Source organism: Hippopotamus amphibius, chromosome 4 (assembly GCF_030028045.1).
Source record: "Hippopotamus amphibius kiboko isolate mHipAmp2 chromosome 4, mHipAmp2.hap2, whole genome shotgun sequence".
NCBI lineage: Eukaryota > Metazoa > Chordata > Mammalia > Artiodactyla > Hippopotamidae > Hippopotamus > Hippopotamus amphibius.
Genome location: NC_080189.1, coordinates 77,754,463 through 77,965,299, shown reverse-complemented (window position 1 = coordinate 77,965,299; position 210,837 = coordinate 77,754,463). Strand labels below are relative to the sequence as shown.

The window sequence follows — 210,837 nt, the reverse complement described above, 5'->3', positions numbered from 1 at the left end:
AATTCTCTTTGCTAGTATTTTTTAATTAATTAATTAATTAATTAATTTGGCTGCATAGGGTCTTTGTTGGTGCACACAGGCTTTTCTCTAGTTGCGGCAAGTGGGGGCTCCTCTTCGTTGTGGTACGTGGGCGGGTACATGGGCTTCTCATTGTGGTGTCTTCTCTTGTTGTGTGCTCTAGGCGCGCAGCTTCAGTAGTTGCGGCTCTCGGGCTCTAGAGAGGAGGCTCAGTAGTTGTGGCGCACTCAGGCTTAGTGGCTCCGAGGCATGTGGGATCTTTACAGATCAGGGATTGAACCAGTGTCCCCTGCATTGGCAGGTGGATCCTTAACCACTGCACCACCAGGGAAGTCCCATGTTTGCTAGTATTTTGCTGAAGATTTTTGCATCAATGTTCATGAGTAATATTGTTCTGTAGTTTTGTCTTGTGTCTTTGCCTGGCTTTGGTGCCATAGAATGAGTTAGGAAGTATTCCCTCCTCTTCAATTTTTTGGAAGAGTTTGAGAAATATTAGTGTTAATTCTTAAAATGTCTGGTAGAATTCACCAGTGAAGCTGTCAAGTCCAGGACTTTTCTTTGTTGGGAGATTTTTTTTTTTTAATTGATTGTGTTGGGTCTTTTTTTGCTGTGTACGGGCTTTCTTTAGTTGCAGTGAGTGGGGGCTACTCTTTGTTGTGGTGCGCAGGCTCCTCACTGCCATGGCTTCTCTTGTTGCAGAGCACGGGCTCTAGGCGCGTGGGCTTCAGTAGTTCCAGCACATGGGCTCAATAGCTGTGGCTCACGGGCTCTAAAGCGCAGGCTCAATAGTTGTGGCACACGGGCTTAGTTGCTCCGCGGCATGTGGGATCTTCCTGGAGCAGGGCTCGAACCCGTGTCCCCTGCATTGGCAGGCGGATTCTTAACCACTGTGCCACCTACAAAGCCCTGTTGGGAGATTTTTGATTCTGTTTCAATCTCCTTACTAGTTTTAGGTCTATTCAGATTATGTTTCTTTATGATTCAGTCTTGGAAAATTTTGTGTTTCTAGGAATTTGTCCACTTCATCTTGGTTATCCAATTTGTCTGCATACCGTTGTTCATAGTACTCTCTTATAATATTTATTTCTGTAGAAAAAAAAATTTATTTCTGTAGAATTGGTAGTAATGTCCCCACTTTCATTTTTTACTTTAGTAATTAGAGTCTTCTCTCTTCTTTTTCTTAATCCATCTAACTAAAGATTTGTCAGTTTTGTTGATGTTTTTAAAGAACTAACTTCTGGTTTCATTAATGTTCTATATTGTTTTTTGTTCTTCGTTTCCTTTACCTCTGCTCTAATCTTTATTATTTCCTCCCTCCTGCTAGCTTTGGGATTAGTTTATTCCTCTTTTTCTAATTCCTTATGTCATAAAATTAGGCTGTTAATTTGAGATCTTTCTTGTTTTTTTAATGTTAGTGTTTATAGCTATAAATATCTCCCTAGCACTGCTTTCAGTGCAGCACTTGGGTTTTGGTATATTGTGTTTTCATTTCATTCATTCCCTAATTATTTTCTAATTTCTCTTGTGATTTGCTTTTTTTTATTAATTAATTAATTACTTACTTTTATTGGCTGTGTTGGGTCTTCGTTGCTGCACACAGGCTTTCTGTAGTTGCGGTGAGCTGGGGCTTCTCTTCATTGTGGTGTGCGAGCTCCTCATTGCGGTGGCTTCTCTTGTTGCAGAGCACGGGCTCTAGGCGCATGGATTTCAGTAGTTGTGGCACATGGGCTCAATAGTTGTGGCTCATGGGCTCTAGAGCGCAGGCTCAATAGTTGTGGTGCACGGGATTTGTTGCTCCGTGGCATGTGGTATCTTCCTGGGGCAGGGATCAAACCCGTGTCCCCTGCATTGGCAGGCAGATTCTTACCCACTGCACCACCTAGGAAGTCCCCTCTTGTGATTTGTTTTTTGAATGATTGCTTGTTTAAGAGTTTAAGAACTAACGTATAGTTTCCACAAGTTTGCAAATTTCCCAGTTTTCCTTCTGTTAATTGATTTCCAACTTCATCCAGCTGTGGTCAGAGAACATACAACACATGATATCTGTCTTTTCAAATGCTGAGATTTAATTTGTGGCCTAATTCCATTCATATTTAAAAAGAATGTGTATTTTGTTGCCGTTGGGCAGAGCATTCTGTATTTGTCTGTTAGATTTAATTGGTTTAATGTGTTGTTCAAGTCTTCTATTTCTTTACTATTGAGAGTGAGGTATTGAACGCTACTACTATGATTGTAGAACTTTCTATTTCTCGCTTCAATTCTGTCAAGTTTTGCTTCACAGGTTTTGATGGTCTGCCACTAGGTACATAAATGTTTATACACACCTGTTTTTCTTATACTGAATCTTTATTAATATATAATGTCCTTCTTCGTCTCTTGTAAACTTTTTGATTTAAAGCCTATTTTGTCTGATATTAGTATAGCCACCTCTCCTCTCTTTTGATTATTATAAAAGAATATCTTTTCTCATCCTTTCACTTTCAACCTGTGGGTGTCTTTGGATCTCAAGTGAGTCTCTTGTAGACAGCATATAGTTGGATCATGTTTTTTATCCATCCTGCCAATCTGTGTCCTTTGATTGGAAAGTCTAATCTATTTACATTTAAAGTGATAACTGATAAGGAGGCTCTTCTGTCATTATGCTAATTGTTTTCTATATGCTTTATAGACTTTTTTGTGTCTCATTTCCTGCATGACTATCTTCTTTTGTGCTTAGTTGATAGTGAAATGTTTAAATTCCCTTTTCATTTCCTTTTGTATATATTCTATAGCTGTTTTCTTTGTGGTTGCCATGGGGATTACATTTAACATCCTAAAGTTTTAACACTCTAGTTTTCATTTATACCAGCTTAACTTCAATAACATGCAAAATCTCTGCTCCTTTACAGCTCTGTCCCCACCTCTTTCAGTTGTTGTCACAAAATGTACCTTTATGTATTGTGCATCCAAAACCATAAACTAAAAATTATTTCAAACCCATTAGTCTCTTAAATGATGTAGAAAGTAAGATTTGGGGTTACAAACCAAGATACAGTAATACTAGTTTTCACAGTTTTTAAAAAATGTATTAGTTTCTTAAATCATGTAGAAAACAAGAAGTGCAGTTATAAACCATTGTTACAATGACATTGCTTTTATAATTGCCCTCGTACTTTTACTGAGATCTTTATATCTCTATATGGCTTTGAGTTACTGTCTAGCATCTTCATTTTACCTTGCAGGACTTCTTTGAGCATTTCTTGCAGGGCAGATCTAATGATCTAACAGTTACAAATTCCCTCCTTTTTTATTTATCTGCGAATGTCTTAATTTCTCCCCCCCCCCTTTTTTTTTTTTTTTTTTGGCTGCGTTGGGTCTTGGTTGCTGCATGCGGGCTTCTCCAATTGTGGAGAGCAGGGGCTACTCTTTGTTGTGGTGCATGTGCTTCTCACTGGTGGCTTCTCTTGTTGCGGAGCACAGGCTCTAGGAGCATGGGCTTCAGCAGTCGAGGGTCGCAGGCTCAGTAGTTGTGGCGCACTGGCTTAATTGCTCCATGGCATGTGGGATCTTCCTGGACAAGGGACCAAACATGTATCCCCTGCATTGGCAGGCGGATTCTTAACCACTGTGCCACCAGGGAAGTCCCTCTCCCTCACTTTTGAAGGACAGTTTTGCCGGGTAAAGGATTCTTGTTGATAGTTTCTTTTCCTTTTAGCATTTTCAATATATCAGCCCACCATCTTATGGATTCCAAGATTTCTGATGAGATACTTGCTGATAATCTTTTTTGAGGCTCCTGTGTACGTAACAATTTGCTTCTCTCTTGCCGCTTTCGAGATTCTCTCTTTGGCTTTTATAAATTTGGTTATAATACGTCTTGGTATGGATCTGAGTTCACCTTATTTGGAGTTCACTGTTTCTTGAATGTTTATGTTCATGAGTTTCATCAAATTTGAAACTTTTCCACAATTATTTCTCCAAATATTCTTTCTGCCCCTTTTTCTCCTTCTTCTCCTGGGACTCCCATTACGCATATGTTGGTATGATTGATAGTCCTTTACGCTCCATTTGCTTTTCTTCAATCTTTTTTCTTTTTCTTTCTCAGACTTGATAATTTACATTATCCTATCTTCAACTTCACTGATTCTTTACTCTGCCTGTTTAAATCTACTTTTGAATCCTTCTAGGGAATGTTTCATTTCAATTATTTACTTTCAGTTCTAGAATTTCTTTTTGGTTTTTTTGTTTATTTGGTTTTGGTTTTCTGTCTCTTTATTGATATTCTCATTTTGTTCATACAATATTTTCTTGACTTTCTCCACATCTCCCTTTAGTTATTTCTGTACCTTTAAGACAGTTGTTTTAAAGTCTCTGTCTGATATTTCTGCCAGTAGATATTTTTCAAAGACTGTTTCGGTTGATTTTTTTCCCCTTTGACTGGGCCATACTTTCCTTTTTCTTTGTATACTTTTTGATTTTTGTTGTTGTTGTTGTTGTTGAACACTGGACATGTAAATTTAATAATGAGATAACTCTGGAAGTCAGATTCTTCTCCTTCTCCAGGGTTTGTGGGGTTTTGTCATTGTTTTTGTTTATCATGTATTGTTTTCTTTTTTTAATTTTTATTGGAGTATAGTTGATTTACAATGCTGTGTTAGCTTCAGGTTACTTATTGTATATTGTTTTCTGATTGTTGTAGCCTGTCTCTGTGGGTCTTCTTAAGTCCTTTCTTAGCCGTTACCTGGGCATGCATGGTCACTTTCTAATTTTTTCTGTATATGCAGTTGTTTTTGAATGTCCTAGAATTTTTTTAAAATAATATTTATTTATTTATTTTATTTGGCTATGCCAGGTCTTAGTCGCAACACCTGGGATCTTCACTGTGGCATGCCAACTTCTTAGTTGCAGCATATGGTATCTAGTTCCCTGAACAGGGATCAAACATAGGCCCCCTGCATTTGGGAGCACAGTCTTTTTTTTTTTAAGATTTATTTTATTATTTATTTATTTATTTAATTTAATTTTTTAAGCTCTTTATTGGAATATAATTGCTTTACACTCTTGTACCAGCTTATGAGGTACACCAAAGTGAATCAGCTGTATTTATATACGTATCCCCATATCCCCTCCCTCCTGCAACTCCCCCCCACCCTCCCCGTCCCGGCCCTCTAAGACATCACCCTATTTTTGACTGCATTGGGTCTTTGTTGCTGCGCATGGGCTCTCTCTCGTTGTGGACAGCAGGGGCTACTCTTCATTGCAGTGCTCAGATTTCTCATTGCAGTGTCTTCTCTTGTTTCAGAGCATGGGTTCTAGGTGCTCGGGCTTCAGTAGTTGCAGTGCATGAGCTCAGTACTTGTAGCTCACAGGCTCACGGGCTTAGTTGCTCCATGGCACGTGGGATCTTCCCAGCCCAGGGATTGAACCCCTGTCCCCTGCATTGGCAGGTGGATTCTTAACCACTGGGGAGTGCAGAGTCTTAACCACTGGACCACAAGGGAAGTCCTCTGAATGTCCCAGATTTTAATGTCTGACTCCCAAAAGAGGGAATAGTGAAAAATGAAGGTGGGAATAAAAGGGCACTGGTCCTTTAAGTCTTCTGGAGGTCGCTTTGGCTGGAAGGGGAGGGGCTTGCAACAAGGAGGAGAGGAGGTGCCTCTTTATGGGCACCTCTGTGATCTGAACCAGCAATCAGCCGTCAGAGCACAGATCCCCAGTGTTTGGAGGATAGGGTCCTTTTTGTCCACCCTGGCTCCTATTAGCTATTGTGCACAGCTGCCTGCCAACAGGCTAGAAGTGGGGAATGGGTAGGTGCTACTGTGCAAAGGGCTGAAATTAACTGAATTAACCCCAGTTTACCCTCCAAGTCTTCCCCTGGAAGTTGCAAGCCTTCAACAGACCCTGGATTTCCAAAATAATTACATCAGACAAATTCTGCCAGTGCAATTGTTGTCTAGGAGGGGAGACAGACTCCTGGTACATCCTACTCTACCAGCTTCCCATAATCTTCTTTCCCCAATGTGAAGACTTCTGTTTCCCTCATTAAATGAGATGTATGCAGCTGTCATGATATTCTAGCATTTCTCCCTTTTCACTGCCCTAGATGTAGATGGGATGTCTGGAACTGTAGCAACCATCTTGTGGTCCTGAGGCACCAAACATAAGGAAAAAGGCAAGATGCACAAGATCACAGAGGGAGTGATATCAGCAAAATGGTAGACTAGGAAGCTCCAAGCTCTTGTTTTCCCACAGAAACATTGAAGAAACAAGTGAAAGTGTCGGAACCAACTTTGTAGGAGCTCTGGGAAAAAAAATCAAAAGTCTACAGCAACCAAGCAAGTGCTCAACCAAGAAAAAGACATCTTCAAGACAGTAGGGGACTTCCCTGGCAGTCCAGTAGTTAAGACACCACACTTCCATTGCAGGGACACAGGTTCAATTCCTGGTCAGGGAACTAAGATCCTATATGCCGTGCAGTGCAGCAAAAAAAAAAAAAAAAAGACGGTAGGAAAGTTTTACACTTTTCTGCTCAACCATGCCCCACACCCTCTCTGGCACAGTGGGGGTCTTGGTTTTGAAGTCACCGTAGCACAGTTTCTAATTCCCTCCCTCAAACCAAAGGAAGCAGAGGCAACCTTATTGGCAAATTACTGTGTATATACATTCTAACCTGTCTTGGGGAGACCTAAAGAACCGCAACCTGAAGAAATGTGAGGCACTTACTTCTCTTTCACATAAAGTGGCACTCAGGTGGACAAAACACAGCCACTGCTCACAAAAGACATCTGAGGCAAGGGATTATGGGTGGAGACATACAACAGATCATATACAGTCCAGAAGAGAAGCTTGGAAAGTTAATACATTCAAAAGCAGCTGTGTAGGACTTCCCTGGTGGTACAGTGGTTAAGAGTCTGCCTGCCAATGCAGGAAACACAGGTTCGATCCCTGGTCAGGGAAGATCCCACATGCCGCAGAGCCACTAAGCCTGTGTGCCACGACTACTGAGCCTGCACTCTAGAGCCCACAAGCCACAACTACTGAGCCCACGTGCCACAACTACTGAAGCCTGAGTGCCTAAAGCCCATGCTCCACAACAAGAGAAGCCACCACAATGAGAAGCCTGTGCACCACAACTGCAACTGCAGAAGCTCCCTGCTCGTCGCAGCTAGAGAAAGCCCCCACGCAGCAACGAAGTCCCAACACGGCCAAAAATAAATAAATAATAAATTAATTAATTAAGAAAAAAAAGCAGCCATGTATAAGAGGGTATTTAGAAAGCCACACGCACACACAGCACAAGACACATACCCAGAAAAGACATGCAAAGACCTGAAGCTTTCACCCAGGGCTGATGCCTAGGCTCAGAGCAAGCCTGTGTAATTGTTAAAGGAGAATTCCAGCACAGAACCCATCTGAAAAAAAGGAAAGGGAGAGGTGGAGTTTTGTTTGTTTGTTTTTTTGTGAGTGTGTGTGTGTTGTTTGTTTGTTTAGCTCCTGGCATTCAAGGAAATCTCTACCAAAACATCAGCTGACCATGAGCTAAAGGAGCAGAGACTTCAGTGAGCACACACAAGGAATCGTCTTTGCAAAAATAGTTTGGTGGGCTTCCCAGGTGGTGCAGTGGTTAAGAATCCGCCTGCCAATGCAGAGGTCACGGGTTCGATCCCAGCTCCAGGAAGATCCCACATGCCGCGGAGCAACTAAGCCCGTGTGCCAAAAAAAAAAAAAAAGTTTGGAAAAGTATAAAAATAAGCAGACGACTACAAACCTTCTGTTGACGTTTGTGCGCCCTTCTGTTGACGTTTGTGCGCGGGTTGGAAAAGAATTTCCAGACACAACAGTTCAGAATAGAGTGAGTTTATTAAGAACAAAGAGCAGAGTTTAGAAAGGGGAGCAATAAGGGCAGTGGGCTGACTTCCTGGTAGACCAGGGCGAGCTGACCCCCTCGTGGGCTTGCAGCCAGCTTTTACAACCCCCCAAGACAAAGAAAATTCCTGTTAGGAAAATGGCATTAGTGGATTGATCAGTATGCCATAAGGCAAAGTATATCATTAGGTGACTGGCCAGGTTGCTAAATGTCGGATACTTTACCCAGTAAGGAGAGGGGGAGGGGAAAGCTCTATTCAGCCAAGGTCGTGGGGTGGGGAGGGGCTGTTCAGCCAAGATCAAGAGAGCCCTTGCCAACAGTTGCTATTGGACTCAGTCCAGGGGCTTCTTTTGTTCTGTGTTTTTGCCATAGGGCTCCACATTCCCCCCTCTTTTTATTTATGGGCCAACTCTTTGGCCCCTTTAATCCCACTCATGACTAGCTGTCTATGTATCCCTGTCTCGGGCCATAGGGACGCAGGTCATTGGAGAGGGGGCGATGATCACTCTGGCTTCTTCAGGCTGGACAGGGGCATCGTAGGGTCCTGGGTCCCAATGCCCGCTCTCTGTCAGGGTGTATTTACAATGGGAGATGAGAGCCTATGGAATGACAAGGCAACTTGTTTCAACGTCGTCCCTTTTGCCGACTGGCTAGTATCGTTGTCGTAACAACATCTGAAATTGACTCTTTTGAACCTGTTGGGAAATGAACTTACATAATGTGTTAAGAATGCAGGCGCCAAACAAGAAAACTAAGGAACCAGAAGCCAAAGCAGGAGTAAGAGCCAAGTTACATTTGGTAACAATTTTTGATCTTGGTCCAGATAGAGTCAGTGCTTGGGTTATCCTGTCCAAAGGAGTGGAGCCATTTGGCATGGTCATATATATTTTTGATGTCCTTTTTATTAGCCCAGTGTTTCATGTAGGTGTAATAGACCCAGTTAGAAGTAGTTGGAGGAATGACAACCTGAACTTTAATAGAAAAAATAGATCCTAATTTAAAAAAAATTTTTTTTCAAGCCAATGAGCCTGAATCCCAGTCTAGACATGGCACTTTGAGGAGACCCGTAGCCAGATAGCCAGTTGTCTAGTTTTGTCCAAGTAGGTTTTAGCTTTTGATGAGGTATTAACACATAAACCAAAGCAGTTGTCATTGTTGATGATTTTAGTGTTTCTCTAGATATGAGAAGAGGCAAGAATTGAGGTTAATAAAAATCCTTACCTGAAAATATCTAACTATATGAAGGCCTGTTCTGCCAGTTTTTCCCAGAGCACAGAGTGCTGTATTTCTGATTTCCACCATGAATCCCTTTCATGGGATTCAGTCAGCAGTTGCAGTAGCTCCTGGTTTAGGTTTTTGCTGAGGCAGACAGCAAGTGCCAGTTTCCAGTCAGCAGGACCCCTTCATGGCCATAAATTTGACCATGGTTTGGGGGCGCATTTCATGACCATTTTGTTCCACGGCATTAGGAATGCTCATTCCCAGGTCTGGTGAAGATTCCACTGACAGGTCACTCAATGTGCTGTTACTGGACTAGGCCTTGTGAGTACCCAAAAGCCTCTGAACCACCTGTCTAGTCTCTCTTTTTTTTATATAAATTTATTCATTTATTTATTTGTTTATTTTATTGGCTGTGTTGGGTCTTTTTTGCTGTGCGCGGGCTTTCTTTAGTTGTGGTGAGTGGGGGCTTCTCTTCGTTGTGGTGTGTGGGCTCCTCATTGCCTTGGCTTCTCTTGTTGCGGAGCACGGGCTCTAGGTGCGTGGGCTTCAGTAGTTGCAGCACATGGGCTCAATAGTTGTGGCTCACGGGCTCTAAAGCACAGGCTCAACAGTTGTGGCGCATGGGCTTAGTTGCTCCGCTGCATGCAGGATCTTCCTGGAGAAGGGATTGAACCCGTGTCCCCTGCATTGGCAGGCGGATTCTTAACCACTGCACCACCTAGGAAGCCCCCTGTCTAGTCTCTTAAGGTCCAGGAAAATATTCCTTCTTATTGCTTCTTCCCATATATTTTTGAGGGTCAGTCCTAACACCAGGTGATATTGAGCTAGATAATGAGTTTCTAGATCAACTAAGAGATCTGTGGTTAGAAATGGCCTTCCATAACTTCAACAGTAAAAATCCAAACAAACCAAAAAAGCAAATGTGTGGAAGAGGGAGAATCTGATTTCCAGAGTCACCACATTATAATAATCAAATATCAGGTTTTCGGGACTTCCTTGGGTAAGACTCTGCACTCCCAATGCAGGGGGCCCAGGTTCGATCCTTGGTCACGGAACTAGATCCCACATGCATGCAGCAAGTAGGAGTTGGCATGCCTCAACTAAGAAGACCTGGCACAGCCAAATAAATAAATAAATATTTAAAAAGAAAATCCCAATGACACTTTTCGAAGAAAAAATTTTTTTTAATTTATTGGCTGCATTGTGTCTTTATTGTTGCGCATGGGCTTTCCCTAGTTGCGGAGAGCAGGGGCTACTCTTCAGTGCAGTGTTCGGGGTTCTCATTGCGGTGGCTTCTCTTGTTGCTGAGCATGGGCTCTAGTGGTGCAGGCTTCAGTAGTTGCAGCACATGGGCTCAGTAGTTGTGGCACATGGGCTTAGTGGCTCTGAGGCATGCGGGATCTTCCCAGACCAGGGATGGAACACCGTGTCCCCTGCATTGGCAGGCAGATCCTTAACCACTGCGCCACCAGGGAGATCCCACTTTTTGAAGAAATTTGTGTAGAAGGGGCCCTGAATAGCCAAAACAATCTCGATAAAAAAGAACAAAGTTGGAAAATTCACACTTTCTGTTTCAAACTTATCACAAAGTTACAGTTATCAAAAACAGTGTGGTACCAGAATAAAGACAATATATAGACCAGGGATAGTCTTTTCAACAAGTAGGGCTGAAAAAACTGGATATCCACATGCAAAACAATGAAGTTGGACTTTACCTTATACTATGTACAAAAATTAACTCAAAATGGATCAAAAATCTAAATGAAAGAGGTAAAACCATAAAACTCTCAGAAGAAAACTTGGAGCAAAATCTACATGACATTGAATTTAGCAATGATTTCTATGCTATGACACCAAAAGCACAGGTAAAAGAAAAAAATTAGATACATTGGAATGCATCAAAATTGAAATCTTCTGTTCATCAAAGGATGCCATCAAGAGAGTGCAAAGATAATCCACAAAGTGGGAGAAAATATTTGCAAAACATATCTGATAGGACTTCCCTGGTGGCGCAGTGGTTAAGAATCCGCCTCCCTGCTCCAGGAAGATCCCACAAGCCGCAGAGCAACTAAGCCTGTGTGCCACAACTATTGAGCCCATGTGCTGCAACTACTGAAGCCCACGTGCCTAGAGCCTGTAATCCACAACAAAAGAAGCCACAGCACTGAGGAGCCTGCACACTACAATGAAGAGTAGCCCCCACTCGCCGCAACTAAAGAAAGCCCACGCACAGTAAAAAAGACCCAACACAGCCAATGAAACATATCTGATAAGGGGTTGATATTAATATGCGGAATTATTTTTTTAATTCCCAAAATTCGATAAAAATAATCCACCCAGGGAATTCCCTGGCAGTCCAGCGGTTAGGGCTCCACACTTCCTCCTCAGGGGACATAAGTTCCATCCCTGGTGGGAGAACTAAGATCCCACATGTCATGGGGTGCAGCCAAAAAATAAACAGAAACAACAACAACAACAAAACCCACCCAATTCAAAAATAGGCAAAGAACTTCAATAGACTTTTTTGCCAAAGAAGATAGAATAATGGCCAATAAGTAAGCACACAAAAAGATGCTCACCATCATTGGTCATTAGGAAAATGCAAATCAAACCACAATGAGATGCCACTTCACACCCGTTAGGTTGGCCTTTACTAAAAAAAAAAAATGGAGGGACTTCCCTGGTGGCGCAGTGATTAAGAATCCGAGTGTCAATGCAGGGGACACAGGTTCAATCCCCGGTCTGGGAAGATTCCACGTGCCGCGGAGCAACTAAGCCCATGCACAACTACTGAGCCTGCGAGCCTCAACTACTGAGCCCGTGTGCTGCAACTACTGAAGCCCGCATGCCTAGAGCCCGTGCTCAGCAACAAGAGAAGCCACTGCAACGAGAACCCCGAGCACCGCAACGAAGGGTAGCCCCTGCTCTCCGCAGCTAGAGAAAGCCCGTGCACAGCAATGAGGACCCAACGCAGCCAGTATAAATAAATAAATACATACATACATACATAATAAATTTATAGAAACAAAAGTGGACAATACCAAGTGTTGTTTGTTGATGTGGAAAAATTAGAACGCTCATGTATTGTTGGTGGGAATATAAAATGATGCAGCCACTATGGAAAACAGTTTGGCGGTTCCTCAAAAAGTTAAACATGAAATTGCCATATGATCCATCAGTTCTACTCTACTCCAAGGTGTATACCAAGGATTGAAAGCAGGAACAGCTGTACACCAATGTTCATTGCTGCACTGTTCACAATAGCCCAAAGGTGGAAACAACCCAGTGTCCATCAACAGATGAATGGATAAAATGTGGCATATACATGCTTGGACTATCATTCAGCCACAAAAAGAAATGAAATTCTGACACATGCCACTACCTGGATCAACCTCAAAGACATTATGCTAAGTGAAATAAGCCAGACACAAAAGGACAAATACTGTGTGATTTCATTCATGAGGACCCTAGAGTGGTCAAATCCACAGAGACAGAAAGTAGAATGGTGGTTGGTTGCCAGGGCCTCGTGGAGTGGGTCAGAAGTTTAGTGGGTACAGTGTTTCAGTTTGGGAAGGTGAAAAAGTTCTGCAGGTGAACGGTGGAGAATTCACAACAATGTGAATGTACTTCATATACTTCACACTTCAGCAATGTGGATTATTCACTTAAAATGATTGATGGTCAGTTTTATGTTATGTATATTTTACCACAATTGACACAAAAGACAGCAGGGCAGGAAGATGGAAGAACTTGGACCCCTAATGGTACTATAGTGACACTGCTCCACGCCTGCAGCCACCCAGCTCCAATTATTCTGACCCCTCTTCTTTTACATCCCTGTCACAGGGTTTCTCTTACCACAGCTGTATGCACTCCTAAGTGACGTGCCTGCAATTCCCTGCTCTCTCCCACCTGGCTCTCAGCATCCCCTCCCCTACTGCTGCTTTGCAGGGCCCCATTGACACTTTCAGCCAGATAACGCTTCGTTGTGGGGGCTGCCCTGGGCATTGTGGGATTAGCAGCATCCCTGGCTTCTACCCACTAGATGCCAGCAGCATCCCCCCTCAGCGGTGATGATCTAAGCTGTCTCCATTCCTTACCAGAGGCCCTGTTGGGGCAAATCACCCCAGCTGAAAACCACTGCCCTGCGAAGTCTTTGCTAAGCCAGCTAACCTGCTCACTGCTCTCCACGTGTACTGTGAGTTCCTTTCACCCAGCTTGGCTGTGACACAGCAAAGGCCCCCTCCAGGTCTTCCCAAATCCTGCCTGGCCTTCACAGCTCGTGTCAAATTCTCCATCGTGGCGGGGACTTCGCCCACCATCCCAGGCCCAGGCAGGTTCTCCATGCCCCAGCCATCACAGCATTTGGCTGCTCCGTTGCATTATGTATGTTTTGCTCCTGGAGACTGAGTTCCTGGTTCCTGGGGACAGGGATATCACACAGGTAAGAGTCCAATCTATGCATTTCAGTGAACGTATGAACTGGTTCTTCCCTGGAGCTCAGCTGCAGTCAGGACCCACTGGTGCAGAAGCCAGAAAGCTCAGGGCTGTCTGGTCCTTTGTCCCCGTCCCTGGGGGTTCAGCCACCAACATCTCAGGAGCCTACTCCCCCAGCCCACTACTGAGGAGGGGAAGGGTCTGCAGGTATACGAAGAGGATAGCCCAGGACTACAGCCCGGTTTACGCCCCGAGTCACAGAGGTGACTTGGAGGGAGTGTCCAGCCCGTTGCATCAGGGGCAGAGTCCAGCCTGCTTAAAACGTCTTTCCTTCTACCTTTTTTTTTTTTTAATATTTATTTATTTATTTGGTTGTGCCAGTTCCTAGCTGCAGCAGGTGGGCTCCCCAGTTGCGGCTCGCTGGCTCCTTAGTTGTGGCATGCAAACTCTTAGCTGCCGCATGCGTGTGGGATCCAGTTCCCCAACCAGGGATCGACCCAGGTCCCCTGCATTGGGAGCACGGAGTCCCATCTACTGCACCATCAGAGAAGTCCCTTCCTCCCAGTTTTAACTGGAAATAATGCTCAAGAGCCTCAGGTAGGAGAGAGGGTTGTGAAAATGAATTACCCTCAACGTACCAGGGACAACCTGAGGGAAAAAGATTTTAGTCCCGATTGGGTGCAGGAACCCACTAACAACTTAGCCTGGTGCCTGCCTCCAAGAGCTCCCAGGCCAGGGTGGAGACCAAGCCCCAGAAACGAGCCTAATGAGGTCAAGGGCAGCCTAATGAGGTCAAGAGTACCAGGCCGGGGATCAGGAAGTCTTCCTGGAGGAGGCTGTGCCCAGGCAAGAAAGATTCTACACTCTAGGGCCGCCAAATTTAGTAAATACAGAGGAGGACACCCAGCTGATTTAAATTTCAGATAAACAATTTTTTAGTACGTAACAAATATTGCATGGGACATACTTAGGCTAGAAAGTTACACCCTTTATCACTGCCCTCACAGATGAAGATCAGACTCAGAGAAGGGACAGGACGGGGCTGAGCCTTGGGTTTCAGAGTGGGGCCCACCGATCTGAGCACCCTCCTACTCTGCCACTTAGCCAGATGGCACTAGGCTGGCTGTGTCCTCTCTCTGAGCTTCAGTTTTCCAACCTGTAAAATGGGATGGGTGTGTGGACATGAAAGCTTGACTCTCAAGGGTTGGTGTGGGGTCGAGCAGCACGAGCTCCCTCAGGAGGGAGGTTGTTAGACATGCAGAATGTCTGGCCCTGCCCCAGAACTGCTGGATGAAACCTGCATTCCTCAGGCTTCCCTGGTGGCGCAGTGGTTAAGAATCCGCCTGCCAGTGCAGGAGACACGCGTTCGAGCCCTGCTCCAGGAAAATCCCACATGCTGCGGAGCAACTACCCCTGTGCCACAACTACCCCTGTGCCACAACTACTGAAGCTCACTCACCTAGAGCCCATGCTCTGCAACAAGGGAGGCCACTGCAATAAGAAGTCTGCACACTGCAACAGAGTAGCCCCCCTCGCCACAACTAGAGAAAGGCCCCATACAGCAACGAAGACCCAAAGCAGCCAAAAATAAAATAAATAAATAAATAATAAAATAAACCTTTTAAAATAAGTTAATTTTTTTTAAAACCTGCATTCTGAGAAGAAGCCTCTGTGATCCAGGGGTGCATTCAAGTTTGAGGGCACTGGCTGCAGAGCCACCCCACAGGACCAAGGGGCTGGCACAGAGCCGGGCACGGGGAGGTAGGGGTGGGTGATCCCCAGGCTGCCTGGCCTCACTGGCGCATCCCACACACAGGGACACTCAGAGAGGGCACTTTACCCCCACTTACAGCTGAGACCCCAGAGGAAGCCAAGAAAAGCGAGGCGCCTCCCTGGAGGCCAGGCTGGCACATCTCGGGTGCCACAAATGCCGTTCTTGGAGCTGCTTTAAACACCTCGGATGTGCCCATGATCTCCAGCTCAGCCATGCCACATCAATCTCACTGCTTCTCAGTGGCCTTGCGGATGGACCCGTGGATAAAGACGCTCAAGCTCTGAAGAGATTCTGAGCTTAGTGAGGTTGAGTCTGCCCAGCAAGGTGCCTGGCACACCACGGGAGGCTGGGCAGAGGCAACTTTTCCTGCCCAGAAGGATCACTTCTTCCTTTTCCACGTAAAAATGGCTGTGGTGGACACACGAGAAGTGGCTCTTGACCCCATTGAGAGGCAGGGCACCCTAAGGCTTTTTTCTGGGAAAAAGAGGATGGCATCTGGCAGGGGCACCTCCCTGCAAGAGTTCAACTCGATTGACATTGCCTCCAGGAGACACTGCCCCCGGAAGACCAAAGTCCCGAGAACAACTAATTCCCTAAATGCTGAGTCACCGATCCCTAGCAGACGGGGGGAGAGAATTAGCTGGAATGGGAAATGCACTTGAACTGGTTCATGCTCTGGGTTCAGAGGTTTCTAGCGATACCCTGTTCTATGCGTTATCGCCATGGCTACTCAGCTATCTGATCAGGGTGCTCCCTGATTCCAATCCACCTGCAGCTTTTGGTATTTTTTGAATTTTTGAACATGTGGTTATATTATCCTTTTAAAATAAGTCAGGTTAGTTTTTCAGCCTTGGCTTATTTTGGTGATGACCACTTTAGGTTTTCTTTTCATCCTCAGATGTGCCAGGTTCCCTCCCACCCAGGGTACTTACAATGCTGTTCCCGCCCACCTTTCCAGTCTCTCCTGACTCCTCCAGCCAGGTGAGGCCCCAGGTAACCCTCCTGGAACCCTGGATGTCCCAGAAGGGTGATGATCTAGCCACCAGTGTGCTGGCTGGAGGGCACTGCTCACTCCCTCCTGCCCCCAGCCCAACGCCTACACCTGGCAGCCCCAACAAGTGTTGGCAGAGCAGACAGGTGCTTCGTGGAGTCTGCAGTTTGGGGGAGGTCGGGATGCACTGAAAGCTTGGTTCTTGACCCCTCTAAAGCTCCTCCCATGCAGGGGCTGTGCTCTGTCCATCTCCCCTAGAGCCTAGCACAGCCAGGAACACAATGGCACCCATTCCAGCCTACACGTGGGTGTGATCGTGCCAGCCAGGGGTGGAGAAGGTCCCTGTGCTCTGCTGATCACTTTGTTGTGAGCCCTGTGCGTCAGCCAGTCTGGAAATCGCTGGAAATAGGCCAAGCTTATCTGTTGTTCAGTGAAGCTGAGCTTAACGCACTAACCCCAGCTCCTTCCTTCCAAGCACAGATCACCCATCACGTGCATGCCTGTGTCCCAGGGCCTGTCCAGTCCTATTTTGGATATGCTTATCAAGGGCAGAGGTTTCGGCATCAGATACACAAGTTCAATCTTTGAGGGCCTGTTTCCCCATGTGTAAATGTACAGCAGTGCATCCACCCAAGGGCTGTGTGATCGAAAGAGACACCAGTACACCTTCCCTCGGCAGACGTAGGGGCGTGGGGACACACTGCTCTCTCAAACCCACTCAATTCAGATCCCACCAAGTGCCAGTGCCCATTCCAGCTTAGCGAGGGTTATGTAAACACAGCCCAGGGTTAGGTAAAGTGCTTAGGCTGGCACCTGCCACCATCTGGTGAGAGTGCCAGCAGTGCCGGCTACTCTTCCACGGGGTGGGCAGCCATGCTAGACTGAGACACCAGAGCAGGCCCGTGCTGACATCCAAGCCCTGTCCAGCCTTCCCCTGCCCTGCAACCTTGACGCCAGGTAAGTTCTGAGCCTCAGCCCCCCACCTAGGAATCAGGAGTAGCCTTAGGCTGGTAGAATGCTCAGCACAGGTCTGGGCACACACAGCCTGCGTCTGGCACGTGGCCACCAGGCCCCAGCTCTGTCCCCAGGCAGGAACACAGCCCAGGGGAACATCGCTGGGGAAACCCGAGGCACTCTCCTGCATCCGGGCTGATTCTGGATGTAAGCTTATTGGCCAGGACACCTGGAGGTGGCAGGGCCAGAGGGGCAAGGAAGATTACAGTGCAAGGTTGGCACACCATTTTAGAGCAGACAGCCTCCTCAGTGTCCCGGGCTCTCATGTCTTCAGGGCCAGGCCTCAGCTCCTCACCTCAGGCAGCAGATGGGGATATCCATCAAGGACGGATGCCAACAGCCCGGCGGGGGCCAGGAAGCGCTCCAAGCCTGGCTCCTCCCACAACACAGTGACACCCACAACGCTCTTGGTGCAGTTCTGGGACCCAGCAGACACTCATAAAGTTGCCATCTTTGTTCAGTTCCATTAACGGATCTCCTGAAGGCACCCAAGCTGGGGCAGACCACAAGAATGTTGGTCGCATTGTACCGGCTGCTGTTCCACTCAATGATAATCTCACCTGGGCAGCAACCCGCACCAAGCACACCCTGGCTCCCTGGAAATCCTCAGAACAGGAGCAGGAAATGTGGAGACCCCATACCTGAAGTCCCACCACACCCTAAGAGCAGCCAGAGACCCAGGCTCCTCCCGCTGTGCAGACCAGCTTGCGCTGATGCCTGGTTTTCTTTCTGAATGAAATAAAGCACTTTGACTTTCTTCCCAGCCACAATCAAGGGCACTAAGTCATCAGCGTCCCCCCTCCTCCAGACAGCAACTGGGAGGCCCAGATGTGGGCTGGGACCCTCTCCTGTCAGAGCCTTGCAGCTGAGCTGAGAGCAAAGGAACAACGTATGTGCAAGTCACACTGCCATTCATGCATTTAAAACACACCCAGGTGGAGTCTGGCCCCCGTGAGCTCCTGAGCCGTCTTGAGCTCACACCTGGCTTCTCCTCAGCCTTAACCTGCATGCCGCCACTGCGGTCACGCGAGGCACCGCTGTCCGTCGCTGCTCAGTAGCAGCAGCAGCAGTCGCCTGGACCAGCCCTTGAGGCCCTCCTGCACCCCGCTCTGGCCCCTCGAGCCCCGCTGCTGCATGTGACTCCCTTGGGTCACATGAGACACATGAGTTTGATGCTCGCTGGGTGACATACTTCAATAAGCCAGATATTGTTGCTTGGGAATTGCATAAAGGGATGAACATGCTTGTTGGCTATGATCTGGTTCCAGAAGCCAAAATCACTGATGCTGCTTTGCGGGCATGCAGGTGCTTAAATGATTTTGCTAGTGCAGTTTGCATCCTAGAGGCTGTTAAGGATAAAGCAGGATCTCATAAAGGAAACCTATGCTCATGTCATCCAGGAACTTACACCAATTTTAAATGAATTGGCAATCTCCACTCCAGACAAACTGGGCCTTAACAAAGTGTAAACCCTGTGGATGCGCTTCCCAAGGATTTATTGATTATGCTACTTAACTGTAAACAATCACCTGGAAATACTAATGATAACATATTACTTTATTTGAACAAGTTTTCCTTTGTTGAGTACCAAACCATGTATTGTATTGATTTGGACTTTAATAAAAGGGAAATGAGTTTGAACTGGAAAAAAAAAAAAAAACTAACACCACACCCAGGTGTGCTGAACGGAGCAGAGGAGAGAGCTGTTCAGAGTTGAGAGCAGTTCCAGGAGTGGAAGGCTGAATTTACAATGTGCCTGTATTTGGAGAAAGAGGTGGCATCAGGAAGGCCCATCTTCCCTGCAGGTGAAAAGTCATTTCCAAGCTTCAGGGAAGGGAGGCTGTCAGCCTGATCCCAGACAGAAAGGCCACCAAGTAGCTGGCAGTTAGGCCAGAGACCCAGATGGGGGTGTATGTCTCCTGGGCCTGAAGGCTACCAGGTTACAGCGCTGCACGGCTGACCTCTTCTGGCCAAGGAGGCACCGCACACAGCAGGCAGAGAGCCAGGCACTGCCTCCTGGAAGTGGTTTCTGATTCCCAAAGTTTCCAGGGATGGTCCTTTCCTACAGGCAGGAGGAACAAAGCAGGGCAGCTGGGATCTTTATTCTGTAGTTAAAGGCAAGGTGCCATCCTGGCCATGAACCTGGAGGGCCACAGTGCTGCCTGCCCCGAATCCAGTCCACCCAGTGTGGGAATCAAGCTCCCTCCAGGCTGGGAAGCCTGCTCCACACTCTGTGCTCAGCCCTGGGAGAGGCCTGGGAAGGTGGCCAAGGCTGCCTGGATGACCTCAGGAGGGCACCGCTGTGGGTCTGCGTTTCTCTCCTCTGTGCTTAAAGCTGCGCAGTGGGTTCTGGGTCTTCGCCTTCTGTTGGGGCAAAGTTGTCGGTTAGCTGTGGGAAGTGGACGTCTGTCTGCACAAAATGAGACAGACTCAGAGAAGTGGGTGGTGTTGCCACTTGGCAAGCCCTACAGGCTGTGAACCAAGGACAGAAGCTGCTTCAGGCACCACAGAGGCCCACCTTCCTCCTCCCGCAGCTTGGAGGACGAGGAGGACGGTAGGGACAGAACAGCAGGTTCGCTCTTGAACCTGCCTGTGAGTGGCCAAGGGAGAGCCCCAGCCCCCACAACTCTGACCAGCGGCCTGGAGGCCTGGAGTTTGAGGCCTGTCCTCGGGACCTCTCTCCTCCCTCCTGAGGGCAAGGGGTGAGCACATCCTGGTGAAAATGGAACAAGGTGGGAGGGGAGCCCTGCAGCTATCACCAAGGCCCCAGGGGACATACCTTGGCCTTCTTGGAGGAGGGGGGCTTCTTACGCTTCTTGTGAGGGTGGACGAGGCCGCGAAGGGCAGAAGGAACTGGAAGAGATGTCCGGCTCAGCAGGGGCCACCCACCCCAAAGTGCACCTGCTCCCACCCCTTCTCCTCAGCCAGCACGCCAGGTCCACCCGCCAGCCGGCTAGCAGAGCACTGTCTCCCATTCTGAGCCAGTGCCTGGCACTCCAGTCCACATTTAAAATGCCTAAGAACATACCACTATCTATCCCCACACTGGCACAGGACCAGAAAAACCGCTACCCACAGCGGTGGGATTCTGGGGACTTTCACTGTCTAAAACACGTCTTCACAATATTTAAATCTGTCACAGTAAGTGTGTAAAAGAAGAAAGAAAATTAAATTTAAGGAAGAAAATGCTGCTAAGACAAAAAAGCCTACGAGTAATTTCTTCCTATCCGGCCCCTCCCATATCCTTCCTCACCTGTCAGGCGCCACCGTCACTGCTCGTGACCTGCTACACCATCCCTGGCCTCTGCCTTCACTCCCACCTGCCTGTGGCACAGCGCAGGGTCCCATCTGCCAGGCCGCACAAGCCCTAACAGGCCTCTGAGCAACACACTGCCACACCCTCCCACCTCACCTTGACCCCTTCAGGCCAGAAGCTTTTGGCAGTGACTTTGCTCCTGTGTGACAGAGAGGATGGAGTTCCTGCCTGAGGCAGGAGCTAGATGGGCCCTGGGTTTACACATTTACAACTAGCCTCCTATTTACACTCTGAAAACAAAAATAATAACAGGAACCAGAAAAGGAGCTGGACTTGTCTCCTGCGGACACGTCAAGGTAATGGGAGTAGCAGGAACAGAGAGGGGCGCAGCCCTGCTTAGGTAAAAGATGAGACCACATACTTCTCATTCTTGGGGTCAAGGAGACCTCCCAGACTATGCATGCACAAAAAGCTTCCTCTCAGGGGAGGGGACTCTAGACCATAATATGGTGTCCTAACCTCCCAAAAACCCTTGCACTGGAATCTATCTTGGCTAAAAGACGTGCGCACCCATCTGGGAGGACCCTGAGTCAGACCAGATGTGGACTTGAGGCAGATAGAGCAAGCGGACTGGCCAGGCGAAAACTGGAGAACTGCTTCCATCTAAATGATTTAAACCACCCCCAAAGCTCACTGCTCTGAGTCACACCTATAAACTCTTTACTTGTCTACTCTTCTCCTTTTTGCTAAATTCTTTCTCCAAAGCAGACAAGAACCAGGGCCCTGCACCTAGCCACTAGTCTCCGGTGGTCTAGTGGTTAGGATACAGTGTTCTCCAAGTCTGATTCCCGCTCAGGGAACTGAGATCCCACTTCAAGCTGCATCCGCTATGGCCCCTCCACAGCCACCTGAGATCATTTCCACCCCTCCTCCCTCTTCAGACCAGGGCCCTGGCTGAGGTCCCCTCCAGCTCACTGTCCTGGGGGAACTTGTTGTCTTCCCATCTCTCCTGGATCCTTCCCTTCCACTTGCTCAGGCCTCTTCTGCCACACCTGCCAGTTTATGCCAACTGCGGGGGTGCTGGGGAAGGGGGCCTGCACTCCCCACTCTGCCTCCTTAATCCACTTTAAGCATCTTCAGCATGAAAGGCACACGTACCCATTACCAAAGACACAAAGGACAAGGCTACCCAGGTGTAAAGGCAGCCAAGCTCCTGAACACATCAGCCGGGCTTTGGCCTCATCTACACCATAGAAACCACTCTCGGAGTCCATCCTTGACCTCACGACTGCAACCCAGATTGCCTGTCCCTACAAGGCTCAGGCAGGTCTGTTCTCTAGCCTGCCTGCCAACTGTTCTAGAGACTCCAGCCACCCCACCCCAGCTTGGCCCAGTCACTTACCCCAAGTCTTCTCCAGCAAGAGCAACACTGCCTCCTACCCTCAACCCCCCCTACCACACCCAGTCACTCCCTTCCACACCCAGGTGGCTGCTTGGCTAGGTATATGCTCACTCTTTCATTGGGCCAGGCTCTGGGTCAAGAACCCCTGGCCTTGAATGCTGGGTACTGCCTTGATTTCCTGCCTCTCCAACAGAGAGAGCAACGCCTACTCAGGGGGACTGTGTGATGAGCTCAAGTGAGTGAGCAGAGCTGTGTTCGTGCACATGCTCACTGCCCAGTCCCCGTGGTCCTGTGTCAGCCCCGCACACAGCAGCCCTGGAACAAATGCCCACCCCGTCCCCCTTGCTCACCCAGGTAGTCGGGGACGTGGCCCAGGTGAGGCTTCACCACGGCAGGGTGCAAGGGCAGATCGTGCCGCAGCAGCTGAAGGTCCCTGGGGTTGTCTTCAAAGTACGTCTGGTGGGGGAGAGAAGCGGGCACTGCAGGCTCAGTTCTCCTTTTATCACCTCACAGGGGTGTCTTGAATGGGTTATCCGTGTGTCAGAATTTCACAGGCTGAGGTTTCCACCACCTTCGTCTGTGGTCACCCGGCCCTCCTCCAGAGGCAGCTCCTGACCTGGCTTCTCACTTCCCCACAAGTCCTCTGCGCACGTAGGAAGGCATGTGTCCCTGTTCCCACTCCCCTTTCTGTAGGGGAGTCAGGAGCACAGCACACCCTCCTCACTGGGCACGGCCCCACAGGCCGTTCTGCACTGACACGCAAATAGCCACCTCCTCCTCCTCCTCCCTGTGACGTGTGCTGTGTGGATGCACCCAGCTTGCTTTACCGCATCCCTGGGGTGGACTCCCGGGTGTTCCCACCTTGGGAATCGTAATGAATGCAGGCACACATGAAACTGTGTACGTTCACAACTGTGTGAAGAGAATAAACTCTAGAAGCTGTGATTCTGATGGGCACGGCCACTGTCCACCACGAAGGCCAGGCCAGTTCCCTGCCCAGCGGGACAGCTGGCGTCCTTCACGCGCTCTTGGCCTATCTCCTCCCCAGGAACCTGCTGAGGGCACAGCTTGTTGCCCAGTTCGCCGCCTCTCAGGCTCATCCAGGAAGGGTGACGCCCCTCCCTCCCCGCAGCCCCTCACCTTGAGCTTCTCTGAGTGCAGAAGCTCCTCCTTGATCTCCTTCAGCCTCGCCTCACGGATGGCTTGTTTAGTCACTGAGCGCATGGCGTCCTGAGGGCAGATGCCAAAGGTCACGGTGGCAGGGCTACCTGAGCCCGCCCTTGTGCCAGGGTGCTCAGCAGCAGGGGCCTGACCCTGGGGCCTGGAGGAGCCTCAAGCACTCCCATCCCCGCAGCACCCCCTCCCCCACTCACCCTGCAGCGGTATCGGAAGCCCTCGATCTCCTCCATGTGGAACTGGTAGGGAAGCAGGACGGGGGCCCCGTTGTCTGTGGAGAAGACCGCAGGGAGGGTCCCGCAGGCTGAAGGCTCAGGGCGGGGTCTACCGGAGGCCTTCTGCTCAGCGCCTCCCACACCCACTTCCCGGGGTGAGGCAGCTGCGGACTCCGTCCACTCCTTCCCCACAAGGCACACGTGCAGCAAGACACCTGGGTCTCGTGGACGGTTCATGACAGGCAATCCACCCTGCTATGGCCAGGGCGGCCTCTTGCCCCACATCCTGGGTTCCCGTCATGTCCCTCAGCATAGGACCTGCCTGCCCCCTCCAAGGCCACTCTAGCCACGAGGTGCCTGCAACAACAGCTGAGGAGCACTAAGGAGCGCCAGCCCTTGCAATCAGACACTGGTCTGTCATAGTAATGTCCTGGGAAACCTAACATTTATGACAAAAGGAAACAGCTGGGGGGGGGAGGGATTTGGGGTGTTTGGCGGCACAGCGGGGGCATCACCCATTTCAGGTAAGGAAACCAGGGCACAGAGAAGCGAGGCCCAGAGTCACCCCTCGATACCCAGCCAAGGGGTGCCCCCGGCCATCTTCTACACAAGCCCAGGGCTCAATGCCAGGCAGTGAGCCTGTCCTTTCTCAGCCCACGTGGCATAAGAAGCCCTGCGTGGACCCTCTGCCCATAACCCCCTGGGTGGTGGAGCAGCCCTGCCCACCCCTGCCACCATCCTCTTCTTGCAGCCTGGAACACTGCTTGGCTGCCCTGCTGCAGCAGAACCCCTGAAGGCGCCAGTGCAGACCCCCACCCCCGGCCCCCAACAGCTCCCTCTCCCAGGATCGTCTGAGACACCACCAGTCCCATCCCCGTCTCCTGAACCCCTTCCATTAGCTCTCCTGCCCCATAAGGCAGAGAGTGAACATGACTCTGGCCAATTACCTGACAGCTCTGGACCTCAGCTGGCTTGACTGTGAAGGGGGACAGTGCCTGTCACCAGGGCAGGACAAGGATAGGTGGAGAGACATGGTGCACAGTGAGGCTGAGCGTGCAGGTTCCTGCGGTGCCTGCCAGTGTCCCTGCTGCCACCATCATCACCAGGTCTACAGTGTCGTGGCAGAAGCCTGGGCTCTTACCTCTGCTGAGAAGCTCCTCGATCTTGCCCAGGTGGGACTGCTCTGTGGGCAGCACGAAGGTCAAGACTATGCCTGGGTTGTTGGCACGCGCCGTCCTGCAAAGGGAGATGGCCCAGCCCATGTCTCTGGCTGTGTGGCCCGCAGTGTGCCTGCGGTCCAGGTGCCCAGCCCACCATGCCCCAGTTCTCCTACCTGCCAGCCCGATGTATGTAGGCCTCAGGGGTGGGGGGTAGATCAAAGTTGAGCACAGCACACACGTGGTGGAAGTCTATGCCGCGGGCCACACCTGCCTCCGGATCAGAGGCCCTGCAGGAAAATGTCCCAACCTCAGACTGACCCCTCCTCTCCTCCAAGGCCATGTTCTCAAGCTTATTTTGTCAGCAAGATCTCTAAATAAAGCTTTATATGGAACTACAGGACGCTGACACGTTTAAGACTCTTAAGTGTCAGAATTGTTCCAGGACCTAGGGTCCTGGGGGCAGCCACACTGGGCCCTGACCTCAGCTCTGGGGCAACGGCGGAACTCACTGCCCACAGGCCATCCAAGAACCACTCCTAGCCAGCCAATCCATCAGGCAGGCAGAGACCGGGGGCTCCCCTTTCCCACTAAGAAAGTCCCTTCCCAAAAGTCACAGCTGCTGCAGGCTAGGCCACCTCCCTTCACAGGAGGAAGGCGCGCCTACAAACAAGGCAGTCTGGCCTTTCATGCTGCCCATGGAGCACGTGCATGTATACCCTTCACTCTGCCCGCACGCCCTAGTTCCACTGTCTTCTGAAAGGCTGAAAAGCCTGTCTCCCTGGGGAGGGCCAGGAGGAGAGGAAAGTGGACTCACTTGTCCCGCTTCGGTCCTTTGCCCCGATGCTTGCCCTTGACCGGGGGCCCCAGGACTTCAGCATCTGTTGCTATGACGCAGTCATAGAAACCTTGGTTGAACTGTGAGATGATGTGGCACCTGTGGCCCGAAAGCAAATGGAAGTCAGCCCCAAGAGCAGGCTGGAGGCCCCTCTTCCGCCCCCTGCTTGGTCATAACGGTCATCCTTTCGGACTCTTCCCTCTCCTTCAACTCATCCCTTAACCTCTGTGCCTCAACCTCCTCAGGTGAAGATGGGATTACACAGGTGCCGCAGAGTTGGGAGAGAGAAAGTCAGTGAGGATCAGTCAAGTCCAGAGCCCGGCCTCTACTAAGCACTTAAGAAATAGGAACAGCACCTGTGCCTTCCCTTTTTCATCCCCATCTTCAACCAAAACATGGGAGATGGCACACCTGGAGCGCAGCGGGAGCTCTCCATTGAGCACACAGGTGGGGATGCTGAATTGCTCCAGGAACAGGCGCAGCCGGTAACTCCGCTCCAGAGTGTTGACAAAGAGCAGAGACTTTCCTCGAATCAAAGACAGCTTGAGCAGAGCATACAGCAACAGAAATTTGTCTTCCTCTGTCTCACAGACCACCTGAAACTGCTGTAACTGATCTGGCCCTGGCAGCTGGGACTCCTGCAACTTGAGGGTAACCTAGGGGAGGACAGGCCTGGGGTCAGGAAAGAAGAGAAGACAGAAATGCTACTGCAAGCCACTGGCTCGCCAACCACAAGCACAAACATGTTAGTGCAGGGCACCTTGGGTCCCTTCCAACTGTGTAATGTAAGAATTCAAAGCATGCTAACCATTGTAGTGTACAGAGGACATAAAACTACACACAAACATCTGGGGCACAGCACAAAGGGAAACACACTACAAATGACTGTAGTGAAGAACCCCTAGAGCAGCAACCTTTCTCAAGAGTTCTGAAGCTCACATAAGGTGAGAACTTTGGCCCTGCTGCTCAAAGAAGCCTCTCTGCCCCCTGGGGGTCCCTACTCAGGCCTTTAGGTGATGCATGGTTTGAACCCCCTAGCAGACATCTGGAACTACACAGTGATTTTAGGTTGGGGGCCATGGACAAATGTGGGGGTAGTTTATAATTACCAGCTTCTAGCGCAACAGAACCAGAAATACTAAGCCAATAATTTCCCACCCCAAATAATAAAGGATTCCTTTAAGAAGAAAGAAGTGAGTCTTTTGAGTATCATGTCAATGCCTCCAGACGCTTCCTTGGGGCCCTTACCGGGTTATGCAGTACCAGCTCCTTGAGTGCTTGTACATCCTCATTAAAAGTAGCTGACATCAGAAAAGCCTGGTAAATCTGTGGCAAGTGACTAAAGAGAAACAAGAGCCCCATCAGGCTCCAGCTCCAAGGCCTCTAATTGTGGCAGCTGAACTGGCCCCCTTCGCTCCAGGTCCTAGTGTCTATTCACAACCCCTTTGCCCTACCAGAGAAGACTCTTGAGTTCCTCTTCAAAGCCAAAGGAGAAAAGAAGATCTGCCTCATCGACCACCAGCAGCTCCAGAGAGTCTCGCAGTTTCAAGTTGTCTTGCTGCAAGTGGTTTAATATGCGGGATGGAGTCCCCACCACCACATCGGGCTTCTCCATCAGCACAGCTCTGCAGGTGGGCAACACCTCAGTATCGGGGAGAGGGTAGCAGCTGGGACATCACCCCAGATTAGCCCTCTTTCTTGCTGCATACAAATCCAATCCCACATCCAAGAGCAGACTCACTCCCCTACTGCTGCTTTCACCCACCTTTGAGAGGCTGAGTCTTCAGCAGCTGAGACATTGGCCACCCGGATGTCTCGAGCACAATAGGCAGCCAGCTGCTGGATCATGGACTGGGCCTGCCGTGCCAGTTCCTTGGTCGGCACAAGGACAAGGGCTCTCACAGCCTGCTCTACCGCGGGGCCTGTCTGCAAGAAACGAATTAAAGACTTCAACTAGTCAGTTCACGTCATCATGGCCAGGGGATGCTTTTCCCTACCTTTTCCAGACTATGTGATGCAATGCTGTGACTTCAACACAACAATAGAGTTGTGCTCTGATCAACCCTTCTCTTATTTTACCCACCTCAGAATGTAGATCAAAAGGCTCTTTCCCCAGGCACTGACCTTAAAAAGGATAACTTACTTCGTGGTTACAAAGTTACTTGAAATGTACCAGTTAGGACACTGGATTTTCACAATGATCTTACAAACGGGAGAAAAAGATGTACCTACTTTTTACAGTATAAAGAAGAGAAAGTGATTTACTGAGGATTACACGAAGAATGGTGGTCGCAGGGCCTGGACTATAACCCAAGTAACCCGAATCCCAGTGCAGACCGTTTACCACAAAAGTACCAGACACTCTCAGAACAACCTTCACACGTAACAGGTCAAAAAAAACACCAGTTCTTGGGAAAGACTTGGGAAGGTGAGGGTGGCGGGCACAGTTTTCCAAGAGGACACAACTCAGACGCCTGCATCTTTCTTTCCCGGCCCCTCCCCCGACTCACCGCCTTCCTGTGGAGCAGCAGCTGCAACATCGGAATGGCATAAGCGGCGGTCTTCCCTGAACCCGTGCGGGCCCGAGCCAGGAGGTCCTTCCCCTCCAGGGCCAGCGGGATGGCCTTTTCCTGGATCAGCGTGGGTAGCGACCAGCCCAGGTCGGTGACGGCCTAGGAGAGACAAGGGACGGCTCAGGCAACGCGCTGCCCTGCAGCCGCCCCCCACTCCCACCCCCACCCCCACGTCGGCCCGGCTCCTCAGCCCTCCCCGGTACCTGTAGGAGCCGGTGGTCCAGGCCCATGTGTTCGAAGCCCAGCGCTTCGCGATCCTCCATGCTGCGGCTCTGTAGTACCAGCGCGCACGCGCGACAGGAAGAGCACGCGATGACGCGTGGGCAGGTCAAACGGCAACCAATCCGCCTCAAAGGAGTCGGCACCTCCCGGAAGCCATGGCTTCCGCTGTTCCGGCGGAGTTCTGCGGCTGCGGCGGCCCTTGCGGCCCGGGCTCTCAGGAGCGCGGCCCGGGCGGCGGGGGGCCGGGGCGCTCTCGGAGTCCTCGCCGGTCGCCTGACTGTACCTCCTAAAGGCGTGCTGGGTTAGGGTTACCTGCGGCAGGGGCGGGGCTGCCTGGAGGCGGGTGAGCTTCCCTCCGTGCCCGCCTCCGCCCGCCCACACGGGCCAGACAACCCGAAAGTTTGTCCACCAGGTTGCAAGCTTATGGCTTTACCTTTTAGCGCTTGGTTTTAACAGCCTCGCCTTAGCAATTACGCCAGCATTAGGTCTATTGACAAATACATCAATGTTTAGAGTGCTCGTCTGTGTACTACTTAGGAACAGGCGGTAGCTTACCACGTTTGGGAAACACTGGTGAGTCCTGCCCCTTTTCCTACCATTCTGCATCTGGGGGATCTCTGTTAGGTTTATGCTTAAGCACTAATTGCTCTGCCACCTACTACGCTCAGGAAAAGTGCACCAGCATGTGTTCCAGGGCTGTTTGCCTGTAGCCGTGGTGGAAACTTGAGAATCTGAAACGCGGCAATGGTCTTGAGTAGAAAGCAAGTGACGCAGGGTGTACAAGCATACATCAGAGGCCACCAAGGCTGGGCTTAGGTTCAGGGCCACAGGCAGCCCAAAGGACAGGCTATAGCAATTGGACTGTACAGGGATGATGTTTGGAAAAATGAGTGGCATGAGAAACAAGAAGGTAGGTTTCTCTGGGGCTTCCAAACCTAGCAGCCCATGTTGCCTGCACAGCTTGGTTAAAAATAAAAATTCTTGGGAGTTCCCTGGTGGCCCAGTGGTTAGGATTCCCAGCTTTCACTGCCATGGCCCGGGTTCAGTTCCTGTTTGGGGGAACTGAGATCCCGAAGCGGCGCAGCACAGCCAAAAAAAGATTCTTCGGCCCCACCTTCATGTTTCCTATTTCTGCTGTAACATATTACCATAAACTTAGTGGCTTAACACAAACTTATTATCTTACGGTTCTGTAGGTCAAAATTCTAACGAGTCCTCAGTAGGCTGAAATCACAGTGTTGGCAGGGCTGCAGTCCCTTCTGGAGGCTCTAGTGGAATAACCCCTTTTATGCCTTTCCCAGCTTGGTCTGTGGCCCCCTTTTACATCTTCAAAGCTGTTAATGGCGGGTTGGGTCCTCACCTTGCGTCACTGCAACTTTCTTTTGCTTCCCTCTTCCATTTTTAAAGAATCTTTGTTATGACACTGGGCCCACCCAGATAATCCAGGATAATCACCCTATTTTAGACAGATGACAGCAACCTTAATTCCTTGTTGCCATGTTTGGTAACATAGACACAGGTTTCAGGAATTAGTACATCTCATTGGACATCTTTAGGAGACTATTGTTCTGCCTACCACACCACCCCAAATATAAATCTACTTAATCAGCTGGACCCGAGTGTTGCCCGGGAATCTATATTGATAAATTTCTCAGATGACCCTATGCATCTGCTCTGACATGGGCCCAGCATGAGAGCCAGAGGTTAGGCTCTGGCCGTTGTTAGGGTGAGAACAGAGCACTTCATGCACGGCAGGTGAAGTGGGGCTGGGACCAAAAGATGGAGCTGGAGACTGGGCCAAGGATAAGAATGGTCCTACGCCACACCCCCTTTCTGTGGTGAGGAGGTAGAAGGCTGATGAGGATGTTATATAACCTAAGAAAGCAAGAACTGCAGAATGGAATCAGGGTAGTACTGGGGAAAAAAACATCACCAGAATTCCTTGGATGTAGCCGAACTTTTAAAAAAGTTTTCCTAGGCCATGTGTCTGTGAATACCACACACCAGTATGGAAATCCTCTTTTCCTCACAGCCTCCACCTGTTAGCCTAACCTCTGGTGATCGAGATTCCAACTGCCCCATCAGTGTAAAGGTGTGCTATACTCCCACCTTCGTCCTCACCCTATTCCCCTTCCTATCAAAAATTCACAAGAGGAGAAACCGAGGACATACTGACCTATCAGCATAATTGAGATGCAAAGCTGGACAGACTGTTGAAGGCCACCCCAGCACTTCTCTGTAGTTTCCTGTATTCCCACAGCCCAGGCTCCAATGTCTGCTTTCCCGACTAGATTCCTAGTAACAGCCACAGAGCAGAGATGTGTTCCCTTCCTGACACAACCCATGTTCCTCAAGAGCCTCAGGCCAGAGGTCCACACACTGACTAGCTGCAAGGCCACCAGATTTTCCCTGTGTTAATTCTAACATGAAGAAAATTAAGAACCATTTTAAATTATCTGAAGAATTTTGGATGAGTCATTTATGGCATTTCACCTCACTGGACCATTAACATGGCCTTCAAGAATTAGAATTTTTTAAATATTTACAAAAAAATTAAATGGCAAAGCTTATAAAACTAAATTGCATATACTTTTGTAAGTAAAAATAGGTACACACATGGACGAGTATAGAACATAAAGACAAAAACAAGAAGGGAGGAATTTAGTTTTGTACGTCACATAACGTATTTTAAATTAATAAAACCATGAAACAAAATGTTAAGAGTGGTCAACTAATGGCATTAACTTTTATACAACAGAAGGGCGTGAGTGAAGTATACTAAGATGTGTTTAAGTTTATGACAACAGGGAGCTAAAAAACGGGTACTTAATCTCCTCACAGGATTCCTTGCTGATAGGTCTACTTGGTTGACCTCTGTGAATGGCTGAACCACCACCTTGTCCGTTCCCACACCCCCAGGGTCTCCGGTCAGGCCAGGCTCTAGCACCATAAGCTCACGTGCTGAGTCCACTCCAGGTCAGCGGCAGAGGCACCCGGACCAAGAGCCTTTCCTCCATTTCCCTTTGTGCCTCCCTTCTGCCCACAACCTCTTATTTCATTTCAAACACAGCTACTACAACACATTTTATTTCACTGGAAAAATCTGTATAAAGAACCAAATCTGGTTCCCGTGAAGAAAACATTCACCACAGCTTAAATAAAGGTTACGGGAAATGGGAGGGTAAGAGTGCCCTGCCTTGTGCCAACTCTGTCACTGCCTCACCCTGAACTCATGCCATGTGTGATGGAAATCACAGGCGTCCCAGAGAATTCTCTGCCTTGCCCTCTGATCAGGCCTTGAGAGCAGCTGTGACGTCTGCTTTCTGGCCCTGAGAGCTGCAGTCCTGAGAGCTGCCATGGTAGTTAGTTATCAAGAATGCGTGGATAAACAATGCAGGAGGGACTGCACTCGTGTTTTCAGCTAGTCACACAAAGGCAGTAACACTTCAACTAGGAAGGAAAATATATAACTTTATCAAAAAATAGTTCTAATATATAGAAAAACATTTCAATTCTCTGGGGCCTTTGCCCCTTATTTACATTCACAAAGCCACTGAATGAACCCAGGACTGACGGGAGCAGGGAGGCACGGCCTGCTTGGTGGGGCATTTTGGTCGCCTACTTTCTAAGTAGACGAAGAGAGAGGTTAAAGGAGTAGGAGAGACTTTTCATTTGCTCATTTTGTGACAGGATGGAGGGGAATCACTGGAGGCAAAAGAAGCAAGACTTAGTCCTGGGTCAGTTCAGACTCTGCACAAACCCCAAGACAGATCTTTGAAAGCTTGGACCAATGTCCTGTGTCCTTGAGAACCAGTGTTAACAAGTGGCTGATCTGAAGGCTTTGTTGCCATGGAACCAATGTGGCTTATATTCTTTTTTGACTTTCTTTTTTTCCCTCAAATCCAGGTGGATAAGGTATTGGGTGGGGAAAGTACCAAACAACTGAGGTGACAGGAAAGGGTCACATGGAGAGGGCACTACACCAGCTTCTTGGCCTCAAAGAAGCTCTTGAGGTGACGCATCTGCCAGATGCCAGTGAGGATGAGGATGACGGTCTGAGCGATGGACCACCACAAGACTCTCTGGTTGGTGCTCTCACTGATCAGACGGAAGCGCTCTTCACGATACTGTGTAGGACAATGGACCCAGGATTAAATGTGCAGGAAGAGACAGTCCCAGCTTTTTCGAGGCCCCTCCCTCCCATGTGATGACTCAACTGTGGGACCAATCACCTTTTGAAATACTGTGTCTGATTCCCCTAGAAGTGTCCCCAAGGAAGTGACACGCTGCCCCTCCACAAGCATCTCTGCTAGGACAGAAATCATGCTCTTACCATTTCAAGCAAGATCCCAAAGTAAAGAGGTAGGCAATGACTATTGCTAGAGTGTGAACTGTCCTCTCTACGCTTTATTCTACAGAGCTGAAAAACAGCTACCTGGACTGATACCCTCCATTCCAGTCTTCGAACAGCTGATCTCCTGAGTAGGGAAGGCCCCAAGCAGAAACTTCCAGTAGGTGTAGTGGGTATAAAGGTCAACTGCCATGTCCAAGTACAGTGACATGCCCTTACCCTTTGGTAATCCTGCTCCTTCTGGATCTGTTCCACCTGATCCAGCAACTGGCGGGCTCGGAGCTGCAGCTCCGTCAGCTTATCCTTGGCAGCAATCTCAGGATAGTTGTTGGCATGCTCCCCAACCTGGATGTCTAGGTGTACTCGCTAGGAGGAAACAGGGTTGGACCCCAAAGTCGTAAGGTCAGAGACACTCTGAGGTTATGGTGTCTTAGTGATGGGACCTCTGATGGTCTGTTCCAGGCTATGGAACCCACTCTTGTCCCTGGCTGTGGGACAGAAAGGCAACATCTATTTCTTACTTGTGACTGTGCCACAAAGTGTTACAAATGATAAAGGTAAATCAAAACTTTGGAACCAAGGGACAGATTTTGAGCTATGGCCAAAGAGAAAATTCTGTTACCAATCGGCCGCCAGCAAAGAGAGCCATCCTGGTAGAGTTGGAGTGCAGGCAGATCTGATGGTCACCAGGAGTATGGGAAGTGAAGGTGAAGCGGCCCTCTGAGCCGTACTGCCGGGACAGCACCACCTGCAACACAGCAGTCAGTGAAAACCCCCCACCTCTCCCCTGACCTCTCTCAAAGAACAAGCTCATGTCATCTGAGCCTTGTCCACCCCAAGAGCTCTAGTGACGGTGAACCTACCTTGCTTTCAGGGTCCTTCACCTCCACATGCATGCCCAGGCCGGGGGTCGAGGGCAGGAAGACCTCCTTCTGCTTATCCCACATTTGGGTGCGGTAGTTCCCTGCGGAGCAGACAGAGCCATCACAACCCGCCTAGTCCGTTCGGCTCCCACACTCCGCGGAGCGCCGCGGTTCCCAGGACGCCGGGCAGGGGGCACTGCTCCCCCGGCCTCGTTCCGGCGTCCTCAGGGCGCCGCTAGGAGGGGGGAGCCCGACCGCGTTTAGGGGACACGCAGGGCCCTGTCCATCCTCGCCCCTCCTGACCGATGACCATGGTCTCGTCGGGGATTTCCTCGATGAAGCAGCGCTTTTCGGTCTCGCCAATGTGGAAATAGAGCCCCCGGGCGCCCGCTGCGCACAGCGCGACGAGCAGCAGCGCCGGCAGCCCCATTGCCCGCCGACGCCCAGCCCAAACACCTGCCAACGCGCGCCCCGCCTAGTGCGCATGCGCGCACCTGCGCCCCGCTCCAAGACAACGCAAGACCCGGCGCGGAACGCGCGTGCGCGGTGACTCCCGCCCTGCGTCCGCTCCGCTCCGCCCCGCCGCGCGCTTGTCTTCCGGGCCAGGATGCACGGCCGAGGGGAGAGTGCGCACGCGCAGGGCTCCCGGGGGTTCCCTTCCGCTCTCTGGTAGCACAGTTGGCTTGGTCACCAGCCAGCGAGCGGTTTATGCCCAATGCGCATGCGCGAGCTGGCGGAGGTGGGGCCCCGTCCCCAGTAAAGGCAGTAAAGCTGAGCGGAGGGTACGCATGCGCTGACACCTCCTCTGACCCTGCCGCTTAGCGTTCGTCCTGTTTGCGCCGGGGCCTAGGTCCCAGAGCTGGAAGACTGGGTACATGGGGGCGGCCAGACTCGGGGTCCGCGCAGGGCGGGAAAGCCTGAGTCCAGGCGCCGTCGGACCCTTCCCGAGACCCCGGCCGGGCATGTGCCGGTGTGAGAGCCCTGTGGGGTGCAGGAGCCTCAGGCGCCTCCAGCGCCGCCTGGAGTAGAGGCTCGCCAGGCCTTTGGAGACCATGACCCGGGGGAGGATACTTTGCCTGGATGGGGTTGCATTCCGGCCGACAGGAAACGACATTCCGAGCCAGTGGGGCTCCAACAGGCTTAGGTGTTCCAGATTTTAGGAGTTTGGTCTTTTAGCATGTGATGACGGTGTTGAGGTGGTTATTTCCTGACACTCCCCTGCTAATAGGGGTACACACTTAAGTATCTGCAGATAGTCACCCGGGGGTGCTGACCAGGGGGAGGAGGTGGAGATTGGGCTCCAGGTGAAAGTTGTGTGGGAGGAGGGGCGATGCGACACGGTCCAGTTGTCACTAGACTGCTCTCGAAGGGCTAGACTTTGCTGTGTCTCCATATGTGTACTCCAAACCCTATTGTTCTCTCTCAACTTGTCCAACTGCTCAGTTGACCCCTAGGTGAAGATTTGGGACAGACAGTCCCTTGGACTGCGGGTCTGCTCCACTGGCCCGCAGTGATTTGGGGCTGAGTGGAGAGAAACGTGCAGCAGAATGAAACCCGGCCTTATGGCTCCGATGGCCCATGACAAGTGCAAGTGGAAGCCCAGTGCTTGCTCTGCTGCCTGCCTTCCTTGCTAAATACAAAGAAACCCTGTGAAGTCTTTCCTAGCATCCTTAGTGTTGTATATGCTCCTGTTTATCTCGTAAGAGGTGGGATTGAACCAAGGCAAACATCCTTTTGGCATTAAAGAAGTTTTACAAGGCATACCTCCCTGAGCAGCAGCAGTTATGCAGTGAGGACGGAAAATATCTTTTTAAGAAGCTGGAAATTTGGGTTTCAGTATGAAATCTGATTTTTAAATATTAGCGTATGACTCAACTTTTCTCTAATGGAATGAGCAACAAGGCACAATCTGGCCCCATTCAGCAGCCAGTCATGTGAACAACTTGTGACCTCATCCAAATCCAGTGGGGGACAGTCTTCCGGTTTAAGTGACTTGACCTGTTTGCTGGCTTTTCCTTTCAAAGTTCTATGCGTCCTCCTTCCTCCTTTCTTTGAACAAACAGGTGCAACTTGAGACTAAAGATCTGAGCTAAGAAAATTGAGGAAAAGTGTGAGGAAAACTCAGAATGAGGAAGGCCATGAGGCCTGTTTATATCTGTTAGTTACAGCACCCCTCTTGTGGGATGGAGGAAGGTGAAAATCAAACCAGGAAGTTTCCTACTGGGCATGGAGTTAGAACAAAGAAAGGCTGAAAATTCCTTTTATATTTTTTAATAAAATTTCCAAACACATAAAAGAATAATTACAATGAACTTTCATAAACCAGTTTCAACAAGAATAAAGATTTTGCCTTTTTTATTTCATTTATCCCTTTCTGCATTTTTTTTCCCTTAAGTGTGATAAAGACTCCCTGGACTTTCAATTCAATGCTGTATAACATGCCATTGTGAGACTGAAAAAAAAAAAAAAAAGACTCCCTGGACATCATATAATTTCACCTATAAATATTTCAGTGTGTCTCTAGCAGATAAGGACTCTTAAATATACCATTATCACACCCAACACAATTAAAAATAATCCTAATACTATATGTTCAATTCCACCACCCCCTACACCCCGGCTCAAAAAATTTTGGATTATTTAATCTGGTCCAAACAAGGTCTGTTTACTGCATTCATTGATATACCTCTTAAACCTCTTTTAATAAACAGTAGTCCCCCTTATCCAAGGGATCTCCAAGACCCTCAGTGGATGCCTGAAACCACAGATAGTATCAAATTCTACATACACTATGTTTTTTTCCTATACATACCTAAGATAAAAGTTAATTTATAGGGACTTCCCTGGTGGCAGAGTGGTTAAGAATCCACCTGCCAATGCAGGGGACGTGAGTTCAATCTCTGGTCTGAGAAGATCCCACATGCCACAGAGCAACTAAACCCGTGCATAACTGAGCCTGCACACCACAACTATTGAAGCCCAAGCACTATAACTATGAGCCCACATACTGCAACTACTGAAGCTCGCACACCTAGAGCCCATGCTCCTCAATGAGAAGGCACCTCAATGAGAAGCCCGAGCATAGCAACAAAGAGTAGTCCCGGCTCACCACAACTAGAGAAAGTCCACGCACAGCAACAGTGACCTAGCCAAAAATTAAACATTTAAAAATGTTAAAAAAAATTAATTTATAAATTAGGCACAGTGAGAGTACTAATAACCAATAAAATAGAACAGTTATACTGTAATAAGAGTTATGTGAATATGGTTATGTTGTACAAATTTAATGCCTTTCCCATCTTAACTAAGCACTGTGGTTGTAACTTTTGCAGTTTGAAGTTCAACAGCAAAACCAGCATGAATTTCATTTTCCTTCTTTACAATTTCACAGATAGAAGTTTTGTCCTGAATGTAGATCTTAGCAACTTCAGCATATGATTTTTTTCTTTCCTTACTGAATCAATAACTTGCAGCTTTTCAACTTAAAGGAAGAAACTGACAGCTTCTCTTTGGCATATCTGAATTGCCAGCATCACTACTCTTGCACTTTGGGGCCATTATTAATTAAAATAAAGGTTACTTAAACACAAGCACTGCGATACTGGGATAGCCAATCTGATAACTAAAGAGGGGTCCTAAACAGGCAGGATACACTGGACAAAGAGATGACTCATGTCCCAGGCAGGACAGAGCAAGATTTCATCAGGCTACTCAGAAGAGTGAGCAATTTGAAATTTTATGAATTGTTTATTTCTGTAATTTTCCATTTAATATTTTCAGACTGCAGTTGACCACAGGAAACCAAATCCATGGATAAGGGGGACTACTTAACAATTCCCCTTTCCTTTTTGTTGTTGATGATGATGCCATTTACTTACTGAAGCAACTGGATCATCTGCCCAAAAGAACTTTCCACATTCTGGATTTGGCTGATCATTTCTTCATGTGTCATTTAACATGTTTCTCTGTCCTTGGTATATCCTTCAAACAGTTAAGTATAGAACCAGGGAGGATATACAGTAAGACAAAATGTGTTTTAATCCATTAAACCCATTACCCTTTTTTAAAGCTCAAATTCTCTCATAAAACATTGTTTTGCTATGCCTTTTTTTCTTGACACAATTCCAGTAGTTTTTAGGGGCTTGCTTTCCACTTTGTACATTTCCTGCCCTAGACACAAAATCAGCCACTTATCCAAGGAATCCTAATTCACTTTGGCAAGGAATGGTATCAGTATCTCTAATTTTTTTTAAAAGAGAACCCTGGGGACTTCCCTGGTGGTCCAGTGGTTAAGACTCTGCACTCTCAATTCCGGGGGATCAGGTTCAATCCCTGGTCAAGGAACTAGAGTCGCATAATGCAACTAAGACCCAGCACAGCCAAATAAATAAATATTAAAAAAATAAAATAAAGAGAACCCCGAAATTTATCCTAATTGATGGGTAATCAAAAGAAGATTGCATTCCCCACAGGAAGAAACCTGCCTTAGATTGTAATCTAATTCCCCAGGTCTCAAACACTTTCCCCTCAAAGGTGGGAGGTGGGAATTTCTGCCAACATTTACCTAGGCTAGCCATCCCTTCATTCATTCAGCCAATATATGCAGAGCAGCCATTTGTGCCAGACACTGTTTTAAACCCTGGGAACACATTGGTGAACAAAACAGACAAAAATCCTTCTCCTCGTGGATTTATTTTGATTATTGTCAATAAACAAGATAAATGAGTAAATGTATATAGCATGTCAGATGGAGATAAGTATCAAGGAGGAAAATAAAGGGAGTATAATGAGTTGAATGGTGGCCCCAAAAAGACATGTCAATGCCTGAGTACCTGGAACCTGTGAATGTCACCTTACTTGGAGAAAGGATCTTGCAAATGTAATTAAGGATCTTGATGAGGTAATCCTGGATTATCTCTGTGGGCCCTAAATCCAATGACAAGTGTCTTTATGAGAGACACAGAAGATACCTCACACCCATTAGGATGGCTACTATTAGAACAAAACAGAACAAAAACCAGAAAATAACAAGAGTTGAGGATGTGGAGAAACTGGAACCTTTGGTGGAAATGTAAAATGGTTCAACCACTATGGAAAACTGTAGAGTTTCCTCAAAAAATTAAAAATAGAATTACCGTATGTCCTAGCAATCCAAATTCTGGGTAGATCTCTAAAAGAATTGAAAGCAGGATCATGAAAAGATATTTGCACATCCACATTCATAGCACTATTCACAATACCCAAGACGTAGAAGCAACCCAAATGTTCATCAATGGGTAAATAGATAAGGAATAAACAAAAGGTGATACCTACATACTATGGAGTATTATTCAGCCTTAAAAAGGAGATTCTGCAATATGCTACAACATGGATGACCCTTGAGGACATTACACTAAGTGAAATAAGTAGTCAAATTCAGAGAAACAGACAGTAGAAGGGGAGAGGATGGGGAGTTGCCTAATGGGTACTGAGTTTCAGATCTGTAAGATGAAAAAGTTCTGGAGATCTGTTTCACAATACTGTAAATGTACTTAATGCCACTCAACTGTACACTTAAAAAAGAGAGAGATACACACAGAGAAAAAAGAGGTAGCTGTGCAATCACAGAGGCAGGCATTGGAGTGATGCAGCCACAAACCAAGGAAATGCCTAGAGCCGCCAGAAACTGGAAGAGACAAGCAATGAAATCTCTCCTAGACCCTTTGGAGGGAGCACAGCCCAGTTGACACCTTGATTTTGGACTTCTGCACTTTCTAATTGTGATAGAATGAATTTCTGTTGTTTTTAATCCACTATGTTTGCGGTAATTTGTTATGGCAGCCACAGGAAACTGATATAGGGAGTGTCTGGCCAAATGTGGGATGCGATACAAAAGAATGGCCAAGGAAGGTTCACTGAGAAGGTGCCATATGTGAGAGAGGCCTTTAAGGGGCAGGTTATATGGATACCTGAGGAAACAGTGAAAGCCCCAAGGCTGATGTGTGCCTGGTGAGTTGAGCAAGGGCAAGGAGGCCAGTGTGACAGGAGGAGAGAGAGTGAAGGGAAAAAGTAGGAGGAAATGAGGCCATAAATGGGAGTGGGAAGACTAGGTAGGGTTTTTAGACCATTTTAAAGACCTTGGCAAATAAATGAGAACCCCTTAGGAGATTTTTGAGTAAGGAATGACTTATCTGTCTTAGATTTTTAAATAATCCTGTTCAGGCAAAAGATAATCATTGTAAAACATAATCAATGAATATAAAATATTTTTGTAAGTAATGTTTAATTTCAATTAGGTTTTTTGTCCATCTTGCAGTTTATAGGAAATTCAGAAGTTACAAGAAATCATGAGGAAATAATAGGGTAAATTCAGAATACGGAACAACTGACTCCAACCTTTCAAAAACTAAAGCCAAAAAAGGCGGGGGGGAGTGGGAGAAATGTAAATACTAATTTAAGAAACTAAAGATGGACTTCCTAGGTGGCGCAGTGGTTAAGAATCCGCCTGCCAATGCAGGGAACACGGGTTTGAGCCCTGCTCTGGGAAGGTTCCACGTGCCACAGACCAACTAAGCCTGTGCGTCACAACTATTGAGCCTGTGCTCTAGAGTCTGTGAGTCACAACTATTGAGCCCATGTGCCGCAACTATTGAAGCCCATAAGCCTAAAGCCTGTGCTCTGCAACAAGAGAAGCCACTACAATGAGGAGCCCGCACACCACAATGAAGAGTAGCCCCCGCTCTCAGCAACTAGAGAAAGCCCATGTGCAGCAATGAAGACTCAACACAGCCAATAAATAAAATAAATTTATTATAAAAAAAAGAAAGAAATAAACCTTTCTTGTTAAAAAAAAAAAAAAGAAAGAAACTAAAGATGTAGGACTTCCCTGGTGCTGCAGTGGTTAAGAATGCACCTGCCAATCCACCTGCCAGGGGACACAGGTTTGATCCCTGGTCAGGGAAGATCCCACATGCCTCAGAGCAACTAAGTCCATGTGCCACAACTACTGAGCCTGTGCTCCAGAGCCTGTGAGCCACAACTACTGAGCCCATGTGCCACAACTACTGAAGCCTGCACGCCTAAAGCTTGTGCTCCACAAGAGAAGCTACCACGAGAAGCCCGTGCACTGCAACAAAGAGTAGCCCCCACTCGCCACAACTAGAGAAAGCCCGCACACAGCAGCGAAGACCCAACGCAGCCAAGACAAACAAAAAAAACTAAAGATGCATAATACTAATTAAGACCTGTGGGATAGTCAGTGGGAAGTTGTTGTATAACAAAGGGAGCCCAACTCAAGGATGGAAGATGCCTTAGAGGACTGGGGCAGGGAGGGTGGGGGGGACTCGAGGAGGGGGAGTCAAGGAAGGGAGGGAATACGGGGATATGTGTATAAAAACAGATGATTGAACCCGGTGTACCCCCCAAAAAAATAAAAAATAAAAAAAAAATAAAAAAAATAAAAAAGACCTGTGGGGATGGGGAGGGTGGGGGGGACTTGAGGGAGGGTGGGGGGGAGTCAAGGGAGGGAGGGAATACGGGGATATGTATATAAAAACAGATGATTGAACTTGGTGTACTCCCCAAAAAATAATAAATAAAAATAAATAAATTAATTAAAAAAAAAAAAAAAAAGACCTGTGAACCTTGATTGGACCTTGGTGTGGTAGAATGTCTGCAAAGACCTTCGCCAACAATCCCTCCCATCCCCATGTCCACATGCTGCTCTTCCCACTGAGGGGTGGAATCCATTTCCCCTCCACTGGAATCTGGTTCTGGCCCTGTGACTTGCACTAACCAATTCAGTGCAGGGGAAGAAAACCTGTATGGCTCTGGTGCCTGGGCCTTAAGAATACTTGTGGCTTCAATTTTCACTTCTTAGAACTGAACTGATACGAGGTCCAGCCTGAGCTACCAGTTAACAGAATGAAGCCATTGGATGCTTCAGTCCCAGAGGAGCTACCTCAGTCAATACCATATGGAACAAAGATGAGCTATCCCCACCAAAACCACTCTATGATATTATGCCACTGGAAAAAATGCAGACACTCTTTACGAACTGATATATTGATAACATTTCAGGATATTTTGCTAAGTTAAAAAAAGCAAAGTGCAGAAGCGAGTACATAGCATGCTATCTTTGGTTTTGTATTTGCATGAAAAATGCTGAAAGAATATATGACTTTAATAGAAGTGGTTACTTATAGGTAACATGAATATTCAGCAAATATACACCAGTATGGCTGTGCTGGTTAAAATACAGAAATACTTCTGTTGGTAAATGGGCACTCTCCAAGCCCCTGAATTCCCTCCACCTCTGCTCTCATCCTGGGATACCTGACTTCTCCATGATCCAACAATTAAAGAGTTACCCCTGGCAGGGAAGGGGTCTGCCATGCCAGCAGATTAATGAGGTGGATGGTAACAGGGGTGCAAGGGAGACTTTGCAAACTAGACCTTTTACTGTCTTTTTGATCTCTGAACCAAGTGAATGTATTACCTATTTAATAAAATATGTTTTAAAAACAAAAGCAGTGCTACTGCCGTTCTCTATCATAGCACTTTATTTAATGGATTTCAAATCATCATTTGCTATCTTCTTGGTTTATGCTAAAGTAACAGCACTGTGACAATACAGATCCTGCCTGTCTGTTGTGTTCACTTCTGTATCTCTAGCACCTAGAACTAAACTGGTAAAAATATTTGTTGAATGAATGCAAAATGTATATTTTGATGCAAAAGCACACTGAACAAAAGCCACTGGATGCAGTGAAGGCAGTGCTCAGAGGAAAATTTATAGTTGTAAAAGTCTGCATTAAAAAAGAAGAAAGAAATCAAATAACCTAACTTTACACTTTGATGAACTAAAAAGGAAAGGAAAAAAAGAGAGCAAACTAAATCCAAAACTAGCAGAAGGAAGGAAATAATATAGATTAAAGTAGAGGTAAATAGAGAATTCCCTGGTTTCCCAGTGGTTAGGACTTCATGCTTTCACTGCCGAGGGTATGGGTTAAATCCCTGGTTCGGGAACTAAGATCCCACAAGCTGCACAGCATGCCCCCCACCAAAAAAAAGAAAGAAATGGCAAATTATGCTATTTAAAAAATTATATTAAAAAAAGCAGAGGGACTTCCCTGGTGGCGCAGTGATTAAGAATCCACGTGCCAATGCAGGACACACAGGTTTGATCCCTGGCCCAGGAGTATCCCACATGCCGAGGAGCAACTAAGCCCGTGTGCCACAACTACTGAGCCCACGTGCTGCAACTATTGAAGCCCGTGAGCCTAGAGCCTGTGCTCCACAATAAGAGAAGCCATCGCAATGAGAAGCCTGCATACCACAACGAGGAGTAGCCCCTGTTTGTTGCAACTGGAGAAAAGCCCGCGAGCAGCAACAAAGACCCAATGCAGCCAATAAATAAATAAGTAAATTTATTAAAAAAAAAAAAAAAAAACAGAGCTGTCACTTTGCCATACAACTGAAACTAACACAACATTGTAAATCAACTATTCTCCATTAAAAAAAAAAGTAGAGGTAAATAAAACAGAGAACAGAAAAACAATAGAGTTAATGGAAAGTAAAAGTTGATTATTTCAAAAGATTAACAAAATTAACAAGGCTTTAGCTAGACTCAAAGAAAAAAGGGGGAAGACATAAATCACTAAAAAATCAGAAATCAGAGGTATTACTACTGACCTAACAGAAATAAAAACAATAAGAGAATACTATGAACAGTTGCACACCAACAAATAAGATAATTTAAATAAAATGGACAAATTCCTAGCAACACACAAATTACCTAAAGTGACACAATAAGGAAAAGTCCAAGAATGGACTTTTCTGGTGAATTCTACCAAATATTTAAAGAAGGATTAACAGCAATCCTACTTAAACTCTTTCAACAAATTGAAGAGAACACTTCCTAACTCATTCTATGAGGCCAGCATTACACTGATACTAAAGGCAGACAAAGATATCACAAGAAAAGAAAATCTGACCAACAACCATTATGAATATAGACGCAAAAAACCTCAACTAAATACTAGCAAACCAAATCCAACAGTATATTAAGAAGATTGTATATCATGACCAAATGGGATTTATCCCACGAATGGAAGGGTGGGTCAACATAAGAGAAGCAATGTAATGTATCACAGTAATAGAATGAAGGAGGAAAATACACATGATTACCTCCATCGATACAGAAAAGGCACTTAACAAGGTCCAACACTGTTTCATCACAAAAAAACACTCAGAAAACTAGAAAAAGGAAACTAGGAAAACTAGGAATAGAAAGTAACTTCCTCAACATGATAAAGGACATCTGTGAAAATCCCACAGCAAACATCATACATAATGATGAAAGACTGAAAGCTTTCCCCCTAAGATCAGGAATAAGACAAGGATGTCTATTTTCACCATTGCTATTCAAGATTGTACTGGATGTTCTAGCCAGATCAATTAGACAAGAAAAAGAAACAGGAGGCATCCAAACTGGAAAGGAAGAAACACTATCTCTATTCTCTGTTTACAGATGACAAAACCCTACATATGGAAAAAATCCCAAAGAATCCAGAAGAAAGTTACTAGAGCTAATAAATGAATTCAGTGAAGTTGCAGGACATGATATCAACACACAAAAATCAATACACCAGCAATGAACACTCAGAAAAAAAAATAAAGAGAGCAATTCCACTTACAAATGCACCCCCCCCAAAATCTAAGAATAATTTAACCGAGGTAAAAGACTAGTATGCTGAAAACTAAAAACATTGCTGAAAGAAATTAAAGAAGACAATTAAATGGAAAGACATCACCTGTGCATGGACTGGAAGCCTTATATTGTTAAGATGTTGTTACTGAACCAAACCATGTTCGTTTGTTGACAAGCAGCAAGCCAAATGCAGAGATTCAGAGGTTTGCAGTAGAGAAAGTGTTTATTCACAGGGCAGCCAAGTGAGGAGATGGGAGAACAAATCTCAAGTCCACCGCTCTGAAGCCAAGGGGCTGGGGATATTTATGGGATAAAGTTGAGGCATGGGGAGCATGGGGAAAGGTGACTGGAAATAAGAAGGTGAGATAATCGTCATTCTGCACAGGTGCAACTAAGCTACAGGCTTCTTCATGGGACACATTCAGAAAAAGGCAGTGTTAGCATGTTCTGGAGGCAGAATTTTTGGCCCTCTGACATCAAAAGTTCATCAAGTGGACACCTGCTGGTGGTCTTAACCAGCTCCAACTGGCCATAGCTGACTCCAAGTTCCTGAAAAACAACTTGGGCAAACATCTTATTGTTTAGGTTGCAGGACACTTGGAGGGCATGGAATTTTTTTTATAGGAAGAGTTAAAGCGAGCTTGATTACTGAAGGCAGGTTACAAGTTTAATGGATCTAACTGATGATTACCCTTGGTTTCAAAGTCAATACTAACCAAAGAGATCTACAGATTCAATACAACCCCTATCAAATTCTAACAGTCTTTTTTGCAGCAATGGAAAAGCCAATCCTCAAATTTATATGGAGCTGTAAGGGGCCCCAAATAGCCAAAATATCCTGAAAAAGAAGAACAGAGCTGGAGAAATCACATTTCTGGATTTCAAAACTTACTACAAACTTAGAGTAATCAAAACAATGTGGTACTGGCATAAAGGTAGCATACAGACCAACGGAACAGAACTGAGAGTACAGAAATAAACCCAACATATATGGCCCATTGATTTTTTTTTTTTTTTTTTTTGCTGTGCGCGGGCTTTCTTTAGTTGCGGTGAGTGGGGGCTACTCTTCGTTGTGGTGAGCAGGCTCCTCATTGCTGTGGCTTCTCTTGTAGCAGAGCTCAGGCTCTAGGTACGTGGGCTTCAGCAGTTGCAGCACATGGGCTCAATAGTTGTGGCACACAGGCTTAGGTGCTCCATGGCATGTGGGATCTTCCTGGAGCAGGGATCGAACCCGTGTTCCCTGCATTGGAAGGCGGATTCTCAACCACTGCACCACCTAGGGAGCCCCAGCCCATTGATTTTAAAAAGGATGCCAAGTCCATTCCATGGGGAAAGACTCATCTCTTCAACAGATAGTATGGGGACAACTGGAATTCCTGCATGCAAAAAGATGCAGTTGGATTCCTACAGCACATCATATACAAAAATTAACTCAAAATGCATAAACCAACCTAAATATAAAAGCTAAAACCATAAAACTCTTAGAAGTAATATATGGGTAAATCTTCACGATCTTGGATTTAGCAATGGATTCTTGGCTATGACACATAACACACTAAGCAACAATAACAACAAACAAAGATAAAATGGACTTCAAAATTTAAAACTTTTATTTATTAAAGAATATTATAAAGGGGGGAGTTCCCTGGTGATCCAGTGGGCAAGACTTGGTGCACCCAATGCAGGGGCGCTCCCAAAGGAATGCAGGGGCGCTCGATCTCTGGTTTGTGAACTAGAGCCCACATGCATGCCACAAATAAAGATCCCGCATGCTGCAACTAAGATCCAGAGCAGCCAAAATAAATAAATAAATAAATAAATAAATAAAATTTTTTAAAAATAAAAGAACATTATAAAGGGGACTTCCCTGGTGATCCAGTGGTTAAGATTCTGTGCTCCCAGTGCAGGGGGTCTGGGTTCGATCCCTGGTCAGGAAACTAGATCCCACATGCTGCGATTAAAGATCCCAAGCCACAACTAAGACCCAGCACAGCCAAATAAATAAACAAATAAACAATTTTTTTTTAAAAGAGAGCATTATAAAGTAAAAAGACAACCTACAGAACGGGAGAAAATATTTGCAACTCATATCTTTTTTTTTTTTTTTTAATTTGGCTGCATTGGATCTTCATTGCTGCACGTGGACTTTCTCTCTAGTTGTGGTGAAAGGGGCCTACTCTTCGTTGCAGTGCGTGGGCTTCTCACTGCAGTGGCTTCTCTGGTTGTGGAGCATGGGCTCTAGGCACATGGGCTCAGTAGTTGTGGCACACGGGCTCAGTCACTCCACAGCATGGGGGATTGACCAGGAATCAAATCCGTGTCCCCTGAATAGGCAGGCAGGTTCTTAGCCACTGTGCCACCAGGGAAGTCCCCGCAATCCATATATCTGATCAGGGATTAACATATAAAGAACTCCTCCAACTCAAAAATGAGACAAAAAACCCAGCTCAAAAAAGGGCAAATGATACAAATAAACTTTTCTCCAAGGAAAATAAACAAATGGCAAACAAGCACATAAAAATGTGCTTGACATCATTAGTTATTAGGGAAATGCAAAACAGGGCAAAAATGAGATGGCATTCTAAGATGCCTATAACAAAATTTTTTTAAGAAAATAAGAAGTATTGAAGAGGATGTGGAGAAACTGGAACCCTCAAGCATTCTTGGTGGGAATGTAAAATGGTGTGGCCACCATGGAAAAGTTTAGCACTTCCTAAGAAAGCTAGACATAGAATTACTATATAACTGACCACTTACACTCCTAGGAAATACACAAAAGAATTGTAAACAAGTACTCAACAGATACCTGTAAGCCAATGATCACTGTAGTGAAACCAAGCAGGACTCTGTGGGACCTTTCCAGGGACAGATCCCAGTGCCCCCTGCCTCTTGTCTGTAGAAAAGCTTTAGCCTCCTAGGCCTTCCCCAAGTTCCAAAGAGCAAATTTAATCAGAGAAGTGAGAAAATGAAGAAAACAGTCAAGCAAGACAAAATAGTAATAGCTTAGCCATAAAACAAAGTCAAGGACCTTTAGTTCCTCCTCAAGGACCATAGATAATATCCTGAACAATATCCTTGAGTTGCTTTTGCAGATACAAAAACCCCCACTAGGTGGAAGAAGTTAACTGCATGTTGACCACAAGCACACAGACCTCAGACTAGTTGGAACCAGAAGGTTGATGTTGCTGACTCCTGAAATACCATCTGGTTACTCCACCACCAACCAATCAGAAGAATGTCCACGAGGTGATCAGGCACCCTGCGACCCTCTGCCCTAACACTGCCTTTAAAAACCCTTCCCTGAAAGCCAATGACGAGTTCTGGTCTTTTGAGTATGAGCTGCTTTTTACCCTTGCTTGGCCTTGCAATAAACGCTGTATTTTCTTTCACCACAACCTGGTGTCAGTAGATTGGTTTTGCTGCCAGTCAGGTGAGTGGACCCAAGTTTAGTTCAATAACAGTAGCACTATCCACAAAAGCCAAAAGGTGGAAACAACCCAAACATCCATTAACTGATGAAAGGATAGACAAGGTGTAGTATAGCCCTATAACGGAATATTACTCAACCACAAAAGGAAGCAGATTCTGACCCATGCTACAGTATGGATGAAACTTGAAAACATGTTAAGTGAAATAAGCATGACATGAAAGGACAAATAGTGTATGATTTCACTTACATGACGTAGATGGAGTCATCAAATCTATAGAGACAGAAAGTATAATAGAGGTTACTAAGAAAGAAGGAAGAGGTGAGGGGAATGGGAAGTTATCACTTAATGGTTACAGAGTTTCTCTTTGGAAGGGTAAAATAGATAGTGGTTATGGTCCACAACAATGTGAATGTGATTAATGCCACTAAATTGCCCTTTAAAATGACAAGTTTTTTTTCTTTTATATATTTTACCACAATAAAAAGAGAAAGGGAAAAAAATGCTGAAGTTTGTTCCTTGGTTCCTTCACTTTCTCTCAGTCGCCAGATCCTTACCCCGCATATCAGCCCAACTTTGTTCTTACAAGCACTTATATAACTACTTAAAAATCAAAAAAGGAAAAAACACCTACTTTGCCTTTCCCTTTTAGAAATTTAGCAATTCCTCTAAGCCTGTATCACATCTGTGAGCAGGTGGCAAAGTCCTCAGTCTGAATGCCAGCCCAGATTCAGACACTTGCGTCCTCTACAGAGCTTTCACGGTCAGATCCCTATGGTCAGATTACTGTCCTTTGCCACCCCAGTATCCCCAGCTATACCACATGACACAGCTCTTGTCTTCAAGTTTTGGGGAATAAACACCGAGAAACAATTCAAGACAGAGTGGAACAGCGTTTCCCTAATATCAGTCATTTGGATGTCACCTTCCCATATTAGTATCTAGTTAATAGAGTCTTAAAATGGAAACTTTTATTAGAAAACAAAACTTTGTCATTATTGTAAATCAGAAAACCAGTATCGCCTGCCATGAATAGCAAAGACAAATTGTCAAAAATCAGGGAGACAAAGTATTTTAAGACCTACCTATGTTATCGTCTACCAAAAGTTTTGAGCCTAAATGTCTTACGCCCTCTGTCAAAAAAGGGAAAGAAGAAAAATTGGAGTTAAAGACACATTAGCACGAAATGAGGCTTTCTCCTTGCTTTAATGAAGACTGAAGACCTGCAAGGACTTTATCAGTATGTGATTCACTATAATTTACCATATTTCAACAAATCTGAGGTTTTCCCCTCACATTTCGGAATACAGCTGCATCTTACAATCGAGGTGTCCTAATAAGTTTTTTTTTTCTTTTTCAGTAGTAAGTAAAATAACCTCTGAAAGCAGATGACCACTTGTATTCGATGAAATGGCACGATACACCGTCCATGCATCAAGTGAAGGCCCCCGCGATTCCGCTGCCCACTTTGGGAAACCCTTGTGTTGGTGCTGGGGCCTCCTGGTTCTCACTCCCCCGGCTCACTGACCGCGGCGCCTCGGACGCGCACTGCTGATCAAGGTTCTTTTCTGTCTAGCAGCTCAGACAAGGTCATCTCTGCATCAGAAGACTCCTGACAGCCCACTGTGGGAGACACTACTTAGCAACGTGCAGACACCCTTTTCAGACCTGTCACGGTAGCCGGTCGGGACCGGCCCAGGTCAACTCCCAGCCGCTGTCTCGGCGTCTGCAACACTGCCCCAACACTGCCAAGGACGCGCCACGAGCGACGCGGGCGCAACTCTGTGACGTCAAGACCCGGCTCACGAGGTAGGGGCGGCCCCTCTCCTCCCGGGGCCGGACGGCGTACTGACGCCACACGCCGGGGCGGGGCCGAGAGTTTGGTGCCCCGGAGTGGGGTGTCGGCGCCTCATTCGGGTGGAGCTGAGCCGGAGGCAGGTAGGCGCGGGCTACAGCCGGGCCCGGCCGGATTTGGGAGGCTCTGCGCCAGCTGGGCAGGAGGCGGGGGTCGCGGCAGAAGGCAAGGCCGCCGCGCCCTCGTTGTCGCCGGTGCCCCGGTGACAGGGAGTGAAGCTGGCCGGAGCGGGGCTGACGGGGGTAGGTGGGTGGGACTGGGCCTGACAGACGGGCGTGGCAGCCAATGGCGCGGCGGGCGCCTCCTGGCGGGCGGAGATTGGCGGGTGCGGGCGTGCGCGGAGGTCGCGCGGGGCGCGGAGCGGCGCGCCATTGGCTGTAGCAGGCGGGGGGGTGGGCCGCGCGGCGGATGTGAGGGAACGGGCCCCGCGGCCGGGGTGACCCCCAAGGTCGAGGAGGCGTCACGTGGGAGTCGCCCGGCAGTGTCCTCGCCCCGTCCGGACGTATGGAAGGGTGGCGCGCCCTTGACGAAGTGGCTGCGAATTGTGGGCAGTCCTCCCTTCCCAGAGCGCGGAGACGCTGGTCACCTTCTGTCCGGGCTGACCCTTCTCTCCTTGGTGAACCCTGGAGGAACGGATTACCCCGCAGTACCCCCCACTTCTTCAGTACCCCATAGTACTAATCCTCCCTGTGTTCATTGGGGTGACGCCCTTGAGGAGCGGATTACCCCGCAGTGTCCTCTGTGTTCAGTACCCCCAATACCCATCCTCCCTGCGCTCTCCTGGGGTGAACCCTTGAGTGGATTACCCCGCAGCATTTACCTTAGTACCTCCACTCTGCTCAGCGCCCACCAAACCCATTCTCTCTTGTGCTCCTCAGGGTGACGCCCTTGATGAGTGCGCTGTTCTGCCGCACCCTACCCTACTCAGTACCCATATATTCAGGATCCCTGCATACTCAGTACCCATCCTCCCTGTGTGCTCTTTGGGGTGACACCCTTGATGAGTAGACTACCCTGCAGTACCCTACTGTACTCAGTACGCCACCATACTCCTCTTTCTTCCAGGGATTTAATAGCTCATGTTGAGATGAAGTGCATTTGCTCGAGCAACGCACTAGTGTACCTTTTTCGTTTCGCAAAGCTATGTGATGTCAGTGTAAGCTGTGTACCGAGACTTGGTAGGAAACTGGTGGCCAGACACTGAGTAGACAAGGACCTGCTGTCTCTGCTCTTCGCCCAGAACAGGTGACTCAGGCCTGAGGTGTGAACTCTGTCTTGGGGTTTCTTTGTACCTTGTTCTGCAGTCCTGTACTTTGAAGCAGGGACTAGAGGCCTACTTCCAGGTACACTGCTCTGAGCAGCTTTAGGATGAATGGCCTGGGATGAAGCCTTGTTTGCACTGTGATAGGAGATGCAACAGTCAAACTGCAGTTTTTTGTGCAAGACCTACACGGTGTGAAATTACTATTCCAGCTTTGCGTATTAGCTGAGGATTAGATCTTGGAAAGTTAGAGAAATATCAGAGTATCCTGATTATTTTTTTGAGAGCAGTTTCCACATTTCAAGTACTTTTTTTCTTTAACAGCTTTATTGAAATACAATTCATGTATCATACAATTCACTCTTTCAAGTATAGCATTCAGTGGTTTGTAGTGTATTTGCAGTATGCAACCATCACCAAAATTCAGTTACCTTTTTTTTTTTTGGCTGCTTTGCTTGGCATGCAGGATCCTAGATCCCTGACCAGGGATCCAACCTGGTGCCCCCTGCAGTGGAAGTGCTGGGTCTTAACCACTGGGCCACTGGGGAAGTCCCGAAATTCAGTTATGTTTAAAGACTAACTTTAATTTCAGAAATATATGAATTTCTGTTGATTTCATTTAAATTTGAATGTAGTTTATTAAATGTGAGATATTTACTGTTTATTATATGTATATCTTGCATATACATCTATGTGTATCATATCTGCTTTTAGTCAGTCTTATTCCTCACTGCCCCATTTGCAAAAAGTACTGTACCATCTCCTTTAAATTTTTAGATAGTTTTATTTGGGATAATTATACAATTATTGAAAAGTTTGTTTTAGAATTGTATAAGTTTGAGAAATTGTACATGCAGACCTATTATATGCAATTATAACAAGTAGTACAGAGAGATCCCAGTGTCCCTTTACCCAGTTTTCTCAAATGATAACATTTTGCAAAAACTACAGTACTATATCACAACCAGATATTGACACTGATAACAGTCAAGATAGAGAACATTTCTATCACCACAAAGTTACCTTGATACCTTTCTATGGCCATACCAACTTCCATCCTGCCTCCAATTCCTCAGCTCCTGGCAACCACTAATCTGTTTTCCATTTCTATAATTTTGGCATCTCGGGAATATTATGTAAGGAGAATCATACAGTATGTAACCTTTTGCGGCTGACTTTTTTCACTACGCGTAATTCTCTGAGAACGTATGCAGATAGTTCATTCCTTTTTATGCTTCCAGGCTATTAATGTACCACAGTTGATTTAACTCTCCAACCATTGAAGGACACCTGGGTTGTTTCCATTCTTTGGCTATTAAGCTATTATAAACATTTATATACAGGTTTTTATGTAAACATAAGTTTTCATTTCTCTGAGATAAACACCCAGGAGCGTAATCACTAGGTCATATGGTGGTTGCATGTTTAGTTTTTTTAAGAAATAGACAAACTTTTTCAGAGTGGCTGACCGTTTTACATTCCTCCCAGTAATGTATTTGTGACCCAGTTTCTCCAGCATTTGGTGATGTTACCATTTTTTTTTCTTTTTTTAATTTTAGCCATTCTAATAGATGTGTAGTGATTGTGATTTAAATTTGCATTTTCCTGATGTCTAGTGATAGTGAATGTCTTTTCATGTGTTTATTTGCCATCAGTGCATCCTCTTCAGTGAAATACCTGTTCATATCTTGCCCATTTTGTAATTGGATCATTTGCCTTTTTTAATGTTTCATTTTGAGAATTTCATATACATTCTAGTCCTTTGTTGGATATGTGGTTTGCAGATACTTTCTCTTGTCTATAGCTTGTCTTTTCATCTTAGTGGGATCTTTTGCAGAGCAGAAGCTTTTAATTTTTATCAAGTCCTGTGTATGAATTTTGTCTTTTATGGTTTGTGCTTTTAGCTGTCAAGTTAAGGACTCTTTGCCTAGCTCTAGTTTCTCTTACATACTTTTCTAAAAGTTTTATAATTTTGTGCTGTACATTTAAAACTATAATCCATTTTGAGTTGATTTCTATATAAAGTGTGAAGTCTAGCTTGAGGGGTTTCTTCCTTTTCTTTTCCTTTCATTCTTTCGTTTTCTTTTTTTTTTTTTCTCCCCTATAGGTATCCAGCCAGCAGCATTTGTTGAAAAGACTGTTCGTCCTCCATTGAATTCCTTTTGCTCTTTTGTCAAAAATCGGTTGTGCTTGTGTGGGTCTGTTGTTTTGTTTTTTGTTTTGTTTTTTGGGGGTCTGTTTTAGAGTTCCCTGTTATGTTCCATTGGTCTTTTTGGCTGTTTCACCATCAGTACCATACAGTCTTGATTATTGCAGCTATATAATAAGTCTTGAAATTAAGTAGATTGGTTCTTCCCACTTCATTATTCTTTTTCAAAGCTGTTTCAGCTAATCTAATTCCTTTGCCTTCCCATGTAAATTTTAGAGTAATCTTACCTATGTCTACAAAAATTCTTACCAGGATTTTAATACAAATTGTGTTAAAGTTGTATATCAATTTGGAGATAATTTCTTTACTGTGTTCAATCTTCCCATCTTTGAACAAGGTATGTCTGTCTATTTATTTATGTTTTTTTACTTCTGTCATCAGTGTTTTGTAGTTTTTAGCATTCATGTCCTGCACATGTTTTGTTAGACTTATACTAAGTGTTTGCTTTTCAAAATTCTTTAAAAAAAAATGTTTTCATGTGTCCATTGATAGTTTGTAGAAATACAGTTGGTTTTTGTATATTTATCTTGTATCCTGTGACCCTGCTGAATTCACTTATTTCTGTGTTTTTGTAGATTCCTTTAGATTCTGTGCATAAATAATCATGTCATCTGCAAATAGTAGTAGTTTTATTTCTTACTTTCTGATCTATATGCCTTTTAGTTCCTTTTCTTGCCTTAGTGCACTGGCTACAACTCTCAGTACTGCATTGAATAGTAGGGATGAGAGTGGACATACTTACATTGCTTCCAGTTTTAAAAAGACACATTCAGTCTTTCACCATTAAGTGTGCATTAGCTGTAGGCTTTTGTGGATGCTTTATATCAAGTTGAATTTCCCCTTTATTCCTAGTTTTTTTTATATCATGGGTGTTGAACTTTGTCAAGTGCTTTTATCTGCATCTTTTGATGTGAAGCATGTGATTTTTCTTCTCTAACCTGTCAGTGTGGTAGATTACATTGTTTTTTGAATATTGAATAGCCTTGCATCCCTGGAATAAACCCCATTAGGTCATGGTGTATAATTGTATGTGTATGTTGCTTAATTCTGGTCACTGTATTTTGTTCAGGTTACTTACTTATTTATTTGCATCTATATTTGTGAGGAATATGAATTTAAAGCTTTTTCTTTTTGTCCTCTTTATTTTCTTTTTTCTATCTTTGTCTGGATTTCATTTCAGGGAAATACTAGCTTCGTAAAATGAATTGGTAAATGTCTCCTCCTTGCGTTTTTCTGGAGGAGATTGTATAGAATTGGAGTTACTTAATCTGTAAACATTTGATAGGATTCTCTAGTGAAACCGTGAGGGCCTGGAAATTACTTTTTCTTTCTTTCTTTCTATCCCCCTGCCCCCCCGCATGGCTTGCAGGATCTTAGTTTCCAAACCAGGGATTGAACCCATGCCTGGAAGTACAGAGTTCTAACCACTGGACCACCAGGAAATTCCCTGGAAATTACTTTTTCAGGAGCTTTTAAATTACATGTGAAATTTCTTTAGTAATTATTTCAAGTTGGGTGAGTTGTGATAGTTTTTACTTCTGTTGAGTTTCTCTGTATCTTTGTTGACCTCATGTGTAGCTTTTCTATTTATTGTTGAAAGAGGGAAGTTGAAGTTTCCAACTATAATTGTAGGTTTGTCCCTTTTTTCCCTTCACTTTTATTGGTTTGATTCACATATTTTGCAGTTATGTTATTTGGTGCATACACATTTAGGATTGCTGTATCTTCTTGGTGGATTAACCTTTTGTCAGTAATATCTGTCTCTGGTAATTTTCTTTGCTTGGATGTCTACTTTATCTGATAATAATATAGTCCTGTTTTCTTTTGATTAATATTTTCATGGTAAATAATTTTTCATCCTTTCACTTCCAGCCTTCCTGTATTGTTACATTTGAAGTTTCTTATATTATTGGATCCTGTTGTTTTGTCCATTCTGCCAATCTCTGTTTTCTAACTGGTGTATTTAGATCATTTACATTTAGTGTAATTATTGATATGTTAGGACCGTGTCTGCCATTTTATTCTTTATCTTCTTTTTTGTTTTTTGTTCCTCTTCTTTTTCATGACTTCTTGTAGGTTACTTGAACACATTTTAAAATTCCACTTTTATTTATATGTAGTGTTTTTTAGTATATCTGTTTGTGTAGCTTTTTTAGTGGTTGTCTAGGTATGTTATATATACATAATTTATCACATTCTACTGGTGTCATCATTTTATCAGTTTGATTGAAGTGTGGAGACCATATCTCTGTTTACATCACTTTATCCTACTCCAAATTGTCTTGACACATTTTTGACCAGAGATGTATTATGGCCACAGGCATTAGTTTCTGCAGAAATCCCCTGGTCAATAATGTGTTAAATATTTCCTCTACAGACACATCATTAGAACCACATCAGATATGTTGTAATTTTTGTTTCATCCATCAAACATCATTTAGAAGATTCTAGAGGAAAAAGAAATTTTATTTACCCATATATTGTCTTTCTATTGTTCTTTCTTTGTTCATGGTGTTGCAAGATTCCTTTTATTGTTTATTTTCTGTTTACAGGATTTCCTTTAGCCGTTTATTTCAGGTAGGTCTTCTGGCAGCAGATTTTTTTAGTTTTTCTTCATCTAAGAAGATCTTTTTTCCCCTTTTGTTCCTGAAGGATATTTTTGCTGGATATAGGATTCTGAATTAACAGTTTCCTTCAACCCTTGAAAAGTGTTGTGGCTCCATGTTTCTGATGAGAAATATGCTATTCAAGTTGTTTGTAGTTCTCAAGCTTGTGATATGTCTTGGAGTGGATTTCTTTGGGGTTTTTTTGTTTGGGCTTCTCTCAGCTTCTTGAATTTGTAGGTTTACGTCTTTTTGCCAAATTTAGGAAGTTTTCAGCCATTATTTCCTTGACTACTTCTTCAGCCCCTTCCTCTTTCTGCTCTTGAGATTCTGAAGACATTTATATTCAGCATTAAATCTTGTTAAAGTCCCACATATCCCTGAGGCCCTGCTTTTTTGTGGGGTTTTTTTTCCCCAGTCTATTTTCTGTGTTGTTCAGATTGGGAAATTCCTTTTGTTCGTGTTCATGTTCACTATTTCTTCTTTCTTACGTTTAACCTACCCATCAAGTTTTTTTTATTCTGGTTATTGTAATTTTCAGTTCTGAAATTTCCATTTGGTTCTTCTTTTATTCTGTATCTTTACTGAGGCTTTCTATTTTCGTTTGTTTCAAGCATGTTCATGGTTGCATGTGGAAGCATTTTGATGGTGGCTCTTTTAAAATCTTTGCCAGATAATTCTAACATCTGTGTCGTCTTGGTGTTGGTGAACTTCCTCTGACACTGCTGGGGGCGGGGTAGGAGGTGCTGCCTGGTTACTACTGGGTGGAGGTGGAGGCTCTCTCCTGACCTCCTTGATGTCTGTGGGGAGGGACTCCTTGTTACTGCTGTGTGGGTGTAATTTCCTAATTAGATCTTTGTGATTCCCCCTTGCCTGGGAAGGGAGAGGTGCTACCCTGTTACTGCTGGGTGAGAGTGGAACCCAGGCTCCCTCCTGGCCCCCACTAACATTGTTGCGGGGTGGGGGGGCTCATTGTCACCTGGTGGGGCTGGAAGTCCCTGGTGATCTCTGACACTACCAGGTGGAGTGGGAGTGAGCCACAGTGTTTTTCTGTGGGGTTGATTGTGGTAGAGTGGTTACTGTCTAAAAATATTCTGTTCTGCTAGGATGCCCCATTCCTGGTCCTCTGGCCAGAGAGGGCAGACTTTTATTGCAGCTTTATTTTTTTTGATCTACATTAGTTGGTATTTCTGGGTTGCCAGATTCTTCAGCACCTAGCCTGGAATGTATGAGGCAAAAAGAAAACCGAGAACTCAATGCTGAGTCTTTTCGGGCCCTGAGGTCCCTTCCCAGTATGTCTCCTCTCTGCCTTTCAGAGTCTTATGTTTTGTTCTGTTTTAAATGAAACATGTCATCTTTTTAGCTGCATTTAGTGTGAAACAGTCCTGTATGTGCTTTTAAATTTTTTAATAAATATTAAGTGCCCTTGCTTTCCATAAATTTTTTTTTTTAGAACTTTTATTGAGATACAGTGAACAGACAATAAACAGCATATATTTAGAGTGTACAACTTGGTATCCCAATCTCCCAATTCATCCCCCCCCCAACCCTCCCTGCTTTCCCCACTTGGTGTCCATGTGTTTGTTCTCTACATCTGTGTCTCTATTTGTGCCTTGCATTTCCTCTTTCATAATTGTTAGCATTTGCCTTATGTATTGAGGTGTTCCTATATTGTGTGCATATATATTTATAATTGTTATCTCCTCTTCTTGGATTGATCCCTTGATCTTTATGTAATGTCCTTTCTTGTCTCTTGTAACGTTTTTTATTTGAAAGTCTATTTTATCTAATATAAGTATCACTACTCCAGCTTTCTTTTGATTTGCATTTGCATGGAATATCTTTTTCCATCCCCTCACTTTCAGTCTGTATGTGTCCCTAGGTCTGAAGTGGGTCTCCTGTAGACAGCATATATATGGGTCTTGTTTTTGTATCCATTCAGCCAGTCTGTGTCTTTTGGTTGGTGCATTTAGTCTATTTACATTCAAGGCAATTATCGATATGTATGTTCCTATTACCATTTTCTTTTTTTTTTTTTTTAATTTTATTTATTTATTATTTTTGGGGGGGTACACCAAGTTCAATCATCTGTTTTTATACACATTTACCATTTTCTTAATTGTTTTGTTTATGTTTTTGTAGGCACTTTTCTTCTCTTATGTTTCCCACTTAGAGAAGTTCCTTTAGCATTTGTTGTAGGGCTGGTTTGGTGGTGCTGAATTCTCTTAGCTGTTGCTTGTCTGTAAAGCTTTTGATTTCTCTGTCAAATCTGAATGCGATCCTTGCTGGGTAGAGTGTTCTTGGCTGTAGGTTCTTCCCTTTAATCACTTTAAATATATCATGCCACTCCCTTCTGGCTTGCAGAGTTTCTGCTGAGAAATCAGCTGTTAACCTTATGGGAGTTCCCTTGTATGTTATTTGTCGTTTTTCCCTTGTTGCTTTTAATAATTTTTTCTGTCTTTAATTTTTGTCAATTTGACTACTGTATGTCTTGGCCTGTTTCTCCTTGGGTTTATCCTGCCTGGGACTCTCTGTGCTTCCTGGACTGGGGTAGCTATTTCCTTTCCCATGTTGGGGAAGTTTTCAACTATAATCTCTTCCAAGATTTTCTTGGATCCTTTCTCTCTCTCTTCTCCTTCTGGGACCCCTATAATGCGAATGTTGGTGTGTTTAACATTGTCTCAGAGGTCTCTTAGGCTGTCTTCAGTTCTTTTCATTCTTTTTTCCTTATTCTTTTCCGCATCAGTGATTTTCACCATTCTGTCTTCCAGGTCACTTATTCGCCCTTCTGCCTCAGTTAATCTGCTGTTGGTTCCTTCTAGTGTATTTTTAATTTCATTTATTGTGTTGCATATCTCTATTTGTTTGCTCTTTAATTCTTCTAGGTCTTTGGTAAACTTTTCAGTCTTTGCATCCAATCTTTTTTCAAAGTCCTGAATCATCTTCACTATCATTATTCTGAATTCTTTTTCTGTAAGGGTCCCTATCTCCTCTTCATTTAGTTGTTTTTCTGGGGTTTTATCCTGTCCCTTCATCTGGTACAAAGTCCTCTGCTTTTTCATTTTCTCTATCTTTCTGTGGCTGTGGTTTTCAGTTCCACAAGACGAAATACTGCTGATACTGCTTGATACTGCTGTCTGCCCTCTTGTCTCCATAAAAATTTAGTAATTTCTGCTTTAACCAACATCTTTAAAAAGTGCATAATTACCTATACCATACACCACTGCAGTCAGGCACCTCTGGTAACATGGTGCCGGCTGGGCAAGGACAGGTCAGTCTTCAGACCCATGCACTGAAGCTTTTTTGGGGTTCCCACTTCAGAGGTGGAAGTCCCTCCCAGCGATCTGGTCAGCCACCTGCTCCAGATTTACTTCTGTTTAGTTTTACCTTGGGAGCTTCAGCTTTTTAAGAAACATCATTGGTTGTGGGGTGGGTTGTTTTTTGTTTTTTTTCCTGGCAAGTTGTCATTTTTTAGTCATAAAAGTACTTTTAAAGTGTGCGAAGTTCTTTCAAGTTTGTATCATAATTACAGAAAACATTGAGGAGTGATTGCTTCCTTCACTTTATGGCAAAGGAAACTGAATACAGATCTGTGACACATTTAAGGCTCACACAGCAAGGAAAAGTCACTCTGCCTGTTTGCCCTGCAGACTCAACCACCATTTCTGTCTAATAATGGCAGAATACCTTTGCAGTTTAAGAGTAATCTGCACTCCCTCCCCATCCTTCAGTTTCTGTTTGATGAGGCATCACAAGTGAAAGACATTGAGTTCTCTTGAGATTCTCAGCCAGTAAAAGAGAATTGATATTTGTGCTCTTTCTATACATAATGTCTTTGTATCACTGCTAAAACTGGAATAATGGAGTAACAGCCATAGGTATGTAGCAAGCATTGTTTTCTTGATTCATTATGAGAATCTAAGTGAGTCTGAAACAAAAATAAAACACAGTCTTTCAAAGTAAGTTGTTCTTTTAAAATGGTTCTTAGGCAACACACAATGGTAATAATCATTTAATGATGCTTTTCCCTAAAAGACTCATGTCCTGAGAAACTGCCCAGGCTGTTTTTGCCTCTTTAAGCACTCCTCTGCCCAGCCAGCGTGATGGTGGTAGGCGTCAGGAGTCAATTTATCTCATCCTTTGAGCGGGGAGGTGGCCTTGGGTAAGGTGTGTGCTGCCTCACTGGGGAATGTCCAGGCACAGATAAAGTTCTGTTTTATTCTCCTTAGGACAGAGCACTGAACCCTTAAAAACAAATTTTGCTTTGGTTTTCGCTTTTTTTTTTTCTTAATGTTATTTTTCTCAAATGTATAGATTTATACTTGCATGTTGAAAATAATGGGTTACAAATAGTCACTTTGTGTACTTTGTTAATATTGATAAGCTCACTTATGTTTCTTCTTAGACTTTTTTAAAAAACAGCTTTATTGAGGGACTTCCCTGGTGGTCCAGTGGTTGGGCATGGCGGGGCTGGCTTCAGTTCAGTCCCTGATTGGGGAACTAGGGTCCTGCATGCCATGTGGTGCAGCAAAAAAATAAATAAATAATAAAGTTTAGGTTTGGGCAGATCTGTTCACAGACATTAAAAAAAAAAACTATTGAGGTATAATTCATATACCATACAATTCACACCTTTAAATTGTGCAATTTAATGTTTTATAGTATATCAGAAGGTTGTGAAACCATCAGCATAACCTATCAATAGCTTTAGAACATTTTCATCCCTCCCCACCTCCCCCCCCCCCAAAAAAAAAACAAAACCCATACCCATTAGTAGTTGTGTGTTATGCTTGCTACCTCCAGCCCTGGGCTTTTTGTCTGTGTCAGTTTGCCTCTTCTGAACATCTCATATGAATGGAGCCATACAATATGTTATGGTTTTTTGTGTGAAGGACTGTTTTCACTTAACAGTTTCAAAGTTATCTATGTTGCAGGAGGTATCAGCATTTCATTCCTTTACATTGCCTAATACTATTACATGGTATGGCTATACCATGTTCTGTATACCCATATGAGTTGTTTACACATTTTAGCTAGTATGAATAATGCTTCAGTGAACATTCGTGTACAAGGTCTTGTGCAGACATATGTTTTTGCTTTTCTTGGTTGTATTCGTAGGAGTAGAGTTGCTGAGTCATGGTAATTCTATGTTTTACTTGTTGAGGAACTGCCAGACTGTTTTCCAACGTGGCTGCACCAGCTTACGTTCCCACCAGAATTGTGTGAGGGTTCTAATTCTTCACTTTCTCTCCAACACTTGCTTGTATTGATTGTATCTAGTCTAGTGGGCATGAAGTGATATCTTGTGGTTTTAAGTTGCATTTTTTTCCCCTAATGACTAATGATGTTGAGTATCTTTTAATGCACTTATTGGTTGTTTGTGTGTCTTCTTTGGAAAAATATCTATTTGTATCCTTTGGCAGTTTTTTGATTGGGTTATTTTTCTTTTCATTATTGAGTTAGAATTCTTATAGAGTACTTTATCAGCTGTATGATTTGCAAATATTCCTTTTACTCTTACACTGTTTTCTCTTTTTTGATGGTGTCCTTTAAAGCACCAAAGTTTTTATTTTGATCAAGTCCAGTTTGTCTATTTTTGTCATCAGTTTGTACTTCTGGTGTCCTAAGACATGTTTGACTCAAGGCCATGAAGATTTACTCCATTTTAACTTGGAAGTTATAAAACTTCTAAGAGTCTTACAGTTTTAGCTCTTACATTTAGGTCTTTGATACATTTTGAGTTAATTTTGTATATGGTGTGAGACAGGGGTCCAAACTTCATTTTTTTCACATGTGGATCTCCAGTTGCCCCAGCACCGTCTGTTCTTTCTCCATTGAGAATTTTTGGCACCATTGTCAAGTAGAAATATTGTTCTAAACCACAAGTCAGAACACTTGGACTTTTTGGACAACCAAAAGCTTTCATGAAAGTGTTTGAACAATTCAGTGTTTATACCAAAAATGATGCACTGTTCTTAATGTTGACTCTGGAATTGGAAGGATGGAATCTGAACCTACCAAAATCTGAAATGTATACCTGATGTTTACTTTGTGGGTCCATCAGATCATAGATAGAGAACAGCTGTTCCTGGTCTTCCCGGGGTGGAGGCAGGGGGATGTTGAGCCATCTGCTGCTGGGGAAGTTTTCCGATGACTCATCTTAAGGGAAGTTTGAAAATTGCTGGTAACTGTGCTGGGCAGTACTGAGCTGTTTGTCAGGTTCGGTGACTGTAGATAGCTAGGAAACGTGGTTTCTTTACAGTGTAATATTGGAAGGACTGCTTTGCAAAGAACATGTGAAATGAGCAGTTTTGTGCTTGTCAGTATGGTGCCTGTTAATTGGGTATTGCAGCAACTGAATAGTAGCAGTTAATGGAGGTGACGATACTGCTGTGTTCTAGGAGAAAACCCCAACTCAGAGGCCATCGAGTGTTTCAGGCTGCCTAGATAATAATGACATTGGAGGGAGAAAATGAGTGTTTTCCTTTGGACCTGAATTTTTAAAAAGTTAACGTGGAAAGCAGCAATAGTAGTATTTTTGTCATCAGTTTTTTTGATAGCTCTTTGTCTGCCTTAAACTTATTAGCAGAGAAAATTAGAGTATAGTTGGAGATAGGAAGAACTCCTGAAGTTACTTAAAGTTAAAAAAAAAAGAGTTAAGATTGCATTCTATAGTAAAGTATATGCTTGTTCATCTTTAGTTTTTAAGGAACAAGTTTTTATTTGTTGTTTCATTTGTTTTTAAAGTACCTGTTCTGCTTTTCCCTTTTGCTGACCTGTCTTTTTCGAGCAGCAGAACAGGCAAGACACTCTCCGTCAGTGTCCTTTATGCATATTCTGATCATATTTGGGTCAAGAGGAAGGGTTCTTATAAACAGTGTAGAGGATAGTTTATGTAACATTTATTTCTGGGTAGTTCTCAGGGTGTTTCAGAGCTTGAATTTCCTTCAGGCAGGAGTGGAGGTGGGGTGTAATTCCAACTTTACAGCCACGGCACTTGCTTTGAAGCAGATTGAAGGACAGCCACGTGTTAAGCCAGCAGGCACCATATCTCAGGGTAGAGGGCTGTGGTGAGCCTTGCCCCTGTCCTGAGGCTCCCCTCCTCTGCCCTCCCACAGCCTCTTTTGCTTTGACTGGAAGGTGCCACTGGGCAGCCGGGATTTTTATGGGGAGAGGAACAGCACAGTGTCCTTGTCCCCTTGTGACCAGGTCCCCTCCCGGAGGCATCTGAATTCTTACACATGATTGAAAGTGGTTCAGGACCCTCCAGGGACAGTCTCAGCTCTTTCATGGTCTGGTGGATGCATCAGCTGCTTTTGTAAAGTGGCTAGTGTAGATAGAGTTACACATTAGATTTAGTAAAATTACAACCATCAAACTCAGGTTTCATTCAACCTTGGGAAAAACTTAAAGAAACAAACTCAGAAAGGTGACCCGTAAAACAGAAGAGCTAGCACCTGCCTTCCGGGGAGTTGGTGGGGTTCGTGAAGAGTCCTAACATGTCAAGTTGCTGACCGTAGAGTGGCACAAGGTAGGTAGACACTTCTGTAGTCATTTGCTGCACGTGCTTCCTCTTGTAAAGCCTACTCCCTCGCTTGTCAGCTCTCCTCCGGCTCCCAGGCTTATGAAACGTGGCACCAGGACCCTTGGCTGTCCGGCTAGTCCACTCCTCCTGCCAGACAAGACGATTCTTGCTCTTCCCCTGTGTTCTTCACACTTTTCCACCTCGCTCTCTTTCCTCGTGCTGATTCTTATGTATGGAATGCCTGTCCTTCCGCTCCTCTTCAGAGCTAAATCCTCCCTGTCCTCCATGCCTTCCCCAAGCTTTCCCAGCTGTTGGAAAGGAACACGTGGGAGGAGCGGGTTCTCCCATTGAATTTTGTTGGCATTTTCTGTGCCTCTCAAGCGCTCAGTGATTTTGCTGTAATTTTTTTTTCTGCTGCTCAAAGATAAATTATTGGAGGGTGAGCATAATATTTTGCCAATGTCTCTATGTTCTCTGGAATACTGTGAGTCCAGCAGGTGCTCAGTAGTCTCCAGATAGATTAGAAAGTATCTTTCTCGTTTTGCAATTAATGCTAATCTAATCCTTAATTAATCCGTTGCCTTCTCCTATAATTGTTTTACACAACATATAAACTTAAAGGGCATCACATATTTATCATGATATATTGTATCCCTCAAACTAGATTGAAACTTGCAAGCGAGGACCATGACCTCTGCAGCTATGTTCTCGCCTCCCTGTGTCAGGCACAGGCCCTGTATATAGAAGGTTGGTTAGTTTGACTACCTCTCTGTCATGCTCTCTGAAGCAGGGCACGCGGCCATAAATGCATTTACACAAATGTAAATCCTCCAGCCAGAGTCTGTGAGGTTTTCCCACAGTAGCCTTGTCTGCTGAAAGGCTCTTTCTAACTTTTCTTTCTTTTCTCGGTGCAGACAGTCGTGAGAGACTTCAGGACAAAATGTTTCACTTAAGGACTTGTGCTGCTAAGTTGAGGCCGTTGACAGCCTCCCAGACTGTGAAGACATTTTCACAAAACAGACCAGCAGCAGCTAGGACGTTTGGGCAGATCCGGTGCTACACTGCCCCCGTTGCTGCGGAGCCCTTCCTCAGTGGGACTAGTTCGAACTATGTGGAGGAAATGTACTATGCTTGGTTGGAAAACCCCAAAAGTGTACACAAGGTAAGGCTCAGAGGAGCAGGTGTCTTCGTGTGTTTGGAGTCTTGGCCGATGGTGGCTGGCCATCCAGGTAAGTGCGTGTGTTCTGAGGACACTCAAGAAGGAAGGCAGGCAGGCGGCTGGAAGTCCCATCGACCCAAGTTCTCTGCATCAGCCCAGCTCGGCCATCAGTCCAGACCCAACAGGAACCACCTTCTCTGGAGGGGTGTTTCCCTCTCTCCACGTGCGTTGTGTTCACGGCCTTTCTCCCTGGAATAGCCAATGTGTTAAACCTGCAAGGATGTGGAGAAGCACTTGCACTACTCCCAGGATCTCACCAACGCTGCTGCAGGATGGTGATGCTGCAGAAAGGAAGCCTACAGAAGGAAGGACCCTGCAGGAAGCTCCTCTGTCCCACTGTCCTCAGAACACCCAAAAACCATCTCGTGTGATTTCTATATAAATGTCATTTTAGATCAGTATGTTCACATTTTTCTCCTGTATTTGAAAGTAAATTCTTTGAAGGTTTCCTTCCAATTTCTCTGTGTTAACCTATGAGGCTCTTCCTTCGAGCCTCTCTCTTCACATTTACTTGATATGGAGCATGCCTAGTGGCAGAATTTCCTTCTTTCTTTCTTTCTTTTTCTCTTTCTTTCTTTATTTTATTGGCTGTGTTGGGTCTTTTTTTGCTGTGCGCAGGCTCTCTTTAGTTGCGGTGAGTGGGGGCTACTCTTCATTGTGGTGCGCGGGCCCCTCATTGCCGAGGCCTCTCCTGTTGTGGAGCACAGGCTCTAGGCATGTGGGATTCAGTAGTTGCAGCACATGGGCTCAATAGTTGTGGCTCACAGGCTCTAAAGCACAGGCTCAATAGTTGTGGCACACGGGCCCAGCCACTCCGCGGCATGTGAGATCTTCCTGGAGCAGGGATCGAACCCATGTCCCTTGCATTGGCAGGCGGATTCTTAACCACTGCGCCACCTAGGAAGCCCCAGAATTTCTTCATAGCATTTGGCCAGTGATAATTATGGGTTTTGATAACCGTTTCTTGGTTTACAGGTCAGGCAGCTTGCCCAGTGCAGAAGCTGGAGGGTGGGTCCCCAAGTTGCTCAGGCTCCTTGTGCCCCACTTGCAGGGTGTGGGAAGATTTGAAGGAGATGGTATGTGTGAGGTGCTTAGGGTCTGCGCAGAGGAAGGGCCCAACAGAGGCTGGTTGTCATCACTGTTGATCTGGCCATTTCCATACTCATGAATTTTGGGGACTTGTCATCAAAAGGCAGCCTGCTTCCGTTGGGCCCTTGAGCATAAGCTTTATCCTTTTACCCTGAAGTGTTAGTGACATTTAAGATTGGGTACGTTTGTGTGACTGCAGGAGCCACCAGCCCTGTTTCATCAGGAATGCTGCCTCTTGGTCTGAACCTCCTTGCCTAGCAAAGGAGGACATCTGACCAGGTCCTTCCCTTCCCTGTCTCCATGGCAGCCTGGAAGCTACATTGCTCCATGGGCAAGGTGAGACCTTGTTTCCTATGGGAGGAGATCTGGGGTGTGTTTCCCAAGACTGTAGACAAATGAACTGCCGAGAAAGAAGTGCCCTGTAAAAATGGCCCTGCCTGTGATGTCAGGTATTGGTGGTTTCTGAAGATAGTTACTGTAAGATCATCTCTCAAACAAACAGCCCATAGGTTTTGGAATCAGACTTTAATCTCATGTCCATGCTGTCCCTTGCCTTCCTTTTCTCAGATGTAACCTCTTTGTGGAACCAAGCAAGTCTTCTTAAGCTATATTTGGCTTTAGGGAGAATAGCACCTGAATGAGCTATTGCGAGGTAACAGAGATCTAGGCTTGAGAACATCCGTGCGTGAATGCCTGGCGTCACGGGAATGGGTTGCCGTGGAGAAGTACACTGTGGCCCTGTGTTGCAGAGCTCTGAAAGGCGGGGCTGAAACCATCACAGTGGCTATTACCATTATGTATTTGTATTAATATCGCTATCATTATTATCACTTTAAACAAATTTTTTTAAAGACTTACTCTTCAGAGCAGTTTTAGGTTTACAGCAAAATGGAGGGGAAGGTACAGAGATTTGCTGTTATACCCCCTGCCCCAACGCGTGCAGTCTCTCCCACCATCAACATCCTCCACCAGAGTTACAACGTTTGTTATGGTTGATGACCCTACATGGACATGTCATCATCCCCCAAAGCCCATAGTCCGCATCAGGGTTCACTCTTGGTGGTGTGCATTCTGTGGTTTTTGCCACATGTATAATGACATGTGTCACCATTGTAGTATCATACAGAGTATTTTCACTGCCCTAAAAATGCTCTGTGCTCCACCTATTCTTGAAAAGTATTTTTAGCACACGGTGTCAAGGAAGGTAACACGCGACTGGGAGGTACCTGGGGGTTCTCAGGCTGGGTGGGATTGTCACGGTGTCCATCCGTCCCAAGGGTGAGGACAGCACAGTGAGGATACCGACAGGCATGGATGCAGCCTGCTGAGGAAGAATCCAGAGTGAGGATTGGGTCCTTGGGCTCCATAGGTCAGAGCAAGCACCTCTTTAGCACCTCTTTGAAAGATTCTATGGGGGAAATGGGTAAAGGATCTCAAAAAAGGACTTTTCAGTTTAATAAGAGAATACGTGCAAGTTGGCGTCTTTGGGCCAGATTTTGTGTGTTGGTTTCTGTTGTCAGGATTCTCCAGGGGACACAGCCTTTCCTAGAGGGAGAGGGACAGGATGGTGTAAATCAGTGGACATTTACAATGGCAGTGCGCCTCCTCGGCCATCCCAGCAAAGTGGGCTTGATCACCTCTCCAAGCTGAATTAGGCCCAACACCTGGTGTACCCTCACTTTCTGAGGGACACGATCCAGAGGTTTTCATCAGATTTTCAAAGGCATTTGTGACCCATGGAAGGCCTTGGAAATCATTGGCTTTATTAAGAATGCTTCCTTTGTGCTCTGTGTTATCCATAGAAAAAGTAGTTTAGGGAGAGATAAAGAAAATTAGATTTTAAGATTTATATTGATCATCTTTCCGATCTCTCATTTCTGCATCAGATGAGGGATGTCATCGTCCTTGTCCTGAGAGCTGGTTCTGACGTCATTCTCTTCCCTCTGTTTGCAGAGGGCTTACGGGGAACTGCTAGGACTGAACTTTTTCATGTCCAGCAAAAACAGAGCAAATTTAGCATCTCCCCTTCCTACCCTTCTACACTCTGCTTTGCTATTATTTTTTTAAACTTTTTGTGACGTTTTCAAACACACAGTAGGAGGGTCAGCTGCAAATTGCCACTTGCCATCTACCTCTACAAGGATCAAATCATGAGCCTCTGCAGCCGCTGACCTTCAGCACCCCTGGAAAGGAGTTCAGGGAGGAGATCAGGAATGAAGCATTCTGTGCTCTGGGAAAAACTGGCAGAACAGGTCTTCAGATAAATATTTTCAGGAGAAGATTTTATGAGCCTAATTCTTTCATCTCCTCTTGTCTAGAAAAGCACTAAAATCCTTCATGGGGAACCTCGCTCCTCGTGACTACCAGTAACCTTCACGAGACTAGCAGAAACCTCTGCGAAAAATATGTGCTTGATTGCATGTACCCCCCTTCACCAAGATCACCTTCCCCTACCTCTTCGGAGCAGTTTCTCAGCACTATCTGAAATGCTCTCTCCCGGCTGGAGTTAAAACGTAACTCACAATTCTCATGCTGCGCTTTTTTTTTTTTTTTAAGTTGACAGGAGTGGAAAACGAACCTCTGTGAGGAGACCCATCACCCAACTTGAATAGCTCTCTACAGTTTACCAGTTTTTAAAAATCCATTGCTTCCCCACTTACTTTTCTGTTTGTTGGTTTGTTTTGGGTGAGGGCCCACTGGAGTATTTTAAGGCAGATCCCAAACCATTATCATCTGTAATAAATGCATCTGAGTGGCTCTATCAAGGGAATGGTTTCTTAATCACACCTAACAAAATTAACAAGGTAATTCTCTAATACTATAAGCTAATTCTCCGTCTATATTCAGCTATTTTTGATTATCTTAAAGCTGCCTTTTCACATTTGACTTTATAATTTACTTTATAATTTTGTCATATCCCTATTTTTGTTCTTTATTTTTTAAAAATTTACCTCTTGAAATTGGCTTGGTTTTTTCTTTTTTTTTTAATTTATTTTATTTTATTTTATTTTCATTTGGTTACACTGGGTCTTAGTTGTGGCAGACGGGCTCCTTAGTTGTGGCATGCGAACTCAAAGTTTCAGCATGCATGTGGTATCTAGTTCCCTGAGCAGTAATCAAACCCAGGCCCCCTCCATTGGGAGCTTGGAGTCCTAACCACTGTGCCACCAGGGAAGTCCCTCATATCCCTGTTTTTAAAGAAAACTTTCATTTCTAAATGTTTAATTGTGAAAGTTACGTCTGTGATAAAGTAATGAAGCAGTTCAGGGGTGCAAGGCCCTAAGGGCTCCCCGGGCCTCTGTGCCCAGTTACCTGGCCAGCCCAGGTCTGCCTTTGTACTCTCTTGCCATCCCTCTCCTCTTTGTCCCTTGGTGTGGTCCTCTCCTAGACAGTTGTCCCTTCCACATCGTTTTCTCCAGTCTGGCCTCTGTGCTCCAGTCTTAAACATCTTGTCAAGTGCAACTCTCCACTTGACCCCTTTAGAACCCTTCAGCTGGGGCCTGATCTGTCAGCGTGCCAAGTGCTCCCTCATTAAGGTCTTGGCCATGTTGGGGACAAGTCAGATGGTGGCGTCTTGATTTTTATTTACATCTTAAAAACAGAGTCAAAGCCAGGTTGCCCTTGTTAGTGTTTTAGACAAACAGGTAATTGAGAGCCGCTGAGCCCTCATCGGACCTCACTTGTGTAGTAGAGGCAGGTGCCCATCCACAAGCGTAGCGTGGTGTCAACTTTGCAGGGAGGACCCAGGATCCGGCTCTGTGGAGAAGCTGGTGGAGGGGCCCTGTGCCCCTGCTCATTGGGCCTCCACGGCTGTCCTTGGTGCATCAGAGCCCGCTTCCCCTGCCTGGCCTTCTGAGTGACCTCTGCCCACTTCCTAAAAGCCTGTCTTCCTCCTCTTGCTGACTGCGTCCACTTCATCTCCTGCCTTTTGCGGGCCAGCTCCCAAGTGTAATAACAGCTTTCTGTTCCAGCATGGTCACCGCAAGACCACTGTGCAGCCCTTCAGGTGCAGATTCCAGTCTCAGTCCCACCTTTTTGAGCTTGACCACGCTGCCCTTCTGGCCCGGGCAGTTCTGCTTCTTCCTTCCATGCTCATGAAACACAATCCTGTTATTTTCTGTAATTGAGCCAACCAGACAAGCAGAGCAGAAACAGACACACATCATTCCCAGTATGGGGTGACACAGTTCTGTTTCATTCTGCAGCTTTGAAAACTGCCTTGGCTACACTTTAAAAAGTCAGCCACGGCTGACCCTAGTTCTGTGCTGGCCTTGGGGGAAAACATACACATGGTATATTTAATGGGCTTTCAGTGATCGAGGCTGTTAAACCACATTTTGAAGTTCCCCCTCCATGCTCAGCTTCCTACATCAGGAGGAATCTCAACCCTGCTGACTTTTTGTGTTAAATTGACGAAACCAACTAAGAAGATCTTCCCTAACTTCAGTACAGTATTTTACTCTTAAAGGGTTTGTGTTTATATGGTCAGAGAGATAAAATTAACACCTTTGAAAAGTATAAGGTCATGAAGCAGTGCCTTCACTAGCAATTTGCAACTCGTGACAGTTTTGTTGGAGGACTGAGTTGAGTGGCTGCCAAGAGGTGTGAGCATGCAGGGCCCTCCAGCTTGCGGGCCTGTGGGGAATTCGGTAAGCTGAGCACAGTTAGAATACAGAGTAAACCCCACTGGCTTCTGCAGAGAAGCTCCAGTTGTACTGAGCTTTGAAGGGTAAGGAAGGGGCCTGACCAGGGACAGGGTGCCTGAGCCCAGGAGAGGCACATGTGAAGGCAGAGGGACACAAGGGCCCAGGGCCACTCAGCACTCGCAGAAGGACCTGAGGGGCTCAGCGTCGGAGCCAAAGGCAGCAAAGTGAAGACCAAAAGTTTGAGCTGCAGCATACACAGCGAGGCCCCAAGATCAAGCCGAGGGGTGTTTGCTTGTTTTGTGAAATGCTGTGGGGCGTGAACCCCTCAGCAGTTGAAAGAGAGTGAGGGCTTCAGATGCTGACAGGGAGCTAACTAAGCCTGCAGTGGTGGGAGGACAGCCTGGGAATAAAGGCATGTGCATCTTTGGGAGCATGATTTTCTCTTTTTTTTTGGGGGGGGGGGGCGCTGCGTTGGGTCTTCGTTGCTGTGCACAGTCTTTCTCTAGTTGTGGCAAGTGGGGGCTACTCTTCGCTGTGGTGCACAGGCTTCTCATTGCACTGGCCTCTCATTACAGAGCACAGGCTCTAGGCGTGTAGGCTTCAGTAGTTGTGGCACGTGGGCTTAGTAGTTGTGGCGCTCGGGCTTAGTTGCGCCACAGCATGTGGGATATTCCTGGCCCAGGGCAGGAACCCGTGTCCCCTGCATTGGCAGGCGGATTCTTAACCACTGCACCACCAGGGAAATCCAGGGAGCATGATTTTTTTAATGATTGCCCTTTTGTATTGTATTTTAAAGCAAAAACAGTGGGTTTTTAAATGTCAGCAATAACTGGAGAAAGGGATCCAGAGTGACCTCAGGGGAAGGTGAACACCAGGAGGAAGAAAGGAGTGAGTCATCCTCAGGGCCGGAGCAGCTCTTGAGAAAGGCACAGCAAGCTCCACCCCAGCTATCTTCCCGGAGCCTCCTCTCTGACATTGTTGGTGGGAGCTGTTCTTCGGGGCCTCTTCCAGAAAGGAGCTGTGGAGCTGATCACATCGTCAGTCTGGAGCCTCTAGGCCACTCGCTCCCTCCCTCCGCCTGTGCCAGGCCCCCCTGAGGGGTCTGAAGTTCTGCTGGGCTCTGGCCTCTGCTGTCCATGGGTGGGTTGGGAGTTTAGGGTCTTCTCTAAGTGGTCATGACTCGCAGACCCAGAGTTCTCTCTGAGCCTGAGGCTTGGCTTAGCCGGGCTGGGTCCTCCAGGTGGCGCCACGCCACCCGCCAGCTTCGTGGGGACCAGATGCACACTATGGTCCTGCACAGCCGACCTGGAAGGTTGCAATTCTGAGTTGACAGAAAGCACTTTTGGATGCAGACAGCCAGGCAGAGGGCAAGGGCTCTCACTTCCTGAGGAATGCCAGAAAAACCACGCCTGAGAGTGGTCACAGGTGTCCTGCATATAATATTTTCCTGCAGTAAAAGTCTGGTTTCTGTGAGCGTTTGTGTAATAAACCACCCCCAAACTTGGCTACTTGAAACACCACCAGTCACGTCTTTCTCATGGTTCCCAGCTTCCATGCAGCTGAGTTTTGGTCGGGCTGCAGCCCCACAGAGAACCCCTTCCCATCTGGCGCTTGGTGCTAGCTATTTACTGGGCCCTGCCATCATCCAGGGGACCAGAGCAACCCCCTCACAAGGCCTTAGTATAGCTCCAAGAGGAGAGGAGAGGAGAGGGGAGGAGAGGCTGTGGCCTTTGGACATCCCGCCCAAAACTCACACACTGCCACTCCCACCCATGGCCTTGATCAAAGCAAGTTTTAGGCCTGCCCCCAAGGGCTCAGCTCCAATGGAGGAGCCACATGGCCACTGCAGGGGGACCTTTTGTGGACCTGGGACGACGTGTGGCCACTTGGCAGCCTACCACAGTCTTTTCTATGATGATAGGATGGGGTTGCTGCCTCTTAGGGTAGAAACCCAGGGAGTATCATTCGCCTGTCAGCAGATTCCTTAGGGCAGAGCTGAGGCAGCTTTTCTTTGCTAATCTTGTGTGTTTATTGACATTTTACCCGCACACCCATACAGAGAGAAGATAGTAGAACTTGTCTGGAGGTATTCTCTCACCTGTACTACTCTGTGCTTTAAAATCAACAGCTCTAATCAAGCTCAATTCACTCGGCTTCTATGGCTGAGGAATCCCCAAGCAGAACCCCCAAGTTTAACTGCTTCCAGTGTAAATAGCTCTGTGGTGACAGGTCAGGCAGGCCCAGATCCTGGTGCCTCTTAGACGTGGTGGTGGGCAGTGAGCTGGGTCGGGGCATGGCCCCGTCCGTCCTCAGCTGGGGACGCTCTGAGCAAGGCCCTGCCTGTGGTTAGAGGGGTCTGAAGCCCAGCACTACGCATGTCTTTTGAGACTGGCCCTGAGGCAAGAACCTCCTGTGCAGGTTCTGTGGCAGTCCACCACGGGCCTTCTCTCCCCTCACCCCGGGCATCCTCTCGGGATGTCAGGACAGCCACACACGGTGTTTTCAGGAAGGGCATGGAGCCCAGCAGTTGGCACAGACGGGGCACAGCAGGAGGGTTGTAGACACTGCCTCGTCCAGCGTTTGCATACAGCGGAGACATGAATCACGCAGCTCCACACCGTAGCTGGGCTGGTGTGCACAGAAGCTGGGTGCTTAGGAAGTCATACAGAATTTGCCAGAGCTCATTGTAAGCTGGAAGAGCCTCTATGCAGGGTGACTAGATGTGCAGCCTCAGCCGTGCCAGCTCCAGGGCACTGGGGTCCTTGAGGAGCAGCACCCGTCGGCCAGTGAGTCACAGGTAACCATCCTCAGCTCAGGGAGCAACTCCCTGTCCATTGACTTGACTGAACCCACCAAACCCTTGTTTGGCCATGCGTGCATTTTCCTTGGTCACTTGTTCCCCTCAGTTTCTCGTTTGTGGCAGTTAAAAAGCTTTGTCAGTACCACACATAATGATATGGTTGTTTGTGGCAGTGCTGGGGTCTGACGTCCAGACCCGGCAGTTTATCAGCAGTGATGGCCTTGGAGCCTGGGGTTTGGTGCATTCAAGAGGGGGCCAGAGGCTGCCCCACCCACTCCCCTGGGTGGTTTTACGTCAGGGTCCTTGGCAGGGTGCCCAGCAGAGGGTGGTGGTGGCTATCAGGTGACATCATGTTCCAGACCATTGTGCATAATGTGAACGAGTGGGGTTTGTTCCATAGCTGAGGTGGAGACGAGGTGACAGGGCACCTGAAGGGGACTTTGGACAAAAGAAAATGGTCTGGTCAGTCCAGAACCCAGAGTCATAGAAATGAGCAGCTAGAATAAGCATTAGTAACCCTAGGGTTAAGCTTTTTTTTTTTTTTTTTTTTTTTTAATTATTTATTTATTTATTTAATTGGCTGCGTTGGGTCTTCGTTGCTGCACACGGGCTTTCTCTAGTTGCGGCGAGCGGGGGCTACTCTTCGTTGTGGTGCATAGGCTTCTCATTGCGGTGGCCTTTCTTGTTGTAGAGCACGGGCTCTAGGCGCGTGGGTTTCAGTAGTTGCGGCACATGGGCTCAATAGTTGTGGCTCACAGGCTCTAGAGCACAGGCTCAATAGTTGTGGCGCACGGGCTTAGTTGCTCCATGGCATGTGGTATCTTCCTGGGGTAGGGCTCGAACCCGTGTCCCCTGCATTGGCAGGCGGATTCTTACCCACTGCGCCACCTAGAAAGTCCTAGGGTTAAGCTTTGATCATCAGCTTCTTAAACAAGTATGAGTGTACCTACAGGTGCTTTTTAAGCTGCAAAAAGCTACACAAGTACAGGGGTATCCTCCTAAGTAGCCTGTGCTCCCTACTGTTATAGGCCAGGACTCAGGCACAGAGCTGAAGTGACTTCCCTGGCCCTTGCCTAGCCTGTGGGGGGCGGGACTGGGGCTCCCAACCCCCATGAGCCAGTGGGCAGCAGGCAGGCCCGCTCTTAGGGGCTCAGCCTATGCGTGGCCCTGTTAGGTCACACGCCTGCACTGGCCCGCGTATCCAGCACACATCGGGGGGTCTTTGAGATGGGGGAAGAGGCACTTGGTAGCGTGTTTGCGACCCCTCCAAAACCAAACCCTTCGTGAACAAGTCTCTATTGTGACCTTCACAGTCAGGAACTTGGCCCTGAGACTCTTGCAATCTGCTGACAATCAGCAGGGTAAAGTCCGCTTGCCTCACTGAACCGCTGACGCCCGTGTCCCCTGGTTAGCACTCCCACACCCACTGAGGTCAGCACCTTACCTGAGATGAGGACTCTGGATGCTCCACATCCTTACAGCGGACACCGCCCCTGACACCCCGCCTAGCACAGCACTTAGCACCACATCTGACACCATACCTAGGATCATGCCAGACAGTGCACCTGGCATCCCCCCTAGCATCACACCTAATATTGCTTCTGATACCACCCCTAGCACCAGAGCTGACACCCCCCAGCACCACGTTTGACATCCCACCAAGCACAGCATCTAGCATGACACCTGATACCAGCACTACCACTGCACCTGACATTGCATCTGACACCACACCTGTCAGGATGTTCGCCCTGTGGAGGAATCTGATCCTCTCTGAACTTAACTCAGCAGGTGTGTTGAGCACCTACTATGTACAAAGCACCGGACCAGATTTCTTAGACGTTTACAGAGGAAAAGGGATGTGTTTGCAGCTTTGAAGAGCTCCCTCTAATTGGGGAGAAGAAGGCTGGTGACAGCAGGGAAAGCCCGTCAGGATTGTGAGAAGTCTGGGAGGTTTATGGAGGAGCTTAGGAGGAGTGATGGCTTTTGAAAACAGAGCTTCCTGTACTACAGTTAAATGCTTTTAGTTATCTAGAATTAAATGTAAGAATTCTAGTTTCATTTCAACCAGATTGTTAATAGTTATTTGTACTTGAAATCTATCATGTTTTGGTTTGTCATTTCAGCAACATGTTGATGGCCTTAAACCCACTCATGGGAGGTGGGTGGCTATCCCACACCTCCGCTGACAGGCCAGGGCTGCTCGCACCTTCATGGCAAAAAGACTGAGAAGCTCCAGGGGCAGGGGGCATGTGAGACCACCCAGGCCTCCTCTTCTTGCAGCTATCTCTTCATTTGGGAAAGGGCCCCCCACTGACCAGTCCCTTCAGCCTCATGGTCACCTGGCCCTGCAGCAGGCCTGCGGACACTTGGTTCTCGCAGCTAGGAGGCCACTACCGGGAGAGGGAACCAGCAGTAGCAGCAGGTAGACGCACAAGTAAATAAAACCTCAAATGAGTGCTGCGATTATAAGGAAACCCTCTCCAGATGGTGACAGAGCCGCACGTTAAGTTGCGGGCCAATGTGTGGAGAGGGGTCAAGCGCCCCAGGCAGCGAGAGTGGGTGGGGGGGGAGGGATGCGGGCTGTGGGCTACACCACTGAATGAATTCGGAAGCCAGTTCAGGTGTGGGGGAGGGGTGGAAGAGGCACCTTGCAGGAGCAGGAGGTAAAGAAGGCGTGGCTCGGAGGCCGAGGGTGAAACCTGCAAGCCAGAAAATGATCTTCATTTTCACAGCCTTTTTTTTAAAATCAACTTTTTTTGAGATCTGATTTACATTAAAATTTACCTGTTTTAAGTTGCAATGCGAGGGTTTTGCAAAGTATATGCAACCAAGAACTTTCTGTCACCCTCGTGTGCAGACTGATCAGATCTGGTGGAGGGGGACGTGCTGTCTGTTGGTGTGGGCTCTTGGGCTGGGCACTCACCTGAGTGCAGGTGCCCACACCTCCTGCCTAGAACATGCGGGGGAGGGCCTGGCTAAGCCGCTGGGGAGCTGAGTGGTGGTAACTGCTGGTGGTGTGTGTGGTGGGGCTGAATTACTGGAAAGGAGGAAGCTGCATTCCTGGCATATTCTTTCCCAGTTGTTCCCAGCCCTCGGCAATACCGGTATGAACCAGTTTTTTCTGACTGCCTCCAGCTTGAGCAGAATTTCCATCTGTGTCGTGGTCCTCAGCCAATTGAAAATCACCTGGAGTTTTATCCCAAAGCACAAAAGAAGGTCAGAGAGAGGAGGCCCGATAACTGCGATTTCCACCACCACCACCCCCACCCAGGGCCTGGACTGGAAAGTCCTACAGCCTTTGTCTGCCTGGCCTGTGCCCTTGGGGTGTCAGCCCTGGAAATCCTTTGATTTTATTGTTTGCTGGCTTTGGCAAGAGTAAGCCAGCCTGAGAGGAGATGCTTGTGTAAGGGTTTCCCTGCTCTTACTCACTTAACCTGATCAGTATCCCTGCCTGGTGACCATGCTGTGTCAGTCCTGCCCACCTGAACCTCTCCGCAGGGGGGTGTAGTTGGCTTTCCAGGTGCTCAGAGCATCCGTGTGATAACTGCTCCCACCTCTGTGGCTGCCACTGCTGCACTTGTTATTCAAAGCTGATTTTTCTGAAGAGGTGAACTTGTGGTTTTTGCTATGCCTTTTGACTCTGAATCTGTAAGCAGCTGGTGCCCATCACGGTGAGGAGTCGGCATGCAGCCAGGGCACCCTCTCGATCCAAGGTCTTGTTGGGCGACTGCCACTGCATTTCTAGACATGTGTTCATGCGTTCTGTGAGGCAGAAGACAGTGTTTAAGGCTTGAAGAAAGTTGGGATCTTGTGTGCTGCTCTCCAGAGGCTACTTGGTTTCAGGGTCATGCCTTGCCCTTCAGCCTCCTTGCAGCCTCAGGGTATGTGTCCAGAGCAGGACTTAGTGTGGACACGGGTAAGGGTGGGGACACCAGTACTAGAGCCGGTTTAGGGCAAAGTAGAAACTGGATCAGATATTACAAGGCGGGAACGGCGTGCTGTTAGTTCTTGCCGTGCAGGGCTGGGCTGACTCCTGCCCGTTCTCTGCTGTATCAGCAGGGCTCCTTTTAGTCCAGGTCCTCGTTACTAGAGGTGTGGGTGGGGGCCAGGGAGAGCCCTGGGCCAGAGCCACTCCCAGGATGGCCTGCTTTACAAGCTCAGCAAAGTCGGAAATGTTTGGGGGTGTCCAGCGTGTCAGCTCTTTAGGCCCTTGTAACAAACCAGGTGGGTGGTGAGCAGGGACTAGCCTTACCTTGCCCTACGCTGCTGGTCCTGAGGCGTCCTCCTCTCTTTCTCTCACAAGACTAAGTCAGTTGCTTTCTCTGGTGGACATACTGCTCTTACCCCTGTTAGACTCAGAGGGAGAGAATGGTCTTGGGGTTGCAAGCGTCAGATGCACAGTGCCCCTGGTTGTCAGGTTACGTGATGCAAGGTGCTCTGCAGTTGGCGTTATGGCCGGTGCCAGACAAGAACCCTAGATCTCCCTTCTACCATCAGCTGACACGTTGAAAATTAACAAGGAAGGTAAAAACAGTAAAACCTTAAATAATGAGATTTGTTAAAACATTTAAAAGTTGTTATTGAGATAGAATTCACCTATAAAAAGTGTACAATTCTAGTTTTTAGTATATTCACCATGTTGTACAATCATCTCCCTAATAGTTTGATTTTTTTAATTGATTTTTCTGAGTACAAAAGGACTGTGTTCTTATTGTAGAATGATACAAACGTCCTGGAGAGCCCCTGTCAGAAATACTGTTAGTGAGAGGCCAGGCTGCCCTGTGCGGTGCTCCAGGCCATCGTGCATCCCAGGGGGTTTGTGGCTGGCGGAGCAGGCAGTCATCTCCCTGACCGTCCAGGTCGGTACGTCTACACGTTGTAAAGAGCCCACCTGAAAAAGCCGGAAGATCGGGGATATGTGTATAAAAACAGATGATTGATCCTGGTGTACCCCCAAAAAAAATAATTTAAAAAAAAAAAAAAAAGCCGGAAGACCTTCAGGACCAGTCTCAAGGTTTCTGCCCAAACAGAGATAGACCCATTCAATACCTGCCCACACTCCCAGACAAGCCCATCTGGACAACATCTTGGTAGCACTTACCGAGAAGGTGAACACAAATCTAGTGAGGTTTCTCCTCTCCAGATTTGTTAAGAAGTCTAACCAGATTTTATTGACAGAAGAATCTTAGAAACTGGAAAATGCATGGCAGAGAAGAAAGTGTTTTCACATTTCTAAACTTGATGAGTTTTAATATATATATATATTGCAGTGGAATTATATTAAGTCTTAGTTTCTCTGACCTCTAAAATATTGTTTTAAGCCTCATATCTTTGTATGAAATAAACTATTAGAGTTCACAGTGTCTTTGCAAATTATAAATTGCACCAGGGAATTCCCTGAGGGTCCAGTAGTTAGAACTGCAGACTTCCACTGCAGGGGGCACAGTTTCAATCCCTGGTCAGGGAACTAAGATCCCACGAGTTGCACAGCGTTCCCTCCCCCACCCCCCCGAAAAATTGAATCAAACACAAAATAGCCAAAAATAATAGGGAGAAGAGTTAGTTTACATTAACACAAAGGAAATTGAAACCAGTAGTAATACTAGTTACTACCAGTAATGCCAGTTGCCTACCAGATTGTGTGCTAAATGCCTTTAGTCTTTACAAACAAAACAAAACAAAAACCTATGAAGAATATATCCTGGGCATATACCCAAAGAAAACCATAATCCCAAAAGAAACTTGTACCATAATGTTTATTGCAGCACTCTTTACAATAGCCAGGACATGGAAGCAACCTAAATGCCCATCAACAAATGAATGGATACAGAAGATGTGGCATATATACACAATGGAATATTACTCAGCTATAAAAAGGGATGAGATGGAGCTATATGTAATGAGGTGAATAGAACTACAGTCTGTCATACATAGTGAAGTAAGTCAGAAAGAGAAGGACAAATATTGTATGCTAACTTACATATACGGAATCTAAAAATGGTACTGATGAACTCAGTGACAAGAATAAGGATGCAGATACAGAGAATGGACTGGAGAACTCAAGGTATGGGAGGGGGCGGGGGGTGAAGGGGAAACTGAGAGGAAGCGAGAGAGTAGCACAGACATATATATACTACCAACTGTAAAATAGTCAGTGGGAAGTTGTTGTATAACAAAGGGAGTCCAACTCGAGGATGGAAGATGCCTTAGAGGACTGGGGCAGGGAGGGTGGGGGGGACTCGAGGAGGGGGAGTCAAGGAAGGGAGGGAATACGGGGATATGTGTATAAAAACAGATGATTGAACCTGGTGTACCCCCAAAAAAATAAAAAATAAATAAATAAAATAAAAAATAAAAAAGAATATAGATTTTTTTTTTTTTGTCCTCATCTTATAGATGAAAAAACTGAGCATAGAAATTTAGGTAATTTGCCAAGATCTCAGAGCTCATATTTGAGGTTCTGCCTCTGACTGCACACCCTGAGCCGTTAGCTCCTGAGTAGCCTTCTGAAGTATGGACAAGACTGTTTCTCTAGGGGTCAGTCAAGGGACGCTTCAGGCTTTGCATATCCAGGCCCTGGGCTGCCCCTTACATAAAGGCCCTGCTTCTGTTTCGTGTTTGGGGAGAAAGCACGAGCAGGCAGGCCTGGACCCCAAGACTGTGCGAAGCCTCTGGGGTCTGGAAAGAGGCTCTGAATACGCTCAGTTCCCCTCTGGGTGTCCTGTTGGGGTTTGAGGATCTGGGGCAGCTGTAGCCCTACAGGCAGGAGGGCCAAGAGCATTGGTCTTCAGGATAACCAGGCAGGGGACAGATGGAGCAGAAAGACCTCTGTTCACCTGCCTCCTGGGCTGCCTGCCATGGAAGCAGTTGGCATGCGCAAGTGGGGCAGGGCTGCTTGGCCTTGGGGGTTTTGATGGGAGGTCATCTGCATCATAGGGTTGGGGATAAGGAGGCGCACCCTGAGGGAGTAATGGAAGCAGGGGCCCAGCCTCTGAGAGACCCGCCCTCTGGGGGTAGTAGCAGGCTGTCCAGAGTAGGAAGAATGTGACTAGCCTACTGGTAGATGGACATCATTAAGACTTGACTTACCTGCCAAGAACCGTTCTCTTTTTGGCTGAAAATGAGTCCTAGATCTTAGGGGAGCCATGGAGTGACACACGTATTCCTTCTTTGTCTTCAGTCGTGGGACATTTTTTTCCGAAACACCAATGCCGGAGCGCCCCCGGGCACTGCCTACCAGAGCCCGCTGCCCCTGAGCCCAGGCTCTCTGTCAGCTGTGGCCAGAGCGCGGCCCCTGGTGGAAGCCCAGCCCAACGTGGACAAGCTGGTGGAGGATCACCTGGCGGTGCAGTCTCTCATCAGGGCCTACCAGGTAAGGTGGCAGCGGCCAGCCGTTCCTGACAGAGTGCCCCCACTGACTCAGTGAAGGTTGTTGTTTAACTTTCACTCCCACCAAACACTAGGTGCTCTCTACCTGCTCTGGGGTGGAGGGAGGCAAAAATGAAATATGACAAGAGAAAAGGAGCCCGAACAGTCTCACCCTGTTTGCACAGATCCTCTGCCACCCTTAGCACCTGCCCTTATTTCTTCCCGTAAGTTGGCAAGAATGATTTGTGGGCAGGGAAACACAGTCAGTGCCCGGGAGTCATGGGGAGTGCCGATCCCCAGAGGGGAGCACTGACCGGGAGTGGTGAGGGGCAGCTGAGCCTGTACAGGGGCCATCTCTCCAAGAGCATTCTGGTCAGTGGTCAGCCCCCTTGGAGGAGGGCCGTGCAGAACCAGGGGCTCCCATGGCCTTTTTCAGAGCCCAGAAGCCCCTTCCAGGATATCCGCCTGGTGGGGAGAAGAGCCCAGATTTCAGACCTTACTACCTAGTCTGTAAGTAGTTCTCAGGAGGAAAGGAGGAGAAATCAGGCCCAGGGCGGCCCTTCTGGGAGCCCCAGGATCTGGGCTCCCCTGCTGTCTCTTCTGGCATTGCTACCACATGGCAGGGGAGTCGCACCACGGAGTTCTTCTCGCCCTGGCGTGCTCTTTTCTGGAAATGGCCACATGGACCGTTCTCCTGCCTACAGGGCCTGTTGCCACAGGTGTCATGACAGGTAGCACAGGGTGGGTCCGTCCTGCTGGAGGACAAGTCAGCTTCTCTCCCCGGGGCAAAGGATGAGGTACACAGAGCTGTGGAAATAGACAGCCATGTGCTCTTAGGTGCTGTTCACAGTGGGCATTTCTGTAGAATGAGGCACAGTGGGTGTGTGCTGACCACTGCCTGGCTCATTCAGCCTCAGTCATTTCTACTGGTCTTTCAGTGACTTCTCAGCAGCTGCTCCCCTCCCCAAATTGCTAGCTAGAAACTATGGATAAATATTCGAGACTTAAAGAAACAAAATTGGAAGGGATTTTCCCTGTCCTTTTGTTTTTAAACAGTTCAGATCAGAGGCTGAGGTCCCTGTTGTAGCTGTCTGCTATTGTGCCCACTGTGCCCTGACCCACACAGTGGAGCCATACCCACACCTTCCTTGGGGACTTCCATGTGTTCTAAGCTGTGTAGGCTTCACACTGGAGCTAAAGTCCCCAGCATATCCCATTTCTGTTTATCCAGGAAAACTGTGTAAGGATCCCCAAGAAATGGGTCCTTTTATGAGGGTGAGTCAAAAATTATCCACACTCTGGCTGTAGAATTTACAGAGTTTTAATATAACTGGAGTGTGGAGAATTTTTGACTCACCCTTGTAGACTGCCAGGTTTATCACAACCTGAGAAGTTTAACCCCTACTTATAGAAGTGTATGTATGCACAGTAGTGCTTTAAAATAAACTATTCTAAGGCTTTTTAAAAACTAACTTTGTTGTTGGGTTCATTGGTGCTTCCAGGGAAAGGTTTGACCAAGTACAACTTTTACACCCCCTCCCACAGCCCGCAGGACCTGCTTAATGACTGCTTGTGTTATTGCTTCCAGGTCAGGGGTCACCACATTGCAAAACTTGATCCTCTCGGAATTAGTTGTGTAAATTTTGATGATGCTCCAGTAACTGTTTCGTCAAACGTGGGTGAGAATTAATCTGTAAACACTAATTTTAATGTAATTTTACTTTTTTTTACCCCTTCCCTCTTTTTTTTCTCCTGTCCTTTTGTGTGTGTCCTTCCCTCTCCATCGCTGGCCCATTCGTAGATACGAGGGCACCATGTAGCACAGCTGGACCCCCTGGGAATTTTGGATGCTGATCTGGACTCCTCCGTGCCCGCTGATATTATCTCATCCACAGACAAACTTGGTGAGGGTCTGAGAGCGGCCAGTGCTGCGCTGCTTGGCTCCTCTCTCTGTGTCCCAGCTTGTGGCAGCCAGGATGTCCACAGGCAGAAGGGAAAGACTCTTAAGTTTCCTTCGTTCTGATCACTTGACATTTATCAGTCACGTAGCCTTAGTTTGTTTGGGGCAAGTTGTTTTTATCTCAGCTTTTCAGCCAGATCGTATGAGCTCGATTGTCGAAGTCTCAAAATTTGGAAAGTAAAATTTGGGGACAGAAAGGTTTGTGGTACGGAAAAAAGATGACCCACCCAGGCAGGCGGGTCAGAAGATATTCCAGAGACCAGCTCGTCTGGCTTCCGTTTCCAAATCTCAGGGCAGTGCTGCCTCTGCCCAGATGAGGCCTTGCTCAGGACTGTTGTCACACGCTGTCCACTCTGAAGCACGGTGTGGCTTGCCTTTGACAGGGCGAATTCCAGAGCAAGTGGTGCAGTTTGGGTGTCTTGATTCTCAAATGCCGGTGATCATGCTGAGGAAACTTTGGAAGGCGTCCCCGCGCGCAGGGAGGCGCACACGGCGCACAGGCGGTTGTAGCCCCACTCACTGTACCCCCTCTGTGGTGAGCACAGGGGTGCAGCTGGGCTCACACCTGCGGCTGCTTTCTCAAGTTAACCTGCTCTAAGTCACCGTGCTGCTAACCTGTGCTACAGAAATGATGACATGACTAATTTTTAAATGGCCAGGTTGTTCACGAGAAACACTATGCATGCTAATAAAACTGACGATTACCTACCTGCCTAACGCTGCTCTTTGGGAGGGGATGAAATTGCCTCCCCTGCATAACAGTCACTAACGCTCTGTGGTGCCCAAAGGCCCTTAGAGGCGTGTCCGCGTTGTGACGTGGGAGGTCAGGCACTAGTCAGGTAAGGCTGAATTTCAGACAGGGTTGGCCCTGGGATTGCTCTTAGAGGTTCGTCTCTGCTCTGGCTTCGTTTCAGAAGCACTTCTAGGTAATATAGGGTTTCCTCTACTTTGTTCCTGCACTTTAGCAGTTTTTGGAAGAAAGATTAGAGAAACCCTCCTGAATATGATTGAATAGGGCCAGTTCAGGTTGTCGGCAGGACATGAGTTTAATCCTGCTACTTTATTGAGTGGTGACAACTTTGTGTACCCCAGAAGTGGGCTTCTCTTTGCATTGTCCCCCAAGACACTTAGAGCCTCTTTCCTCCTCCTCACCACTTAACCCCCGCAGCACCCAGGCCTGACCCAACCTGTGCTCACTTGTGCTGAAGCCCCCTCAGCACCTTGAGTCCCCTCCAGGTGCTTAGGGCAGGAGAGACCGCCACCACCACCTCCAGCCTGGCCTGTGAACCCCAGGGCACCAGCTGCCTGATAAAGAGCTCAAGGTCCTGTACCCTAGAGCTGTCTCTCCAGAGAAAGACAACTGCAGAGCCAGCCCAGACACGGGCCACAGAGGCTGGTGTTCCCATGCCAGTCAAACATTGAAGCAGGAAAGGCACAGGGGAGGTGGGGTCTCCTTCTCCCCTGTGACACTGCATCTTCCCTGTTCCTTGTGCCATCCCTGATTGTTAGTTTCTTGGTATCAAAACAGACCTTTTTTGGTGGTTCCCAACTCATTAGAACTGCCTGGGGAGCCTAGAGCTCTTATCTGTCCCGTGTGAGGCTGGTCCAGGGCAGGACGGTGCCACAGCCCACAGGCACAGGCAAGGGTTTCTTGGAAGCCCCCCCAGGCCATCCCAGCCCAGGAGCCTGTGAAGGCTGAGAGCCCCCAGTCCTGTTGATGCTGCCTGGCTCCTCAGTTCACAGCCCTCATCAGGGGCAGAGGCAGAGGGCCTCTGTCATTCTTTCTAGCTCTTTCTAGGCCATCTCAGCCTTGCCTAACATTCCACTCTGGAGCAGTGCCCCGAGTGTTTGTGCGTCTGCAAGGTCCTTTGTCAACACAGCGAGGGTTATAAGCCAGAGAAGCACAGAGGTGGCCCCAGAGCCTCCTGAGCTATTTTGAGGAAGACCCAGCATCCTTCAGCTGGGAGCCCTTCCGAACCACACGGGAGTAAGTCGGGGAACAGCCCCTCCTTTGCAGGAGAAAAGTGCATTTCATCCTGCGAATTCGAAGTAGTGTGACTTATGATCAGTGGGAGTAGTGTAAACTCAGTATCTATTTGAATTTGTAGGAAAATTAGTCTTGAATTATCTCACCCTTGATGTATGTAGGTGTTTATGAAAACAACTGGTCCAACATGACAGCCCTGTTCGGGGGACACTGGGCAGTCCCCAGAGCGCTTTCCTGCCCGTCATCTCATATGAACCTCGGGGCCTGGGCTCGAGCCAGCTCCCTATGTGGAAGCCCAGCTCTGCCCGGACTAGCTGTGTGTCTCTGTCTCCTCATCTGTAAGGTTGTTTCAGAATTAAATAAACTCCTTAGAACAGTGCCTGGAGCTTACTAAGCTCCAGGAAGGTGTGAGCTGTTAAGATGCTTAACAATCTTTTGAGATAAGTAGCTGCTGGTCTCTCTGGTAAAGATATGTGTTTAGAAACCAAGAAATGGGGCAAATAACCCAGAGTCCATCCCACAGGAGTTGGTAGGAGTAAGGACTGGGCTGCAACCTGAGTGACGAGGAAGCAGGGTAGCTCCTGTGCAGGGACCTGCCAAAGTGGGGTGGTCGCCGTGGCCCACGTGTTGGTCCGGGGTAAGTGAGCGACTGCGGTGGTGTCCTGTGTCGCACAGCAGCCTTCGCAAGCTTGTGTCCTGCGCATGACGCCTCTGAGTCGCCTTTCTCTTCTCCCAGTGGATGCAGCACAATTCTTCCATCCTCTTGTGGGGAAACCAAGCCCCAGGCGGTGATCACTCCCCAGACGTTTGAGAGCACCTTCTGCTGTTGCTGGAGCAGCACAAGGGGTGGAGGAGCAGCTGCGAGCCTTGGGTGAAGGCAGGAAGCCGTTCCCAAGGGCAGCGCTGGCCGGTGTGGTCTGCAGGGCGAGCGGGGCTGATGTCCCCTCAGAATTTTTTAAATAAGATGGAAAACGTGAAAAGTTTCCGCTGAGTTCTTGCCCTTTTCTGACCCATTTTGAGAAGGTTGGGAAATGCTGGCCTAGGTTCCCTATCCTAACATCTTAGAAATACTCGAGGCCCCTGCAGTCACAGGTGGAGAAAGAGTTGACCAGGTAGACAGCAGACTCTGCAGACGTGCAGAGCTCCTGGATGCTCCCGGCACGTCAGGGTCACCATCAGACGTGTGCACACAGAACATACTGTGAATGTGGCAGAAATATCGTTGAGATGGTGGAGTCAGTGATTATTTTGATTAAAATTTAAAAATTAATGTTAGAACAGTTTCTCAGTTAGATGTGGGTTATGTTCTAGAATTGTGTGGTGACTGCTACGAACGGAGGGCCTTTTCCCAGGATGTGTTATGTTAGGGGCCAGGTTCCAGGTTGCCCCCAGAAGCACATCTTAATTTATGCTAGTCTGTACCTTCGACTCCAGGTCTGGTGAAGGAGGGTTGAGCTCCAACCCGAGATGCCTGGGCACACATTCTACTTTCCTCCCTAGGGAGGCACGGGAAGTCTCCAGGCGGGACCACGTTTCCTAGTGAGGCCTCTCCTGGTTGACCCTAAAGAAGGGTCAGGGTGTGGCTTTTGACAGCGAGTCCCTTGGGGTCGGGGTTGTTGCCATCTCAAGTAGAAACAAATCAACTGCAGACAGTATGTGCGCTCTTTCACTTGGGCTGCAGTCCTGCACTGGCATCCAGTCCTTGCTTTGCGGAGGTGGGGAAGGGGCATTGGGTAGTCTTGTTTCTGGCCTCAGAGGAGTTGCCCTTGGCTGGGTGGGGACGTGGAGAAAGTTCTCATTAGCTCTTGCCCTCAGTTTCCTCTCTTCTTCCAAGTGCAGTATTTGAATTAGATTCCAGCTTAAAAATGCCATCATCTGTGGTTTCCATGTAAATTCTATAGTATAACTATTCGCAGTGACAAAAATGATTGAAATTTACTTAATTGTGAGATATAAACATAAAGGAGAACTCAAAACATAAATTCTATAATTAAAAGAGAGGAAGGCAGGAAACCTGTTTACTGTTAGTTTACAAATTGTCAATCTTAAGAAATGAACTTGAGTTAAATAGTTAAAAGGGCAATTCAAAAGTCCAAATTATGACAACAGTTTAGCTGCTTTAAATGAATTAGTTCATCCCCAGCACAGCAGGACATGAAGTCTCCCCACCTTTCTGACCTTCCAGAGTGCTTTCTGGTCAAGTTTTGCCCCCTTGATGGCTGGGAAGAATGAGCTGAAAATAGAGTTGAATTCTAATCTACTTTCGTAATTTCAGTGCAATAGAGAGCAGCTTACTTAGCATTTATTGGCAGCTGTGTGCAGTGTGTGGTGCCACCAGACCACTGAGTGAAGGGTTGAGATCAGGTTCCCCGAGTGACTCAGGAGGGCAGGCCAAGCTGAGGTCATGGTGGGTACGTCCCCCTGCAGGGGTGTCCTCCCTCCTGGACAGCCAGGAACTGGCAGACCAAACATACCCAGGCTTAGCATCCATCCCTGCTTCTTGCTGACTCTGCTGCCCTTGGAAGCACCATGGCCAAATCTCAGCTATTCTCTGTCTCTCCAGGAGAGCATCTTGTGCACATTAAGAAGTAGTTTTAAAAAATGTTTTAAAGTGCTCGGATGCCAGGAATCCCTTGCGCTTTCTGTAAGTGACAACTAGGATATTTACTATTCTCTTCATTCTCCTTTGGTGTGTGTCTTTTGTTTGCATTTTATTTTAAAAATACCCCCAAAGTGCACATAAAAATAAAAACATCCACATATCCAGTACCCAGAATGAACAAATGTAAACATTTTATCATATCACCTTAACAGATGTGCGTTTGAAGTTCCCTTTGAGGCGGGGGCGGGGGAGGATAATCCCTCAGGCAGCACTGATGGCTGCTTGGCATGGTCCTATGTCTTGATTCTGAGGATTAAAGGAAAAAAATGAAGATTCTTCATCCTTGCCTTAAGCAAAGTATCCATGCTTTTGTGCAGGACCTGGGTGTTCTGTTGTCTTAACAGCCACTGGCTCTGAGGTCTTTGGTGGGTGCTGCCGTCCTCGAGGGCGAAGGGGAGAGCTTTACCCATTCAGAGCAGGTGTCCCTGCGTCCTCTCTGAGTCAGAGTTCTTGCCATCAGCGTCCAAGGATGCATTGGCCAGCCTTCCGCTGCACTCTCAGGACAGGGAGTGGCCACAGTGCCGGTGACTGTGCTCTGACCCTTTGGTCATCAGCCCCATACTCCCAGGGAACCAGGGTCAGGAGGTATTTTGTGTGTCCAGATCAACATCTTGATTTTCAGTAGAGCCAGGCAAGCTTCCAGGTGTGAGGCAGCAGTGTGTGCAGCTGTGCATGAGCGTGGCTCTCAGCCTGTGTTCTCAGCAGCGAGGCTTCTCCATTCTGGTTCTGCCTTCTCGAGAGGGGAGATCGAGGGCCTACCTTCTACTCTATAGAATCCAGCAGGAGCTTGAGGTTTTGCATCTAGTCTGCTGCCTGATGCTCCAGTTCTGAGGAGTGGGACTCAAAAGTTAGGCTTTTTCATTTTCCTCTCCCCAGTTTTTTCATTCTGGAGCAGTCTAGACTGGGTGGATTTGACTTCCCAGGAGAGCTCTGTGTCAGCCACTTGTTCAGGAAGGGGAAGTGAGGAGGTCTCAGCTGCTGCCCGCAGTGGCTTCTCAGTTTCAGGGAGCGGCCTTTCCCTCCTTCAGATTCACCTTATTCCAGCTGTTCATGAACCGTTTCCATGTTTACCAAAGTAGCTCTCAGACCGCATACCACCACCACCCTCCCCTCCCTGTTCTCCTTCAGTGTTTGTCTGTGTGACTGTTTGTGCTACCCGTTACTGCGGTAATGGTGTAGGGTTTTGGGTGTTTGGGGTTTTTTAAAACTAACTCTCACCTGTCTTTTTCCCTCTGCGCTCACCCATGCTACCCCACTCTGCCTCTCAGATCTTGCAGTTTTCAAGGAACGACTTCGAATGCTAACCGTAGGAGGTATGAAAATAACGAGCCTTTCACTTTTCTGGAGCTGAGGACTTCATTTAAACAGGATGTGCAGCTTTTCCCAGCATGCAATTTGGGGAAAGTTGACACAACTTTGGCGAGTGTTTTGAAGTTTGTTAATTGTTTTGAGATACGTTTTTCCTATCACTTAGCTGTTATCCAACAGGTAGAGCTACTTACCGTGTCATTTTTGCTTCTGTCATTTGTGTTCTGAAGAGCATTTTCACCTTCACATGTGTCTCACCATCGCTTCGCTGAGCTTCTGTCTTTAGCGTAGGCTGTCTCTAGCTCCTGCTGTAGCCAGCGGGGACCCGAGGCCACACTACGTTCTGCATGTTGGCACATCCTCTCCTCCACATTCTGCGCTGTGCCTTTGACTGGACTCTGGATTCTTTCAGATTCTGCTTCCTGGGCATTTTTTACACGATTTCCCTTTTGATCTTCCCATGTTTGAAGGACAACTGAAGTACTGATAAAAAGTTACTTAATGAAGTAAGGAATCCTTAATGACCCTTGGTTCTGGGCAGAGCACCTTTGAAGAATCCAGAGTGGGGTGCTGGGGGTCATCTGCCTGCTGTCACTCACCCCAGCGTCCAGTCTTCCTTCCATACCAGGCGTCACTCAGAAGTTCTCTTTTTCCTCCATCTTACTCATAATATCTGTGAAACTCTAGTTTTGATTAAACTTTTCATTTTGAGGTAATCATAAATTCATACACAGTTATGAAAAATAATAGAGACATTATCATATGCCTTTCAGCCAGTTCCCCCAATGGTACCATCTTGTAAACCATAGTACATCACACCAGGATACTGACACTGACAGCAGTCAAGCCACAGAGGTCTGCGTCACTCCAGCAGTCATTCCTGCTGCCCCTCTGTAGCCACACTCACTCCCTTTCCACCTCACCCCCATGTTTGACCCCTGGCAACCACTGTTCTGTTCTCCATTTCTATGATTTTGTCATTTCAAGAATGTTTTACAAATTGCAATATGTAACATTTTGGAATTGGCATTTTTCAGTCAGCATGATTTTCTAACACTAGTTTTTCCCTTCTTAATTGCTGAGTAGCATTCCTTGCCATAGGTGTCCCACAGTTGTTTTAACCATTTACTCATTGAAGGACCTTTGTGTTGTTTCTGTTCTTTGGCTAATAGGGTCTTTTACAGAGCAAAAGCTTTAAACTCTGTAGTCCAGTGTATCAATTTTCCCCTTTTATGGATCATGTTTTTAATATCAAGTTTAAGAACTCTTTCCTTAGCTCTAGATCCTGAAAATTTTCTCCTCTGTATTTTTCTAAAGGTTTTATAGTTTTGCATTTAACATTTAAATCTGTGATCCATTTTGAGTTCATTTCTATGTAAGATATGAAGTTTAGATCAAGGTTTGTTTTTGACCTGTGGATGTCAGTTGCTCCAGCACCATTAACTGAAAAGTTTTGTCTTTTTGATCATTGAATTGCTTTCACACTTTTATCAAAAATCAACTGGACTTATTCAATGGGTCTGTTCCTGGGTTCTCTGTTCTTTCGTTTAATAGGTATTTTCCTTTTTCAGAATCACCTTGGCTGTTCTAGGGCCTGTCTCTTTTCATGTAAATTTTAGAATAAGCTTGTCTATGTTTACAAAAACTCTTGCTGACATTTTGGTAGGAGTTGTGTTAAACCTATAGATTAATTTAGGGAGAATTGACACCTTTACTATATTGTCTTGCAATCCATGAACATAGTATGTCTCTCAATTATTTAGCTCTTCTTTGATTTCTTTCATCAGCTTTTTGTAGTTTTCAGCATACAAATTCTGTACATGTTTTGTGAGAGTTACACATCAGTATTTCCTTTAAAAAATTCTAATATCCAGAAATACAATTGATTGTCTTTATGTTGTGTCCTATGACTTTGCTGAGCTTACTTATTCTAGGACTTTTTTACTCTTTTTTTTTTTTAGTAGATACTTTAGAATTTTCTGGGCAGATAATCATCTCACTTGAAAATAGAAACAATTATTTCTTCCCTTCCAATCTGTTTCCTTTTATTTCCTTTTCTTGCCTAATTGCCCTGGTTGGACCTTCCAGTACTATGTTGAATAAGAGTCATGAGAATGAACATCCTTGCTTTGTTCCTGATCAATGGTGGATTACATTGATTTTCAAATATTGAACCCAACTTACATGTTATTGCTGGAATAAACTTCAGCTGGTCATGGTATGCAATTCTTTTTGCATATTGCTACATACACACACACACACATATTCATAAGGAATACTGGTCTGTAATTTTTCTTTTCTGACTTTCTTTGCTCTTGGTATCAGGGTAATTCTAGCTTCATAAAATAAGTTGAGAAGTTTTCTTCTTACTCTAATTTCTGAAAGCGTCTGTGTACAATTGGTATTAATTCTTCTTTAAACATCCAGTAGAATTCCCTGGCAAAACCATCTGATTTTTAGATTTTTTAGAGATTTCTTTTTCAGAAGCTTTTTATTTATGAATTCAATTTCTTTAAAAGGTATAGAGCTATTCAAATTATCTATTTCATACTGGGTAGGTAACAGCAGTTTGTGTTGTTCTAGGAATGGTTTGTTTACATCTGAGTTGTCAAGTGTATGTTATTCATAGTATTCCTTTAGTATCTTTTTGGTACCTGCAAGGTCTGTGTTGATATCCCATTTTATTCCTGATATTGGTAATTTGTGTCTTCTCTTCTTCTTTGTTAGTCCTGTTAGAAGTTTGTCAGTGTTACTGATCTTTCCAAAGAACTAGCTACCTGTTTCATTAATTTTTCTGTTTTGCTATTTTCAATTTCATTGATTTCTGCTCTTTAATAGTTCCTTACTTCTGCTTTCTTTGTGGGGGTTTTTTCCCCTTGTTTTTCTAGGTTCTTGTGGTAAGATCTTATAGATTACTGGTTAGAGCCTTTTCCTCTTTTCTAATGTTTGCATTTACCGCTGTAAATTTCCCTCTCCGAACTGCTTTAGCTGTCCTACCAACTTTGATATGTTGTATTTTCATTTCATTCACTTCAGTGGTATTTTTTGATATCCCTTAATATATCTTCTCTGTTTGATTGTGTTTACATGACATATCTTCTTCCATCCTTTTGCTTTCAGTCTGCCTAAATCACTGTATTTGAACTTATTTTCTTGTAGACAAGCATATAGTTGGGTCCTGTTTTTTTAATCCACTCCGTCAATCTCTGTCATCTAAGTAGTTTATTTAGATCATTTATATTTAATGTAACTATTGATACATTAGGGCTTAAGTCTACCATTTTATCCTTCATTTTGTTTGTCCGTTTTCATTTCTCTGCTTTCTTTTTCCTGACTTCCTCTGGGTTTTTAAACCTATACTTTAAAATTCCATTTTTATTTATATATAGTCTTTTTTGAGCATATCTCTTTGTGTTTTTAGTGGGTTTTAGCCTTTTTAATTGTTGTTCAAGTATATCACTACATAACTTATCACGATCTAATGGTGTCATCATTTTACCAGTTCAAGTGAAGTGTACTTACCTCCCTTTATATCCCTTCATTCTCTCCATGTAAAATATATAGTTGTCTTAAATATTTCCTCTACATGTGTTTAGAACTGCATCAGATAGTATTACAAATTTTGCTTCAATTATCAAACATAATTTAGAAGACCCAAGAGGAGGGGGAAGCTCTGTTTTCTTTATATTTTTTAGTTCCATGTTCTTCCTTCCTCCTGTCTGATTCCTTCTGATATCGTTTCCTTTCTGTTTACAACTTCTTTTACCCATCCCTTTAGAATGACAGATTCTCTTAGTTCTCTTCATCTAAAAATGTTTTGATTTCTCCTTCATTCCTATAGGATATTATCACTGTATATAGGATTCTGGGGAAACAGTTCTTTTCTTTCACCTCTTGGTAAGTGTGGTGTCACTTCCTTCTGGCCTCCATGGCTTCTGCTGAGAAATCCACTATTATTTGAGTTGTTTTGCCCACTAGACAAAGTGTCACTGTATTCTAGTTGTTTTCAAGATTTTTTTCTGTCTTTAAATTCAGAAGTTTGGTTGTAACATATTTTGACATGGATATCTTTGGCTTTATTCCATGAGTTCATGGAGCTTCTTCAGTCTATGGGTTAAGTCTTTTGCTATATTTGGGAAGTTTTCAGCCTCCCTCTTTCTCTTCTTCTGGGACTCATCAACACAACTGTGAAATCTTTTGTTACAGCATCACATGTCCCCAGGACTTTCTTCACTTTTTTTTTTCACCAGTCTGTTTTCTCTGTATTCTTCAGATTGGTTCATTTCTGCTGTTCTTCCTTTAGAATCTGTCCCCTGACAATGCCGTTGAGCCTATATACTCACTTTTAATTTCAGTTATTATATTTTGCAGTTTCAAAATTTCCCATTGGTCCTTCTTTGTATCTTCATTTTTTGCAGAGACTTTCTTTGCTGAGATTTAATTTTTTTTTTCATGTTTCTATCATGTTTTAATTGCTCACGGAAATCATTTGATAACAGCTCCTTAAGAATCTTAGTCAGATAATTCTAACATCTCTGTTGTTTTGGTGTTATTGTCTGTTGGTTATCTTTTCTCGTGCAATCTGACATATTCCTGGTTCTTGTTATAAGTTTTTGGGTTTTTTTTAATATATTGCAACCAGGACATTTGGGTATCATGAGACTTGGAATCTTGTTTAAATCTTTGTTATAGCAGGGCTCCTCTGAACACTGCTCTGGTAGGGAGGGGCCCACAGAGTTACTCCTTGGTAGGGATGGATGTCCTGGGCCCCAAGGTCTCTGTTGACGTTTGGGTGGGGGCGTGGGCTAGCGCATTACTTCCCAGAGGAAATGAAAGTTTGGACTTCCTCTTGGGCCTTCTCTGAAACCTTTGAGTGGGGTCAGAGGTCAGAGTGCATTGCAGCCTGGCAAGGGTGTTGGTGGGGCTGCAGTGTGTTTCCTACATTTGGGTGGAATAGAGCAGTTATGGTCTGAAAGTTTTCTCTCCTGCTTGGCTGCCCTTCTCCTGGTCCTTTAAAGAGAGCAGCTTTGGGGGGGGGGCTTTTTTTGTCCATACCTGTGGAAGTTTCCAAGTTCTTTGCTCCAAGTCTGGGATATGGGAAACCAGAAGGAAACCTGGGGACCTCCTTGGCTGGTTGGCCTTTTCCTCCACCCTTTAGTGTCATCTTAAATTTGTTTTATATATGATATCTGGGGGTTTTAGTTGCACTTAGTGGGGGAATAGGTAGGAATATGTCTATGCTACCTGTTCAGAAGCAGACGTCTACAGATTTAAGTTCTCAAATGACTGAAGAACTCAGAAGCAAGGCCAGCAGTTTTGAAGTTCAGTAGTAGAGCCCAAGAATGATGAGTTCAGGGTGGTGGAAGTGAGGCTGGGGGCTCTTCATGCGGAAAGGTCACAACAAGCCCACATTCTCCTCTGAGACACACAGGTCACTGGTTAACTCCACAATCAACGTGTTCAAAGTGTTCCCAACAGTGTGCACTCTTTGGGTACTCTGGTTCCCTGAGCCCCCACTGCTGAGTGTTTCCACCAGCTAGGAAAAGTGTCCCCCAAATAACTTTGGTTTTCCTTCATAAACACTGAGAGTGGGCTGTGAATGGCCAGATCTGTGCTTTATCGGGCCCACGCGATGGCCCATCCTCATTCGTGATAGAATAACAACAGGAAGCGGGTGCATAGCTTAACCAAGCCACTCTACCATCACCACCACTATCCCAAGGTGAAAAAAACCAGGTTGCGTTTGCTTTAATAAAACAAAAAAAGGTTGAAAAACATAGAATTTGCTTTTAAAACTTTTTTTTAAAGTGTTCTAGAGCATTAGATAAATAAAGGCTATCATTCCCAAGACAGCTTGAATAGGAAAATCTGGGGAGGTTCCTGGCCCACCCATGACCAGTTGAGTCAAGTTCTGGCATTGGAGTCTGGAAATGTGCATTTTTACAAATCTCTCAAATTCGTAGAGGTTTGGATACACAGCTGTGTTTGCAGGTGAGTTTAATTAGGCCAAGAAATGGGAGAATGTCTGACCTGCACAGTCAGGTGTTGGAGACTGTGGGTGCTTGTTTAGAGTTTCACATTTCATCATGGTGTCTGGGATTGTGAACTGCACCTTGCCTCACTCCAGCCGGTATTTTGTTTCAGGATTGGTGGTAGCCTTACCTACAGTGTCACCTGGCAGTTTTCCTCCAAGTCTCTTCCCCTTTGATAATTATTGCAACAAAACACAAGTGTGTAATGCCCGAGAAAGAGCCCTTCCATCACGTGTTTATCAGTTTGAAATATGCTTTCAGATGAGGAGGCACCTTGCACGTGGTGCTCAGCAAATGGCAGTAATGAGTCGGTGACAGTTAGTCAGTGCTAGTCAGTTCCTTAGCAATTAGTCGGTAAATACACGTCAGCATTGGACTGGAGAGAGCGAGAATCAGATTTGTGACTGCTGAGCGGTGTCTGGAGGATGGGTCCTTATGTGCAGTTTGGAGTTCTTCCAGGAGATGGCGCCATCCTTCATCAGAGATGGCTGTGAGAGTCTCTCCCCTGCTGCCCAGCAGCTTTCCCACAGGCCACTCGGCTTCTTGGTGACTGTCCCTCACTTCTCAGTCTCCTAACTTCCTGTCACTCACCACATACAAATGCTGTTGCCATTAAGACTTATATGATCTAGTCAAATCCAGTTCCTCATTTTCTACTGGAATTCTCTGCTTAACTGTTTTTCATTTGCTTTCTGACTTACCCAGTGCCTTTTCAAACCTAAATTGCTTTGTGTCTGTGGGACCTTAAAATACATTTTTCTTCAAATTATGAATAATTGGTGCACTGGACTAATATATGCATAATATGAATTTTATTCTCATTTACCTATGATGCCAGTAATATACTCAGCTTCTGTTTGTTGCTAAAGTTTGTGTTTCTGGCTGTAATGTAGTATTTATTTTCACATATAACAGAGGTTTTTATGATTTCTCTCTTCTCTTTTCTCTCCCCTGGGGAGTCCCTTCCCCTTTTCCTAAACTGTGGCCCCCGTGTGGCTGTGCCCGTCTCTCCTCACCCCCTCAGGGTTCTACGGCCTGGACGAGTCTGACCTAGACAAGGTCTTCCATCTGCCCACCACCACATTCATCGGGGGGCAGGAGTCAGCCCTTCCTCTGCGGGAGATCATCCGGCGCCTGGAGGTAAGAAAGCACAAGCTGTTTCTGGAAGACTCTAGTGGACTTGCTAAGAACTTGTGTTGGCAGGAGGCCTCCAGACTAGGTTGTTTTTTTTCTTGATCCTATATATTTTTTTAATGTAGGGGAAAGGGCTTTTTTTTTTTTTTTTTTTTGCTATTTTGTTGATGAAAATCCATGTTTTTCTGTTTTTACAATCAACCATAAGAAAATGTAGAATTTGCTTCTAAGACTTAAAAAAAAGAAATGTGTCGTAAAACATTAGATAAATAAAGGCTGTCGTTCCCAAGCCAGCTTGAATAGGAACACCTGGGGAAATTCCTGGCCCACCCACAACCAGTTGAGTCAGCTCTGGTTTCAGAGCCTGGAAATGAGCATTTTTACAAATCTCCCAGAGATTGGGATACACATCTGTGTTTGCAAGCGACTGCTTGAGTCCCAGGTTGTCCTGATCCCAGCATTTGAAAGGGGCAGGGAGCCCTGCACCGCTCTCATTTCAGCTGATGCCGAAGCCCAGGAGCTGGGCTCTTGTGGGACACTTGGACCTGGACTCCAGAGGTCCCAGCCATAGCACCCCCTGTCCCCAGAGAGCCCCACGTCCAGGGCTCTTCCGAGAGAGCCTCCCATTCTGGCTTGTCCCAGCTTGGAATACCCCATTCTCATGGTTTACAGATATTTGTGTAAACTTACCCGGTGATGTTGCGTTAGGTATGCTTACATATGATATGAGCATATACTAGGCTGTTCTGTGATCTGACAGAACTTAAGTATGTTCTTGGTCCCATGACATAATAATCAGTTTGCAGCTCTTTGCAAATTTAGAGCAAGTGCAGTTTCTTGGCTTCCTAATGTCTTGCTAGAGAGAGGAGCTAAGAATCAGCATCTGAAACTCCCTGCCCTTTTCTCATGGGGACTGAGCCAAGAACAGGGAAAACAAAACATGATCCATAGGCCCAATAACTGCGTGTCCAAGCTAATAGCTAAATTCATGCCGATAATGGTGGAGACATACTGTTGTTGACCTAATAGTTTCCTTTGAGCTTTTAATTGTTCAATAATGGAAATACTGCCCCATCAGGAATAAGGAGCATGGGCCTTATTCTCCTGCTTCAATGTGTAAAGATGAGGAGAGAGCTCCCCTCCCCCCTCCCCTTCTCTTCCCTCCCTACTTCCTCCCCCGCTCTTCCCTCCCCTCTGCCCTCCCCCTTTCCCTTCCTTTTCTCTCTTTCCCTCCCCTCCCCTCTCCCCTTCCCCTCCTCTCTTTCCCCACTCCTTCCACTCCTCTCTGCTAGGCTTGCAACTCAGACTTGGGTCCCAAGCAAGAAGCGCCCTTTTTTAAGCTGATGGAAGAAGGTTCCAGGTTCATGTTAACAGATTATGTGGCTGGACGCATGTTTTCTTAAATGTGTTTGATGGTGTGTGTGCATGTGTGTGCATGTGTGTGTGTGTGTGTGTGTGTGTAAAAAACAGATGGCCTACTGCCAACACATCGGGGTGGAGTTCATGTTCATCAACGACCTGGAGCAGTGCCAGTGGATCCGGCAGAAATTCGAGACACCTGGGGTCATGCAGTTCACCAACGAGGAGAAGCGGACCCTGCTGGCCCGGCTCGTGCGCTCCACCAGGTACACGGCTGCACCAGTCCTGTCGGCATGGCACAGCCTGTGGACTGGGGTGGGTGGGTTTGGGGTGTGGCCACAGCCCTAGGAGAGCAAGGTTGGCCCTGGTGACGTGGCTCCTCAGGGTGGATTGGTTCCCGTCCAGGTTTGAGGAGTTCCTGCAGCGAAAGTGGTCATCTGAGAAGCGCTTTGGTCTGGAAGGCTGCGAGGTGCTGATTCCTGCCCTCAAGACCATCATTGACAAGTCAAGTGAGAATGGAGTGGACTACGTGATCATGGGGATGCCACACAGGTACCTGGCTGCCCTTTGTGCCTCCAGAGCACAGCGTGGGGCACTGGGCAAGCTAGGGGCCTGGCTCTCCTGCTATACACTTGTACCCCTGCCCAGGACGACCATCGCCACAGCATCCCCCTCCTTTGGTAGTCCCTGTCACACTCAAGGCCATAGTAGTCTTAGACAGACATCTTGGCCTCATGCCCTTTTCGGATTACAGCTGAGAGAGGAGGTTAACCTAGAGGGATGGCTGCTCGGTTACACAGAGTAGAGACCTCAGCTTAAGGAGGCAGCGGAGGCTGAGGGTGGAGCGTTCATTGTAGGCCAGCAGCGTTCTCCGTTTTCTACTGTTCTCCCTCCCACCTCGTGTGGCCTTGGGTGGTGGGCAAGCAGAGACTGAGTGTCCTACATCAGCTCTGGTCTCAGCTTCTCTCGGGCTGAAAACTGAGGCACTGCCTGTCCGTCGGGGGAGGAAGGGGATGGAACAGCACTGCCTGCTTCCCGGGATGCACCCAGGCCTTGCTCTTACGTGTCCCAGGGGACGGCTGAACGTGCTTGCGAACGTCATAAGGAAGGAGCTGGAGCAGATTTTCTGTCAGTTTGACTCAAAGCTGGAGGCAGCTGATGAGGTGAGACAGCTGTTTTGGGGTTTTTTTTTTTTACCATTTTAAGAACTTTTATTGAGATACAGTTGATATACAATAAACTACATATATTTAGTGTACAATTTGATATTTTTTTCTTATTAGTAATGTATATATGGCAATCCCAATCTCCCAGTTCATTCCAACACCTGAATTTCTTTTAGAAACTAGCCTAGCTCCAACCCACACCAGACCCTGGCTCCACTAGTTTCTCAGGAAAGAACTTACCAGTGCCTGGGATCCTCCATACCCCTCACAACGGAGGTGGCTGTTGGCCGACCTCCTGGAGAAAAGAGATAAGAGGACTGGCAGCCCCGCACTCCTCCCCGCTGGGGGTGGGGACATGCACCTGGTCGAGGGACCTTCTCCTAGTGCCCTAGGGGGAGTGATTCTGGGGAAAGCCTTTCCATCCTTCCAGGAATGGGGGTTCTGGGTGTAGCAATAACACAGGACAGGGCAGTCGTGAAGAGTAAGCATCTCCCTGCCCAGAATAAAGACTCACTGCTTGTGCTGTCAGGGTTCCGGAGACGTGAAGTATCACCTGGGCATGTATCACCGGCGGATCAACCGTGTGACTGACAGGAACATCACCCTGTCGCTGGTGGCGAACCCTTCCCACCTGGAGGCTGCCGATCCTGTGGTGATGGGCAAGACCAAAGCTGAGCAGTTTTACTGCGGGGACACCGAGGGGAAGAAGGTAAGGCCACGGGGGCTGGCCAGATGGTCCAGGACGGGCTCATAGCCTCAGGCATGTTCCAGACCTCACGTTTCTGGGATTTAGCAAAATATTCTTAATGGACTTTGAAAGAGTAGCAATAGTAAATTAGTGCCAGGTACAGATATGCTTCCTCCCAAGTTGTGACCACCAGAGCTATGTGGGGAGTAGTTTGCTTTTATTGTCACCACACCTGTGGGGAAGGTAGTCTTACAAAATATCGTGAGGGACAAAGAGGCTTTGTCATTGAACAGGAGGAGAGAGTCTTAAGGAAAAGGTGTGGGTGAGCCTAAAGGAAGAATTGTAAAACTGACAGATAGGAGGAGAGGCGGTTGAGTTGATATCAGGGTGGCACCATTTAGAGATGGAGGTCTGGGTGGCCCTGGTAGCAACATTTGCCAGGTGTGTGAATGCTTAATGTTGGTTGGCCAGCCTGCTATGTATAGAAATCCTCATTGTAACTGTTTGCCATTGTTTAATCTCAAAGTAGAAGTCTGTCTGTGATAAAATCTTACGGTTCTTATTACGTAATGATAACCTCAGAAAAATCAAGTGTTTGCAGTGTCTGGGTGCATTTTGGGGCGTGTTCAAAGTCAGCATCACCACCCTGCTCTCAGGCTTCTCTTGTTCTTCCTACAAATAGGGGCATATGTGAGGAAGCTAATAGAACATACACAGTGTGACGTAAAGCTGCAGGTTAACTGGTAAAGAGCTTCAGAAAAGCAATCGGTGGGTGTGGAAGGAAAGCCAGTCAGAGCTTCTCATCTATAGAGTAGATAGTTGTCATCTTTAATTAAATAAACTGCAGGATTTGGGTAGATGGGAAGAAAAGAATGTTCTCTGAAAGTAGGGGGGGTGCTGTGGGCAGATCGGGGGTCGGGGGCAGCCTGGCCGAGGGATGCCCTGGAGAGGGGTCAGACTTTTTTTTTTTTTTTTTTTTTAATAAATTGATTGGCTACATTGGGTCTTTTTTTATTTAATAAATTTATTTATTTGTTTATTTTATTGGCTGTGTTGGGTCTTTTTTGCTGTGTGCAAGCTTTCTTTTTAGTTGCGGTGAGTGGGGGCTACTCTTCGTTGTGGTGCGCGGGCTCCTCATTGCTGTGGCTTCTCTTGTTGCAGAGCACAGGTTCTAGGCACGTGGGCTTCAGTAGTTGCAGCACATGGGCTCAATAGTTGTAGCTCACAGGCTCTAAAGCGCAGGCTCAGTAGTTGTGGCACACGAGCTTAGTTGCTCTGCGGCGGCATGTGGGATCTTCCTGGAGCAGGGATCAAACCCGTGTCCCCTGCATTGGCAGGTGGATTCTTAACCACTGCACCACCTAGGAAGCCCTACATTGGGTCTTTGTTGCTGCACGTGGGCTTTCTCTAATTGTGATGAGCGCAGGCTACTCTTCGTTGCTGTGTGCAGGCTTCTCATTGCAGTGGCTTCTCTTGTTGTGGAGCACGGGCTCTAGGTGCACAGGCTTCAGTAGTTGTGGCGTGTGGGCTTAGTAGTTGTGGCACACGGGCTTAGTTGCTCCACGGCATGTGGGATCTTCCCAGAGCAGGGATGGAACCCATGTCCCCTGCATTGGCAGGCGGATTCTTAACCACTGCATGCCCAGGGACATGCCGGGGTCAGACTTTTTTAGAGGTATAACTAAGTATTAGTTTACTAAGGTCTGTAATTTAAAACACGGTAAGTCTACATGTACTGTGTTTGGCTGGTTAGAGGGTAATGGGGTCCCAGCCAGAGGTGGCATTGGGGGCAGGATGTTGGGACATGAGAGTTACTTCCCTGGTCTTGGGGGCCTGAACGGTGCCACAGAAACTCCAAGCAGATAGGAAGTGGCTTCCTGTGCAACCCCCGAGACCACCAGTGACACAGTGGCCAGGGAGGGGTAGGGAGGAGACCAGCACCAGTGACCGGTGCCTCCAGCATTTCCGCTCTCTGTGGCTAGGACACTCGCCCAGACATTTGAGGCCAGGGAGGAGAACAAGATGGCAGAAAACTTTATGTGATGTCCACATTCATAAATTACAGACAAAAAGCCACTCTGGCATCGCGCGCTCAGAATGCTGGAGACATCCTGAAAAGGAATGAAATAACTAGAGAACAGCAGTGGAGGGTATCTAACATGCTTCAGATGCTTACAGGCCACAGCAGTCGGTCCTGTGAGGCCAGGACAGGCTGGTTAGCCCTGAGTGGTCACCAGGCACTTGTCTGAGGGAGTGCCCTGTCCCCAGGTGTGCCCTGCCCAGCGTGGACGACCTATCCCTCAAGGCCCCTGGCCTCGGCCCCTCTATCTGAGCCCATCCGTGCTTAGTGTGGGGGTCCAGACCCCACCAGTCCTTCACACCTGCTCTCCTTGCTACTCTTCCCAAAACCCTAGGCAATTATCTGATTTTTATTAAACCCAGAATCCAGGGAGCTGGAGTATTTGTTACATAACCTGCAGTGTTTCAGAAAAAAAACCACATAATTTCTTTAAATGTGGCCAAGGCTGTTCTATAACCTGGTGCGAGACGAAGCCTGATGCCGCTTAGCTCAGGGCTATGTGACCCTTGGGGCACTCGTGTGGGAAAGCAGCTTCCCAGTGCCGTAGGTGGCCTGCTGCAGACGGAGACCCGGGCCACTGGGGTGTGTGATGTGAGCAGCCAGCACCACACTGAGGGAACCCAAGGGACCGAGTGCAGCCTGGTGAGGGACACAGTGCAGCTTCCTCAGAAGATCAAGAGGTACAGCATGAGGAGAGGGGAGGCTGGCCCGGAGGCGCTCAACGGCAGAAGGCCGAGGTTGTACACAGAAGACTCTGAGGAGAAGAAACGCACGTCCTGGGGATCAGGAAGAGGCACTGTGTCCCCCGGTCATTTGGGACCTGGCAAAGCTTCCCTCCTCTGAGGAGGTCCCTGCGCGAACCCAACACCTGTGTCCATTTCCACCCGTCCTAGAACGTCCCCCTGCATCCACCAGGGCAGGACGTGTGGGGTTCTGCTAAAAAAAAAATTAGATTTTGTCGCTGAAGAGCGCGTGGACCTTCCCTTCCTGGTGCTGAGGACACACAGCTAGAGGACATCAAGGAGCAGGGGTGGCAGGGACGTGGGGTACCAAGCAAGCAGGCGATGTGTTGAGGACAGTGGGAACCGTGTCTCACTGTGTAGGAGGCGTCTGTACATGTGGAAGGGGCAAGGCGCAGAAGAAAGATTGGAATTGGAGGTGTTGTCGCTGTACAGGGTACACACACAGATTTAGAAACCTCTGTGTACATGAACCCATACCTCCGTGTTTTGGCTCTGTGCTGAGCGAGGCTTGAAGCGACGATACTCTAGTGGTGATGAGCACGCAGACACTAGTCTTAAATGCGACCCTCCACGGAGGGAACTGGGCTCCTTAGAGAAGTGTCTGATTCCAGGGCTGGGTGGGAACAGTGCAGCAGGAGGCGGAAATCTCTGTTGTGCCAGAAAGCAAGAAGGCCCCCCAGGAACCACGGGCCCTGTCCAGGTGGCACGGGGCTCCCACACCAGGTCTGGGACAATGTGAGCATCAAGATAACTACAGATACTAGTCAGTTACAGCCTGTTGAATAAAACAGGAATCTGTGAGCACACATTAATACAAATAAATAAAAGTCAAGAAGAGGAAGCTCTTCGGGAATGCCAGCACGTAAAGGTGGAAGTGACACCTGGCAACACCCGAGGGGTGCTGCTGAGGCTGCTGGGTGGGTGGGGGTGTGGTGAGGAGTAGGATGTAAAGGTTCTCCTCACTGTTCTCATTACCGAGGAGAAATGGTGGGTTTAAAGGGAGAAACAGGGACTTCCCGGCAGTCCAGTGGTTAAGACTGTGCTTCCACTGCAGGGGGCGTGGGTTCAGTCCCTGATCAGGGAACTAAGATCTCGCATGCTGCACAGCACAGCCAAAAAAGAAAAGGGGGGTGGGGGGAGACAGCTGCCTGTCCAGGTGATCCAAGTTAACTTCATCCACGTGGGGCAGCCCAGCTTGGGCGTCCCCTGGTGTGGAATGAGTCTGGTCATGCAGGACCATCGGAGCCCAACGCCCATCCACGATGTGGAGACGGGAGAGACAGTGGGCTGCTCCAGGTCGAGAAGCTGAAGAGGTGTGGCCCTAAGAGCACGTCCACATGGGGTCTGGGATGGGTGGGGTCTGGGCCAGCATTGCTTTCCTAATGAGAGGTTGTTGCCTGGTGGGTTCAGTGGACATTGGCTCTACACCAGACGATGGGGGTGACGGGTGTGCAGATGTGGAACACATGCTCAGGGGAAGGGAGGGGGGTGCTGGGAGGGGCCTAGGGGTCTTTGTGCCTTCCTTCCATTTTCTTTGTCAGTTTGAAATTATCTCAAAATACATCATTTTTTGAAAAGTGGATTATGACTGAATCTCCATTGTGCCTTGTGGACACTGTGGTCAGGACCCTGTCAGATTTGGGGTCTCCTTTGTGCGTCTGCAGGTCATGTCCATCCTTCTGCACGGGGACGCCGCATTTGCTGGCCAGGGCATCGTATATGAGACCTTCCACCTGAGTGACCTGCCATCCTACACGACTCACGGCACTGTCCACGTGGTCGTCAACAACCAGGTAACCTGGGCTCCAGGCGGGTTCTGGGGTCTCTGCAGCAGTGAAGGCTGAGGAGGCCACTGCATTGATTAGACTTTCTGCTGAGGCCTCTATGCTCACATCAGTCTTACTTAGAATGACATGTTTTCATCATTTAATACATTCGTTGTTTTCTGATTAATAAACTTGGACAAACAGGAGACTTTCTTTAAAGTGGAGAGATTTTAATTACACTGTTTAAGATCATGATGTTATTTTAGAATATTTTCTTCTAGACCCACAAGCATATAGATGGCTTTCCTATTTTAAGAAACTGGGTTCTGTGTACACAGTTTTATATCCACTTCTTATTTACCACAGTATTTTCTCATGGCATTATATATTCTTAAAATATTAATTTTAATGGGAATATCCATTATAGGTTGTTTTATACAATAGATATTTCCACGTTGTTAGACTTTTAGGATTCTCATTTTTCACTGTTATTTTTTTTTCACTGTTTTAAATAATGATTGATGAACATTCTTATAAGTAAATACTTCTGCCCAACTTTGAAACATATTGCTGTTATATCTGTTATTTCCTGTGCCATGTATCCAAGGGTGCATCTCACCAACTCATGTGAACTTTCATGTGACAGATACTTGAGTGCCTTTAAGTACAGGTACTGTGCCAGGTACCAGGCAGAGAAAAGGGCATGTTCGCTGCTGTCACAGAACTTATAATTCAGTGTAGGGGGCAGGGGGCCTACCAGCTATTGGGTTAGTCTGCAGGTGTTTCTCTGAGGATTTGACCTTTAAGTGGAAATTCAAGTCAAGTAGGCAAATGTTAGGGGGCAGCGGAACAAGTCAGGCAAGGAGTCTCTCTCTCCAACGGAGAGGAGGAGGCCGTTGCACCTGAAGTTTGGTTTTTTGAGAGAAAGCCGCCATCAGCCAGCTTCTGCAAGGCCCCCAAAGAAAGAGGGTTTTACTCCAGATGCATTGGGAGGCCATTGGAGGGACTGAAGCAAGGAAGTAACAAGAGACAGTTTGGTTTATAAAGATGGTTTGTTGCTACATGCAGAATGAGTTAGAGGAAGACAGAGAAACAGTTGCAGCTGTCCCAGCAAGGAATAGAGAGGAAGAAGGGAAGCTTTAAACGTGAACCTAAGGTCAGTATGTAGTGGATGCCGAAGAGCTCACAGTGTACCAGGTCAGACACGAAAAGAGAAGAGGAACATCAGTGTGAATGTAACACACAGTATGGTAACAGCTACTGCTAATTGAGTACCTACTGTGTGCCAGACACTAAGTTAGCGACTTCACATACATTAACTTCATGTGTACCGTTGTTACACATGCAGTGGGTGCTGTCGTTCCCATTTTACACAAGAGGAAACTGAGCAGAGAGTGAAGAGCTTGCTGGAGAGTCTGTATTTAATCTGCTTTCTTTCAAAGAACAGTGTTCGGAAGAATTTGGAAAAAGTGCCAAGGGAAGAGAAAGGTCTAAAAAACAACCCATCTCTGACCTGTGTTTGAAACAGATGACCAAGCACAGAGAGTCTCTACTGTTTTTGGGGGGTAGGGGATGAGATGCTAACAGGAATGGTCTTCAGTCTGAGAAGAGTACAGCAAAGAAGCTCAAGACACAAAGGGATTTTTTTTTTTTTTGAGTTTTTCCATGAGTAGTCTCCAGAGTCAGGTGAATTCCATCCCAGGAGCGTTTTTTTGTTTGTTTGTTTTGGTTGGTTGCTTGCTTGCTTGCTTTTTTTTTTGTTTTTTTTTTTGTTTTTTTTTTCTGGTTATTTATTCTGATGGCAGAACCTACTTGGTAATCTCTTATAAATCCTAGCAAGTAGGAGAGATTCCAAAGACTTTTAAATTTTTGTTTAAAGGAATAAAAAGGTAGGTTCTAGTCCCTGGGGAGAGACCTGAATAGATTCTCAGCTTAGGTGTCCTTGTCATGGAATGCCACCCAGGCCCTTGTGAAGTCCTTCACTGCATATTTGTGCACACAGTCCGAAAATATGATATGGACAGTGGTGTAGCCGTGTGGCTTCTTACCATTTTTAACATGTCCCCTGAGAAAGCTCTGCTTGATGGGCTGGTGGCAGCAACACGCGGTTCTCCCTGCAGCCCTGACAGGTTTAGCACTTCATCAGTGACAGGTGAAGGCACAGAGAAGGTGATGTTTGTAGCTGACCCAGCGCTCGGGAGAAGAGCTGTTGCACGTCAGAATCGGGATTCAGGATTCAGAGTTTAGAATGCTGAGGCACAGTCCGCAAGGATTAAGTCTAGAGACAAGTATTAAATCAAAGATTAAATTTTTTATTGTTTTTTTCATTGTAATAATTTACATATGATAGAATTCACCCATTTCAGTGTGTAGTTCTCCTAGCCTCAACAAACACGTGCAGTCGTGTAACCATCATCAAGATATAAGAGCTTACTCCCTCCCAAAAGCACTCCTCTCCCAGCCCACCCCCTGGCAAACGCTATGATTTTGTGTTTTCCAGAATGTCGAATAAACGGAGCCCTGTGGTCTGTGGCCATTTGAGTCTGGCCACCTTCCTTCAGCATAGCCTGCTGAATTGTTGGAATTAATTGATCGTGTATGCATGAGTTTATTTCTGCGCTCTCTATTCTGTCCCATTAATCTATGTGTCTGTTTTTATACCAATACCATACTGCTTTGATTACTGTATAGCTTTATAAGACAGTTTGAAATCAGGAAGTGATGCCTCCATCTTTTATCAAAATTTTATAGTTTTCAGTGTATCCTTCACCTCCTTGGTTAAATTTATCCCTACAGACATTATTTATTCAGCCCTACCCACTCTCTCCTTCTGGGACTCTGTAACACGGATGTTAGGTATTTTGTTATAGTCCCACATTCCCTTGAAGCTTTGTTCACATTTGCTTTTTGAATCTCTCCATTTGTTTAGATTGGATAATTTCTGTTCTATCTTTAAGTTCACTGAGTCTTTCCTTTCTCCCCTCCATTCTGCTATAGAGCACCTCCATTCAGATTTGGGGAATTTTTTTCTGCCTTTTTTTCTCCCCCAGCTCTAAAGCTTCCACTTGGTTCTTCATGTATCTTCTGTGTCTTTGCTGAGTTCCCATTTTTTCATGTATTTCAGGCATATTCGTAATTTTTATTGAGGTATTTTTGTGATGTCTGCTTTTTTTAATATTTATTTATTTATTTATATTGGCTGCATTGGGTCTTTGTTGTTGCGTGCAGGCTTTCTATAGTTGCGGGGAGTGGTGGCTGCTCTTGATTGCAGTGTATGGGCTTCTCATTGTGGTGGCTTCTCTTGTTGTGGAGCACAGGCTCTGGGTGCATGGGCTTCAGTAGTTGTGGCACATGGGCTCAGTAGTTGTGGCACACGGGCTTAGTTAGTTGCTCCATGGCACGTAGGATTGAGCAGGGCTTGAACCTGTGTCCCCTGCATTGGCAGGTGGATTCTTAACCACTGTGCTATCAGGGAAGCCCTGTGATGTCTGCTTTAAAGTCTTTGTCAGATAATCTAAAATCTGTGTCATCTCTGCGTTGGCTTTTTTTTTTTAATTAATTTATTTATTCACTGTGTTGGGTCTTCATTGCTGTGTGCAGGCTTTCTCTAGTTGTGGTGAGTGGGGGCTACTCTTCATTGCAGTGGTTTCTCTTGTTGCAGAACACAGGCTCTAGGCACTTGGGCTTCAGTAGTTGTGGCACATGGGCTCAGTAGTTGTGGCGGTCGGGCTTAGTTGATCCTCGGCATGTGGGGTCTTCCCGGACCATGGATCGAACCCATGTCCCCCGCATTGGCAAGCGGATTCTTAACCGCTGCACCACCAGGGAAATCCCTGCTTCTAATGATTGCTTTTTCTCATTCCAGCTAAGATTTTTCAGGTTGTTGGTATAACAAGTGACTTTTTTAATGAAACCAGACATGTTGACTATACATTATGAAACTCAGAATCTTATTTGAATCTTCTGTTATAGCAGGCATCCTCTGGACATCTCTGGTGGGGGTGGGAGGACACTTGTTACTGCCAGGTGGGGGTGGGAGTCCAGGTTCCCCACCCCAGGTCTGTTGATACCCAGGGAGGGGAGGGAACAGGAGGCAGGGTGGGACAAGGGTGCTTTGTTACTGCTCCCCTTGTGGCCTCCACTGACACCAGGGATGGAGTGGGTGCCTAATTACTGCCAGCCTGGGTTTCCCACTGGGCCTTTGCTGGGGCAGGTGGGGGTGGACCACAGTGTCTTCTGTGGGGTTGGCTGCAGCAGGGTGGTGATTGTCTAAAAATCTTCTGTACTGCTGGGAGGTCTGTTCCTATGTAATGCCCTGGGTTTTTAATTGTACTTAGCAGGGGAAAGAGGGAACGGTACATCTACTCCACCTTCCAGAAGTGGAAGTTCCTATGAAAAGTTTTTTTTTAAGTGTAAATTCCATTTCTTTAGTAAATATAAAACTATTCAGGTTATCTCTTTCTTCTTGAGTGAGCTCTGGTTACTTCTGTCTTTCATGGAATTTTTTCATTTCATTTAAATTGTAGAATTTATGAGCATAAAGTTTGCAATGCCCTCTTATTAGGGTCTGTTGTGGTGTCCCTTCTTTCATTCCTGATGTTGGTAATTTGTGTTTCTCTCTTTTTCTTGGTTATATAGATTTGTTGTTGTTTTCAAAGAAATGGCTTTGGTTTCATTGCATTTTCTCTATTGTTTTCTAATTCATTGGTTTCTATTCTTTGAAATTTCTTTCCTTCTACTTGCTTCCAGTTTAATTTAGTCTTCTTTTTCTAGTTTCTTATATCACTGATTTGAAACCTTCCTTCTTGGCAATATAAATATTTAACAGTGTTTCAATTTAAGAATCACATTACACAAATACAGCACAGGTAAGCCTTTGGCTTGTCAAACTTCTTACAACAGAAAGTCAAGCATTTTGGTTGAATGTAAGTGAGACTGTGTCCAGGGGAGAGCATCTTAGGATGGCATAGTGTCTGGAAAATTACCCTGAAAGGAAGCTGGGCCCGTGTAGGCCAGAAGATAGAAGACTCTATAAGAGCTGTTTTCAAATACATGAATGATTCACAACGCAGGGAATATGATGGGCAGAGGCAGCACCAATGGGTAGCAGTTACCAGGAAGCAGGTTTTGGTTGAGTGAAAAGAACTTCCAACCGTCAGGCCTGTTCTTTTTTTTCTTTGCACCTGGTGAAATTTAATAGGGTGGGGAAGGCACTGAAAAGAGGGGACAGGGAAGAAGGTGCATAGTCCGCCGGGCTGGGTGAGGGCCTTAAGTAGCCAAATCCGGGGCCCTCAGGCCCACCCAGCTGCATCTGCCAGTTGATGCCGTAGCACTGGAGGCTGCAGAGTGCCAGGCCTGTGTGGGAGCAGACATAGTGCCGCGGACGGGGGCAGCCGGGAACAGAGCTACAGGGTTGAAGCAGACAGGGCTCCAGCCAGGATAGACCATTTGGCTCTAGGGTCCCCTCTGGCTCTGTCCCAGCAGTTCCATTTTGTGGGGTTTTCCTACTAGTACACTCACTCCCAAATGTCTACTGAGAGATGTGTTTAAAGATATCACTTGGGGGTTCCCTAGCGGTCTAGTGGTTAGGACTTGGTGCTTTCACTGCTGGGGTCCGGGTTCAGTCTCTGGTCAGGGAGTTAAGATCCCACAAGCCGTGCAGTGCAGCACCCCCACCTCAAAAAGAAGAAAAAAAAAAAAAGTATATATATACATATATATATATATATCTCACTGCTGCACAATTAATGTCTCAGTAAAACTGGAAGAAAAAATAAACGAACAAAACTGAAATAAATAAATAATCATGAAGGGGCATTGTGGGGAAGCTGTCACCGCAGCAGCAAGACTAGAAATCAAAACTCTACCACTACATCAGTAGGAAGCTGGTTAAATAATTTATGATATATCCATACATGTGTTAACAAGGCTTAAATGAATTAATACATATTAATTAATATACATGAAATGCTCAGAATAGTGCCTGGCCCATAAATAAGCACTAATGTATGTTAACTGCAACCACAGTGTAATAAAACCACGTGAAAGAGTGGGATCTATACGTAGATCCTGTTGAAATGATCTATAAGATGCATTAAGTGGGGGAAAAAAAGTACAGAGCAAAATGTAGAGTACAGCTCCATCTCGGTGTGTGTGTGTACGTGCACGCACGTGTGTGGTGCGCATACACCTACCATATGTGCTTAAAGATACAGACGTTGGTAACAGTGGTGGATATTGGGGAGGGCAGCCAGGGGACTGGGGTCTCAAAACTTCGAAGCAGTTCACTTTCTGTGAGGTTCCGGCTGTACCTTGCATATTGTGATCATTGTCTTACCTGGTCCCTACTCTCATTTCCCAGTGGGGAGACTCAGATGGACCATGGGATTGTTCAGGGTCTCTGTAAGTTGTCAGTGTTCATCAGAATTCTCCTTGGTACATCATTTGTTAATGTTCTCATCAGTTTCTGACTACTTCTAATCTTTTCTTTAGTCAGTGTGATAAAGGAGTTTATGTAAAAGCAATTCATCATAAATAAATAAAGAATTCTCAGACTTCTGTAAGAACTACAGTTTTGCTAATGTTTTCTTTAATCTTTTTACTGTTTTTGATACCGTCAGTCATGACGTGGGGTCAGTAAGATGTGTAACAGGAAAGGAAAGGCCTGCTTTGCTAAGGCTCTTGTTTCTCTAAGAGCATACGTAGGATTTCTGCTTCTAAATTTTCCTTCTAAGGAAGCCATCAGATGCTAAATATTTTTGAATAAGAATGTTTATCAAAACCAAAGAGTCTAGGGACTTACCTGGTGGCCCAGTGTTTAAGAATCCGGCTGCCAAGGCAGGGGACACGGGTTCGATCCCCACCCCGGGAAGATCCCACATGCCTCGGAGCAACTAAGCCCATGAGCCACAACTGTTGAGCCTGCACTTTATAGCCCATGAGCCACAACTGTTGAGCCCATGTGCCACAACTACTGAAGCCCACACGCCTAGAGCTCATACTCTGCAACAGGAGAAGCCACCACAGTGAGGAACCTACACACCACAATGATGAGTAGCCGTACTCTCCACAACTAGAGAAAGCCCGTGTGCAGCAGTGAAGACCCAACACAGCCAATCAATCAGTCAATCAATCAATCAATTTATTTGTTTATTTAAAAAAAGAAAGAAAGAAAGAATCTACCTGCCAATGCAGGGGACATGGGTTCGAGCCCTGGGCCAGGAATATCCCACGTGCTGCAGAGCAACTAAGCCCGTGTGCCACAACTACTGAGCCTGCGCTCTAGAGCCTGTGAGCCACAACTGCTGACCCTGAATGCCACAACTACTGAAGCCCAGGTCCTAGAGCCCATGCTCCACAACAAGAAAAGCCACTGCAATGAGAAGCCCGCACACCACAATGAAAAGTAGCCCCCCGCTCGCCACAACTAGAGGAAGCCCGCGTGCAGCAACGAAGACCCAATACAACCAATAAAAATTAATTAATTAATTAATTAAAAACAAAAAGTCTATATAAATTTTGGCAGAGCCATAGTAAGCAGTATTATATAATCATTAAAATATTTAATATCCTGGGGAAACAGTCACAATATGGTGAGTGGAAATGCAGGGTGCTCATGCTACTAATAGGAGAGTGAGTAGCACAGCCACTTTGGAGAGCTCTTGATGGTATTTAGGTGCAGTGCTCAGACCCTGTGGCTTAGTTTTCCCTTCTTAGGAGCACTGCAGATAAACTCGGTGTTTTCTGAAGAAAATCTGTAAGAGGGACGTCCCTGGGGGTGCAGTGGTTAAGAATCCACCTGCCAATGCTGGGGACACAGGTTCGATCCCTGGTCCAGGAAGATCCCACATGCCGTGGAGCAACTAAGCCTGTGCACCACAGCTGCTGAACCTGCATGCCGCAACTACTGAAGCCCACATGCCTAGAGCCTGTGCTCTGCATCAAGAGGAGCCACCACGCTGAGAAGCCTGTGCACTGCAATGAAGAGTAGCCCCCACACACCGTAACTAGAGAAAGCCCGCGCACAGCAGCGAAGACCCAACACAGCCAAAAATTAAAAACAAACAAAACCTGTGTAAGAATGTGTACAGTAACAATGTATTAACCACAAGTTGGAAACAACTAAATGTTCACCAACAGGAGCATGGATAAATGAACTGTGGTATATACTATTCAGTGCTTAGATTTTACTAAGCTGTACTACGGGAAGTAGAGGTACATGTTTCAACCTGGATGATGAACCATGAATATAAATATTGAACAGAAAGCAAATTGCGAATGATTTGCGTAGCATATAGAGTATGATGCTCTATGTAAGGTACACAGAGTGTATATGTCTATGGTTTAAAAGGCATGGAAATACTTTTCCAAAATGTCAGTGCTATGAAAAACCAAGAAAAGCAAGGGGCCTTCCAGATTAAGGCAGACTAGAGAGAGGTGACAAGTAACGCAGGGTGATGTGCTGGATTGGATTCGGGACTAAGGCAAGAAAGGCTGGACATCATTAGGACAGTTGATAGAATGTGTATACTGAGGGTCACATGGCAGTATTCTGTAATATTAAATTGCTCTGGCTGGGACTTCCCTGGTGGTGCAGTGGTTAAGAATCCATCTGCCAATGCAGGGGACACAGGTTCAAGCCCTGGTCTGGGAAGATCCTACAGGCTGCAGAGTTACTAAGCCTGTGCACCACAACAACTGAGTAAAGACTGGGAGTTCTCTGTATGCTTTCAACTTTTTCATAAGTGTGAAATGATATGAAAATTTTTGTGACCAGTAAACCTAAGAAGATACAATATATTGTTTATGGACATATGGAATACATATAACAACACTTGGAAACTATGTCCTCCACTTTCAGGGCCGTGCTCCCTGTGTGGGGGCCAACTGTAGCAGAAAGGTATAAAAAGTCCTGAAACTGTTAAGATTTGTTCATGTTGGGTTGTGAGTTCATAGGGGATCATTATAGTGTTATCATACTTTCTATATGTTTGAAGTACCAAACTTTTAAATGCAGGTTGTAAAATTACGAATATATGATTAAGTTTTAGTACATGTAAGTGGTGAGGCCTTTAAATTTTCTTTTCAAAGAAAAAACTGCTCATGTTAAGTGAACAAAGTGCAAAATTATAGAAATAATATGATCTGAAATTTTATATTTATATTGCATATGTATGCATGCAAAGAAAATCATCAGGAAAGGAAAACAGCAAAATATTTACACTGAACCTGATAAAATATAGATGACTTTAATTTTTTATACTGTCTTGCAAATTCTGTTGAACATGTATGAATCTTGTTGCCAGAATAGGAAAAAAAAACAGTTTTTTTAAAAAATAGCCCTTTGGGGACTGTCTTAGAGTAGGTCATGTGCAGCCAAGTGACCTACAGCAAATGGCCTTTGGCTCCGCCCTGCCTGCCTTTAGCCCCGCCCTCACTCTCAGATACATCCATTCCTGCCCTGCCCATGGCTCCACCCCCTTCCTGGCTCCACCCTGCCATTGGCCAGGGGATGGGCCTGCCTTGGCCCACCCCACCTCTGCCTGGCCCTACCTCTGCCCCGCCCACACCCCAGCAGTGTGCCCAAGCCCCCTGGCGGAGCTGTGTGTCCCTTGCAGATTGGCTTCACCACAGACCCGCGCATGGCCCGCTCCTCGCCCTACCCCACCGATGTGGCTCGAGTCGTGAATGCCCCCATTTTCCACGTGAACTCAGATGACCCGGAGGCAGTCATGTACGTGTGCAAGGTAGCAGCCGAGTGGAGGAGCACCTTCCACAAGGACGTGGTGGTGGACCTGGTGAGTGACCTTAGCCTGTGTCCTGAAAAGAGGGGTCAGGGCTCCCTAGGGCCAGGGGCCACCTCACTGCCCCTCCTGAGAACTCGTGCGTCTTCAGCCTGGGTGAGTCAACCAGGGGAAGAAGGTAGTTGGGGTCCTGTCCTGAGATAGTCCCAGGTCACTCAGAGTTCATCTCATATGACAGTCAAAGCAGTTCTAATGTGTGAAGGAGAGAGAGAGAGGAGCTAATTTTAGAGGAGGTAAACTGAGGTGTAACGTAAGAGAAATGGGGCAGGTCTTGGGTCCTGGGTCCTGGGCGACATCGTCCCTGATGCTGGCGTCTCCCGGCTGTGTCCAGGTGTGTTATCGGCGCAATGGCCACAACGAGATGGATGAGCCCATGTTCACGCAGCCACTCATGTACAAGCAGATCCGCAAGCAGAAGCCCGTGCTGCAGAAGTACGCCGAGTTGCTGGTGTCACAGGGCGTGGTCAACCAGCCCGAGTATGAGGTATGTCCCGGCTCTGGTCCCAGTGGCCTTTCAGAGCCAAGGAGGGATGGAGAAGGCCCGCTGCAGGGCCAGTGCTTGCTTTTGCAGAGTAATTAGGATCCAAGTGAGAACATGTGAAATATTTACAGCTCCAGCATTTCGGTGCATAACTTCTTGGAGGGTCTGGGCTACTGAGGAGTTCTGTGAAGGAGGCGGGGCCTGAGAGCCCTATGGCATGAGACAGTGGCCTGCTTGGCTTACAGAGTCCAGTGCACAGGAGTGAGAGCCTGATGAGGGACCCAACTCATAAAGGTCCTGTTGTGACCTGGGCAGTTCTGGCTGGTTCTGAGTGGGGAGGCCCTTGCAGCGTGACGGAGAGAGAGGAGCAGGCTGTTTATGGGCAGGAGGAATCGGAAGTATGGGAAGATCGGGGGCGAGTGCTGAGGATCGCACTTCGGGGTTCAGTCCTCCTGGGGCTGTGCTCAGAGCCATAAGAGCTGGACCAGTTCGTCAGAAAGAATATGGCGGGGTGGGGGTGGGGAACAGGGTTCCAACTTTGAGCAGGACCTGTAGCCAGCAACTATGGAGAAGAAGCGACGGGAAGGAAAACAGTAAAATGCAGGCTTCCCACAGACCTCACAGAGGTGACGCATGTTGGGAGGAGAAGGCATGGAGGCCACTGGAGTCTGAGGGACTCTGCAGTAGGGACGTGCAGGCGTGTGCTGCCCGTGTGGCCGGTGTGCCCTGTGCAGAGTGGCCCTGATGGCTGTGTCGTGCCCGACCCTCCAGGAGGAAATCTCCAAGTACGACAAGATCTGTGAGGAGGCCTTCGCCAGGTCCAAGGACGAGAAGATCTTGCACATCAAGCACTGGCTGGACTCCCCCTGGCCTGGTGAGTGAGGAACACGGCCAGTGAGCCCCACCCCCGCCCCCCACAGCATCCCTGCGGGAATCAGGCCCCAACGGCTGCGCTCGGTCCCAGCCCCCGCGCCACAGCGTCTCACGTGTCCACGTTTCCCTGAGGAGCGGCAGCCGAGTATCAGCTTACGCCTCGTCTCCTAGGCTTCTTCACCCTGGATGGGCAGCCCAGGAGCATGACCTGCCCCTCCACGGGCCTGACGGAGGATATTCTCACGCACATTGGGAATGTGGCCAGCTCCGTGCCTGTGGAGAACTTCACTATTCACGGAGGTAAGGGCACCACCCGGACCTTTGGAAGTGTTGGGCCAGGTCCTGTGCTGACGTCCCTCTGGCATGAGACTGGTCACCGCCCACCTCAGGTCCCTGCTTCGTTGGTGGGGGGGTGGGGGGGGGGTTGGATGAGGGAAGCCCTCTCCTCACCTCACACCCGCCCTGGTGTGATCCTCAGCCAGCAGAGCAGTGGAGGAAGGGATGGGATGTCCCAGGCTCTCTGGCCTGGTCTCCACTCAGCTCCCTTCCCCACTCTCCCACCGAATCAGACCTCCAAGAAGCTGGGACCGAAGGAAGCTCAGCTCTTGTCCCAAGAGGGTGTGTGGGGCAGCTGGTGAGCACCTGTCTCTGTAGGGCTGAGCCGGATCCTGAAGACCCGTGGGGAACTGGTGAAGAACAGGACCGTGGACTGGGCTCTGGCGGAGTACATGGCTTTCGGTTCCCTCCTCAAGGAGGGCATCCATATCCGGCTGAGCGGCCAGGATGTGGAGCGGGGCACTTTTAGGTAACGGTCTCGGTGTCCTCATGGGCCCTTCGAAGCATAGGAGATGGAAGGGAAGCGCTTTGGTGTTCCTCTCCCAGAAGAAAATCACCGCCAGGAAATGGTCCTTAGATCCCATTGCCTCAGGCCTGGAAGCAGCCTTTCGCTGCTCTGATTAGACACTTCCGTTTAGATCTGGGCTTTGTACTCCCAGTGGCTGCAGTGCGTGGGGTCTAACTGAGCAGCGTGCAGGGCCAGCTCCTGCCTCTAACCTGTGCTGTTCTGCCTCAGCCATCGCCACCACGTGCTGCACGACCAGAACGTGGACAAGAGAACCTGCATCCCCATGAACCACCTCTGGCCCAACCAGGCCCCCTACACTGTGTGCAACAGCTCGCTGTCCGAGTACGGGGTCCTGGGTGAGCGCCTGACCCGCAAGGCCCTCCTCCCTGCCCTCCCCAGCCACCCCCGACGCCCCACTGCTTCCCCTGCCACCCCTTCCCCTCCCTCCCCCCTCCTTCCCGCCCACCAGCTGACTCCCATCCGGTCTTCTCCCTCCCTCCTGCTCTGCAGGCTTTGAGTTGGGTTTTGCCATGGCCAGTCCTAACGCCCTGGTCCTCTGGGAGGCCCAGTTTGGAGACTTCCACAACACGGCCCAGTGCATCATCGACCAGTTCATCTGCCCAGGACAAGCCAAGTGGGTGCGGCAGAACGGCATCGTGCTGCTGCTGCCCCACGGCATGGAGGGCATGGTGAGCCCCCCGCCTCTTCCCCAGCAGACCTAGGGTGTGGGAAGGGCCTGCCTAGGACCCTGACCTGAGACTGGCACGGTATAGGCTCTGCTGGTGCTCCCCACCGCCCGTGGAAGGCAAGAGGCAGGTCCTGCTCAGTTCTCTATGAGAAGTGGGGGTGCAGACAGGGACCTCCCAGGCTCAGGCATTCCCTGCTCTCTTCCCTCCCTCCTCCCCCAGTCTTTGTGTGGGACTTTCTTAAGACTTGGGTTTGGAAACCGTGAGGAACCAGGAGCGCTGGGTCCTGTCCTGATGTGGAAACGCCCCCTCCACACTCCATAGGTAGGAGGAGAAGGAATTGAACTGCCAGCAGGAAAGAGATAATTTGGTGTTTTTCAGACCAGAAATGAGCAAGTTGGTTAAGGAAGAGAAGTACCAAATGCAGCTGTCAGCATGGGGGAAGTTCCTGATCTGTAACTTGTGTGTCTGGTTCCAGGGCCCAGAACATTCCTCTGCCAGGCCAGAGCGGTTCCTGCAGATGTGCAATGACGACCCAGACGTCCTGCCGGTGAGTAGCCACCCCCTGGGCATCTGCCGGCAGCTCTGATAGCACCACTGCTCTGTCCCTCTCAGGAGTCGCAGGTGGGCCCCAAGCCTGCTGGTCTCCTCAAAGTGAGAGGCCTCTTCAGAGCACAAAAGGCAGTGCCGGCCCACCTCCTGTTACCCCCTGCTGCTCTAGAAAAACTGAAAGCTGCAGAAGCTTTTAGGAATAATATTGTCTGTATTTTGATTCAGGCAAACATTTTAGAGGAAAGAACTCTAGGGTGATTTTAGTGAAACTTTAAGAGCTGAAAGGAGACTATTGGGGGTGAGTTTCTAAGGAAAATCAGAATTGGTGTTAGGTAAAACCTGTATCCATCACAGCCCAGGCAGTAGTTTTCAGAGAAAAAGGGATTACGTGGGACTGAGAGTCCCATTCAGGGCATGGGGCAGGCTGGCTGGCTGAGCTCTCGTCAGTGTCCCCTGTGTGTGCGTCTCCGAGGGAGCTGTGGCGCCCTGAGGCTGGGGCCCGGGTGCCTCCTGAAGCCCTCTGGATGCCACCCACAACAGGGTGCTCAGTGCCTCTTGGCCTCTGGCCCTTTCCCTCTTTGCTACAGGACCTTAAGGAAGCCAACTTTGACATAAATCAGCTGTACGATTGCAACTGGGTTGTTGTCAACTGCTCCACCCCTGGCAACTTCTTCCATGTGCTGCGTCGCCAGATTCTCCTGCCTTTCCGGAAGCCGGTCAGTCGGGGGTGTCCCAGCTCAGAGAGGCCTGGCCTGAGGACTCCAGGGCCCCAGCCCAATGAGAGGGTGGACTTAGGAGCGAGTGGCTGTAGGTGGTGGCGTGTTGAGCTTGAGGGAGAGGAGAGCCCCCGCAGGGGCCTAGGGAGCAGGGGGTCTCCAGGAAGCAGGCTCCTGGGCAGGGTGTTGAAGGGTGAGTAGGAGTGTATGTGAAGGGTCCAAGGGGAGAATGCCCCCTGCTGCTGCAGGGCCAGGCAGGCCCATGGGACACCACAGGCGGGAACACCCAGGAAAGGCTCAGGAGTCTTTCCCAGGTATAGGGTAGGGGGCGCCCAGGGCTCCGAGCAGGCTGGCGCGGGCCCTGGAGGAGTGGATGCGGAGGAGAGGGGATGAGGGGAAACAGCATCGTCCTGTTTCCTCCTCTTTTCACCTCTGACCTGCAGCTTCCCCTGATATAGAGCTGGGAGGGCAGCACTGGTGCCTGTTCTGAGGACAAAGCCTGGGCAGCCCCTTGCTGTCAGCTCTCCTTCTAGAAATCCTTAGAACCTGGTCCATCATGAGCCTGTGCTTCTGTGTTTCAGTTAATCATCTTCACCCCCAAGTCCCTGCTGCGGCACCCCGAGGCCAGATCCAGTTTTGATGAGATGCTTCCAGGTAGGTGTGATAGGGGTGGGCATTTGAAGGGGGGTCTTAACTGCTACGCTATGGGGGGCTTATAACTTGTCAGTTTCACTGTGGTCCTTGGCACATTTTTGGTCATTGGATAAAGGCCACTGAACACAACAGCCTGAATGTCAGAGCTTGTGTGCATATTGGTCAAACAGCATGTCTTGTGTCCCACCAGGGTCTGTGGTCTTTGCCCAGGTGCACCCCCAGAACTCTTTCAGAGGCAGTGAAATGGTCTGAGGTTAGAGTCCACGCTGCTGCCTGGGCACTGCTCCTAGGCGCTGATGGCAGCTGACTGCCAGGGACAGAGGAAAGGCACCTGTGGGTAGGGCCTGCCACATAACATGCCAGCTCAGTGGTGTGAGGTGAGGCCCACAGCATTGAGATTTCCACCCAGACAGCAGACAGCGTTCGGCTGACACAGCACACAGCAGCCCCACACACCCAGGCTTACGGGGCCAGGGGAGCCCACTTGCTCCCAGCCATGTAGCCCCTTTTAGTCTTCGGTCAAGGTAATCCCCTACTTTTGTTTTCTTCCCCCTTTTTTTTTTTGTTATCATGGTGAAATATACATAATATAAAATTTACCATCTTAGCCATTTTTAAGTGTACAGTTCAGTGGCATTAATAAACACATTCACATCATTGTGCAGCCATCAACCCCGTCCATCTCTAGAACTTTTTCATCTTCCCAAACTGAAACTCTGCACCCATTAAACAACTCCCGCATCACCCCTTCTACCCCAGTCCCTGGCACCCACCATTCTACTTTTTGTCTCTATGGGTTTGACTCCTCTAAGAACTGCATATAAGTGGAATCATACAGTATTTGTCTGTGACTGGCTTATTTTACTCAGCACAGTATCCTCAGGGTTCATCCCTCTTGTAGCATGGGTCAGCATTTCCTTCTTTTTTAAGGCTGAATAATCTTCTATTGTGTGTATCTACCACTTTTTGTTTATCTACTCATCCGTCAATAGACACTTGGGTTGCCTCCACATTTTAGCCGTTGGGAACAATGCTGCTGTGAACGTGGGTGTACAAATCTCTCTTCAAGACCCTGCTTTCAGTTCCTTTGGGTATATAGAAGGAGATTGCTGGGTCGTATGGTAATTCCTCAGGCATACGGTATCATTTTCCATAGTGGTTCCCAGCAATGCACAAGGGTTCCAGTTTCTCTACGTTCTTGTCAACACTACTGTTGTCTGTTTTTGTTTTTTTGTTTTGTTTTTGTTTTGTAATAGCCATCCTAGTGACCATGAAGTAGTATCTCATTGCAGTGTTGATTTTTCATTTCCCTAATGATTAGTAATGTTGAGCGTCTTTTCATGTGCTTATTCGCCATCTGTTTGTTGTCTTTGGAGAAATGTCTAATTAAGTCCTTGCCCATTTTTTAATTGGGTTGTTTGTTGTTGAGTTCTAAGATTTCTCTGTATTTACTGGTCATCGATGCCTTATCAGATGATACTTGCAACTATTTTCTTCCATCTGTGTATTGTTATCCCCCTCCAGCCGCCCCCAGGCCCATTTATTTGTTTGTTTGCCGCACCGTGAGGCATATAGGATCCTGGTTCCCCTACCAGGGATTGAACTTGTGCCCCCTGCATTGGGAGCGTGGAGTCTTAACCACTGGGCCACCAAAGAAATCCCTGTGTGTTGTCTTTTGATGCACAAAATTTTTAAATTTTCATGAAGTCCACTTTTTCTGTTTTTTCTTTTGTTGCCCGTGCCTTTGGAGTCACATCTAAGAAATCACTGCCAAATTCAATGTCACGAAGCTTTTGCCCTGTGTTTTCTTCTAAGTTTTATAATTTCAGTCTTGTATTTAAGTCTTTAATCCGTTTTGAGTTAGTGTGTCTGTATGGTGTAAGGGTCCAGCTTCTCGTGCATGTGGCTGTCCAGTTTTCCCAGCACCATCTGCTAAAGAGACTGTCCTTTCCCCGTTGAATAGTCTTGGTTCCCTTGTCAAAATCATTTGACCATGTATGTGAAGGTTCATTTCTGGGCTCTCTGTTCTCTTCTATTGATCTATATACCTGTCTTTATGCCAGTACCACACTTTGATATGGCAGCTTTGTAGTAAATTTTGAAATCAGGAAGCATGAGTCCTCTAGCTTTGTTTTTCTTTTTCAAGATAGTTTTGGCAATTGAGGGTCCTTTGGGATTCCATGAATTCTAAGATGGACTTTTCTATTTCTGCAAAAAATGTCATTGGAATTTTGATAAGAATTGCACTGAATCTGTAGATTGCTTTGGTAGTATTAACCTCAAGACAGTATTAAGTCTCCCAGTCCATGAACACAGATGACTGTCCATTTATTGGTATCTCCTTTAATTTCTTTCAGTAATGTTCTGTAGTTTTCAGTGTACAAGTTTTTCATTTTCTTGGTTAAGTTTATTCCTAAGTAATTTTATTTATTTCATGCTGTTTTAAATGAAATTTTTTTTCTTAACTTTTAGATTCTTCATAGAAATACAACTGAATTCTGAGTGTTGATTTTCTATCCTGTAACTTTGCTGAACTCATTTATTAGTTCTAACAGGTTTTTTGTGTGTGTGGAAGTCTTTAGAGTTTTCTACATATAAAACAAACATAATTTTACTTGTTCCTTTCCAATTTAGATACCTTTTATTTCTTTTTTTTTTTGCCTAATTGCTCTGGCTAGAAATTCCAGTGCTAAGTTGAACAGAAGTGGTGAGAATGGACATCCTTGCCTTATTTGCGTCTTAGAGAAAATGCTTTCAGTCTTTCACCATTGAGTATGATGGTTGTGGTGGGTTTCTCATACTTGGCCTTTTTTGTGTGAAGGTAGTTTCCTTCTAATCCTAGCATTTGTGTGTAGCATGAATGTGAGCATGTTGTGTGTTGCTTCTGTGTCACTAAGTGAACCCCTCATTTTGAACACAGCTTCCTGAAGCGGCCTTGTTCCCAGGGGAATGGTCCTGGCCGTGAGCATCTGAATATTTGCTGCAGTTTCCAGTGTGGGAAGTTTTAGTATTTGTAAACTCCTGAAGAGTCTGAGCAGAGTGGTCATGGGATGCTCTACTAGACCTAGTTGTCCCTGCAGTCTGAGATAGGTCGTTCTGAAGAATGAACTGATGTCACTTGCTCTCTGAGGCTGGCCTTGCCTACAGTCCCTGTTAGGCTCTCTCGGTGTGGATTAATTCAAGGGCATCACAGGCTGGCGGGAGGGGACGCATCCTAACCCTCAGAAGCCGCGTGTTCTGGTGTCAGCCGTGGCGCAGCTCCATCTCGTGGAGGGAGGGCCCTGGACACCCTCAGCCAGGTCCAAGCAGACCCCCGGCCATGGGGACTCTCTTGTAGGAACCCACTTCCAGCGGGTGATTCCAGAAGATGGCCCTGCAACCCAGAACCCAGAAAACGTCAAGAGACTGCTCTTCTGTACCGGCAAAGTGTACTATGACCTCACCCGAGAGCGCAAAGCGCGGGACATGGCAGGGCAGGTGGCCATCACGAGGATCGAGCAGGTGAGGGCAGGTGGTGCCCAGGCCAGTGCCGGCGTTCCTCCTCCAGGTGTCCGGGCCCCAGAGCTTTCCCAGAGTTTCTGGAACAACCTTTAGGGATCCGCACCTGGGACACCAGCCCCTCTAGGACACCAGCCTCGCCCACCACTCTGAGCATCTTCTCCTGACAGGAGCTCCTCTCTCTCTTTCCCCAGCTGTCGCCCTTCCCTTTCGACCTCCTGCTGCAGGAGGTGCAGAAGTACCCCCACGCCGAGCTGGCCTGGTGCCAGGAGGAGCACAAGAACCAAGGCTACTACGACTACGTGAAGCCCAGGCTGCGGACCACCATCAACCGCGCCAAGCCTGTGTGGTGAGGCCGCGGGCCGTTGGCTGGGGCCCGGGGAGGTGAACGAGGCCCGGGCCGCTCAGTGGGCTTCGCTGTCAACACTCACTGTTGCTCCCCTCAGGTACGCTGGCCGGGACCCAGCGGCAGCTCCAGCCACCGGCAACAAGAAGACCCACCTCACAGAGCTGCAGCGCCTCTTGGACACGGCCTTCGACCTGGACGCCTTCAAAAACTTCTCGTAAATGCTGCCTGGGCTGCTCGGGCCGCCCTCCACCTCACGACTGCCCCTCGCTTCTCAGCTAAAGACGAGTGCCTCCGCGCTGCCCACCCCTCTGCCCGGCCCCGCACCGCACATGCCCCGCTCACTTAGGAGTTAGGCTGCCGCCCCCCAGGCCACATGCTCCCCAGGCTCTGTGACTTCTGTCCGGCTGAGCAGCCTTCACGGAGGCAGTGGGGAGCGGGAGGAGGAGCGGGCGCCCCCGCAGGTGTCCTGGGAGAGTCAGATCTGCCCCCACCCCTCAGCTCACCCCCAGGACCGGCCTCACGTGGCATCCCCACGTGCGGGCAGTCCTTGTCACCCAGCTCGGGGGCTCCTGCATCTGGACTGGGGTGGCTTCCTCTCCCCAGGCGGAGCCCCAGACCCCTTGGAGGAGCCATCACTGTCAGAGGCTTTGTGGGGTGGGTGGGTTCTGGCAGGACCCTCACCGTGCAGCAAACTGAGGGCACTGCTGGGGTATGCTGGTGGGAGATGGCCTGAGACTGACCTGGCACAGAGAGGGCGGGTCCGCTCTCTGCAGTGTCCACTTCCACCCGTGGAGAGGGTCCCAGGCCGTGCGCAGGGGGCCATGCGTGCTCCACCGCCTGGGGCTGGTGGCACCCGGCCCTCAGGGTGTGCGTGGCCCGGAAGCCCGCTCGGGGCTCCAGGGCTGGGCGCGGGCTGCTCGTCTGGGTCCTGCTCTCCCTTCACCTCCAGCTCCACCTCCTTTCCTCTTTCCCTTCAACACGATGGAGACTCTGAAGCATTCTTCTCTCTGCTGTGCCAAAGCTGGTCAGAAGGGGGACGGGAGGGGCAGGAGTGAGGGGCAGCACTAGGCCGAGGGGCCAGCTCCCCTGACCCATCGCAGGGACAAATCTGGTTTATTTATTTTGGTTAAAAAAGAATAACACAAACAACTTTGCATTGCATTTGGCTTGACCCATAAACTAAGTTATCCTTGGGCCTGTCTGTGTGGTGTCGTTCTTTCTGCTCACCCCAGCCTGGGAAGCAGCCCCTCCTCACTGCAGGGCCTGCAGGTGTGGGGCAGCCCAGGGGTGGGTGAGCCACCGTCCTCCCTCTGGCCCGGCCTCCCATCACCATCACTGCAGATTGTGTCTGATGGACCCCGGTTTCTGAGTGTCCTCTGCTCCCAGGTCCCCCAGCACACCACCCTAAAAAGCAGTCTGCAGTCTGTGCCCGAGCCAGTGTGCGTGGTGGGCTCACCCTAGGACGTTGTTAGCTCCTGCGGAAGCCCAGGCAGTGCATCCGACCTTTGGAGCGAAGCCAGCCGTGCCCCCTCTTGACCAGAGCCCCGCTGCCATGAGCCCACAACAAGCCAGCTTTGGTTTCCTGGGGGGTGGACATGTCCCAGCACTGAAGGAGAGCTCAGGGAAAGGCCCGGGTGTGGACACGGGGGTACCTCCAGCAGTGGGCCCCCCCCAGAGGTTCACCCCATCCTCTGGGCCACACCTGGGTCCCCTGTCCTTGAAGGAATGTCCTCATTTTGTCCTGTGGCTTGCCCAAGGTCCTCCAGACGTGGCATGCCTTGGGCAGGTAGGGGCAGGGAAGCAGCTGTCACCTGCCCCTATGCTTCTGTGGGTGTTGCAAAACCAGCCCCCCATCCCTGTGTCCCCTGATGCGGTCAGCCAGGCAGGTTAGAGCTAAAAGGTTGAACATGAGTCAGGAGCCCCTTTCCCTGGGTAGACTCCTGGTGCTCTGAGGGGGGCAGCTGTCCCCACCTGGCACTCTGTGTGGTGAGTTAGGGCTCCACCCTTCACCCTGATCCAGAGCACATGGGGGTGAAACAGGAGATGGAAGCTGAGCCCTCACCTCTTGCTGTCTCCCATCTGGTCGGTGGGCACTGGGGAGCCAAGAGCCCAAGGGGTCTGGGCACTTCTTGCAGGGGCGCCTGAAGGAGTCCCAGGCTCCCAGGAGTCACCACCACCAGCCTGTCCGTAGGAGCTGGGGCCACAGGAATGGGGCGAGGGACTCAGCAGGCCTCTCCCACTCCCACAGCTCTGCGTGGGTCTGCAGATGAGGGGCCAATCAGACCACGCTGGGCCGCCCGCCGGACAAACGCGTCTCTGGTCAGCTCTGTTGTGCTTCAGTTCTCAGTCACCCCTTTCCTAAAATTGGAAAAGAGCGACGGGGAGGGGACAAAGCCTCACAGTCTAAGCAGCCTCTGTGCTTAGACGGGACTTCCGGAGGACCTGGACGCGTGTGTGAGAGCATGTGCATGTCAGCATGTGCACGTGTGTGCATGCACACATAAGCATCTGTACACATGAGTGTGCCTGGGCCCCTTGATGTGGAATCTTGGCCTTTCTGGATATAAAGGCCCATCTGACACCCACACCTGTGAACGTGGCAGGAATAGGGTCCGCATGCCCCACGGGAGGGAGGGGCTGTTCCCAGGGGCAGCCCCCAGGAGCGAGAGCTATGTGTCGTCCTCCTCCACCCTGGAACAGGTGGCCTGGACCAAGGAGCCGAGGCTGGCAGGAGGAGGCGCTCGCAGTGAGGCGCAGGTGAGGCTGAGGCCTCACCCATAGTTCGCCCTGTTGTGTCCAGTGTCCGCCCACTGGGGTGATTTCATCTCCAGTGGAAGTGGAGTTGGAATCAATGTCTAACCTATTTCTGCCCTCAGTTAGTTGGGGCAGTGAGCTCCCAGTTAGGGTAGTGTTCAACTGGGACTGGACTCCAGAGCCAGCCACACTTCTCACATTTCCCCCAGCTCTCCTGTCCCCTGGGAGTCCCAGCTGCCACACCAGTTCATGGCATCCTGAAATGCATGGGGTTCCAGGACCCCTCCGGCAGGGCTGCTCCGCTCCTCCCTTAAGGCCTCACCCCCAGGACCTCGCCCCTCCACTATGGTCTACCCCTCCCCCACGTCCTCACCTCCCTCTAATGCCTCACTCCCACCAGGGCAGACCCCTCCCCCACAGGCTCATCACCTTCCCCCAGGACCTCAGCTCCCTCTTGGCGCTTTTTTTAATTAATATATTTGACATGTAACATATATTAGTTTCAACGTAATGATTGGAAAGCAACAAGGACCTACTGTATGGTACAGGGAACTCAATATTCTGTGATAACTTATATGAGAAAAGAATCTGAAAAAGAATGATGTATATGAATGTATGTATATGTATAACTAAATCACTTTGCTGTACACCTAAAACTAACACATTGCAAATCAACTATAATCCAATAAAATTAAACAACATAATGAATCGATACTTGTATATATTGTGAAATGGTCGCTACAATAAGTCTAATTCACATATGTCAACACATAGTTTCAATTTTTTTTTCTCAGGGTGAGAACATTTAAGATCTCTCTCAGCAACTTTCAAATATGCAATACAGTATTATTAACTGCATGCTGTACATCTCCATGAATATTTATTTTATAACAGGAAGTTTGTACCTTTTGACCACCTTTAACCAGGGTCTCAACCTCCTCTAAGGCCTCCCCTTCCCCCCAGGGCCTCCCTTTGCCCCTCCCCTCTCCCACCCCAGCTTTGATTAACCCCTGTGTGCCTGGGTTGGGGAGGGGCTGGGATGGCCTCCCCAACCCTTATGCCCTCTCCCATCCCACCTCCCCCATATGCTAGAGGGTGGGTGACCGCCCTGTGTCCCCAGTGCAGAACTGGACCCCAGCCCAGGATCTCCCTGCCATTGGCAGTCCTTGGCCTGGACAAACAGCACCCCAGTGTCCTTTCCCTGCACCCCCTCTGCCCTGACCTTCCAGGAAACACCAAGACAGAAAAGTCGGCTGAGTACCCCGGGACCAGGAGACTCGGTTTGCCACTTGTCACCCTGGTCAGGTATGGCCACCTAAGGTAAGCTCTGGGGTCTGTCTCTTTCTTTCTCTGTGGGTTTTTTTGTTTTTTGTTTTTTGTTTGTTTGTTTGTTTGTTCGTTTTTTAATTCTCCTGGCCTAGTGGGTCATCAGATCCTAGTTCCCCGACCAGGGATTGAACCCACGCCTTGACAGTAAAAGCGTGGAGTCCTAACCACTGCACCTCCAGGGAATTCACCCCCCACACACACACCCCTTTCCTCTGTGCTGGGCCTTTCTCCATCTCATGACTTGCGGTTCTGATTTCCCTTCTCCACTCCCCCTAGTCCAGAGGTTTAGTCTTTAGAACAGGGTTTAGCAACTCCAAATAGGAACAGTTTTATCTGTTCCTTTCCAATCTAGATCCCCTTTATTCCATTCTCTTGCCTTATTGCACTGACTAGAACTTATAGCACTATGTTGAATAAGAGCAGTGAGAGAAGACATCCTTGTTTTCTTCCCAATCTTAGGGAGAAAGCATTTGGTCTTTCATCATTAAGTGTAATGTCAGCAGCAGGTTGTTCATAGATACTCAATCAAGTTAAGGAAGTCCCCCCATATTACTATTTTTCTCAAGAGTTTTTGCCACACATAGGTGTTGAATTTTGTCAAATGCTTCATCTGCATCAGTTGATACAATCATATGATTTTTTTCTTCATTAGTCTGTTGTACTGATTTTTGAACATTGAACAAGCCTTGGATTCCTGGAACCAACCCCGTTTTGTCAGGGTGTATAATTCTTTTTTATATACTGCTGAATTCTATCTGATAATATTTTGTTAAGGATTTTACATCTATATTCATGAGAGATATTGGTCTGTAGTCTTCTTTTTTTGTACCATCTTTTGTCTACTTTGGTATCAGGGTAATACTGGATTCAGAAAATGAATCTTATCTTCTTTTGTTTTCTGGAAGTAATTATGTGGAACTGGTGTTAATTTTTCTTCAGATATTTAGTAGACATATCCAGTTAAACCATCTTGGCCTGGACACTTATTTTTCTAGAGTTTTTAAATTATGAATTCAATTTCCTTGATAATTATAGGACTATTAAAATAGTTATTTCATATTGGTTGAGTTAAGGTAGATTGTGCTTTTCAAGGAATTATTTATTTCTTCTAAGTTGTCAAATTTATGTGTGTAGCGTTGTTCATAGTATTTCTTTATTATCCTTTTCATATCTGCAGGGCCTGTAGTGATTTCCCTTATTCCAATCCTGATATTGGTAATTCATTTCTTCTCTCTTCCTTTTCTTTGTTAGTCCTGCTAGAGGTTTGTCAATGCTATTGATCTTTTCAAGGAGCCATATATTTGTTTCATTGATTTTTCTCTATTGTTTTTCTGTTTTCAGAGTCATTGATTTCTAGTCTTATCTTTATTTTTTAAAGTTTATGTATTTATTTATTGGCTGCATTTGGTCTTTGTTGCTGCGCACAGGCTTTCTCTAGTTGCAGCAAGCAAGGGCTACTCTTCATTGCAGTGCGCAGGCTTCTCATTGAGGTGGCCTCTCTTGTTGAAGAGCATGGGCTCTAGATGCACGGGCTTCAGTAGTTGTGGCACATGGGCTCAATAGTTGTGGCACGTGGGCTCAATAGTTGTGGCTCACAGGCTCTAGAGCATAGGCTCAGCAGCTGTGGCACACAGGCTTAGTTGCTCCTTGGCATGTGGGATCTTCCTGGACCAGGGATTGAACCTGCGTCCCCTGCATTGGCAAGCAGATTCTTAACCACTGCGCCACCAGGGAAGTCTGACCCTTTTTTCATTATACAATGTGCCTCTCTGACTCTGGTCATTTTCTTTACTCTAAAGTTTACATTATCTGATAATAATATAGCCACTCCTGCTTTCCCTTGATTAATATTTGCATATATATGTATATGTATATATGTATATGTGTGTATAGATATATACATAGATACATAGATATCTTCCACTCTTTTACTTTCAATCTGCCTACAAGTTATTTTTTGAGTGTTTTGTAGATAGTATTTGGTTGGGTCACATATTTTTTTATCCACTCTTCAATCTCCATCTTTTAATTGGTATATTTAGAAGATTTACTTTTAATGTAATTGTTACTAAGTTAGGGCTTAAGTATGCCATTTTATTTTTGCTTTCTGTTTGTGTTCTTTATTTCTATCCTTTTTTCCCCTGTCCTCTTGTGGGTTATAATTTTTTTATAATTTCATTTTTAAAATCCATGATGTTTTTGACCGCTGGTATTTATCTATGGTATAGTTTAAGTGGTTGCTCTAGGTATGACATCATATATATACATATAGCATGGGCTGAGTCAGGGTGTCTGGGGAGGATAGGGGAAGAATAGCCAGTCTGGAGAAAGGGGAGGTGGCTCCAGGGATATGAGCAGTCCCAGAAGGATGGTCTGCACACCAGTTTTAGGTGGGAGACACTGATGGACATTTTGCAGGAAAGGAGAACTTTGAGAACCAGAGGAGCACTGCATATGAGTTTCTAGTGGCTGCCATAACAAATTACAGTAAGTCCCCCACATATGAACCTTCAAGTTGCGAACTTTCAAAGATGTGAACATGCGTGCCAGCCCCTGTATGCCAGCTGTTGTACTGTACTACTGTACTTTTCAAAGTACTGTAAGATTAAAAAATGTCTTCTTTAATGTTTGTTTTTTATGTACATATTATTTGTGTGAAAAGTATTATAAACCTATTACAGTATAGTAACATATAGTCGATTGTGTCAGTTGGGTACCTAGGCTAACTTTGTTGGACTTACAAACAAATTTTAGACTTATGAACGTGCTCTTAGAACAGAATTTGTTCATATATAGAGGACTTACTGTACCACAAACCACAGGAACTCACTCTCTTACAGTATAGAAGCCAAAGTCTGAATGCAAGGTGTTGGCAGGGCTGCACTACCTCCAGAGACTCTACGGCAGGATCTTCCCATGCATTCTCAGCTTCCCAGGCTGGTGGCCTCATGACTCCAGTCTCAGTTCTGTGGTCACATTGCTGTCTATGTCTGTCTCTAAACTCCCCCGGCCTCTCTCTGTTGCTTTCAGGGCCCACCTGGATGACGCAGGATAAACTCCTCCTCTTACAACCTACTCATACCTTTTGCCATATGAGGTGATATTCATAGGGACGAGGATGTGGACATGTCTTTGGGGGCCACCATTCTGCCCAGTGCATAGAGTTATGTCCAAGGACAAGAAGGGGGTACTATAAGTAGATAAGATAGGGGGTCCCAGAGAAAAAGAATCAGACGTGGCTTTCTTGACATAAGAGAACCCATTTTTGATGTTAGCCATTTTGTGATTTAAGCCTGGCCACAGTGCTTGCCCTTAAACAGGTCTCAGTAATAATGATCTTAAGGGAAAAAAAAGATCAAACTGTTATTAGGCTAGAGAAATAACAATAGCAAGATAACAAATCGCTTGTTATCCAGACTCCCAATTCCTTTCTTTGGTAAAGACTGGCCTGAAGCACTTTCTTGAGCTGTTTTGCAGAATTTAAGCCCCCCTCGGGAGCTCAACCACTAGATCAACTGGAACCTAAAGTTAATGATGATGAAAGTGATGTTGACCTTCTCTGAACCTCATGATTTCAATCAAGTAAAGCTTGGTCTCTGTCCACTGCCCAACCCCCTTCATGAATATGCATGTACTCTTAGCTTAAAACTTCCCTAGGGACGTCACTGGTGGTGCGGTAGTTAAGAATTCACCTGCCAATGCAGGGCACATGGGTTCAATCCCTGCTCTGGGAGGATCCCACATGCCACAGAGCAACTAAACCCGAGCACCACAACTACTGAGCCTGTGTACCACAATTACTGAAGCCATCGCGCCTAGAAGCCCATGCTCCACAACAAGAGAAGCCACCACGATGAGAAGCCCACACACCACAATGAAGAGTAGCCCCCGCTCACTGCAACTAGAGAGAAAGCCTGTGTGCAGAAGCAAAGACCCAACGCAGCCAAAACTAAATAAATAAATGAACAAACAAATAACTATTAAAACAAAAACAAAAAAACTTCCCTAATTTTGCTGTTCAGGGAGACACAATGTATGGTCAGGCCACTCAAGATGGCTGTTCTCTTGCTCTCTGTCCATCCCCTGCTCAACCAGTGCCTGCTTCACCTACACCTGCTCACATGACTGACCTTTCTACATACTTGCCCCAGGCCTCAGCGAATGACTGTTCTTATCAAAGGGGTGGTGAAAGGCATTGCCCCTCTGCTGGTTTCCCTGGTAACTGATGAGCCAATCTGACTCATCATTCCCCCTATAAAGGGCAACCTCTTCTGCCCCTCCCACTGCCAGAGCAAATACTTCCTCCATGTCCTGCACACCTGGTGGGGAGTCATTCCAAGACCTTGCTTCAGACCTGTAAGCTCCCCCATCCATTAAACCATTGATGACTCTGTTGCTGACTCCTGGCTCTTTCTTTGGTCTTGAAGCTGAGCGAGTACAGGTCTTGCAGGCCTGTGGGGTGCAGCCCAACATATATATTCCTTGAGGAGGAACTAGGACTCTGTTTCATCCGGGAACTATTATTTCTTGACTGCTTTTCCCTTGCTCCTGCATTCCCTCACTGCCCTTAAGATCTTTACTTACGGAGACCTGTTCAAGGGCACACACTGTGGCCAGGCTTAGATCACAAAATGGCTTAGGCCAAAATGGCTTCTCTTCTGTCTAGAAAGCCATGCCTTGTTCTCATTCTCTGAGACGCCTTTAACCTATCTGCTTACCTGGCAAGTCTGACAGTAGCTCCTGGCTGTGGTCCCCCCTCAAAACAATATCTGTTTTGAGTCAGAATTCTCACAGCACGATATTGGCACTCCTCCCTGCTCGATTGGCTTCAGTTTCCTATTGCCTACAGGAAAGTCATGATACACCTATAAAATTAAGTAGGCAGTCATCAAGAGTATTTTAAAGAATTTTGAATAGTTTTTACCAAGTCTACAAATAAATGCGTGCATCCTTATTCACAATTTGGTGCATTCCTTCCTATCATTTTTTAATGCCTTTGAAAATACTTTTTTAGATTTCCCAACTAACACTTTGCCACATTTCTTTATTTCTATTTACACACACTTAGTTGTTTTGGTTTAATCATGCGAGCTTTAGTTGCTGACCCCATGACCCCTCACCTTAAAAACTTCTCCTTGACATTCTCCTAAGAACAAGGCCATTTTCCCAAGCCCATAATGCAACCATCACACTCGGGAAATTTCACATCCATTCAATGCTATTATCTCATCTCTGGCCCTTATTCAAATTTCCCCAAGTGTCCCAATAATGTCTTTTTCCTCCATCCAGAGTCCAATCAAGGATCATGGCATTGCATTTACTTTCTTTCTGGTCTCCTTGAAACAGAACAGGACCCTGGGGGTTCCTCTTGGGTACAAAAGCCTTTGTGTGTCCCCTGCTTCTTATTTGCAGGAAAAAGGCTCAGCCTCCTAGAACTTCCCTGAGTTCCAAAGGGCAGATTCAAATAGTTACTAATTAGGGGAGGGAGGGAATGCAGAAATAAAGGAAAGGCGTCAAGAAAGACTAGTGCAGCCCTGGGGCAGGGTCCTGGCTCCTCCTGGGGGGATGTGCCAAGCAATCGGGTACAAATCTCTGAGCTCTTCTACAGGAGCTGGGGCTCCCACCCTGCTGGAAGGTGGTAACTTCAGGCTGAGCACAAGCACGTGGACCCCAGGCTGGCTGCAACCAGAAGTCTTGATTTCAGACACATGCATCAGTGAGCGGTGGCTTGCAGTAAGCAGCAGCAGTGAACAGTAGCTGGAAACAAGACCTTAGTTCCCTGACCAGGAGTCCTAACCGCTAGACCACAAAGGCCAGCAGCTAGGGCCTAAATCCCCAGTCTGTGCCTACCTTGACAAGAAAGAACTTGGACAAGGATGCGGAAGGTAGAGAGAAAAGTAAGACGTTTCTTAGAAAAGCAGAGTGCCTGTGGAAAGACGCATGGACACACTCTGCGAGAGAGTCTCAAGAGTTACGCCTCTGAGAAGTTTAAGTCCTTTATAAAGGACTTCTTAGGTGGCGCAGTGGGTAAGAATCTGCCTGCCAATGCAGGGGACACGGGTTTGATCCCTGCCCCAGGAAGATCCCACATGCCGTGGAGCAAATAAGCCTGTGTGCCACAACTATTGAGCCTGCACTCTGGAGCCTGTGAGCCACAACTATTGAGCTCATGTGCCTCAACTACTGAAGCCCGTGCACCTGGAGCCTGTGCTCTGCAACAAGAGAGGCCACCTCAATGAGAAGCTCACGCACCACAAGGAAGAATAGCCCCTGTTCGCCGCAACTAGAGAAAGCCCATGTACAGCAACGAAGACCCAACACAGCCAATAAAATAAATAAATAAATTAATTAATTATAAATAAATAAATAAATAAATAAATCCTTTATAAGGGGGCAGTTTTCTAGGTTTTTGTCTTTCCTCTGGCCAATTGTCTTGTTTTGCCCCCCTGGCTAATGTGTCTCAGGACCCTCCCCTAGGTGTGTATGCACCCCTCAGCCAAGATGGATTTCATCGCAAAGGTATCTGGGAGGAAAGAAGCAAGACTCATTATGGTCTGGCATCACCTGACTTTTGACCCCCAAGTAGACTTTCTGCGTACGTGTAGTGTCTCCCTTGCCCCAAAGAGGGATATGTAATCTCTTGATCCTTCACTCAAATAGGGTTTAGCCCCTCTCTGTCCCTGCCATAACTGTTATCTTAAGGTGTCCTCAGGAGTCAAAGCCTGGCTATTTACCTTGTTTTCTGTTGTAATTTCTATGTCAAAGTGCACACAGGAGGCTGGTTGTAACTATCTAACCTGGAGCCCACCTACCTCCTGTCTCAGGAAATGCGAACAGGGGGCCAGTGGTAAGTGTCCAGCCTGAAGTCCATCTTGTTCTCACCCCAAGAAATGTAAACAGGAGGCCAGTTGTAAATGCCTAGACTGGAGCCCATCTAACTCCTGCCTCAGGCTGATGTTTCAGATTCCTAGAACACCACCCTGCTACCTCACCACTAACCAATCAAGAAAATCACATACCCTGCAGCCCTCCCCCCAAATTTTGCCTATAAAAACTCGCCTTACATGCTTTTTTTAAAGAACTTTTATTGAGATACAGTTAACAGACAATAAACTGCATATATTTAGAGTGTACCATTTGGTATTTTTTTTCTTATTAGTACGCCTTACATCGTTTTTGCAATAGACCTTTCTCTGCTCCAAACTCTGACATTTCTGTTTGGCCTCACTGTGCGTCAGCCACAAGAACTTGGGTTCAACAACATCCTCTGGCCTAGATCGTTTCTCCAGACCTGACATTTCCTAAGAGTCCAGGTCAATTCTGGAGGCTGACTCCTGCATGGATTTAACTGGTGGTTTTCTCATGATTCGATTCAGATTGAACCTTTCTTGCTGGAACTTCCAAATGGAGTTTTTGGCATCCTTTTAACACTGAGTATCACATCAAGGGCACAGGATGTCAGCTGGTCCCACGCTTGGTGATGCTGACTGGGTCATTTGTTTAAGGTGGTGTCTGACCCATGTCTTTATTGTAAAGGTACCTTTCTCTATTCATAATGAATAGTGGCATGTGGAAGACAGCTCCATAAATGTTTTTTTAATCAACTATCATCATACAACTTTGTATCCTATTTTTCACTTCGCAAATTGTGAATTTCTTCTCATACCAATATTCTTCAAAAATTATGCTGCATAAATTCCAGCCTGTGAGGGTGTTCTACTGAACTATTACCTAAGAGAACTGAACTATCAGCTTACTAACGAAGGCTCCAAGATGGTGGGATTTTTTTCTGTTTTACTTGCTGCCATATTTCCAGTACTGAGAACCATGTCTGGCAAATAATAGAAGCTCAACAAAAGTTTGTTGAATGAATGAATACAGCTTGTGTCTAATTTTTCAATGTCATAGATTATGCCACAGCAAACATCCTTGTATATAAATCTTTTCAGCGTTTATTTTCTGAGGATCACAGATAGTGTTAATGAGAAGGGAAATGTTTGTGTTAATAGAGTGAAAAAACAAGAATGCAAAATCACATAAAGGCTATAATCTCCGAACCATAAAGATACACAGAGAGAGCCATCGGAGAGGAAACAGACCAAAATAATAGGGATTATCTCTCAACATTTGGACGGTGGAAGGTTTTTATTTGTTATGAACATTTTTCTGTGTTTTCTACAATTAGAATATGTTGCCAAAAAAAGGAGCAGTTTTTTCTTTTAGAAGTTAGTTTTGAGGGACTTTGGTGGCCCAGTGGTTAAGAATCCACCTGCCAATGCAGAGGACACAGGTTCAAGCCCCGGTCTGGGAAGATCCCACATGCCATGGGGCAACTAAGCCCATATGCCACAGCTACTGAGCCTGCGCTCTAGAGCCCACAAGCCACAATTACTGAGCCCATGTGCCACAACTACTGAAGCCTGTGCACCTAGAGCCCATGCTCCACAACAAGAGAAGCCACCGCAATGAGAAGCCCGCGCACAGCAACAAAGAGTAGCCCCGGCTCACTGCAACTAGAGAAAGCCCTCGCGCAGCAATGAAGACCCAACACAGCCAAAAGTAAATTGATTAATTAAATTTTTTTTAAAGTTAGTTTTGCAAGCTGAGAACAGATCAAACTCTGTGTGCTTAACAGCCACTCATAATAACTGAAGGCCTTGGTTAAAAACCAAATTCAGGTTTAGGCCACATTAATTGCAGGAGAGAGTAGACCCACAGAAGCCCCCGATGCTGTGCTAGGTACGCCACATTTAGAATACTGTGTTCCCTTCTCGGTGTCACATTTTTAAAGCATACTGTCTAACTGTCATGTATCTGAAGGAGAGTGGCCAGTTGGTATGGGGTCTGGAAATCCTGTGGCTATTAACACTTAAAGACCTGGGGGCATTTCTCTTCTAACAACAGATTCAGTAAATAAGGGAGACTGTCTCTCTCCCTCTCTCATTTTTTTGGCTGCATGGCTTGCAGGATCTTACTTTCCCCATCAGGGATTCAACCTGTGCCCCCCTGCAGCGAAAGTGCAGAGTCTTAACCACTGGACCCCAGGGAAGTCCCCTAAGGGAGACTCTTCTAAAATCCATGCAGTCGAAGATGAAAACACTATCCAGAAGGGAGTGGGCACCAAACAGCAGCTCCTGGGGCACTGGGGCAGGGGTTGCCCTGGGGAGGTAACAGAGCTGCCTGCAGTGCTCAAATTCGGGGATCCTTGTGTGGCCACTTCTGGCCTCTTCCAGGAACCTGCTGCAACGCCCTCAAACTCACAGCTTCCTGCAGGCAGAAGAGAGTCAGGTTCCATGTGCCTGCCTCCCCCTTCATGCAGGTCTCTTCTCAGGGCCATCTCTCCAGAGAATTTCCCAGCATTCCCCACCCTCTGGTCTTGCTTTATTTTTCTTCCTAACTCTCACCCTGATGGACACATTGTTATCTGGTGAGCCATTTCCTTCTTTTTGTCCCTTCTAGTGGGGGCAGAGAGGACTTACTATCGTGGTCACTGGGGTGTGCAGAATCCAGTCCAGTGCCTGGCACACAGCAGGCCCACCATATTTGTTCGATGAAGTAATAGTTCTCAAAAGATACAGAGCACAGGGTTCAGATAGCCTTCGGGGAAGAAATTTCAGCCATATTAAAAGTTAATTGTGAGGCATCCATCGATAGAGGAATGGATAAACAAAATGTGGTATACACACACAATGAAATACTATTTAGCCTTAAAAAGGAAGGAAATTATGCAAGCTGCAACATGGATGAACCTTCAGAACATGTCAGTCACAAACGGAAATACTGTATGATTCCACTTCTATCAGCTCCCTAAAGTAGTCAGATTCAGAGACAAAAAGTAGAATGGTGGGTGGGAGGGGGATGGGAAATTATTGTTTGATGAGTACAGAATGTCTGTTTTAGGAGATGCCATTGTACCCTTAAAACTGGTTAAGATGGTAAACTTTCTTATTATATTTTACCACAATAAAAAATTGTGGGTAATCGGGAGAATGTGGTCTTCCTAAAATCAGGGTAGAAAATAGTCGAGAATAACTTAAAGGCTGATAATAGCATAGGAAGATGCCAACTGATCAGAGACGTTGCTTCATTTGGCTAGAGCTCAAGAGTGACTTTAAGAATGTTTCAACAGGGCCGCCCCCTGGGAAGAGGGAAGAACAGCGAGGAAAGTGGCTCGCTCGATTCCGCGTGGTTTTTCCTACAAGACCCTTCCCAAAAGTGGCCCGCTGACACCCAGTCACCTCCGCAGGCCCCGCCCCTCCAAGGCCCCGCCCCTCCCTCCCGGTTCCACCCCTCCTCCTCCTGGACCCGCCCTCTTCCAAGCACCCTCTCCTCCGCACCGCCCCGGCCGAGAGTGGAGAGGAAGCGCCGGTGACTCCGCAGACGCCGCATTTGGAAAGGTGTGGAGGGGGCGAGAGCGCAGGTCGCCCCCAGCCGGCCCTCCCTCCCTCCCCGCCCCGCCCCGCCCCCGCCCGGCCCTCCGCCCTGGCCTGCTCAGGCCCGCGGCCACCCGCGCCTGAGCGCCGGCTCGGGGCTCCACTGCTCTGGCCTGGGGGCGGGGCCGGCGCGCGGCGTCATGCATATGCATGAACGGCGCGGCGGCTCCATTGTGCCCTCGGAGCGGGCGGCGGCGCGATGGCGCGGGCGGCTGCGGCCCCGGCGCGGCGGGCGGCGCTGAGGGCGGGCTGAGCGCATGGAGCGGCGCGGACCAGGGGCCGCGGCGTCGAGGGGCCGGGCCGGGCTGCACGGAGGTGAGCGGGCCGCCGGACAGGTGCGGGCGGCGGGGGAGGCAGGTGCGGCAGGTGCGGGCGGCGGCAGGTGCGGCGTCCCCGGGCCCGACGCTGCAGCGCCTCGGCGGGGCCCCGGAGGGGCTGGAGCGGGCCCTGCCGCCCACCTGCCGCACCTGCCGCGCGTGCGTCGTGGTCTCGGGCCGACTGGCCCCGTGCGCGCCGAGGCGACCCTTCACCTGAGCCTTTGTTGGGGCTGGCCGGAATCCGGCCGAGCGCCCGAGGGGTCTGGGCAGGAGGCTGACTCGGGCCCTCGCCCAGGGTGGCCCCTGTGCCTCCCCTCCGCGCTGTGGCCTGAAGGCTCACCTTTCGGGCCCCTCTGGGCCGTGCGCGCCGCCGGCACGCGGATGTGAGACCCGCGGAGGTATGCTCTGGGGCTGGCGACTCTGACCTTTCAGCCCCCAGCCTTGCCTTTGGTGAGGATACCCTTTTCCCAGCAGGATATTTTGAAGCTTAGGCGGGAGGGTGTCCTGCATCCCTGGGCTGTCTTGCCGTGGCCTCCCGGTCTGCTCCCCGCTGCCCTGTCCCCACCTCATCCCGCTCCCCTGCTCCCCCTGCCCTGCTCCTCCGGACCTTCCCCACCTCTCCTTGACCTGCTCGCCTACATCTTGCTCCCCATACTCTCTTCTGATAGTTGCAGAATATCCGTGATGATGTCTTTAAGTCATTTGTATTATCTCGGAAGATTTCACAGGGACATACACAGAACATGTGACTCGATCTGTAAGACAGTTGATAGGGTGAACACAGACTCACCCACCAAATCCTGTCATACTAGAACCAGAGGGCTTCCCTTGAAGCAGCTTGAGAGAGGTAACAGGATAAGTGAAGGAATCTCAACCTCACCCAGTGAGTAATGGCCTTGGGGACTTGTCACACCCAGAGGGTGGTTCCCGGCTGGGAAGAGAAAGGTGAGATAGTGAATGACAGATTCAGAGCAGCTGGTGAAGGACTGGGAGAATATGCCTAGGGAGGACTCCTGGTCATTGGATTGGTGGCCAAGGGCAGCCAGGCCTCCCCATGGAGTGTTCACTACTGCTTGGGTCCAGGATAAGAGCTGGAGCTAATAACTTAAATGTGGTCATGTGTCCTCCCCTCTCCTCAGCCCCAGAGTGGCCACCATGTACCCATTTTACAGGTTGTAAACTGAGGCCCAGAGCAGTGCAACTCTTCAGCCATTCTCTGAAATGTCCCACGCCTGGGCTATTCAGAAATGCTTATTCCTGGCATTTTGGATGAACTCTTAACACTTAAGCCAGTCAGTGTGTGGTCTCCCAAGTAAAGGGGCAGAACTTCAGCCACTTGAGCACGTGAGCCCACACTTTTGCGTCCTCCTGTGAATCTGGAGCTGTCATTCTCCCTTCTCTGAGCCTGTTTGACTCCAGTGTTCCTCTGGTTGGGGCCCGTCACTGGAACCGTAGGAACTGTGGGTTCCCTGCTGCTGCGGGAGGCAGCGAGTCCCTGCTCTGTGTCTGTGGATTGGCGCTTCCCTCCTGGGGTCGGATGGCTTGTCATGGGGCGTGCTGCTCCTGGGTGACTAGGCAGGGGGCATGGAGTAGAGGTAGAAGAGGGTTGATCCGTGTTAACGTCTGCCTTAGGAGACTGTGGTCCAGATACTCTGAGGTCCTGGGGAAGAGGGGTCCGGGTAGTGAGCTGTCTGTAGCTCTATTACTGGAGGAAGATGTGATCTGACCCTCAGAAAGCCCTGTGGCCTTCTAGACTGACCTCACACCAGGGCGTTCTGCCGAGGTCCTGGCTTCTAGCAAGTGTTGGTGTACAGGGAGAGCCCCCAGCCGGCAGGCAGCCACGGGAAGCTGGCACTGGCCCTGCATACGCCCAGGCTCTTTCTTAACTCTGCCTCTGAGGCCAGGAGTGGGGAGGAGGGTCTGCACTCACAGCCTGCCTCTCCCTTTGTCAGGAGCAGAGGGTCATGGGGTTCCTGACCTGGAGAGTGTGGGGCTTCTCAGGGAAGAGACCAGACTTGGTTCAGGAGCTTGGCAGGAAGTCAGGAAGTCACTGCCCCCGCTCAGTAAGCTCGGTGGGGGGAACTGGAAATGTCTGTGGTCTTGTCCACAGCAGAGAAGTCATGGGGGTGGAATTCCCCAGACTCACGTGGTGTAGGAAGCTGCCCTGGGCCCCAGACCAGCAGCCTCCACAGGGGCCCCCCGCCCTGCACCTGCCTGTCTGCCTCCTCCCCAGCTCTCCGGGACTGTCAGACTGTGGTCCCAGTACCAGCAGCGGCAGCACCTGCAAACTTGTTAGAAATGCAGGTCTTAGGCCCCACCCTACCCTCTGAACTCAGAGTTGCTGAGCAGTCCCAGATTCTGGTGTGCCAGAGTTGTAGAAGCTGCAGTTGTGAACGAACACCACCTGTGTGGAGACTCTGATTTGGGCCAGGGGGGCTGTCTTCCCATCTTCCTCCTACTCTTCCGTATCCTCTGCTTCTGGGACAGCAGAGTGGGCCAATCCAGCCAGCTTTGGGGTGGGAAAGGCTTGCCCTGGGCATCTCTGTGGGGAGAGAGAGCTGGTGGTGGTTGTACATTAAGTAAATTTTTATTTGGAGAGAATTACAGATTCATAAGCAGTTATAAGAAATGACACAGAGAGCTCTGTGTCCTTTACTTGGTTTCCCTAGTAGCAACATCTTGCAAAACTGTAGCACAACATCACAAGAGGGAACTAACTCCATCAATACAGTTGAGATACAAATACTTCCACCCCCGCCTTCTTATAGTCCCACTGGCTTCCCTCCTCCTCACATTTAACCCCTGGCAACCACCAGTGAGCTCTCCATTTCTATAATTTCGTCATTTCAAGTATGTTATATAAAGGGAACCACATAGTGTGTAACCTTTGGGGACTGGCTGTTTCCACACAGCACGATTCTCTGGAGATTCCTGCAGGTTGGTGCCTGTGTCAGTAGCTCTTCCTTTTTATGCCTCCAGGCTCCCAGTTGGTTAACTCTTCACAATTGAAGGACATCTGGATTTCTATTCTTTGGCTATTAGGAATAAAGCTGCTGTAAACATTCACGTGCAGATTTTTCCGTGAACATAAGTTTACACTTCTCTGAGGTAAATGTTCAGGAGTGCAGCTGCTGTGTTGTATAGTAGCTGCATGCTTAGATTTATAAGAAACTACCGAATCATTTTTCAGAGTTGCTGTACCATTTTATATTCCCACCAACCATGCATGAGAGATCTAGTTTCTCCTAGCCAGCATTTCGTGGTATCCCTGTTTTTTATTTTAGCCATTATGATGTTGTGTAGTGATACCTCGGTGGGTTTTTTTGTTTCTGTTTTTTTAAATAAATTTATTTATTTACTGGCTGCGTTGGGTCTTCGTTGCTGCACACAGGCTTTCTCTAGTAGAGACAAGCGGGGGCTACTCTTTGTTGCAGTGCCCAGGCTTCTCAGTGCGGTGGCTTCTTTGTTGTGGAGCACGGGCTCTAGGCGCGCAGGCTTCAGTAGTTGTGGCACATGGGCTCTAGAGTGCAGGCTCAATAGTTATGGCACACAGGCTTAGTTGCTCCATGGCATGTGGGATCTTCCTGGACCAGGGATCAAACCCGTGTCACCTGCATTGACAGGCAGATTCTTAACCACTGCACCATCAGGGAAGTCCCTCAGCGTGGTTTTAATTTGCATTTCTCTGATGGTCAGTGATGTTGAACATCTTGTCATGGGCTTATTTGCCATCTGTACATCCTCTTTGGTGAAATGTCTCTTCACGTCTTTTGCCTGTTTTCTAACTTTTTTTAACTTCCGTGTTTTGAGAATTCTTTATACATTCTAGATACTGGTCCTTTGTCAGATACGTGGCTTGCAGGTATTTCCTCCAGTCTGTAGCTTGTCCCTCATCCTCTTAGTAGGGTCTTTCACAGAATGAAAGTTTTCGATTTTCCCTATTATGGATCATGCTTTTGTGTCAAATCTAAGTAAGTTCTTATGGTTTGTGCTGTACATTTAAATCTATGACCCACTTCGAGTAATTTCTGTATAAGATGTGAAGTGTAGGGTTTTTTTGTTTCAATTTGTTTTTGTCTTTTGCTCCAGCACTGTTTGTTGAAATACTTTTTGCATACTTTTTGCACCTTTGTCAAAACCTTTGTCAGTTGGGTGTATTTGTACGGGTCTGTCTAGGGTTCTGTATTTTGTCCCATTGACCTATGTTTCTATCTCTGTCAACACCAGAGTCTAGAGTAGCCCACCTATATTCTAAGTCCTGAAAACGCTGCACGTTGTTAGGTCTAGGGCGAGTTTCTGGCTGTTGGCAGCCCCCGCCCAATCCCCCACTGCACCATCACCTCCCCTGGCCGGGTGATTCTGGCTCTGAAGCTTGAGTCCAGGGGCCCCTGAGCCTTCTGGAGCCACAACCCCTTGCTCTTTGGGCCTCTGCTTCCTGGTTGGCACGTGGTCTGGGGCCTGACTCCTCTGGGAGGGGTGTGGGGAAGGGGAACAGAGCCAGGTGTGAGGCGGGCAAGCACGCCAGCTGCCTCCCTGCTCCTCTCGTCTAACCGGTCACTTTCCCCACAGCCTTGGCTCTGCTGCAGTTCTGGGACCCCTCTGGCAACCACTTACCCCAGTGCTCTGTGGGAGGCCTTGGGCACAAGTCCCAGCCCCTGCTGTACCCCTTACCTGCGCTGGGGCCCTGGGGAGGGACTCTTCCCCCGTGTGCCATCAGGACCGTACTTGCAGACGGCGTGGTGAGCATCCTGCCTCCCTTGGGCTTTCCTGTCTGTGGGGTCCTGGTCAGCACTCAGGAATGTGAGCCTTGGGATTGGGTGGGTGCTGGAGCCAGCAGGAGGCACTGTGAGTGCTGAGGTGGTGGGATGGAACCCCGGGGAGTTAGCTTGCCCCAGGTGGTATGTCTGTGTGTGTGAGGCCTTGCGGCCCCTAGAAGGCCGTGGTGCCCTAGGATGGAACCTTGACACAAAGAAGACAGAGGGGGGCCTCCCCAGAGGCCCCCTGAGAACCATCGCCAGTGTGCCTCTGCAGTCAGGCTGGGTGGAGGTGCGCATGGGAAGTGGCCCTGGGGGTGCCAGCAAGGGCCCTAGGTCTGGTTGGTGAAGGGTTTGCTTGTGGGAGTGTGGGAAGGCATTGGCAGCCTGGAGGCGAAGCCAGCCACTGCCTCTCTGGTTTGCTGAGATCCTGAGTGGGAGAGAGGCGGCCCCTCATGGTGGGAGGAAGCAGCCCGCATCCCAGCATTGGCACACAGGTTCCACGAGTGTCCGCTGGCCACGGCTGCTGTGTCCCCATTGGCCTCTTGCCATGTCTCTTGGGTGCCCACCAACCCTCCGTCCAGTGTGCTGTGTGTGCATCCCTGCCTCGTCGGGAGCTCACCATGTGTGTCACTGCAACCTGTGGGGGTCGGGTCTGCCTGCCTGGCCCCCGTGCCCACGTCACTGCCAGGCAGTCCCTTTGGCCTCAGAATGAGGGCGTAAGCACATGTTGCCCTTCTGCTGCCCTGGGGAGAAGCCCTGGGGTGGGGGGGTGCCAGCCAGGGATGGGCTACTGGCCCCACATCTGGTTCCAGCAGGTGTTCCTCACACCCCTCCCCCCACCCAGGCTGCAGGATAGCCGACCTTGCGGGCCCCTGGCACCCAGAGGCCCCTCCACCCCAGGGCCTTGTGTGTGGTGGAGGGGGGATTCTGGCAATCAGGTCCTGGTGTTCCCTGGCTTTTATGGATATCCAGGCCTTCGTGTGGGGGAGGGGGACGGTGGAAAGTTTGTGGGATCAGAAAGTCTGCTTCCAGAGCCATTCCAGGGGCTCCGGGTGGCAGGGCCTGGCCAGAAAGGGTTAATGCTAGCTTCCAGGCTGGGTATGGGGGGTGGGGAGGGCAGAGGTCTCGAGGGTGGGCAGTGCAGGGTAGGGCTGATGCCAGGCTGTCCTGACCCCTCTGAGTGGGCCCCCGGGTCCTGGTCTCACCCTGCCCTACCCTCCACCAGTTGGAGAAGAGGTAGGATGGGGCCTGGTGCTGATGGGGGTCTCCCAGCTGCATCTCCACTGACTTCCTTCCCTCCTGTCCCAGCAGCCAGAGCAACTGAGTCCCATGTAAGCACCGGTGAGGGCCGCTTCCTGCCACCCGCAGACCTGGCCTTTAGGCTGCTCCCAAGCCAATGAACCCCATGAACCCCATGAAACCTGCCCTGCCCCCCACGCCACACGGGTGAGTGGGGGCTCCTGCTGCCCTCCCCTCTTAGGCCCCAGGACACGGGTGGGTGGTGGAGCAGGACCCCTGTGCTCCCAGCCTTCAGTTCTACTCAGGCGGGGTTCTCGGCACCTGCAGCCTCCTGACCCAGGCTACCCACCTGCCCCTCTCCTTGCAGTGATGGTCCATTCTCTTACGAGGCGGTGCCTTGGCAACAGAGTGCCACTCAGCCAGCAGGATCGTTGTCCGTGGTCACAACTGTGTGGGGAGTCGGTAACGCGGCACAGAGCCAGGTGAGTCCACACCTGGGCCCCACCCTGAGTGGCACCAGAGCCTGCCTCAGATCTCAGAGAAGTGGAGCCAGGGTTTCCTGAGTCTCCCGTGTCCTCAGAGACTAGTTCTTCCACGCGAGGCATGGGATCTTCTCCTCCTGTCTTCACCTGGCCTCCACAGCCCCACCCGTGAGCAGCTCTCCCCTCTGCCCCCACCTCCTTCTCACCTGCCAGGCCTCTCCTCTCCAGCACTTCAGAACCACTGCATGAAGCAAGTTGTTTGGATGGTTTCCTTTAGTGCTTCTTGCTTCCTTGTAGGTTTTGGGGAACCCCATGGGCCCTGCAGGGAGCCCCCCCGGCAGCTCCATGATGCCCAGCATGGCAGGCGGCAGCTCCGCCCTGAACTCCCCGCAGTGCCTCGGACAGCAGGCGTTTGGTGAAGGCGGTGCCAGTAAGGGCTACGTGCAGCAAGGCGTGTATGGCCGCGGGGGCTACCCCGGGGGCCCTGGCTTCACCACCGGGTAAGCAGGACCCCCCTCCCCTGGCAGGTGTGCGAGGAGCCCCCTGGGGGTGATGCTTCTAACTTGGGGGGCACCTGGGAGCTGTGCAGCACTGCTTGGTTGAACATTGTGTCTCTGCTGCTCCTGCCGGCTCCCAGGCTAGGGGGGCGTCTGGGAAAGAATGGGGCTCCCCACAGGTGCCGCGCGCCCCCCAGGAGATGGCAGGGAAGCGCCCCTGAGCCGAGCCGTCTGTCTGTTACAGGTATGCGGGCGGCCCGGGGGTGCCGGGGGGCCTGGGCCTCCCCTCACACGCTGCACGGCCCTCCACTGACTTCACTCAAGCAGCGGCAGCTGCTGCCGTGGCTGCTGCCGCCGCCACTGCCACGGCCACCGCCACGGCCACTGTGGCCGCCCTGCAGGAGAAGCAGAGCCAGGAGCTGAGCCAGTACGGAGCGGTGAGGCCCCACAGCACCTCCTGTGTGGCCCGTGCGTGCTGGTCCGGAAGGCAGGGGCTTCTCAGGCAGCCAGGTTGAGGACCTGGGGGCGCACAGGCCGTGTGCTGGGGCTGATGAAGATGAGGCGGGAAAGGAGTGGGGAGCTGAGGGGAGAGGACCCAGGCTGGGGGAAGCCCGCCTGTGAGGGGCAGGCACAGGGCTGGTGCCCAGAGCGGTAGGCAAGGCCTCGAAGGTTCTTCTCTTCTCTTCCCAGATGGGGGCCGGACAGTCTTTTAACAGCCAGTTCCTGCAGCACGGAGGTCCCCGGGGGCCCAGCGTCCCCAGCAGCATGAATCCTGCCAGCGTGGGAGGGCTGATGGGCCCGTCTGGCATGAGCCCCATGGGCATGAACCCCACCCGGGCAGCGGGCATGGCACCCCTGTATGCAGGGCAGCGCCTACCCCAGCATGGGTACCCTGGGCCCCCTCAGGCCCAGCCTCTTCCCCGACAGGGCGTCAAGAGAGCCTACTCCAGCGAGGTGAGCAACCGGACCTCCCTCCCCCCAGCGCCATCGGAGTCATTGTGTGTGAGAGATCCCGCTGTTCCTGACCACTCTTCTCCTCGGCTTTGTGCCTCTTTCCTCCTTCAGGTCTATCCCGGGCAGCAGTACCTGCCAGGAGGCCAGTACACGCCCGGCGCCACCCAGTACACACCTGGCCCCGGGCAGCCGCCTGCCCCCTCTTCCTACCCCGGGCACAGGCTGCCCCTGCAGCAGGGCACGGGCCAGTCCCTGCCCACCTCCAGCCCCGCGGGACTGCACTACAAGGTAGGGCCGCTCCTCCCAGGCCTCTGCAGCCCCTGCTGGCCCTGCACCAAACACCGCGGGATGCAGATGGATCCGGAGGCAGCCAGGGCTGGCCGGGGAGTGGGATCAGGTGACCAAGGCACCAGCAGCTTCACAGGGGTCCTGGCCAGTGTAGGGCAGCTCCCAAAAGGGGGCTCCAGGTCTGAAAGGCGCCTCTGTGAGATTTGGTGTAGGGAGCAGCAGGCAGGTGCCCAAGCCACTTGAGTGTCCTTCTCTGCTTGCTGCAGAGAAGTGCATCGAGGGGACAGGCCAGAGGGGTCAGGAGCTTGTGAGGGGAGGGGCCTGAGTGATAAGGCTGCCTCTGGACAGGGGAGAGGAGGTTTGTGTACCTGGGTCCTATCAGCCTCTCTGTGGCTTCCCTGTAAACCCCTGTGATGTGTGGGGTCAGCTTCTTTTCTGTCATGGTAATTCTTAAAATTATGAAATCAGTGTGTGCTCCCTATAGATTTGAAAAACACAATAAGCATATAAAGAAGAAAAAGGCCAACACCTGTGCGTGAAGTGGGCTCCCTGTCCCCAGCCCTCTCCTAGGCTCAAGTCCAGGGGCCTGGCTCAGGGGCAGGCAACAGCCCTCGCCCGTGCGGTTTTCTCTCCTGCAGCCCACAGAGCAGTTCAACGGGCAGGGTGCCAGCTTCAACGGGGGGAGCGTCAGCTACAGCCAGCCCGGCCTGAGTGGGGTATGGGCGGCCGGGCAGATGGGCAAGCGGGCGGGAGGCTCACAGGGTGGGTGCGTGGAGAGAGGGCGCCCAGGCAGGAGGAAGCGTGGACCCCACGCCTATTCCTGGTCTGACTGTTCCTGGCGGGTGCTCCAAGAACAAACTTCACCCCCACACCATTCCACCTCGACTGTTTGCTTGACCCCGCAGCCCGCTCGTTCCATCCCTGGCTACCCCAGCTCCCCACTGCCAGGGAGCCCCACGCCACCCATGACCCCTGGCAGCAGCATCCCCTACATGTCCACCAGCCAGGAAGTCAAGTCTCCCTTCCTGCCCGACCTCAAGCCCAGCGTGAGCAGCTTGCACGCATCGCCACCCGGTGAGTGAGGTCTGCTCTTGGGACGGGTGGGCAGGGCTCCAGAGAGCCCTGCGGGAACTCGGCGTGCGGGAGGTCTTCACCTTTATTGTCTGTTAATGGACCTCTTTGCAAATACGTTCGAGGTATTCCTCTTCTCTAGAAAAATAGCCCTGTGCACAAAGTTTTGCATATGGTCTCAGGGGATTTATGGGTGCCCTGAAGCCCCCTCCTGGTTAAGAACTCCTGCTTTCCAGAGACCACTGCAGCAGCAGTTGGGGGTCTTAAAACCCTAGCTTGAGCACTAGGGTGATGGCAGGTGGCCCGTTCACACCTCTTCTGCCTCCTACCCCTTCTGAAGGCACCAGAAGCACCACCTTTTTGGGTTGGGGCGTGTTCTCCAGTCATGATTCGGGTCACTGGGCCAGGCGACTGAGGCAGCACAGAATGGCGGGATCTGTTTCCCGCTGGAAGTGGAGGCTGAGCCGAGGGTCCCAGGAGAAATGCTGCCCAAGCCCCAGCCCCATGGAAGGGGAGGAGGGCCCATGGCTCCTCTCACCACAGTCCCTGCAGAGGGGGCGGGGGCAGGCCGCCGGGCCTGGTAGCCGTCCCACGGGTGGCCTGCTCACACCGGCATGGGTTGCTTCCAGGCAGCGGCCCCTGTGACGAGCTGCGGCTGACCTTCCCCGTGCGGGACGGGGTGGTCCTGGAGCCCTTCCGCCTGCAGCACAACCTGGCCGTGAGCAACCACGCCTTCCAGCTCCGCGACTCCGTCTATAAGACCTTGATGCTGAGGTGAGTGGGTGTCCGCCCCCGGCTCGCGGCCCCTCGCGCCGCCCCCTCGCTCTCAGCGTCCGTCCTCCCCACGCAGGCCTGACTTGGAGCTGCAGTTCAAGTGCTACCACCATGAGGACCGGCAGATGAACACCAACTGGCCGGCCTCAGTGCAGGTCAGCGTGAACGCCACGCCCCTCACCATCGAGCGCGGCGACAACAAGACCTCCCACAAGCCCCTCTACCTGAAGCACGTGTGCCAGCCAGGCCGCAACACCATCCAGATCACCGTCACGGCCTGCTGCTGCGTGAGTGCCCTTCGCTGGCCGGGGTGGGGGCATCATGGCCAAAGGAAAAGGCTGACTCTCCTCCTTTCCATCCTGGGCCTTTAAGAAAAGGGTCTCAATTAAAAATGCCCTTGCTGCTTTCAAGTTAGGTTCAGTAACTAGATTTAATGCTCATGTTAATTATGTAAGAGAAACTAGCTGAGCCCACCTCTTTCCTGGGGGAAACTCACAGGGTCTCGAGTCCCAGCTGACCCTGAATCCTTGTTAAGGAGTCACCCGGGTTCCAGCAGGCTCCGGGATCCAGGACTAGAAGAGGCAGGATGCACTTAGATGCACAGCACTGATCAGCCGGGGTGGGAAGGAGCAGAGGTGGGGCAGCCCCAAAGCAGTTCTGCGGGCTTGGGATGTTTTCACTTGGACCAGCGTAGATAACAGTGGATGCTGCAGACAGGGCGCATTCAGGGGCCTCTCTTCGACAGAGAGGGTGCGGTTGGACAGTGGTATAGGCACACCGTCAGCTTTACAGATGGGCGTGGGCGTGGTCCCCTGGGCTCCAAGGGGAGGGGCAGCAGGTGGCCTGCCTGTGCATTAGCCGTGAGAGGAGGACAAGCCTGCGCTGCGCCTCCCCGGCCCGCGTTCCGCTGACCACATCCTCCCGTTGCAGTCCCACCTCTTCGTGCTGCAGCTGGTGCACCGGCCGTCAGTCCGCTCGGTGCTGCAGGGTCTCCTCAAGAAGCGCCTCCTGCCCGCCGAGCACTGCATCACCAAGAGTGAGTGGCCCTTGCACCCCCTGCTTGGGCCACTGCTGCACGTGGCACAGCCCCAAGTCAGATAAGGCTGTCCTCTCTGGGGTGGGGGCTCCGGCAGGGGGCATCGGTCAGCCCTGGAATGCCCCTGGGAGGTGCTGAGCCAGCAGCGGCCAGGTCCTGCGTGGCGGCCCTCACCCACGTCCATTTCCCCTGTCGACGTCAGTAAAGCGGAACTTCAGCAGCGGCACCATCCCAGGCACCCCTGGGCCCAACGGAGAGGACGGGGTGGAACAGACGGCCATCAAGGTGTCCCTCAAGTGCCCCATCACCTTCCGTAGGATCCAGCTCCCTGCCCGAGGCCATGACTGTCGCCACATACAGGTGGGTGGTGACTGCAGAGCTTTACCAAAACTTCTGCTGCCCTTTAACTGTTTTTAGCGGATGTGGCCTCTGAGCACCTCGGCTGGCAGGTGACAGGACAGGCCCGGCCAGTGGGCAGATGGCCTGGTTCCCCTGCCGCCTCTCCCTCAGACTGGGCTTTTGTTTCTTCTAATATTATCCTAAGTATAACAGCCATTTTACTGCATTCTCGGGGCTCCAATTTTAAACAGCATCCGGGATGCAGGGTGCAGGTTTCTCCGTGCCCTGCCCCCAGGAGCAGAGCCTTAGTTTTTGTCTCTGCAGACATGCTTTGCGTGTAGACAAGTACATGCACATATCCCCCCACCCACTGCCTTTTGGTTACATCAGTGGTAAGCATTGCTCTGTGCCGCATTTTTCTTCCACACCGCGTTCCGGAGATCATCCCCTGTCAGCACAGCTGCCCAGTTCTTGCTTTGGCCACACGTCACTCCCAGTGAGGGCTGCATAGGCTATCCCAACTCTTAGGTCTGTTAGGATGATGCTGCGGTGAAAGCCTGGTAGCTGAGCCTTCTCACACATGTAGTAAATAAGCCCCATGTTCCTGAAACCACATATCTGGCTCACAGGACATGGTTTGGTTGCCCCTGGCCCCAAAGTGAGAGACTGTCTCCTCCTTTCTCTGCAGTGCTTCGACCTGGAGTCCTATTTACAGCTCAACTGTGAGCGAGGGACCTGGAGGTGCCCCGTGTGCAAGTAAGTGTGTCAGAGGAGGTCCCCATGGCTCTGGGGGCGGGTGGCACTTCCTTAGAGGCTGTTAACAGGTATTTCCTTCCAATAGCACTGAAAAATACCCAAGCCAGGTGTGGGGCTCACCGCACAGGCTGGGAAGGACAGGGTGGCTTGGGGCAGAGTCCTCATGCAGGGTCGCCTCACGCTGGGGGCTGAGACGTGACAGGGCTATGCCCAGGATGAGGTTAGACCAGCCCTCTGAGCTGTATCCCCTTGCTTTTCTACAGCAAGACGGCGTTGCTGGAGGGCCTGGAGGTGGACCAGTACATGCTGGGCATCCTCATTTACATTCAGAAGTAAGTCTCCTTTCCTCTAACTCCAGTGTCTGCGGTCAACAGAGGGCAGCCCTGGGACAGGTGGGGAGACACCCTGTGCTGACGCGGCCTGGAGCGGGCTCCACTCCAGGCCAGAAACGGAGTCCACATCCGACTTGGGCCCAGAGCCCACAGGCACGTGGAATGTGCTGGGTTGCCACAAGCATTTGAGTGGAAGGTCTGCCTAAAAATGGCCCAGGGCCAGGAGAGGCAGCAGGACAGGTGGTGACCAGCCCTGCGCGTCCCCCCCCCCAGCTCTGACTACGAGGAGATCACCATCGACCCCACGTGCAGCTGGAAGCCAGTGCCCGTGAAGCCTGACGTGCATGTCAAGGAGGAGCCAGACGGGCCGGTGCTGAAGCGCTGCCGCACCGTGAGCCCCGCCCATGTGCTCATGCCCAGCGTGATGGAGATGATTGCCGCCCTGGGCCCTGGCGCTGCACCCTTCGCTCCCCTGCAGCCCCCCTCAGCCCCGGCCCCCAGCGATTACCCCAGCCAGGGTGAGTACAGGGCACTCGCCCTGGAAGCAGACGGCCCTGGGCAAATGACACTCTCCCACCGGTGTGCCACCTGGGACCGTGTTGCTACGAGGGCCACGAGCCTGGGGGCCTGGCTGGGGACTTGAGGGTGTAGGCACAGCCTCAGCTGGGCCGGTGGGGATGGGCAGCAGGGCCTCCGGCAGTGGCTGCACCCACCCCCCCCCCGGCGTTTGGAACAAAGGTCTGGACTGGCACACTTCCGGGGACTGGCCCACCTGACCCTGGGGGTAGAAGTGTCTGGGTGTGGTGGGTCCCGTTCCTGTCCCCTCGCGGCTTCCTGGCAGTGTCCTGAGCCTGTTCCTCCAGCAGCAATGAGAAGAAATGCCCTTTTCCAAATAGCAGTTTCTGTAAAATCCGACGTTATCTGGGCGAGCACAGTGAGTCCCGCCCACGTGGTGGCCAGCGTGCCCTCCTGTGCTCTACCGGCGTGAGCCCCCTGCCCTCGCCTGGACCTGGCTCTCCTCTCTCAGGTTCCAGCTTCCTGGGACCCGGGACCTTCCCTGACTCCTTCCCGCCCACCACGCCCAGCACCCCGACCCTTACTGAGTTCACCCCGGGGCCACCCCCTGTCTCCTATCAATCCGACATTCCCAGCAGCCTCCTGACGCCAGAGAAGTCTGCTCCCTGTCTCCCAGGCCAGGTCAGTGCCAAGTCGGGGCTGAGGAGCTGTCCCCTCAGAGAGCCCCTGGGCCATGTTACTAGGTTCTTCTCTCCTTCCTCAGATGGCACCAGCGGGTCACCTGGACCCAGCCCATAACCCTGGGCCTCCGGGGCTGCACGCCCCCAACCTTGGAGGCCCCCCAGGGCCCCAGCTGCACCATCCGAACCCTCCCCCAGCATCCCGGCAGCCCTTAGGTCCAGTGAGCTCGGGTCCCATCAGCGAGTTGGCCTTCAGTGCTACCACAGGCATGATGGGGCCCCCCGTGTCTGGGACAGGGGAGGCCCCGGAACCGGCCCTAGATGTGAGTACTGGGCCCCGTGCAGGGGAGCACTTGGAGCCGGGGCTGGGGGTGGCGTATCTGTCGGGCCAGGGTCCACATGCTTCATAGAAGGGAGGACACTGACACCTCCGTGACTTCCAGACACAGGGAGAGCTGGTTGGGTGATGTCAGCTCTCTTGTTGCTGAGCGTGGGGTGTCCAGAGTAACGTGGGATGATTGTGTCCAGGCCCCTGGCTCCAGGGACCTGGGTGCCACTGTGGCCCACGCAGAGTCCCTGAGAAGGCCTGGCTTGTAGTTGATGACACCGACCTTAGAGTCTGATTTGACCTGTCTGACTCACAGGTGGTGTGTGAGCCAGAATCAGTGCATGAAAGACAGGTAACTGTCCCTCGACCGTGCTAAGTGAAAACAAAGTGCAACGTGGAAAAGTGTGGAAAGCAGAGCTCAAATCAGAAGGTCCCAGGGAGCGGGGTCCTACCTTCTGCACTCAGCCTTTTCAGATTAGGGCCCCTCACGGTCCTGGGCGTCCTGTGTTGTCCTTGGACATCTTGTCACGAGTGATTCCTGGTTATAGAGCAGACTTTTGCAGAAAGAGCCCCTCTGCGGAGCAGACTGAGAGGCTCCGGTGCCAGCCGGTGTCGGGGGAGGGGGACGCTCCGCATCCCTGCTGGGCTGGGGACCCGGCCAGGATGCTGTAGCCTGGCGGCCACGCAGGGCCGTGGGGGGCTTGAGGCCAGAGCTGCTGGCGGGTTTGCTTTGTCCCCAGCTGCTCCCAGAACTGACGAACCCCGACGAGCTGCTGTCCTACCTGGGCCCACCTGACCTCCCCGCAAACAACAACGATGACCTGCTCTCTCTCTTCGAGAACAACTGATCCTGTCGACCACCTGGCCGGCAGGGACATGCCCACAGAAGTCACACACCCTCCTCTCCAGCCCAGCCCCACCTGACACCAGCGGCCCTCCCCATGCTTACACCTGGGGCCGGGCCCCGCCCTGACGCCTGGCCCCAGAGGCTGGAGGCGGCCCTGCACTGGCTGGGAGGGGGACCCCAGGGCGGTGGCGCGCGCTGGCCCAGTTTGCACCTGCAGAACTGTTTTTGATGAGATGTCCAGCCCCGCCCTCGTCCCTGCCCTGCCCCCATCCGCACCCATCTCCGCTTGTCCAGCCCTGCCTGGTTCATGCACACCTGCCACCCCTGATCTCTCAGCCTCGCCCCAGGCCCTGCCACCCCTGCCTGCTCCCACCAGCCTGCGTCTTGTCTGGCGTTGACCTTTCTGTTTCAGTGACCCCTTGCCTCTGGGCCAGCGAGGCGTGGGGCTACTCTGTCCTGGGGCCTGGTCGCGCCCACCCTGCTGTGTTGGGGGTGGGGGAGGGGTCCCTCGTCCCACCTGAGGCTTCAGGCTGAGGCTGCGGCTGGGGGTGGGGGGCTCTAAAGCACAACCGTGTACATAGTGTAGAAACACTAACAGCCGTAGGGTGACTGGTCCGTCTGTGCAGCCAGCGGCCCCGAGGGCTCCTGCCCTCACCCGTGTGCAGGGCTTGGGGGGCAGCAAGCTCCCTCCTGCTGGAGGAGGGGCGCGCACTCCGCTCCGTGTACAGAGTCTCCAGCAGGCTGCTCCCCCAAGTTCCCCTTTTCTGTGCAAGTGAAGAGTTGGTCCCGCTGTGTTTTTTAAAACCACTTCTCCCATGTCCAGCCTAGGGCCGTGCCAGGTGGGGGAGGAGGGGCCCCCACGGTGTAGGAGCAGGGCTGAGTCATGTCCCCCATCTGCCTGTCTCAATTAAAGGACTCCCTCGTGGTGGGCTGGTGAGTCCGTCCTTCCTGCTCCACCTGCGTCCCCCACCTGGGTGGGGCTCCCTGTTCTAAGCCCAGGCCCAGCTATTCACACCCCGTGGTAAAGTTCCGGGTCCCTGGAATTTTCCAAGTTGGCTTTGGCTGGAGAGCTGTTTTGTGACGTGTCACCAGGGCTGGGAGACACATCTGCCACCACGTCACCGCGTGGGCTTGCCTCAGGCAGGGAGCCAGCTCTGGGGCCAAGGGCCTTGGGAGGGGCCAGGACTGAGTGCCTGACCAGCTGGACCCCGGCTCATCTGTGTGCTCGTGCCCCAGTGGCCCCGAGGGCCTTCCTGTCCAGCAGAAAAGGCTTATGAGGCCGGGGGTGGGGGAGGCGGGGTACACCCAGACACCTGCCCCACTGGAAGTTGGGGGGGTGTCCGGTGTGGGCAGGCTCCAAGTTGCCCACTGACATTTTGGAACCCCAGGTGTGGGCCTTCCTGTCCCTCTGCAGCCTTGTTTCCAGTTTTTCTGGCTGAGGGAACAGAAGTGGGAAAGGGCTTAGGGAGGGACAGCGCCCCCGGTGCTGCAGGGGACAAAGAGGCAGACCCCAGGGTTTGCCCAGAATCCCAGCCCAAGGATGAATGGGCTGGTGGGATCGGGGACAGGCCCGGCACAGCCCACCCCTGGGGGCGGGGGGGCTCCTCTCAGGGGGGGTGTCAGACACAGCAGGGAGTGCTGTCCCATTGTGTGGTCTCACCGGGCATCTCTGCACCCTTGGCCTGTGACATTCTGGGTGCTGGGCAGAGGGGAGAGAGCAGGAGATGGGGATGAGTTAAAGGCTGCAAGCTACTCAACTCCACCCTCAGAGGGTGGGGAAAGGCCTGAGGAGCGACTGCTGCACCAGCAGGGACCCCAGCCCCACTGTCACCGCGTGGCCTCTTCTCAAACAGTGTGGGAGGAAAGTAGGTGTGGGCGTTCACAGGATGTGATGCCATTTTTTTTCTCATAAAGCATGACACCGAATCTACATTTTGTGGGATCCACACACATGCGACGGTAATGAAGGAAAGCAAGGTGATAGCACAATGGCCACAGTGCTCCCCGCAGGGACAGCATGGGGGTGTGCCTGGTGAGAGGGATGTTGTCAGTGATACTCTGACCCTCAAGGAGAGCAGTGGTTTCGTGGGGTTTTACCTTAGGCTTCACAGGTTATATATCCTTATGTACATGCCAGGTACACAACTAGAAAAACAGCCAACTAGGCCTAACAGACACAGAAGACCCAACAACAGCAGAGTACACATTCTTCTTAAGTGCGTGTGGGACATTTTCCAGGAGAGACCTCATGTTAGGCTGCAAAACAAGCCTCAATAAATTAAAGATTGAAATCATGCAAAGTACCAACTCTGACCACAATGGAATAAAGCTAGATAAGAGAAGGGAAACTGGAAAACTCACGAATATGTAGAAATGAACACTCTTTAACAGCCAAAGGGTCAAAGGAGAAATCACAAATGAATTAGAAGATTAAAAAAAAAAAAAAAAACAAAATTTAAGATGCAATGAAAGCAGTGTTAAATAGGGAAATTTATAGCTGTAAACTTTACATTTAAAAAGAACTCCGTTAACCTAACTCTACAACTGAAGGCAGCAGAAAAAGAACAAACTAAATCCAGAGCTTGCAGAAGGAAGGAACTATTAGAGCAGGGAGAACAGGAAAACAACAGAGAATCAACTTAAGCAAAATTTGTTTCTTTGAAAAGCAACAGAGTGAACAAACCTTTAGCTAGATGAAAGGAAAAGAAATGACTAAAATCTGAAATGAAACTCGGGAATTACTACTGACCTTACCTTAAAAGGATAAGAGAATAGTATGAACAATTGTACACCAACAAATTAGATAACTTAGATGAAGTGGAGTAATTCCTAGAAATGAATCACCAAAACTGGCCCAACGAGAAACAGAAAATGTGAACAGACGTAAGGAGATTGAATCAATAATCAAACTTCCTCCAACACAGAAAGGTCTGGGACCAGATGGCTTCATGAGTGAATCCTACCATTTACAGAATTATACCAATCTTTCTCCCACTCCCGTAAACAGTAAAGAGGAAGGAATACCTCCTGAGTTTCTTCATGGCAGCTCCCTGCCCCCACTGCCACATTCCCAGCCTTATCTCCTTCTAGGCTCAGCCTGAGTCCTCTCCCTGCAGCGAGGGGCTACCACCCCTGCCCCCTTAGCTCTACCCCTTGCAGTCCTGTCCTCCTCACCACCTTCAAGCTTGGGTGGCTGTTGAGACCATCCATCCTGCCTGCCACAGATTCAACAAGAGAAGCAGGGACATCAGGGCGATGGTTGGAGGGAGAAGTGTTCAGACAGGATCAATGAAGTGTTTCATTGGCCCAGGGACTCCTGAAGCCTTTTTTCTTTTCTTTCTTTTTTTAAAACTGTTTACCTATTGTGTTGGAAGTCATTGGCCCCTGTCCTGATCCATTTTTTTAAGTTGACATACAGAACTGAGTTCTGCGTCATACACCTGTGTCCTGATTCGCTGTCCCTGATTCCTGTAAACATTGTATGCACTTTAAAGCTTTAGGAGGGACTTCCCTAGTGGTGCAGTGGTTAAGAATCTGCTTGCCAATGCAGGGGACACGGGTTCAATCCCTGCTCCAGGAAGATCCCACATGCTGCTGAGCAACTAACCCCGCATGCCACAACCACTGAGCCCACGCACCTAGAGCCTGTGCTCCACAAGAGAAACCACTGCACTGAGAAGACTGCGCACCAAGACAAAGAGTAGCTCCCACTTGCTGCTACCAGAGAAAGCCTGTGTGCAGCAACAAAGACCCAATGCAGCCAATAAATAAATTGATGGATTGATTTTTTAAAAAATAGTACAGTGAACACCCATACAACCTTTGGATTTACTGTCAATATTTTGCCATTTTGCTTTACTGTTCCCTCTCATCTGTATTTTTTAATGCACACACTTTTTTTTTTTGTTGCCAACTTTGGAAAGTAAGTTGCAGACAAACACTTCATCTCTACTCACTCCCATCCCACCCTTGCCCCCCCAACCCTGCACTGGATCTTAGTTCCCCTACCAGAGATCACACCCACGCCCCTTGCAGTGAAAGCGCAGAGTCTTAAACACTGGACCACCAGGGAAGTGCCAACACTTCATCTCTAAATACTTCAGCACACATCTTGGAAACACAAGAATGTTCTCTTCACTTCCCTGGTGGCACAGTGATTAAGAATCCACCTGCCAATCCAGGGGACACGGATTTGTTCCCTAGTCCGGGAAGATCCCACATGCTGCGGAGCAACGAAGCCCGTGCGCCACAGCTACTGAGCCCATTGTCCACAACAAGAGAAGCCACTGCAATGAGAAGCCCGTGCACTGAAACGAAGAGTAGCCCCCGCTCGCCACCACTAGAGAAAGCCTGCAAGCAGCAACTGAGCAGCAGCTAAGACCCAACGCAGTCAATAAATAAGTGAATAAATTTTTTTAAAAAGTTCTCTTCTATAAACACATTACCATAATCACACCTAAGAAAACGAACAGTAATTCCATAGCCTCAGCTACTGTGTTCAAAGGTCCCATTTGTCCTAAAATGCCTTTTATCACTATTTTTTTTTACAATCCGGGATTCAATCAAGGTTCCCTTTTGCAACTGGTTATTGTATCTCTTCAGTCTTATTTAATCCAGGACAGTCTTTGGCCTTTTTTTCCCCTTACGTTGATTTTTTTTTTAACAGTTCAGGCAAGTCACCTTATAGAAGGTCCCACATTCACTTGGTCGTTCCTCCTGGCATTGTTCACTTTCTCCTTTATCCCCGTGTGTCCTGTCACCTACAAGAGAAGTCTAGAGCTTGATTCAGCATTCTCGGTCAGAGATTACAATTTTTTCTCTGTTTTTCCCATGAGACTGTGAACTCCATGAGGGCAGGGACCAGCTCTCTCCTGTATCCCGATTTATTCTGGTGCCCAAAACATTTGTAGAAGAGATTAAGGCAGAAACGAATGGGGCGGATGCAAAGCTGTCTTCAGGAGGTGCCTGTGGCCTGACCCCCCGCCCTGAGGGCCGCCACATCTGCCCACTGCTAAGCACCTCGCAAGACGCTGAGCTCCCGCTAGCATCTTCTCCACTCAGCCCGTGACTGTCCCCTGCTTGGGGCTGTGCCCTGCAGAGCAGCTCCAGGACACTCAGCAGGTGTCCAGGGAGCTTTTGCTGGTTTGATTGAAGAAGAGTTCAGCCATCTGCTTTGATGGTTGCTGGCAGAGTGAGACCTAGGCACAGTGACCTTGCTCTTTAGCTGGCCCCCCGGCCACCCCCCAGAGAAGTGGCTCCCTTCCCAGCTCCTCTGCAGCTCCTCGTGGCCTTCTTTGGGTGCTAGGACTCAGGCTGACTGCGAGGGGGGCACCTTCTCTGTGCTGCTCTTCCTTCCTGTGAGTGGATGTGGATGGTGGTCACGACTTGACCATGAGGTGGAAGGGTGTGGAGCAAGCTCTGGTATCGCCAGCTGAACTGGCCAACCAACCCTGCTGATGTCAAAAGAGCCCACGTGGCCTGAGCCAGTGTCCTGTGGTGTTTTCTGTCTGTAGCCAAAACTCCTCCTGATTGAACCTGCACAGGACCACAGAGCCCAGGGTCTCTGGCTGCTGGTGTCTGCTCTTTGCTCCCCGAGTCAGACGAATCCACGGTGGAGCTGCTGTCACCGTCCACTTGGCTTTCTTGCAACATAAGCAGGAAACTCTGCTTTTGCATAGTAAATACACAATCATGATAAAAAATAAAACACCAGAGCAACAGGAACCCTCATTCATTGCTGGTGCAAATGCAAAATGGTCCCTCCACTTTGGAAGACAGTTTGGTGGTTTCTTATCGATATAAAACTCAGCATACTCTTACCATACAAGCCAGCAGCACGCTTCTCGGTATTTACGCAAAGGAGTGGAAAACTATGTCTACACAGAAACCTGCACACAGATGTTTACAGCAGCTTTATTCATAATTGCCAAAATCTGGAGACCACCAAGATGCCCTTCAATAGGTGAATGGATAAATAAACTGGTACAACCAGACAGTGGAATATTATTCAGCACTAAACAGAAATGAGCCATCTGCTGTACACTGGTAACTTCTGTAATATCGCACATCAACTATACTTCAATAAAAATATTTTAAAAAGAAATCAAACTATGAAGAGACATGGAGGAAACTTAAATGCATATTACTAACTGAAAGAAGCCAATCTGAAAAGAATACATACTGTATGATTCTAACTATATGACATTTTGGAAAAGCAAAACTATGGAGATAATAAACTATGGTGTGGTTGCCAGGGGTTGGGGGCTAAGTGATGAACAGGCAGGTGGAGCACAGAAGATTTTTAGGGCAGGGAAAATACTCTGTGTGATATTGTAATGGTGGATACATGTCATTATACATTTGTCAAAACCCATAGAATGTATCAATACAACATTTAGAGAGAACCCTAATGGAAACTGTGGGTTTTGGGTGACTATAATGTGTCAATGTAGGTTCATCGATTGTAACCAAGGCCCCTCTGGTGGGGGATGTGGATAATGGGGGAGGTTGGCTGGAGGCAGGGGGTGGGGAACGAGATATGTGGGAAATGCCTGTGCTTTCTCCTCAGTTTTGCTGTGAGCCTAAAGCTGCTCTTTTTAAAAATTCTGTCAGGGACGTCCTAGGTGGCTTTTGCTTTCATATATAGGCCCACTTTGCCTAGCTCTAGGTCATGCTTTTCTCTTATGTTTTTGTCTAAACTTTTTATAATCTTACATTAGCCATTTAGGCCTATGATCCAGTTGGAGTTAATTTTTATACGAAATGTGAGATTTAGGTCAAAGTTCATTCTTCTGCATATGAATATCCAAATTTTCCAAAAATATTTGTTGAAAAGCTGGCAGTACTCTGTGTCACATCACAATATATTTTAATTCTCTCTTTCCATGCCTGTCTTCCCATTGAAATGTGTATTTCTTCTGCATTGTCTGTGAGTCATCTTTGTATCTGGGAATCTTAGAACCTTGAAAAGAAATGCTCAATGAACATTGGCTTGACTTATAGATAATAAAACAATGAATTCAGAAAAAAAAGTAGAAAAGTCTGTCAGGGACTTCCTAGTTGGCGCAGTGGTTAAGAATCCGCCTGCCAATGCAGGGGACACGGGTTCAATCCCTGCTCCAGGAAGACCCCACATGCCGTAGAGCAACTAAGCCTGTGTGCCACAACTACTGAGCCTGTACTCTAGAGCCCGTGTGCCACAACTATTGAGCCTGTGTGACGCAACTATAGAAGCCCATGTGCCTAGAGCCCGAGCTCCGAGATAAGAGGAGCCTGTGCACCACAATGAAGAGTAGCCCCCACTCACTGCAACTAGAGAAAAGCCTGCACACAGCAAAGACCAAACTCAGCCAATAAATAAATATATATTTTTTAAAACGTCTCTGTCTTATAACACAGGCCATCTCTGGGTCTGTTTCTGTTGACTGTTGCTTTTCTGAATGATGGGTCACATGATCTTGTGTTTTCTTTGGTTTTGTTGTTGTTGTTTTTGGTGTCTATATTTAATCAGAATTCTCCAGAGAAACAAAACAAATAGGAGATTTACGTATTTGTTTATTTGTTTATTATGAGGAATTAGCTCACGTGATTATGGAGGCTGACAAGGACCAAGATCTGTGGGGTGAGTCAGCAAGCTGGAGACCCAGGAGAACCAATGGTGTAAGTTCCAGCCCAAAGGCGGAAAGAAGCCAACGCCCCCGTTCGAAGACGGTCAGGCAGGAGGGACTCGTTACTGAGTGCCAGGCCCAGTGTGCAAAGACTAGCAGAGGCTGAAGTAAAGAGTTGGGACGCCCAGAAAATGGCACGCCCTTCTGTGTCAGCTGTTGGTGCTGGGCTTAGCCCGTCTGGCCTGTGGGTGAGCTGCGTCTGGACTTTGTTGCTGGCTTGGAGTCAGTTCACCACAGGCAGCAGGATCAGACCTTCCTTTAGTGGGGCTGGCATCTGAATGTGTGAGGGTCTGTTGCCGCAGGCCCTGTGCCCCTGTACCTTGGTGGGCGGTCTCACTCGGCCCTTTCACCTCCTCAGGGGTAGGGGGCCCCTGTCTGGCGGTGGGTGTGGCCTGCAAACACCTGTGCTGTTTCTCTTGCTCCCCCTGCTCTCAAGACATAGAGGCCCCATATGCCTGTCCCTCGGGAGGTTTTGGCTCTCCTGCCACATCCCCAGTGGTACATGGTGTAAGGCCCGTCATGCCCACCCTCAGGCTCCAGTGGCTCCCCGTGCCTGATCCTCAGGGCGGGATATTACTCATGATCCCCCTGGGGCAGATGGGCACTACTGGGCACTTACTGCAGAGCCCCTGCCTTTGGAGGCTGTCTCAGGTCCCCAGCTCCTCCCTCAGAGCCTCAGGCAGTCCTCTCCGTCTCCTGGACTAGCCCCCAGTCTTCCTCATGAGCACTTGGTGATGATTCTTGGAAAATAGTTGGGGATGTGTGTAAAGTCCCCTGTGTCCAGGGCTCCCAGGGATTGACCATTTGCCACCAAAGGCAGTGGCAGGGCCGACATCAGTGGCATGTGACCCTCGCAGCCACACAGGGCCCTATGCTCAGAGGGGCCCTGCACTTGGTTTAATGCTCTGCTGACTGTGTCTTGGAATCCTTGACAATTTTTGAACAATCCCCACATCTCTTTTTGCTCTGGGCTCCGCAATGTAGCTGCTCCTTGGTAGAGGACTGAATGGTCCCTGCCTCAGTTTCCCGTCCTGGTTGTCTTCACCTGCTATAGTTCCACCTTCGGCATTAGAGGAGGAGGCCAGAATGGTCACCACAGGAACTTTGCTGAAGTCAGCCCTGGAGCTTGAGAATGGGGCTGTGTGATTAATGTTGACCTTCCCTTGGTGGTAGGACCCACACACACACCAGAACTGAGTGTGAGTTATCACGTAGCCAAAGATGAGACCCAGCCAATGGATGCAACCTTGGCACTCAAGAAAAAAAAAAATCACAACACTGGGACTTCCCTGGTGGCACGGTGGATAAAACTCCACACTCCCAATGCAGGGGGCCTGGGTTCAATCCCTGGTCAGGGAACTAGATCCCGCACACATGCCGCAACTAAGAGTTCTTGTGCCAAAGCTAAGACCCAGCACAACCAAATGAATAAATAAATAAAAATCACAACACTATCAACAGAATGAAAAGACAACCCACAGAATGGGAGAACATATTTCCAAATTATACATATGGTAAGGGATTAATATGTAGAATATGTAAAATATTCCTAAAACTCAACAACCAAAAGACAGAAAACCCACTTTAAAAAGGGATAAGGGCTTCCCTGGTGGCACAGTGCTTAAGAATCCTCCTGCCAATGCTGGGGACACAGGTTCAAGCCCTGGGGTTTGATCCCTGGCCCAGGAAGATCCCACATGCCATGGAACAACTAAGTCCGTGTGGCACAACTACTGAGCCCATGGACCGCAACTACTGAAGCCCATGCCTGTAGCTTGTGCTCCACAAGAGAAGCCACTGCAATGAGAAGCCCTCGCACCGCAATGAAGAGTAGCCCCCTGCTCGCCACAACTAGAGAAAGACTTCACACAGCAACGAAGACCCACATGCAGCCAACAAATAAATTAATTAATAAAAATTAAAATTAAAAAAATGGGTAAGATTTGAACAGATGTCCAAAAGCACAAGAAAAGATACTCAACATCACTAATCTTTAGGGAAATGCAAGTCAAAACCACAATGAGGGGACTTCGCTGGTGGCACAGTGGTTAAGAATCCACCTGCCAATGCAGGGGACACGGGTTTGATCCCTGGTCCAGGAAGATCCCACATGCCGAGGAGCAACAAAGCCCGTGTGCCATGACTACTGAAGCCCACGCACCTAGAGCCCGTGCTCCACAACAAGAGAAGCCACCGCGATGAGAAGCCCTTGCACCACAGTGAAGAGCCGCCCCCGCTCGCCGCAACTAGAGAAAAGCCTGCACGCAGCAGCGAAGACCCAATGCAGCCTAAATAAATTAAAAAAACAAAACCACAATGAGGTACTGCCTCACAACCCATTAGGATGGCTATTATAAAAACAAACAGAAAATAACATGTGTTGGTTAGGATGTGGAGAGACTGGAACCGTTGTACATGGCTGGTATGAATGAAAAATGGTGCAGCCGCTGTGAAAAACAGCATGGCAGTTCCTCAAAAAATTAAAACAGTATTATTGCAGATTCAGCAATTCTACTTCACGGTATATACACAAAAAGATTGAAAGAAAGGACTCACCAGTGTTCATAGTTCCCTGACCAGGGATTGACCAGTATTATTCACGACAGCCAAAAGATGGAGGCAAGCCAAGTTTCCATCGATGGAAGGATGGATAAACAACGGAATATCATTCAGCTACAAAAAGGAAAGAAATTCTGACACATGCTACAACATGGACCTTGAGGGCCTTATGCTAAGTGAAATAAGCCAGTCACATGAGGACAAGTATTGTATGATTCCACTTACATGAAGTTCCTAGAATAAGCAAATTCATAGAGACAGAAAGCAGAATGAAGGGTGCCAGGAGCTGGGGGTGGGGGATGGGGAGTTACTGCTTAATGGGGACAGAGTTTAAGTTTGGGAAGATGACCAAGTTCTGGAATGGACGGTGGTGATGCTGCACAATAACAGGAATGTACTTAATGCCACTGAACTGTGCACTTAATAGTTAAAATGGTAAACTTTATGTTATGTATATTTTACCGTAATTTTAAAAAACTTCAGGATGCAGCATGATGGTGAGGAGCACAGGGCCCAAAGCCAGGCAGAATGGACATCTGGCGCTACCTCTGAGCAGCTGTGTGACCTTGAGGAAATTACTCAACTTCTCTGAGCTTCTGTCTCCTCTTGTGAAAAATAGCAAAAATAGGGTATTCCCTGGTGGTCCAGTGGTTAGGACTCCATGCTTTCACTGTGGGTGGGGGGGCGTGGTTGGGATGCCCACATGCTGAGCAGCATTGCCAAAAAAAAAAAAGCAAAAATAATAAGTATCTACTTCAAAGGACTGTTATGAGAATTAAATAATGGCACCTGATACTTTCTGGAATCTTGAATTAACTAATTTAGGCCTCATTTCCCCTTTTTTGGTTTCTGTGTTAGGGAAATTCCCCACCTTATGTGAGAACACCAGACCCCATCTTTCCCAGCCTCCAGTGATCTGGGGAGATCAGGAATGATCTGGGCTCCACTAAGCAGACGTACCCCTCCCCCACCGCCCCAGCCAGCCCTGCCATCAAATCCAACGTTTGGGGTGGGAAGGGGTCCTCCTCTAGGCCAGACTGAGTGGGTTTCTCCCTGTGCCCTGATGTGCAGGTTTTCTAAGGGCTGAGAACTCCCAGTCCTTCCCAGTCCATCCCTCTTCTTCTGAGTCAGCAATAGTTGTTGCCTCGGATGCCGCCTGCTGTCTCTCCAAAGCATCCATCTTGCCTTCCTCCTCACTAACAGAAGCTGGGTGGCTCAGGTGGCAATGTGCCCAGATCAAAATATTCATCTTCCTGGATTCCTGCAGCCAAGAGTGAAAGCCACTGGGCGGGGCTCCTGGGAAAGCTTTGCAAACAGAACTGTGGTGGCGTCACTCCTGAGGCTTCTGCCCTTTTCCTTTTCTCCCCCTTCCTGAGTCTTTGCAGCAGCCAGAAAGTCTTGAACATGAACTTGGGAGATGTGGGAGCGGAGGGAAGGTGGCAGCACCATCTGGAGCTGTGAAGTGACCAGCCTGAGGACGGAAAAGGAAAGTCCCCCAGGGCCCCTGCTTTGACGATTGGAGCCCTGCAGCTTTTTTTTTTAATGTAAAAAGATTACTCAAAATAACTACTTATTTTGTTATATTTTAACAATTGATATTTCATTTATTAAACTACCATTTTAAAACAGTTCTTTAACATACATATCATATTAGTCTCTTTATACATATGGAAGATTTGAACTCTTTTATTACATCTTCAAACATTTAAACTGCATTTATAGATGCAATACATTTGGTATCCTTTTAAAGTACTTAATTGTTCAAATTAACAAAGGAAAAACCTCCCTGAGCATTAAATAACTCTGATAAACTTTTAAATATGTTGAACCTAAAGTTCTCTTAAATGTTAAACTGCAATATATAAACTTTGTAATATTTCCATTTGAAACCACAAGCCTAAGTCAATTTTTAACTACACAATTTTAAAAGTAGTTATTGGGTGAAAACAGGGAGTTACTAAAAATGGGCACAAGGTTCTTTCTGGGGTGAGGGAAATGTTCTAAAATTAGACTGTGGTGATGTCTGCACTGCTCTGAATTTGCTAAAAAATCACTGAATTCTATGTTTAAAACAAGTGGATTTCATGGTATGTAAAGTACATCTCAATAAAGCTTACATACTTGTTAAAAGCTGTTAAAAAAGAAAATGCAGGGAATTCCCTGGTGGTCCAGGGGTTAGGGGGTCCCTGCTTTCATTGCCGAGGGTGAAGGTTCGATCCCAGGACGGGGAGCTAAGATCGCCTCATGCTGCACAGTGTGGAATGGAAAAAAAAATGCATACGTAAGTCAAAGAGAGAGAAAGAGGGAAAAAAAAAACAAACTGCTGCACATTTTAATACCTAACTCAGGTCAGTAATGGCCAGGCTGACCTGGCTGCAGACAGGATCATTTGGCCACACCTGTGTGCCTGCCACAGAGACCCCATGATCTCTTGGGTCTGCACAGGACACAGTCTGGCTTCCCCTCACTGCCTCCAGCCCTCGTAGCAGGAGGGCACCCCTCTGGTTTCTTGGTAGAACCTATCTTTTGCTTCTTCCTCCAAACATCTTTAAACTTGATGGAATTCTCAGATACATAAATGTCTTTTCCATCCATATCTTATCATCTCTGCATCTGACCGGCATTCTGACCTCCTTTATAGACTTCCCAGACCCATACAACTCTTAGGGGTGGGAAAGTGGTCCTATTGGAATTTTGGTCACTTCCACATGGCTTTCCTGACTTCTGACCACCACTCAGTAGGCCCATTCTACTCAGAGCGCCTCTGGCTTTCTGCCCTGGATTTTGTTGTTGTTGTTGTTGTTGTTTTTTGTGGGGGTTTTTTGGCCACACCTTGTGGCTTTCAGGATCTTAGTCCCCCAACTAGGGATCGAACCCAGGCCCCCCACAGTGGAAGCATGGAGTGTTAACTACTGGACCACCAGGGAAGTCCCCGGGGCCAGGCTTTGGCTGGCTCTTTCATCGTGCACAGATGGGACTCTCAACCTCATTCATGCAGGCATTCAATACACCTGCTGAGTTGTGATGCTGCAGACTAGACCCGGTACCTCGGAGAGCTAAGGAAGACTTCCCATGGGGACCACAGGGGTGAGCTTTGCTGGTGGAGAAATGGGAGGCGCTGCACAGGCCACAGGCAAAGGAGGAGCCCTGGAAAGGCAGGGTGGGGGTGGTAATGAGAAATTCAATGTGGCAGGAGAAATGCCAGCCAGGAGACGAGAGTTGGGACCAGACTGTGAAGGGGCTGCTGAGGGTACTATATACCATGAGTGACCAGGAGGTTACACAGCTTCTGAGTTACAAAATCAGATGATTTTGTGAAAGACCATTCTGGAAGTACCAAGAAAAACCTGGGACAAGTAACCACTTAGAAGGCTGCTGCAAAAGGCCAAGTGAGAGTTGTTGCAGTGAGGAAGGAGAGCAGGCCTAGGGATGGGGAAGGCCCGGGGAAAGGCTGGGGCGGTGGCAGAGCTCTGTCTGAGGGTTCACCCCTGATGAGAGACCCAGTGTGCAGGGAGGAGCTGTCTGGAGCTCTGCAGTGAGCTTGGGTTTAGAAGTTACTTGAGAACCTGAGTCATGAGAGTGGTGAGGTTGACCATGGTGGGTGTGTAAGGAACAAAACAAGATCAAACATGTGACTCTGACAAGAAATCTGTGAAAGAGTTCAAGGGGAAAAGGTCAGAGATCGAGAATTGGGAGAGAAAAGCCCAGTCCATCACAGAAGCTGCAGAAGTGGGTGGTGGTGGCTGATGGAGGGTCGTGTCAGGGAGGACGTGGCCTAGGGAAAGCCGTGGGTATGTGGGTTGTGAAGTCACTGTGCGTCTCAGCAGAAGCCACGTGCTGAATCACAAGCAAGGCCCTGGGCAAGAGGCACATGCGAGACAGTTATCATCTTCCAAAGCAGTCTGTTTTCATAATGTTGAATGATCTTTTCCCCCTGTTACATTCTCTCTTTCGTAGAGACATTTTTGAGATAGGCATTTGTTTATAATATGCTCCATGAACAAAGTTCCAGGGTTCTGCTTGTTGGTGCAGAACACCTCCAGCTAGCCAGATCAAGGCACTATTAAATTTGGATTTGCTTTTGGTCTGAATCATCCAAATAAGGCATGGACAGCCCCACATTCCTAAGGTTCTGTGCCTGCTGAAATTTTACTCGGTAAGGAAGTCCAATTCAAGAGATAATGCTAATAAAGGATCTCCTACAATACTGGCTCCGCCTTAAGCAAACAAAACATGTGCACATTTACTTTCTTGAGTGTACATATGGTATACCTGTGTGAAATGAGAGGACTATGATGATGGTGAAGAGAAGAGAGAACTTTGAATAGTAATGTGAGGGAAGTCCTAAGTGATGATCTTTTTTTAATTAATTAATTAATTTATTTATCTTTGGCTGCGTTGGGTCTTCTCTCTAGTTGTGGTGAGCAGAGGCTACTCTTCATTGCAGTGCACAGGCTTCTCATTGTGGTGGCTTCTCTTGTGGAAACAGGCTCTAGGAATGTGGGCTTCAGTAGTTGCAGCTCACTGGCCTAGTTGCTCCACAGCATGTGGCATCTTCCGGGACCAGGGATCGAACCCACGTCCCCTGCATTGGCAGGTGTATTCTTAACCACTGCACCACCAGGGAAGTCCATAAGTGATGATCTAATTATTCATTCATTTATTTCTTAGGAGGGGTTCCTAACTGCTTTAAGATTCAGCGTGGAGGAAAGAGAAGTTGAGGGGTTTATGCATGAGAGCCTCGGGTCATTTTTTCAGTGTCAAATAAGGACAAGCAGCTTCCTCAAGGTCACAAAGCACCAGGTGATGTGGAATGAACAAAAAAGCAGTTTCCAGTTCTGGCTTTGCTGATACTCCTAAGGTGGTTACTCTGAGCAAGCTATTTAGCATGGAGGATGCTCACTTTCCCTATCTGTAAATAAGGATTATGGGGTGGTCGTGAGAACAAAACCACACTCTATAAATTCCAAGCACATGTAGGCCCACAATGCCATTATTAATAACGATGGCATGATGCCAGGCACTGGATTTCATCTGTAATAAGAACTCTCATTTGCTTCTCAGGACCCTATTCTGGTTTTGGAGATATTAAATAACATTCTGAATGTTGCAACTGTGTCAGAGGATATATAAATTTTCTTTTCAAGGTTTTCTAAACAAAAGACCAGGAGCACATAAGTTCATTTAGTACTACTAATAAAAATATTATTAATCTTGCCTAAGGGAATTCACTTTTAAATTGTTTGACTTTCACCCAGAAGTCAGAGCTCAATTCTGACGATTTGAAAGAGGGGGTGGGGGTAACAGAGAATTTAAAAGATTTAAAAAGAAGGCAAAAATGCGCAGTGTCTATAGGTAGGTCTTCCAGGCTCTTGTTTTAATGTCTTCCTCCTGGAGAAAATTCAAGCAGAGTGTGCAAGATATTTTCGGTAACTAGGGCATTTTGGAAGCATTTCATAACTCTCACACTAGGAGGGAGAGGGGGAAGGGAGACAGGGCGGCGGCTGCGTCTCATGCTCATCTGCAGTGAGAAAATGGTGATGCCCAAGGCCACCTGGCCTCCCAGAGCGGCGCGGGCCCTGGCCCCTGAGCGACCTTGGCGGGCGGCGCGACCTTGAGGCCTGCGTTTGCCTCAGTTGCCCCCTCTGCGCAATGGGGAGACGTCCTGGCCGCGGGTCCGGGCAGGTGCGCGCCCCGCGGGCTCCCACTGACCCAACCGCCCCACCAGGGCGGTCGCCACGCCGGGTCCCAGTCCCCAACCCAGTCGCTTGCGCGCGACCCCACGCCGCAGCGCGGATACCGAGCCCGCGGGCGGGAACCTGCCTGCATCTGTCAGCGCGCACGCGCGTCTCCCGTCCCGCCTCTCCGGCGCCATCTCCACCTATAGGCCAGGCACACCGTCACTTCGACGGACCCGAGGTCGCGATTGGCCAGCGCCGAGGCGCGCGACCGGCCGTGGGCGGGGCCTGAACCGGCTATAAATGAGACAGGCGGCGGGGCTCGTGCTGCCTTGCAGACGCCGCCACCCCGGAGCCTCCCGCGCAGTCTAGCCATGGTCAACCCCACCGTGTTCTTCGACATCGCCGTCGACGGCGAGCCCTTGGGCCGCGTCTCCTTCGAGGTTGGAGCGGGCGGCGGCGCGCCGGGTGGTCCCGAGCGGGCGGCAGGGGAAGGCCGAGGAGCTGGGTGCGGGCGCCCCGCCTGAGAAACACGGGCGGCGCGGCGCCATTTCCTGATGAGGGGCCATTTTGGGAGGCCGGGGGCGGCGGGCAGACAAAGGCGGGGCGGGCGGGGGAGGGGCGGCCGCGCCCTTCCGGCCGCGCACGTGCTCGGGCCGTGAGCCGTTGGCCGCCGCGCGGGACCGCGGGCCCTTGAGGGTCGGCAACGCCGCAAACGGAAGGCGGGCCCCGGCTCCAGGCAGCCGCGGGCCTCGCGGGGCCGCCCTCGAGGAGTCGGAAGCAGTTCCTGTCGCCCCGACGCGGCGGCCTCACCTGAAGGCTGCTTTTCCCGCCCCGGCCGCGCCAGGGCCGGTGGGGATAGCCCATCCCTAGTCCCGGAGGACGCCTGCTGGTTCAGGGGTGGGTTGTATGGGTGCGGGGCCGGCCGACTCGAGGGCTTCCCCGGGTGTTTTAAAGTCGTGAGACTGGTGCAGAAGGCGGCGCCGCGCGCCCCTCCCCGCCCCCACCCCGAGCGGAAATGTGCAGGCGGCCTTCCCTCCGCTGGCGCCGAGGCCCGCCTTCCGCTGCGGTGACGGCGGGTGGGAGGCGCCCGGGCCCCTCCCGGTCGTCCCCGCGCAGAACGGGCTAGTCGAGACTGGCAGCGAGGCGGGCCTTCTCCGGTGGTTTTCTGATTAGTTCAGGGGTGTTATGATTACTTCTTAATCAGTTTGTAATCACAGCAGGGTAGCGCAGTAACTGGCGTACTCTTCAAACGTTCCAGTTAACCCAGCATGGGTGGTCTTGGGGTGCAGCCCTAAGTGGTTTTGTCTTCAACCACTTCTCAAAGAGCCGCCAGTGATTAGGTTTTAGGATCTTATTCCAAGGATAGATATCCCCCCATGCAGATCAGTATGTAGCCCACTCTTACTGTAGTCAGAGCTGAGAATTGTTAAGGGCCCATGTGGAAGCTTGCCCTGACCTAACTCTTTGGAGAAATATTACATCCACTCGATCTACACCCCATTTTTGTCTATAGTCAGCTGGTAATATACCAGGGGCACGTGGAAACTTGGCCTGAGCCTAATGCTTTGTAGCTTGTGTGTCTCAGGTTAGCCAGAGGGCTTAATGGAAATGAGATAGGAGCTTTGGCATATCCCTTGGTGAGAATGGAGGTAGAACTGCCAATAAGAGCTTTAACTCTGGTAAGGGTCTCAGAGGGAAACTAGTGACTGCAAGGGTTTGAGAAACATTAATACTTGAGACCATATGTTTTACATACAGTACTTAAATAACTTAGAATTTAAATGACAAGAAACATCCAGGGATTTCAATAGACGATTTAAGTCACAGGTCTCTGAAATAGTTCATTATATACTTTAAAATACGAAGTGTCTATGCAAGGGCTTGCGTTTTCTGTTATTTAAGCTTTTTTAGCCAAAATGTTTGATATATGCAGGAAAGGTTCGAAGCAGTTGTACTAGAAACCAATCTTTATTTTTTACCCCACTACTAGGTAAGGGACCTGGAAACCAAGAAGTGACTGCTCATCCAATCCGTAAAGCTATGTTAACAGATTGGAGGTAGTAGCATTTTCATTACCAGTGACTAAAATTACAGCTGTTTAACTCCCTCATCATGCCAGGAGTACTTGCTGTTCCTGAAAATCTTGTCTTTAGGTTCAAGCTGAAGTTGGGGGAGGTGATGTACATTTGAGAAGCCATATATCTGTTTAGAAGTAGGTGTGATACACATAAAAGTTTTAAGTCACTTTTTAGAAGCCTCACACTATTTGAGTCATTCCTGGTTCTGGATTTTTGGCATGTCTTTGGGTCTCATGTTGCTAACCCAACCCCACAGGACCTTAAGGCTGTCAGGAGCACTTCTTATTTGGGATTCAGAGTAATTACTGGAGAAGCATTCTCTTGTAGTGAGAAAATGAATTTATGATTCAGAATCCCCTAAAGACAAGGGTATTAAGCAACAAAATATGTAAGCAGATGTTGTTCATTAACTGTCATTTTCACTTACAGCTGTTTGCAGACAAAGTTCCAAAGACAGCAGGTTAGTTTTATTTGCTCATTTTTTAATGTTTAACAGAAGTATTCTGGTTTTAACTGTTGCGTGTCTATATATATATATATATACTTTATTTTAACAGAAAACTTCCGTGCTCTGAGCACTGGGGAGAAAGGCTTTGGTTATAAAGGTTCCTGCTTTCACAGAATAATTCCGGGATTTATGTGCCAGGTATGAAATTTACTGATACTGATTTGGGTTCTCTTAATTTGGGATTCAGCCAGAATACTTCAGAATGTGCATATAGGGTGTCTGCATTGGTGCCAGTCTGCTTTTAAAGTTTTTTACATTTTTCTATTTGACGATTTTACACTGACATCATGCCATTTAAATTGCTATAGTTCTGTAATAAAATAAATGTTCTGGGGTGTTTTGGTTTGTTTTTTAGTGCATATATGAACTGTTATTCTACCATTTTGGTTCCACTTGACCCTTGAGTTTTAAAGTTTGAACCTTGCAGGTTTGGCATGTTTTCCAGTTGTGTTGCCAAAAGTGACAGGTTCTTCTTTCATGTTCACAGGGTGGTGACTTCACACGCCATAATGGCACTGGTGGCAGGTCCATCTATGGGGAGAAATTTGATGATGAGAATTTCCTCCTGAAGCATACGGGTCCTGGCATCTTGTCCATGGCAAATGCTGGCCCCAACACAAACGGTTCCCAGTTTTTCATCTGCACTGCCAAGACTGAGTGGTAAGAGCAGAACATATAGTAAAGGCAACCTTTCCCTGCTGTTTCCTGCTCTAAGGTAGTGGAAGAGCATGAATAGTTACAAGTTTAGGTAGTGTGTTATAGAAGGTGAAATACTCTAATAGCAAAACAGGGCACTTTGCTGAGTAGTTAAATTAAAAGTGCTTTCATCTAATTTATTGGCTCTGTTTTAAGGGTCCATTCTGAAATTAGCATTCTTAACAGTGATTGGAGACTGGCTTAAAATAATCTGTGGTGTTGCCAAATTTTTTTTAGGTAGAAGGATAATGGTACTAAGAGTTGGGTAAACCATTTCTCTTGCTTGTGTGTGCTATATTGATTTGTGTGGGCACTGTTCTCATCTTAATGCATAATGCAGGGTGCTTATTTCACTCTGGTCACAGGTAGTAATGTTTATTCTTCTGTTTCCAGGTTGGATGGCAAGCATGTGGTCTTTGGCAAGGTGAAAGAGGGCATGAATATCGTGGAAGCCATGGAGCGCTTTGGGTCCAGGAATGGCAAGACCAGCAAGAAGATCACCATTGCTGACTGTGGACAAATCTAATAAATTTGACTTGTGTTTTATCTTAACCACCAGACCATTCCTTCTGTAGCTCAGGAGAGCACCCCTACACCCTCATCTGCTTGAAATATCCTATAATCTTTGTGCTCTCACTGCACTTCTTTGGGTTCCATATTTTCCTTATTCCCCTCCAAGTTTAGCTGAATTGAAAAGTTTATGATTATGAAATAAAAACTAAACAACAGTTGTTTGTCCTTGTTTGGTTTAGGATATTGATGTAGGTTTCATCTTAAGCAGCAACAGGTTACTTCTAAGACAACAGTTGATGATTTGGTTAAAATTCCACAGAGTACTGTTTTTTACTTCCTTGACCCAAGAATTAAATGTTGCTGATTGAGTATCCAGGGCAGGCTGTGAGTACGATACTGAAGATGTAGGCTAGGGCAGGGAACAAACAAGCTGGAACTTCAAGATTGTGACCAGGTTGGAGCAGTAATCCTTTAAGGATGACAGTGGAAAACTCTCGGCACACTTAGGGGTATCCATCAAAATTATTGAAACACATTGAAAATCATAGCTAATTTTTAGTTATTTTTGGCTGCATTGGGTCTTAGTCGCCTCCCACCTCAGCTAGAGAAGCTCAGTTGTGCATGGGCAGCCTGGCAGCATGTGGGATCTTAGTTACCTGACCAGGGATCCCAGAGTTTGCTGCATTGGAAGGCAGATACCTTATCCCTGGACCACGTGGAAAGTACCCATAGCTAATGTACTTTTTTAATTTATTATTTCTTGGCTTGTTGGCTCCTTGTTGCTGAGCAAGGGCTTTCTCTAGTTGTGGAAACCTGGGGCTACTCTTGTGATGCAGTGGCTTTTCTAGTTGCAGGGCATGGGCTCTAGCGCAGAAGCTGCAGTAGTTGCAGCATGTGGGCGAGGTAGTTGTGGCACATGGGTTTAGTTCCATGGCATATGGGATCTTCCCAGACCAGGGATCAAACCCATGTCCCCTGCATTGGCAGGCAGGTTCTTAACCACTGTGCCACCAAGGAAGTTTCCCCATAGCTAATTGTAACAGCTTGATTTGAACATATTTTGTGGTGGTCCACTTTAAGGGAAATAGGTCAAGCTTTAGGCTCTCTGAGGAAGGGTCTTTGGACTATGTTCCTGGGCTATCTACCTGTTTGAGAATGTAGATGCAGAGTACAAGGTTTATAACACCTTAGTTGTGAAGTTCTTGACAAAGCAGTCTGGTTAGAGAAAGGCAGGCAGGCTGGCCTGGTGTGGTGCAGTCTTCCTGCAGAGGGCATCTGGCTCTGCCTTACCCCAGAACAACTGGTGACCAGTTACTGTCCAGATAAGGAAACTTCTCCCTGGCTGGTTGTAAAGGCCCTCATGGTTATTTGAGGTCTTACTGTCTCTCCATAATCAGACCTAAGGGTCTGAGCTATTATCTGGTCCAGATGAGGCATTTATGTTCGTGAACGTGGTTTTCTTTAAAAACAAGGACTCCCCTTGGGAGTCCCCAGTTGCATACTTTTAATTCCCTCACCAGAGGTCACCATGACTTTGCTTTTGTGTTCAATCTCGATCATCTATTTGTGTCCCTAAAAACATACTGTTTAGTTTTAAAAAAGCAAGCTTAAGTGTAATTGTGCAAAGAAGGGATAACTTGCTGCTACATGATGAAGGTCTCCAGGAGAAGGCAAGATGAGCAGAACCTGGATTAGTGTAGCCTCAGCTTCTGTGAGAGCACAAGAGCCGCTTCCAGAGAAGTCGGCCAGACGTGCATCCTTGAAGGTAGGACTCACGCAGTGGCTTTAGCACACCTCACAAAATAAGCAAAATCCTTAAAATCTACTGTATCTGGTCCATATTCAGATTTCCCTTATTGGTTCTAGTAGGTGTTTTTAAAATCAGCTTTATTAAGGTGTAATTTACATACAATCAGAAAGTCTTCAATAATGTCCCTCCCCACACCCCCCCCAAGGATCTAACCTAGGTTCACACACTATTTGATTGTTAGGTCTCTTGTCTCTTTCAATCTAGAACAGTCCTTCCACTTTTTAATATTTTAATTTCTATTAACATTAATAAAAACCTATTGAGATAATCTATATACCATAAAATTCACCCATTTTAAGAGTACAATAATTTTTAGTGAATTTACTGAGTTGTGCAACCATCACCATAATGCACCACACCAGCAAGACCCCTGTGCCCATTTGTAGTCCCTCCTTTCACTCCCAGTCCCTGGTAACTACAAGTCTGCTTTCTGTCTCTATATTTGCCTTTTCTGGACATTTCATATAAGTTGAAGCCTACACTGTGTGGTCGGTCTTGGCCTCTGCTTTTTTTTTTCTTTTTTTTTAAATGACATCAACTTCTTAAACAGTCCAGGACATTGATTGCATGGAATATTTTGGAGCTGCCCAGTGTCTCCACTTTGTGTTACTTGCTTGTTCCTCTAGCTCTTGTCTTTTCTGTAAACTGGAAATTAGGCAGAGAAGCTTGAATGGACACAAGTTCAACATTTTAATCAGGAAGACATTGTAGGTGATGCTATATGCACTTAATCCTGCCTCTTGTCAGGTGACAAATGATCTCAGACCCAAAAAACCCTCAGACTGCTCCACTGGAAAGGTACTTTGTATTCTTTCTGCTGAGTAGGTAACCTGTGGGATGATACTTTGCCTCTGTGTGAAGACCCTGCTCCCAGACCTCTCACCTGATTGTTTTCTTTTTTTTTTCTTTTTCTTTTTTTAAAATAAATTTATTTTTATTTTTAACTGAGTTGGGTATTCGTTACTGCATGTGGGCTTTCTCTAGTTGCAGAGAGTGGGGGCTACTCTTCGTTGTGGTGCGCGGGCTTCTCATTGCAGTCCCTTCTTGTTGCAGAGCCCGGGCTGTAGGTGTGTGGGCATCAGTAGTTGTGGCTCCCACGCTCTAGAGCGCAGGCTCAGTAGGTGTGGCTCACAGGCTTAGTTGCTCCGTGGCGTGTGGGATCTTCCCAGCCCAGGGATTGAACCCATGTCCCCTGCATTGGCAGGTGGATTCTTAACCACTGTGCCACCTGGGAAGTCCTGATTGTTTTCTTTTAGCATGAATTAATGATCTTCACCTGAATTTTTTTTTTTTTTTTTTGCCGCACCATGTGGCTTGCAGGATCCAAGTTCCCCGATCAAGGACTGAACCCCTGAGTGCAGAGTCCTAACCCCTGGATCACCAAGGAAGTCCCCTGAATCAATTATCGTTCTGTAGTTGCAAAAATTGAGAAATCTTCTAATCTCTCACTCCCTCCTCATATCACTATGGACCCATGGATTTTCATTCAACTTGTTACAAGCAATTGCACTCATTTTTAAAAATTAATTAATTAATTTATTTGGCTGCTCTGGGTCTTAGTTGCAGCATGTGAGATCTATCTCCCCAACCAGGGATCAAACCTGGGTGCCCTGCATTGGGAGCGTGGAGTCTTAACCACTGGACCACTAGGGAAGTCCTTGCACTCATTATTTTTGATGCTCAAATCATCTGAAATTTGGCTAGTACATGCCCCTCTAAGTTGACCTCTGTGTCTCTTTGACATGATTCCAGTAGCTTTTAAGCCCTTCCTAAGTTCATGCTTCCCTTCAATTACACAGCGGTTGGAGGCCTTGGGAGTGTCAGGGATATTCAAATTTTCAGCAACCTAAAACCAAACCCTTTGTGTTAATGTGTAAAATGGAGTTTAGATTTAAATAATTATAAATGAGTTTTTCACATACACGAACATCCTGGCCAGACATTTGGAAGTCAGTGGGGCAGTCTAAGGCATCATATATAACATGTCCCACATTGCCCCCATCCACTGTCAGAAGCCCACAAATTTCCAAAGTGCCTCCTGGCGAAAAATCACTGACATAATGAGATAGGATGTAGCTGTTAGAAGAACAAGGTAGTGCATCTCCAAAATAGCCTCAGCTAGACTTTTAGGTGAAAAAAACATCAAAGTAAAGAGCAGTAGAACACAATCTAACATATGCTACAGTTTTTGTAAAAAGCAGAATGGAGTGTATCTTTGTGCTTGTATGTACCCTTGGGAGGATACAGAGAAATGTTTCCCAGTGGGTGTCTCTGGAAGGCCTGTGGGCAGAGAGGACTCTGTCACCACACATCTGTTTTACCTATATTAAATTTTTAAAAATTCAAAAACATACATTCTAAAATGAATCAACGGTACAGTTGGTCCTCCGTATCCACAGGTTTTTGCGTCCACAGATTAAACCAACCATGGATCAAAAATACTGGGGAAAAGGACTTCCTAGTTGGTGCAGTGATTAAGAATCCGCCTGCCAATGCAGGGGACACGGGTTCGAGCCTTGCTCTGGGAAGATTCCACATTCTGTGGAGCAACTAAGCCCATGCACCACAATTATTGAGCCCATGTGCCACAACTATTGAAGCCCACGCGCCTAGAGCCTGTGCTCCGCAACAAGAGAAGCCACCCACTACAATGAGGAGCCCACGCACCACAATGAAGAGTAGCCCCTGCCCGTATCAACTAGAGAAAGCCCGTGTGCAGCAATGAAGACCCAACACAGCCAATAAATTTAATTAATTAATTAATTAAAAAAAATACTGGGGAAAAAAATGCCAGAAAGCAAAACTTGATTTTGCCATGCACTGGCAACTATTTAGACAGCTTTTACACTGTATTTATAACTACACATAGCACTTACATTGTATTAGGTATTATAAGTAATTTAGAGATGAGTTAAAGTATCTGGGAGGATAGGACTTGAGCATCCTGTGGATTTGGGTATCTGAGGGGCCCTGAAACCAATCCCAATGGATTCTGAGGGATGACCGTATTTGGCTCACTTCTAAATGCTTAATATAAGAAAGATATTATTGACACTTCCTTGGTGGTCCAGTGGTTAAGGCTCCATGCTCCCAATGCAGAGGACACGGGTTCGAATCCTGGTTGGGAAACTAAGATCCTGCATTCCTCACAGTGTGGCCAAAAAATGAATAAAGTAAAATAAAACAAGTTACTTAAAAACAAAAAAAGATATTACCTAAGTGTCCATTGACAGATGAGTGAATACAGAAGATGTGGTACATATATACAATGAAATATACTCAGCCATTAAAAAAGAATGAAATAATGCCATTTGCAGCAACATGGATGGACCTAGAGATCATCATACTGAGTGAAGAGAAAGACAAATATCACATGATATCACTTATATGTGGAATGTAAAAAATGATACAAATGAACTTATTTACAAAACAGAAATAGACTCACAGACATAGAAGACAAACTTCTGGTTACCAAAGGGGAAAGGGTGGGGGAGGGATAAATTAGGAGTTTGGGATTATACTATATACACTACTATATATGGAGTAGATAACCAACAAGGACCTACTGTTTTCAATATCTTGTAATAATCTATAATGGAAAAGAATCTAAAAAATTATATATATATATATTTATATATATATATGACTAAATCACTTTGCTGTATACCTGAAACTGATACAAAATTGTAAATCAACAATATCTCAATAAAAATTTAAAAAGAGGGGCTTTCTAGGTGGCGCAGAGGTTGAGAATCCGCCTGCAAATGCAGGGGACATGGGTTCGATCCCTGCTCCAGGAAGATCCCACATGCCGCGGAGCAACGAAGCCCGTGCGCCACAACTATTGAGCCTGCGCTTTAGAGCCAGTGCGCCACAACTATTGAGCCCATGTGCTGCAACTACTGAAGCCCACGTGCCTAGAGCCCATGTTCCGCAATAAGAGAAGCCATGGCAATGAGGAGCCCATGCGCCACAATGAAGAGTAGCCCCTACTCACCGCAACTAAAGTCCACGCACAGCAAAAAGGAGACCCAACACAGCCAATAAAATAAATAAATTAATTAAAAAAAAGAAAAAAAAGAAGCAATTCATTTAAAAAAATTTAAAAAGATAAAAGATAAAATTCCGTAAAGAATAACAAAAAACAAAAAATAAAGATATTTCTCAAATATCTTTAGACTTTTTCTAAAACAAAAGCTAGAAATTATTCCTGCTTATATGGGTAAAACATGACATACTTGTTTGGTTTTTTTTGTTTGTTTGGTGTTTTGTTTTGGCTGTGCTGCTTGACTTGTGGGATTCAGATCGAACCCATGTCCCCCGCAGTGGAAGCACAGATTCCTAACCACTGGACCACCAGGGAATTCCCTTCTTTTACTTTCTTGTTCATGTTGGTCAACATTTCAATCAGATGTTAAGTTGTCTGTTTGCAGAGGGGCGACTATCCACCCGTTTATACAGCAGAAGTCTCTCCTGGTAATCAGGATTGGAAGTGATGAATTGAAAAGTATTGGTTAAAAATAATTCTGACACATATACGAGGGTGAGTCAAAAATTATCCACACTCTGCTTATATTAAAACTTCTGTTGGCCTCATTGTCTCATCAGCGCTTTCCATTCAGGCTACTATCTCCCCAGTCACTGCTGTGCAGGTGTGAACGTGTTACATCGGTTCATTTGTAACTGTGGTGTAAGCAAAAATGGATGCTCCGCTTGTGATTTGCACGAAAGAAGAGCAGTGTGCAGTGATTCGTTTTTTGTGGTCTGAGGGTGTATCTGGTGCTGTTATTTATCGAAGACTTTGTGCGCAGTATGGAGAAAGTGTGTCACAAAAAATTGTGTATGAATGGATAGAGAAGTTCAAGGAAGGTTGCACAAGTGTTAGCCAACAAGAAGGAGCCGGATTCACTTTTTTTTTTCCTTTTCTTTTCTTTTTTTTATTATTTTTTGGGAGGATTCACTTTTTTAAAATTAATTATTTTATTTTATTTTTTATTTTATTTTTTGGCTGCATTGGGTCTTCGTTGCTGCGCTTGGGCTTTCTCTAGTTGTGGTGAGTGGGGGCTATTCTTCATCGCAGTGGCTTCTCTTGTTGTGGGACAGGCTCTAGGCGCATTGGCTTCAGTAGCTGCAGCACATGGGCTCAATAGTTGTGGCTCATGGGCTCTAAAGCATAGGCTCAATAGTTGTGGGAAACCAGCTTAGTTGCTCCAAGGCATGTGGGATCTTCCAGGACCAGGGCTGGAACCCATGTCCCCTGCATTGGCAGGTGGATTCTTAACCACTGCGCCACCAGAGAAGACCCAGATGATGCCTTTCTTGACTTTTTTTCGGTCACACCACGTGGAGAAACACAGGATCTTAGTTATCCGACCTGGGATTGAACTCGTGCCTCCTGCAGTGGAAACTTGGAGTCTTAACCACTGGACCACCAGGGAAGTCCCTTGACTTTCTTGATGGAGGCAAAATTCACCGCTCCCTCCTCTGTGTTCCCACAGCAGTTGGTACAGTCTGTGCTATTAAAGCATCTGCACGTGGTTTCATAGTTACCTGTTTACCCGCCGCCAGTGACACCAGGAATTTGACTTTTGTCTTTCTATGCAGATTACCTACCTGAGTGCCTCACGCTTGGGTCCCCACTACCTTTCCACATTAGAAAGGGTGGAGTAATGGAGGAGGATTCCATTCTTTCTCCCACCCCTGGGCTACTACTTAAAAGCCACCATCAAAATGTCTGCTCCCACTGCAGAGTGCTGCGGCGGGTCATGCTTTCCCTCTGATGAAACATGTTAGATGTGAGTTGGGCCCCTGAAATCACACATTAGCTGGTGGGGCAGTGTCACTGGTGGTGGAAGCACACAGGCTGCGAAGGAGACCCGTTCCCGAATCTCAGCTTGCCTGGGTTTGCCACCTATGTCTGCTTAGAGCCAGAGAAGTCGCTGGCCTCTTACTGTGCCTCCACTGCCACGCTGGCCCTCACCCATCCTCTCTCCCCTCCCTCGAGTCCATCAGGCATTCTTGGCCATTTCCAGCACTGGCCCAGAGCTCCCCCAGTCTGGATGGGCCTGAAATCAGTGGTGTTCTGGGAGGAAGGCAAAGGCAGGTGATTGGGGATGTCCGTTCTGGGCCATGGAGGGAGGGCGGAGGGCCAAGGACTGGCCGTGGAGGCTAAGAGCCAGGTGAGCCCCGAGGGGGGCACTGCACCAGGGGTCCAGAAACCAGCACCACCCATGCTTACTGATGTGAAAGAATGAAGAATCAATCTCACTGTCTGAGAGCCAACTGCACTCAGTACATGAACAGCTTCAGTTTATTACACTTACTTCTCATCAGGCACATCATGAAACATGCTGAAAGGAAGTGGTGCCTGTACACCAGTCATAGGACTAACTCCTATTTAGGTACTCGTGGATGTCAGAGTTTGACAGCTTATGGAAGGAGCACTGCTCCCCACTCCTGCGGAAGGCTGACTAGAAGAGCCAGAGGCGGCAGAGGAAGCAAATGTGCCGGGGAGGCTGGCCTCGAAAGCCCTCTTGTTGTGCAATTGTTTGGGTTAATAAATATCAGAAAATCCTGACTGCAGGAAAACCCACAGGTAGAGCCGTGAAAGCCACACAGGGTTTTGTTTGTTTGTTTGTTTTGTGTGTGTGTGTGTGTGTGTGTGTGTGTGTTTAACATTTATCTATTTATTTAGGCTGTGCAGGGTCTTAGTTGCGGCACGTGGGCTCTTAGTTGCAGCACGCATGTGGAATCTAGTTCCCTGGCCAGGGATTGAACCTGGGCCCCCTGCATTGGGAGCGTGGATTCTTATCCACTGGACCACCAAGGAAGTCCCTGCACAGGGTTTTGATGCTATACCAGCCTCTGTACCATGCACCTCTGAGGCTTTCCCTTTCTTACCCCAGCGGTAATTCCTACCCTGATGTTTTTAGCCAGCAGGTGCCTGGAGCAGAAAGGGGATCTTCCCACAGCACAGCCTCTGGCATCAACCAGGAGGAAGCTGAGCACCAGGTGTGCTGGTGTAGTCAGAGGACAAATCAGTGACCTTGGAGAGGGATCAATGCCCTTGTGGAAGGACATATCGATGACCTTGGAGAGGACAGGCCAATGACTTTTTTTTTTTTTGGCTGTGTGGCATGTAGGATCTTAGTTCCTCGACCAGGGATTGAACCCATGCCCTCTGCATTGGAAGCATGGAATTTTAACCACTGGCCCACCAGGGAAGTCCCGAACAATGACCTTTTAGAAGGACAGATCAAGGACCTTGTAGAGGACAGATGGATGACCTTGTAGAAAGGTGGATAAATGTGAATGACCATCTCGGGCTGGGCTGGAGAAACAGGAAGTTTTATTTTCTCCTGTTCACACCTAAGGAAGGGTGAGGCATAGGGCAGACAGGAACTGACTGGGGTTTAGTCCAATAACAACTTATGAATGTTAAATGACTCCCTTTGCCCTCTGGCAGCAACCTTTTAGACTAAGCACGATTCTGGGGACCTCCTCCTGGGCTAAGGCCTCAGGGCTCGGGACCTCCCAAAGCCCTGATCGTTCTGGTGGCAGCTCTCCTGGCTGCGGAAAAGGTTCTAATGTGCTGCCTTCAAGAGGCTCTTCCGTGAGACCCTGCCTCCTCGGCTGAGCTGGCGAAGGCTGTCCCCTTTCTCTGGAGTAGAATATGGGGTGTCTATCCAGATGTTCCCACATCATAATCCAGACCCAGCTCCCTTCATTCTTGGATTTTCTATCCTAAGCTCTGTCCCCCTTCAACTCCTCCTCCATGTGGCCACCAGGCTCCTCTTTTTTTTTTTTTTTAAATGAAAGTATAGTTAATTTCCAATGTATTAATTTCTGCTATACAGCAAAGTGATTCAGTAGGGAGCTCAACGTTCTTACCCACTGGACAACCAGGGAAGTTCCTCTGCACACTTTTGAACACTTCAAAAAAAATTTTTTTTCTTTTGAACACAAAAAAAATCTTAATATGTGTTACTTGAAAGAACAGTCTGGGGACTTCCCTGGTGGCACAGTGGTTAAGGCTCTGTACTCCCAATGCAGGGGGCCCGGGTTTGATCCCTGTTCAGGGAACTGGATCCCATATGCATCCTGCAACTAAGAGTTCACATGCCACAATTAAGGAGCCCACGTGCTGCAACTAATTAGCCCGCCTGCCACACCTAAGACCCAGCGCAAATAAATAAATAAATATTTTTTAAAAAGAAAGAAAGAAGATGTTTAGTGACCTACACTACTAGAGAAAAAAATTCTAAGTCTTGGAGGAAAACAAGACCAGATTCTCAGCTCTGTCCCTGGAATATATGACATTGGAATGTTGAATCATCTTCCTATGCCTGAATTTCCCTAGGTCCTCCCAGGGTTGCTGTAGAGGAACCTGGCAAGGCCTGCAAGGTTGCTGTGAAGAGGATGCCTGGGACCACTTATCAGAGTGCCCGGCAGAGCTTCAGCTTGCAGTCAGCCCGTCAGCCCTGCTTGAATCACTTCAGTGACGGGAACTCAGTTGCTCATGGTTTCTAAAGTGGAAAGGGATCTTCCAGAGATTGTTCAACACAGCCCAACTCTTCTTACATGGAATATATTTAATTCCATCATATAAACTAAGAACAACTTCACCAACAGAAAATGTGACTGTAGGGACTTCCCTGGTGGCACAGTGGTTAGAAGTCCACCTGCCAATGCAGGGGACACAGGTTCGATCTTTGGTCCGGGAAGATCCCGCATGGCTTGGAGCAACTAAGCCCATGCACCACAACTACTGAAGCCTAAAAGCCTAGAGGCCGTGCTCCACAAAAAGAGAAGCCACTGCAATGAGCAGCCCGTGCACGGCAATGAAGAGTAGCCCCCTCTCGCTGCAACTAGAGAAAGCCCTTGGGCAGCAATGAAGACCCAACACTGCCAAACAACAACAACAACAACAACAAGAGAAAAAGAAAATGTGACAGTACAGCAAAAAATCCTATCAAGCACACATAATGCCAAGTCAATAAATATGCTCAGCAGTTTCATTAATGTTAGTATGTTACTCTCTCATTTTTTGCTGATAAGCAATACACGAAAAATTTAAGAAAAACTTAAAATTGACAAGACAATCAACTGGCTTGTTTTTTCTGTCATATGGAAAAAGACTACTTTTATTCAACTGTATTATGTAGCACAGCCATCCAGGTAAGGAAACATCTTAGAATAAATAGTTTGGGAACCACCATCAGGGGCCAACCTTAATCTCATCTGTTCATAAAGAGTCATTTCTATTATACTCAAATGCAGACATTTGATGTTAGAAAGTGTGAAAATTAATACAGGCATGCCTCGTTTTATTGTGCTTTGGTTTTGTACTTTGCAGATATTGTGTTTTTTACAAATTGAAGGTTTGTGGCAACTCTGCATCCTGCAAGTCTGTCGGTGCCACTTTTCCAACAGCATTTGCTCACTTCGTGTCTCTGTGTCACATTTTGGTAATCCTCGAAATATTTCAAACTTTTTCATTATTATTATTGTTCATTATGCTCATCTGTGATCAGTGATCTTTGCCAAGTATCTTTTTTTTAAATTAATTAATTAATTAATTGTCTGCGTTGTGTCTTCATTGCTGCACACGGGCTTTCTCTAGTTGTGGCGAGCAGGGGCTGCTCTGCCATGCTCAGGCTCCTCATTGTGGTGGCTTCTCTTGTTGCAGAGCACAGGCTCTAGGCGCGTGGGCTTCAGCAGTTGCAGCACGTGGGCTCAATAGTCGTGGCTCACTGGCTCTAAAGCACAGGCTCAATAGTTGTGGCACAGGGGCTTAGTTGCTCTGTGGCATGTGGGCTCTTCCCGGAGCAGGGATCAAACCCGTGTTCCCTGCATTGGCAGGCGGATTCTTAACCACTGCACCACCACAGAAGTCCCCATCGGTGATCATTGATGTTACTTCTATAACAATGGTTAGCATTTTTTAGCAATAAAGTGTTTTTTTGTTTTTGTTTTTAAATTGTTGTTGTTTTTTTTTTTTTAATTTTGGCTGTGCCAGGCAGCTTACAGGATCTCAGTTCCCCAACTAGGGATTGAACCGGGGCCATGGCAGTGAAAGTGCCAAATCCTAACCACTAGATCACCAGGACACTCCCAGGAATAAATTATTTTTAAGTTGAGTGTACATTGGTTTTTTTAGACATAATAGTAGGTATAGTGTAAACATAACTTTTCTATGTGCTGGGAAAATGAAAATTCTGTGTGACTTACTTTATTGTGATCTTTGCTTTATTGAGGTGGTCTGAAACCAGACCCACTTCTGAGGTATGCTGGAAATGGGAAACCTCACTAAAATGGAATTAGGAGGCCAGGAGGGGAGTGCACACACACATACCACTAGAGGCCAATACAGAACCCAAAGGGAAGAGGTGTACTTCGCATCTCCAGCAGGAGTGACACTCCTTTACTACAGTGTGCAGGAGGAAAAAAGATTTTCTCTTGCCTGGCAACAGCTCAGCCAATGAGAGACTGTCACAACTCGGCCAATGAAAAGCCACCACATTCAAATTCCCAGCCTCCTCCAATGGACTTTTTGTTTATAACACCCCCTCCCAATATCCCCTTCTCCTCTATAAAAGAGTTTCCTCTCCTTTGCTTTATTGGATTTGCATATGGTTACTGTAGTTGCATGTCCCAAATTGCAATTCTTTGCTCTCCTGCATAAACCATTTTGCTGGTAAAAATAATTGGCTCTTTTATTCTTTTAGGTTAACAAAAGGGATAGAATTCAAATAGTGAAATGTCAACTACAAAAAAGTTTAAAAAGAACTTTTTTTTTTTGGCCATGCCACAAAGCATGTGGGATCTTAGTTCCTGTGCCCCCTGCATTGGAAGCACAGAGTCTTAATCACTGGACTACCAGGGAAGTCCTGAAACAGTCTTATTTTCAAAAGTACATCCTAAGCCCAGACTAAGGTGAATCTTTGAATCTGCTTTAACATGTAACATAGCATTCCTAATTCTCCAAACAACCCACATTTGCAGAAGTTGCTCCTAAAGGTCCCAAAGAATGGGAACATCCAGGAGTACAGGACTCACAGTGAAGGGAGAGGCTGGAAATATGTCCTCTTCGTGAAGGAGGGATTGAATAAGGAGCTATTTTGGGCAAATTGGGCTTCCCCCAGAGAATCTGGGACAAACTAGTTCCAATTCTGCACTCAGTTCCAATGTGTGGGATTTCCCCCCACACGTCCAAGCAATTCTCCAACACGAGCTGGATATTCTACAATTCAGCTCAATTCTGACACTATCCACCTGGAGATAACGTCGGGTCCCTTGGATTAAGGAGTCAGTCCCACAAGACTGCCCTTCACTTCAGACACCAGTGCTGCCCATCCAGGTTGTCACCTGTGTTTCTGACCAAATGGTTATAACTCCAGGGTTTCCATGGCCTCCTCCTTGGGTTTGATTAATTTGTTAGAGTGGCTCATAGAACTCAGAAAACCAATTTACTCACTAGATTACCAGTTTATTACAAAGAATATTAAAGAATTTGAATCAACAGCCAGATGAAGAGATACTTAGGGCGAGGTCCCTAAGACACAGGCACTTCAGAGGCATAGAGGCTTCTATCTCTGTGGAGGTGGGGGTCTGGCACATAGATGCCTTCTTGTTCAGCAATTGGAAGCTCTCTGAACCCTGTCCTTTTAAGTTTTCTTGGACGTTTTATTACATAGATGTGATCGATGAAATCATTGGCCGTTGGTGATTGATTTAGCCTCCAGTCCCTCTATTCTCTGTGGAAATCAGAGGGTGGGCTGAAAGCTGCAACCCTCTAATCACCTCATTGGTTCCCCTGGCAACCAGCTCTCTCCTCCCCTTAGGTGCTTCCAAAAGTCACTCTATTAACATAAACCCAGCTGTTGTAGAAAGGGGCTTGTTAAGAATAACAAGACACCCATTTCACCTTTATGCTCTGTAGTGATTTCAGGAACTGAGGACAGAACACCAAATATTACAACAAAAGATGCTCCCATTGCTCTTATCACTCAGGAAATTCCTAGGCTTTTGGGACCTGTGAGCCAGGAATCAAGGATGGAGATCTATATTTATTATAAATCACACTGTTGCACTAGCCTAACCTTGGGTGTTGAGATTTACTTACAGAAGTAGAATGACTTCTCAAAAAACCTAGAAGAAGCTTTTATGTAATCATTAACCAGAGATGCTTAACAGTAATCATTAATAGTACAGTGCAGCCAGGGAGCGCTGGTTCTGTAAAGACGTGGCCATAGAACTCCTGGGCCCTGCTGTCACGTATAAAGTCCAGTAGGTCTTTGGCATGCAAATATATCCTGGTCTTGGATTCACTGAATTTTATGTATTCATTCAAAGGTCCATGACACATACAGTAGTTTACAGTTCTCAAGGAGCATTGTTTGAGTCTTCGATGTTTGCAGCTACGAGACAAGATGAATAAACAGAGCCAACTGCAGGGCACTCCTATTTTAACATAGCTATTTTTTTATTAGTTCACATATTACTGAAACCACACAACTCAGATTGGGATTTGAAACCACTCTCTTTTCTTTTTTTAAAATTTATTTATTTTAATTAATTTATTTTTTGGCTGCATTGGGTCTTCATTGCTGTGCGGGGGCTTTCTCTAGCTGTGGTGAGAGGGGGCTACTCTATATTGCAGTGTGTGGGTGTCTCATTGCGGTGGCTTCTCTTGTTGTAGAGCATGGGCTCTAGGTGCGCAGGCTTCAGTAGTTGTGGCACATGGGCTCAGTAATTGTGGCTCGCGGGCTCTAGAGCGCAGGCTCAGTAGTTGTGGCACAAGGGCTTTGTTGCTCCGTGGCATGTGGGATCTTCCCGGACCAGGGCTCAAACCTGTGTCCCCTGCATTGGCAGGCGGATTCTTAACACTGCGCCACCAGGGAAGCCCCTCAATCTCTTTTAATTGAGATTCCACACCTGATCTCAGGACTTAATGAAGCTCAAGTTCTTTATGTCTCATTATGGAAAGAATTCAGTGAGACAAAGCGATAGATAAGAAGTGGATTTATTTAGAGACATATACACTCCATAGACAGAAAGCAGTCTGTCTCAAAAGGCGAGAATGGCCCTGGCAGAAATACAGTCCACAGACAGATTGTGGGCCATCTCAGATGGTGAGAGGCCCCGAAATATGGGGTGGTTAGTTTTTAATGGGCTGGATAGTTTCATAGGCTAACAAGTGGGAGGATTATTCCAACTATTTTGGGGAAGGGGCGGAGATTTTTAGGAATTGGGCCAATCCCCACTTTTTGGCCTTTTATGGTCGGCTTTGAAACTGTCATGGTGGGTGTGTCATTTAGCATATGCTAATACATTACAATGAGCATATAATGAGGCTCAAGGTCTACTAACCAGTTTTTGTCGTGTCCTCAGTGGCTATGTCATTCTTTTAGAGGTTGTGCCCTGCCCCCTTCCCTCCTGCTTCATTACCAGTAACTGGGATGCTCTTTGAAGGCTTCATAAACCTACGCACTGTGACAGCATTGCCAATTTGGGGATACAGAAGGTATTCAGACACATCTCTAGAATGTCATGGGTTTACTTATCAACATCTTAATAGATTCACCCATTACTTTATCGTGCTGTACTGATTCTTGATGCTGACCTTGGTACTTTCTGCCGCAGTCCTCTTTGTGACTGGCCTGGGAGTCATAGTTTTAACGTTCTGAATTCTGAGTTTGCTCTGCCCATGTCCTAGGTGAGCCTCTGGTAGGAAAGGCTCTGACTGAAACCTGAAGGGGACATGGTGCTTTAGGGGTGCTTGGAATCCCCTGGACAGCAGGCACCACGCTAAGCACCTTGTCTGTACTCTCTCACTCAGGTCAGTAGGTGAGTGAGGCACCATTATTATTACATGAAAACTGGGTTCTCTTGGTGGGTGTTGAGCCAAAAGTCACAATCAAGCCAAAGATCAGGAGAAGGAAGGATTGATTACTTGCAGCAAGTGAGGAGAACACTGGGGATCTTTCCCAAAGCAGTGTCTCCCCAAAGAGCAAAATTGGGCAAGTTTTAAGCTAAGGGTACATGCGTATTTGTGAAGGGGCTTGAGCAGAGAATTCAGCATAGAATCAGGGCAAAGGTTGACAGAGTCCAAGCTTCAGTTGACCGAAGTCACAAGGGTCAGAAATGGTCAACATCATCATTCCTTAAGTTCCGACAAGTTTGGGGTCTCAGTCTGTAGTTACCATCCTCCACCTGGGAGAGGGCCTTAGTTCCTGCAGAACTCAATGATATGTATCCAATTATCAGATATACCCCTTGAGGAGAAGCTAGGACTCTATCACTGAACTACTTACTGTCTGCTTTTCCTTTGTTCCTGCCTTAAAATCAGTAATTACTGAGAACTGTTCAAGGACAAGCACTATGGTCAGGCTTAGATCACAAAATAGCTTGGGCCAAAATGCTTTCTCTTATGTCAGGAAAGCCATACCTGGTTCTCTTTCACTGGGACCCCCTACCCTGTCTACTTACATTGACACTTCCATTCTGGAGATAGAGGAGCCACACAGCCAGGAACAAGGCAGCAAGGATTTAAACCCAGGTGTACCTGACTCCAGAACTATTAGGCATAGATCACCTTCCAAAGAATTGCTACGCCCAACTCGCCTGCTCTCTGCTTGTAGCACGTTGTGAATGTCTACCCTCAGGGACCTGAAGCCTGAAAACCTTGTGTGTACTCCTCTATTGGTTTCCAATTGCTGCTCTAACAAATTACCACAAACTTGGTGGCTTTATTTATTTATGTTTTTAAAGGTACATTTAAAAAAATTTTCATCATTATTGGAGAATAATTGCTTCACAGTATTGTGTTAATTTCTACCGTACAACAATCAGCTATATGTATACATATATCCCCATGTCCCCTCCCTCTTGAGCCTCCTTCCCACCCTCACTGTCCCACCCCTTTAGGTTGTCACAAAGCATCGAGCTGATCTCCCTGTGCTCTGTAGCAGCATCCCAAGAGCTATTTTACATTTGGTAGTGTGTATATGTCAATGCTACTCTCTCACTATATCCCAGCTTGCCCCCCCGCCCCCTTGTGTCCTCAAGTCAGTTCTTTATGTCTGCATTTCCATTCCTGCCCTGCCACTAGTTTCATCAGTACCATTTTTCTAGATTCCATATGTATGCATTAGCATACGGTATTTGTTTTTCCCTTTCTGATTTACTTCACTCTGTATGACAGACTCTAGGTCCATCTACCTCACTACAAATAACTCAGTTTCATTCCTTTTTATGGCTGAGTAATAGTCCATTGTATATATGTACCACATCTTCTTTATCCATTCATCTGTCAATGGACATTTAGGTTGCTTCCACGTATTGGTTATTGTAAATAACTTGGTGGCTTTAAACACTAGTTTCGGTAGGTCAGATGTCTACCATGGCCGGGCAGATCCTATGCTCAGGATCCCAGCAGGCTAAAATCAAGGTGCCGGCCAGGACTGCTGTTCTCATCTGTGTTCAGGGCTGTCTCCCAGGGTCACTAGTTGTCGGCAGAATTCACTTCCTTCTCTTGCTTTCCACATGGTCCCCTCTACCTTCAAGCCAGTGATGGCACCTGAGTCCTTCAAATCTGCTTCCAGCTTCCTCTTCTGATCTTAAGGGCTCACGTGATTCCATAGACAATATCCGTACTTTTTTCTTTAAATAAATTATTTAGTTATTGGCTGTGCTGGGTCTTCATTGCTGTGTGGGCCTTCTCTAGTTGCAGAGAGCTGGGGGCTACTCTTCATTGTGGTGCGCAGGCTTCTCATTGCAGTGGCTTCTCTTGTTGTGGAGCACGGGCTCTAGGCACACACAGCTTTCAGTAGTTGTGGCACAAGGGTTCAATAGTTGTGGCACATGGGCTTAGCTGCTCTGCAGCATGTGGGATCTTCCACCCCCTGCATTGGAAGGCAGATTCTTAACTACTGCGCCACCAGGGAAGCCCAATATCCCTATTTTAGAAAACTTAATTATGTCCACGAGTCCCTTTTGCAGAGTAATGTAACCTAGCCACAGGCAGAACCCCGAGGGAAGGAAGGCCATGAGGGTTAAAATCCCAGACCCCCGAAGCAACACATCTCTGGCTTTAAAACTGCTATGTATACTCTGCCAGGTGTCTAACTAGTTACAGCATTTAGACCAGGCCTCGCCCAAACTTGAATTAACTCTGTGTGTTTGTACATTAAGAAATGCTAGTTAACTAACTGGTAGGTTGTGGAACAGCCTATCTCACTGGAGGTGGGTGGTCTTCAACTTGACACATTTCACATCAACCGCCTCACCTGGGACTCCCTTATGGAATAAAAACCCTTCCACCCACGTATTCTCTCCCTTTCCAGTGCCTGGAACCAAAGTCTTCACTCGGGGACGATGGTGTTAACGATGCAGCAGCAGTGTGGCTTATCCAAAAAGTTGAATAGAACATGCACAAAAAGGTGCTTGGAAATTACTTTATCAAAGCTCCTCCTAAGCAGATTAACAATCTTGCTTAAAATCTGATTCATTGTGATCTCCCTGGTGGTCCAGTGGGTAAGACTTCTCGCTCCCAGTGCAGGGGGCCCTGGTTGAATCCCTGGTCAGGGAACTAGATCCCACATGCATGCCTCAACTAAGGAGTCTGCATGCCACAACTAAGGAGCTGGTACAGCCAAAATAAATGATATTAATAAATCTGATAAGCAAATGTCCTTACTCTGCACACTCAGCCCTTGATTCAACTTAGCACATATCCCAGTGGAATCTTGTTTCACTAGATCATCAAAACCTCTCAGTCATCTAATACAGTGAATGACATGATCTGGTCTAAGAGCAACTTCTCTAACAAGAAGGAACAGGACAAGTAGAGAATAAAAACAGCAGGCAAATGAGTTGTGATAAAACAAATATAGTAAAATATTAATTTCAGAATCTAGGTGGTAGGTATACGAATTATTCACTGTATAGTTATCTCAACTTTTCTGCATACTAAAAATGTTTCATAATGTCAAAAAAGGCCATAGTACTATCAAAAAAATAAAAAGGCAACCTACAGAATGGGAGAAAATATTTGAAAATCATGTATCTCATAGGAGGTTAATATCCAAGATATATAAATGACTCATACAACTCAATAGCAAAAAAATATCCAATTAAAAATGGACAGAGGATCTGAACAGACATTTGTCCAAAGACATACAGGTAACAGGTACATGGAAGGATGCTCAACATCACTAATCACCAGGGAAATGCAAGTCAAAACCACGAGGTTATCATCTTTTTTAAAATATAAAAACCCCTCTTTTTAAACCTTTAAGAGTTACCTATTAAGGTATCACAGATGAAATATGATGGCTGGGACATGCTTTAAAACAAACCAGTGGGAGGAAGGGGTGTACAGATGAAGCAAGATGAACCAAACCTGGGGTCAAGGCTGAGAGCACATGGCCCAGCTGTTCTATCTTTTTTCCATTAGAAAACAAAAATACAATCCTGGAAACAGGAGGTAGCAAATAATTACATTACCAAAAAGAAATAGATGTATAAAAACAGATGATCAAACTTGGTGTACCCCCCAAAAAATAAAAAAATTAAAAAAAAAAAAGAAATAGATACTCTAAGCAGATATCTAGAAAACTCTAGTAAAAGACCATATTTCTCTGTTAGATTATTTTGCACTTTTCTATTGCTACTTTGGTTTCTAAAAACTACTAAAACTTCACACATGGATAATCATAGATCCTCTCAACACAGAAGCTTTTTCAAAGTATGTGCTGAGATTCAGTAAAATCCACACTTAGAGACAATCCTACAGAACAACTGTTTCTTCAAATATTGTTATAAAAAAAACCCTACAGATTAAAAAGAAATTTAAGAGCTATCAGTAAAATGTTAAGACATAATGTCTGAATCCTGATTCAAACAAACCAACTATAACATTATGAAACAACCAGGGAAATTTGAATACTGACTAGATGTTTGTTATTATAAGATGTGTTAGCTGTCTTAAGGCAATGGTATTGTTGTTATGGTCTAAAAAGTACCCCATCTTTAGAGGCACATACTTAAGTATGTAGACATGAAAACAAATCATGCCTGGAATGGGATTCAAACCAACTGGGATGAGGGTTCAGGTGGGGATACAGGTAAAAAAAAAACTAACCACAGGATAACTGCTGAAGTTGGAGGATGAGTACACGGGGGTTCATTATACTAGTCTCTTTATTTTCAAAAATTTCCATAATAAAATAAGTTTTTTAAAATAAGAGTTTCGTTTTGATACTGTTGTATTATAAAACATTAAAGATTTCCATTTTTTAATGAAGACTTCCAGAAAAATATAATTTTCTGATGGACTGTTAACTGGTACATTAACTTAAATCTTACAACAGTTACTTAGAAACTGACAAAGAAGAATAATTTTTAAAATATTGTACAAATTACTGAAATGTTACTGTATCAATAAAAGATCACTAAAAGCTGGAATTTTAAGCCAAAAGCAGACAACTTTGATAACTTTAACTTCAATTCTAGGTAAGGGTGTGGGCTCTGGAGTCATCCAAATCTAGGTTTATATCCTAGTTCTGCCGTTTTCTATTAGATAAATGTTTTCTGGCAAGCCGTTTAACTTCTGTGAGCCTCAGGTTCCACATCTTTAAAATGGGGGTAATAAAATTTCTTCATCAGTAAAGCGCTTAGCACAAGGCCCACCACACAGTAAGTGCTCATTGAATAATTCAAATAATTCCACTATCCTATTTCATCAATTCTAAATGCATGTTCATATTCCAACATCTCTGAAATTGGGATGCATCTCATAATTGATGGCATATCATGGTTTAATTGGCAGTTTTTTCCTTTAGTGGTATGTAAAAAAGTGCATACTACTAATAGGTAGCATCTAAGACTCAATATAATATGGTATCAATCATGATAGAAGTAGACTCCCAATTGCTGTTTTAAAATTTTTCTGAATATAACTAATTTGAAATTTTAAAAATGTCAAAGTATCAGCAAAATATTTGCAACACAGCACAAACAGAACAGTTTTGAGACAAATTATTTTTTTAAAAAATGGTTTATCAATTCCATTTTTGTATAAAACACATGGGAGAAACCTAGCCAATCAACACACAACTGTTGCCACATGAAAAGGTACTTTTATCAAACTCGAGTCTAAGAACGTACAAATGTTTCTTTCATCATGTCTACAGTAATTGTCTATGCTTTTCCATTTAACTGTTTTAAAAATTCCACATATCCCCATTATTTCTTCTGTCCCAGTTACAGTACAATGACAGGGAGAAAGAGGGTTGGTTAAAACAACTCTCTAAGCAGTTTTCTGCTGTCCCTTCTTTCCAATCAGAGACTTGTGGATGTGAGGGATCACACCTAGAATGAAATGAGAGGAAACAGTATTAGCAAAAAAACTTTAGGCTGGCTTTTGTCTTTTGGATGCACTGCGAGACATGCGGGATCTTTAGTTCCCCAACCAGGGATCAAACCTGTGCCCCATGGAACTGTGGTGCCCCGTGGAAGTGTGGAGTCTTAACCACTGAACTTTCAGGGAAGTCCCTAAGCTGGCTATATCTTACCACTGTAGGGATTTAACCCAAAAGAGCAATCACACAAAGAATGAAATTTACTTAAGACCCTTTTACATTCTGATTCTGTTAAAAGTATCTATAACAAGGGGTCCCTATCTTGGGGTCTGGGAACCCCTTCTAAAACTGTATGTAAAATGGTGTGATTTTTTTTTTTTTTTTTTTTTAATTTATTGGCTACATTGGGTCTTCGTTGCTGCATATGGGCACTCTCTAATTGTGGTGAGCAGGGGCTACTCTTCGTTGTGGTGCGCTGGCTTCTCATTGCTGTGGCTTCTCTTGGTGCAGAGCACGGGCTCTAGGCACTCGGGCTTCAGTAGGTTGCAGCACATGGGCTCAACAGTTGTGGCACACGGGCGTAGTTGCTCCATGGCATGTAGGATCCTCCCGGACCAGGGATTGAATCCGTGTCCCCTGCATTGGCAGGTGGATTCTTTTTTCTTTCTTTTTTTTTTTAAAGAACTTTTATTGAGCTACAGTCAACATACAATAAACTGCATATATTTAGAGTGTACCATTTGGTATCCTAATCTCCCAGTTCATTCCCCCCCAACCCTCCCCTCTTTCACCACTTGATGTCCATATGTTTGCTCTCTACATTTGTGTCTCTATTTCTGGCAGGTGGATTCTTACCCACTGCACCACCAGGGAAGTCCCAAATGGTGTGATTTTATGTGTTGTTTTGGAAAAGAGTAAACACAGCTTTCACGAGGTTCTCCAAATATGATCCAAAAAGGATTAAGAACCACCAACTCGTATCTCACCTTCACTGATCCTGACTCATCCAATTATCTCACCCCTGACTTTCAAGAGCATCATATTTAGTAATTTCTTAAGATCATTTTTCAAACACAGTTTAAAGGATATGACCTTTAAACAGCAGGTTTTAAGTCTCATACATGAAAATTAGATGAAGAACTTGCTAAAATAAAAACAACATTGTATGTGGCTACAAGGAGAAGTAATATTTATTCAGATCATAATGAGAAGTCTAAAATTGTAATACACTTAACACTTTTGGAATTAAGTTTCTACATTCTCTAGTTGGCGATACAAATATACTGGATCATTGATCTGAATTATGCATTAGTTAGAAAGGCCAGTAACAATCTAGGTTGATGAGGAAATAGTACATACCACCCCCAGCTATGGTGGCCTTGATAAGAGAATCCAACTCTTCATCACCACGGATTGCAAGTTGCAAGTGGCGCGGAGTGATCCGCTTAACTTTGAGATCCTTGGAAGCATTACCTGCCAGCTCCAGCACCTACAAAGCATCCGTGAGACAGCACATCAAACAAGGGTGAAGTGTTTAAGGACTCAGTTGAGACTTGCAATTATAGCTAAAAAGATCACTAAAGCATCTACATACAAAACACACAAGATACATATATTAACCAACACTAAATTTTTTCTAAATTTCTATAATGCTTTTGTAGAACTTGTATTACTTCATTTGGTCCTTTTACACTCATTCTCTGCAAGAGAACTAGAAACCTGAGCAAAAATCTACTTCTATAGAAAGAAATAAAGACAGGGGATGATATCCCTTAGTTAAGACTCTAGTCAATAAATGTGAACATTTAGAAATATATTTTAATATACTCATGCAGTCTATTTTTTCACAGCCCTTAACAGCTGGAATTTATTGCTTAGCACTTGTAGAACAATTTAAAAATATAATTAAAAATAATTTCTTATTCAGAGTTTTTAACATCACTGGGCCCTATAATCTATAGGCAACAAGCTAGAAGCCCTTTATTCTATAAAGGGAATTTTCAACTGGAGAAATTTCAAAGTCCCAGTTGGCCATAAAATGGCATTTTTCTCTGTTTTTGCCTCTGTAGACTATAGTGGCATTATAAAACTTCTGATGAAAGTAATACAAAAATAACTCCATAGAGTCTCCTCTCTTAAAAAGAGTGGTGGGAAGCCTTGGTATACATGTGAAGCAATCAGCGTGCTTTAAAAACCACCAATACTCTCTACTCCATTCTCCCCTGCAACTTGTCTGGGGTGAGGCCTGGCACCAGTATCTTTTGAAAGCTTCCTAAGTCATCCTAGTGCGAAGTCGACATTGAAAAGTGATTACTCCTAAACTTAGATTTCAGTATTTTCTTTAACTCTATTAATGACTAAAACCCCAAACTTTTAAATATCTGGAAAATACACACATTGACTGCATATATATGTATGTATGTATACATTCACTGTTTAATCTTAAAACTAAAAAATCATAATCAAAGTTCCTAAGAATAAAGAAAATGGGAGTTTAGATGGGACTTGAACATTCTGAGCCAGAAGCCTATGCCCCTATATGCATGAACAAAATGCATACCTTTCTGAAAAGTCTGCAGCTAAACAAATAAAAACTGGTGTAAGAGTGATACAGGAGAAAGGCTCTTAACTAGTACTAACACAAAAATATTACCAACACAAAATCCCTGCTTATGATACAGTGAAGTTGAAACTATCAATGTTAAATCTCCAATGGGAAAACAAATGACTTGGTAAGGTTAATGAAATGACAGCAGTGATAATTAACACATAGGTTAAACCTAAATCTTTCAACCTAGCTCCCAACCACAGCTTTCCCAAGCAGGAACTTCCCCGTTTCTATTAGATTGGCTATCTCTATCACTTGACTTGCTTGTTACTCAACTTACTTCCCTGGCTTGGAATGTAGCTGACGGAGTTTCATGGCTTCCCTTTTATTTTCCTTAGGAGGGATTAGAATGGAGGAAGTGGTGATCCATGACCTAAGAATTAAGAACTCTTGCCCAATTAACTTATCTTCCTGAAAAGTCAAACTAAGATACAGCATTTTATGCATACAACTATGCAGAGAACCAGAAGGACTGATTACGTCTTTTACCAAATTTTGTATCATCATAATACAGTTGTGATATTTAAAAACATGCATTATCACACTGGCAAAACTTTATCCCACCTCAAATCTTTAAGAGTTATGCTATAATTTCACAAATATCACCTATTCATTATATACATATTTCAGGGTTCGTTTAATAGTATGGTATTTAAATTATTTTATGCTTGTTTGTCACATCACTTAGAAATATGGATTATTGACCCTTACTTAATTTTGAAAACGAGCACACCGAAGTTCTATCTGACACTGGTACTAGGTAACAGGCTGATAAGATGCATCTAAAACTGCTATTAAAAGAAACTAACAAGCATGTGTCTTTTTTGTTTCAAACCCATATTCCATGGGTTTTAGCCATTTATGTCTAGAACACCTCTGGGATTCCCACACTTAACACTGCCCCCACTAACCTCAGCAGTGAGGTACTCCAGAATTGCGGCACTGTACACTGCAGCAGTGGCACCAACCCTTCCGTGGCTCGTGGTGCGAGTCTTCAAATGTCTGTGGATGCGGCCCACGGGAAACTGAAAGAGAGACCAATCAAATGGGAAGCACTGAAGTCTTTTAACACCACACTGCTGACGGTAATCAAAGGCTGAATAATAAGAGGAAAGCATGAAATAAAAACCAACACCATTCTCTCATTATGACCCTTTCTACTTTCTGAGAATAGGTACTTTCTCATTTCCAAAGTATCCTAATCCCACTTGTCTGTGACTTTGACTACCCCACCCCCAACCTTCTTAAGGACCTTACTCACCCTGTTGCTGCTCCATCATTCAACAACTCCAATTACTTCCTTTTTGCCGGCTCCTTTCCTTCTGCACACTTCACTTAAAACGTCTTCACATGTCTACGGCAACTGCCACCAGTTACAGTCTAGACATCCCCTTTCCAAAGGCAAAATTTAAAAGCAAACCCCCAAACCCCTTTCTTGTCAACCATTTTCTGCCAATCCAAACTTGGCTTCTGTTAAACACCATTCTTAAAGACCAGCAGTAACATTTTAATTATCAAATCTACTAGCCACTTCCAGATTATATCCTTAAGGAGAAAAGGGTATAATCTGGAAAGGATGATTGTTTTGTCTATACTCCTTCCCTAATTCTAAGCTCCCCAAGACCAGGATCCAGGCCTTACTCCCTCCTGCATCCTCAGTGACTGGCACATTATGTCGTCTGACACAGAGGACCTCAAAAACCATTTCTTCTTAGGCTGCAGCAATTACATAGTTCTAATACTAACTCTGACTACTCCTTAGTCTTTTTGTTCTTTGACTCAAATACCATATCAAACATGGCGAGGGGTCCACCAATGTCATCTTCTTCTGTTTTTAATAAATAAATAAATATGTGTATTTATTTATTTATTTATTGGCTGTGTTGGGTCTTCGTTGCAGTGCGTGGGCTTCTCATTGCAGTGGCTTCTCTTGCTGTGGAACACGGGCTCTAGGCGCTCGTGCTTCAGTAGTTGCAGCACGTGGGCTCATTAACTGTGGCTCTCGGGCTCTAGAGTGCAAGCTCAGTAGTTGTGGCACATGGGCTTAGCTGTTCTGCTGCATGTGGGATCTTTCGGACCAGGGATCGAACCCATGTCCCTTGCATTGCCAGGCAGATTCTTAACCACTGTGCCACCAGGGAAGTCCCCCACCAATGTCTTTTTGATCCTTTCTCATGCTCTACTCAGGAAACTTATCCATAGCACAAACTACCAATTTTACATAAGTGATCTTAAACTTGTAATTCTTTCAATCACCTCCCTTGAAAAGCTGGACTCAAATCTACAACTTTTGGACATTTTCACATGGATGTTTTGGTGGAATTTCAAAATGATTGCACTTAAATTTATTATTTCATAACTTGCCCCTACTATAAACTCCTCTGCTCCTCAGGGTCTAAGCCTTAGAGAAACTTCTCTTTGACTTTCCTCTCAACCCTATACCTCTCCTCCCATCTTTGGGGAGCATACGCATGCCTTCTATTCTTTTCCATCCCACTCAAGTATGTTATTACCTTATTCCTAAATCACTGTAATAGCCTGTATCTATCTGTCTTCCATCTCCCACTTCAAGGAAAGGACACTTCAAATAAATTGTAATTGAGATCTGCATGATGTTCTAAAATATAGGACGTACCCACCAAGTGTAAGTTCTCGCCCCCCTTCCTTCAGTACCAACCAGATCATGCCATCCTCTTCCTCAAAAACTTTCAATGGATCACTACTGCCAAGAGAATAAAAATCCTAACCTTACAGTCTGGCCTTCAAATTTTCCTATTTGAAAAGTGTCTCTTATATGTAGGGAATAATTCTCACTCATCCAGAAAATTTTGAGTTTGTGGATTAAAGTTGCAACAATTCAAATATGTGAAATCTGCCACTATTTAGTGTTTTGAGTATATCACTGAGTCTACATTTGAAGGTATTGGAGAAAGATTCAGAGGACTAGAGGACAGTTCATTATTCTCTCATTCTGAAAGCTGATGTACCACTACAAACACATTCTTCAAAATAAAAGCCATAGTATACTCACTTCAATCTGATACAATTTATAAAAGAACTAGGAATTTAACTATAATCTAGAATAACAGATTTTAAGAGAGCAAAATCACCAAATTCACTTAAGATCTTTTCATAACTTGTCCTTGCTTAGAAGAGAATACAAATTATATAAAAGGCAGTTGCAGGACTTCCCTGGTGGTCTAGTGCCTAAGACTCTGTCTGCACTCTCAATGCAGGGAGCTCGAGTTCCATCCCTGGTCTGGGAACTTGATCCTGCATGCCGCAACTAAAGATCCCGCGTGTGGCAACTAGGACATGGTGCAGCCAAATAAATAATAATTTAAAACAAACAAAAAAGGCAGTTGCTTTGTGGTTTATATTTTGACCAATTAATCTCATTATCAAAGGTCAGTAGTACATTTTTGTAATTAAAGAAACATCTATGAGTCATGAATTACAACAGTAAAGAAAATAATTTGGTAATGAATTACAACAGCATGGATCTGTTACCTGTAGCCCAGCTCTCTGTGAGCGAGACACTGCCTTAGCCTTGGCCTTTCCACTGTCCTTTCCAGCTTTGCCTCCAGCCTAGGTGGAAAAAAGTTCCAGATGAAGAATTGAAAATGCTATTTCAAAAATATTTAGGGCTACAAATAAACTTATCTACAAAACAGAAATAGAATTACAGATGTAGAAAATAAACTTATGGTTACCAGAGGGTAAGGCAGGGGGAGGGATAAATTGGAAGACTGGGATTGACATATACACACTACTATATATAAAACAGATAACTAATAAGGACCTACGGTATAATACAGGGAACTCTACTCAATACTCTGTGTAATGGCCTATATGGGAAAACAATCTAAAAAAGAGTGGATATATGTATAACAGATTCACTTTGCTGTACACGTGAAACTAACACAACATTGTAAATCAACTATACCCCAATAAAAATTAAAAAAGAAAATTTACAAAACAAAATTTCTTCTAGTTTTAGGTAGTTAAAAAAAAACCTAGGTTATCTTCTTCAATTTTAAATATACAGTAATACCCCGGATTGTGGGTAACTTGTTCTGTGAGTGCTCCACAAGACGAGCAAACATTTCTAATAAATTTTAACTTGATAAACAAGAGATGCCTTGCAATACGAGTATTACATGACCCTGAAAGTCACATGATCACAACTGAGCCAATGGAGTTGACCACTGGAGGTGATGGATCTGCATCGTGAGCAACAGCAAGAGGTTATGGAGATCTCATCTGAGGAGGAGGAGGAGAAAAAGGCAGAGGAAAACCTCACTTCAAATGAGATTTAGGGAGATGTGTAAAATGTGGGAAACAGTGCAAAACTTTGTAGAAAAGCATCACCCGAATAATGCTGTAGCAGTGTGAGTGATGAATCTGTTTACTACAATGCAATGTCACATTTCTGCGAAATCCTCATAAGGAGGCAAAAGCAAATGTCATTGGATAGGTTCCTTGTTAAAGTTGCAGGAAAAGAAAAAGATTCCATTGAGTCAACAGATAGCAGTGACTCCATTACTGCTATTACACGTTACTCCATTACAATGATAGTGTAAGTCGTTCTACACAATAACCCTCTTCTCTCATCTCCCTCACACCAGCCACCAAGGTTTTAAAAGGTAAGTGCAGGTTAATTTATTTTTCTTTATATTTTGTATTTTCTTTATTATTTTGTATTATATTACCATATTGTAATTATTTTTATATGAATATTTTTGGTTTGTGGAACGAATCATCTGAGTTTCTATTATTTCTTACGGAGAAATTCGCTTTGATATACAAGTGCTTTGGATTACAAGCCTGTTTCCGGAATGAATTATGCTCGCAAATGAAGGTTTTACTGTACATGTATTTTATCACCATTTATTTTATTTTTTAATAATTTTATTTGTCCTATAACTGATGTTTTTTTTTTTTTTTTGGCCGCACCTCAAAGCATGCAGAACTGCGATCCCATCAGGGATTGAACATTTGCCCTCTGCAGTGGAAGTGCCAAGTCTTAACCACTGGACCACCAGGGAAGTTCACCATTTATTAATTTATATAAAAATGAGGTCAAACCTTAAACACTTCTTTAAAATGAGATTTCTAAAAATCTGAACATATTTTTCAAATTTCTGACTGAAGAATCTTCAAGTCAAATATAACTCTTACACTAGAGGCATTTCATAATAAAAATTATTTTTAAAATGTTAGCACGTATCATTTCCACAGAAATATTCAGAACTTAGCTCTTTGGGGAGGGGAAAAAAAAGCATCTTAAAAATAACAGAATTACTCTATGATCTAATAATTACATTTCTAGGCACATAGCCAAGGAATTGAGAATAGAAACTCAAAGAGATATTTTGTATACTATTTGCTATTTTGTTCATTGCAGTAATATAAATAACAGCTAAAAGGCAGAAACAACCTAAATGTCTATCATGGAAGAATGAATAAACAAAATCGTGGTATATACATACAATGGAATAGTATTAAAACTGTAAAAAGGAAATTCTGATACATGCTACAACATGGGTAAACCTTCAAGACATCATGCTAAGCACAAAAGAATAAATATGTATGACTCCACTTACATGAGGTACCTAGTCAAAATCATAGGAACAGAAAGCAGAATGGTGGTCACCAGAGACTGGGGAAAGGGTTGGGATGGAGAGTTACTGTTTAATGGGTTCAGAGTTTCAGTTTGGGAAGACGAAAAACTTCTGGAGATGAATGGCAGCACACTTAAAAACGGCAAAATGGTCAACCGTTATGTGTATTTTACCAAAAAAAAAAAAAAGACAGACTTATTTTAAGGAGTTAAAAAAATACTACTTTCAACTGATATAAAAAAAGTATTTCTCAAATAATCTGAATGTTCACAAATAGGACACAGTATATAAATGCAATGTGATATTATGCAGCCATTTCAACAAATGAATTAGAGATATGTGCTTATAGGGAACAACTCACAAAATATAGTTGTGTAAAAGACAAGGTATATGCAAGTGCAGTGAGCTTTTGTTTACGTAAAAATGGGAGTATTATACAGGGTGTGTACACATACATTTCTGGAAGGTCACACAATACATCAGAAAAGTTATTTGCTTCTGGGGAGGGAATACCAAGGATCTGACTTGAGAGGGAAACCAATATTCTTTCAGACTGTTTGATTTTACTATTTAAATCTATTACTTCTTCTCTGTTTAAAAATCAACCGCTCCCTACCTGAATGTTTATCTCCCAAAACCATATGGGGGAGTAACCATATACTCTCACTTATTCTTCGAATAAATCTTGTCAGCTCTATTTGCCCTGGTGTAAATACATTAAAAAACCTCTCAACTGGTGCATGAGTTTAAAATTACAATCACTGTCTATGACTGAATTATGAAATAAGTAGTTATCAATTAAAAGCTACCAAATGCAAAACTCCCCAGGCTTCCCAACTTACTGCTCTTAAGCAATTTTGTCTTTACTATTTCAAATTCATTATGTTTGGTGTTTAACCTATTTGCTTTTTAAGGAAGTAGACATGAAATCAGTTTTTAAAAATCTCAGTACGTTAAATGACTAATTCCGTGGTTTCCAAACACAATTCTTATATTTAACAAAGTTTTACGGAATCACACTTGTGCAAATATAAAATTGTAAATAGTTACTTTCTTTTCACAACCCTTGCAAACTCTGTATATACACCCTCCCAACTTCGCACATTCATCTTAACACGTTTGATGACTGACTGAGTAACAAAACACAAGCACGATAAAATTTTTTATCCTAAGCATTGAGTTAGTATTAACCTCAGTTAGGCATCTCGGTAGAAAATATGCCTATGCTGCCAGCTGGAGTATATTTCATTCAGAAAAAGTTAAAAGCTGGATGCCAAGAAACTTGCATGTTAGTTTAACAGACACATGCTCACGTCCCCTCAAGTTTAACATTTTCAAAACAAGAATGACAGCTCCACGCCTCCTGTATTTTTAGCGTATGCGATCGTGTATGTATTTTTAGCTTCTGGTAAACGGACAGCCAATATATGGCAGGTCGCTAGAGATTAAATGAGTGACACCTTCGAAAACAGCAAGGATCAGGAGAATCATCAGGTCGAGCAAATCAGTTTACAGAGTAGATCTAATCTGTGCCTGAGTCTGCCTGCGAAAGCGCTTCCGTTAACTGCACAGCTACAAGTTAGAGACCGGGTGCGACCATCCACAAGATCGACTCCAGTTCTAAGACGCGAGAACGTCACAATAACCACAATTTCTGTTTGTGGTTCAGCTCTCGGCAGGGCTGTCTCCGGAGGGCGCTCGGGCGGACACCTCTCGTTGCCTCAGCGTCGCTGCTTCGCTCACGCGCGGGGCACGGCCACCCTCCAGCGCCTTTCCCTCCCAACTTCACCAAGGGCCAAGTTCCCTCCACTCGCATTTCTAAAAAGCCGCACTTTTCTTACCGACGCACAATTTAGGACTCAAAGTCGGTCGCAGGGGCAGCGGAGGTGCTGCAGAGCCGCGACGGTTGTCCCGCTCAGGGCCACCCGGCCTCGACCCGCGCACCTCGATTCGCGCCGACGCCGCAGCGGGCGAGGCCGGGACCGCGGACAGCCCCGCCGCCTGACGCCCGCCCCGCCGTCGTCGTCTTCTCCTGAAGCCCGCCGCCTCAACAGGTAGCGGCGCCGCCCGGCCATCGCCGCCCGCCCGGCCGTCCCGCAGCCCTCACCATGGTCTCGGCCGCTCCCGCCCTCGGTCCCGCCGAGCCGCCGCCGCCGCCGCTACCGCAGCACCGACCGCCGCCCCCGCTGCCGCCGCCGCCGCCGCCGCCGGAGCCCGGACAATAACCGGGGCCCGCCTCGCGCCACCCCGGCCAATGCCCGCTCCCCTTGCTCGTTTGAACCCCGGAGACCGCCCAATTGAGCGCCTCCTTCTAACCAGACCCCGCCCCCAACCCCTCCTCCCTAACGGCTGTTTGTTTTTGCACACGGCACGCGGAGGCGGAGCCTCGGACCCCAACACAGACGCGCCTGTGCGCGACCGGGGGCGGAGCCAAACTCAGCTCTCCGCCTGTGTACAAGGCCTGAGTCTGACGAACGGAGGGACTGACCAGTGAGAGCGGACAGCTGGCGGAAGTAGCCAATAAGAACATCGCCCGCGAGCAAGGAAGGCGGGCCTGAGGAAATGACAGCAGGGTTAACCAATAGGTGGAAAGATTCGTGGCGGCGTTGGCTTTCCCGCCCTTTCTCAGCATCGGCTGTAGGGTTTCTGAGACCTGTTTGGGGAAGGGAACGGCTTGCCGTCGTTGCTTCTGCTGGCGGCTTTTCACAGATTTTGAGGGTTTCTCCGTGCTAGCGGGGACTCGCTCCGCGGCGGGCACTGTTTCCGGGTCTCGCCGCTCTCCTCCTCAGAGCCTTCCCGCTGGCGTTAGGTTAGCCGCCCAGCGAAAAGGGAGAGAAACTCGGAAATGGGGTCGGTGTCCCTGCTCCCGCTGCGAAGTTGAGGGACGGGCGCGAAGCGGGGCTCGTCGGCCCTAGGCCGCACGCCCCGGCTGCCCCCAGGCGGCGTGCGGGCCCGGTTGTCCCCGGACGGCACAGCCCGCGGCCGCCGGGGCCCAGGCGCGGGCTCCGGGCCAGTTCTCACCCGCCGCAGTTTGAAACCTGTGCTTCTTTTCACAGTTGTCTGCACTGACCGCGTCGGGCAGCGTTCCGGGTGTGCGGAGCCGACGGTCCCCGCGGAGATTTGGTTCTGGCGGGATTTCCCCAGGCGGGCATTTCACAAGTATCACCAGGTGGGCAGATCCTGTCCCAAAGTGCAAATTCTTTCTTCTGACACGGAGGAAGTAACGCGGGAGACCCTGAGTCTTTAATGAAACGTAACTTGAGTTCAAGGAGAGGAAGGGGGTGAGCTTCTAAATAAGAGTTTGGAAAAATGCGAGTGAAGGTGTAGACGAGCGTGAGGAAGGAGGGGCCCGAGAGCCTAGATGGATGGAAAACCTGAGAAGTAGGTGGAAGAGTTAGGAGTTAATTCAGTAAGCAATACCATTGTTAATCGCTGCCCCTCTTTTTGTGTTTCTGACCTTAGTGAATGGTATTACACGTCTGCCAAGGCATCCACCTGTGAGTTCACCTTCAGCCAATCACCGAGTGATTTGTTGGCCCTGTTTGAAGGCACTATGCTAGCTAGGTCCTGGGGGTTCAGGGATTGGCAAAATAAACCCGTCTCTGCCCTTAACAGTCCTTGACAGCAGGGATCAGATGTTAAAGAAGTAAACAGGCAAATGTGTGACATAATAAATGCAAATGCATGGAAGGAAAAGTACGGGGTACTTTGAGAGAGAAGTAGAGTAAATGTCATTTAGAAAGGGTGTAATTTAGCAGTGTTCCACGAAAAAGAAAAAGCAAGAATAAAGGCTCTTGAAGTGAGAAAGGCTTGTCATAGTGAAGAGACTTAAAGCAGACTAGTGTGGCTGCTGTAATTCTGACCAGATTCTTCTACTTCTTGAATATCAAATCTGGCTTTTCTTTTTTCTTTTTTTTTGCCTTGTCTATTGCCACCGACTCAGTTTAGCCTTTGTCATTTTTATCCTGGATCAGTGCAAAAACTTAACTAATGTCCTATCCTTTTGTTCTTTGCATCCTTCACTCTTCCTAAAATACAAATTTTAAACTATATTTTTCTTTAACCTCACTGACTTTAGAACAAAATCCAGATCCTTTGCATGGTGTAGAAGGCCCTATATTTTTCTGGCCCCTGCTCATCTCATGTTTTGCTTCTCTCTGCACCCCTGAAACTCCATCTTGCCTTTGCACATGCCTTTGCCTTTGCTTGAGACAGTCCTCCATCTCAGCTTCTCCCTGGCTAACTTTTTTTTTATGTAAATTTATTTATTTTATTGGCTGTGTTGGGTCTTTTTTTGTTGTGCGTGGGCTTTCTTTTTAGTTGCGGTGAGTGGGGACTACTCTTCATTGTGGTGCCCGGGCTGCTCATTGCCATGGCTTCTCTTGTTGCGGAGCACAGGCTCTAGGCGCGTGGGCTTCAGTAGTTGCAGCACATGGGCTCAATAGTTGTGGCTCACGGGCTCTGAAGCACAGGCTCAATAGTTGTGGCACATGGGCTTAGTTGCTCCGCGGCACGTGGGATCTTCCTGGAGCAGGGATCGAACCCGTGTCCTCTGCGTTGACAGGCGGATTCTCAGCCACTGCGCCACCTAGGAAGCCCTCCCTGGCTAACTTTTAATTATCCTTCAGGGGCCAACCCAGACATCACTTTCTTCAGTATGTCTTGTTTGACATCCCTGATTTGGATTAAGCGCCCTGTGTCACTCAGTGTATTCTGCTGTCATCAGTCTTTGCCGTGCTTAATTGTGTTGGTCTCCCTTGATGCACAGAACTTTTTTAGGTTGTCACTCTTTGCTTGGTACAGTACCTAGTACCTTGAAAATGTCACTTGGCAAATGAAAAGAAAGAATACTAACTCATTTTTAAGCCACTTATATAGGCAGTGTGGTCTGTGGAAAGACTTGAGTTTGAATCCAAACTCCTTCACTTACTAGTTGTGTGATCTGGGTGAGGGATTTAACATTATCTGTTTTGTCATTTGTAAAACTGAAAATAGCAATACCTATTTTACAGGTTGTGAGTGTGCACTAATACAATGATGTATGAGAATGTATTTAGCACTGTACCTAGCCTGTAATAAATATCCAATAGATGTTAACTTCTTAACTGGAAATTCATTTTCTCACTTGCCACACTCTCTCAACCTTCATGTCATTGATTTAGATTTTGATGAAAATGGAGTCAGGTTAACAGAAACTGGTTCTCATCACAGAAAATAGTAATCCCTTTAGTGATTTATGCATCCTGTTTAGAGATGAAAGAAATATATTGAGGTCCACAGACTGCAGGAAAATGGATGGAAGTTTTCTGACATCTGTAAACAGGAAAACTGCCTATTAACTATTCTATAAAGCAAGTGTGTTAGTGAATTAAGTCTAATTTACAGTGAACTAGAGTTGCAATGAAGGCAGTATGAGTTCATAAGGAGCATGTCTAACCAGAGAATCTTAAGTAGTAGCATCTATAAATTATAAACTACCAAACATTAACAAATTATTTAGCTTTGCTGGATTTAACCCAGTAAAATACAGTATAATGGTTCTCAAAATATGGTCCCTAGGCAGCAGCATCAGCACCACCTAGAACTTGTTAGAAATGTAGATTCTGACCCCCAGCCCATACCTACTGAGTCAAGAAGTGGGGTGGGGCCTATGAAGCCCTTCAGGGAATTCTGGTGCGCACTAAAATGTAAGAACCACTGGTATAGTATAAGCTATGGTACACAGTTCCAAATCCCATTTCAAGACTTAGGCACTTATTCTTTCAGCTCCCGAGAGTGTTGACTGATTATTTCCCAGTAGTCTCTTCCTAGGACTTTTCCTTAGCCAGAAAGAGCTGCATCACCCGAGGTTAACCCGTTTTCAGCAGGCAGCCTATTTCTTTTTTTTATTAATTAATTAATTAATTTTATTTATTTCCTGGCTGCGTTGGGTCTTCATTGCTGCACATGGGCTTTCTCTAGTTGCTGCGAGCGGGGGCTACTCTTCATTGTGGTGCGCAGGCTCCTCATTGTAGTGGCTTCTCTTGTGGAGCACGGGCCCTAGGTGCATGGGCTTCAATTGTTGCAGCACATGGGCTCAGTAGTTGTGGCTCACGGGCTCTAGAGCACAGGCTCAGTAGTTGTGGCGCACAGGTTTAGTTGCTCCATGGCATGTGGAATCTTCCCAGAGCAGGGCTCGAACCGGTGTTCCCTGCATTGGCAGGCGGATTCTTTACCACTGTGCCACCTAGGAAGTCCCAGCCTATTTCTAATGACTGGTAGAAGTGGGATAATTGCCCAGCTGCTTTTCCTTAATTTGGGACAACTCTGAAGGGCCATTCCAGCTCCAGGGTTTTCTGTGTGATTAACACCAGTGCTTGAACTTCATTTTCTCATAGCAATGTTGCCAAGAATGTTACTGTGGAATCACAGTAAACTTCTTGAAGGCAAATTAGAATCTGCTGGGAAGTCTGATCTAAGACAATGGCTTTTTTCTGCAAAACTTTAGTCACTTTTTGATAAGGGCAATATTTTCACATGTACAAGAATTTAAAGGTACAAAGGGTGTACAGTGAAAAGACTCTTCCCATCCCTTCCCCAGTTATCCATTTTACCTCTGCATAGGCAACCAGTGTTTTCAGTATAGTAAAAGTATTTTAGCCTTTAGAGAGGAGAGCCTTAATGATTACATAGATTTCAGGAGTGTTCTGTTTTGTTTATAAGTTTATTTATTTTATTGGCTGTGTTGGGTCTTTTTTTGCTGTTCGTGGGCTTTCTTTTTAGTTGCGGTGAGTGGGGACTACTCTTCGTTGTGGTGCGCGGACTTCTCACTGCAGTGGCTTCTCTTGTTGCGGAGCACAGGCTCTAGGCGCGTGGGCTTCAGTAGTTGCAGCACATGGGCTCAATAGTTGTGGCTCACGGGCTCTAGAGCGCAGGCTCAATAGTTGTGGCGCACGGGCTTAGTTGCTCCGCGGCACGTGGGATCTTCCTGGAGCAGGGATCGAACCCGTATCCCCTGCATTGACAGGCGGATTCTCAACCACTGCGCCACCTAGGAAGCTGACTTCAGGAGTTTTTAATCCCTGTTGTTCAGTTTTAAACTCCCCTTTAAGGAAAGCGGGGGAGGGGGTTGGGGGGGAATGAATTGGGAGACTAGGATTGCCATATATACATTACTAATAAGAAAAAAGTATCAAATTGTACACTTTAAATATATGCAGTTTATTGTATGTCAGTTGTATCAATAAAAGTTCTTAAAAAATAAAATATATTCCCCTTTAAACAGTGCAGTACTCCTCCAAAATATTATAAAGCCTTTAAGAGACGTTTTCTTCTAGTCACTGTAGTAAAGGACAGTCAAATTCTTTTTATTTTCTTAAACATCTCTGGAGATTTATGTCAGATTCCAGTGGCTGGGCAGCTATTTCCATGAGCCAGAACCTGCCTGGTTCTAATGAGGTCAATCAGGATGCAGTATCCACCTATCTACACTCAACTTTGTGATCCTGAGGCTGGGACTCTGCAAATATTTCTGCTTTGCCTTCTGCTTCACTGCTAGATTTTGCCAATAGGGAATACTAGAGGGAAACTGCAAGAGTGGAGGAGGGAGAAGGCACTTACTCCTTTCTGTCTGCTTTCTGTTCCTCTGAGCATCATCACCTAAGCAATGCTTCTTTGCTCTGGCAGCAGCAGTTCCTTTGGTAGGAGCAGCTAAATCAGCTTTTCCAACACTTTCAAAACCAGCCTCACTGCTCCTCCCACTTCACCAGCAACCAGCCAGCTCCTTCTTCAGAGGCTTGAGTTCTTTGTAGCTTCACAGGGCCCTTCAAGGTTTGTAAGGTTTTCCCTTTGTTTCTTCAAGGTAACTGCTATTTGTTAATCTCCATGACACCTTAAGAGTTCTCTTTTTGACTGTCATGCAGAGTGAAGTGAGTCAGAAAGAGAAAACATATCGTATATTAACACATATATGTGGACTATAGAAAAATGGTAGAAATCAACCAGTTTCCAAGGCAGAGATAGAGACACAGATGTAGAGAACAAACATATGGACACCAGGTGGGGAAAGTGGGGAGGGTTGGGGGAGGAATGAATTGGGAGATTGGGATACCAAATTGTACACCCTAAATATATGCAGTTTATTGTAAAAAAAAAAAAAAAAGTTCTCTTTTTACCCTTTAACAGTTGACAACTTTATATCCAGTTACCAATACTTTGTTATTTTTGTGTTCAAATAATTGGTGTGTTTTCTGCAACCTGAATGGACCTTGACTGATAAGCCTATGATATATATATTTCCAATTTTTTATTATGGAAAGTTTTAAACATATACAAAATAAAGAAAATAGTAAAATGAACCTGATGTACCCTTCACACAGCTGTAATGATCATCAACTCGTGGCCACTTTTATTTGACATTCATATTTACATCTGCCCCTCCCCTCACTGGATTATGTTGAAGCAAATCCAACGTAAAGGAAAGGGGCAATAAATATTTTCACAGGAAAATAGTTTCCTTACAAAAACCTCGGGTCGTCTTGAATTTGTGCATTGTGCGTGCATTGCTTACCTAAACAATAAGACAAAAAAGAAAAGCAAATGAAAAGCAAGCAGAATGAAGAAAATAATAAAGATTAGAGAGAAAAATAAAAGAAATAGAGAATAAGAAAAACAATAGGAAAAAATTAATGAAATCAAAAGTTGGTTCTTTGTAAAGTTCAACAGAATTGACAAATCTTTAGACTGAACAGGAAAAAAAAGGAGATTCAAATTACTGAGAAGTTAAAGAGGGGAAATCACTACTGACCTTACAGAAATAAAAAGGACTATCATGGAATACTTTTGAACAATTGTATGCCAGAAAATTAAATAACCTAGATGAAGTGGGCAAATTCCTAGAAAGCTATAATAACTACTGAAACTGACTCAAGAAAAAAAAATTGAAAATCTGATAGACCTATGACAAGTAGAGAAATTGAGTTATTGATTTAAAATCTTCCTGCGGAGAAAAGCCCAGTCTTCACTGTTGAATTCTATCAAATGTTTAAAAAAGAATTAATACCAGTCCATCACAAACTCTTCCAAAAAACAGAAGGGAACATTTCCCCATTCATTATATAATGCCAGTATTACTCTAATGCCAAAATGAGACAAAGATACAGCAACAAAACAACAACAACCCCCCCCCCCACAGGCCACTATCCTTTTAATTCAATCAATATAATATGCTCTATTAATAGAATAATGAATGAAAACCACATGATCATCTCAATGGAGGCGGGAAAAGCGTTTAACAAGATGCAACACTCATCAAAAAAAACAACAGCTAGGATTAGAAGGGAACTTCTTTAACCTGATGTATGTCATCTGAAAAACCCACATCTAATATCATACTTAATGGTAAAAGACAATACTCCTGAGATCTGCAATAAGGTGAGGATGTCTGCTCTTGCCACTTTTGTTTAACATTGTACTGGAGCTTCTAGTAAGGGCAATTAGGCAAGAAAAAGAAATAAAATGCACCCAGGTTGGAAAGGAAGAAGTAGAATTATCTTTTCACAGATGACATGATCTTGTATATATGGAAAATCTTAAGGAATCTACTTAAAAGCTTTTGAGGGACTTCCCTGGCAGTCCAGTGGTTGACTTCCAATGCAGGGGGTGTGGGTTTGATCCCTGGTTGTGGAGCTAGGATCCCACATGCCTTGTGGCCAAAAAACCAAAACAGAAAACAGAAACAATATTGTAACAAATTCAATAAAGACTTTAAAAACGGTCCACATCAAAAAAAAAATCTTAAAAAAATTTTTTTAAAAAAAGCTACTGAAACTAAGAAGTGCAGCAGGATTGCAGGATGCAAGATCGATATACAAAAGTCAATTGTAGGGACTTCTCTGGTTGTGCGGTGGTTAAGAATCTGCCTGCCAATGCAGGGGACACGGGTTCCATCCCTGGTCCGGGAAGGTCCCTCATGTGGCCGTGCAACTAAGCTGGTGCACCACAACTACTGAGCCTGTGCTCTAGAATCTGCGAGCTGCAACTACTGAAGCCCAAGTGCCTAGAGCCTGTGCTTCACAACAAGAGAAGCCACCACAGTGAGAAGCCTGAGTACCGCAACCAAGAGTAGCCCCCATCTCCGCAACTAGAGGAAGCCTGCACGCAGCAACAGAGACCCATTGCAGCCAAAAATTAAAAAATTATTTTTTTAAAAAAGTCAATTGTATTCCCCTTCCGTTTATAATAGCATCTAAAAGAATGAAGTACTTGGGAATAAATTTCAGAAAAGAAGCACAAGACATACTCTGAAAACTACAAAACACTGGTGAAAAAAGTTAAGATCTAACTGGAATCTCAGCTTGTTTCTTTGTACACATTGACAAAACCATCCTAAAATTCAGATGGGAATATAAGAGAGCAAGAATAGCCAAAATAACCTTGAAAAAGAATGAAATTGGAGGACTCACATGTTTCGATTTTAAAACTCATCTCTGCTTATTTTAATAAAAATAGAAATATCTTTTAATAAATAAAAATCTTGTGCAAGTGGGACACTGAGACAAGACAAAAATGGGACTGTCCAGAGTAAACACTACCTAAGGGAAGGATGGGGATGGATGGAGACAGTTAAGAACAA

At 47.1% G+C, this 210,837-nt stretch overlaps 6 protein-coding genes and 2 long non-coding RNA genes across 24 annotated transcripts; 4 read left to right on the top strand and 4 right to left on the bottom strand.

Moving 5' to 3' along the window:
• Positions 1-19,384: 19,384 nt before the first annotated feature.
• Positions 19,385-28,447, bottom strand: DDX56 (DEAD-box helicase 56). Of its 2 annotated transcripts, XM_057732235.1 has the most exons (14): positions 28,122-28,446; positions 27,856-28,017; positions 27,111-27,271; positions 26,800-26,970; positions 26,594-26,684; positions 25,757-26,001; positions 25,325-25,444; positions 24,684-24,797; positions 24,492-24,586; positions 23,333-23,406; positions 23,100-23,189; positions 22,310-22,415; positions 20,081-20,154; positions 19,385-19,665 (listed from the first exon to the last, which is right to left on the bottom strand). In XM_057732235.1, exons 1-14 carry the CDS (start codon positions 28,179-28,181, stop codon positions 19,588-19,590), a joined length of 1,641 nt encoding a protein of 546 aa, XP_057588218.1. In that variant the 5' UTR covers positions 28,182-28,446; the 3' UTR covers positions 19,385-19,587. The 2 variants fall into 2 exon arrangements, with proteins under 2 accessions (XP_057588218.1, XP_057588220.1); XM_057732237.1 differs by lacking the exon at positions 26,800-26,970 and having other exon boundaries at positions 28,122-28,447.
• A 2,764-nt stretch (positions 28,448-31,211) lies between these two features.
• On the bottom strand, positions 31,212-33,874 carry TMED4 (transmembrane p24 trafficking protein 4). Its single transcript, XM_057732239.1, has 5 exons — positions 33,658-33,874; positions 33,355-33,455; positions 33,114-33,239; positions 32,711-32,857; positions 31,212-32,267 (listed from the first exon to the last, which is right to left on the bottom strand). Exons 1-5 carry the CDS (start codon positions 33,782-33,784, stop codon positions 32,118-32,120), a joined length of 651 nt encoding a protein of 216 aa, XP_057588222.1. The 5' UTR covers positions 33,785-33,874; the 3' UTR covers positions 31,212-32,117.
• A 10,169-nt stretch (positions 33,875-44,043) lies between these two features.
• Positions 44,044-48,592, bottom strand: LOC130851653 (uncharacterized). Its single transcript, XR_009053243.1, has 3 exons — positions 48,558-48,592; positions 47,722-47,745; positions 44,044-45,420 (listed from the first exon to the last, which is right to left on the bottom strand). It is a non-coding gene; the product is annotated as an uncharacterized LOC130851653 (long non-coding RNA).
• A 728-nt stretch (positions 48,593-49,320) lies between these two features.
• On the top strand, positions 49,321-122,582 carry OGDH (oxoglutarate dehydrogenase). Of its 4 annotated transcripts, XM_057732221.1 has the most exons (24): positions 49,321-49,410; positions 63,840-64,087; positions 79,860-80,051; positions 81,849-81,951; positions 87,925-87,969; positions 95,021-95,136; positions 96,601-96,755; positions 96,895-97,041; positions 97,562-97,652; positions 98,185-98,364; positions 102,831-102,959; positions 112,550-112,729; positions 113,067-113,219; positions 113,988-114,090; positions 114,261-114,389; positions 114,744-114,894; positions 115,162-115,289; positions 115,444-115,622; positions 116,098-116,169; positions 116,759-116,887; positions 117,469-117,541; positions 120,879-121,042; positions 121,234-121,388; positions 121,486-122,582. In XM_057732221.1, the coding sequence occupies exons 2-24, from the start codon at positions 63,866-63,868 to the stop codon at positions 121,604-121,606; spliced, it is 3,117 nt and encodes a 1,038-aa protein (XP_057588204.1). In that variant the 5' UTR covers positions 49,321-49,410; positions 63,840-63,865; the 3' UTR covers positions 121,607-122,582. The 4 variants fall into 4 exon arrangements, 3 of the variants coding, with proteins under 3 accessions (XP_057588204.1, XP_057588202.1, XP_057588203.1); XM_057732219.1 differs by lacking the exon at positions 87,925-87,969; XM_057732220.1 differs by lacking the exons at positions 49,321-49,410; positions 87,925-87,969 and adding an exon at positions 50,470-50,572.
• A 13,195-nt stretch (positions 122,583-135,777) lies between these two features.
• ZMIZ2 (zinc finger MIZ-type containing 2) lies at positions 135,778-152,042 on the top strand. Of its 9 annotated transcripts, none has more exons than XM_057732228.1 (21): positions 135,881-136,219; positions 140,791-140,960; positions 142,290-142,424; positions 142,585-142,699; positions 142,997-143,199; positions 143,441-143,633; positions 143,887-144,150; positions 144,262-144,438; positions 145,077-145,154; positions 145,344-145,512; positions 146,139-146,283; positions 146,360-146,570; positions 147,214-147,319; positions 147,522-147,679; positions 148,347-148,414; positions 148,678-148,746; positions 149,020-149,264; positions 149,774-149,943; positions 150,026-150,265; positions 150,587-150,622; positions 151,011-152,042. In XM_057732228.1, the coding sequence occupies exons 3-21, from the start codon at positions 142,375-142,377 to the stop codon at positions 151,116-151,118; spliced, it is 2,805 nt and encodes a 934-aa protein (XP_057588211.1). In that variant the 5' UTR covers positions 135,881-136,219; positions 140,791-140,960; positions 142,290-142,374; the 3' UTR covers positions 151,119-152,042. The 9 variants fall into 9 exon arrangements, with proteins under 9 accessions (XP_057588213.1, XP_057588214.1, XP_057588211.1 ...); XM_057732229.1 differs by having other exon boundaries at positions 142,287-142,424; XM_057732230.1 differs by lacking the exons at positions 135,881-136,219; positions 140,791-140,960 and adding an exon at positions 135,778-135,868.
• A 15,288-nt stretch (positions 152,043-167,330) lies between these two features.
• On the top strand, positions 167,331-171,034 carry PPIA (peptidylprolyl isomerase A). Of its 2 annotated transcripts, XM_057732241.1 has the most exons (6): positions 167,331-167,464; positions 169,015-169,081; positions 169,532-169,562; positions 169,660-169,748; positions 170,098-170,270; positions 170,700-171,034. In XM_057732241.1, the coding sequence occupies exons 4-6, from the start codon at positions 169,740-169,742 to the stop codon at positions 170,830-170,832; spliced, it is 315 nt and encodes a 104-aa protein (XP_057588224.1). In that variant the 5' UTR covers positions 167,331-167,464; positions 169,015-169,081; positions 169,532-169,562; positions 169,660-169,739; the 3' UTR covers positions 170,833-171,034. The 2 variants fall into 2 exon arrangements, with proteins under 2 accessions (XP_057588224.1, XP_057588225.1); XM_057732242.1 differs by lacking the exon at positions 169,015-169,081 and having other exon boundaries at positions 167,346-167,464.
• A 19,783-nt stretch (positions 171,035-190,817) lies between these two features.
• On the bottom strand, positions 190,818-202,484 carry LOC130851650 (histone H2A.V). Its single transcript, XM_057732240.1, has 5 exons — positions 202,333-202,484; positions 198,112-198,189; positions 195,513-195,626; positions 193,353-193,482; positions 190,818-192,003 (listed from the first exon to the last, which is right to left on the bottom strand). Exons 1-5 carry the CDS (start codon positions 202,333-202,335, stop codon positions 191,942-191,944), a joined length of 387 nt encoding a protein of 128 aa, XP_057588223.1. The 5' UTR covers positions 202,336-202,484; the 3' UTR covers positions 190,818-191,941.
• A 393-nt stretch (positions 202,485-202,877) lies between these two features.
• Positions 202,878-209,859, top strand: LOC130851652 (uncharacterized). 4 transcript variants are annotated; one of them, XR_009053241.1, is made up of 3 exons: positions 202,878-203,034; positions 203,282-203,394; positions 209,444-209,859. It is a non-coding gene; the product is annotated as an uncharacterized LOC130851652 (long non-coding RNA). The 4 variants fall into 4 exon arrangements; XR_009053242.1 differs by having other exon boundaries at positions 202,878-203,075; XR_009053239.1 differs by lacking the exon at positions 209,444-209,859 and adding an exon at positions 203,688-205,219.
• Positions 209,860-210,837: the final 978 nt, after the last annotated feature.

Coding starts and splice junctions, on each gene's coding strand:
- DDX56 (XM_057732235.1), bottom strand. CDS start 28,181: ATGGAGGATCGCGAAGCGCTGGGCTTCGAACACATGGGCCTGGACCAC. Junction 26,971..27,110: donor GAAGACTCAGCCTCTCAAAG/GTGGGTGAAAGC, acceptor GCCCACCTGCAG/AGCTGTGCTGATGGAGAAGC. Junction 24,798..25,324: donor AAAGGACCGAAGCGGGACAA/GTGAGTCCACTT, acceptor ATTTTCCTGCAG/GGCCTCTGATCCGGAGGCAG.
- TMED4 (XM_057732239.1), bottom strand. CDS start 33,784: ATGGGGCTGCCGGCGCTGCTGCTCGTCGCGCTGTGCGCAGCGGGCGCC. Junction 33,240..33,354: donor TGAAGGACCCTGAAAGCAAG/GTAGGTTCACCG, acceptor GCTGTGTTGCAG/GTGGTGCTGTCCCGGCAGTA. Junction 32,268..32,710: donor AGGAGCAGGATTACCAAAGG/GTAAGGGCATGT, acceptor TGTCCTACACAG/TATCGTGAAGAGCGCTTCCG.
- OGDH (XM_057732221.1), top strand. CDS start 63,866: ATGTTTCACTTAAGGACTTGTGCTGCTAAGTTGAGGCCGTTGACAGCC. Junction 96,756..96,894: donor CGGCTCGTGCGCTCCACCAG/GTACACGGCTGC, acceptor GTTCCCGTCCAG/GTTTGAGGAGTTCCTGCAGC. Junction 97,042..97,561: donor ATCATGGGGATGCCACACAG/GTACCTGGCTGC, acceptor TACGTGTCCCAG/GGGACGGCTGAACGTGCTTG.
- ZMIZ2 (XM_057732230.1), top strand. CDS start 142,375: ATGAACCCCATGAACCCCATGAAACCTGCCCTGCCCCCCACGCCACAC. Junction 143,634..143,886: donor AGCTGAGCCAGTACGGAGCG/GTGAGGCCCCAC, acceptor TTCTCTTCCCAG/ATGGGGGCCGGACAGTCTTT. Junction 145,513..146,138: donor CTTGCACGCATCGCCACCCG/GTGAGTGAGGTC, acceptor GGTTGCTTCCAG/GCAGCGGCCCCTGTGACGAG.
- PPIA (XM_057732242.1), top strand. CDS start 167,396: ATGGTCAACCCCACCGTGTTCTTCGACATCGCCGTCGACGGCGAGCCC. Junction 167,465..169,531: donor TGGGCCGCGTCTCCTTCGAG/GTTGGAGCGGGC, acceptor TTTCACTTACAG/CTGTTTGCAGACAAAGTTCC. Junction 169,749..170,097: donor TTCCGGGATTTATGTGCCAG/GTATGAAATTTA, acceptor TCATGTTCACAG/GGTGGTGACTTCACACGCCA.
- LOC130851650 (XM_057732240.1), bottom strand. Junction 193,483..195,512: donor TGGAGTACCTCACTGCTGAG/GTTAGTGGGGGC, acceptor GATGCTTTGTAG/GTGCTGGAGCTGGCAGGTAA. Junction 192,004..193,352: donor GGCCACCATAGCTGGGGGTG/GTATGTACTATT, acceptor ATTTCATTCTAG/GTGTGATCCCTCACATCCAC.